This window comes from Cyanistes caeruleus, chromosome 7, assembly GCF_971803275.1.
Source record: "Cyanistes caeruleus chromosome 7, bCyaCae1.hap1.1, whole genome shotgun sequence".
Taxonomy (NCBI): Eukaryota; Metazoa; Chordata; class Aves; order Passeriformes; family Paridae; genus Cyanistes; species Cyanistes caeruleus.
Genome location: NC_141707.1, coordinates 2,627,361 through 2,914,193, shown reverse-complemented (window position 1 = coordinate 2,914,193; position 286,833 = coordinate 2,627,361). Strand labels below are relative to the sequence as shown.

General features: G+C 47.8%; 3 protein-coding genes, 3 long non-coding RNA genes and 1 pseudogene across 52 annotated transcripts; 3 read left to right on the top strand and 4 right to left on the bottom strand.

Annotated features, from left to right (window-relative positions):
- Positions 1-21,106: 21,106 nt before the first annotated feature.
- Positions 21,107-21,580, top strand: LOC147652070 (helix-loop-helix protein 13-like). The gene has a single exon (XM_086898011.1). It carries the CDS (start codon positions 21,107-21,109, stop codon positions 21,578-21,580), a length of 474 nt encoding a protein of 157 aa, XP_086754137.1.
- Positions 21,581-40,800: 19,220 nt separating this feature from the next.
- Positions 40,801-51,639, bottom strand: LOC147652069 (uncharacterized). The gene is made up of 2 exons (XR_015289294.1): positions 51,320-51,639; positions 40,801-45,890 (listed from the first exon to the last, which is right to left on the bottom strand). It is a non-coding gene; the product is annotated as an uncharacterized LOC147652069 (long non-coding RNA).
- TWIST2 (twist family bHLH transcription factor 2) lies at positions 50,875-76,844 on the top strand. The gene is made up of 2 exons (XM_023930549.2): positions 50,875-51,653; positions 76,033-76,844. Exon 1 carries the CDS (start codon positions 51,137-51,139, stop codon positions 51,617-51,619), a length of 483 nt encoding a protein of 160 aa, XP_023786317.1. The 5' UTR covers positions 50,875-51,136; the 3' UTR covers positions 51,620-51,653; positions 76,033-76,844.
- Positions 76,845-98,143: 21,299 nt separating this feature from the next.
- Positions 98,144-100,010, bottom strand: LOC111931681 (uncharacterized; annotated as a pseudogene).
- Positions 100,011-101,239: 1,229 nt separating this feature from the next.
- On the top strand, positions 101,240-103,035 carry LOC147652068 (uncharacterized). The gene is made up of 2 exons (XR_015289556.1): positions 101,240-101,607; positions 102,734-103,035. It is a non-coding gene; the product is annotated as an uncharacterized LOC147652068 (long non-coding RNA).
- Positions 103,036-103,385: 350 nt separating this feature from the next.
- Positions 103,386-275,527, bottom strand: HDAC4 (histone deacetylase 4). Of its 47 annotated transcripts, XM_086898724.1 has the most exons (29): positions 274,698-274,773; positions 271,881-271,939; positions 271,749-271,814; positions 249,462-249,711; positions 203,408-203,479; positions 180,959-181,203; positions 169,410-169,560; positions 166,357-166,477; positions 161,438-161,559; positions 153,047-153,187; positions 151,074-151,186; positions 147,520-147,636; positions 146,986-147,184; positions 144,416-144,630; positions 138,430-138,687; positions 136,989-137,175; positions 131,036-131,169; positions 129,139-129,259; positions 125,880-125,926; positions 120,799-120,906; positions 120,497-120,552; positions 119,914-120,001; positions 118,858-118,977; positions 116,924-117,021; positions 110,801-110,919; positions 109,104-109,237; positions 105,390-105,474; positions 104,198-104,339; positions 103,386-103,753 (listed from the first exon to the last, which is right to left on the bottom strand). In XM_086898724.1, exons 4-29 carry the CDS (start codon positions 249,481-249,483, stop codon positions 103,714-103,716), a joined length of 3,255 nt encoding a protein of 1,084 aa, XP_086754850.1. In that variant the 5' UTR covers positions 249,484-249,711; positions 271,749-271,814; positions 271,881-271,939; positions 274,698-274,773; the 3' UTR covers positions 103,386-103,713. The 47 variants fall into 47 exon arrangements, with proteins under 47 accessions (XP_086754850.1, XP_086754829.1, XP_086754857.1 ...); XM_086898703.1 differs by lacking the exons at positions 271,749-271,814; positions 274,698-274,773 and adding an exon at positions 275,253-275,480 and having other exon boundaries at positions 144,416-144,645; XM_086898731.1 differs by lacking the exons at positions 271,749-271,814; positions 274,698-274,773 and adding an exon at positions 275,253-275,480 and having other exon boundaries at positions 153,056-153,187.
- LOC147652067 (uncharacterized) lies at positions 243,526-247,760 on the bottom strand. Its single transcript, XR_015289555.1, has 2 exons — positions 247,655-247,760; positions 243,526-246,596 (listed from the first exon to the last, which is right to left on the bottom strand). It is a non-coding gene; the product is annotated as an uncharacterized LOC147652067 (long non-coding RNA).
- Positions 275,528-286,833: the final 11,306 nt, after the last annotated feature.

Genomic DNA, 286,833 nt, shown 5'->3' with positions numbered 1-286,833 from the left:
TTTGCCATGATTGTATGTGAGATTTGGGCACTTCCCTCCTCAGAATGTTCACCTTTGCACCTGGGGAGGGCTGGAGCAGTTCCCTAATCCTGGGAGACTTCCAGCTGCCTCTGTGCTCCTGCTCTCCCGGGCACTGTCCAGGTGAGACGCTGTGGGAACAATGGGGAGCACGCTCGGGGACAAGGAATTTTATACCCTTAATTAAGGAGCTCACCCAGAGTTTTATGGGGCTCTGGTTTTAAGGCTGGGGAGAGCCTGCATTTGATGTGGAACACAGAGCCTGCAGGCATTGTTTCCCACACCCTTCACCTTTTCCCTCGTGCTCCCATGCCAGTTTATCCCGCCTGGCTTTGATATCTCCCACGCTCTCCAATGGAAAAAATTCCCAAGAGATGTTCCCTTAGGGAAACAAAGCCCAGAGGTACAACTGATGCCTTCAGATCATAAACATCCCAAGGCAAAGAGGGAAATTTTCCAATTTCCAGGGCTCTTTGGCTTCTCCACTTTTCAACTTACCAATTTAATCCAGGAGGAATTTGCAGCAATGCTAATTTTGTGTTTTCCCTGAGCTGGGCAAAGTTATAGGCCAATTATTTTTCCTCCACCCCTGTGATGCCTGTGGATTGCTGAAAGGAAAACTATGAAGGAAGAATCCAAATTTTTTCAACTAAGCAGCAAAATTCCATCGTTTCTTAATGTCCATGAAAAAAAAAAAATCAAAATATAAGCAAGGAAAATTGGCATAGGAAGTTTTATGCTGCCACAGTTTCAGCACAAAAAGAGGTAAACTGATGTCTTTATCATCCCCAAGTGTTGAGATCCTTATAATTTAACTTTCGATTTATGGAACAGATTTCTTCTGAGTGGCAAGGATACAGTTTTACTCCCATCCAAAGCTCAGAAACTACATTTCCTCATCTTATGATCTTTTGTGACTTGAAAGAAGGCCCCAGCTTCAGAGAGGACCTGATTCATAAAATGCAGGTGTACTTGCAGAATTAGCTCAGATATGCACCCTATTTCAAAGCTTGAAGTTTTAGAAAGAAAATCTGGGTTTTGCACAAAACCAGGAAGCCAGCTGCTTACTGAGAGCAGGAAATCCAGGTCTGCTTTTTGAGAACTGGAATTTTAATCCAGCTGAGTGATGGAGAAGGGAATGGTGAGTGAACACCTCATATCCACCACAAGGTTTGTGAACTGGTGTCTCCCAAATCCACTTCCTTTTATGCTAAGGAGTCACTGATTTACCAGCAGACCCAGTCAGATGGGCTTTGATGACTGGCATAGAAACATCACTGCATAAACAGGCTTGGAATTCACTACAGACTCTTCCTGGGAATGCTGTCCCATCGGAAGTGAGCAGCATGTGGTTACAGTGACAGGCAAACAAACTCCCCCAGCAGCACTGAGGAGCAATGATAGCAGAATATAATGTGAATATTGTCATTAATATGGCCTGTGTTAATTAACATGGCACGTGACTAATGCAAACCAAACAATCTCTCCCATGCCCAAGCCCACACGCCTTGCCCACAGCCTCTGGAGCATTTACAGCCTCAAATCCAGATGCCAGATTAAAAAACCTTCTCCCAGACCCACACAAATGCAGAGACTGAGGCTCACCACCAATTTTTTTCAGGTTTTCCTTAGGGAGGAGAAGGATTTGAACGTAGGGCTTGCTAAGTCACCTGCGACAGGGCAGCCACCGTTCCCACAGCCACCAAGCTCTGGGCCCAGAGACCAAAATAGGCCATCTCTTGTAGGTCAATGGATGTGTCCCATGATCCCCTAGGATCCCCTGGTATTTCCACTGGGAGAAGCTCTCCAGGGAAGAGCTCAGATTTTCTGGCTACACAGCTGCAGCCCTGTTGGGTTGCAATGCCTCAGGTCATTTCTCAGCATTCCCACAAATGCTCCTCCACTGTGAGGACTCACTACAAAAAGCAGCAGCCAGCCAAGGTCAGAGCAATGATTTGGAGGTGGAAAGCTCCTTAACCTCCTTCAAAAACTCCTCACGTTCACCATTGGAGATACGATGGTTGTATGCAGCCGATAGATCACAATAAAAGCAAGGAGGCCAAAGACATAGCAGGGGCTGGGGTTTTTTAATGTACATTTGGCAAGGTTACAAGACAACAACTCACTTCCCTGGGACCTTTTGAATTCCTATAAATTCCAAGAGCTACATTTAAAAGTGAATTGGCAGATGCAGGGTTGGTTGTTCTTTTTTATTGTGAGGAAATTTGGTTTGCTCCAGCAACAGGCAAATATCTTCAGTCAAAAAACGATGAAAGGGAGGGCATGTTCCCACCAAAGCCAGTCTCAGGCTAGTGGAATCTTCATGAAGAAGGAAAACTTGGATTGTGTGATGAACTACAGTGAAGATCTGCAGAAAGCTGAATAACACTTTCTGTCCGGAAACCTGAAACTGCAGGCGCTTTTGGAAGGCTTTGGAATGTGTTACAAGCTGTAATCCTCCCAGCAGAACCTCAAAAGCCTTGGCTTGTTCTTCCCTTTTAAATCCAGGACTTGACAGCTCTTTAAGCAGAACCACAAGTGCTAGAGGTGGAAAAGGCCTAGGGATTATCTAATCTAGTCCATGATTTAAACAGGCAACAGCAACACTCAAATTGTGCTGCATGAGCGACGTGAAAATGCCTGCAGAGGGAGGAATCAGCCAAGCTGGTGATGGGAACAAAAGGAAGCACATTCCCCTTGCTTTCCAACTCATTAATTAATCTCTGAACTTGAGGAGCAGCTGTGGGGCTGCTGCTGACCAGAAGGATGATGACACAATAATCTCCTCTGAGGCTGCCAGTGGATGCCCACACATGAAGAATTCATCTTTCCAAGTGGTGTTAACCCACCCAGCAGATTGCCCACGAAGGAAAATACGGCAGCGGCATTCATCCTTCACCAAAACATGCATCTTTTATGCTTTTATAGCAATGTTGCTTTTAGTCTTAAGAAACAAACTCTCTATAAATCACATCATAAAATATATCCAGGCTGATGGTTTACAGGAAAGCTCCGCAGTGACAGGGGTTTTTTGAGGTGGGTTTTTTTTTTGTGATAATCCACCTTAAAAAATGCAGTTTTCTTCTGCTGCCGGAGGTGGGACAGTTTATTGTGTGTGGATTAAAAGCCTTGCTCCCAGTTTAAGGATTTGAAGGTTTGTCAGCCACTGGCAACTGAATTCCACCACCACCCCCTCCTTGTTTTATTGGTATTAATATTTGTGCTTTGCAAGTCTGCTGTGAAACGGATCATGGTTTCCTGAACTTTTCACCTTATTTTTTCCATGGGGTTGGGAGCTTGCAAGGGGACAGCCCAGTTATTTGTGTACTGGTGTAGAAAAAGGGGATCTAGGCCTTGACCCAAGAATTTCTGAGACTTCTGAATGATGGCTTAAAAGTAAGAGTCTCTGGAGCTGCAGGAAGCAGGAGGGCTGGAGAGCAGAGGGAAAAGGTCAGGCAGGAATCAAACCTGGCAGATCTGAATGCTGTGAGGGAGTAAGAGACAAGATGCCCCCAAACACCCACCTTTAAGGATGGTGCTCCTCTCCCAGCTCACACAAAGACCTCTTCAGAAGGATCCTGCTGGGATTGCAGCCAAGGAAAGCCATGGGATGAGATAACAGCAACAGATCAAGGAAAGGTTCACACACAGTTAGGGATCCACTCAACTCCTGGCTGCCTTCAGCAAGAGAGAACAAGTGGCGGGCACAGGAAGACTTTGCTGTTCTGTGTTGTCACCAGGTTAGGCAGTGTCCTCAGCTGTCCTTCTTGGACACACAAGGGACAAACTGAAAAATCCCATCTCCTGTGGGATGCTTTTAAGTCCTTGGCCTGAAGCAGATTGTTATCCATGCAGGATCTCCTGTGCCCACAGATGACCTTGATACCAGAGTCTGAAGCTCCTCCATCTGCAGGATGTCATTCACCACCCCAGAGTAACACCCACACCGAAGAAAGAGCAGATTTCTGCTTTTTGGCATGTCAGATATCAAATTCCAGCTGGTCCCGCCCAGAAGCCCCAAAAACCTAAGGCTTTCTGCCACCCTCTACATTGGGCCGCAGGAAAATTTGTTTTTTCCCTGCATTACACCTCTCTGATGGGAACTTGGGCACCTCAGCACAACATCAGCTCAGCCAGGGCTCAGTGTCCTTTCCTTGGACATCTCACTGGCTCCCACCAACATCCTTTTGGGAACAATGAGGCTTGATTCCACCCTGGAAGCCCTTGAAGGCAGAATCGAACTTCCCTGGGTCACTCCCATTCCTCAGGTTGAAGCAGGAGTGAGGCTTTGTTTTCAAAGCATCTTTTGGGTCAGGTGGGAGGCAGAGGGGGCTTGGGTAAGACCACCCCTGAAGCCCACGGTGGCACTAAAGTGTTCTAAAATGTGATCTAGAGGTTTTGCTTTATCATCTGCACTAAATACAGTGAATCAAGGCTTTTGGGCACAGAAAAGCTGCAGGGAGGTGGCCACCACCCCTCTCTGGCCTTGGCTCTGCATGCCACTGCCCTTATCGCAGGGAACGACACATTCCCAGCTGGAGTGCAGGCTCTGCTGGCATCCAGCAGTTCAGATGCTTTCCTTCACTCTTCTCCATCCCTCCACTCTGCAAGGCTGTGCTGGGGAGATCAGGAGCAGATTTCTCCTGAGACTCCTGGCACTGCTCCTTCCAACCATGGCCAGTGACTCCAAGAGAAATTACTCTCTTTTATGTTCTGGCACTTCCAGCATTGGCAGGAGGGAGGAATGGAGGAAAACAAACCTGAGGCTCCCAGAAACTCCAAAAACAAACAAAGATTTCTTTTCAGTGTGGTTCTGAAGAGAGCCAGAGGTCTGGGGAGCAGAAGGAGGAGGGAAGATTGGCCAGTGTTCCTCCCAAACCTTTCCTGCAGATGACACCATCCAGCTTCAACAGAAAAGGGATCTAATTGTGAGGGAGAGACTCTTTGCACTGATGGTCTGCCTTGCCCAAGGGCATTAGGGAGTGCTGGCAGGCAGAGGAAATGCTGCTTCAGCCACAGGAATCATGGAATATTCTGAGCTGGAAGGGACCCATAAAGACCATCCCAGTCCAACCCCTGGCCCTGCACAGACACCCCAACAATCCCACCCTGTGCATCCCTGGGAGTGGTATCCAAATGCTCCTTGGAGAGCCTAGGCAGTGCCCCAGCACTCTCTAGGGGAAGAACCTTTCCCTGAGATCCGGTCTAACCCTCCTCTGACACAGCTCCATGTCATCAAAAAGGATGGACAGGCTTGGGTTCATCAGAGCAGATCAGCCACATCCCAGCTGGATCATGGATAAAAATGAGCTTGGACTCTTGCACAGGAGCTCTTCTATAAAGAACCTCCTTTCCCGTTCTCCCTCTACATATTGAGGTGGTCCAGACAAGAGCTGTTCTTCCCTGAGCACGTTATCCCTGAGTCCAGGGGGTGGCCTGAGGAGCATTCCTGCTGCTCCACGTGCCCAAAGCTATAGGATGGAGAGGAATCAGCTTGGCCACGTATCAAAGCTGACTTTGTGAGGCCATTAAATTGCTGGTGAGATAGGAAAAGTAGATGAGAGGAGCATCCTCACTGCCCTTATGCAGCCTCCTGACACTCTGGAACCACTCTCACAGCCTTTTTTTCTGGAGGTTGCAGCTTGAGATTGCCCAGGATTGTCCTCCACGGGCAGTACAGTCTGTGTTTTAGTCACAGATTAATCCACATCATGCTCACAAGCTTTGAGCTGAACAAGTTCGTTAAGTACTGAGGAGCAGCTGCTGGCCCCAACATTGATTCTGACCCAGCTGGAAATCCAAAATCCTGATTCACTGTCACACACAGCCCAAGGAAGTGTTTCTGTATAACTTAAATACACCTTTTTTCTTTTTTTTTTTTTTTTCCTGAAAATGGTGGTACCTGAAAAAAACAGTTGTTAAAACACAATTTTTTGGGGGGGATGGTGATTTAAATTAAAGGTCAGGTAATCCCAATCTCCTGAACATTGGTTCAGTAAAGCTCTGCCTCCTGGCCAGACTTGCTGCTTGGCTGTAGAGTCACTACTGGGCAGATGTGATCTGAAAAAGAGCCAGCTGGTCAGATAATAAGATCTCAGCTCCTAATCCCATCTTTAATGGACAAGCAAGTTACAAATGAGTCACTTCTACCTCTCTGGCTCAGTTTCCTTGCTAATAAAAATTAATAATATTTTGTTCTTTCTTCTTTTTTTTTCTTTTTTTTTTTTTTTCATGTATCTGCTTCACCTACAGACTGATGAATGATGATTTTTTTCTGTGAAACAAGGGAAAGAGATGTCAGTCCTGGGAACAGCCTTCAGGAGATGCTGCTGAAGAAGTGCACCTTGTCAGGGGTGATAGAGCAGAGAGGCCAGAGAGCCAATTCACAGCTCTGCAACCTCACAGTATTGTGCTGCTTGTTCATACTTGATAATTTTCCCTCTTTGAACTGATTTTGTCAAAAAACTCAGGGATTCTTCAGGAAGACAGTCCTTGCAATGCAGTGAAAACTGTTATACAGTAAAACTGACTCTGCAAGTGCTGTTTTCTCCCACAAAATCACTCAAACTACAGCTTGCTGCTGCGCTACTCAGGCACTTCCCAGGAAATGGATGCGTATATTTACATATATCCACTCCAGCCCTGGCTGCTTTCTGCTCTGGCTGCAGCTCTCGCTCAGCTGCCCTTGGAAGCAGTTCACACACGCCAGCGTGGAGGGAATACCGCGGACTTCCAGGAGAGCCTTGCGCGCCCGCCGGGGCCTGCGCTAGGAAGGGAGAGCACCACATGTGCCCAGGCCTTCTGGAGGCCGGGCCTGTGCTTTCTGAGCCACAGGCCCAGATCCTGGGACAAATTAACATTTTCCATCCCCAGCTGTCTGTTCTGCCTTGTTGCGACACCTCTTACCTACTTTTCGGGCTGACCTTGCGCTGGGCCTGAGACTGTTCACGAGTTTTTTAGTCATTGTTGAGAACAAGGAAAAAGAAACAAACATCTGGTTAGCAGAGCTGCCAAGTGCACATTCCTTCCTTGTTTTTCAACCTTTCAATCCTTTTGTTTTCTGCCTGAAATTCCATTTGATAAATACATGGAGAGCCACAGGGCACTGATTAGACGCAACTCCTGTCCTGACCCACACTCACCAGCGTTGCCTTGCTGGAGCAGCCACAGACCCCAAAACAAGAGTGAGGCCCTGGTGGAACCATCCCAACCATGAATGGGGGGCCGATCCTGCTCCCACTGAGGTCACTGGGAGCTTTGCCACCAATTTCAGTGGGAAAAAGATGGGGCTTTAATGTCGTTCCTGCAGAGGAGTGGTGCTCAAGCCGATCCCCTGCCAAGCTGTGGCTTTGCCGTTCCTACAGCTTTCGTGTGAGGGGTTTTTTTTGTTAATTGGAAACAACAACTTTATTGAATCTTGGCCCATAGTGCTGGCACAGTCTGACCAGACCAGGTGGGGCTGCTCCACCAGAGGCTCGTGAAATATCAAACACAAGAGGGGTCACATGACAATAGCTTTGCCTTCTTTGCCTGGTTTTCTGCCTGGAATTCCATCTGAGAATTGCCTGGAGAGCCATTGGGCACTGCTTAGCTGCAACTCCTGTCCTGTGCTGACCCACTGCCACCACCACAAGCTTCAGCCTCCTGCACCTCTGGCACAGCTGTGTCCTCCTGGACCACAACTCCTGAGACCTTCAGGAACCTGGGCCCATCCTCCCCAGCCATAGGGACCTCTACACACCAGGAAAGTTAAGGAAGAGCAGCTGCCTTAGATTTCATCTCCCTCCAGAGAGATCTCCCCAGGGACCCAACCAGACCTTCAGGAGGCTGTACCACCTGCTAGCAGCACTAGTCTTTTGAAGAACCCTACTAAGACAAGACTCAATTTCATTTTGAAACCAGGACCAACAGCCCAATGGGAAAAAGAGCTTGGAATCCATTCAGAGAGAAATCGCAGGGAAAAGGTGAGGCGCAAAGGGCCCGCTGTGTTCTCACTCAACAGGGCGTCTTCGCAAGGCATTGCTCTCGCTGTTGCTTGGAATACCAAGCGTCTGAGTCTCTTAAAAGCTTCCCTCTGTTTTTTATTTACGTGTGACTGAGTCTGTGTGCCTGAAAACTGGATTGGAAGATCATTAATCTGGGACAAGAAAGCGCCAGACTCATAGAATGCTGTCCCTCCCTGTTGTCAATCCTCGCCGACCCCAACCTACGCAACAACTGACGCTCTGGAGTGGGATTGTACTGGCCTGGAAAGCCTCTCTTTTCCATCAGGCATGCCAAATCTGCGGCATGGCTCGGTGATCCAAGTTGACACTGGCCATGAGAATAATTCCATTTCCTCCCCGCTGGTCACTTCCATAAATGCCAAGTTCTGGGCAACACAATGTTCGGCATTTCCAGCAAACCGCTCCGTGATCTCATTTGCGTCGCCAGATTTATTTATTTTAAACTGCCTTTTTTTTTTTTTTTTTTTTTCCTTGCGGCCATACATTTTAGATTAAAAAATAATAATCATGCAATCTCGCAGGAAATTGGGCTTTCAAAATCGGGATGCGAGGAAGTATGGTCCAGTGGAGATTTGATCAGGCAGATTTTACAGCCCTGCGGCTTGTTGGATACCCTTTTTCATTAAGATTAGTTTCAGTTTCTGGCCCCTGTTCTCCCATCACGAGTCAGGTTTTTTTACCCAATGCCTTTTCAAGGGAACTACAAACTCAACAGCCAGTTATTAATTTCACTGGTGAATGCACAGTCCTTATTGAGCTTCAATTCTGATTTAAAGTGGTTTCTGAGTGAGGATGTTACAGCCCCAAAGAGAGTTATTGGCTGCCCCATTCCTGCATGCTGGAGGTCTGAACATTATCAGTGAAGTTACTCAGAGAGCTTTCAATCTCCTCTCTCAGAACAAAAAGAATTTGGGGTGAGTCTGAGAATCTGAATGCAGAAGGACCTTGGCATACTGGATCTGTGTTGGCATTTCCAAGCCTAGATGGGAATGCCCTTTTACCAGCTGGAAGGAGGAACATCACTCATTCCTGGAAATGACACAGTATTTGTATCCATAAAATTGGACAAATATGGTAGAAACTATGGGGAAGTTCTGCTTTGCAGATGGAAATGGTTAAAATTTCCTCAGCTTCCTGTCAGTTCCATCCATTGAGTCCAACCAGTTCAGAGGGGCTTAACAGCCTCTGCAAACCAGCAAAAGCACCAATAAAATCTTTAATAAAGAAAATGTTTTGGAAAGCCCATTTGACCGACCAGGCCTTGTCCAAGTGAAGGGACTACACTCAAGGCTTGGAAATTCTTCCTCTATGCTGTACAGATGCCCTCTCACTGACCCATAACTTCATTTAACTCTCCTCAAGAGGAAGAAAGGAATCCCTGCTAAAATTATTAGCTTGCACAAAGAATATTTGCTTTGAGGAGAAGGCCAGCACACGTGCTTGGCTTTCTCAAAGGACTTCCATGACCACAGCACAAACTCTGGGCTCTCACAGCCAGGAGATTCCTTTTTTCCCCCAAAGGACACACATATTAGTACCATGTAACACTCCATGGAGGTCTCCCAGAGCTCAAGAAAGACATCCCTTTGAGCTCTTGCTTTGGGTTTTGGTGTCCCTTGGCCCCAGATTGCCTTTACTGCCATAGGCACAAAGCACAGGGTGTTCGGCGGGTAGCAAAGACATCTAACAGCTCCCAATCCCTTTTCCAGCTGCCTGCCCACCCCCAAAACATCACAAAGTGGGAGATTCAGTCCTGAAACGCAGCCCAGGGGCTGGAACCCCACAGCAGCCTCGGAACACAACATCTGCCCTTGTCTTCCGAGGGGAAAACCAAACCAGAGCGAGTTTGCGCAATGCGTAATCGAACCCAGTTGTTCTCCAAGGCAGGAGGAAGATGTTCGTGCCGTCCTACGAGCATCCATCCAGGGCTCTGTGTCCCCAGACTCCACCCAGTGTGATTTGTTCAGTTCTGGGTCGTGTTTTTTGCATGTTTCCCCCTCATGGAGGTTTCCTAACCATAAGGGTTGCAAAGAGCACAGGAATATTAAGAGCAGTTGACAGAAAAGCTCTCGAGGGGGATGCAGTGCACAGGCCCTCAGGATAATGCACATCTCCTATTGTTATAATTATTGTTACTTTCATTAGAGTGGAGGAGATGGCTTATCCAGGAGGGGAGGAGAGCCTGAAATCATGCATACCTTTTTTATGAGGCCCAATACAGGCTGTGGTCGGAGTTAAAGCACTCAGACAGCCCAGCTCATCAAATCCAGTGGCTGTAGTGAAAGGAGACCGACAAGTTATTTGATAAAAATGCCACACTATGAGATAACACAGCCTGAAATGTGTGACTTCAAATCTACTCCTAGTTATGGCTCTTACACAGAGTGGATGCATACTCAGAGTGTGGTGAGGCCCTGGCTCAGGGTGCCAAGAGAAGCTGTGGCTGCCCCTGGATCCCTGGAAGTGTCCAAGGCCAGGTTGGATGGGGCTCAGAGCAGCCTAGGACAGTGGAAGGTGTCCCTGCCCATGGCAGGATGTTGGAACAAGGTCTTTAAGATCTCTTCCAACACAAACTGTTCTAGGATTTTATGGTCTCAGGCTGCGTTCAACTTGTTATTCCAGAGGTGCTCTCCAAGCTCAGAATGTGATAGAAAGCAGGCAGGTTTTCTTTTTGACCAGGACCAGATCAAAAGCCTTCTCAGTTCCTCATGTCCCCATGACCAGGAGGAAATTCAAGGCAATTTTCCCATGCAAGACAATGCTCTGCATCATAACCTCAGTCAGTTCAGCCACAGCTTCTCTGGGCACCCTGTGCCAGGGCCTCTCCACCCTCACAGGGAAGAATTCCTTCCTAATATCCCATCTAACCCTGCCCTCTGGCAGTTTGAAGCCATTCTCTCTTGTTCTATCACTAAGAAATTCCTCTTCATGCTTCTCAGAGCCCCCTTTAGGCACCGAGCCTCCTCCCTTCTTCCCAATTCTCCATGAGCACTGTCACCCCCAAAGCAGCTTTCTCCAGCTTCAAAATGTTCCTCACTCCAGCCTGTTCCTGGCAGCTCCACACAGAGAACTCACACACAGGCAACAGAGCTTGAGCAAGAAACGGTGTCACCTCCAGGGCTGCGTCCATCCCACGTGCTTCAGCTCTGGGGTGAAAGCTCTTGGAACTGGCAACAATGGAGAGAAGAAATGGATTAATCTTCCCTATCCATCTCCCTCCAGTCCGCCAAGGAGTGTCCCATAACTTGTGACTGATGGCTGCTTACCCAATCCTCCCAGAACACATTAATCACTTCAAGACACAGTAAAGCTTTCTAGTGAAGAACAAAGCACAGCTGTTAAGAAGAAGCAAAAGCTGGGCTTGCTTTTCTGGGCACATCACACAGCACCGCTGCCCAGTGGGGGAGCTGCCTGTTCTGATGCAAATAATGGACAGTGATTAGCACAAACAGAAGGTCTGTCGTGACATAGATTTATGACCTGTTCAAGATTTTCATTGTTTGATGCATGTGAGACAGGATGCACTCAGTGAGAGCTCTGCCAAAGCGAGTTGGTAACTTGAATTTCCCCAAAATATTAACTCTACATTCCCTATCGTCACCTGCCTCAGCTGTCTCCATCAGATATGCATGAGGCTGTGGACTTCAGAGACACCTGTGCTTGCCTAAAGGTGAGGCTGTAACTGCATGACCTGAGGAAAAGGAATGCCAGGTGGTCTTGGGCATATGTGAAGAAGTTAAAGTGGGAAAATGTTACAGGGTGAAAAATTATAGGGAGCTGTACTAAGCCTTTCAGTAAGGGCTTTTGAGTAAAAGGCAAAGAGGAAGCCAGAACATGGGAACAGACTGTGGAGTCAAAGACACCAGCTGAAACAAGGCAAAAAACCCACTTTAAAAGTCTTCTATTAGTAAGAATAGGAAAACATTCTTTGAGGCTTCCTATATTCATCAGCTAAAATCAGCAAAATAGTATCTTCTCATTCTGCCCCCCAAACCTTCTCTACCACCTGTGGTCTCTGCAGAATCACATCCTACTGCAGAAAAAAACCCCAGAAAACAAAAACCAAAAAACCCAAACAACTGTTCCAAAGGTCAAAGTAGTTAGAGAAGTATAAAACCTTGCACATGTGGAGGAGGTAGTTCTGCCGTGCTCTCATTCATCACCCGTTTTTGCTCCATGAAAATCACAGTGCAAAGGGGGAAAATGAACCTGGCCACAGAGTTTCTGCAGCTTCCCTTCAGGATTCCTAAGGAAGGCTCGTGCTTGGTCACACAGAGGTCACATGAAGAGCCAGGTTTTCCATTTCTGCCTGTTCATGTGTGTGAGGACGTAGGGGAGTTTATTCTCTTCATTTGTGGGTTTCACTGATATTTCCACCAGAAAGGACAATGCTTTGGAGGTTCCTTAAGATCTGAGGGTGATTCCAGAATGCAGTTACATTATTAGCCCAAATAAAGCATGACATGTCCCACCATGGCACATCTAGAAGGAATTTTTACATCATTTTTAAGACTCCAGAATCACTTCAGCCAAGTGCAGGCAGTCAGTCACTCTGGAATACCAGCTGCTCAGAAGAACAAAGACTAGTTAGAAGAATGAAGTGTTTAAATCCTCATTTTTTTTCTTTCAAGAAGTGACTTTCCTTTGTCTTGCTTCACTGCTTTTCAGTGAGCTGAACAGATTAAGTTACTGCACCATGAGCAATAGCTGAGTTACGATCACGAACATGCCTTTCTTTGGTGAACTTGTCGAGAAAATGAATTCCATTTCTCCACATACCTGAGGAGCAAAAGCACTTGTGGAGAGGAATCTCTCCCAAAGGGAACCCTTGTGTACTTTGCAGTAGTATTTTATTAAGAGCTGGAGAGTTCAAGGGTCTCACAAATGTAAGTTTTCAATTAGCTTTCCATTGTGTCCCAAACAGTCTCTAAATACTCAACTAAACTTTAATCCAATCACTTGATTTGACTCCAGGCATGATTTATCTTTTAATCATCATCTGCTCAATGAGGGGGGAAAAGAAAGCAAACTTGTTCTTGGCCCATCATGATTCATACATGATTTTACTGCCATCACAGTTGTGTTTTCCTTTTGGCTGATGTCTTGGCAATTGCAAGCACTGGCTTTGGCTTTCTGTTTAGGTATGATCTTTCCTGCTCATTTCCCCACCTCCCAAAATGCTGAACAGCACTGGATGTTTGTCCTTTATACTTTTTCCCACCGAGGCATGTGATTTTTTTTTTATTTTTTTTTTTTTTGCCATCTCTCGACATTGCATTAATCAGAAGTGTCTGCTATTTGACCTACACTCAAAAACACAAATCATGCCTTAAAGAGGGGGCTCACCCTTTTAAACAAACAGCATTTTCCGGGATGGATATATCACACAGAGTGCTGCACCAAGACACAAAGCAGCCAGGACCTCCTGGGCACTTACCAAGAGCTCAGCTATGAAGCTGGGGTGAGATTGGTGAGACTTAATCCTTCCTCCACATGCTGGTGGTGCCTCAGTTTCCCCATCTGGAAATGAGATTTTCAATGCATAAAATACTGTTCTCCATTTCAGGGGTTTTCCATAAGATCAGGATGTCCCATGGCCCCTCTGGGCCAGTGACACCAGTTTGTGACTCATTCACCACCAATGCCACAGCCACGTTCAGGGCGCCTCTCCAGCAAAAATAAGGAATGAAACAGAGCCAAGCTTTGCCCAGGAATGCCATGGGCTGCTGAGCCTTTGAGGTCTGGAAGTGTTGCACAACATCTCCCCATGCTCTGTTATTCCTCCTGTCAGTGGCTTGTGGAACTTGCAGCTCCACTTTCCAAAAGCTGCTCACAGCACAACTCACCCAGAACTCCCCAGAGCACATGGGTTTCTCCAGAGATTTCCCATATAAGCCTCCCTCACTACCTCTAGAAATTGCAAATTCCTTGAAGACTGACTCAAATGTCAGTGCCAGACTAATAGTTTTTGATAGTTCTCTTTGAGTGCCAAGTTTTGAAGCAGGGGATTGCATGAAGTTCAGGTTTCTTTTTTTTTCTTTTTTTTTTTTCTTTTTTGGTGTAAAAATCAGAATACATAACCCTAAAGACAAGCAGCCTTCTCCAAATGCACTCAGATGGAAAAGAGAGGAAGTGTTTTCAAACTAAGCTCATCACCTAATTTACCAGTTCTGCTCAGCATTAAAAGATACTTGTCCCTGAATTTCACAGGAGCAGCCATAGTGTGCCTGATCAGGAATTCCACACTCTCCCAACACTGGATGCTCATGGAAAGAGCACAGAAATCTGCTGCTAATTTCCCTGGCATTCTCCTTCAGCTTCCACCAAACAATTTGTGGATTTCTGGAGCTGTGGCTGCTTCATGTCGTGGTTGCAACTATTGATCATGGAGAGGTGAGGTTGGCCCCTTTTCCCAGGGAAATATCTATAAGACAAGGGAGAATGCCCTCAAGTTATGGTGGGGGAGGTTCAGGTTGAACAAGAGGAAGAACTTCTTCACTGAAAGAGTGGCCAAGCATTGGAATAGGCTGCCCAGGACAGTGGTGGGGTCATCACCCAGAAATGTTCAGAAAACAGAGAAACGTGTCACTTTGCAATGTGGTTTAGTGGACATGACGTGTTCAGTCAAAGGTTGGACTTGGTTATCTCAGAGAGCTTTTCAACCTTTAAAATTCCCTGACCCTCTTTTAAATGTTAGTGTTTCTTCCACATGGGTTGAGGATGCAGCCTGGATAACACCAGGCAGCAAAGGAGACATGCACAGGGGTGGAGAAAGAATCAGGCATTTGTAGACACTCCCATGCCCAAAACCTGACTAAATAAACTTACTTGGGGTCTTGTTGAATAAAGACAGGAGAAAAGTGCCTGCCCACATCTCCAGGTCCTTTGGTGGTTGTCCCCAAGACTCTGGTTCCCCCCTCACGGCTGTCACTTTTCTGTCAGAGCACTGGCTCATCTTTGATCCAGCAGTGACCTGCCAGCTGGAAAAAGGAGGAAACACTGAAAAATAGGGTGGGATCATCATCCCTGAGCATCCCATGATGTGGGTCATCCAAAACTTCCCAGGCAGGGCATGCTGTCATGGGATCCAACTCCAGAGTGATGTCCTCAGCAACTATACTCAGTAAATAGCCCATCCAAGTGGTTCCAAAATTGCTTTAAGACTTAATCTTTGCATTTTCCATAGGTTACAGCAGGAGCCCCCTGTTGTCCCCATCTGCTCCTTTCTTTGTCCAGGTTTGGGATGGGATTTTCTCTTCCAGACTAGTTTGTCGTCACAGCTGGCACCCAACCTCGTTCCCAGATTTCTGAATTTTTTGCCTCTTAATTTTGAAAAGGCTTTTCTGCAACACAAAAGAAAAACAAACTCCCAAAGCAACCCAACCCTTCCCTCTGTGCCCAGCTCAGCATCACCATAACCTGGTGTGACAGCTCTCCATGAGAAACAGGTTTGGGGTGTGCTCCGTGCTGCCCCTGCGTCCACAGAGCCAACTGAGGCACTGAATCGCATCCAAGGCACATCCAAGGTGGCTGGAAAAAGCCAAGGAAGAGCCACCTTCCAGATGGAGAGTGGGGCTGAGGCCTCTCACGCAAGGCAGGGAGCTTTTCCCAAGCCGTCATTCCCGGATTTTAGTGGGAACATGTGCTGGCTTCCCATAAAGCGGCAGCAGCTGCCAGTCAAGCAGGCATCACTCTGTAAAGCTGCCCAGGGGACTCTGTTTGCAGAGCCGGGGTCTCCAGGCAGGTTTATGAGGTGCCACCTGCGGGATTTACAATTCCCAGGGAATTGCAGGTGCAGCCAGCAGGGATGGGGGGAGCTGAGGAATGGGTCCCAGGCCCTGGGCTTCAGGCTCTGCTCCCTGGGTGCACAGCGGGACACTCAGGCTCCAAAACCCCGCAAAAGTGGCACATTAATGGGAAAGATCACAAGATTTCTGGCAGGGCTGCGAGCTGGGAAGGAACAAGCACCGGTCTCTTCTCTGTCTCATCCTTTTGGCTGTTCCCAGCTGTGTCTCCTCATCATCTCCCTTCATGGGGAAAGCAGGAGCACTAAGGAAAAAAGCCCTGGAAGAGGTATGGGAGACAGTGGGTTGGGGCTTTCTTCTCTGCAATTTTTTTTTTTTCAGGAAATGGCTCCAGGGATGTGTAACCCACCTCAATAAAAACTGTACAAGCATCTTGCAGAAAACACATTTTCTACAGGGGCAACCCAAACCTTCTGTGAAAAAGGTATGTAAAGTCACCAACCAGAAATATCCAAATAAAACCACTAAGAACAGCCTTAGATGCTACATGAATGACATGAACAACAACCTTTCTTCTCCCTAGAGATACTTCTCCTTGGATATAGACATGGGGTGATAATTCATAGGAATTATCTGCAATCCCAGCATAATGCTAACTTGCTGGGGGCACGTTTCAGATGGTTCCAGCATTATAGAATCATGGAATGGTTTGGGTTGGAAGGGATCTGAAACCTCATCTCATTCCACCCCCCTTCCATGGGCAGGGAGACCTCCCACTATCCCAGGTTGCTCCAAGCCCCATCCAACCTGGCCTTGGACATTTCCAGGGATGGTGCAGCCATAGTTCCTCTGGGCAAACAGCTTTCCCAAGGCCATTCCACAGGGAATGTCACTTTCCTTCAGGAGCTCCATGAACACTTCCACGCCCCTTGAGATCAAAGCACAGGCTGGCATCTCCCAAAAATGACCATTCCCTTACACAAGCAGTCCCAAGCAGTGACTTGGGTAAGGAATCACCTGGCAGCGGGAGCCCAGAGGTCATCCCCAACATGTAAAATGCTCTGGAGAAAGAGGAAACCACCGGTGAGTGTTTTTATGAGAGAAAATACCTTCCTTCTCCTGGAGACTGGGATTAATTTTCTGTAACTCTGCGAAAAGGTTAAAGGGACTGTGTTCACTTTTAAACACCAAAGGCATTTAAAGCAGAGATTATCTTGACTCGTTTATACTAAATTTGAAATAAATCAAAGTTATATTAACAACCACTCACCAGTGTCTTCCTCCACAATCTCTGACATCTGAGGTTTCTACCCAGCCAATAATAAAGGTCCTGTTGCCTTCTTCACGTAAATCAACATCCTGCAAAGCTTCACTTCACAATTACTGCAGCATCCCAGGAATAGCCACTCACCCTTTGAAATCCTCTTGCCCTGGAAATCCTTGCTCTGCTTCTCATTATGTCCTCACATGCACAATAGTTTCAGGTTAAAAAGCAGCACATTCCATTGCTAAATGATAATACTTGCACTTTTCTTGCCCCCAGCTCTTCTCAAACCATGTGCCCAGAGATTCAGGTATCCCAGGCCTGGCTGGTGGCTCCAGAGGAGCTCCAGGAGCTTGATGTCCACCCTCTGGCTGGGACTCCAGGGAGCTGGAGCCAGACCCTGGAGATCTCTCTGTAGCTGCATTTTGGCAGTGCCTCCACTCACTCGTGTGGAGGGAGCCACACCACCACAAGCTGCACAGCCCCACCTGGATGAAGCCTTCCCCAGAATTTTTTGGCATCTTTCATCTGCTCTTCCCTGCTCATCTGGGCCCCAATTCCCATCTCTGAGGATGAGCTGCACAGTGTTACGTTGGATTAGCAGCTATGACATGATGGACTTGTGCTCTGGAGTCATCTCACTTGAAAGTGAAGCATCTGGTCCTTTCTCCATCTGCTCTTTGTCCAGGCCAAGGGCTGACTCCCTTTATTAAGCAATTAAAGATGATGGAAATGTATTCAAGCTGAATTCCCAGGGAAAAAAAAAAACAAAACCCAAAACCAGAAAATATTAATAATAATTATAATAATTACTGGTTTTATCATTGGGAAGGTTCCCCAAGCTGAGTCTGAAATAAGGCAAATGGCACAAGAAGGAGAGAGAAAAATCTTCTTCCAAAATAACCTCAGGTGACCCATTTATCTTCAAGATCCAGGTACAGGGTAACAGCTTCCAGCTTCTAAGGCACTGGAGAGGAATAAAAAGCCTGCAGTGGAAATATTTCCTGAAAGCAGGTTTTTACCCAAAACCCCATGAACATGAGTTTGCTGTGGCTGGATTTGCTGTGTAGATGGCAGAGGAAGGGGGACAAGGCTGAATAAGGCATTCCCAGCATGAATAGGGAAGTTTTTAAAGGCAGATGTGGATATCCAGAGTTGGAAAATCCAAACCCAAACAATGACGGCTCCATTGCCTATAACAGATGTAAATCCAGGGCTGAGTTCCTGACTCAAGAATTTGCTTTCATCAGACCCTATTGATTAAAAATGACCAGCAGTCAAATGTTATTTCTGGATCCTGCTGGAGCTGAAGGGCTTTGGGAGAAAACAGCTGTTCAGCACCTCTTGAAACTATAACAACACATCATAAGCAATAGCACCCCTGCTCAGGGTGGTACCCCTGCTCCCTCAATCCCTTTGGGACATTTCTTAACAGACAACTTCCAGACAGGTGAAAAATTATCCCAATTATCTGCACATTCCCTCCTTCTCTGATGAGCAGAGCTGCAAAAACCCTGGGAGCACAGCAGGTCTGGAGCTGTGGTGAGGGCCACTCATGTGAGGGCTGGGAACCTCATCTGCTCTCCTGAGACCCAACCTCTTTCATAGCTGGCTTTCCAAGGGGAAACCTTTTCTTATTTTCCCTTTCTTCCCCTCCCCTTCCCCCTCCTGCTTTGTCCAGAGTCTCTCCAAGAGAGCCAAATTCCCCTTGAACATGCTAAGAAGATGCTTGCTGGAACATCTGCTCTGCATCTGTGGAGCCAGACACGTCCCCAGGCAACGCTGTTAGCAGTGATGGATCCGGGAGGGAACGTGGAGCGCCGGAGAAGTGTCTGCTTAGAGAGGGGAACCCAGCACATAAAACTCACCGAGTTACCTGCTGAGCCCCCTGCTCTCTGCCCTTTGTTCCCACTGGGCAGCTGCCTCCCCCAGAGCACTTTCCAGGAGCTGTTCTCTTCCCAGTTTGGTATTTGCAGACGTCTTCTGCTTGTGCCAAATGAGTACCGCCAGGTGCTCAGCTCCACAGTGACCAGGGAGCTGGAGAAGTGTCTGGAAGAGAACTTGGAGTGAGTGGTTTCTTTTGGGAGCATTGCTTGGACAGGACACCAGGAAATTCAGCTGGAGTCTCGGCTGGACTTGATGAACTTAAAGGTCTTTTCCATCCTTAATGATTCCGTGACCTCAAAGAAACCATTGAAGAGTGGACTCCACATCGATCACTCCGAGCTCAAGCCTCAGCTTGAGCCATCTCTGACTATGGCCATTCCTGCATCCATCCCCTCCTTCCCTGTTCCTTGTTGGGATTCAGTGTCTGTCACCGTGAACTTTCACTACACCAAAATTTTGTTCTTTGGCATGTTGGCGTCAGAACAAATTATTTTCTTTGTACAAAACCAGCACAAAATTCACACCCTGAGCTGACCAGAGGAAGCAAGACAAACTCGAATTTCTTAACAGCCCTTTGTCCTCTATTGTCCAGCCTTAACGATTCTGGAATTGTCACACTTGGAATTTTCCTTTCTTACTCAGATCTGCAGTTAATGGCTTTCCCTTTTAATTTGCACAACAAGGAGAACAAAGGCAGCCCTAATGTCACCTTCTCACAACTACTCTGCAAGGACATTTCCCGCAGCCTGTTTTCTGCTGCCTTAGGCTTCCTGGGACAGGTAGAATTACAAAGAGGGGAAATGCCAGGTTGCTAAGAACTAACCTTATCAGCCTGTGCCTTATCCTAAAATCAATTCCTCTTTTCCCAGGGCAAAGCTGTCAGGACTGCACCCTAAGACACTGCTAGATGGAGAGCCTGAGAATCCTTCAGGATCCATGGAAAATGTAGGTCTTTTTCTGATCTCTGGCTCTTTACCTGAAGCTGTTGAGCTTCATCCCATCAGGAATCTGCCTGTGGCTCACAAACTTCACAGGTGTCTCTTGAGACTTCACCACACAGCAGCAGGATGGGAGTCTGTGTGCAAAGTCAAGCGCATGATTAAGTGCCTTTATGAAAGTTCTTTATGACATGTTTCAGGCAAAGCACTTGGGCTTGCTCTGACTTTAAACATGATTCCTTTCCATTCACTCAAGTCCTTAAAAATACAGCTTAAACTATTTCTGAATTAATTTCGACATTGGTTTAAGCATGGAAAGCATTATTTGTGGAAATAAAAGAGAATGAAACACACACATGACATACCTGCCCTAAAGCTCTGGTGGTGCTTAACACCTTCCCCTCCATCCCTGTGATGCTGGGTACCTGCTGCTCTCCCAGTTTCCAGCTCTTCCAGAGGTGTGGCCCATCTGCTCCACCACTCCAGACTGCACCCAGCGTGGTTTCACAGCTCTGGTGTGAGACAGAGCATTGAATGCCCACGGAGAAAACGTGATTCAAGCTTCAATGGGAAATGCAGCAACCAAAGGAGGTGATGTTGGCTCCCTTAACGAGGTACCACTGTGCCCCAGTTTTGCACAGCAGTGCATCCCACACCTTCCCTCTCCAGAGGAGCAGAAGATGCCACTGGCTCATGCTGTCAGACACAGGACCATGTGTTTGTGACAGCAGTATAATAGCATTTTGTTTGTCCCCATTTTGTGGGGCTATTAACACTTCACCAAAAAGATAAAGGACTGTTTTGTTCCTTCCTCCAACCACTCCTCACCAAACAAAATCCCTCTGTGAACCTCCTCTAAGCAGCAGGTGGAGAGACTGGACTTGAGGAAGAGCTCAATAACTCTTTCAATGGATTTTCCAGGAGAAAGTCAATAGAAATCTCATTCTGTCTTCGATTCACTCATATTGTTTTGTAGTGGACAGCTAATAAAAGGGAAGCATGTGTACTAATTAGTTTTGAGAGAAGAAGAGCCATGAAGTATTTCCTGCTGAGAAGACATGAAGTATTTAAATCCCACTTGGGTTTGCAACCGTGGAAAAAATTTCCACAATCTTCCCCAAGGACACAACCAGAAAGCTCCCTGCCCACATTTGTTGGGGTGGGGGCTGTTAATGAAATTGGAACCCCATTTTCTTGACAAGCCAGTTTAACCTGAAGTCATACTCCCTGAGCTTGGTGGGCCAGGGCATGGAGGAACTCTGCTACAACTTCGAGCAGGGAGACCCCACCCCAGAATTTCTCCTCTGGGAGCCGGCAGATCCCGATATGCAGCTGGAGAACTTCCTCCTGGAGTGTCTGGCAGAGCCCTCCCAGCCGGGCCCAGGGGGTGCTGAGCTGGGCAGGTGCCCCGTCCAGCCAGACCCCCCCGGGCGGCCCCAGCAGCGCCGCGCCGCCAACCTCCGTGAGCGGAGGAGGATGCTCAGCATCAACTCGGCCTTCGACGCACTGCGCGGCCATGTGCCCACCTTCCCCTACGAGAAACGCCTCTCCAAGATCGACACGCTGCGCCTGGCCATCGCCTACATCGCCCTGCTCGGGGACATCCTCCTGTCGGGCTGTGACCCCAAAGCCTACGTGGAGCAGTGCCTGAGGAGCGGCTTCCAGAGCCCCCAGCGAGCCGCCTGGAACACGAGTGGTAAGCGAGTGATGGACAGCGCTTGAGGGGGGCAGAGCAATCCTTGGCGAGTTGCTTTTGGGCAGCCACATGTTGTATTCAAATAGCTCTGAAACAACATGGAAACGACCTTCAAAAAGAGGAAATCTAAACCAAGTGGCAGCAGAAAATCATAATTCACCCTCTAACTTGCTTTTAATGAGGATTATTTTCTTTAAAAAATGGAATAAACAACGCCCCACCAAAAGCAACTTGCTAAGGGAATGGTTCCTTTTACTAAGGGGGAGGATTTTTATTCTCAGAATGTATTTTTAGACTTTTTAAAAAATTTTGTGCAAAATTATTCGTTTTTGATGGAGCCCTTAGAGATTTTCTATGTTTTGTTTAGAAGTTTTCTTTAGCTTCTACTTGGCTGAGAAAAACACCTGGGTTTGGACACAAAACAGCATTTAATTTCTTAAAATACAGATGTTCCAGTAACCCAGAGCTTCTCAGAGGTTACAGTTCAACACATGAACCAGGATACACAAGACAGAGCGTTCAAATTTCAAGCTATTTTCAAAATATGGGGAAGTGAACGTCTATTTGCAATTTATAATCTTATGTAATTATTTCTATTTTAAAGTGAAGGGCTGTTATTCAGTTTTCTGTTTGGTTTGTACTTAATCCCTGATTTAGCTGGAATGAATTTAGGCCTTTCTTTCTCCAGAATATATTTTTCATTGGGCCACTGTGTGGTGAAGATGGGAAATTTCCCACACTGCTCCACACAGGGCCTCAGTTTCAGAAGGCAACAGGTTTTGTGCTGCTTACAGCAGGGAGGAGTTTGGGGGTGTGGGGGATTAGTAATTATTGGTACTTTGCATTTTAAGTTAATTAATCCCCTTTCCAACTCTGTTCCTCTACTGTATATGTTCCTTTGGAACTTGGAAAGGGGCCTTCAAAAAGTACAGCACAAGTAAGGAAAGAGGAAAGTCCGTGAATAGAAATATTCCTCATTCATGTTACAGGGAAGTGCCAGAGGGACAGAGCCTGCAGAGGAAAAGCAATCAGTTAACTTGAAAGGAAAAGTTAATTAAGTTTTACCTCTTTTCCTATTAATTTCCATTATCTGGATGACTGGGAAAATGACTCTTGATATAACACTGATTATAACTCCCTTGACTACAGGGAAAAATTACATTTTAGTGGCCAGCTTCCCCTGTTTTTAACAGATTTTAAACAACACAAATATTTCTTTTGCTATATTTCCTATCCTCTCCACTTGGAGAGATCCAACTGAATGAGGATCCTCTTCTGGAGAGGTTGGATAGTTGAGTTATTAAAGCTTAATTTAAATGTTGAAATGACTGTGTTTTCCTCTCTCTCCCTTGTGCAGATCTGACAGCCCGCCTGTCCTGGGTAAAGTGGGATTAAGGAAAGGCCTTTAAAGGCAGCAAAACCTGAGGCCTGGAGTGCTGGGCATCAGCTGCTCGATTCCCAGCGCTGCAAGCGAGAACCCGGCGCCAACAACCTCACTCATTGTCCCAGAGCACTTTCCCACCAAATCTCCAGCACCCAGCCCCTTTCTCTGTTGATTCATTGCTCTTTAGGGCCTTCTACTTCTCTTTCTCACTGCTGATAGACCTGCACTTGCTTAAAAACAGCAAAACATCAAAAGCCAGTGCCAGCACAAACACAGACCCAACGTTTTCTCTTCCACTGGATGAGGATTATGTCCAAATCCCATTTCCAGCACATGAGAAATAAGATCATAAGAAAGAATAAAACCTAAGCAACACCTGTGAAAATCTAGTGCTTGGCTTTAAGATATGCAGGGTGATGGTTGTGAAAGTCACCAGGGATTCAGAGACCATGAAAGTCCAGGAGGTGAGACATGGCTCTGTAGATATCCAAAATTTCTCATGTCTTCACAGAATCTCAGAAAGGTTCATGTGGAAAGGACCTTAAAGCTCATCTCAGTCCCAACCCCTGCCATGGGCAGGGATACCTTCCACTGTCTCAGGCTGCTCCAAACCCCAATGTCCAGCCTGGCCTGGGACACTTCCAGGGATCTAGAGGCAGCCACAGCTGCTCTGGGCACCCTGTGCCAGGGCCTGCCCACCTTCAGTCTGAAACCATTCCACCTTAAGGTTCTTTATCGTGGCATTTTGTAGCAGGAAAGAAAATAAAATGCATTTATTGTTTATCATGTTCATTAGTTCATCTCACAGCTCCCATCTCTACGAAGCAAAAGCACATCAGGAACTGAGCTTTTGCTCTGGTTGATGGTTTTGGGGAAAGTGAAGAGGAGCCTTAGAGGAGGAAACTGTGAAGAACCCTTTTAGCTTTCCAATTTTTCTGTCAAAATGAAAAGGGCCATTTCATCTTGGGTGCAACAATGGATTTCAGTCAATTTAGAATAAAACCTTCATTCTCAAGTTTTGGCTCTTTGCTTTCTCACCCACTTAAGACAATTGAATGAATTTTTACAGGAAACGGCACCTGAAAAGGTGAAAATGTTAAAAAACCCAAACACACTTGACAATGCAGTTTTCTACTCTTACCTGCTTCTTTACTCTGGAAATGCTGGTCCTCCATGTCATCAAAGTGTCACAGCTCCCCTGGAACAGAAATTTTTGGTGCAAAATTTTCGGGTGATGTATTGCTCAATCATTTGGGTGCAACTGGCTGCTGAAATGGTGAACATGTCACAGAATCAGGTCAGTCTCTGATGGTCCCATTAACTTCATGCAAATCAAAGCAAATCAAGAGGGCATCAGCTCTCTCTGGCTGAGGGAAGCCAAGCTATGTCTCCCTTCCTGCTAAACTGAGCAAAAGGAAATTGGCCCTTCATGCATTTGTTCTTGAACAACCCTGCCCTTTTCTGATTGAACTTCAGCTCCTGGGTGTGGACTGCAAGGCAGAAAGGTGAGGGGGAAATTATTTCTGTGCAGAACATTTCCACTCCGTGCCAATCCAGGGGAACTGCTGAATGTGGATTTTGTGGATATGCTCCACGTCCTCCCATCCTCTCTCCTCCCAGTTCTGGCTCATTCCTTGGGTCACAGCTCTCCTGCCAACAGGCCTGACTGGCAGCACAGTGAGGTTCCCTGACAGGGAACTGATAGTTACCCTCATTTTTCTGTTCCTTCATCTCATGCCCTGAACCCCGAGATTTTATTCCAGGAATAAATTAAGCAAATCCTATGGTGTACACGCACAGCCTGATTGTACAGCAGCCCATACACCCTTGCACAGATCAAGACTCTAAGACGACTTTATGGAGACCTATCCAAGGCTCCTCAGTCCATCAGCACATTCCCAAACAGGGAATCTCAATGACCAGCCTTGTTTGAGGGTCAGGTTCCACCTTCCTGGTCTCCCCCAGCCCTGCTGAGGCACACGTGCACATCACAGGTCAGTTCTGCTTTTCCTCGTCATCTCACAAAGCAGCAGGATCCTCTCAGCAGCAATCCCACAGCCAGACCTCCCATGGAAGGGTGCCAGGAGGTGCTGAGGAGTGGTACCCTCATCTTCCAGCCTCTGAGGAGCAGCTGAGGGGCCTGAGAGCAACAGGAGAATTGCTCATTCTGAACACAGCCCTGTTTCCAGCCTGCCGCTCTCCTTGCCAAGAAAAGTGAGAATTATTTGTTACACCTTCTTTCTTCCAAAAGTAAACTGCTGAGCCTTTCTGGAACTGGAATACCCTGTGGTTCTCCATCAGCCTGGAAACCCTGGAACAAAAGGAATCACATCCCCACTGTCAGCTGTTCTTTTGAGAAGGTGTTGGTAGTTTCAGGGACAATTTGGTTTTCTAATTTTTTGGGGTTTTTTTTGATACAGACCCACAACAGCAAGTTTTCATTTCTGAGACATCTGGGATAGTGGAAGGTGTCCCTGCCCATGGCAGAGGGTTCAAGCCCATCCCATTCCAGCCCCTGCTATGGGCAGAGACACCTTCCACTGTCCCAGGCTGCTCCAAGCCCCAGTGTCCAACCTGGCCTTGGGCACTTCCAGGGATCCAGGGGCAGCCCCAGCTGCTCTGGGCACCTGTGCCAGGGCCTGCCCACCCTCCCAGGGAAGGGATGCAATGGGAATACTCGGGAAAACTGCAGTAACAAAGGTGCTCCCAAGTGCTTTCCTTCATTTCGTTCCTATTGCAGGGAAGAATGAAGTTTGTTTGTACCTCTCATGCCCAAAATCCCTCGCCTGAAGAGTGCTACCACCATGGTGTGCCCTCAGGTGGGATGGCAGGGACTTCATCACAACCTTCATTTACCTTCAAACCCAGTAATGGCCATTTGGGGCAGGATTTCCTGAGCTGTGGCCATGCTCTCCCTGGGCATGGGATATGACCCAGGAAGATTGCCCAGGGAATCAGCAGGAGGAGCTCACAGCTGAGGGTTGCTGTCCTATGGCACCTCGGGATCTGTGGCAGAAGATGTTTGCTCCTGGGTCAGACACTGTGAGGAAGCAATGAACCTTGTTCCCTGAGCAGATCTGGCCATCCCTGGGGTAAAAAGCAGGACAGTCCCTTTGCACAGGTGGCAAAAGAGGCAAACAGGTTCTGGGGTGGCTTTCCCAAGCTGGTTCAGCATCCTAAATGTCTTGTGGGAGTCCCCTTACAACAACCCAGCTGTTCCCAACTGTACCCCCTCAATAAATCCATGTGGAGGCACCCAGGTTGTTGCTGTGGGGATCACCAGCAAGCTCTGACCTTGGGAAGGGCTTCCAAGCCACATCAGCTCCTTTTGTGGGAACAAAGTGTAATTTCCACCACCATGGCTAATTTTAGATGACTCCCACCCAGTCTGTTTGCTGAAGCCCAAATGCATCTGAACAGGGAAACTCCAGCGCCAAAGCGATTCCAATCTCAGAAAGAATTCCTTGCCAGGAGAGGGGGAGAGGGGGACGGGAATAAAAGCAGATAATGTTTTGGATTCACTGTCCAAGCCGGTGTTTGAACTGAGGGGAATCCAGCTGCAGGCAGTGCCCTCTTGTGGTCCAGGATTAAAATCTCGCCTTTCCAAAAGCAGAGGATGACTCCAGCCAGCATCCCTGCTCCAGCTCAGCCCCGGGAAAGCAGATCATCACCTCGGGGAACGGAGTGAACGGAAACATCTGCTGCAAAAACTGCATATAGAGGCTATGCACAGCTATCTATCCCTGCACTCAGATCATGTTTTATGCCTCTTCAGCCGAAATCCTCCTTGTTTATCCTTCTGAAGCTGTTTTTATGCATCTTTCCATGTCCTGTTTTCACACCTTGCATAGAGAAAGAGCTTGAAATATAATTTACCCTTACAGCACCCTCCTCTGCAGCATCTGAATGCTCTGAAATTCCAGGGAAGTACTTCCCTGAGGGAGCCAAGATGCCATGGGGTGGCACAAAGAGCCTCCAGGCAGAGCATCCACTGATCCTGGACACCCTCAGGAGGCACAGCATTCCCTCTGCTCTCATCTTGGAAGTGCCGGAGCCATGGCCAGATGCCTCTTTCTCTGATCCCAGTCCCAGGGATGGCTAAGCCATCTCCTCCAAAAGCCCTTTCCAAAAATAATCAGGCTGAGGCAGACACCGAGCATGGAAAATTTTAACCCAGGCCATTCCTGCCAGACACTGCTGCACACAGGATGGAAAAGGAGAAATGGGAAGGGCGAGCCCAGGTTTTGGCTGTTTGGGGTGCGCTCACATCAGTGTCCCTGTCTCCTGGAAATGTGGCATAAGAAAAGAGGGAATAATAAAACCTCCCATACAGAGGTGAGGAATTGTTATCAGCCATGAGGTGACATCAGCCTGGTGGGCCTTTCCTTGCAGCCTCTCCAGTGCCCGGTGAGTTTCCCTCTGTCTGCCCTTCCAGAAACAAGTCCCGCTCACAGATGAGGCTTTTGAAAACCCTGTTCCCCAGCTGATGGATCCAGCTGGGAATCGCAGAGAGGACATTTTGCTAAGTGCCCACAGAGCTGCTCAGAAGGGAGCACGTTCCCGATCCCCCGCCGGAGTGTGCGGGAGAGGTTTCCGCAGCCCGCAGTGCCGCGGCTCTCTGGGGGACAATAAACTTATATGAACTGGAACTGCCATTACTGCAGGTTACAGCACTGGGCCCAGCCAGGGAGTTAATCCCAGACCTGCTTTTCAACAAGCATCCAACTCTCCTGTGGTTCAGGTACCTGGAATTCGGGCCTGCGGTTCCCAAGGTTTTTGGCTCACAGACCCTCTGCAGCAAGCGTCCCTCTCCTGGTGCTGTTTGAAACATCACAGACACTTCTGGTACTGCCTTTATTCCCCACCATTCCATAACTTCCCCCTCCTGACGAGGTGTGCACCAACCCACCCCAAGTCACCATCGTACTCAAGCATTTTGTGTGATGCAGCAAGACAAGGCAGCATTTCCCAGCCGGAAGAAGCCCGTGCACTGATTTTTGCACATCCAACAGGCAGACTTGCAGCACTTGATCCCGCTTTATCAGGCCAGGGAAGCTACAAAGCACATATTTAAATATAAGCCTGGTTTATACTTAGATTAGGCAGAGCTGACATAAGGGTGCAATTAGCACAGAGGATAAACTCCTGTGTTGGGATGGATCAACACCTTACAGGGAGCAGCTTATCAGTTTTCCTTTCTGCTGTTGGAATATGTGCTGCGCTCCCAAGTCCACCTTTTCCAGGAAAGTAATTCCATATTATCAGTATGTTTCTCACAGACACTATCCAACTCTCCTTCTGACACTCCGGGGTAGGATTTCTGCCGCATCGTGACAGGAATTTCAGGCTCAGAAACATTACACTGCCCCAGCAGAGTGATGGATCTGCTTCCAGGGGGTGAAAAATCCCCAAGCCAAACAAAAACCAGGGAAAAAAAAAAAAAAGCTCTTTCAATAACTCGATTTTCCTTTTTTCACTTTATATTTTTCTCCCGGCTCTTACGTCTTTGTGAAGCATTCCCAGTGCTGCTCTTCCACAGCCAAACCCTTCTCCTTGGGGTAAAACATCGGGAAAATACACGGCTCCGAGCCAGGGCTGGAACTCGACCGCTCCTGCAAAATGAAAGTAATACATGGTTGGTACCTTCCCAGTGAATTCATAGTGTTAAAAATCAATAATAACTCTGCAATCCCATAAAACTGCAAAATTAATTCTGTGGAAGAAGCCGGAAAAGCCTTGGAAGTTTTGCTGATATATATTTTTAAAAATCTTAAAAATCAGAAATTATCAACTTTCAAGGTATCTTAAATAATGTGGAGGAGGACTTGTGCCCTACAAAAATAACGTGGAACAGTCAAGGGAAATAGGAAGAGATCTGATCTTATTTTAAGGTTGAAACGTGCTGCCCTTAACTTTTGAGAGATTGCATAAAATTAAACATGGAAGAGCCGAGCAGCTTCTCTTCTAAAGGTGTTTAGCACAAATAGTGAGATCAAATTCATGATAATATAAATACTGATCTTTTCCAAGCAGTAAAAAGCAGTTTAAAAAAACACATTAAAAAAAGCATTCAGGGAATTTGTTTTAATTCCTCACTACCATATGGATGCAAAATAAGTACTTTTTAAAATAGTCTCACTGCTTAAATAAATTTAAGCCCCTGAATAAATAGCAAGGGAAGTGGGGTTTTTTTTTGCCTCACTTGAATTTTTTTCCACTTCTTTTTCTTTGTGATATCTGTTACCTTGCTACTTATTCCTAGCTCAAGTTCACAGCTGCAGGGAGGGCTTTTTTTTTAATTCTTCCTTGCTTTGTGAGCAGATCAGCTCGAATCTGGAGGGGAATTTCATGGTTGTGGCTGTCTCCCAGCCTCCAGAGCTGAGGAAAAGCTGCCTAACCTCCCTTCAATAAAAAATGTGCTGGAGCATTTCGTTTTCAAACTAGAAAGTAAAACAAAAAAAATACCCCAAACCCCACATTTCATAAAATCAACCAGATGCCTTAGGAGGGCAAATATCTTATTCCTCTTTAATTAAAAGGTATAGCAAATAAAAATCTGGGTTTAATTAAACAGCAGGAATAGAAGATGTTATCTCCCCAAACCACTCTGCCGCGGTGAATTAACTTCTAAGAGTCTTATTTTTGTTTGAAACCCCCACATATCAACCAAAACCCAGCCCTCTAAAGGGGAAATTTACTTTTTATGAGAATATTTCTGTGTTCCACGATTGAGGCAGCCAGCTCCTGTACAAACCAGGAAGGGCAATGGTTTGTACTGATTTAGGCTAAGACCAGAACGGGTCCTGCAGAGCCGCTTGATGTTGACCAACGCACCCATGAACGTTCACACAGGAGCCCATTTCACCTCTGCTTTATCTGCTGAAGGATACAGTGAATTTAATTAATGTTTAATCCATTTTTATTTTCAGTCAAGACCTGCCCAGCTGCTTCTTCCAGTCCTTCCATGCCGCAGTTCCCAAATCCCTTGGCAAAAAAAAAAACCCCTGCTTCGTATGAAGGCACCCCAAAGCAGGGTTAAATCCTGGCCTTTCCTGGCACCCCAAGCCAGGGCCAAGCCTGCTTGTAAAATAGTGCAGGTGTGTTTATTGTAATCATCTCTGACTAAAAAGAAACAGGTTCAGGGCCTTTAAATATAATTAGCATGAGCTACACTCCTGCCTTTAATCACTACCTTGCTGGTTAATATAATCAAGAAGGTAAACAAACAAGGATAAACTCCATTAAATTAAAAAAATATATATTTTACTGGGAAGCTCACAGAGGAATTTTGTTTTGTTCTGCTGCTGCGGAGCATCATTTTACTTGTGCGTGGCGAATTATTTTTAACATAGAAATACTTGTCTTGGAGGAGACCTCTCCTTCCTCTGCTTCCCTAAAGACAGAGACAAAATAAAAAACCCTTTTATTCATATTTTATATCCGATGCAACCACTTTCCTCTTTCATGGCGTCTTTCCCTGCAAGACACCCGAGCACTTTGAAATGTTTAACTGCACATCAAATTAAAGATAGGCTTGGAGTAACACACCTGCTGCTCTGACAATTTATCCCAAATTAGATGTTAGGTATAAAACCAGGTTTCAGGCACAGGAATCGGTGCTCCCAAATGTTCAGCCCCTAGATTTTTGTGGTGACCATGCCTGGACCCTCTTTGATCCCAGAAAACACCCATATCTGGATCTGACTTTTGCATGCTTGGACATGGGACAGGATATTCTGAAAATGAGCTTTATCATAACACACAGGGCTAAATAACCCTTTATTCCACCTGGAAAGCTCAGTTTTAAACCGTGCTCAGTTCTAAACCAAAATGCTCTTATCAGCAGAGATAGAGGCACGAAGCTTTAACCCATGGCTCTCTGCCATCCCCAAGTTTCCCATCCGCAGGAGAAAGCCTGGATAAACACAGGCACGTGGCTCCAAACCTGCTGGGATGTGAGCACGTAGTGCACATCCTTGCACAGACAGCAAACAGCCAAGGCTCCCTCCCTGCTCTCCTACCTCCAGCGCAGAGCAGCCCTCGGCATCTTCCGCAGAGCTCTAACACCAGACCCGGCTCGCAGCGATGCCGGGGAAGGGGAAGCCAGCCTTGCCAGCATCTTTATTGATCCAGGATGTGAGGTACCTGACCCAGCGGCCTTGCCTTGGAATAAAGACACTTTTTGTGCCAGTCTCCTGGAAGGTGGAGTGCCAGAGTCCGGAGGAAAATGGGAGAGCGTCGCGGAAACGGAGTGGAGCGGGGATGCAGCCGGGAGGGGGGTCCCTCTGACAGCCACACCGGCAGGGTTTCCAACGCTTGTGCCTATTTTTTCATTCATTCATTTATTTATTTATGCTAAATCGCATCATAGCTGTGCCAAAAAAACACCTGAGGGGAAAAAAGCAGAGAAAACACCACAGCCTTCTTCAGCCGTCTGCCAAAAAGCACTGTCATTTTCACTTAGGGAGGAGAAAAACGTCGGAAAGGGAATATTCCTCCCCAAATCCTGCATTTTCGAAGCAATGCAGGAGTCAAAGCAGGTTCAGAAGATGGCCTGTGGGTAGGGGGCAGCTGAGACACGAGCCTGGAAAGCGTTACTGCTGCAGCTAAGTCCAGTTCCCAGGAATTATTTGATAATGCACGGATTTATTCCCTCTGAGCAGCTCCCCGAGCTCAGGGAATTTCAGTGCAGAGAGAGGAAAACCTCAGCGAGGTCTCTGAACCAGAGCTCATGGGGTCTTTACACCCTCCACACTCTGAGAGGGATTAAGTGGGACCCTAAATAAAGCCAGACTCAAACACTTCCCTCCACTAGGTCAGAGATGAAGTTACAGCTTCAAAATTGCTTCAAAACTGCAGCTTGTGCAAGGGAGATGTCCATCAGCTCTCCTATTCTAGTGGCTGGTTAGAATGTTAATTCTAAGCCCAGGTCTAATTAGAATTGTAAGTCCAAGTCTAATCACAATTGTAAGTCCAATTATAATTATAATTCTACATCCACGTCTAATCAGAATTCTAAATCTAATTACAATCCGAAATCCAAGTCTAATCATAATTCTATGCCCAAGTCTAATTGCAATTCTATGTCCAAGTCTAATCAGAATTGCAATCCAAATATAAATATATGTCCAAGCCTAATCAGAATTTTAAGTCTAATTAGAATTCCAATTCTAGGGCCAAGTACAATTATAATTCTAAGTCCAAGTCTAATCAGAATTCTAAGTCTAATTATCATTCTAAGTCCAAGTATAATTATAACTCTATGCCCAAGTCTAATAATAATTCTAAGTCTAATTAGAATTCTAAGCCTAATTAGAATTCTACTTTAAAGTCTAATTCAATATATAATCCTGACTCTAAAAAATGAAATTAAATGTACCCATCCCAATATTAATGCAAAGTTTTCCTCCACAATATCAGGATTTTTAGAAGCCAAATGCTGATTTTATGGCACATTAAAAATTTTGCTTTAAAACTGAGACAACTTTTGCTTAGGAGCAATGGTATTTTTCTGATTTTAAAGTCCTAATTTTGGATTCCAAACACAGGGAAAAAACCTAAGCAAACACCCTTTTACACAGAAAGTTTAGTTTAGCTGGGAAAACCAGAAATCTTTAAAAATGGCCATTTCTAAGAACTGAGGAGGGTGAAAATCTGAATAACGCAGGTCCCGTTTCTGCCTCTCATCATTCCTTGCCTATACAAGTTGGAGACTGAAAGGTGACTCGAACCACATCTGGCCAGAGGCAAGTTCTCCCAGAGGGAATTCTGTTTAGCAGCCACACGTGCTGAATGTGTGGTTTTGGTTGTGAGCACACCGAGTCAGGGATGAGTTAAAGGGATGGCAAGAACGTAGCTCAGCTCTACTTTGAGGACAAGAAATATCTTTTTTTGTTTGTTTGGGGTTTTTTTAAAAGGAAAAGATATTCCAAAGTCAAAGAATATTCAAATCATAGGCTGAGCACTTGGAATAAATTACAGCTCTCACTGAGCAATAAATTTCTCTCTGTGCCCTTTGAAAAGGATTTCAGGTGTTTATGAGCTTCTTCTGCATTTCCCAGAGTTCTGCTCATTCCTGGGGTGCTTTGGAGCAGAGGAAAGGCCTGTGGGGCTGGGAAGGTCAGAGCCCCTTGGATCCTGACCATCCCCATCTCAGCACGGAGCCGGTGGCTCCATTTGGCTCCAGTGCCGAGCCAAATTCCCTGCCGCTGGAAATCAAGGTTGGAGATGAGCAATGTCCCGTCATCATCCCATCGGCCAGGGCTGCTCAATGGGGGCAAAATGAGCCCTTTCCGCTCATTTTTTAGGGCAACCAGTTGAAACAAAAGTGGGATTTTTCCAAGGCAGAGATTTCAACGGGAGCAGAGACAGATTGCAAAACATTTTGAAACTCCTGCTGTCTCAACACCTGCCAAATCTCAGGGCTTGCCACAGAGTGGGACCAAGCCCAGCAGGGACTTCCAAACACCATTAAAATTGGGATGAAATTATCTGTAAGAATGAAACCAATTCCTTGCTGCCTTAGAGCCTTCTCTCAGTCCCTTCCCCCAGCTCCCTGGAACACCCCATCATGTTTTCCCAAAATCCACTGATGCCCTGGAAGCCACAAGCCATCCATGGTGTGTCCTGGATGGTGATAAAGGCACAAAGGACAGCAGCAGAGCCAGAGATGGTTGGGATGTATTGGAGCAGGAGAAGGGTAGGATTGGTCTGGAAGTTTGGATCACCAGGCAGTTTTTGCCACTCAGTGATGGCGGGGACAAAAATGGAACACTGGGATCCCTCTCCAACTCCCGTTTAGGAAGAGGCCAGAATAAGGTGGAGGAAGATGGAAACTAACAATGACTCCTGGAGCTCTGGAAATTTGTGGAACTGAGATAAATTAAGAGCCAGAGGAGATGTCACAGTCACGTTGTAGTCGTGTGCTTGTGGAGCATCGTTAGGAAGAACATCACCATAAAACTTCAACTCAAACTTCTCTGTTAAGAAAAAACATGGATCCACTCCTGTTGAAGTTGAAATAAACCATCAGGGTTTTTTCCTACTTATTTTCCTCCAAATTCCATAAAATGTTCATTTTCCCAAACATTTTCTCAAATTTTTGGAAGTATCCTCTTACTGTTGCTAATCTGACCAGTCATCCTCATGTGTTTCCCAATGCAGAAACCCCAAAAAAGTGAGTGAAAACAAACAAACAAGCAAACAAAATGCAGAAAAAGGAAATAATTGTATTAAAATTCTGATTTTTGAAGCAGTATTGTGAGAAAACAAAAAGTATTTTAATATGGCAGTGTAAAACAGGGAATCACCATGAACAAAAGCAAAACTCTTCCATTCTTTCCTAGGTGCTTCAGCACTAGCTTTGCAAAACACTTTTTTTGGGGCTGAGTGGTTGACCCCTCCTTTTTTTTCCTCCCCAAGAAAAATCCAAGAAGGCATCAATATTGTTTGAGTTAAACTTTTTTTCTTTCATCCCTTAGGCCAGCAAACAGTAGGGAAAGCAGTGTTCTGATCAAACACGACATTTCATTGTATCTGAGACAAAATGTTTCAGTTTTGGCTCGGGGTGAATTTTACACTATTTAAAAACACAACATTTAACCAAATTTAGCCTCATAATATCTTGTTGAAATCAAAATATTTCCCGTCTAAAGTTTCAGAAATAAACCAGTTTTAATTAGGGGAAACCCCACCCTTTTCATTTAGATGTAACTTATATTCAACACCCACTCACAAAGAGTTTTTGTCAAGCTGAAAAATGCACTATTTGGGCACATCAACTCAAAGTTTCCTGGGCTTTGATTGGAGGAGGAGCCACTCTGTGGTCCTGATGTGCATTTTGGATACTTGATTATTGCCAGGTAAAGATGTAGGTAAAAGAATAAAATCCAGGTCTGTCCTAGGCTGCTTTTGTGCCAGGTGCTGTAGATGACACCAAGAAAAATACTATTATTATTATTATTATTATTATTATTATTATGGTTTGAATATTTCACCAACAAAACAAATCAACAAAACTCATCTCCTTTTCCCTTTTATCTTTGGACTGAGCCATCTTTCCTTTGGCATCCCCATCCCCACAGTCCCAGCAGCTCCGGCTACATTTGAGGCCTGATTTGAGGGACAGGATCAATAGCAGAGAGCAGCAGAAAGAGATGATCACCCACACAAGACTATAATAACATCATAATATCTGCTCTGGCTCTTCGGTGGCTCTGCAAACGTGCAAGTATGGTTGGGGAGATGGAAAATAATATGAAACACTCACTAACAGCATGTAGCGTAGAAACTCCGAAAACCACCGCAGTCATTGACTCACAGATGGCCAAATGAACAACATGTTTCTATTCCTGCATTTAATTAAATCTTAATTATGCCACCAACAGGGTTCAAAACAGCGTTATGAAACAGCTCGCATGAATAGCAGGACACGATAGGCTGAGGGGGCTTTGAACTGGGTAATTATCTCCCCAAAAAAGCGCTCACGGTGGGGGAAGCCCCTCGGCCAGGCAGCCAGAGCACCAAGGCTGGAAGTAAATTCATGTAGAACAAACCCAACTCAAGGTATGGGGCTGACCAATGGAGAGGCAGATGCCAAATTACCAGTGGGACCAGATGGGTGGTACAGGGAGCCCAAGGGAGGCTCCCCACTCTGGTCAAGCCCCGCTCTGCCTCTCACCTTTGCTGGTCCGTAAGAAAATCGGCCAACTCTAATTTAATTCTTCCACCAGCCAGTCACGTGAGCTAATTAAAAGCAGCTGCCCGAAATATTCCTTTGATTTATCTTTTTTTGTTGTTGACAGGAGGCCCTTTATGAAAAAGAAATATTTTGGAGGATCTTTCTCTTTCATTTCTAATATGGAAGCTAAAAAACAACAAGCACTTGTACGAGGACTTTCCCAAGGAGTTCAGCTTTTTGCAGTGCTTCCCTAAGCAGGGGGCTGGGAAGGCCCATCCTAAATTCATCTCCCAGGGTTTTCTCACACCTTTTAATGCTATTCCAAGTTCCTTATCAACTTGATATTCAGAGTAGGGATCACCTGTCCCTTCCACATGTGAAAACATCACAGGGAAGAGCTGCTGCATATCTGAGGGCATCCAAGCTTCACCCATCCCACAAGCTGCAGGTTCCAGAAAAACAAAAGACATTAAAAAACAAACATTGCCAGATTCAATTTTTATCAAAGTTTCCTTATTTTGGCAATATTTTCTTTGTTGGATGCTCACAACACCTCCAACATTGGTCTGAAATGATATTTTCTGTGTGCAGATCAGCAAAGGGTGAAAAAAGGAAGATGAAGAAATCATTGTGTCATTGTATTTTAATTTATTTTTTCCCTTGAGGTACCAAAATTTAAGCCATTCCTGTAAAAAATCAGTAGGAAAAGGATGCAGTGCAATTTACGGATGGTTACATGAACTCTCTGGGTTTTTATGGAGGTGGGCAGAGAGAAGAAATCAGAGAAATGTGTGGATTTAAAATTTAAAAATTTAAAAAAAAAAAAAATAAAGAGAGAAAGAGAAAGAAGAAAGAGAAAGAGAAAAGGAAAAGAAAGCAAAAAATGTTAGGAAAAAAAGAGAAAGGGAAAGGAAGGCAGGAAGGCAGGAAGGAAGACAGGAAGGCAGGAAGGCAGGCAGGCAGGAAAGCAGGAAGGCAGGAAAGCAGGAAGGCAGGCAGGAAGGAAGGCAGGAGGGCAGGAAGGAAGGCAGGAAGGAAGGCAGGAAGGCAGGAAGGCAGGAAGGCAGGAAGGCAGGAAGGCAGGCAGGAAGGAAGGCAGGAAGGCAGGAAGGCAGGAAGGCAGGAAGGAAGGCAGGAAGGAAGGCAGGAAGGAAGGCAGGAAGGCAGGAAGGCAGGAAGGCAGGAAGGAAGGAAGGAAGGACACGAAACTGCCCCCAGTCTAAGTTTTCTGAGGCTTAGATTTTCAGTGAAAATTGTAGATTTGCAAGGAAAGGTTTTAAATTTTAAAAATTTTTACCTTGTCTGCACACCTTTGGAGGCATTTTTCCAGATGATCTCAAATTTCTAAGAAAAAAAAAAGAGACCCCCTTCCAGAAAAACTCTTTTGATAATGCAAAAAAATTCATTGGATGAAAGGAATTGACTTCACCAGGAAACTTATCCCTATTTGAATGTTCTGCTGGGTTGGATCAGCTGCATTCAGAAAAAAAACCCCAAAACCTGAGCTGGAAATGCAAATGTTACTTGGGAAAAAGGAGAATGGGCAACTCTTGGAAGAAGTTTTGGCTGGGGACACTGCTGGAGACCACGGATGTCTCCAGCACTCTCACACCCCAAGTTCTGGATGCTCCTTGGCATCTCCCTTTGGGATGCACCCACTGTGGGATAGAGGAACTGCTGCCACCACCTTGCTCAGGTGACAAAATTCCTGGGAAAAGTGTGCATGGAAGCCTTTGCTCCCACGAATTTTCATTCTGGGATGAAACCTGACCGACGCACACCCAGTGATCCCATTTCCTGCAAAATCCCACTGGATTTGCCAAGATAAGAACATCTTTTCACACCCCTTACTCAGACTCTTTTTATCTTCAACTTAATTTTTACCCATTCATCTCAAAAAGAGAGCACAGTTCTGCTCGGGTTTTGCTTTTTTTCCCCAGTGAGGCCTCCCTCTGCCTGAAATCCCCAAAATCGCTGACACAGTGCGCTCCTCCAGGAATCCAGAGCCTTTCCCACTGAGTTACAAGCTGCCAAGGAGGCTATATTATAACAAAAGGAGTTTTTATATCCTCCTGTAGGCAGAACACTGGAAACTGCCACGAAATGTGCATTATCCGAAGGGAATTTGTTGATGGATATAATCAACTTATTTAGGAAATTTCCAGCTGATCTGTAAACACATCCTGGAGAAGGACAGAGACAGCAACAGTGGTGCAGGCAGTGTCTGAACCCTCTTGGCCCCCATCCTGGGACTTAATATCTTAATAACTTGTCCTTATGAGTCACTGCAGGGAAGGAGCCAGCATTGCTCTTGTCACATTGGATAAGTGGACTGAAAGGCTGTCACGGGCTGGGCGGCTCGAGATGGGGCTGGGTGAGACGTGTCCATCATGGCAGGGATGCTGCTCTTTGCTAGGGACCTTGCTTAAAGGATTGAAAGGAAAAATAACATTTTGGGGGGGTGGGGGGTGTGGTGGAATATAGATAAAGATAAAAAGGAAGAGGTAGGGTGTGACAAATTTTAGGCAAACACCTCAGTGAATTGTCTCACCAAAGTGCTCCAGGTCCGAGAGATCAAACAGTCCCTTCTGGCATTAAACTTCTGGATTAAATCAGTCAAGAGCTCTAATGGCTCCCAGGAGGCCAAGCCTGAATTTTCACCAGATCAGCATGGTTTGGTCTATCCAAGATTCCCCCAGCTGTACAAAGAAGTGTCCACAGATTCTGCCTATGCACCAAATGACCACAACTGACTGCTACAGAGGGTTAAAAGTCAGGGTGAGGGGTGATTTTTTCCTTCCTTTTGGTTCTGCATCACTGGCAATGCAATTTTTGCAGGCTGAGCCACAGTCACACAAATCCACTCCTTCCACCCCCTTGCACAGGTTTCCCTGAACTGAAGCTGATAGGGAAAGAAGGAAAGGCTCAGGGAAAAACTTCACATCTGTCAGACTGCACCCACGAGTGAATTCTGCACATCCCAGTGGCACAAAAGCAAAACAAACCTGCAATCAAAGAGACTTCCCTGGGGGGAAGAGCATGTGTTTAATGTCCAGGATTCGCAGGATGAGCCCAAACTCTCTTTGTAGTCAGCAAAGTGTCTGTAAAAACTGCACCTTGCACACAAATCTGCCAAGCCCAGCAGCAAAATCAGCCTGGGAGCGTTGGAGCTGCAGATCCAGGCCGGCTCTGCGAGAGGGAGCTCCATCCCCCCCGGCTCCCATCTTCCCAGGACACGTTATCCCAAATCCTCCCGATTCCTGGCACGGACATGGGAACAGGAAGGAGCCCTGCGAGATGTTCGGGTCCCAGCCCACGTCTTGCAAAGAGACACCAGGGCTGCCCAGACAAGGGAGCTGAATTTTCCCAGCCCAAAAATTCCCCTAGAACAGTGCTTTCCTCTGCAACTTGCCATGAACTCCATTTCCTTGCCAAAAGTGGGGGTAAGAGGGAAAAGGATCTGTCATGCACTACCCCCCTCCCAAGATCATTCCTTTCTTCAAAAAGAAAAAAAGGGAGAGAACCAGGAATTGCTTGATAATATAATTAAAATATATTTATTTTTTCCACTCCCCAGTTTTCTCTGCTTTATCCCCTTTTTGCTGTCAGGGAGACCTTTCCAAAGAAAAAGCAAAAGGTAACAGAGTAAGGAATGAAAGAATTTGTCCCCAGAAATATTTCTCTGCCTTTGTCCTAAAACTGGGAGACTTTCATGTGAATATTTCAAGATGAAGATTTGGATAGGGTTCCCTCTTTTTAAGAAGACCAAAAAAATATTAAAAGTAAGATTTCTTCCGTATTTAATTGTTCCCTGAAAAGAGTGTGGGGGACATGAAAGAAACTGGAAGCTTCACATTAATTTCCAAATTAAAAATGTAGACATTTTTATCTACATTTCATTACTTCCTCGTGGTGAGAAACACTGAAAGGAAAATAATAAAACTGCAACTTGCAAGAAACAACGATCAGGATTTTTGTGCGAGGTGTGTTTTCCAGCAAAAACATTTTTAAAAAAGATAAAAAAAAAAAGAGAGAGAGAGAGAACAAATCTTATCAGTGACATGTTTTGGTCCTTGCTATCCAACAGCCTCTTGAATTTTAACCCCAGAGATTTGTATCTAGGTCAAGAGTCCCCCCGCCCTCCTCCCCCAGCGCAAGACTGAGCCTATCGTTCTTCAGGTTAGAAATGCCTTTTGCAAAACCCTCCTTGGGTCAGCGATTAGACCGAGCTCAAGGCCAATTCATATTCCATACGAATTGGTTGGTCCAGTCCTAGTGACAGCAGCCAGAATATCGGATATACCCCAAAACCGGCCGACTCGATGATATTTAAAACATATGGCGCGGCGACAGGCCTGGCATTTCCATAGCTTCACATGTGTGTGTTACTGATATGCTGTGTTTTATAATGAAAATATTGGGACACGTTGGATTGCTGGCCCCCTCCCCCTCCCCTCCGCCTGGAAGGATTTCATCACATGTCTGCTCCGCTCTGATTTTGAGATTTATCTGTGCTCAGTGCCCAGCAGATGTTTGCTTGCGAATCGCTGTGCACCGGCCTTGCCTCGCTCCTGCGGTGCTCACCGGGAGCTGGTGGTCCCCACTCCCCACAGGGAGCAACACTCCTGGGAATGGAGCTGGGAACAATGCTGGGAACACACACTGGGACTGAGAAAACCCCATCCCATCTCAGTCCTCCACGCTCACAGTCTGTCGCACAGCGGAACGAAGGTGCCGACACTGACATGTGCCCAAGGTCTTGGGGGTCAGGGTTCAGCACCCACACTCTGAGCACATCTGGTGGACTGACCCAAAATTGTCACTTAGAAGCCCATTTTTCCACCAGCAGGTTCACATCATCACAAGACAGCACATGAAAGCCATCTCCTTCAGCTGCCTACACATCTCAACTGCATGTTATGTTTCTGTTTGCCAAGGTACCACCAAACCTCCTCAGTCCTCATCCCCAGAAGTTTTTGCACCAAGTAGAGCAGTTGCACTTTGGGGCTTTTAAAATTCTCATGTCAGCAAGGCCATGCTGAAGACTGATCTTTTGTAACACTTTCAGCAACCCTGCTGCATCAAACTTCTGCTTTTCACCAAAGAGAAATTTCCCCGCTTGTGAAAACTTCCTTTAGGAAGTTCTCAACTTCCTTGAAAACAAGGTGAACTATCTGCAACCATTTTTTTTTTTTTTTAGTTTATTTTTTTTTATTATCTGCTTTCTGAATCAGTTTTTCACCATGTTCTCCTGGTGAAAAAATTACATCCCACTTTAAGAAAAGAAAAAAACAAAACCAACAGGGAGCAACACTAATTACAAAATATCAGAGCTCTGGTTGCACAACATGCCGTGAGACGCTGATGTTTCTGGCTGTTAATTTGGGCTTTGCCTCGTAAGCCAGAAGGTATTTGTCCCACCAGCCACGCCAAAGGTTTGGGAAGCGCTGTCTGTGCCTGCGTGGCGATCAGCAGCAGACCCTGGATCTTCATGAGCCACCCAAACCTCGCAGCTCCCAAGGCGATGCCAGCCCGGGATACACTGGAGCTGACGGGAGTGTCACATCCTGTCCAGTGCTGCTCATCACCCTTTTAATTTTCGGTGCAGCCAAGTTCTCTCTGTTCTCCTCAGGCTGCTTTCCTTGCTCAGGCAGGGAGAAGAGTTTCCCAGGGAAAACATGTTTTTATGGAGGTGAGCTCTGAGGAGGTGGCTTGCGAGTTGCTTGGTCCTCGTGAAGGACTTTGCACGGAAATTGTGTGGTTCTGCTGGAATTTATCAGAAATGTCCCCCCTGTCTCCTGGTGACACCCCAAAAAATCAAGAGGGACAAGTGTTTCCCTGATTCACCATGGACTTGTGCTTGTTCCCAGGCTGTCACTCTCGAGCAGGAAGCTAAAGGGATCTTGTAAACTGAGGATCCTTGAGACATACCTGGTTTTTCCTCCCAGTTCTTCCAGCAGTTAATGGATCATCTGTCCTCCTGCTTGGATCTGAGTTTCCACCCAAAATCTGTTGCATCTCCCCCTTCATTCTGTACAATCCTCAAGCAAATGTCTCATCCCACTGCTTTACCCTTCCCTCTCCAACAAGACAGAATAACTTAGGTTGGAAAAGGCCTCAAGATCATTGGGTCCAACTTGATTCCAGACCCCTCAATGGCACCTTTATCCCAATCCCAAAATATCTGCCACAAAGAGCTCCAGAGAAGCCTCATTAAAGCTCACCAGACACATCCATTTCCAAAGCCCAGGGCATCCTGTGCAGTGAGGTGCCTCCAGTGCTAATTCCCTCTATATGAAAGGCTGCCCAGCAGCATCCTGAAAATCAGGCTTTGAAGCCGGCTCGCGGCTCCCCAAGCCTATTATTGCTTTTTCAGATATTCCCCACTCTGTCAAAACTGCGCAGATGGCTCTGTCACGAGTGCAAAGGCAACGCTCTCGGTGTCTTCCCCACACAGGAGATGTAAGCCAGCTCATACAGAGGATCTTCCAGCTCCATTTCCTCCATGTGTTATTTTTATGTATCTTCCAGGGAAATGCGACTGGAGAATTTGAATTTAATAAGTGCGGGATATGGGGCGCTATTAAGGCTTCAAAGCACCATCGAGCAACAGTGATGGATCAAAGGCCTACGAAAATATTGCATGGAATTATTGGCCCTTGAGGAGAGTGGGACACGACAAATGCCTACTGGATCCCCGCTCCAGCCCCCTTGGAAGGAGGGAATTATTAAAGGTCGCTGCAAAGCCTGCTGAGAGCAACATAAAGTTTTCTGCTGACTGTGCAAGTTGTGGATCAGACTCGGAGTCACCTGACAGGGCCTAGAGTGGAACCGACAGCAAACTTGAGCTTTGCCAAAAGCGCCAAGGAGGAGGAAATGAAACCTCACCGCCCTATTGATGCCAGAAAAAAACCCAAAAAAACCCAAAAAGACCCCAACAAATTGCAAAGCTTAACTGATAATGAAAAAGCTGGGGGAGGTTCAGGCCGAGGACAGGTATATTTTACAGCTCTCCTCCTTCAAAAGATGTTTTGAGCTAAAATACACAAAAACTCAATGCTTTGCAATCCACCACAGGTTGGGCTTCTCATCCTCCTTGGCAGAGAGAGCTACCAGGGAGTGCTGATGAATTCCAGGAGAACACAGAAGCTAGGCTGTATCTACAGGCTTCAGCTGCTGCCCACCTCCTGGAGAAGATTTGAGCTCTTGCATCACCTCCTCAATTCCATGCAATGATTTATACATTTGAAGCTGATCCCACATAGGGTGTTGCTCTCTCCCACTGAGACCAAAACCTGTCCCACTGTGAGGATGCATCCAGCACTGGAATGCACCTCACAGCTTCAGCCAAAGGAATGTTTCTCAAGGCCACCCCTCCTGGAAGATGCTGCAGGTAGGGTACGAGCCACTGAGACAGGAATCAGAGCCCAGGAATTCTGCTGGAGCACTGCTTCACACTGGCCAGTCCAGCTGAGGTTCAGGATACCTAAAGGAGGACAGTAAGGAAACTGGAGAGGAAATTTGGACAAGGGCCTGGAGTGACAGGACAGGGGGAATGTCTTCCCACTGCCAGAGGGCAGGGACAGATGGGATACTGGGCAGGAATTGTTCTCTGTGAGGGTGAGGAGGCCTGCCACAGGGTGCCCAGAGCAGCTGGGGCTGCCCCTGGATCTCTGGAAGTGCCCAAGGCCGGGTTGGACAGGACTTGGAGCAACCTGGGATAGTGGAAGGTGTGGGACGTGACCTCCAAGATCCCTCCAATCCAAATAATTCTGGAATTTGATAATAATAACGGGCAGGCCACCCTTGCCCATCCAAGCACACCAAGCATGCCATGGGAAGGGTGGAGGATGCCCTGGACTCTGGGTGCAGCAGGCCTGGGAGGTTCATACCTGCTGCCTCATCCAAACATCTTCCTTGACCCAACACATGCAAATCCACAGATGTTCTGCAGGAATGCTTTTCCTGTGCCTCTGAGGGGTGCAGCTGTTTCCCTGATCATTTCATTTCCAGTGTCTGGGCTACTGCGCACACGTTCCTCCACAGCAGTTTGGGTGTCCACAGGCCGTGTGTCTACAGCCCCAACTCCATCCAGGAGACTTTGTGCTGTGGCTTACAGCATCCCAACAAGCAGGGTTGTTGCTCCTGAGGAAACGGACGGTCCACTCAATATTTCTAGAACAACAGCCTAAACCAAGTTACACTCATTTTATAAATTTTTATGGTGTCTTCTTTTCAATTCAACCAGCCTTGAGTTTGGAGGGCTTGTTTGTTTGGCTTGGGGCTTTTCCACCTAATTGTTTTTGAAAGAAATAATGGGCCTTTCCTGCTTTTTCCTCCCCAGGTCTCACTAGGAATGTCAAGCCTGGTTTCCCCTGGATTTGTTGAGGGTCTCAGAAGTGGAACTCGAGCTTTTGGGGGTCCAGTTGAGCCTTTAACAAAACTATCTTTTCTCCTCAAAGTTTATTCAGGTGCCTGAGTTAAACAGGTGTTGGTAAAGACAAAGAAAAAAGCAAAAGTTTTAATCAGTCTAAGAAAAAGAATTTCCTCTCTCAGCTGAGTAGGTTTGGCTCTCCCTTCTGATGTTGTAAGTGTAGTTACTCAGTAATTATTATTTTTTTTCTTCCTTAAATTGAAGATTTCAACCTTTCAGCATCAAATTAAATACCAAAGTGAAACCAAATCAGCTGGTAGCCAAGAAACTTGATCAGAAGGCACCAGTCCATCGCTGCAGCAGAAACCTAAACTGCAACACATGGAGGTGAAGGACTCAGGGTGCCTGGTTTTCCAAAATAAATCTTATTTTCCTTGGAATGCTGGCACATTTCAAAAAAGGTTGCTCTATTTAGAAAATGAACTTTTTTTCCCCTCAGTAACTGTCAGGTTTTTCCTTTTCCCCTTGGAGAGAAGTTCACCAGTTACCCAGGGCATTGTCCCATCCCTCTTCCAGGCCACTTAAATCCAGGAGAGCAACGCCCAGAAGACCCAAACCCTGAGGCAGAAAGTGTTGCTCCCTGGTTTAAGCAGATGAATATTTGGGGAGGATGAACCCAATTGCCAAACCAGCAGAACTCTTCTGGCACAGGAAAGCCAGGTCTCATCTCTGTGATCCCACAGCCAGGCTGCTGGGAATAGGAATGCTCCAAAGGCAGGACTTCTCACTGCAAGGAAAGAAGAAATTTCAGGGGAATTGCAGTGCTGTGGGATGAGAAATGAGGACAGAGGCTGCCTGAGCTCCAGTTTTTGCAAACTGTGATACTGATAGCTCAGGTATCCAAAAGCCCAGGTGAAGTTCAGAGCTGGCCAAAGAACCTGCAAAGGCCTGATTTTAACCGGCTCCATCATCTTCTCCTGGAAAATGCCTTTTTTATCTCTTGAGAACCCCCAAAAAATTTTCCTTTGTTTTCCCCTGGCATTCAGTACTGTGACTTTCCCAAATCGTGGCAATTCCCAGAATCCCAGTGGGCTCCAGCAGAGGCACCAGCCCCACAGTTACCATGTCAAGCTCATTGTTTTGGCTTCCCTCTGCCCAGCATCTGACCTGCCAAATGCTGCACCTTGGTGATTAAATTCCATCCCCAGCAGTTAAAACTTTGCTTTGAGAGACGTTCTTCCCTGAACCCATGAGGAGAGCCATTTATTGCAACAGCAGCTCAATTACTCCAGGGCTTTCCTTTGTTTTACCTTGTTCCTGTCTTTTCACCTCACAATGCTGTTAACTATAAGGTTGGTTCACCTCTTGAATCATCAGGATTCAAATTAATCCATGATGAGAATAATCAAGATTCTGGTTAATTCTCAAAAATATTGGAAGGCAGGAATACAAACAGCAGGCTTGGAGCAATCTGGTGATACACTGAAAGGTGTAACAACCTCTTGAAGCTGGTGTTGCAATAAAAAACCCAAAAACTTAAAGAGAAGCTTGATCCTTCCAGCCATTCCTGAGTGCTGTTGGAACACCCAGGCTGGATTTGGATTCACCTTTATATTAGTGGGAAGCCCTTCTTTCCCAATTTAACAAGGCCGGAAATGCGGGAGGAAAAGGTGAGGAGAATGAAATGTTTCCCATGGCTTGATTTTCCAGTTCATGAAAAAGTATTTTCATTTTTCCTAGCCCAGGTTTTTAAGCTACAATTGCTACTGCTGCAGCCACAATTAATATTCCACCTTCCAAAAAGAGGGAAAGAATGAAAGAAAAAAATTTCTTGCCTGTGGATTCCCAGGGAGCCATTCCACTCCGATCTGCAATTAGCAGTGGCCTCAGGCAAATGATCTAAAATAGAAATGTTATTTTTGGAATCGTGATAGCCACCACTTTTTACTCCCCAGAACACCCGTCCTTTCTGTGCTGTCATTAAAAATAGAATCCACAACAGCGATGCTGCTGCCTTTGGGTTTCTTTCCGCGGCAAGACGCGCGCTGCCATCCCAGTGCTGCCAGCACGGGAAATTACATGGATTTCTCACCTTGCCAGAAATCCATGATCAGATCTGAAACATTGCACCCCATGTTTGAGGCAGAACTAGGTCTGGTCAGATTCTCCTCGTCCTACTGACAGCGGTGCAGATGGGGATGGGCCCCCAACAGCTTTGTGCTTGAGATCCCAAAAACCTGTAGAAGACACTGAAGATCTCCCTTCTTATTCCAGAGGGAGAGAAATTCAGGCCTGATTTTAATGTATCCATAACTTTAAACACCTGCCTGTGTCCTACAGGAGTTAGAAGGGCTCAGAAGCACCTCTCCTCTCCAAGACATGCTCCAGTGGGGCAGCCACAGCTTCTCTGGGGCTCACCACCTTCACAGGGTAGAATTTCTCCCCAATATCCCATCTTACCCTTCCCATGGCAGTGGGAAGCCATTCCCCCTTGTCCCATCCTTTCGATCCTTCTCCCCAGTCCCTCTCCAGCTCTCCCAGAGCCCCTTTAGGCCCTGGAAGGGGCTCTGAGCTCTCCCTGGAGCCTTCTCCTCTACACGATGACCCTTAAAATTCACACCTTGCTTGGTCAAAGCTTGGATGTAGCAGCCACCTTCATAAAGGAGATGGACAAAGAGCCTGTGGGCATTTCCTGGGAGAAAGGGACATCCGCTGGGAAAACCTCAAAGTCCTTCCCTAGTCTTTTTTCTGTCAGCCTCCTGCAAGCCTTGCTTAAAAAGATCCCTGTTTCCAGGGTCCTCAAGCACCAAGCTGAGTGATCCAGGTCATGGAGCAAGGACAGAGCTGCTACCACCTCTGTCCTTACAGGGAGATCCAAAGCACACCTTGCTGCATTTATTGCCAGGATCATCCCACAGCAGGAATCGCTGCCCCGGCTCAGCCTCTCCTGCGCTGGTCCCGCTGCTCCGGGGCTTTGGAAGCGGAGGAAGCAGAAGCGAAGAGCGGGCACATCAGCTGGTAACAGTTCAGAAACAGATGTACATTCCTGCACAAAACTGCGGCCGGAGCGGATCCGATTACTTTGGAACCGTGCTCCGCTCCGAGCGTCTCATCCCTAAAGCCCCTTATCTGCTCCTTTGCTTTTGATTAGGAACTTGTCACCGCAGGGGGAGAGCTCTGGGGGACACGAGGGATGAGAGAACAAAGCCCAGGCACCAGAAGGAGCAGGGACAATCCCAAGGCAGCACAGGCAAGGTGCCCACACCGGGTCGCTCCCTTTGAGTGCTGCACAAGCACTGAGGAATTATCCCCTTTAAAAAAGGAGGGGGAAAACCGAACCAGCTTAACCAGATCGGGCTGCAGTAGAGGTGGTTCGATGCAATTTTGCAGCGGGATGTTTCTGGAGGGAGGAGGGATGCTCTCCTCTATAGCAGGAACAGGAGGAGGGCAAAAGAGCACAACGGTGTCTGGTTTTCCCCAGTTTTTTCTCCAAAAATTGGCATCCCTGGCAGCTCTCCAGCAGAAGGGGGTTGGAAGAGCAAGCTGGGTGCCCTGAAAGGTTATTACCTGCACTGGCATCCAATCTTTTCCTGCTTCCCACGACAAGCCAGAGGCAGGGGTGGCAGGAGGCTAAAATCCAAACTTTCTCCTCTTCAGCACAGAGAGGCCAGAGGGTGATTTTCTGGTCAAATCCTGCCAAGGGGACAACTGGACCACAGGCTTCCTACAGAGAACAAGCACTGACCCCAAATCTCAATCCATATTCATTATTGCCTGATAACAAAATAAACTGGGAGCCTGACAGTGTCACATTCAAACAGGGCATTACAATTCCTCCGAAACTATTCTTTTATGTGGCAGTTTTTACTCCCTAACCTCTCTCCCACCCTGCTGTGGTGGCAGGAAGGATGGATCCAGCCCAGCCCGCTTTGCCAGTGGCACCTTCACGCTGCTTCCCCCACAAACCTCCCCAAACTCCCCTGTCCTCCAGGAGACCTGGATCACGTTTCAGCCGAGGCTGGTCCCCTGCCTTTGGTCTGCTCCAGGGCAGATATTTGCAGGATTGTCACCACCAGTCCTGGCACCAAGCACTGCAGCAGTGGAGGGTCCGCACACACACAAGCGGCAGCTCCAGAGCGATGCTCGCTGGAGCCGGGCTCAGAGACTCCATAATTACCCCACAGCCAAATCCCACCATAAATTTCCCCTAATGAAGCCTGCCTGATACTAAAAGGCTTTGCACATTTAGAGGTTATGCACAGCAGCAATTCCCTTAGGGAGAAATCCTGCCTCGATCCTGCAAACACTCCTTCGGTCTCGTTTGCTAAAGCGAGGCAGGTTTTTATTTAATTTATTTACTTAATATTAGCTGTTTAACCCAGAGGAGCGCTGGGCTGCTCTGCTGCTGCCGCCGTGCAGCCCAGAGAGGCACATCCCGGAGTGCCAGGAGCAGCAGCTGGACCAGGATCACGCCACGTGGCCACAGCTTTTTCTCAGCACAGCTCCAGAGAAATGCCCAGGAGCTGTGCCTATGCTTGCATGGGATTATCCCAAACTCCCTCTGCCAGCTGAGAACAGGAAATGTTGACATCCATCCACACAGTCCACCCCCAGAACTCCTCTGTCACTGGTAGGGTCAAATCTGAGCCCGTGGAAACACCTCACACACTGGGAGGTCAAGCCCTGCTTTCGGTGGTCATGGCTGGGCCATAAAAAGCTGGAAAATAAATGTTGGCAGGGCAGGAAGAGAGGACAGGAGAGGAGAGGTACAACCAGCAGATCCACTCACCCTCCTCACCAGCTGGGATCATCTTCCCTTGCTCCTGGTGCTCTCAAACGCAGCCCAAAACATCCCTGCTCCCTCCCTGAGCGGTGTTTTGTGGACACCTGCAGCCCTTTTGGGCAGGACACCCCAGGAGCTCAGCCCTGCATCCCCCTGCTCTCCCGTGCTCCATGAATCCCTGCATCCCCCTGCTCTCCCGTGCTCCATGAGTCCCTGCATCCCCCTGCTCTCCCGTGCTCCATGAATCCCTGCTAACCCACGGCGCCTCTGAAATCCCTGCACACGCGCAGTGCTGTGAGACAAGAACCTGTTTTCTGGGAAAACCAGGAATGGTGCCCCTCCAGCCTTCAGTGATGGCTTCCCTCAATAATTGGGAAGGATCCCAAGCACTCAGGAGGCGCCTAAATAACCGCAGGACAAACCAAATACCCCTCTCAAGGGGTGGCATCAGCTTTGAGGTCCGTGGTAGGCACCGTCCCAGCCCACTTGTACTCCTGGAACTCCAGGTTTCAGATGCTGGATCAACCCTCAGATCCAGCCCCAAACCCTCTGGAAACGCATTTGGGGTACGAACAGGAGCAGCACCCACCCTGCCCAGCTTACCGGGGTCTTAAATCGGATTAAAAATCTATTTGCAGAATGGCCTCGCTTTCCGACTTCTGTGCTGCACCTGAAAACCTTTCCTTTGGAAAGCAAACACAGGCTCTCCCCGGGGGCTGCCTGGGGAAGCCTTTCCACTATAAACATTACCTACCAGCGGTGCAGCCAGCCCCAGGCAAGCCAAAAATTCCTTCTCCTACCAAGGAACACTTTCCAATCAAACCAGACATTATTTTTTCTGTTAATGAGTGTTGATACCTACTGGAAAACTTCGCAAAGAAACGCATTCCAAACCAATTCTTCTGATACAACATCAACATTTTATGAGTTTCTCTTGTACTATTATTATTATTATTATTATTATTATTATTATTATTATTATTGTTTTATTTTATTTTATTTTATTTTATTTTATTTTATTTTATTTTATTTTATTTTATTTTATTTTATTTTATTTTATTTTATTTTATTTTATTTTATTTTATTTTATTTTATTTTATTTTATTTTGTTTCCCTGATCTATTTTGAAAACATGATCTTTGCCGCTCAGGAATGCATCTGTTCCTGCAATTTGGGCTGTGACTGAAATCAGAGGTTCAAATCTGATCTTTCTCTGCCTTAGCTCCACAGAAGCCAGCAGAGTTTTCCCACATTTCCCCCTACGGCATGATGGAGAGGGAAAAAGAGACCTGTTGTCTTCTGTTGGATAGATCAAAAATCCTGCTCTCGCAGTTTTTGTGTGCTGGGATTCCACAAATTCAGCAGCAGGATATTCTGAAGGAGGAAAAAATGTCCTCCTACCTACCTTGGCTGCTGATTCCCTAAAATCAGGAAGGGGGGAAATGGGGAGAAAATGTCAGTGCATGGCCAGTGTTGCCTCTCCAAGGGTTTTTCCACAAACTATTAGCTGCTTTCCAAATGATCGATATTTTGGGTTTGTCCAGGAGGAAAGAAACCCAAAGGCATGTCCCCCACAAGTCGGGGTTTGTCCCCTCTGCCCCCAAATCTCCACCATTGCCACGGCTTAGCGTGCCCCAGGGATGTTCTGCCGCTCCAAGGTGACCCTGTGGGATGGGGAGGCAGATCCCCACCCCATCCCTGCAGGACCCCCAGCACGGGGGGCTGGAGAATAGCGCCCCGTTCCATGAGAACGGGGCAAACTCTTGTGCTTGGAGAGCTCCCTCTGCACCCCGAGCTGGGCACGGAACCTCTGCTGGGAACGGGACCCTGGGCAGCACCCCAAAAACCCCAGGGTGGGTGGGGGGTTATCCTGGGGGGGTGCTGCAAATCCAGCATACCCAGGGGCGGGGGGTGGCGTTCACCAGCTATCTTCGATTCGAGGTGCATTCCCAAGATTTTAGTTAAGTGTAACATAAAACTGTGAAAGTTTAGCAGGGGAAAAGCCTTCCTCCCACCGACCTGGCCGGCCAATCAGGAGGGAGCCCCGCACCTCCCTCACTTCTGACAACTATTTAGCAACTGAGCTCAGCTAAAGTTTCCAAAAAGTTAGAATAACTTCCTCTCTCCAAGACCTCAGTTTTTTTACACAACCTCGGTCCTTGAAATAAGAGCCCTTCAAGCAACCTGGAAAACGTTTGGTCAGCAAAAAAAAAAAAAAAAAGGAAAAAAAAAGAAAAAAAGAGTCCTCCTGTTTTTCCAAAGGATCTGTCTCAGGAATTTAAAGCACATTTAAGACACACACACACTCACATAACATAAGGAGGGGGGGAAAGGCTCTTCCCCTCCCCTTCTTGCAGAAAGCATGGAAGAAAGCTCCAGTTCTCCTGTTTCCCCTGTGGATAGCTTGGGGACCAGTGAAGAGGAGCTGGAAAGGCAGCCAAAGAGATTTGGCAGGAAGAGAAGATACAGTAAGAAGTCCAGCGAAGATGGCAGCCCCAACCCAGGGAAGAGGGGGAAGAAGTCCAGTCCCAGCTCCCAATCTTACGAAGAACTGCAGAGTCAGAGGATCCTGGCCAACGTCAGAGAGAGGCAGAGGACTCAGTCTCTCAACGAAGCTTTTGCCGCCCTGAGGAAAATCATCCCCACGCTGCCCTCTGACAAACTGAGTAAAATCCAGACGCTCAAGCTGGCGGCGCGGTACATAGACTTCCTCTACCAGGTGCTACAGAGCGACGAGATGGACAGTAAGATGACGAGCTGCAGTTACGTGGCTCATGAGAGGCTCAGTTATGCCTTCTCCGTGTGGAGGATGGAGGGAGCGTGGTCCATGTCGGCCTCCCACTAGCGACCGCCCGGGCCGGGCCGGGCCAGCCCAAGGGGTAGGTACCCGTTTCTCTTCTCCTGGATGACTTCTCCTGGGTCTGTTTCCTTCCCTTTGCCCTTTGTGGAATGCTGGGGGTGCTGATGGGTTTGGGGTCACTGACCTGGAGGGCAGAGTAGACACATCCAGTTCCTCCCGCTCTCCCGGTGCTGGAGGAAATTTGAATAAATGGAGCTTCCAGGAGGGCAAAAATGAGATTGATTTTATTTTTTTTTTGGGGGGGGGGGGTGTGAAAAATAATAATCAGCATGCTTTTGCTCTGTGGGAATGGGGAGAAGAGGGGGCTGGTGTTGAGAGCTGGGTGATGAGGGACAGAGGGGAAAGCCGTCACCGTGTGAGATTTGCCAGAAAGCGCTGCTTCGGAGCAGGGCTCAGAGAGGAAAAGGTGATGGCCACAACAGGCTGACAAGGGGATCCAAAACAGCTGCTGCCCCACTCTGTGGGTGTCTGCACCCCAAAAACCCCAGTGCTGAGCCCTGTGGTGGCCACATCCCCTCCCAGCTGGGGGGCCAGGGGGTCGGCAGGACCCAGACGGGGCTCGGCGATGGGTTCGCCCCAGGTTGTGCTTCTCTTAAAAGAAATGAGCAGCAGATGTCGGCTGCAGTCCTGGGCTGTGTCCCTTCCCCCTCGCACAGCAAAAAGCAAACAGACACGGGAGAAACTCTGCTAAATTTTTGGGTTTGTCCAGTTTCCCTTCCCCAAAGTGATGGTAGAGCAGTGGCTGGCGTTAGGTGCAGTTTCTTATTTACTCTCCTCACCAAACCCTTCCTCGTCGCTTTCCATGAGCAGAAAACTACTTCCTCTTCAGCTGCCTTGGGGAGGGAGGAATAAACAGTCAGAAAGGAAGGGGGGAAAAGCCTTTTAATAACACCCTCATCTCCAGCTAATTAAGCAGAGCGGCTCTGCGTTGTGTCAGCCGGAGTTTGGGTCTGGCTGGGCACTCTCTGGGGCTCCGTACATAAAACAGAGCCCACGAGCCCATTCCACCATGCAAACACTCTGAAGGGACATTTTTCCCCGCCACCCTTGTGATGTAAAAATGAAATAATTTCATCATGTGCAGAGCTGAAGAGGAAAGTTTATCCCAGCCCATTGGCTGGGCTTGTTTAAAGAGGCAAATCCATCTTTGTTCGGTCAGCAGTGAATGGCCCGTTTGAATAAATAAAATTCAGGCAAAAACTTGATGCAACTGCACTGCCTCAGTTCAAAGAGCTGAAAAATGTGAAAGCATGGCTTACTAGTGGTGGGAAGCAGATGTAGAACCATTTTAGATGTAAATGTTTCACTTGAATCCTGAAATGGTTTGGAATTTGCACTTTGGTGCTGGAATTAAGCTATTCGAGTGATTCCCCAAAGCAAGAAAAAAGTCTCAAAATTAGTTATTCTACCCATTCTACCTCTAGCACGAGCTGCCTGTTGTTTAGCTCTATTTAAATAAGTAACACTGTTGTTGTGGGGTTTATGGCCATCACTGGCATTCTTATATTTTGCACATAGTGCCCCGATTTCAACTGCAAAAATCCAAGACTGAATGAGTTTTTCAAAAGCTAAACCCTCCGTTTATAAAACAGAGAGCCTTTTCCCATGCTAATCTGGGTTAAAAAACTGCAGCAAACAGATTAAAAAAAAAAAAAAAACCCACAAAAACCCAGGCTTCTTGTCAAAACCAGATGTAAAATGTCCCCAGCACATATTTCTTCAGCAGTTTAGATTGGCTGAATAGGAAAGTGCTGGGCTGGAACAATGCATTGATTCTGTTGTTTCCCAAATGATGTGTTGCCATTAGCCAAGGATGGTTGGAAATCTGCTATCTAATACACCACCACTCCTAGCACATGGGGAAAAACCTGCCTTTTTTAAACCATGTTTTATACTCCTTGTTGCTTAAATTATTAATAACATTGCTCTGATGATGCAGACTTTATAGGTAGGTGCTCAGATTGTCCCTATCCCTCAAAAAGGTGAGGATATAATGGAAAAAATCACCATGCAGAACCAAAGCCTGGCATGTTTTGGTCTGATTTGGAATAAATTGGAATTCGGCTCCTTAGCCGTAACCCAACCTCCAACCCAGTGCTCCGTGGTGGTTCTTGCAGAGGAAGATCCCAAACTTTCCACCTCTCCCTGTGCCTGTGTTGTGCAGGAACACACGTGTGGTTGGACTGCTGAAAAGGTTGTTGACAAATGGCCTGGTGCGGTGCGGTGTCAAATTCTATCATTTATGGCGACAGAAATTACGGCTGCCAGAAAATAAAAAATAAAACTACAACTAGGTCCTCAAGAACCCCTTGAAAACAGGCGAGTTTAGTTGGGTGGTGGGACTTTTCACGGGGGAGAGGGGAGCAGCCTGTGCTGCCTCAATGGACAAAAAATCCGTAAGAAGTTGCCCTGTGGGTTTGGGATCAGCTCCTGCCTTTCCTAGGGAGTAGGAACTGCAAACGTGGGGCGAGCGCTGCTCAGGCTGAGCTGCCATCCTCCCCTTTCCCGAGGTTTTGGGGAGAGAGAAGCAAGGAAAGGTTTTCTTCTCAGAGGGATGCTCACTCCCCTCTGGCTGCAAGCAAAACAGAAATCAGAGGAGCTGTTTGATTAGAAAATCAGAGCCTTGGGAACTGGGAAAATGCCACCTGGCCCCTGAGAGTGCCAGCAGGTCGCTGCTGCTCGCTTCCCTGGCCACGAGAGCTTTTCCTGTTCTGCTCCATGGAATTCCAGACAACTGACTGGCTCCGGGAGTTGCAGGAGAAACAGGCGCAGCTTTTGCACCTCTAAGACTGCAGTGGGATGTTTCAGCTGAGCCTTCCTCCCCCCAAAATCTCCCCATCCTCACTGCCGGCACCTGCACCCCTCCCCTTGCAGCCACTTTTTCCTTTTGCCTTCGAAGTGTTCTAAAATGGCTCTGAACTGAAAAGAACAAATCAGGGAAAAAAAACAAACCCAAGACAGTACATTTGCTGATATTCCTTTTAGCAGGGAACAAGCCTGTCCAGCTGGGATGGCAGGACCAGCAGCAAAGCGCAAAGGTCAGCACAGTCCTGAGCCCCGCACCAGTATGAGCAGCCTGCTGCTCCTTCCCACTCACTGGGAACGAGCCCTTCGCATCCCCTGGGCTGGAACTGGCTCTGGGAGCCCCTTTTCCCACCTTTTCCGTGCTGGAGAAACCATGTTTAAGGCATGAGTTCAATCCACAGCCCTCATGCCATCACCCCTTCAGACTCGAAGGGCTGTTTCCAGTATAGAACACCAGCATCCTATTTCATTTTCTCCTTAAAGAAGCAAACAGATGTTATCTCTGCTGGCCCTGGGAACAAAACCTAATTCTATAGTGTATAGAGAGCAGCACAGTTAACTGGGGGTGTAGCGACACTGGAACGAAGCCCTTTTTTTGTCCCAAAAGCCCCGGGTTTTTTTATACGCATCCTTCAAAAAATGTAAATAAGTTGCCTTGACAGGAAGGATTGTAAAGTTTGGTATTTACATTAATAGCCTTGTAGCGGCAGGGAGGAGTGGGGGTTTCATCTCAGTGCGTTTAAAAAGCCCAGCAAAATGCATTTTGGATCCTCTGTTTACGTTCACGTCTTTCCTTGGGAAAGGATAAATCTGTTTAAACCCAGCAGACACCAAACACGCTGCAAGTCGGCCAAAAACCTCTCAGGCTCAGGGATCTTTGAAAAAGAAGGTGCAAGGGAAATGCTCCGGAGAAGGAGACGTGCAAAGAGACAAATCTGCCAGGGGCTAGACGCAAATAAATGAATTACCCATCAGAAAGGGCTGGAGACACGCATGGCGGAGGGAAAATGCTGGATCGGGTCCGAAGGAGCGCTTAGAAAAGTGGTAAAAACATGTTATTACTTAATCTGCTGGAGGCAGAGCTGCGGTAAAAAGTCCTATCGGGAGAGATGTGCGTTGAAGGGTCATTAAGGGAGCAATCGAGGCAGACATTAAATAGACCTAATTTGTCTCCAAATTAGTCAACCTCACACCGCTCAGCTCTGCAGAGCCGCCCTAATTTTCAAAGCATCCTCATTAAAACAAAGGGGGAGATTGAAACGCTTCTATCTGAGCGGCCTCCCCTCTCGATTCCTTCCTACATTGCTTTTTGGGGGGGCATTTTTCCTGCGGTTATAGGTAGCGGTGATAAATGAGCCGGGGCGATAACAGCGGGCTCTTACAGAGTCGGGACAGATCCTGTAACCACCGCCGAGATCTCTTTTGGGGACATCTCATGTCACCCTTTCCCCTGGCAATACAATTATTTTTATAGCCGTAGCCCTGAGAATCATTTCCATGTGCTTCAGCGCGGCTTTGAAATCTCTGAGCTCAAAACCTCCCGAATTTATGTCTTAGCTGGAGGAAAGGTTTGATGAGGCCATGGACACAGAAAGGGACGGCACCAGAACCCCGAAACACAGAGCCAGCTGGAAATGCCGCCAAGGAATTACAGCTGTCTGGGGAAAGCAGATATTTCGGGGAGCTGTTTTACCCCTCTTCCCAGGTTTTGCAGAAAATTGGGAAGTGGGGGGGCGGAAAAAGCAGATTGCTCCTTGCAAGCTGCTGATCCCAGCAGACACCTTGGTGGGCTGCTTGGAGAGTCACCACAGCTCCCGAGACCCTTCTCCAGGCAAATTTGGAAGTGAGGAGAACCAAGAAACCATCCAGCTGGCTATTAGCAGACTCATACTAATTAATGATCAGTTCTCAAGTATTAAGACAGCAGAAATATTTTCCAGGGATTTAAAAAAAAAAAAATAAAAAACAAACAAAAAAAAAAAACCAATAAAAACCCCCACAAACAACAAAACACCAAACCAACACTTGGCACCCCGGCATTAATTAGATTTGTAGTTGTGGAAGATGACCATTCAGCAACAGCAACTAATCACACACAAAGAGCAAATTAACTCAGCCAGCCCATAAATCAAGGCAAGGCAGCCCTTGCCCTCAGACCCATCCCTTTAACCACTTCCACACCAGGCCCAGCCAGTCCTCCCAGCCCCAAATCCTTGTCCTTCTCCAGCGGTGCAGCAAAGACGTGGGAATCAGGGCTCTGGGAGCTCTTCGGGATGTGCTTCTCCTCCTGCCTTAGAGGGGGGAATTGAGGGTAAAATGGAAGATCCCTCTTGGAATTTTATTTGTGACCTGCCATCCAGAGCCAGGTTTTCAGTGTTTAGCAGTAAGGAAGGTTTTCCCTTGGGAATGGGGGGGGGATGGGGGACGGGGGACGGGGACTCTTTATCACTTGAAGGGAAGCAGCATCAAGAATTTGGAGACAAGTTCCTTGCAGGAGGAGGGTGCAAATGGGACAGGGAGGTTTGGTTACCATTCCCATAAAAAGACAGCTCCCAAATAAGCAATAACTCCTGAGCCCTGCTGATACCAGAGGGCTCAAAGTGGCCATTAGATCCCTGAATTCTCCACTTTTGTTCCCTGACTTCTCCGAGTGGCTCTCCCCGTAGCCTGAGCCCTTTGGGTGGAAAAGGTGTGTGGATCTAATACTCTGAAAGGAGCACAGGAAAGGCAGCATGGATACTCCATTCCCAAACCTCCAGCCACGGGGTGTCTGGAAGTGTCCATGGGCTGGGATCCCCCTGGATCCAACCTTTCTTTGCTATAATTATGTGCCTTGAGATTCTTAATTTAATTTTTTAATTTTTTACACCTGTGTTTTGGCAAGGGATGGGATGGAGGCAGATCCGCTCTCCCCAAAAGTGGTCAGACACCAAAACAGAAAATAATCCTTGTGCCCTGCACTCTACGGTGAGCGACAGTCCCTCCTCTTCCTCCCGTCTCCTCTCCACCTTTCAACCACATCTTGGAGAACAGAAAAAGGAGGAGGTGGGGGTGAGAGAAGAGACAGATGTCTATGGGTTCAGCTTTATATATATTTACTGGAAGAGGTCCAGTGAGCCAGGCCTAGCTTTAATTGAATTCCTAAAAAGATAGTTTTGCTTTGTTAGCTGCCACCCCCAAAAAGCATTTCCTTAAGAGATATTAGACCTGCCAAACACATGCTTTAAAATGCATGAATTGGGTTTTGGGTAAGTTCAGCCACCAAAAATCCTCATGCAGTCATTTATCTGATTATGCCCTCAGTTTTAGCTGTTCAGGACAACTTTAAAAATCATATGTTTGTGCTTAAATGTAAATAAACCAAATTACTGTGCTGAAATGGGGGAATCACAGCTGAGCTTCCTATTAAAAATAATTAGTTCATACAACTTGGAAAATTTAGTAAGGTGGGATGGAGCCAGTGAGAAGCTTTCATAGAAAAACCAGTATTTTGGTTGGCTGGGGGTATTCCCCAAGGCATCCACACCACTGTCCCCAAAACCAAGCTCTTCTAAAAAATTAACCTGCCAGAGACACAAAAATGCACATTTCAGGCTGACCCTCATGGCAAATTTTACACACATCATGGTGAAATTTCTCCATGTGATGTGGGTCTTTAAGCAGAATTGCTGTCTGGGAGGGGGAAGCTCAGAAATGTGAGGAATAAAACAAATAAAATTGTGGACTCGGGAGGAAGGCAAACGGGGAGATGCTTCCCAGCAAACAATTTGGCATTGGTAAATGAGGATAAACCTTGTTTGGGTAAGGACAAGAAAGGAGTTTCTAGTTTAATCCACCTGCAAAAAACCTACCTGGGCTCACCAGGAACCCCTGTGCCAGCCATCACCCACAGATGCTGTCAGGAACTGCCCTGCAGCACAAAAATCCCACCCTGAATATGGCTGGGACAGAGATGCGATGAAACTTATTAAGGACCCGTTAATCAAAGGGCTTTGGATGGGGAAAATGGGTTTTTAGTTTGTCCCAGCTGAGCACTTGCTTCCTTGTCCTTCTCATCTGCATCCCACCAGGATGGCCAGCACCACCTCCACACCACAACCCCCGAAATTCATCCCACAGGAACTTTTTTTGCCAATTCTTCTGAGTTTGAATCTTTCCTTCCCCAAACACACAGAGGTGAGCTCACCCATCAGTGGGCTCCAGAGCATGGGATGGGTGACAGGAACTGAGCCTCTGCATGGAAGCAGAGCATTTTCACCCATGGCAGCGCCTCTGGGAATATCAGGGAATCACCCCCATGGAAATTTCCCAGTGAGAAACCAGGGCATAAAACCACATGGTAAAAAAAGGCCGGATAAGATAACACCAGGTTTTTTAAAAAGCGCTTCGCACGCAGCATGTTAATGTGTAATTTTACACATTGGATAAGATGGCTATCCTGCATATTTTGATTTATTTTACTTAATTATTTTGCCTGATGAGCCCAGGAAATGTCTGATAGCACCAAGCCCTTTTTGCCGCAGCAACTGCGAGCGTGACGCTCCAGACGCGGCTCCGCAATCGCCAAATCTCCCTTCCAGCTCCCGTGGGGGTTTGTGCACAGAACAACCTGACATTTTACAAGGGCTTTTCCATCCCCAGCCACGAAAGGGGCTGTTTAGGAGATCTCTTGGATTGCCAACACTAAATAATCTATTTTGTACCAGATGGGGCTGAAATTTTGCTTTGGAAGGGAGCTGGAGGACGGCAGAGCGGCCACGTTCTCAACTCCATCGTGATGTGATGAGTTTGCACTTGGGCTTTGGGACTGAGAAGAGGTTCAGGTTTTTGAACTGTTTAAATCAAATTAAATTCCTGCTCATGAACAGGGGAGATCAGAGATCCCTTTCCAGTAATTCCCTTGGAAACTTTAAAATCAAACAATGATGAATATTTCCTGTTATAACGCGCGCAAAGGAATAACTCACCACCGTTTTCGCTGTTCATGCCAGGGAAATTGGTAGTGGAAGGCACCTGAAAAAGACCCTGTCACACCAAAAATACAGTTCCAGGCACCCTCAGGGCAATGCCATGCGCCCAGAGGGCTGAGGGTACGGAATTGGGAGTTCAGAACACGCTGATTTTCATTAGGACCGAGTTGATCCGGAAGTTTTCCTCCTGAGCGCTGTTGTTTTGTAAACCAAGCAGTACTTTCACTCTCAATGAGTGGAAAAAGGTAAATATTTTAAAGCTGCTGAGGGAAACAGACATGGCTTTGAAAACTGTAGCTGTTCCTTAGCTGTGCATATGCATGGAATTGTAAGATTTTTCAGGCTAATAATGTCAGAGTCAGTTCACAGAATCATGTGATTTTCCAGGATAATCATGTCAGCATCAGAGAGAAAAACACCTGGCCTTGGATATATTTGCAGTCTGCAAATCTATGTCCCCCATTTTCATACTAGCTTATTGTTCTCATACCTGCATCACTGGCTCACTTTCAGCTGCAATTAGAGAGTTTTCCATGCCCACTACAATGTCCAAGGTATGTGCACAAGTCCCAAGGATAATTCTTAGATCTGCCCACTCATCCCTGCTCCTCCAGAAAAGAAACCTCCCGTTTAGAGCACGTTCAGAGCTATTTCCTAATGCCATCATTTCACCAGCTGTGAAATGTATTTTTGTCCCTCAGTGCTGTTTTTCCTTAATCTTTTGCTGAAGTGCTACTGCACAGCCTCTCTCTCACACAGCTACAGCCACATTTGTGTTGTGTGAAGATCCAAAAGCTCTTTCTGGAGAGGAAATCCATAGGCTCCCCCCACCCCTTCCCCCTGCCTTGAATTACTCATCCACTGCACTGCTCAGGCTGCCTTGCAGCTTCTCTGTAACGCAGGCACATCCTTAAAATTGCACACAGGGCTAAAACATTCCAAAACCAGGGAGGTTTGGGTCGTTTCTGAAAGAGGGAGAGGAGGAGATGAAGGTTTTCTGGAGCTGTCACAGGGAGCCTGGGCCAGGAATTAATGCCTAAAACTTTTCAGGGGTTCTGGCTGCTGAGACAATTTGGGAGCAAGGTACTTGGAGCTGCTCCACTGAGGTGCGAGCAGGGATAATGAGACGCAACCAGGGAAGAACTCAGGAGAGTTGCTGGCCCCAGTGGTGAGCTTGCCTTTACCCCCTCTTCCAGCTGGTTCCCTTCTCCCACATCAGCTGGGAATGCCCAAGCCAGGAATGCCAAACCACTCCCAATCACAGCTCCAGGCCTGTGCAGGCACTGCTGGGACCCCAACCCTTGAACCTGGTTCCCAGCCCAGCCCCTCAGAGCAGGACAGGAGCCCTGCAATTTGGGCTCTGCCTCTCCCTGGCTGCCAACATCCCAGCACCACGGAGGGATGCAGGGACACCAGGCTTCACTCCAGCAGGTCCAGGAGGCATTGGATGGGGCTGGGAGGCAGATGAGGCTGCTCCATTTCCATTCTCTTAGGAAACTTAAGAATTTTTATGAAAAAGCCAGCGAGGATTTGGCAGCGAGCGGAGGGTGGGGATGCCTGCCAAGGCCTGGACAGCTGTACCTTCTTCACTAGCAAGTTGTGTGATCAGCGAGGGCTGTGCTGAAAGCCAAGAGGAGTTACCAGAGCTGCCACATTGCATTTGGCTGATCCTGCCTCTGGGAGACACCTTAAAGAAACAAACCCACCCTAACAGCTCCACTGCCTTCAGCACAGCAAAACCAGGGGTCACCTCACAGGCCTGGGGTGTTGTTCTGGTGTTACTCCTCTCCTTTCCCCAATTTTGGATACAAGACGAGGGGACAGGGGAGGAGGAGACTTATCCAAGGCTGTTTTTCCATTTTTGCTGTGTACCAAGGCCCTGTCTGCCCCTCCCATGCGCGGCTGGACCTTCCCGACAGCTTGAAATAACCCAGGAAATTGTGCAAAAGCTGCGGCGGGCTGGAGGGACACCCAGCCCGGCAGCCGGCTTCAGAGGGTGGTCCTGCACTCCAGGATTCTAAAGCTTTGGTCTGCTGGGCTCTTCAAAATAGCAGGAGGGTGACACCAGAAGGAGGGGAGGAGACGTGATGGGCTTGGAGGAGATTTGGGGAGCACTGACATGCCTGTGGACCCCAGGCCGTGGCTGGGGGAGCCTCCCCTCCCAGCAGAGAGGGTGACAAAAGGCTCTCAGATGCCTTCTTAAACAGAAGATTATGCCCCTTGTCCTTCAAGAAAAAAGCAAGAGATCTATCTCCAGGTGTTAACCTACGCCCTGCTTTTCCAAGCATGTCCCAGGCTTGAAGATTTCATTTTAAGCTCTTCACTGAAACAACCTCCTGGCCTCCAAAGCCTCCCTTGGCACAGCCTGCCACGTGTATTCCCTTTTCCCTCACAAAGCTCATTTTCCTTGCAAGCATCTCCGAAAGGTCCTTCCGAGCAGCCGCACCTGCCCCAAAGCTGCACCGAGGTGCCCATTCCCCACACACCCCATGGGCTGTGCACAAACACTTCTGGCCAGGTCTCTTCATCTCTCCCCACCCTGGCAGCCCCAGCAGCAGCAGATTCCCAGGCTGGGAGATGGAAAAGGTGGAAAACCACAGGAGCTGCTGACTCAGCACCTGCTGGCACTAGAGGGCAGGGTAAACTGCATGAAATAAAGAATCAGGTGGGGCTGGGGCTGCGTCCGAGGGAAACATCTCCTGTGCGTCTAACGGGGAGCACATGGAATATCTGGGAGCAGCCAGGAGCTGTCTCACTGCCCAAGAAATAGAGGGACTAAATTTTGTGCTGGGCACGTCCCATGTCAGTGATCATCAGGAGAGCAGACTCCTAGGTTATTTAATATAAGGTCAGAGTGTGGCACCAGAGGTGCTTCCACCCTGCAGTCACAGCTGCCTTTCTGATAGAAAACCTCTTTTTTTAAAAAAAAAACCCAGTTCATTTCTCTGCTGTGTTTCTCTATGTGATTAATCCAAATCCAAAGGTTGGGGTGTGTGAGAAGCAGCTGGAGCCCAGAGAGATGCTGTGTCCATGGGGCTCCTGCAGCACCTCAGCACAGACCCCTGAAAACTGCACAGGAGAGCTGGCAGGAGCGTCCTGGAGATACTGGGGCAGAGAGAGGAGAGGGACAGACCCCAAAATCAGAATAGATTCCTTAGGAGAGAGTGGCCAAATGCTGCTGGGTAGAGGAAATTCAGGGGTTTGGTTGTGATTTGGGGGTGGAAATGTCTTGGGCCTGCTTTGCTGCTGAGGAAGAAAGGGGGGGGGGGGGGGTGTCAGTCTGTCACTCTGCACTGAAAAAAGGGGGTTTGAAGTGCAGCAAATTGAGGAGGTGATGGGTGAGGAAGGAGCCCCCAGCTCGTTCCCATCTGCTCTGGTCAGCTCCAGCCCGTCTCCCACTGGTTTTGGCAGGCAGCAAAAGTGCCACGGAATGCTGGGGCTCTTCCCCTTGGTGGGGATGCTTCCCACCAGAGCCTCTGGGCTAATGGAGAGGAGACACCTCTCTTGTGACCATTTGATGGGGTAGGTTTTGCTCTCCTTGCACCCACAGCCCACCCTGGGCTCATCTCCATCATGCTCTAAAACCACCTTGCCCTGCAATTATGGCTGGTGGACGGTGGGTGCCTCAGTTTCCCCACTAAAAAGCAAATACTAACGCTTGCAATGCCCACCTTGCCACCTCCCCAGAAGGTAGGACCTTGCCAGCAGGCTGGCTTTACATTCAGCCCTTTCTATTCCTTTCACAGCTTCTTATTTCAGAGATCTGAATTGCAGATGTTGCTGTGCCTCAGATTTGGAGAGGGACAAAAACGGAAGGAAAAAGGTTAAGCAGCTCTCTGAGTCACTCCAATGCACGACCTACTGTTGATTTAGAAACCTACCTCGGCTGTAAATACAGAATAAGCTTCTCCTAAGTGTTTAACCTCTTGTATTCTGGCCAGAAAAACTAATAAATGAGAGCAAAACATCCCTCCTGGGTCACAGAAGCAACAAAGCTGGAAAACCCTGCGGTGGGGTCAGTACTGAGAATAAAGTGACCCAAAGCAAGTGACCTAAGGAGGGAGGGGAAGAATAAAAAAGAGGTATCAGTGGGGCAGATAATGAAGAGAGCAGGCTGTGCTGCTCTCTGGGATCTGCTCCAGGCAGCAAAGGCGGGGAATAACTTCCCAAACAAGCAGAGAGAGGCTGTGCCATGAATAAAATAAAATACCAATAGCATGACTCTGCTCCCACAGGCACCCAGTTGGTGCACCCAGGCTCTCTTGGAGTTGCACAGGCTCATCACATCCATCACGATCCCAAATAATTTATCCACAGGCTGGTTTTTTGGAGGGCTTTTGGGAAGCAAAGGACACCTCAGCCTAACTGGGGAAGGGCTGGGGGAAGAATTGCAAATGGGAGAATTAACTTTGCTACTGGTCTTGCCATGCCTCAGTGCCAGGGCAGCTCTGGAGAGGGCTGGATGTGCATAGAAATGTCTTGATTCCAGCTTTGGAAACATCCTGATTCCAGCTTTGGAAAGCCCTGTGAGTTTTGGAAGGCAGCTGAACCATCCAACCCACCCCACCCCCCCCTTCAAATATCTTGTTGAATCATCTTTTGTCTTCAAAGCAGAGGGTGTAGCAGCGGAAGGAGAGCTTTCCCTGGGATTTGAGGCACTGAGTGGGAGTTGAGAGAAAGGCCAGCATCTGCTGATCTCAGGGTACCACCAGGAGAATTCTGCACCAGGATCCCGAGGAGGTCACTTGGGCCGGAGCCATCCCGAGGCCTCCGGTTCCAGCAGGATCCTGCAAAGTGACCAAGGGGGGCTGGAGAGTCCCAACGACTCCACTGATTAAAGGGAAAGCTGATGAGCAAGCAGTTCCAGCATAAATCAGGCTCGCCTTAAATATTTAGGCTTGATTTAAATCGGCAGAGCCGTGGTTCTCAAACCACCAGAGGTTTTTGTAGGGATGGGGATGCTTTAAATAAAAATAAAAGTCACTGTTCTGATCAGCACACAGATGTAAAACTCAGGGCAGGGAAAACTGCCTGAGTAGTGCTGATGGATAATTCAGGCCCAAATACCTCTTGGAGTAATTTTCCTCCAGTTCCTCCCCATTCCAAGGCAATTTCCAGCCCTAATCAGACATGAACTGAGACAGGATTCCAGAAGATGTATTTTAAGCTCATTTTTGCTAGTTTAGAACTCAAAGATTATGTGCTCAAGCTTTTCCACCTAAAACACAGAGGCTGGAAATTTCCCCTATTAAAAGTTCTACATTAACCAATTAATTAAATTAATAATCTGATCAGGTTGATGATGAGCAGACTGAAGCCAAAGAGATTTAGTGCCCCTCCAGAGCTGGGAGTTTTTTGAAAGACACAAAGTTTTTTTGATCCTTTCGGGAATTCCAGCCTAAACTCATATCCAGTGGCCTTTATCATTTAGTTACTTTATGGGTCTCTCGGAAAAACAAAAATCCCTAACACACAAGAGCAGCACAAGTCAGGATGAAGCAGCATTGCCAAGTTTGGAATACACAGCTCAAGCCCAAGTGAAGGCACAAGTTGGTTCAGAGCTGTTCCCACATGTCCTGGGCTGTCTCCATGTCTGGTCCCTGGACTAGGCCTCAGCTCCTCTTCCCAGGAAGGAAAATCCCACAGGGAAAATCCCACAGGCATTCTTTGCTCAGCCAACAACATGACTTGGCTGAATCTCATCAAGGGGGCCGGTAGTGAGTCCCCAGAAATTAAGCCCCGTTTCCTGAGCCCATGCACACAGGAGGATCTTGGCATCCATGGAAAAGGGGAGCAGATCCCCTCACAGCAGATCCAAATCACCAATTCCCGCAGTCAGAGCCTGGCTTGTGTAACCAGGAAGGAATGGACTCAGGTCTTTTCACACTCAAAGATCTTTAAGGTCCCTTCCAACCCAAACTAATGGAGTGGAGATGGAAATCATTTGGATGGTGCAATACTGGAGAAGTCCAAGAGCCTCATCCCCTGGCCTTAGGGCCATCCCAAAAGCAGAGGTGGAACAGCCAAGTGAGGAGGTGGGAGCAGAATGAGGATATCTCTGGAAGGAAAGGTAATGCCAGCAGTTCTCCTGCAGTGTCTGGAGCTGGCACAGTTCTGCCAGGCTCCTTATTCCAGCCCTACCTGGCTTGGGAGCAGCATGGAACACTTGGAAGGGAAGGAAGCAAGCATTTAATAAGTCTGAAATAATTTTTTTACAAATTCATTAGCTATTATTTCAGCTGCGTGACCTCCTGAAGGGACTTTCTAGAGGGCCAGATTATGCAGTCAACTGAAAATATAAATAAGTACGGAGAGGGCAGAGATCACTTTGTTCAGCCAAACCGTGTGGGATGTCAGGTTAAGTTTCCTGTCGGGTGCATCCGTGCACTTCCAGGAGGGGAGAGTGGCCCAGCATTTCTTCTGCCAGCTTCAGGGAAAATAATCTCATTTATTGGTGTTGATTTCAATCACTGCTGCTTTTAGGGAGCTTTTAATCTGAATTTCTGTGGGTACGTTCACAGCAATATTTGCTGATGGGGAAGTGCTGAGGTAAGTGTGCAGTGCACATACAGATACAGACCTTCCCCATCCCTGGAAGTGTCCAAGGCCAGGCTGGATGGGGCTTGGAGCAGCCTGGGATAGCAGAGTGTCCCTGCCCATGCAGGGGGTAGAATAAGATGAGGTTTAAGGTCCCTTCTAGCCCAAATCATTCTGTGATTTTATGGTACCATGAGGCCCATCTGTGCCTATGTAAGAAGGGCAACTAGAGAGTTCAAAAGAAAACCAAATCATTTTTATTGGGTAAAAAGCACACAGAGGAGTGAAAATTTCTTAAATTAAGTCATCCCAGACATCCTCCACACCCAGATATTTAATTGAATCTGGCATTACTGATGATCTGTGTGCTGTGTGCAGAAGCATGAACACATTTCTCTAGCCACAGACAGATCCAAGCTTCCCTGTTCTCTCCCTGCATTCAACCTGACTCCCTCATGAGCCTCTAAACCGCTACTCCAGTCACCAAAGGTAACACCCAGCCTCCCTCCCTCCACACACACCACACGCTGGTTTAACCTGGGGAGCACAAAACTTAAACATCTTTTACTGCAAGTATAAACCACGTGTAAAACTCGGTTTTACAGAGCAGAAAAAGCTGCTCAGCACCAACCAGAAATTCCCTTCAGCCCTGGAAACACCCGAGACCAGCTTGGATGGGGCTCGCACAACCCAGTCTAGAGGAAGGTGCTGGATCGGGTGACCTTCAAAGGTTCCTCCCAACCCAAACCATTTTGAGGTTTCCTGAGCTGTAAACCCGAGCAGAGCAGCCCATGGGTGACTCCTGATCAAGCTGCTGGCTCCCAGGAGCTCCAGCTCGGCTCAGCTCTGCCCATTGTGGTACCCAGAGAGGAGCAGCGCTGCCAAAATCCTTTGTTGGGAGCAGATGCTGTGGAGAGCTCCTCCCACTCCCCCCAGAGCGGGGATTGCATCAGTGCCACAGGTTTTTATCCCAGCGGGAACCTCGCAGAGGTCACTTGCCGAGGTTCAAACAAGTCCAGCTTTTGCAGCTGGCAAACCTAAACAAGACCAGCCAGCTGCTGCTGAGCTGAGTCAGCCGCGCTCGCCCGCCCGAAAGCGAACGCTTAACCCGTTCGTTTAATCACCCAAACCCCAAAAACCTGACAACTGCAGACAGGAAAACACACGTCTGCCCTTTTGCAGCCTGACAGGCTGGAAAAGACCGTGGAAACCGATTTTCCGGGGCTTTTTTTATTTTTTATTTTATTTTTTTTCTTCTCCCGAGACTGCTGAGTGCGTGCTGCTCGCAAATCATGTTCCTGGGAGTTGCTGGCTGGGCTGCTCTGAGTCAGCAGAGCATGTGCTAAATTTAAATATTCCACATGTGATTACATCCTCCGCTGAACACAGACCAGCCGACTTGTTTGCTCCTGGAGCAGAGCGATTGCATCTCTGCGCGCGTCTTCCTCCGAAAATTCGAACTTGCTGGAGCGAGGCTGTTTGCTCCCCATTGAGAAACAGCAGTGAGGGAGTGATAACTTTGTTTTACCTCTCGTGAAGCCATAAAATCCAGAAGTGCCATGGAAAGGTGACACGGGAGCTCTGAGGGGGATAATTTATTGATAGGAAAGGAACACGGAGCAGTGGCGCAGACAGCAAGCAGAATAAAACAAGATTTTAGAAATCATTAGTCAGTCATTGCTTTGGGAATTAAAGCCCTCAGGGTGTTCATTTACTGGAGCGGAGGCTTTTGGAGAAGAGCAGAGGGTTGGGAAGCTCCCGGCGCTATCCAGGCTGGAAATTAAGGATCTCGTGAGTAAGATCTGGCTCCCTGTCCAGTTCCCCGTGGTTTGCCTGCCCAGCATGACCCACAGAGCAATTTCAGGGAAGCCCATAAAGCAGCTGGCCAGCCCCACACCGGGTCCAAGGCAGTCATGCTGCTCCTGGGAGTCTTGGAAAAATGATTCATGGATGGTCAGAGCCTGGACAGGGACTGGGGGGGCTGAGCTGACCATGCTGCTGGAGGAGGATGGCAGCATCCAAAGCCAGAGAAATAAAGATAAAATATCCCCACCCTGACCAGCCCTTAGGGAGATTCACAGCCCCTCTGCTGTTGCCTGCATCAAGTCCAAACCCTGGCCCTGCACAGGACACCCCAGGGAAGCAGAGGCAGCCTTGGGAAGCAGATGGTAAAGAGAGGAGGAGGAGGAAGAGGAAAGAGAGGGGTAGAGCTGATTATAAACACCAGGGCAGGGAACGGGCTCAGTACCTTAAAGAGCTGAGGCTGAAGTCCAGAGGGCTTGGTTTAAGAAGCCTGGTTTAAGGGTTTTAAACGTGGTTTAAACAGGGTGTTCTGTGATTTCTAAGCATGGGCAGCATCATCTGCATGGAAGGCAGCAGCCGTCAAGTTTAGGAAAACAACTGTACTGTGTGGTACTCACATTAAAGGCTGGAAGAAAAGTGGGGCCGAGGAGAGAGGTGGATTTTGTGTCACGCTGATGTAGCTGCCAGGCCAAGGAAAAAGGAGAAAGAGCCCTGGGGAAGAGGAGATAAGGAATGCAGGGCAAGTCAGGTCTACCACACCTATTCAAATTCCAAGTCACTGTCACCATTTCCAGGGTGCCAAAACCACCAATCCCAATGAGCCCAGCCCCACAAAATCCAGAGTGGCTCAGTCCATGCCAAGAACTCCTTCCTCCCCTGGCAGGATTGTTTGTCATATAAAATATAACTCCCCCTCATGGGGGCAACGTCCTCTAATCCCAGGTATTTTAAGAAGTTGAGTGATTCTTGCCATGAAAAAAAAGATCAGAGGGCCTTTATTGACTGCAGCAGGGTTAAGCCAGTTTATTCCAAGTGAGAATTTGGCCCCTTGACTTGAAGGAAGCCGTGCTGATTAATCCCAGATGGGGACCTGGCTGGGCACAATCCCTTCCCAAAGTCCTGGGGCTGAATCACCTCCATTGCTCAGAGCCTGGGTGGTTATCGAGGAACAAGGAACAGCACCTGCCAAGTGGGAAACATTGAGGATGGGGCCAGGAAATTGGGATTGAGGAATGCAGGGACCTGTAGGGTGTGCCTTATACTGGGGGGAAGATGCCAGAGTAGCATTCTTTTTCCTGCAGACATCTGGGAATGTCACCTGGGATGGGGATCCAAAACCTGGGCATTGAGCACAGCGAGCAGGGAGATGGGGAATCTTCTTGGCTTCTTCCCACTGAAGGCTTTTTGTGGTGCTCTGTGAGGATCCATGAGTGCAAAAACAGGATTAGATCCATCCATGCTTCAGGGAAGCTGCCCCAGCATTTCTTTGGCACTTTTGAGGAGCAAACACAGCTTCATTCCTACATCAGATGCCAAGGAAAAGGATCTTTTTTCAGGAATCATCTCCGAGACTAACTCAGGACAGGTGAGATTTTGCTCCCCAGAGTTGTAGGCACAAGTGCCATACTTCCTGCAGGAAAAACTCAAATCCTTTACACGTGTGCCCATGGAGAGACGGCAAAACTGCGATAAACACCAGGATATACAGGTTCCAAGGTGGGTGCTGATGGGTTTTTGGGTCTGGAACACAGAGGGAGTGGTGCCTCCCCCACCACATCACTCATGTAGGGGCATTAAAAATTCACAGCTGTGGGATGCCAATGTCTCTCCCCAAATCTCCCCTGAGGGTCTCTGCCCCGAATTTGCATCCTGCAGGCCAGGGGGACTCTGAGGGCTCGGCTTTTCGTGTGGAGGAGACTCCTGGGAAGAGGGAAATGCCTGGGCTCACAGTTCCCTTGCACCAGCCCAGCCTTCCAAGCTGTGTTTGTGAGGGCCAGCATCTGGAGCGGGGTGGGAGCCGAGGACTGATGGGCAGCAGCACACGTACAGCTGTGCACATCTGGCCCGCAGGTGTCTCAGCTGCTATTTGTCAAGGACATGAAAAAGCACCCCGAGTTCCCGGGGCAGTCATACCTGTCCTGTGGATTGTTCCCAGGAGCCCACAGAATTCCGTGGATTTTATGTCTCTGCTTTTTGGTGGGTGGCCCAAATTTTTTTTGTTTGTTTTTCCATTTTAATTTTATTTGAAAGAAGGAGTTTAAACCCTTGATGCTTTTAAAACAGGGATGGTTTGTTGTTATTAATTCCACTGGCGTTAATTCACGCAGCTGAGTCAGTCATAGTGGATGGTTGTCATCCTTCCCCTGCCTTACTCCTAGGAGTAGAGGTTACTACAGAGCTTTTGTGCTGCACTGATGAAAAAAACTGAGGCTGCTCCTCCCTGTGCTCAGCCACAGGTACGGCCAGACTCGCTCCCAAAGTATTTAATCTATGCAGGAACAGGTAAATTGGGGAAACAGGTAGCAAAAGTCTCATCTGTGGGGTAGGAAAATCCCAGAGCGAGCATCCCACAGGGATGCTGCTGCTGCTGAGGTTTGGGAACTGCAGCTGCTCACAGGAAAACTGTGAGAGCAGAGGAGTTGCTGGCTGATCGGCTGATCTGAATCCACAGAGTTCCCTTGGAAAAAGAAGAAAGCCACAGATGTATATGTTTATTTTTAGAGAAGGTGTCTTTCCTAGAATTTGTGTTATTTTGGCAGGAGCGCCGAGGGAAGGAGGAAAGGTTTCCCTTTGGCCAATGATATCTGCTCCCCTAAAATGGGGTGGAGGCAGGGGGGTGTTCTCACAGCCCTCAGTTGTGGTTATCCCTGCAGATGCTGACAGGCACCAGAGACCATGTCCCAGTGACTGCCAGCTTTGTCCTAAATTAAATTAAATCGAATTCCCCCTGGACCACCTGTGACAACCCCATCCTCCTTCCCTGATTTCCAACCATTCCCACTGCTTTGGCCCCATTTGGGGTGTCCATTTCAGGCAGTGCCTGCCCAGAATCACCAGTGCTCTGGCAGCTGGAGCCCCTCTGGGTCCGAGAAGGCTGTGGGATATGGGACTCAGGAGGCAGAGGAAGGTGGGATGTGGCTGCTCTCTCCCTTGGTAAGAGCCCCAGAGCTGCTATTTTGGGATATACCTGTGTCTGTGCAGGCTCTCTTTGCCAGCCCTGGGTATTTCCCTGGAGCTGCACTAGGAGGACACTTCATTCCCTGCCTTTTCTTCACTTTGTTCCACACCTTTCTCCTGTGGCTTGTGTGTGGGAGTGGATTTGAGCCAAAGAAAGTGACGATGAGCTCTGCTAGCCAGGAGAGCTGGTGGGGGCCACCTCCTGCCCCTCTTTGCCCCTAGTCCCTGGCTCAGGAGATGTTGCTGGCATCCCTCTGTGCTGGTTCCACGAGACGTGCAGCTCCCCTGGTTCTCCCCAACTCCTGAACACCGGGCACTGCTTTTCCCTGCTCCGACTGCTCATTAGTGGCTGCCACCCCTCGGCAATTCCAGGCTGCCATTCCAGTGATGTGCTGCCAAGGTTTCAACAAGGGGCTCCCACAAACCTTCCTCCTCCTCCTCCAGCTGCCACCAGCCCTTTTTTATTTTTTTTTTTTTTAATGTTGGTTTAAAGCTGTTTTCATATTTGTTTTAATTTTCCAGCCAAGGAGGGACACAGCACCTTGGGGCAAACATTCCTGACTGCCCAAATTTTGCCGCAGGGAGGCAGAACCTACCAGAGCAATTCTGAGCATCCCAGCAGCAAAATGCTTCACTTTGCAGCATTCCCTTCTCCTCCCTGTGGTGAGCACAGCCCTACAAGACCGATTTTAGCTCGGCTACAACTTGAAATGTTGAATAATTGGCTCTTTCTAGGTGCTTTGGACCCCAAAGGACAAGTTTTCCTATGGAAAGTTGTCGAGCCCCCAGGTAGAAGCCATTGAATTCCTCTCCTTGGCGAGCACCCCCCTCTTCTTGAGGGGTTGTTTCTGTTCAAAGCCGAGTTGGATGGGGTTTGGAGCAACCTGGAATAGTGGAAACTGTCACTGCCCATGGCAGGGAGTGGAGTGAGATGGGCTTTAAGGTCCCTTCCCACCCAAACCATTCTGGGATTCTATGGGCACCAATAACCCTTTCTGCAGCTGTGTAAGGGAAAAAAAAAATATTTAAAGCAAAACTACAGAGTCATTTCTGACAATATATGAGAGAAGCACTCACAGCTGGAGCTTTCTGTCCTGTCCCCTGCCTTGAGGCCATGCTCCATCCTGCTCCAATAGCTGGGAGCAGATCCAGGCAGGAAGGACCAGGGCTCTCCCCTTGGCATCATCTCTTTAGGATCCTCTGTTTCGCCCAGAGAGCGAGGTGTCAGCAAACCATGGGCCTTCCTCAGTGATGCACGAGAGGCTCTGGAGGGGGAGAAACAGCCTCAGGGAGGGGAGAAAAGGCTTCAGTCTCCATTTCCTCATGCCACATACCCATCAAACTGCTCCTGATAACATACTGCAGGACACAGGGAGGACGTTTCACCTCCAACCAGCCACGGGCAGATAAATCCCCCAAGCTCTGGAAAGGCAGGGCTGACTCAGAGGCAGGCTGGGGAAGGGTCCGAGGGGGCCCCTGTGGCTCAGGAATGAACCCTGAGCCAGGGATGTGTTTTGAAATGGTTTCCCAGCTGTAAGATGCACATAATTGTGGCTTTCCCTTCGTCTGGGAGACTTCAAGAGCAGAGGGTTGATAAGGGTTCCTAGCAGCAGAGGCAGCACAGCCCGAGCCAGGGGATCTGGTTTCAGTCTGTCCCTACCCACAGCATGAGATCTGATTTTGGCCCTCTTGCACGGACACAATTATCTGAATTCCCTTCTCTGCTGCTTCGTCCCCTCTGGAGCCTTGCAGCCCGGCCCTGCTGTCTTTTCCAGGGCTCCCTCCTTTCCTGGCTCATGGATATCAAGGGATTCTGACGGGTTTATCCTTTCCTGGTAACTCCCCCAAAAAATCCAGGGGATTCTGCTGTTTTAAGGTGTGAGGGTTTTTTTGTTCTTTTTTTTCTTTTTGTACCATCCAAATCACAAAAAGGTTTTACATTTAAACAAGGACAGCTCGAATTAAAACAGTTTATATTTAAATTAAACAAGCTTAAATTTAAACAAATTTGAGTGATTTATATTTAAACAAGGCCAGATTGGACGGGGCTCTGAGCGACCTGGTCTGATGGAAGGTGTCCCTGCCCACGGAATGGGAAGAGCTTTAAGGTCCCTTCCAGCCCAAACCACTCTGTGAAGTGGCTACCATCAATTTTGGCTGCAGGGACAGCTGAAAACTCTATGAAATAATTTGGGAACATCCCTTCAGCAGTGATCCTCCCAGTCATGAGGATGCCATCAGCAATTTTGGAGCACTGGCTGCTTCCCACTCTCCCCATACCCTGAAACAGCTGGGCTTTTTTTTTTTCCCCAGAAAACAAAAACAATGGCAAGAAGGAGGAATTACAATTGGGCATGGAAAATGTTGAGCTCAAGCACCAAAAGTTTTGGGAGGTTTTTGAGCAGATTACACCCCACAGTACACCTGGAGGAAAAGTGCCCAAACCTGACTATGGATATTTCTTTTGATCCATGCCACAGGGATTTTTAGAGGAATTATTCCTCAAACACCTGGGAATGATGGTGCCTGAGCTCAGGAAAGGGATTTTAGTGATTTTCTAAAGTTAGGAGCATCGTCTTTTGTGCTGTAACTCAACATTGCTTAAAGCTATGTCCTTAGGCAGGACTATTCCAGAATAGTTTTTTACATTAAAAAGAGGAGAGATTCAGTGAGGAAGAAATTCCTCACTCTGGGAGGGTGAGCAGGCCCTGGCACAGGGTGTCCAGAGAAGCTGTGGGTGCCCCTGGGCCTCTGGAAACATTTAAGGATGGGGCTTGGAGCAAGCTGGGATAGTGGAAGGTGTCCCTGCCCATGGCAGGGGTGGAACAGGATGAACTTTATGATCCCTCCCAACCCAAACCATTCTGGGATTCTGTGAATGCCACGTTTTCCTCACCTTGACGTGTTTGCTCTGTCCCATCTTGCTCAGGCTTTACCTCCAAGAAGCATCAACTCCATATGGTATTTCTCCTTCTCCACTCACCCTAAAATGTGCCTGGGATGTAGGATGAGAAAACAGAGAAGGCCCTGGGGACAGGGCTTTTTTCTACACCCTTAACTTTAAAAAAAGGTGGAAAAGCTACCATTTAAAATCAAAACAAAATAGCAAAACCTGCCAAAACCAAAAAGAAAAAAAAAATCAAACTCCAACAGTTTTCCAGCATTTCACATTTCATTTACACTCTCAGCCATGTCATTGAAATTATTTCAATCCTTTTGTAACCAAACCCACCCCAATCCTATATAAGCAAAAGCCTGGGGGACTTGTTGCAAAATTTCCTGCAACCAGGGCCGTGCTCTTGCTGCCACTTTCCATCAGGCCAGCAGCTCTCTGCTTCTGTGATATCCACAGGGAACATTCCTGGTGGGGCTGGGAAATGCTTTTGAAGCAGGGAAAGATGGATCAGAGAGGCCTGAGAGAGAGGAAGCTGCGCTGGGTCTGCACCGCGGCCGTGCATCACTGTGTTCTGTGCTAAGGCCAGAGAAACGCTTGGGAATCCCCGAGAAATCCCAGGAGAAAGCAGTTCCCATCCCTGGAAGTGTGCAAGGCCAGCTTGGATGGCCCACAGAGGTTTTAGGGGCATTCTACCTCTTCCTCAGCCCTTTCTTCCCCCTGCAATACCCGAGCTGACAGGACCACAAGCTGGATTTGGAGCCTGATTCCAGAGTGTAATTTCACAGAATCACAGCACGGTTTGGATTGAAAGGCACCTCAGAAAAGCCAATCCAGTTGCATGGAATTAGCATGAGATGGAGTGTGGCAAGGCCATCCCAGAGCTCTGGAAAATCCACGATCCTACCACAGGGTAGGCCATCACCATAAGAGGGAAGAAAATCAGCCTGTTAGCATGGAACTGCTGTGAAATTCCCAGCTCTCCAGCTGGAGCTGGAAACCAGAGAGAACCAGTGGGAAGGAGAAGCCTCAGGGCAGCAGCAGCCAGAGCAGGGGGTCTCAGCCAGGGTTAAAGGCATCAGCTCTGCCCTGGGAGCAGCTTTGTGCTGAGCTCTCCACTCTTGGGTGGGATTTTAAAAAAATCCCTGGAACTAGACCAGCTTTTTATTTGGTTTTTACCTCCTTTTCATGTCAGCCGCATTCAGAGAAGAGCAGGGCACAGCAAAACCTCCTGTGACCATCCTCCACCCCTTTCTTCTGCTGGCTGGAAAAAATTTTTTAAAAAAAGAAAAAAATCAGCAATTTTCTCCGTGGTATCTTCCTGTTCCACATGGATTTTATTTTCCTTTCCTGAAGCCCTCCCTGGATGGGGAAAGGGTCAGCCTGTCATCTGTCAGACGTGGGCATCCCCAAACCACCGGGAGAGGTGGAGCTTTCCTAAGTGGTCCTGGGCAGCCTGACAAGTCCCTGAGCTGGTCTGCAGAATGTGGTTGTAATTAGATAATTAATAACTTGGAAAGGGAAAGGAAAGGAAATCAGCTAAATGGAAGCTTTCCTCAGTGGGAGGAAATAATTATATCTGCTTTTTGATATCTGAGCTGAGGTGGCTTTGCTGAGGGCAGGAGCAGCACCTTGGCCGCAAAGTCATCCCTGCCCCGAGCAGGACGGGGCGTCCCGTGGGCTGTGCTGGGTCATGGAGCTTGTCCCACAGAGTTCACCCTTTTCCTGGAAGTGTTCCATGCCAGGCTGGAGCAGCCTGGGATAGTGGAAGGTGTCCCTGCCCATGGCAGGGGGTGGAATGGGATGAGCTTTAAGATCCTTTCCAACACAAGCCATTCCAGGATTCAGTTTTGAGGGAGACATTGCTGCTGCCTATGGATTCACCATTTTAAACTCCAGTGCAAACCAGGCTGTGACATTACCAGACTCCACATTTAGGCTGTCTATCCAAAAGTCTAAGGAATTGTGCTTCCACTTGCTCCTGGCACACTGGATCTTGCCCAGTGCCTGGATTAAATCCACACTGCTGGAACCAGGGTCAGGATTCAACACATGGCACTGAACCATGTGTTCATATATTGAACACATATATGTGTTCAATAACCTGGATTTGGAGGGAAAACACCCTTCCCACACAACCTATCTCACAAAGATATTCTGCATTCGGTGTATTTATTTTTTTTCTCATTTCTTTTTGGTTTTTCCTTCTCCAGACTGTCCAGTGTCTGCGACTGAAGTGGAATTGGGATATATCCAAGTTTGTAGCTTCTGAAACCTTAAAAACCTCAAGAAAACTGGTCCAAAAGACCCCTCTTGACCTCCCTCGCTCTGAACTCTTGCGGAGCATTTTAGACTGAGCAGCAAAACAGCACCGAAGAGAAGGGGCTGAGACTTTGCAACATCTCTTCCCAGAACGACTGACCAAAGAGAGAAAGAGAAGCAACATTCCTGGTTGTTCATTGTTGTTGGGATTTTTTGTCTGTGTGTTTGGTGTTTTATGGCTAATTTTTTATTTTATTTTTTTTTTATTTTTTTTTCTGGAAACTATCTTAATTCAGGAACACGTTTATGAGGCATCTTTGGGTTTGACTTTTACTACTCCTTAACTGCAATCTTCTTTTTTATTTTGTTTTTTTTTTAAATTCCAAACCCCATTTCTTGTACAGCAAAACTGGACCAAGGCTCTCAGCAAAAAAAAAGGAAAGGAAGGAAAAAAATCCCACCATGCCCCTAGCTCCCTCCATGATTTGTTTCAAGTACAGCCTGGATTACAGACTGCCCTCCACACTCTGCCATCCTTCCCTTATTGCTCCATGATTTGCTACCGCTCATCCCCTTCCCCCTTTTTTTATTTTTTTTTTTATTTTTTTTTTTATATTTTTTTGTTTTGTTTTCATTTTCTGTTCCAGTGTATATGTTGCTTATTTGTTTTATTTATTGAGATATTTTTAACGAGCTAAGAGACTGCAATGTCGCTGTGTATACTGCTTCTCTTGCCAGTAAAAATAAAGATGTCATGCAGCTACCGGGGTTTGGGATTTATGTTCTTGACTCCAGCAGAGACTGAGACTCTTCCTTGCACCCCACAATGTTGTGAAATTTGGCTAAAAACCCTTCCACAGGGAGTGGGGTGATGGGGTGCAGAGGGTGTGAGCATCACTTTGTCCGGGCTGATGTCTGCGGGGTGATTTGGCTTGGAATGGACCTTAGAACCCAACACCTTCCACCAGACCAGGATCTTGAAACATGGGGCTAAATTATCCCAAGTGACCTTTGTCTCCCCATCAACTATGGGAAGAAGGAAAAAACAAAACAAAACAAAAAAACTCCCTGCTGTGTTGTCTGTGGGGCCATTAAAAAAAAAAAAATAAACCATGTCGTTCCATCCAAAGCAGCTTCGGGAAAAAACATTTTAATCCCCAAATCGCGCCCGTCTCTGTGTGTGCATCAGATGCATTAATTCCCTTATGGGTTCCGAGCCCCAGTGTCAAGTGTTTATTTTAAAACAAGCCTCGGTTGCGTGGAGGAAAATCCATCACATCCATTAGAAGCTCTTACTCAGAAGTAAATGACATCTCAGTCTGGGCTCTGGGCACCAGCAGAGCCAAAAGCACCATTTAAGAAGGTGAATTTAACAGCTGTCAGGCGAGGCAGCACACAGAATCACTTTCCCCCCATCCAAGGAATGCGTGGGGCTTTTTGCTTCAGTTACTGCAATTTTGGGAACCTCTAACAGTGCTCCAGGTTGTGATTTCACCACAAGAAGTGACGTTTTTTCCAAGCATGGGCACCAAAATCCAGCTTTTCCGAGGGCTTGTCAGGTAACTTGTGGTGCTGCTCTGCTGTGCCATGAGGTGCTCAGGAGCAGGAGGACATGGCTGGATTTTCCCAAGGATCTGTGCCATGTGCCTTTCCCGCTGCTGCAGAGGGTCAGGGCTGCTCCCCCCATGCTCCAACACCATGGATTTAAGGAGCTGTCACAGTAGATCAAAGCCTCTGACCTCTGCCTAAAACTCTAAACAAAAAATATCAATGCTCACAAGCACCTCTGGAACCTCATCCATGGATTCTGGGGCTTAGCCGAGGCTCCTGTGGGTGTATGGCCTTGGAGAGGTAAATTTGAAGCCTGGAATTGGGGCACAACATTTGGTTTTAGGTAGAACAGGGAGTAATTGTCCAAATGGCCAGGACAGAGCTGTGCTGTGGGGTTCGGATGGGTGCATTCAGGTCCTGAGGAGAGAACCAAGGCCATAAAATGCTCTGAAAATGCTTGGGAGCTGAGAACTCTCTGGGTGACAGATTTTTAACAGCAGACACACCTCACCCCATGAACGGGGAGCCAGACAATTCCATTAGCTGCTGGAAAAGACTTTCTGTGTGCTTGGAGTTCATCTGGCCTGAGCTGGGCAGTCGGGAAACTGAGACCCCAAACTGCAGCTGTGTCCTCATGGGCAGCACATGGATATATTTACATTTTCTTTTCCACACACAGGAGTCTTTTAAAATGGCATTTATCACCCCTAATTCCTAAGGGGATCAAAATTGTCCTTCCCAATCCTACCTCTGATGCCACAATGCCCTGTGAGATATTAAGGGATGTCACCAAGGGCAGGGACAGGGTGGCTTGTGCAGAAGAGAATGAAACCAAGAAATCCCTAAAAGCAGCAGGATCAGATGGGTCCCAACAATGGGATTCCTCCTCCATGGCAGCACACATGCCCACATGGAGCCTGGCTAAATATTGGTCCTGGATTGCTTGGTCTCTCTGCACATGAAAGGCTACAAAAAAATCCTCCACAAACCAGTACAAACTATTCCAGCAAACCACAAAGCAAAATACTCTCTGGAAGGAAGCCAAGCACTGAGGTAAGGATGTAAAATGCACTGATTTGGGGTTGCTTTTTTTAAAAAATAATTTTTTACTCAATTCCAGCTCAGCTTATCACCTTCAACCCCTCCATTTTTAAAAGAGGGGGGGAAATAGGTTTTTTGCATTTTCAGCCAAAATCTGCATGAAAAAATAATAAGTAGAGAAAAACCCCAAACAAATCCACCCCCCAAGTCCCACCCCTTGGGATGTCTGTTCTCCCTCACTACCCCCAAAGCCACCCTGTTTCCACACAACCAGAGAGTGATTGGGAGGGATGAGAGGAAAGGGGGGAGCCCTGACGAATTTTCCCAGGGATCCTTGTAAATTTGGAAGTGCTGGTTTGGCTGGGACCACCCAGGCACCACATTTCTGGCATGACAAATGCAGCCCCCCCTCACAGGGTGACAGCAAAGAGAGGTCAGTGTCACCTCAGCACTGAGATCTTGGCTGGGGGAACCTGCATCCCACACAAACCTGGGAGAGGAGGGAGCCTGGGAGCCAGGGGAGGACCCACGTGCAGCTGCACGCTCAGGACAAGGATAAATCCTCTGTTTCCTGCTGCTGGGAAGTGCAGTGACAAAGGGACCTGGGTCAGGGCTAGGCAGAAAGGTAAAAAACTGAAATCAGAAGTGATGGGAAAGTAATTCACCAGTCCCAGAGGGATTTGAAATCAGCTTGGATGTGGCATTGGTGAACGGGAATTTGTGGTGGCCTTGGCAGTGCTGGGGGAATGGTTGGACTCCACTCTTAGAGGGCTTGTCCAGCCTAAAGGATTCTGTGATGCTTCAGGCAGACAAAACCTGCTCCAGCAGCAGATGGAAGGCTGGGAAAGGATGGAAAGCAAAAGGAGAGGTCAGTCCCAGCAGGAGGCACAGCCCATCTTTGTCACTCAGATCTGGTCCCTTTGCTTTACATTAAAAATCACACATTTATGTCTCACCTTTAAACCTTTCTCCTACTTGCAGCACCAAAGCTGGGCAAAAGCTGCTCGCCTGAACCACAAAAAAGAAGCAAACACCACAAACTGAGGTCCTGGCAGAGAAACTGTGGCTGGAATCCCTGGAAGTGTCCAAAGCCAGGCTGGACACTAGGGCTTGGAGCAACCTGGGATAGTGGGAGGCATCCCCGTCCCTGGGATGAGGTGATCTTCAACAACCCTTCCAACCCAAGCCATTCCATGGCTCAATGGTTCCATTACTGCCAGCATTTTGCCCATGTTTTAATGGAAAAATTCCAGGCTTTTCAGCTGCATCTTTGATGCTCTTTGGGGTCTCGGTGCCATTTCCCTCGCCTTTGTAGTCTCAGGATTTGTTTGGAGCGCGGTAAAGTGCACTCAGCCCTTTTATGATTTCCTGTCCTGTTTCAGAGCCCTGCACTGAAAGACTTTAGTTGCCTCCTAAATCTTTTTCCAGAACTCTCCTGTCACTTTAAATATGGGCCAGCGTTTTGTTAGCTTCAAGACTTTGAAATAATATCAAAGTAAACCTCAAAGGAAAATAACACAGTAAAGGGTAAGGTTGGGGCTTAATTCATATTTAAATAAAGATCCTTCACTTCAGCTTGGGTTACTGTGTAAAATGACTGGGAGCAAATGGAGCTTTTAAAGGCCTTATTCCCCCCAGGGGTCTATTTTAAAATGATCAGGGAGCCTACCAGGCCCAGGAATGAAATTGCCTTCCCAAGAAACATTCCCTACCACTGGGAAGAAAAATCCTTGAAATTCTCCAGAACCAAGACGGAGTTTTTTTCCTCCCACCCTCCCCTCCCAAGCTGTGATGCAGAGCAATGTCCGTGAATGGTGGGAAGGCAGAGAGGATTCTTGTCAAAGCCTTTGGAGAAGGACACTGAGGAGCTCAGGATTGATTTGCATGTCAAAACAAGGCTTTTTCTCTCATTCTCTTTTCACTTTCTAGGCCCAACCACACATAGGAACAGGAGACACTGCCCTTTCCCCCTCCCAAAATGCTGGTTTTCAGGAGAGAGAGGGGGAACTGCAGGCTGATTTCCAACAAGCCCCAGCACCTGACAGGGATTTGTCCAAGTGTCAGAATTCCAAGCTGACAGAATTCCAGCACAGGTACCTTTGCAAGAGCAGCCAACCCCTCAGCTCTGCTGGGCTTTACCCGGGCATCTCCTTTGAAATTCTCCTCCAAGCTCCACGTCCTGCTGCAGTGCAGAGCGGGAGCAGTGACGGATTTGGCCTTCCACGTCCCCTCTGCCTTTATTCCTTATTTCCTACTCCAGCCCCGGGAGCAGTGGGTGGGAGCGATGGAGCAAACTCCAGATCTGCCAAAACCCCGAACAAAGGCTGTGAGAAAAATATTTCTGCAGGGAGCATTCCCTGAAACATGATTCATTTCTCCAAGATAAGTCGTATTTCCCCTGGCCAACACTTACAAAAGGGTTCTCCTCCCTCTTCCCTGCTCCAGCCTGGATGATGGACACGGCCAGAGCACGTGTTTCCAGTTGAGGGCTGGGAATTTTGCTCCCATGCAAAAGCAGTTTGAGGCTGGGGATGTGCATGATTCACTCCAGGAGCCTTCTTCCCACTCCACGCTCCGGAAGGGGACTGTTCCCATTCCCAGCTTCATGCCACCACTTCCACCATTGTTTTCCAGCCGGGTGTGACATCCCTGCCTGGTCGCTGTGGCTTTTTCACCAGCTCCTAGAGACAATGGGCCGCGTGGGTCATTTGCAGTTCATCACGTCTCTGGAGCTGTCAGGGCACTTGGTTGAAAAAAACCAAAACACCGTTCCTGCTTCCCACATGGCTGGGAGATCCATAATGGAGTTTCCCAACATCCCCTATTGCAGAAACCCTCGTACAAGAGGGGCCCTGCCAGACCGTGGCTTGCTTTCCCGAATTAGTGATCGGGTGGGAGCTCGGCAGGAGCTGGGTGAGGGACCAGCTGGCATGGCCTGGTGACACATGGGACAGCAGCTCATGGTAGGAAATGTCCATCCAAGCATCAGGCAGGACAGTCTTGGTGGGCTGATGGACCCAAAATGCTGGGCAGGGACCTCCTTGGCCACAGCTCTTCTCACCAAGAAATCACAGAATGGTTTGGGTTGGAAGTGACCTTAGAGGTCATCTCATCCCACCCTGGCAGGGGCAGGGACACCTTCCACTGATCCAGGCTGCTCCAAGCCCCATCCAGCTTGGCCTCAGACATTTCTGGGGATGCAGGGCCAGGCACAGGGACATTCCTGGGACACCACACCATGTGCCAAAGCTGGCAGAGTCCCCCTGTGGGGCCCTGGGGTGAGCCACACCCAGGTCAACCTTGGCTGCCCCTTAGATCCATCCAAGGTGGTCTCCTGGTGCCTCCCAAGCTCCTCATCTGGGATTCTGTCAGTTGAATTTTTTTTCTCCTTTTACTTTTTTTTCCCTGGGATACAGGAAGTCAGAGGAGCTGGCTGGAGCATGAACATGTTCCCGTGGGTTATTGCCTGGGCCACTCTCCCTGCAGACATCGTCATCACCATCAGCGAGATCCAAGCTTCCTGTGTGCCACCATCACCTCTGGGGACCTTGGAACAGCTGGTGGTCCATGGGCCCCTCCTGACATGGTTTGGGCTTGTGCTTCATTTGCCAGTTGCCACCACAGAACATCCTGTTCTGGGGAGACAGAGCTGCCTGGGCAACTTGGACCAAGTAAAAGCCAGCAGAAAAATTAATATCCACCAGATCTTGAGGCCCAACCTTCTCACATAAGGGCTGAGGTGAGGTTAGGTCCCTCATGGAGTCACACCACAAATAAAAGGAAAAAAAGTAAAAAGGAAGCAGAAGTGTGAAGGAAGAGAGGAGTGCAAAGGAAGAAGAGGATTATCATGAAGTATAGACAGGAAGGAAGGCAAAGACCTGCCTCTTCCAGACCATGCATGCAGACCTCAGGGTGGAGATGGACAGCTCCTACAGGGTCCCTTTCCATGTATCCATTTATCCAGATAAATGGTATTTAAAGGACTCCAGGTGATCATTTCATTCCTGCTCAACTCTGCTGCTCTGCACTGGAACTCCAGCAGTGCCTTGCTAAGCCCACGTTTGTTAGCACTGCATTAAAATAGAATTAAATCAAAAAAGGACAACATTTTTGTTGCAAACACAGCAGGAGCACAGTGTTGGTGAGAAGGGATTTTGTGTTATTAGAAGCTGCTCTTTGCTGCTATTCACAGAATCACAGCACACATTAGGTGGGACGGGACCTTAAAGCCCATCTCATTCCACCCCTGCCAGGGGCAGGGACACCTCCCACTGTCCCAGGCTGCTCCGAGTCCCAGTGTCCAACACTTCCAGAGATCCAGGGGTAGCCACAGCTTCTCTGGGCAAACACCTCAACATTCCTCAAGATGTCCACCAGATCTGCAGGGCTTTCACTCCACAAGCATCTGGGATGAGCAGAACATGAGGACAAAATTTCAGGTCTGAGCAGTGACACACCTCCAGCCCTGGCAGGGGCAGGATGGGCACCTCCAGCCTCGCCATGGGCTGGGAACAGCCGCCTCTGGCACAGCCCTGTGACCAGATCTCAGCCCCTGAACCTCACACTGTGACATGTTTATACAACCAGACCCTTTCCCCTTCATCCGTGGTGGGGTTGGAGAGAGCGAAAGGTCAGTGTCGGAGCCGATGATTTCACTTCTAAACAAAACCTCCGCCTTCCTCCTCCTTCATCCAGTACCACCAGGATGACTCCTCCCCATTTCACTTTCTCTTTAACAAGAGGGGCATTTCATTCCCCAGAACCAGATCCTTCTTACCCTGAGTCCCAAGATTTTTGGGAAGTTAGGCCAGGATCCTGCCCCACGCCACAGCTTACCAGTGCTGGAAAAATAAAGGTGGCAGAGATGGGAAAACCCACAGTTGTCTCTTTGTCCCACTGCCTGGTTTTAATGGTTCTGCCACCTGTGCTCCCATGGGATCAGGGCCCTGTTTGATGTGCCAGGGGTGGGAAGTGCAAAACCAAAACCCACTGTCTGAAACACATGTGCTTGCTTTGCTTTGGAGGGAAAAGAAGAGAAAAAAGCAGGAGATGCACCTGGCTTCCAGGCTGGCTGCCAGCACTCACTTGTGCCCTAGAAAAGAGCAACTCAAACTGCATGAGACAAAGTGCAAAGCATCATCTGTGTTTCTCCTTGTCTTGGACCCCTCTGTTTCTGTGAACATCTCTGAGACTTCCAAAAAGGTCAGCCCTAACATTGTTTTATCGATCCTGAAATCCCTTTCAGAACTTTTCCAGCCGTGGTTCTCAGGGCTCTGCCCTCCTCTTTCCAGGGAAGTTTCAGAGCTCAGCTGGCATGGGGAGAGAACTTGGTGATTTAGATAGCCTCAGAGCAGGTTAAGAGATTTGGCTGCTCAAATCCAGTCAGTGGGTGGTTTCTGAGCTGTGAGGTTCATGTTCAAGTTCAGGTTGGAACAGGGCTTGAAGCAACCCTGAGACAGTGGAAAGTGTCCCCCTACCCATGGCAAGGGGTGGAATGAGATGGGCTTTAAGGTCTCTTCCAAACCAACCCCAAACCATTCTGTGATCTTCCTGCACCACCTTGGCCAGGGAACAAACTGTTGCTTTGTCGCTGCTTTTCCAGCCCTCTTGGATTGCTGACAAGGAAACTTTCCCCCCTCACTGGGTAATCCCCAGCTCCCCACCCCAGCTCAGCGTGAAGGACAGTGCCTGGGGGCTGGTGCCATCGTGTGGATACAGCTGCAATGAAGAGGAGGAGGAGGAGGAGGAGAGGTGGGAGGCAGAATGCTGGGAAAAGGACAAATTGTCCAAACCCAGATCCAAACCAGGTTCTCTCCTAGAGACACGAATGGTTTAAGTGCTGCTTCCTCCAGCAGGTGAATAAATAAAACAGCAAAAGGATGCACCACCTGCAGTGTTGCTACCCCATGACATCTCCTGGTGCCACAGCAGATTCCCAGAGGGAGTTTTCCCTAAGGGAAGCAGCAGTGGTTGAGATTTAGATTCCTGCCAAAGGCCCAGAAGCTGAAACCACTGTACCTTACTCTGCTTTCCTACTGGAAACTGGGCTGGAACACAACCCATGCGTGCCATCCCCTCCAGGATCCCAGGACTGTCTGATTGCCCAACACAAACACACTCTTGGACCTGGAGGAGAATCAGGCTGTGGATTTTGGCTGCTGGCAGAGGGTGGGTTCTGCACTCTGGGCCTGCACCCTGCCCTGGAAGTCAGAGTCCCCAACCTCCAACTCTCCTGCAAAACTGAGGAGCAATGCTGGCCCAGGATAAAAATAAAGGGGCCAGGGGCCCTGCTGCTCTGGGGTCACAGTGGATGTGTAATCAGGCTCCTTCATGTCACTCTTCCACTGCCTTTACAGCCTGCAGCTGAAGCAGGGACAAATAACAAGCAGGGGAGAGAACAGATCAGGAGCCCTTTGGGGTTTCCTTTGGATGGTCAAAATCCCAAGCCAAGCCCTGCCAGCTGAGATGTTCCCATTTTCCTGCAGAGTGGAGCACTGAACTCCAGTGGGTTCCCAGGCTGTGATGGAGAGCAGCCTGCCCCGACACCTGGATGTGGGGATGAGCTCGGTCCCTCAGGAAGGGCAGGGATATTCCCTGAGGGCCCTGTCCAGGTACTGCCCAACCTCCCTCCCTCCCATACACACTCCAGGTCTGTCCCAACCCCCTCCACGTTTTTGGCACCCCCAAATTCCCACTGCCAAGGTCTTTGCAGAGAGCTTGGCAGAGTGATTTCCCCTCCAAGTCCTGCTACCCCTGCCAGGATGGCTCTGGATCTTGGCTCTGCAAGAGGCACAAGGGGTGCACCAGGTGATCAGGGCTCAACCACAAGCCCTCAGTGGCTCTCTGCTGGCTGTCATAGGGTTGGAGCACTTGCAGGTGCAGGTGGGATCCCCTGGATCTCAGGTGATCCATCAGGGCACATCCATTCTCAGCAAGCTGGCACCCCATCCCAGCCGGGTTTAGCAGCACCTGCATCCAAAATCCTGCATCCAAAACCCAGCCCCACAGTGCTGTTCCAGATTAAATGGTTCCCATTGTTATTTGGGAAATGTATGATTTTTTCCCATCTGTCTTTGACCTATAAAAGGAACATCCCTCAGAACCCAGAGGTTACTGCCAGCGACGTGTTTTCATTTCTGGTCTTTAAGCACATTTCATGGCTTGCCAAGATTTTTCAGGAGGTTAAAACTCAAGGCCTCGACTCAGCTTCCAGCACGTGCCAAATAGGATTTAGGTGCATGCTTGTGTCTGAGCACGTGTTACAGGCCTGTGCTGGACAGAAGGGCTTGCCCAAACTGGTGCCAAAAGTCATCTTCATTAACTCCTTGACTCTGATGTTTTACCCACCTGCAGATGAAATTTGGCTTGCAGATGTGCAGCTCCTGGATTGCAGGGAGCAGCTGATTATCTGGGGAACACTGCCTGGGGATTTGGGAAGATGCAAAAATCCTGGGGGAAGCAGAGGTGGGTGATGATTTTCTGAAAGTGTGATTTTAAAGTCACAACAAATTGCAAAAATTTCATGGAGTGTTTAACAGCAGCCAAATTGGGAATAAAAAATAAGAAGGCATATTTGAAGTGCCTCTAAATGAAAATCCCAATTTTAAAAGGAATTTTACAATATAAACCACTGTTCAAGTAAAATATTTAATTTCAGGCTGACTGAAATACCTCTTAGCAAATAATGATAATGTCCTTTCTTTCTTCCTTTCTTTCTTCCTTTCTTTCTTTCTTTCTTTCTTTCTTTCTTTCTTTCTTTCTTTCTTTCTTTCTTTCTTTCTTTCTTTCTTTCTTTCTTTCTTTCTTTCTTTCTTTCTTTCTTTCTTTCTTTCTTTCTTTCTTTCTTTCTTTCTTTCTTTCTTTCTTTCTTTCTTTCTTTCTTTCTTTCTTTCTTTCTTTCTTTCTTTCTTTCTTTCTTTCTTTCTTTCTTTCTTTCTTTCTTTCTTTCTTTCTTTCTTTCTTTCTTTCTTTCTTTCTTTCTTTCTTTCTTTCTTTCTTTCTTTCTTTCTTTCTTTCTTTCTTTCTTTCTTTCTTTCTTTCTTTCTTTCTTTCTTTCTTTCTTTCTTTCTTTCTTTCTTTCTTTCTTTCTTTCTTTCTTTCTTTCTTTCTTTCTTTCTTTCTTTCTTTCTTTCTTTCTTTCTTTCTTTCTTTCTTTTCTTTTCTTTCTTTTCTTTTCTTTCTTTCTTTTCTTTCTTTCTTTCTTTCTTTCTTTCTTTCTTTCTTTCTTTCTTTCTTTCTTTCTTTCTTTCTTTCTTTCTTTCTTTCTTTCTTTCTTTCTTTCTTTCTTTCTTTCTTTCTTTCTTTCTTTCTTTCTTTCTTTCTTTCTTTCTTTCTTTCTTTCTTTCTTTCTTTCTTTCTTTCTTTCTTTCTTTCTTTCTTTCTTTCTTTCTTTCTTTCTTTCTTTCTTTCTTTCTTTCTTTCTTTCTTTCTTTCTTTCTTTCTTTTTACTTTTGGTTTGCCAGAAATTTCCATCATTTCATTTTTCACCCCAAATTGTTATTTCAAGTTTTTGGAGCTTTGCTGCTGGAAAACTCAAGACTTGCATATCTAAGTATACCCTGAGAACTGAAAACAGAGATGGATAAATGAAGAGGGAATGCAAAATTCAACTCACAAGTTTGTCTTTAAGAACTTGCCAGTCGTCCAGAAGGAATTCAAGATAGCACTGGTATCAAGACACGGGGATCTGTACTCCAGTTCCAGGAAAGACACATTTCATCATCACAAGGAAAAATATTGGGTGGCAACCAGCCCAATCCCAGCTTTCAGCATTCCTACCTGCAACTGCTAAATCCCAAAATCCAGTCTTTTCTGCAGTGTGCCTTTTATCTCAGCAGCACTGCCCTCAAATGCAGATCCCAGAGGAAAGGCGATGCTGGATTTCATGGGAATTAAACCTAAAGCTTTCAGCTCAGTGAGACAAGGGCCAAACAAATTTATTTGGTGAACCTCCCCCATCAGATCTGTCTCGTTCTCTCTCTCTCCTGCCCCATCCTTGGAAATGTTCAAGACCAGGTTGGACAGGGCTTGGAGCAACCTGGACTAGTGAAATGTGTCCCTGCCCACCTGAGCTGAGCTTTAAGGTCCCTTCCAACCCAAACCATGTGGGACTCAATGCACAGAGCTCCCATCAGCAAAGCAACAGAGCTCTTCCACCCACACAGCTCTTGCAGAATAAGGTGACCAACAGAGAGGGGAAAATTGCTCCAAATTGTTTGTCTGTTTGGGTTTTTTTTTGATTCTTAAAAAGTTTGTTTAATCCTGAAAGCAATTAAAACTGGGGAGGCTTTAATGGGGAGTTGAAAGCAGCAGCGGGGTGGGTCACTGGTGTTTGTTCTGACTGTCAAATGGTGAAACCATCCTGTTATTTAAGATGGCAAAAGCCTGTAAACCAAACAAAATGAAGCCCAAGGTTCCCAATGTCTGACCACAGCGACACATTGATGGACAGCAGGAAAAGGGCTGCAGGCACAAAACAAACAAAGCTCCCTGAGAAGGGCTCCGACAAATTTAAGGGGAAAAGAGGTTACAAGTTATTTGTGGGAAATGCTGCTAAGAGGGAAGGATTAAAAAGACCAAGAACAAAAAATAAAGAGGAAGAAAGAGCAGAGGGAGACAGGACTGGGATAGTCCAGTGCCAGTCAGGAGGGATTTGGCCGGATGATGGTTTTCCTGCACTGAAACGTGGAAGATACTTTGATTAATTCTAGAAGACTACCCCAAAAGTCATCCTCACAACTCCCAGCACACTAATTACAGAGGAGAGGCAGGCAGTGACTCATGCTGGAAACTTCCCAACTTCCAAAGGGGGGAAAAGGGAAAAAAAAAAAAAAAAAAAAAAGAAAAAAAGAAGAAAGGAATCTCAATTCTCAAGCAAACACAAAGGTCCCGGGACCTGCTCTGGGAGAAAGGTTGGGCACAGCGTGGCGGCAGTGAAGCAGCCTTGGATGGGGTGGTCTCTAGGAGGCCTGGCAGAGGAGATGTCCCCAAGGAGGATTGGCAGGATGGGGGTGACAGCTGTGGGTGCCTCTCCAAGGCTGGGCTTGTCCCAGCATCTCCTTGTGCTGTTATCCCATCCCTGGAGGCAGGGATCTGCCATCCCAGCAGAGATGCCTTTGGGAATGCACCAAAAAAGTGTCAGCTGGTGAAACACTGGGGCAGGAGCTGTGGGAGCGCCCTGTGTCCCTCCACCAGCACCTGAACCAGCTGAAGGGCTGGCACCACAGTCTGGCTCTTGGATGAAGCCCCCCAGCTCCAGGGTGCCTCAAATCCAGGTCTGCTGGATGATGGAGCTGAAAACAAATTCAGAGCCCTCGTGTCAAGCCTCAGGTGCCCTGCTCCCTCCCCTCTGTTCAGGGAAGGCTCAGCAGGGAGGAGACACAAGCACAGAGATGTTTGCTCAGCAAGAATCAGTGCCAGCTCCAAGAGAACCTCTTGGGATGGCAGCAGGAAACTGAGGGGGGTCCTTGCTGGATATTTATTATCCCATCTCAGCTCCGTTCTCATCCTCTCATCTTTAACTCTCTGGGTAGCTGACAGCACCAGGAACTGAGGCCAGAGCATCAGATTTACAACATCTTTCTTCTCCAGGCTCTTGGCCACGTGTTGCAGGCGGCTCAGCCTGTGAACAGAACCAACACCCCGGAATCTCATGGGCTCAAGACAGAGTTGGGGGAGATGGGGACAACAGGATTAATGCCCTGCAGCCAACTGTAGTTGCTTTTTTTTTTAGTTTCTCTCTTTAAGGAAAAGAAGTACTTTTTTTTTTTTTTTTTTTTTTAATTTGTTTCTATTTTTAATTTTTTTAAGACAGGAAGGTGCAGGCTGAGAACCTCATCTCCACCACCCTGGCTAAGCCTGGAATGTGTCACACAGCCTCTCTGTCCCTAAGCAAGGAACCTGTCTGTGCCCTTCAGATGGCACCAATGATGAATAAAAAGCCTGCAGCACCGAGCTCCTCTCTGCCTCCCTGGCTCCACCACTGGCTCCTTAACCACTAGAGGGGAGTGGAAGGTAATGAGCTGAGGAGATAGTTGTGTCCTCGTGGAAAACACGATGCTGGTGGGTTGGGAAGTTCTCTAGCTCCGGGTGTCCACCACACCCAAAATTCACAGTTCCCACATGAGAAGGTTTTCCCCACGACTCCACGGCACCAGCAGGATGCTGGAGCCACCTTCAGCAAAGAAGAGCCACGTGGGAATGTGAAAATTGTTGTCCAGGTCTCTTCCAGGCAAGAGAAAAGCACCACAGGCCCAGCAGAGGATGGGTCTTTCCCCCAGCAGGGAAAGGAACCCATTCTTCATCAGGAGCTGTGGGAGGCCATCTCCAGCTTTTCCATCCCTTATCTCACCTTTTCCCAGCAATATCCAATGGCACAGGCACCACAGACTTCACTGTGGTCAACCTTGGCTTCTCCAGGATCACAGGTCTCCATGATCCCTCATCAGAGGGGACATAAAGCCAGAGGGTCACCCAAGAATTCCTCTGACCATGGGACTCACCAAGCGAGGGTTTGCCCAATGGCTCCCTCAGGCAGAGCTCAGGCTCCTTTGTCCTGTTGGAGTCATAGAAGCAAATCCATAAAAGGGTTCAAAGGAACCCTGAATAAAAAGCTTGTGCTGATTAGAGCAAATTTCCATGTGGAGGAAGCACAGAGAAGAGGCTGAACTTTTTTTTTTCCCCCTTCAGTCTGGAAGCCCTTGAGGTGCTTTTTATTTCCACTCTCCAAATAATTTCATGTGTGTCTCAGTGTGTCTGAGCCAGCCCAAGCACAAGTCACCAGGAAATGCTGGGGATGGTTTAGATGTACATTATGTCCAGGGAATTTAGTGCCAGGCCTGGGGCACGAGGAATATTTCTTGTTTTGCTACTGGGAAAATCCCACATTTTACATTTTACTGCCCTGTCCCCAGCCCACAATAAGGCTGTTATTAAAGAACTATAATATAAAGATATAAGCTAAATTTAACAGTTCCCTTTGCAGAAATGTGGTTGGGAGGCAGAGTTATCCCATTCATTTGGTATTTTTGTGGAAATGGGAAATGTGGGGACTTCTTCCAGAAGCATTTTTTTTGTCCACTAGGGAACAAGTCAGTATCTTGCTCATGTCCATCCATCCATGCATCCATTCAAGGCTGGATGGGGCTTGGAGCATCCTGGGATCGTGGGAGGTGCCCCTGCAGGGGATGGAACTGGATGAGCTCTAAGGTCCCTTCCAACCCAAACCACTCTGGGGTTCTGTGATCCCCCTTAGGTCACTGCAACATTTCATTTCTTACCTCCTCCCCCTTCCCAGATGGAAGCGGCTCCGTTTATCTCCCGGAGGTGACGGGCTCTGTCCCGAGCAGACAGCTCTCCCTTTTATCTCTCACAGATCTGTCTGAGCAGCTCTGGACTCCATCAGCCCCGTGGTGTGATATCATCCCTTGGCACAGCCCCTGCCTGCTGCCAGCGTGGATCCTGGAAACGCTCACAAGGAATCCCGCTGTCCCCCAGGGGAAAACTCTGCTTTTTTCGCCCCTCCTCCCCTCTGTTGAGCAGCCCATCCTTCATCCTTCGTCCCTTGTAGCTCATCCTTCTTCCTTCAGGGCTCGTGCAGGGAGGGAGAGGAGGAAATGGAAGCTGAGGGAAAATGGGAGGAAGGCTGGGGATGGAGAACCACACCGTGGTTCTAGTGACCAAGGATAACAAACAGACCTGGGGAAGAAGGAGTTAGCTGCGTTCTCTGCCAGTCACTTGGATTTTTTGGGGTTTTGGGGTTTTATTTTTTCAATCTTTTCTTTAACTCTGCTGGGGGAAAAGGCTTTTTCTTGATGTGAAACGAGTTCTGCAGAGCATGGGGACAACCAACACCCAGCTGGGACTGAGCCCAGTCTGGCAGCCTGGGGCTGGTTACTTTAGCAAAGGAGGTTTTGGGGATTGTATCTGTCTGCTGCTTTCCTTATCCCTGCCACCCAGATTGCTCCTGAGCCCATTCCCTATTCACCTTGCTCACTAAGGGCAGCAAAAGATCAAATTTCTGAACATCTCATCTGCCAGCCCAGGCTGCTCCAAGCCCCATCCAGCCTGTCCTTGAATGCTTCCCGGGATCCAGGGGCAGCCACAGCTGCTGGGAGCTGCCATCCCTCCCAACCCTCCCCATGCAACAGGGAAAGGAAAAACCAACCTCGAACCTCTGAGCACTGTAAAGGTTTTATTATAAACAAACCTCTGGGAGCATTTTGGGAGCTGGGGTGATTAATATTCCTTAACGAGGAAGGTGGGGGTGTTCAGGGGCTGGGGAGGGAGGGCAGGCACAGCACCCTCCTGAGGGTCCCACCTTCCCACCTAATCCCCTGTTGCCATCTGGCAGATTTACTGGCCCCACTAACGTTGCTCCCACCAATATAATGAGGAATTGCAGGCCAGGCTGTGTTTCCTCATGAATTTCACTTCCCTGACAGAAAAGTTCAGGTCTGGGTCAGATTTTATACATATATACTATATATATATATTTATGTGTACAAAAGTATATATCTATAAATACACATACAGATTTTTCTTCATTCCAGGTGATTTCCACTTTTCCCTACCTAAAGACTCACTCATCCTCATCTTCCCTGCCCACCAGGTTTTGTACTGTTGGCCTGAGTTTGGATTAAAGAATGGATCAGAGTCCACATCCATCCCCTCCAGGCTGGGGATGCTGCAGGGTGCTGCCTTCCGTGGGTGCCACAGGAGCACTGAGCCTGTCCTCACCCCACTCCCAGCCAGGAAATGCTGATTTAATCAAGCTCAGCCTGGGTATAGAGGGCTGGAAAATGAAGGTGGGTGGCTGGGACTTCAAAGAGCCCTGTCCCTCCTCCCAGACCTTCACAGGGTCAGAGAGGGACAACGTGCCCCAGCATCCCAAATCCCAAATCCCTGCCCGCTGAGCCACTCCAGCTCTGCTGCACCCACCTCAAACCCTCCTTCCCTGACCACAGCCAAGCTGCTCTGCTCCAGCAAGAGGTCACCAAACCCCTTCTTTCAGGACAGCAAAGACTCAAATGTGTGTCTAGGTGAATTTTGTAATGAGTGAAATATTTCTAGGCAAATTTTGTAATGAATAAAAGCTCCTGGCACGGTGGTGGCTGGAAGAGTTCTCTCCTCCTGTTTAGCCAGAGTTCTGGCAGGAGTCAGGGGTTACTGGCACTGCCTCTGCTGCCTGAGGGCTTTAGGATGCCAATTGCAGGCACAGATCACTGAGGAACGTGCCATCCCCACTTATTTGGGACTAGCTGGATCCTTTCCATGGGTCATCCCATTCCATAAGGGAGAATTCCCCTTCTGCATGGAATGCAGTCAGGGTCTAGGAGGAGCTGAAGCCTGTGCACACTTGAGAGGGGTGTCCCAGAGGTCCAGGGGGGCTCCATGTAGCTCGTGGGAACAGAGCTCGTGGAAAATTTTGGATGTAATCCTCCCGGATCTCCTCTCCCCTGCTAGGAATTGACCATAGCTGTCTGCTGGAGGGAGCTGCCCTTCACCCAGGGCATTCTCCCGTTTCCATCAGGAGGGGAAGGGAAGGATTCGTTGCACCCCCACCCCTTCATGAGATAATTTATTTTTAAGATCTCAGAATCCCAGTTTGGGTTTGGGTTGGAAGGGACCTTAAATCTCATCTCATTCCACCTTCCACTATCCCAGGTTGCTCCAAGCCCCATCCAACCTGCCCTGGAATACTTCCAGGGATGGGGAAAATGATCCTGCGGGAACCTTTGCCTTCCCAAACCCCACCCCTGAAGCAGCCACACGCCCTCTCACCAGAGGCTGCCTCTCTAAGCTGCCTTTTTCCCACATTTCAGAGTTTTACAGCCAGCATTCTTCATTTTCCATGTCATTAATCTCCACAGGTCCTGGCTCCAAGCAGGCAGGAAGCCAAACGCTGCCAGACAGGTTCCAAGTGAAATCCAAGTTGTCTGGAAAAGAAGAAATTCCAGCTAAAAGTTGGGAAAGCACTTGAGCCTCAAATTGGCTCTTCCCAGCCACCCAGCAGGGCAAGTGTGATGCTGCCCAGCCAACAGATGGATTTGGTGGCAGCTGGGGAGTCTTTTCCCATTCCACTTGACTTTTCCAGCAACCAGCCAAAATATGTGTTCCTTTGAGTTCAGGGATTTAATTGTGGCAAAGATGGGGGGTAGGGGAAGGAAAGAAACCTTCCACCCACCCCAAAGCAAAACTGGGAGATTATTTTTAGTTTCTGTAGAAAGATGTTGCTTTGAGAGCTGCTCTTGAGCACTGTCAGCCAATGCATTTTTTAGAGCATTTTTGCTGTGAGTTCTCATTTCCTCATTTTGGAAGTTGCTCTGCTGTGACTCTTCAACTCCCCAAAGCTGAGGATGACACAGGCAAAACCTCTTTCAGGTGGGGCAAGGCAGGGGAGAAGAAACCTGTCCTACAGTAGGACAAGGGGAAAGAGCAAAAGCTCACCTGGAGGTCTCCAGAAACACCTTAAATCCTTCTGCAGGCTGTCCACAGGGTTCAGCTCTGTTCAGGAGGACCAGAGAATCCCAGAATGCGATTCCCTTCAGTCCCTCAGGGAAGGCTTATATTATATTATATTAGGGGAAATTTCTCCCCTGAAAGGGAGGCCAGGCCCTGGCACAGCTGCCCAGGGCAGGGGTGGAGTCCCCATCCCTGGAGGGATTTAAAAGCCAGAAGGATGTGGGGACACAGCTCAGTGGTGGGATTGGCAGTGCTGGGGGAATGGTTGGACTCTCTGCTCTGACAGGGCTTTTCCAACCAAAGTGATTCCACTGTAAATCTGAGGCACGGTGTTTTCCAGCTGAGGGGAGGTTGGGAGCCACCAGGTTCTGCGGTTTTGTGTCACTTCCCTGCCTCCAGACACAATTCCAGCATGGCTCTGCACCAGGAAGGACTGGCTGAGCAGCCCAGCAGCAGGGGCATGGTGAGCCAGGATCCTTGGGAAGCAGGGCATGATCCAGCTGCCTCCCAGAGCAGGTCCGAGATGCGCTTTGGAGAAGCCCTGATGGAATCTGCAGGCACTTCCCAGCCCTGCTTGGATTCCTCTTCCCTCCATCCCCCTCCAGAGTTGGGAAGCAGCCCTGTGTACCCAAGCCCTCAGTCCTGCCTTTCTCGCCTCACAAAGGGAACTGAGAGGAATTGTTTTGGAATAACAGTGCAAATCGAATTTCCCGTCGCAGATAAAGGGGAGAGAGGTCAAATATGAGAAGGCTTTAGATGAAAGAGGAATTAGCCTGCAGCCTGCCCGGTATAACTCAATTCCAGGCTCGCTTTCAGCGCTCCCAAGGACCTGGCTCAGCACAGGGCCCTGCTGAAGCCCAGCAAATAAACCTGGCTCAGGCAATTTGTTATCCCCAACAGGGAGCCGCTTCACCAGCCGCAGGTTAAGCATCCCCTGTCCCCTAGAAGGAGGGAAATCATCCCAGGTACCATCCCAGTACCATCAGCCCGGAGGGAGCCGGGCAGCCCCGAGCAGCTTCCAGCCAGAGCTGCGGGAAGACACTCTCTGCTTTGGCTGTACAAATACTTTGCACCTTCCTCCTCCTCCTCCCAAGCTGCATCCCCCTGGCTGTCCTGGCCTGCAGACATTCCCTAAAAACACCTGGGGTGGGGGCGTGCAGCCCCTCTTCCCTTGGCTTGGGTTGGGGATGGGCTCGGGATGCTCCCAGCGAGGCTTTCCACCCCCGTCTCCGCTTCAACTTCCCTCCCTTCCAGATTTCTTTCCACCTTTCCCAAAGCCGTATTTCCTCCCTTTTGGTCCCGCTTTTCCTCCCTCTGGAGTGCTGCACAGAAGGATTTGGGAGCAGCCCCATCAGGGCTGGGCTGGGGACCCTCAGCAGCGCCGGGACCTCCTCCTGGATAAATGTGCTGCAAGAATTCCTGGTGCTCAGCCCACTCTGGCTGCATCATCCACGGGACTGGGGAGGGGGACTGCAGGAATTGCTCTCTGCTAGCGGGGAAGGACGGATTTTTGGTTTTCATATTCCCCCCCCGCCCCCTTCAGACTCACCCATGTAATTGAAGAGTGAAATTTTGAAAGCTTGTTCAGGGACTCTGGGTATTTAATTGCCTTTAAAGCCCAGGAATTGCTCCCCATTCCCTTCCTGATTTAATGGGAAACAGGTTTCTTGTTCCTGCAGGCGCTCTGAAGCTGGTGACCATTGGATAATTGTGCCTAGATATAGCACAAATGCACAGTTCTGTCTGCACCCTCATCTTTCTAAATACAGTAAAAAAAAAAACTTATTTTTTTTCTTCCTTTAATTGCATTGAATTTGAAGAAGGAGTCCCTGGTCATGGCAGGGGGCTGGAACAGGATGATCTTTAAAGTCCCTTCCTGTGATTCTGTGATTTCAAACCTTCCCCCCTCTTGGGGCAGGGGAATGAATTAATAAAAAAAAATAGGTGAAAAAGACTCCAAAGGGCCCATGATAAATCAGTGAAAGGGCACCTGTCTGTGGCCAGTGCACGCTGGTATTCTGGCTGTGCAATCCAATCTACACAGGAAATGTTTTCCCCACTTCTGCTGTGTAGCAGGGAGATTTCAGGGTGGTTTTCTTTCAACCCCAAATATTTCCTTCTGCTACTGAATTATTTAATTTTCTGTAAACATGGGCAGAGGCCTGCTTTTCCCTCCTGGGCATCCAGAAGACACCTAGTTCCTCTTTGTATCCCCAGCCAGGAGTCCTTTCCCTCAGAGCCTCTCATTAGGTCGGGATTTGCTCCGTTCCTGCTAAGCTTTCCATTAGCAGAGCCTTGGAATGGGAAAGGACTCTCCATCCTCAGCAGGAACTGGCTTTGCCAGCTTGTGCTATGGGGAAAAAAAGGCACAGCCTGTGGAGCTGGGTTTTTTACCACAATTCTTAAGACATATTCTCTGTTGCTCTGTGAACAGCCCTGATGAGGAGCCCTGGTTTTTCAGGCATCTCCAGAGGTTCAGCCCCTCCATGCCCCTCTTGCCATGAGCTTTCTCCTGTCTTGCCCAAACTTCAGCCTTTTCTCTCATTCCCAGACAGAAAAGGTCCTAAATTCCTGGATGTGACCCTGTTATTGCACCTTTCCATCAATGATCGCAGGGTTTTCCTCCAGGGAAACTGTGGAACACCTCCCGGCCTTTCCCTGCCAGGAACTCACAGTCCCTTTGACTTCCCCTGGAATTTCACCCCACACACTATTTTCCCAAGCATTTTCTGTATCTGAGGGCAACTTTGCAGGTTACACGAACACATCACATCCAGGCAGGGACAGAAATATTACTTTCCAGGTCCCTGGGTGAGCTTCTGAGAACTCCCTAAGAGATCAACCCAACCCTAGGAGAAAGTTTCTACTGCACACAGATCCAAATCCCATCATAAATCCAGGATGTTTTGCTGGCACAGACTGAACTCCTGCCCCCCATGTGCTCAGGTTGTACATTTAATATTGGACCCTTTTCCTCCCCCTGCAGTGCTCCTGCTGCCACAGGTGTTCACCTAAAGCACAAAGCCTTGACTTGCTGCCCAGAGGGAAAAACTGCCTCTTCCTCCTTAAAAAAACTAGGAAAACGAGTGAAATTAAGAGAATTACAGCATGGAGCTCAACCCTCCCTTCAGGTTTATGTCCCTGGTGAGCCCATGGTGAGCTCAGAGCATTCCAGGTGAGATGAAGTCTGGCACAGGGACTGGGATTGTGTCTCAAACAGCCCCCACCACTCAAAACAAGGCCTCAGCTGGATCACCCAGCAGTGGGATTTCACTACCAGAAATGAGCAACCCCAGCCCCTGGGAGCTGCTGGTGCCAGGCTGGAACCCCCAGACCATGGTCCTAAATCAACCACCACAATCTGCACACAAACACTTCAGGGTGAGCTCAGAGCCCCTTCCAGGGCCTAAAGGAGCTCCAGGAGAGCTGGAGAGGGACTGGGGACAAGGGATGGAGGGACAGGACCCAGGGAATGGCTCCCACTGCCAGAGGGCAGGGATGGATGGGATATTGGGGAGGAATTGTTCCCTGTGAGGGTGGGCAGGGGCTGGGATGGAATTCCCAGAGCATCTGGGGCTGCCCCTGGATCCCTGGCAGTGCCCAAGGCCAGGATGGACACTAGGGCTTGGAACAACCTGGGATGGTAGAAAGTGTCCCAGCCTGTGGCAGGGGGTGGAAGGAGGGGGGACCTCCCAGATCCTTCCAACCCAAATCATTCCAAGATTCCCATGAACCATGCTGGAGAAGCAGGGGATGCCTCACTGCTGAGTGAGTTTTCCCTGGGACACCAAGCTGCTGCTGCTCCTGGGGAGGCACTGGAAGGAGCCCAGACCTGAAGCATGGCCTCCTCCCCTGTGACCAAAGGACAATTCCAGGTGACACACACGGAGCAGATGGATTTTGGGTGGCTCAGAGGGCTCCAGAGACAAGCAGGAAGCCAATTAAGGGGAAAACACACATGAAAAAGGCTGTGAAAGGTACAAAGGTGGAGCTGCTTCACCTAGAAACTCAACTGGTTTTTTGCAGGCACTTGTCAACATGCACCTGGGAGCCACATGGAAACTGGGAAACTCCAGGAACTTTTCCATGAATCCCCCAATGTAGACATGGGTATATTTTGCCCAAAAAACCACTCTGGCACCAAGACCCCCTTCCAAGACACACCAAGAACCCAGCAAATGAGCCATCCCATCCCAGCAATGGAAAGAAGATCAGCAGCAGAAACCCGGATGGTACTATAATTAACTTTTTTCTTTTATTTACACCACAAGAATAACAAGTTGTCATAATGTGGTACAAAATACTGGACTCCTAATAAAGTTGAAATTGAAGTCGGTACTGTCAGAGAAAGACACCATTGGCCAGTAAAAAAAAAAAAAAAAAAAAAAAAAGAAGAAAACAAAGATAAAAGAGAAAAATAAAATAAAATAGAAAGAAAGAAAAAACAAGAATGAGAAAAATATTCCAACTCCACCAATTTAAAAGAAAGGACCATTGGAAAATCGAGCACAAAGAATGCTACCATCACTGAAAGTAGGGTCCGTACAAGAAGAGTGAAATTGTGTCTAAATTACAGCATAAACCGGTAGCTGCTACCAATGGTGACGTCATACTGAGCATGTATAGGTATAAAGTAGAATATAATATAGTTACAACTTTTTGATACTACATATCTGTAATAAGCTCTCGGGTGAATAATGTTTCAACCCCTTCCCCCCTCCCCACCCCCACTTTTATATATATATTATATATATAAGTTTGTCATCCTCATAAATTGGAAAATAGCGCCTCCACTATGGAGCACAGAAAAAGTGTTAATTTATTTTCTTTCAATAGGATACTTTTTTTTTTTCATCATCAATATCAAAGACAAAGTGAAGATGAGCTGAGAACGAGCCCAACTTCATGACAATGAAGAAACACGTTTTGCCTTTCGCTGTAAAGTCTCGTTTTTAAACCACAGTGTTGCACAGTACACGACTGCTTAAAGTGAAACCGAGCAATAATACATCATGTAAAAGTAATTTCTTAAAAAAGTTAACGCAGCTGTGCCGAAGAGTTAACTCTTTAAAGTCCTCCTCATCCATCCATCCATCCGTCCAGCTCCTCGGAATGAACGACTCCGTGTGTTGACACAAGGGTTGCATCCAACCTCCCCACCCAGCCTTTGAGAAACCAAAGCAAAAACACCAACCCAAAGGAAAATAATAACAATAACAATAATAATAATAATGACACAGGCAGTTTACTTGGTGTGTTCGGCGTAGTTTCCCTAAAAACACTGTTTCCACATAAATACAATAAACTCTTATTATTGGTAAGTCACAAGTGCTAGATAAACGTCTTAGTTTTTTTTCTTTTCTTCTTAAAATGAGAAATGTTTAAGTAGTCCTTTTTGTTTTTTATTTATTTACTCTTTTTAACAATAAAAAGCACAATTTCTTCTTATTAAGTTCAGTAAGACTCCAAAAACAAAGAGAAAAAAAATTCCCACTCTCCTTCCTTGGTGTGTAGCTGTGTGGGTGAGTGAGTGAGTGTGACAACAACATCCTAACCTTTATTCTCCGCAAATGCCACGAGAGGAAAAAAAAAACCCAAACCAATAGAAAAACAAAACAAAACAAAACAAAAACCAACCCAAAGAAACCCCAAACCACCTCTTTTTTTTTTTTGTTTGTTTTTGTGGTTTTTTTTCTCGTTATCATTTTCAAAGCTGCCAAGTTTGGCGTGCAAAATCTGTATACAATATAAAGACATGCCAACCTTACAGACCATGCAACCTCAAGGTGTAGGAAACTTAAAAAAATATATTCATATATATTTATATATATATTTATATATATATCAATGCCCTTAAAAGAATGTGGGCCCAAAAAAGTTTACAAAAGGAAGAATGGAATGAATACATGACCGTGACTAATAAAAAAAAGGAATGTTTTGTATCGAAGGTAAAAAAAAAACCCAAAACAAAACAACAAAAGAACAAAAAAAAAAAAAACACCAACAAAAAACCCCCCAATGGTTACGTGTGTACTGCAAACTGGGCCTCACTTCACTGTAAAGAGGATTGAAAGATGTTCCTTTTCTTCCCAAGCAGGTACAAAGGATGCCCTGGGCAGCACGTGCTGGGATGTGGGAGCATCCCGGGCTCCCACCCCGCTGGCACGGCAGCCCCGTGGCAAAGTCATCTGAAATGAAGCTTAATGGCTCAAAAAGGTAAAAATCCCCCTGGAGAGCCTCAAAACGAGGGCTCCCTCCCCTCTCTCCGTGCCTGCACCAGCCCTGGAAAGCATCCCCAGGGAAAAGCATCCCCAGGGAAGGTCATAGCCCGGGGAAGAGTGTTCCCAGGGGAAAGGGGGATGCTGTGAAACAAATCCATGTTGCCAGGAGTTTGGATGAGACGCTCTGTTGTCTCGGGAAAAATCTCCCTGTCCTGGCAAAAAGCTGAGGGGAAGGGAAGGGGAAGAGGAATCCCAACAAGCTCCTCTGGATTTTCCAAAGGAACCAGCTCAGAACAGTTGGCCAGCGGCTCCCAGGAACGCAAAAAGGAAGGAAGGAAAAAGCTTTGCTACGACCAGGAGGAGAAATGTCAAAAACCTTCCAGGGAAGACCTGACAACACAAAGGGAGCTGTAAACACGGGCACCGCCCACGGCACAGGGAGCAAAACCCCAGGTCAGTCACCAAATTCGGCAGCCGGATGGATCTGAGATCACAGCAGCAGAGTGGTTGGATGGAAGAAAACCCCAAACCACAACATCCCCAAGTATGCGATGCTCCCATAAGGGGGGATTTTTAGGATATGCCGAGGTTGGGCCTTGCCACCACCGGGGCTTTTTGGGGTTTTAGGGTGTACTTGGGTTTGCACAACTCAAATACTGTAGTGTCTGGTTTTGAAACAGCGCTAGAAATTGAGGAAGGAAACAAAAGCCTCCAGTGTGGGGTCACGCTCCCAATTCCTCCCACGAGCGAGTCCTGAACGGAACGAAAGCAGCTGCTTCGAGAACTGGAAAGAAGAGAAGTTACTGGAAACAACCCCACCAGTCACCGTGGGAACCGGATAAAAGAAGGAAGGGTGGTTAAGGAGAAGCTGTGCTGGGAAGATGGATATGCTGTCTTACACTGCTGGAAGAAGGCACGCAGGGAGCGCCGTCTCCGCGAAGATGCTCCCGCTCTCCATGGAAGGGCTCGCGGCCTCTCCCACCCGGCATTCCCGGGAGGCAGTGACCTCCTCGGGGCAGGGGGCGAAAAGAAAATGCCTCCAAAACCTCTCCCAGCACCAGGAAGAAGAAGAAGCAGAAGAAGAAGAAGAAGAGGGGAGAAAAAGAAGGAGAGAGAAGGTGGGGAGTTGGCGGGCATGTCCGGTGGAGAGAAAACGCCAACGGTCCCGGAGTGTCCAAGGAGCCTTCCCAAGGGCAGGCAGTGCCAGGAGCCGTGGGCCAGACAAAGGCATCGCCCACTGAACGCTACCAGGTAAGAAAATTCCTTATTTTCTTTACATAGCTACTACAAGAGAGCTGAGGAAATGTACAGTCGGCAGAATTGGTACAGCAAAAGAGCCCATTGCAGTCCCTCATCCTCCTCCTCCTCCTCCTCGGTAAAAAGCGCCCTTTCCCAGAAAAAAACAAACTCTGTCGGTCTGCCCACAGTTCCTTACACCTGCAGAAAGCTGCTCACTGTACAAAAGAGTTGAGGAAAAGGAGAGAAAACAATACAGAAAATAAATAAATTTTTAAAAAATAAAAAAAAATAAAAAAAAAAAAAAAAGGAAAATTCATGTATTACAAGCAAGAAAAGAAGGAGGAGGAAGAAAGGTTTAGATGCTATTGCCGTTTGGAAAGGAAACCTGCCAAATGGAAAAGAAATGTCAGAGTCACACAAACAAGGCTTCTGGAGGGTTTCAGGAAATATCCATATAAAAATTAACAGCAAATTCAGCATCTTTGCTATAAAAAACTCTTTTTTTTTCTCATTTTTGTTAGAAAAGGATCACAACTAAAAACCTTAAATTAAAATACAAATGTTTAGGGTAGTTGCCCAGTGGCTAAAGTGTTGGCTTTCTGAAAAACTTCCAACCTGTCACCTGAAAAGTCCTCAAGTTTCAACCTGGATCCTTCTCCAAAAGCACCTTTGGCGTTCCAATTCCCAAATCTGTCCCTAGGGAGCTTCCAATGGCTACTGTTAGAGTATGCATTTATTACATATATTTTTTTTTCTTTTTTCTATAAATGCATCATAAATATTTTTCTCAATAATTCATAGGAATCCGGTTTCTAAGCTTGGAATACATTTGGAATATACATTATACACATATATATATTTATACCTAACAATTTAAGCAATATCTCATGCTAGTTGCTTTTAATAAAAAGCATTCCAGTCTTAAAACCTGCATTTGTGTCTAATACATGCTTCGACAACCAAATTGGTAAGTTCAATTACTAGATAATGTAGAAGAGAGAGAAAACATCTGAAAATTGGTTGTTAAAAATGGTTGAATTTCAAAGACCCAACAGTATTTGCCACTTTTTTGGCAACTACCTTAATTTTTTTTCCTTTTTTTTTTTTCTTTTTTCCTTTTTTTTTATCTCTGAAACAGCAATGAAAGAAAACAAAACAAATCCAAACTTGTCGACAGTTTTTGGAGACGCTCTGTTCAGCTGATGCCTGCTTCCCACCATCATGCCAGCACAAGCCAAAAAGTCTTCCTTCCTGATGGCAGTCCTTGGCTTTCCCAACCAGAGGAAAAATATTCAGGAACTGCTGTGTTCTTTGTGTTTTGTTTTTGTTTTTTTTTTTTGTGTTTTTTTTTTTTAATTAATTTTTACTTAAGGCATTGTTCCTCAAACTTCAGAAAAATCCAGCTGCACCAAATCCATCAATTAAAAAAAAAGGCACAAACTCATCTTCAGATGGCTTTGGAGACAATAAAGCCGACTCCATCTGGGCTACCGTTCCCCCCCTTCTGCTTCCCTTTTCTTTAGGTGTCAGATGAGTCCCTCGTTCCCTGTCCCTCCCCGTTAAAAATTCACCATCATCTCCCAACGTTCCCGTTCCGACAAGAGCTGTCGTTGACTCACAGGCAGGCAAGAGCCATTTCCAAATATCCAAGAAATGAAAGTACACGATGGGTTGAGTGGTTCAAGCGGAGATTGCTCAGTTGTGGGTAATCAACTTTGTAAGCACCAGTTTTATGTTAAGGTTTGTTTCATTTGTGTTGTTGAATCTTTGACTTCTTTATTATTCTCGTGTTTTGTTTTTGTTTATTTTTTGTTTGGCAACTCTGCCAAAGACTTCCAGGCATCATTCCTCTTTCCGCTCCCAGTGAGGACCAGAGGAAGAGTGCCCAACGTGTCAGTCCTTTGCTGCTCTTCACCAGCGGTTCTTTTTCGGCAAAAAGAGACTCAAAGATGCGGAGAGATTTGTTTTTTTGTGTCGCTTGCTTTGCTTTACACCTGGCTGTCCTTCCGTGTTCGGGAAATAACCGTGACAGGACGCAGGAGTAACAAGAGAAAGCTTCTTGGCAGAGCTTCAAGACGAAGACGAACAGACAGGAGAACTCCAGCTCGAAGGTGGGTGCTACAGTGGAGGCTCCTCTTCCATGGGTTCGTCCTCAGGTCTGAGGATCCACAGCCAGGCAGGGTGGGAGAGGGAGGAGAGAGAGAAAAGAGGGTTGGGTGTGACATAGTTGGGCAATTCGTGGTGCCAAGTCTCACTCCTTATGTTCCCATCACCTTCCCACCCAGCCAGCAGGGATCACCTGGAACTGAACTCGCCATCAGGAAGGGCTTTTGGACAATCTCACTTGGGCAACATTAACATTTTCCCCAGCAAAATAAATCCCTTTTCATGGTCCAAAACCATGCTCAGAGCAGAATACTCAAGCACAGGGTGCACACATAGAGCTCATGGCTCTGTTGCTCCCCTGCAGCCCAGGAGGTCTTTCGGGAACCCACGGGGGACAGCGGATGTGGGGAACGCAGCAGCAGCGGCTGAAAGAGAGGATTAACCTGGAAGGCAGGTCCTCCTGCCTGCGCAGACCTGGAAATGGGAGATCACTGACCTCTTCTCCGCCGGCTTCACGCCCACTGACAGTGATGCCATGGCCGTCACCGTCTCCGCCTCCTCATTCTCACACTTCTGGGCCTCCACCAGGGAATATCCCACTGTGGAGGCGAAACGCTGGAGGGAATGCCAGTATTTGCCTGGGGGAGAGGTGACAACAAGGCCATCAGGGCACCATTCCAGCTCCTGCTTTCCCAAATCCGGCCACCAGCTTGGAACTGCCCAGGGAACGCTCATCTGATACACCCTCTCACTTTAAGGGCCTTAGGTCCTCAAATAATTCCTTTTCTACTTCAAATCCCTCAGAAACTTCTAGACTTAAGGAAAAATGTGCTTGGAAATGTCTCCCTACCAAAAAATGCAGGAGAGGGAAGGATCCAGTTCAGGTCTGGACCCAGCTGCTGACTGCCATGTGCTTTCAGCAGGCAGATCCCCGAAGACTAAAGAAGTCCAAGGGGTATTTAGAGCCATTAAAGTTGGAAAAGACCTCCAAGATCACCAAGTCAAAGCTTCATCCTCCAATGTATTTTTTATGTCGGCAGTTGACCTTTTTGCATTGGGAAGAGCAAAGGAAAGGCTCCAGAGGAAAGAACTTCCAAGAGTTTCTCCAGGCAAGATTCAACACAATGATTTTAAACTTCTTGGCTAAATAAACCTAAAATATCAACAACTGCCAGAAAAACTCATAGACTGTCCTTGGAAGGGACCTAGAGGGATCATTGAGTCCAATTCCTGGCCCTGCACAGGACATCCCAAGAATCCCAGCCTGTGCCTGAGAGCCTCCTTCACTTCCATGCCTAATTAATAGGTGCCACAACACCAAACAAGACTCGTGTTATTCAGAAGATACTTAATTGCTTTTGTGCATCCTCTAATGGCAGCACAGTCTGTCCTTTACAGAGATTTTATGGCTTTCAATTATTGCTGGGTTAACAGCTGGACTGGATCATCATGAAGGTCTTTTCCAACCTAACCCATGCTCTGGTTCTGCAATTCCCCCTAAAGGGCTAAAGCCTTGCTGGGTATGGCTCCATCCACAGTAACACCAGTTTGTGGCTGCACAAAAACCCAGTCCAGGGAGCAGTGACCGCCAGGAAACTGGGAAATGGCAGCATGGAGCTGTCAGAATAATGGAGAAGCCCAAGGGGTGTCCCCCAGGGAACCAGCTGGGTCGGTGGGGCTGAACTCACTGTGGATCTCAATGACTTTCTCCATGGAATGCACCGCATTAGCGTTTGCTCTCTGCTGGAAAACCTTCTCCGGAAGAGGGTCAAGCTGGAGAGAGAGAGAGAGAGGAACATCAAAGGAATGTTACCATTGAATCCCAGAATGGTTTTGGTGGGGACAACTCCTCCCATTCCTTCCCTTGCCATGGGCAGGGATACCTCCCATTAGTCAGCTCTGCAGTGGGAACGTGTCTGTGCCATCCCAGGGAAAGGCCTGACAGCACTGCTGGAGGAATGTTTTAGGATTTGTCCTGTTTCCTTTAGAAAAACCCAAGAAGAGGAGACACCTCTGCCCTTCCAGGTTCTCCACTAATGAATGAATCCGTCCCAAATCTCCAAGGTGGGGCTGCCCAAAACAAGAGATGTCCACTGCTGTTAACTGTGCTGAAAACATCACTCAAAGCCCAACCAGGGATGTTCCCCAGCAAGGAGCAGTTAGAGTTTAATAGTTTAAAGTACCTATGGCAAAGTTTAACTTCTGCTCAAAGTCAAGGGAAGCTGCAGCCAAGACTGCTCTTATAAGCACATGGTAGCCATTCCATAGGTACTTCACGGGAGGCTGCATTCCAGATTCAGTAATTATGGACTGCACTTTTTATTAATTCTCCACTCTAAAAATAGTTCTGCTCCAAACTGGTTTCTGTATGACATTAAGTGAAGGCAAAAGCAATTCCTGGATAAGTCTCTGCACAAGAGCTTTCCAAGGCCCCTTGGTTGACACTGAGACAAAGCATTCTTGATTCCAGAGCACACTCCTCCTCCTGAAATAACAATCACAAACAGCCTCAGCCTGTGCCAAAGGGAGCAAAAAACCTCAGGGCATGAGGCACCTGGTTGTCATCACCTCCTTGTTTGAAGGGCAGAGGCTGGTGATGCCCACCATGGACTGAGCAGCTCTGCAGGGTAATGGGAGAGGAACAGTGCCTGACAGGTGTGGACTGCCATCAGCAGACCTCGGAATCATGGAATGCTGGGGGGTGGAGGGATCTTAAAACTCATGTCATTCCCACTCCCTGCCACAGGCAGGGACACCTTCCACTATCCCAGGCTACTCCAAACCCCAATGTCCAACCTGGCCTTGGACACTTCCAGGGATCTAGGGGCAGCCACAGCTTCCCTGCTCACCCTGTGCCAGGGCCTGCCCACCCTCACAGGGAAGGATTCCTTCCCAACATCCCATCTAACCCTGTCTCTGTGGTTAAAATGGATTAAAACCATTCCCTCTTTTCCTGTCCCATCAGGACTTTGTCCAAAGTTCCTATCCAGCTCTCTTGGAGCCACTTTAGGCACTGGAGGAGTTCTCCCTGGAGCCTTCTCCAGGCTGAACAACCCAAACTCTCTCAGACTGTGTCCAAGCCTCTCTCTGCACCAAACTCACCTCTGATTTCCACTGAAGCCCTGTGAGCTTTGCACAGTTCTGCCACCACAGCAGGTCCATTCCCCAGCCCTGACCCCCTCCCCAGTGCAGTAATCAGCTGCACAGCCCCAGCTCTGGTTTAATTTCCTGGCCAGTTGGAAAGGAGCTGGCCCCGTGCTTCTCCCAACGCGGGAGTTTTGATCTTGGCCGGTGGACGCCGACTGGGGGGACTGGCACTGCTCCCCTCATTTCCTACCAGCCCCAGTGGAGCTCCAGGATGGCTCCTGAGCCAGCCCAGCTCCCTGCAGCCTGCCCTGGCCACAGCTGCCTGTCCACGTGTGTGCAGGCAGGATCCTCCAACACACTGTAGATCAAACTGCATCAAAGGGCTGCGGCACAGAGCTGCAGCCATTCCCCCCCCTCCTCGACTCTCTTGCCTTCAAAAGGTTCAAGGAAAGACCTGGATAAAATGAGTGTTTCCTGCTTTCTGATGTGTGGTAAGTCAGGGAATATTACTCTAGCTGCACAGCCCACCTAGTACATGTGAGAGCAGGTCTGTGTTAAAGTGTCCTTGTAGCCGTGATTAAAATAATCAATGTTTTTTACCTTTAAAGATCAATATTCCCTCTGCTCAATGAAACCACCCAGGCAGCTCACAACATCCAAGGTATCCTGAGTGCTGAGCTCTCCCCACAGCCTCACACTCCCTAACACATCCATGGCTTGGATCAAGCTCTTATTTACTGCATGTGGTTGCAGTCAGCCTCCTGTGATCCCAGGAGCACACTGAGCAGGAGGAACGACATCCTCCAGGCTATTCCCACTGCTTCCCTTTCCAAGTGCATCCTGCACCCCAAGGCAGATGAAGCCAGAGGAATTGCATATGGAAACCACTTAAAACAGATGGGTGCTACAATAAACACCTGACAGAATCCAGAATGGTCTGTCTTACAGGGGACCTTAGAGCTCTGCCAGTCCCACCCCCTGCCAGGGACAGGGACACCTTCCAATATCCCACATTGCTCCAAACCTGGCCTTGGAAACTTCTGGGGATCCAGGGGCAGCTACAGCTTCTCTATGAAACTTGTGCCAGTGCCCTACCACTGGAACCCTCATTTCCACGCTGGTGTGGCAGCTGCCTCCTCAGTTTTCGGCTGTCCCGAGGGCTGAGTGAAGGCTGGAGCCATTCCCCGTGCCCAGAGCCCTGGAGAACTGCCTGGCCAAGCACAAGGAGCAGGATGCTCCCTGGACACAGGGAGCTGGGATGCTGGAAGCAGGTGCTTCTGACGAATCCCAGCTGGTTTCTCTCCTGGCCTGGCTACTCCAGCCTCCCCCTTAACGCTGAGTGTGGATGCTCCAAGACAGAGCACTTCTCCAACAGGCTGGAAGTCAAACTGCTCCACACCTCCATGCAGATCCAAGCTCCAACTCCCCAGACACCTGATGGTCACTGAACTACAACCCTCCCCAGAAATCAGCTTCCACTGGAGACAGACCCACTGCTCAGCTCCTCTGGTGCTGCACCTTGGCCCAAACTAACCGTACCCAAAAGCCCTCAAACATGGTTTCAGGTTGCACCAGAGGAGGTTTAGGTTGGATATTAGGGAAAATTCCTTCACTGGAAGCATGCTCAGGCACTGAGTCAGGCTGCCTAGGGCAGCGGTGGAGTCACCATCCCTGCAGGGATTTCAAAGATGTGTAGATGTAGCATTTTTTCATTAATCCCACTGACACTAGAAGTTGAGGGGAAAAAGGCAGAGAAGATGGAGTATCTACTGTTTTCTCTGTAGGAAAATACCCTGACCTCTCCAGAACCCAACACCTTGGTGTACTTCTCTGTCTGGCTCTTGTCTTGCAATCACCCCCCCTGATCTTTCTGGCCTATTTCTCCGACACAACCGAGGCTTTTCCTACACAGAAACATGCAGAAAATTGAAAATATAACTCCAAGGAAAAAAATCCAGCTGCAAATCATGTCAAGCCAGCTGCCCCATGCAGCAGGCACAGGCTGTAGGACTAGAGAGGGGAGCAAAGAGAAGGGAAGGCTTGCACAACAAATTCAGAAATTAATTAAAGGAGCTTTTTTTTTTTTCAAAGAGCACAAAGCAAATTATTTGGAGAAAGAACAAACCCAAAAAAATCATTCTTAGCTGTTTCCCTCATCTCATGGACTGCAAAGCACAGGTGGTTTTTGAGCATAAAACAAACACTCTTTAAAGCACCAAGTGTCACAAGGACACAAAACCATGACAGAAACTTGGCAGATGGGAGGATGAGACGCCCAAACCCCAGGGGGGAGGAGGTTTTGGGGGTGCCTGTACCTCGTTTCCCAGCAGGGCTGACACACAAGCCTCCGAGGCATCACAGATGGCCGTGAGGTCGTGGCCACCCTCCAGGGCCAGCACGACGCGGCCCCCGGCCAGGCCCATCAGCTGCTTCGTCAGGTACCCGAAGCCTGCAAGGAGGGAACAGAGGAAATGCAGGAGAAGGGCAAAGGTGGCGGCTGGGATCGGGCTCCTGGCAGAGGATCAAAGAGTCAGGGAGAGGAATTACATCATATTAAAAACGCAGCGGGGATTTGAAAGGGCTCGGCGCGTAACACGAGCCAGGTTGGGCTTTAGCGCGCTCGCCGCGCCGTTCCAGCCGTGGCTTCCCTGCGATGGATCCGGCCGTCCCCCACCAGCAGCAGCCCAGCCGAGAGCATCACCATCCTCCCCCTGCCACCCCTCAGCGCCCCAAATTACACCAGCAACCAGCATTCCCTTTGGAAGCAGGGAAAGGGGAGGATTTCTGCTGGATGTTGCTTTGGGGGAGGGAGGAGGAAGGGGAACCGGCCCAGTTTGGGTCGGGATAGCAGCAGCGCAGTGCCCCGGAGAGATTTAGGTTTGACATCTCCTTCTCAGCAGACAGCTCTTCCCGTCCATAATATGCTATAAAAATTCCAGGGGCACCCGGCACTTTGATCAGATGACACACAATACATTTCTGCCCCCTTTAAACAAAACAGAACCAAGCAGTGAGGATTTAAAAAACGTGTCCTCGAAGCAACCTTCCCCCTCCAGCAAAAAGAATTAAAAAAATATCAAAAAGTGAAACAAAGGAAAAGCCAGGGAATTTCTACCCTCCCTCCCCACTCTCTGCGTTGGAGCAAACCCCTTTGGGAGTCAGCAAATTAACAAATTAACAGGCAGAGGAAAACATCCACTGCCCAGCCCATAACTGGTTTTGTGAGAGGAGCAGAGCATGGCAAATTCAACCAGCAGGTAAACAAGACCTTCCTTTTCCCAAGTAGTTCTGGATATCTCAAGGAGCTTGTCTCTTGTAAACCTATTTCACTTTATTCTTTATATATAAAGTTTATAGGTTCAGCCCCTTTACGAGGTATTAAAGTTCACTGTAGAGAATAACTTTCCTGGCTGGAACAAACTCTTAAAAAATAATAATAAAACTCTTTTTGCAAGAAAAACTGTCCTCTGGATTAATTGAAATGAAACAGTGCCAGGTAAACTCCACATAACCTGGGGAATGGATTTCAGTGCATCTCCCAAAAACATCTCGGACCCAAAGAAAAAAGGAAGGTTTGTGGGTCTTTGTAATTAATTCAAAGGTGGAGAGCAGAAATACTCAGCTCAAAATTTTAATAAGGTGTCCTGGAGGAAGAAATGAATTTGTAGCAATGAGACTGTTTACAGCTGGTATGGCCTTTTTCTGCCATTTTATATTAATGCCAGCATAACTCTCTAATTCAGCAGAGATGTGACTACAAATAAATTACACAATATTACATATTGAATATTTCAAAGTTGAAATATGCAATGTGTCAGAAAAAGAAATAAATTAAGGCTTCAGCCAGGCCAAAATATGCATTATAAAAAGATAAATGCCATGAAAATGGAAAGAAAAGGGACGGAAGTTTTGCCATTGAAAGGAAAGATCTGAAGTAGATCCCACAAAGTAAAATCTGGGAACACTGCTCTTTAATCCCTAGGACAGCAGCAAAAGGAAAACCCCCACTTACATTTTGCTGACAGATTGTATCCTCCGAGGGGTGTGGGGTGCCCTTCCACAGCATCGAAACCAGATGACACCAGCACAACGTCTGGGGCAAACTCATTGGCAATGGGCATCACTACTGTCCTGCAACACAAAATATCCGTGGCACACACGTCAGGGTGGCTCCTGAGCAAAGGCAGGGGTGTTTAAACCCTCATTCCACGGCAGCAAAGCCCATTTATTTCCCTGCAAAGTGAGAGTCTGGCTGGAAGAACTCCTTGCACTCTCTGGGATTTCCTCTGCCTCATGTTTTGAGCAAGGGAAATGAGTTGTCACCCCTTGTGTTTCCCATTTGGGATCATATCCTGATTTGCATACATGGGATAAGGGTAAAAGAAGAGGGCATCTGGCACAGGCTGCAAAACAACCTAGGAATCCTCACCCCCAAGGCATTATCTCCAAGTCCTCCCTCAGAACATCTCCTCCAGGCTTTGCAAAGTGATTCCTTCCCCCCTTGCTGCAGTCCCCACTCCCCACAACAAAAGGCTGTGAGTGTCCCACGGGGACAGAACAACTTTTGAATGCAAATATCCCACCCAAATCCACCTCTCCCAGTGCCAGCTCCCCATGATGGAAATGCTCAGCATCCCCATCCTATTGAGTATTAAAGTTGTATTTAAATGAAACAAGGGCTCCGTTCCTGTGGTTTCTCACCAAAAGACCTTTTTTCCCCCTCTGGTTTCTCTCTCTCCAAACTCCAGAATTTCTCCCCAAAACCTACATGAGGTTGCAAACATCCCATTCCCCACATCAAGACACACTTCCCAAATTATGTTTTACCCATTGTAACTGCACCTCCTGAATTCTGTATGTATCCCTAGAGCAACCTGACCTGTAATTTTTTCATTTCCCCATCCTAGGAACAGCCACCAGCCAGGATAACATTCTACAGCAAGAACTGAAGTTATTTTACCCACATCCCAAAGCACGGACCTGTAAATCTTTGCACACACGAGAACCTCACACTTTATTGAGTCGAGTCTTTGTGTGATGCCCTAAAAACAGAGCCATGGGGGGCCTGTTCTGTGCTGAGATGGCTCAAGTGCTATCAGGACAATCATAAAAGCTCCCAGTTTTTGCCACGAGGATATTAAACATCTGCCAGAGTCAGCAGCCTGTGACATCCAGCTGAGCTCGTGCCCCTGTGCAGAATTTATTTTTAAGGGGGCATCAACCTCTACCAGGCACTGAGCAAACCCATCCACAAGTCTCCACTGCCACCACAGAGCAGGGACAGGCACCAAAAAAACCAAAAGACACCCCCCACGCCTCCCAGCTTTGGTTTTAGGGTTTTTTAGGGTTTTTTCCCCAGCTATTTGCCACAGCAACCCCCAGAGCCTCCTGCCATCGCTGCTGATCCCTGCGCGCAGACACAGAGACCTCTGCGAGAAAAAAGGGATGCAGTTTCCCTTAATCCGCACAAAATCCCAACAAGGAACTTGAATTTTCTCCTTCAGTGATGTGACTGCCTCTCTCCATTTTGTCCCTGGGGGATGATTCTGTGAGGAAGACGAGAGTACAGTTTGGTGGAAATTCTTAGGAGAAATCCCCTCCCTCATCGAGGTCTGAAGCAGCAATTCCAGAGCAAGTGCAGCGGCTGAGGGTTTGTTTTCCCTGAGCTTTGAAGTGCTGCTGAGCTCTTTCATGCCTAACCCAGGGAAAACCGCTCAAATCATCGGATTTATTTCCCCCCCTCCCTGAGTTCCGACGCCATGGGAGCTGCAAGGATCTCAGTGGAAGTGTGGGATCACCAGAGCCAGCCCAAAGGTGTGGGGATGGTGCATCAGCACTGAGCAACCCGTGGGATCCTGGATCCATGGGGATTCTCAGGCATGGCACAGTTCATGGAGCAGGGAACAGCTGAGAAGGACCTTAAAAACCATCTCATTCCATCCCCTGGCACGGGTGTCCAATCCTGCCGGGCTCCTGAGGAATGGGGTGGCTGGTGACCCTGGGCTGGAGGTGGCTGCTGGTGACAGTGACAGAGGGACCCCTCCAGCACAGCCACACAGCCCCCAGGGCTAACCCTGAACCCTGCCAGGGGCAGTTCTAGGAGAGAAAAAACCCTTCTCCTAATTCCAGTGTGACACCAGCGCCCCAGAGCCACAGCCCCAGCTTTGCTGCTCTCCACGGATGTAAAACCAGGAGGGCCAAAGCCAGCACTCCCTCACTTTGCCTTTCTAATTTAAGAAAAAAAGACAAAAAGTCCGGTGTGTTTCCGAGGCTCCATCTGTGGACAACATTTTGGACACAAGTCATCCAGCTTTGTGCTTTTCATTTTCCCTTGTCCACAGATAAAACCAGCCCCTTCGCTCAGATCCACTCCAGTAAAGCCAAACCCCCCAGAGGAAACAGGGATTAAACTGCGAGCAGCCCTGTGGCTTTGCCCTGATGATGAGGCTATAAAAAAGCGCCAGAAATTCAAATTATTACCCAGGAGATAAGCAGTTCTGCCTGGAATTGTGCCTTTGAAAGAATGGCTGAAGTAGCTGTAAAGTTATTCACTGAGGAATGAATATTCCTAATGCTGAATATTCATTCAATCCATGTAGAATTTTTTTAAAAACAGGGAAACTGAAATTTCCCAAATTTCGGAAGCTTGTTGTGCTTGCTTAAAATAAATGAAATCCTTTTATTTGCCTGGTTACAGCTGAGCTGAACGGCTCTACACAAGAGCAAACTGAAGGCTGCAACCAGCAAAACCTCCCCATTGTGTTCTACAATCACTTGGGAGAGAGGAAAAAAACAGATAAATGCAATTTTAGATCTATTTTCCAGAAGGCTGAATGAACCATTTTTAGCCTGGCATTAGCCAATTCCCCAATTAAATGCCTAATAAACAACAGGCAGATGAAACAATCTTACAGAGGGTTATTTTGGGCTTTAGATGTTCAATTGCAGTGAGTAAATTGGTGAAACTTAGAAGGCTGAACACTTTTTTAGAGACTTTTTCGCACTCTCGGCCACATCCATGTTTTATATGTATTTTAATATGTGCCATGTATAAATTTATATATGTTAAGTGTCTATATTTATATTATGCATATAAATATATGCATCTATGGATATATATTTTTCTATGTATCTTGTGCAATTTCTATATATGTTATGCATATATGATTTTATACACATTATATATTTTATATATATAAACTAAAAATGTTATCCACAGGCTAAACAGCTTCCCAAGAATTCTGATCTTTGCTTCTCCATGGTCATTTACTGTGTCAAAAGGGATTAGGAATTTGGGGATGAAATCGGCTTGGGGAGAGCATGAAATTGAAAATACAGCAACAACCATTCCAGGCAAAACATCATCATCTCTTCCCCCTCCTCCTCTTCCTCACTCCTGAAATGGTTTATGGATGGAAGGAAAAACCCAAATCCCCCCAAAATTGGTTCCTGAACTTGTTTAATGCTTTTTGAAAGCAGCAGGAGGAGGGGGAAGCACAGTCCTGGCTTTTTCCTTCTGGTTGAGGTGTTTTAAATAAAAACAAACGTGGAATCGAGCTGTACGTAGAATTATGGCTGTGGAGGAGACCTTGGGATAAGGGGAAAAAATTCTCAGATACAACACAACTTCTGGAATCATCATGAAAATTTCCTTGCAGCAAATTCAGAGGGAAACTCCTGTGGATAAAACATTTTTAATTTCACTAATTGCTGTTCCCATGTAATAAGGAACCAGACAGAGCCTTCCCATTTCTCCTGCAGGTTCCTTAGCCGGGTTTGTAGCTGGATCAGGAGGACTGAGAGGCAAACAGGATTTCTGCTCATGTAAAATGTTAGGGAACAACAAATCCTGGTCCAAAAAATGCCCCTGAATTTTACAATTGTTTGTTTCTGTAGCTACAGAGCAACAGCAGAGACACTGGGAACGTTCTGAGGTGTTCAGGGCTTTGGGAACAACGTGCCCTGCATTTTTCCCATCAAACTGACCCCATTTCTGCCTGATCTGTGAAATCTGGGATTGCCCACAAGCTTGGGGGGTGAGTTCAGGCACGGGATGTGGAGCTGACTCCGCTGCTAGCACGGAGTGCAGGAGCTCCAGGCTCCCAGAAAAATCTCCAAATCCCTCCTGATCACCCCCTCCCTGCCAGAGGAACAGGGCACCCCAACCTGGAGCAGGGGCAGGCAGTGATTTCAGCCCCAGGTTAGGAAGGTAACAAGTGACAAAGTGCAGGGAAAAGCACGTTTTTAACTCTTCATTTCTGATATGTCTCGGTGGCATTAAGGATCAATCCAGAGGTCAGGAGAGCCTGGGCACCCCAAGACTGGGGAGATATTTGGAGACAGGATGAAAATCAGTGATGTGAGTTCCCATCTCTTTTTTGGATGGAGCAAAACCACACTGAAACAGGTTTTCAGCGTGAGGATGAGTGGTTTCCCTGGGATTTATTTATTCCCTCATTTCTCTCATATAGAAGGACAATTATCTCAGTTATTTTCCTTTCTCAAACCCACACACTGGCTCTTCCTGAAATACAACAACAAAAAACGAGGAGCACGTTGCTTACTTAAGTATCTGCTCCTTTTACACAGAAAAAGGACTTTTTTTTCCCCAAAAACAGGCAGGCATGTGAAGAGTTAAGTCTTAAAAAAAAATAGAAAAAAAAAGAAAGAAAAAGTCTATCAGTATCTTTGCCTAGCTCAAAGGATTTCCACTGATTCCTCTCCAGACTTCAAAGCCTCACAGTTTGGCATTCGGACTGGTTTGAATTAAAGCTCAGTTCTCCACTGCGAGTTTCCAAGTTCATGGTGAAAATGCCTCCTGCTTCTGGAGTTCATTATGGCCAATTTTCTTATCTTTTCTTCATCTTCGGTTTGATCCCCAGCAAATGCAACGTGGCATTCGACGGGGTGGAATAACAAGGTGCTGCCTTGAAGGCATGTATTGTCTCAAGGGGCTAAAGCAAGAAAAGAAGGGGAAAAAATAGGATATATGACCCATTCCCTTCACTTTCTAACTCTCGGGGGACTATAAATTGTGAACTTCAAAGCGTTATTTTACATTAAAATCAACAGAAAGATTTGGGGGGTGGGGGGGGGAAATGTTTTTCAAAGGAGCTGGTTAAGATCTAAAAAGGTCACTTGATAATGTATTATCATGGCCAAACTTGGCGTAGAATTTAAAAAAGAAAGCTTCTCATTTAACTTAGGGTTAAACTGAAGGTGTGCAGGCTCCGGGAGGAACATCCCTCAGCTCCCCCAAAACTCCCCAAAATAAGGGCTGAGACCAGCTCCAGAGGCTGTTCCTAAACACCTGCAGTGTCCAGGCAAGCAGAACCCAGGAATGGCTGGTAAAGGCTTCACTGTGCAGCCCTGAGCCTTTTCCAGGAGCCTGGAAACTCAATTAATATTTAATTGTCCCCATGTCCCGAGCCCCAGGTACTCTGGCTAACACAGAGATCCATCCTGGGGACTGCTGGGATAGCCAGGCTTCCACTCTGGAGCAAAGTGCCAGGAGTGACACCAATAACAGTGATGTGGTGTCATTTCAAACCATGTGTGTTCTCTGAGGGCTTGTTGATGGCAGAATGAAGAGGATAACAGGATATAACAGGGAAGAGCAGAAAACAACACTCCCAGATTTCATGCCATCCCACAGGGGTGATATTCCAGAAATTCACACTCTGTATTCTGGCAAGTCTAGGTCTGCCCAAGCTGAGGCCACCAGAGGTGCACTGAACCCGGTGTGAGGACAGGAACCCACTTGAAATTGTTAAAGGAGAGACCAGGCTGACCCATGGCACAGGGGAACCAGGGGGTGGGACAGGACAGTGTCTAAGGAAAATCATGGACTGCTTCAGGTGGGAAGGAGACTTAAAGTTCATCCAGTCCCACCCTCTGCCATGGGCAGGGACATCTTCCACTGTCCCAGGCAGTTCCAAACCTCATCCAACCTGGCCTTGGGCACTTCCAGGGATCCAGGGGCAGCCCCAGCTGCTCTGGGCACCCTGTGCAAGGGCCTCTCTTGGATGAATAATATTAAAATTTTAAAACTTATCAAAGGCAAAATTAAGGAGGAGGAAAAAGAAACCCAGCAGAGGTGAAAAATACATTTGTGAGAGGGAAAATCCAGTAGTACCTGAAGGCAGTTAAATATTCCGTGTCTCCCATGGGCGGATCCAGGCCACCAGTAAATGCCATGTTAACATTGAAACCGACTCCTGCTCCTGTGCCAACCTGGAAAAGGGAAACGGGACTCTTCATTAGCAGATTCTGGCAACACATCTTTGCTGTTTTCATGTTCTCCCAGCTGAATTTGGATTCAGTAGTGAGGTTGACTGGTCCCTGGTCTCTGAAACAAGATGAAAAATAAAGCTCCTCCACTTTTTTTTCTTCCTTCCAGGAATTTTTTTATTTTCCTCCTCCACAGGAAAATAAATATCCTCAGATCTTTATAGGAGCTGAGGACCAGTGGTGTTTGACTGCTGCTCACCCAAAAAACCACCCTATCATCAACTGCACCCTCTTGATTTTTTTTTTCTGTAGAGGAGTATGCTGCATGTAATACCTTTCCATAATTCATTTTCAGCTTGATTCATGAGCATATTTTATATTTCACAACAGCTGCAACTGGAGGAAAAAGTGTATTTTAATCAGAGTGAGCTCCCCCTCTGCTGGAGGAAAATAAGAGTCACAGAGAAGGGATTTTGGCTGTTTGAGGAACACATGGGCGGGAGATGTAAATACATCCCTCTCTTCGCTTGTACTGCAAATGTCCCCATCTGCCCTGCCTGCAAGGACCTGCAGGAAAAATAAATCAGTTATTTATAAATTCATATATTTATTTGTATATAATATGTTATATTAGATATTTATAAACCTAACTCTAACTCAGCTTGCTTTTTTTTATTATTTTTTTTTTTGTGCCAAGAAGATCTTTACATATGAAAAGAAGAAAATAATTAAAAAGTGAAAATTAATGTGTTGCACAGCTGGATAAAACTGCATGGCTTTTATTGCACATTATTCCTCGTACTGGTGCTAGAAAAACACAGGGGTGGGTGTTCACCTACCCACGGTGAGTTATTTTTCCATCGCTGGCTTAAATCAAACCTGTTTTCTATCCTTTCTTTTATTTGGTCTAAAATGACACATCTAAAAATGAAAATCTAAAAATCTTTTTGTAAACCAGATTGCTAAAAAGCAGGAATTAAGCCTGATACAAAGGGCTGCTGTTCATTCACTACAACAGGGCGAAGGAGCAAAATCATGTCACATTTCGGTTTCTTTAGAGGTTGAAATGGAAACACTGATGTTTTCTCAAGCAGAAAATGTAAAATTGACAGGGGAAGAAGTTTTCAGATGTCACTTGGAGAGTCTCAGAGCACTCTATTCCATAAAATTTCCCTTTGCTAAATTGCTCTGAAGGACCATATTTCCTGGCAGCCCAGAGGGAAAGGAAGGCTGTATCCATGCAGACCTCAGCTCCCAGCTCCAGCTCAGCCCTCCTGCTGCAGCCTCTGAGGACAGCACCAGGAAAGGGGGACTTGCTCCAGCAGTATCCATGATTGGCCCTCAAATCCCACAAATTTGGGGTGGAGGTGCAGCCTTGGTGCTGGTGAGCAATGCCTGGGTAAGGCAGGAGAAAGAAGGGGAGGTGGGGAAGGGCCAGGGGAACAGGAGGAGAAGGGGAGGTGGAGAAGGGGAGGCGGACAGGCTCCATGGCTGTGCCATGAAAACCGAGCGTGGGTGGTGCAGCCGTGGACAATCTGTTCCTTCTCCATCTAAGAAACAGCTTCTGCCGAGGAAGGGGAAATCCTGAATGGGACAAGGAGTGCTGGGACAGCTGGCAGAGGGCTCCTCTGGAACAGGTTGTCCCACAAGGGCTGGAGAGCTTAATTGCAGTGATTCATTTGCTGCCATCCCGCCAGCTCCGGCCAGGACACGGTGCCCGTGGCTGTTGGACCACACGGACCTGGCGTGCCCTTGGATGGGAGCACAAAACCCAGAGGATCTCTGGCAAGGTGGCAGGAGCTCCTCTGAGTGCCAGGATTTTGGGATCCATGTGCTCACCTCATCTGGAGCACCGCTGCCTGGGAAGAAGTTGCCATCATCATAGCGGTGTAGTGAGATATAAAGGACGTTGGGATCGTTGTAGAAGGCCTGCTGAGTACCATTCCCATGGTGGACATCCTGCAGGGATCACAGGAGGGAGGTTAGTCCTTCACTAAAAACATGGATTAAAGGCATCAGTTCAGGATTTGAAGGGGTTTTCCTTGCTGTTGAGCATTGTTTTCTCCAACCTGGCAGAAGCAGTTCATGGGGAATGGGAATAACCTGTTCTGCACACCTAGTTTGAGATTACACTCCTTGTTTAACACAGGGGATAAACACAATCCCAATGTCTATCCAGCTGAGGACCCATTTACCTGGATGGAAGAACTGGATTCACACCAATCCTGGGTGGTGGAGACACTGGGATATTTGCTGCCCCACATCTGCATCTTTAGTCAATCTGTGGGGTGAGCACTGATACAAATAAAGCTCTGCTGGATCCAGGATAAACAACACAATCCAAGAGAGCTCCCCTACTGAGCTGTGTGGTGCAGACACAGCCTGTGAGAAGACAGGTATTCAAAATGCCCCTCCCTGACATGAAAAGCAGGTGGGACATGAGGAAAAAAACCATCCACCCAGTAGGTCCTAAAGACAAATAAATGCAATATAACTTGTGGGTTTAGCCCATGGGTGATTGGTTCTAAAACAGAACCAAAGCTTTTGGCTGATAAAATCACTTCTTAAAGTCACTTTGGCTGATAGTCACCCAGTCACTCCAATGCCTTCCCAGCCACATAAAATCTATTACAAAATAAAAATCTATACATTGCCACAGCAAAATCCCAAAGAAGCCCTTTCCTTTTATTTGAAAACTGTGGTCTCTTTAAGAATGTCTTTTCTAATTAGAACACTTTTATTCAGTTTTGGTTTGCAGACAACAGGCAAGAAGTTTTTCACTGACTGACAGTTAAAGAAGAAACTTACAATTTGCAACGTACAGTTGCAAGAAGAAACCCTCCCAGAATAATTTCCACCTGCCCTCCCATAGGGACAGAAAGGACATTTACTCACCCAGTCCACGATGAGGATTTTGCTCACATTGAGCCTTTGCTGGAGCAGCTTGGCTGCAATTGCCACAGAGTTAAAATAGCAGAAACCCCTGGAGAGGGGAGACAAGAGGAAAAGAGAGGTGTTAATTACAGCTTCCCGTGGTGCCAGTGCATCCATCATAAGATGGAACACAGGAGGGAGGAGTTCCTTCTGCTCTCACTCTTCTTTCCTCTCTGGAAACATGGAATGGCTCATGTTGGAAGGGACCTTGAAGCTCATCTCTGTTCCGTGGGTAGGGACACCTTCCACTAGATCCATTTCCCACTGGAGGTGCTGAATTCCAGCAGCAGGCTCTAGGGACACAGGGAATGTCCCACACTTGCCCAAACCCACTGCTGATCCTTGCTAGGAAACATCCCCCTGAAAGCACTGAGCAGGATCTTCCCCCATTCCAGAGAATGTTGGGAGCTTTGAATGGCACACATCTGATCTAGCAATGAACAGCAATTCCATGGTGATAACCTAACAGAATTCCTTTGGAATTCCCAGCTGTGGATCCCCCATCAAAGGAGCCCTGGATGAAGTCAGTGAATGCCATACTCACATGGGTGTGCTCTCCTCCGCGTGGTGGCCCGGGGGCCGGACAACAGCAAATCCATTCTGCACACAAAAAACAAGGAAAGGACAAGGTCAGAGGGACAAGGATGGACACAGGGGTTGCAGCCAGAAGCCTTAATCCTACTTGGCAACTCTGGAGTTGCTCTTGATGGCTTCCTCACAAGGTTATAGCAGTGGATGATGCTTTCCCTCGTTGTGGAGTGGGGGAAGAACGGTTCCTGGAGCTGCTGCATGGCAGAGCCCTGGGCAGAACCCTGCACAGAGCACAGCTGGGGGTTGTTTTCATACCTTCAGTTCTCCTGTGGCCACTTTAAACACCAGCTCGATGACACAGCCCACGGCCAGGCGAGCAGCGCCAGACGAGTGCACCTCGTTCCAAATGGTGTCACTGTCAACCTGAGGGGGACACACAGGAACCAGGTCAGGAGCAGGGAGGGCAGCCAGCAGTCAAGAGACCCCTGTCTTATAAAGACATCACTCACACGGGGTGAAAGGACAAGGAGAATGGATTTAAACTGAAAGGGAGGGGCTTTATTTCAGATATTGGGAAGGAATCCTTCCCTGTGAGGGTGGGCAGGCCCTGGCACAGGTGCCCAGAGAAGCTGTGGCTGCCCCTGGATCCCTGGAAGTGTCCAAGGCTAGGCAGAAGCAGCCTAGAATAGTGGAAGGTGTCCCTGCCCATGCCAAGGGATGGACTAAAATGGTCTTTAAGGTCCTTTCCAACCCAAACTATTCCATGATTCTGGGACTCCGTGATCATGGAATCAGCATTTCTCTTTAATTGCTGCTGATCCCAGATGAAATAGAAAGGTTTATGAAATAATTAAATGGTTATTTAAAACAACGAAAAAAATCCACAACAAGGAGGGTTGTTTAGTGTTGGGCATTTAAAAGACCACTGCCCAGGAGTGACAGCAGCTTCCCTGAGGAACCACGAGCTCACCTGCACGAACAACAGACCTTCAGCATCCCACACTGACTGCACAGATTTGCTTCAACACTAAATATTCAACAGAACCACCCTATTTCCCCCCTGAAAATATGGAAAGAGGCCACAGGCAAGGCAAGGCACCCTGCAGGCATGCCCATGCTGCTGTTATTGCAGATCATGTCACCAGATAAACAGGACATTCCTCACCAGGAAGGATCACCAGCTATTTTTCACATACTACTCTGCCCTGAGTCGAAGTTGAGTGAGTTTCCTGTTATGGAAACAATGGCAGAGATGGGAAGAAAGAGATCATTTGTTGTGCCTCCTGAGCAGTGAGGAGACACAAGTGGCCCCACAGAGGACTGATCCACCTCTTTCCCAGCCATGCTCTGAAGCCGTATTGGAATTGATTGGAAGTGATTCCAGCTCCGTGATCATGGATGGTTTCTGGTAGCATCCACCCGGAGGATGCTTTGGAAGCCACAATAAACTAGGAGAGCACTTGGAGAACACCAAAAGGCCTCTGGGGGATGCCACTGCAGTGACTATTTGTGGCCTCAGGGCTCCTCTGGACCCCTGTAAGTTTGGGCAGTACCAGCAGCGGGATGGAGTTGGATTTACACATGACAGCTCCAGGAATTCTGGATCAGGACTGCATACATGCAGAAGATGGGACTGAACTGACCAGGTCTCTCCAAAAGCCCCAAAAGCGATGGGAAGAAGCCCAAGCTGCTTCTCCTCCCCACAGACCAGGTGTTCTGTGAGGGTCTATCTTTGGTCTGCTGTCACTGGATCTAACCACCCACAACTGTATCTACCCTATCTCTGGCCATATCTAACCCATCTTCAAGCAAACCTAACCCATTCTTCTTGGTCTTTAGAAGAAAATACCTCAGGACACCAGCAGGGAAGAGCTTCCCTTCCCGCCTGGACACAGCCAGTCCAGGGCACCTTCCCTGGGCCTTCTTCATTCCCCATGAGGCACCAGAGGAATAGAAATACAAAATACCCAAATTCAGGCGTCCTAAAGGGCCAACAGACCCTCGGATAGCTGCTGGGGCCAGTTTTTCCCATAAATTAGACAGGATTCTTCAGTGCCAGAGCCAAGCACTGCCACATTCAGGCCCCAGCAGAAACCAGGCTCCTGCCAGGAGTGTTCCAGGAATAATGTCCAAAATGAAAACCAAGGAGTTTTTCCTTCCTCATAATAAAAACTACAGTTTCCTTAAAATGATTTCCTTCCTTTAAGGAAAACTCAAGGTTTTGTTATTAATATCCATGATGAGGCACTCCTACTCACACTGCAAATTCCTCCTACTCACACTGTAAACTCTCCTATCCACTAATGTGCAGCCACCTCAGAATTAAATGAGCACCTTACAAAAGATTTCATTATTCTACTACTTCATTTAGCTGAGAAACTACACAGGTAAGAAATCAAGCACAAGGACAGGTAGACACAGGCAGTACCAGAGCTCCAGACCCTGTAAAGTGAAGGAATTCTGCTCATCCCTCACAGAGGAAAACACCCCGCAGTGTCTCCTCCCGCCCTCAATTAAATAATCCTCACATTCTGTTCCTCCAACTCACTAATGAGCTCCTCCTCATTTCCATTCCTCAAAGTCCTTTCCGTGCTCTCTGCTCTGCAAGAACATACTTTGCTCGCACAGTTAAAACTGTTGATACCCTCTAATCAAAGCCTTTGCACCCCAAAATAGAATCACCTACTCTGGAGAAGATCAACAACACAAACACCTCTGGAGTTTCTAGAACAGGTACAGAAAAATTATGTGGATCTTCAGATATTTTTAGAACGTGTGCAGCAAAACTCTACACAGGAAAGAAAACAGATGTGCCAGCTATCCTAAAATCAAGCCTTTGAGTGTTTTGAAGAATCTGGATAAAAGTGTGCTAGGATGGTCTTGCAGATTTTCAAAGCCTGAACTCCTTTCTCCCAAAACCTTCTTCTAATTATCCTGGATTAGGGAAGGCCGTGGAAGTCAGGCGTTGAAAAAGGGGTGTGGGCTGTGGAGGAGCAAAGCTGAGCAAAATTCCCAAGTGATCAGCAGAAATAAATGAGTGATGTTTCACTCCGAGCTCACATCTGTTGATTTCAGTGCTTCTGTGCTTGCTTTCTTCCTCTCCTGTTAGGCCAGATGGCTGCAGAATGGAGGAGGCTTGTCAGCCATGGGAAGGCTTCTTGGGATAAACCAGCAAGGAAAAGGAGTTTCCAAGCACCTGAGAACAAATTCACCCTTTCTCTCCTCAATTTCAAGTCATTGAGACTGAGTTTTTAATTTAAAGAGAGAATTTGAAAGGTGTCACAAGATGAAGGGATTTGCTCTGAACTGTTTTCCTGCTGCCTCACTCCTGGAGCTCCAGGACAACACTCTCAGGGATGCACATGGTGGGATTGTTGGGGTGTCTGTGCAGGGCCGGGGGTTGGATCAATGATCCCTGTGGGTGCTTTCAACTCTGGATATTCTGTGATTCACTCTCTTGCCTGTCCTTTGTCTCGCTCGTTGCTGAGGACAATTCATGGCTGTCCAAGCTCCATCCTCTATCCTGAGGCAAAACAGGGGAGTCTCTGCCCCAGAGCTGCCCTGCACCCCACTCCAGGCCCATCCTTCCTTTGCATCTACACAACATCCCCAAAGGAAGAGAGCCACACTTGACTGCTTACAGGAAAAGAACCTGGTTTCTAAGCTTTCCAGCCCATGATTTCACACAACACCCTCAGCTCCTGAACTCCAACCATCAGCCATCGTTTACCTTTATCCTGTTCGGGTATAAATCTGAGGATCTGTCCCACATTATCCTACTCATTTTTTTGATTTTTTCCCCCCTTTCCTTTTGATTTATGACATTATGTTTGCCCCCTGAAAAATCTTTGGCAAACAATGGGGAATAGCTTCCCACTGCGAGAGGGCAGGATGAGGTGGGCTATCAGGAAGGAATTCTTCCCTGTGAGGGTGGGGAGGCCCTGGCACAGGCTCTGCTGATAAGATTGCTATAACACTGCACCAAAGTCAGCAAATATTCAACATTAAGGGTCTGTGGAGACAACCAAGCAGCAAGCACCATCTTTATTGGGAGCATATCAGGAATAGCAGCACTGAGGCGTTTCCTGCCCTGATTTGGGATTTAATGCAAGACTTCTGGGCCTGTGCTGGGCTCAGACACTGTCTCTGCTTGTTACCATTCAGTCTTCATTTGCAAATGATAATTTTTTCTTGCTTTGAATGGCATGCCTGACTGCAGGGCAGAGTAAATCCAAACCTTTTAAGCTCTGGCCAAAAATTTGCCATGAATTAGGCGACTGCAGCATATTTACAATACAAAATAAAATATCTTCACGAGTGGCGGTACGAATAAACGACGATTATTCTTTTTTTTTTTTTTTTTTTTTTTTTCCTGACGGGATAATTTTCAAAGCAGCGATTTTGCAAAGACTCAGGAAGAAAACAATTTTGTTTCATTTCCATAACAGAATCCAGACCTTGAAAATTCAACCTCATGAGCTACAATTATGCAGCAGAACTACCACTGTGAATTTTCAAACACAATGCCTTTTATTGTCTCTTCTCATTCTTTTCCCCTTCCTGTTCTCCACGATTTTCTGTCCTGTCACCCTCCACAGAAACTCTGGAGCAGAAAGTCTGACTTGAAAGGGAAACTTTTAAGCTTTCAGGCTTCAAAGGAAAACAAGAGAACCTTCAAAACAAGGTATCTGGGGATTGGGGTTTTTTCAGCTTTATGGGAATAAACAACAGCAAAAAGCCTGATTATATGGAAATTTAACAGCTGAAAAGTAACATTCAGCTTTTCCATCAGGGATGGAGGTGGATTTTAGTCACCTCCTGGAGAATCTATGTGGATTATCCTGGAGCTGGAGAATAAAAGATGCCAAATGCCATTTCATTCCAGGGCAGTGATGCATCAAACTTGCCATTCACAGGAATACAATACATACAGTCCCAAATATTGTCCTATTTCATGGCCACATTTCCCACCTGCCGTGGGAAGCAGGCAGCTCTGGAGCCCCGAGACTGAGGGTGGAACAGCTCCACAGCATGAGCATGTCCTGCTCTCCACGGAGAAAAAAAAGCACTTTGGGATGCAAGGGCTGCTTCCAAACACAGCAGCTCCTCCACCATTCAACATCCTTGCCTGGGAAATGAGGTTTTTCCTCCTAAACATGCCTCTGAGTGTCACACACTCCTGGGCTCTCTGGAACAACTCTGAAATCCTCACGCTGCTTTTGAAGAAAGGCACGTGAGGCCGAGGCACCCTGTGCCCCAGGCAGCCCCTGGCTGCTCATGGGCAGCATCTGGCTGCAATTACCCACCCCATGGAATGCAAAGCAGCAATTTTTGGTAGAGGGGACCGGGAGAGAACAAACAGGACATTATTTACACATTAAAGGGAATTTACTCACCCCGACACCACCGCAAGGCAGCCTGACAAACATCGACGTTAGGGAACCTGTGGGGGAAAAAAGAAGTGCACTCTGTGAGTCGAAAAGTCAGAGGTCACCAGATTCTGGGGCCGGTTTTGTGGCAATTCTGCAATCTTGCTGAGCACAGAAACACACACTGGGGGTTTTCTTCCCATTCCCAGCCAGCCCTGTTACAACACACACACAGTGTGCACACTTGGGCTCCTGCAAAAGCTGTCTATAAATCACTCATTTTTAGGCAAGGTTTGGGTGCTGTCAGATGTTTACACAAGCAAGATGCCACCAACAATCACTCAGCATGTCTTCTCGGATGAGCCCTTTAACCCCTTCCCACTGAGGGAGGACAGGAAATCATAAAAACACCCCAATTATCACTCATTTGCAGTTACTAGATGACTCCGGAGAGCATGGGCTTCATAAAAGAGGAAGACAGAAAAATAAAGCAGTGGCAAGCAAAGAAAAAACATGTGTTTTGACTGAAATAGCAAAACCAACAAGGAGAATTTGAGAAAAACTGAGAAAACCATCTGCAGGGCTAATTTTGGATCTGTAGGAAATGTAACATCGCTTTCTGGGCTCACGTGTGAGCAAATTATCCTCCATTCAAAATTCCCCAGGGCTCTGAGCAACCTGGTCTGGTGGAAGGTGTTGCTTGCCCACGGCACAGGGTGAGATGGGATGGGCTTCAAGGTCCATTCCCACCCAAACCATTTGGGATTCTATTACAGCAAAAAGACTTCATGCATCTGGACTCATCTGATCTCAAAGTGAGATGCCGTCTTTGATTAGATCCACATGAAAGTACTTAGATGATCCTGCCTCAGACCTCCTGTCCCATCTCTCACTGCTAATCCACCCTTTATTTCCATATTTATCTTCTTGACAACAATTTATGGTTGCTCCCCACAAATTAAAAGCAGCCTTATTTGCCTAAGTTTCAACTGGTCCAACAGGTTCCAAGTATTTCCGCTGTCCAATGGGTTTGTATTATGTATCCTTGACAGGACAAGGGGGAATGGCTTTAAACTAAAAGAGGGCAGGGTTAGATGGGATATTGGGAAGGAATTGTTCCCTGTGAGCATGGTGAGGCCTTGGCACAGGGTGCCCAGGGAAGCTGTGGCTGCCCCTGGATCCCTGGAAGTGCCCAAGGCCAGGCTGGACAGGGCTCAGAGCAGCCCAGGACAGTGGGAGGTGTTCCCTGTCCATGGCAGGGGGTGGAATGGGATGAGCTTTAAGGTCCCTTCCCACCATAACCGTTCTGGGATTCTGGGATTCCATGAAGGCACATCCCCCTTTTCATTTGCAGAAGCTTAACAAGAAACACCCTGTGTCCTGAAAAGCCTTTTCCCTTGCAGGCTGAGGTTTCTCAGGCTTTTTTCTTCCTCAAAGAGGTATCAAAGGTGAAGGGTTTACATGGAGACATCAACACCTGCCAAGACACTCAGCCCTAACAAACTCCCATTTGCATACCTAAACCTCACACAAAGCTTTGCCCTCAGCCTTCAAACCTGCCCTAAATCCACCCTCTAACATGTTCCAAAGAACCCCACCAAGCTGGTTTGTCAATTTAAAAAGCCTTTTGTACCCCAAAAGGGAGAGGATGGATGAAGGAGGTGTTTTTCACAGGCGTGTTCACCTCTCCACACAGAGCTTTTCTCTGATATCCTGGCTCAGGTCCTGCCCTGTGGAAGCCATCAGGAGAGAAAAGGGGTTATGTGGGCTGGCAGCCAGTGCCACCGTCAGCATCTCCAGGCTAAAATGGTGCCAAGTGGGCTTAGGAAAACAGCTCAAAGCCCAGTTAGGAGCTACTGGACATTCCCTTCTACTGGAGACCCTTGGGGACATGACCTCCTGCTTGTCTGCAAGTTGTATCCAAACAGCATGTTCTGTACTGGAAAGCCCTCAGGTGTTAGAATTTCTCTTCTCTATAGAATTAAACTTGATCTCTGCAAACACTTTAAAATGAGCATTAAAGCCATGGGGGGCACAGAACTACAGGAGCAGGGGCAGAGCAAGGGCTGCTTCTCCCACAGGTTCTCTACAGAAACCATCAGGAATGGTTCAGCAACTTGAGTGTCCCCCCAGAAATACTATCCAAAGAAACTGTATCTCCAAAGGCATCAGTGGCACTGGTGAGACAGATCATGCCCGGAGCCAAGGATGGAGTGAGTGGAGAAATATCCCAAGAGAATCTTCTCAGATCTCCTGAGGAAGATTCACCGAGTTTTCCACTCCAGAGCACATGACATCATAAATTCCCGAAAGTTTACATCCTAATGGAGCTATCATCTACTATCATCCTGTCTACTTTTGGGTTCTCTGGCTTTAAAGAGGTGGGAAGTGAGCTATAAACACCGTGCTGTGTCTATAACCCCTGGCTAATGGCCTCTCTCTCTCAGAGCTCATGGACACACAAGCAGAATCTTTCCAGCTCCTTTGCTGTGACCACATCATGAAGGCCATGGAGTTAAACCTCTCTTTACATCACCCAAAATCAGGCTAATCCCAAAATAAACTTTCTCAATGTCTAGATTCCAGAGCTGTCTTTTTTTTTTCAATGCTGATTCCCATGTGAAAACTTCCCAAACTGCCCCTCCAGCCTGCTGCTGCAAAAAGGCAGGAAGTAAAGGGAGGTGATGATGACCCCACAGAGGTGCTATTGTTTGGTTGCTCTGGAGGGCTGGTTATCTGAACACCCATCCCTTCGAATTTTGGCTGGGAAAATATAATTTTTTTGATATTTTTGTCTTTATTTTACAACAGACATGGCCCTGCTCCAGGAAGATTTGGTCTCCAGTGAAAGGGATGAACAATCCCACTCCAGATTAAACAAATGTAGAGGCCCCTGCACGTCTCCTGGTGACTATCCATACAAACCTGACAGGGGTTTGTCAATGCCTGTGCAGCTCTTTGGGGGCTGCAAACCCTTGGGAAGGTGTTCCAGTTCCCTCCTTAGCCATGGATAACTCTCTAACACATGGAGTGCCCGAGGATGAAACAAACTGCCTGAACTGGATCTCCTCCTCAGGAAAACATCCTTTTAGGTTCTGAAGACATCAAAGAAAGGAGGTTTAAGCTGCCTAGAGTTTAGGGATCTGCCTGAAGAGGGGGAGATAAATCTTGTCCCTGCATGGAGCTGGAAACGATACTCTTGGAGCTGCACAGGGCTAAAAATGAAGGGAACCCCAGCATCTCACCCAGGGGTCAGGAAGAGGGATTCCCCCCCAGGGAACGATACCTAGAAGCTTCTTGCTGTCCAGTTTCTGCCTGTTCAGAGGGTTTGTGCCATAAAGCAGCGTGTGGGCTTCCGAGTGAACCGTCTGCAGTTCTTCCAGCGTTGCCTTTCTGCCACGGATGCACTGGAAAGGGAAGAAAAAGGGTGGTGAAATCACTGGTGAAATGCTTGGATGTCTTTTCTGTTTCCTTAGCAAGCCATCAAGACAGCAAAACACAAAAATGGGTCCTGAGGTGGAAAAATTCACGTTTTGGGTTAATCCTTTACTTGCAACATTTATTTGCTCGGCATTGAAAGCCATTTTCAGATTCATTCAAGATAAAGAAGGAAACTTTAGGAGAGGTGCTGGCAGGAGGTGGTGGGGATGAAGGAAGAGTGACCAGAGAGATAAGGGAGCGCATCCTGAGATGGCAGGGCAGAGCTTGGAGAAAGCCATCAGAGAATGAAGGCAGTAATTTAGCATTTTTGGAAAAAAAAGAAGAGTCTGGTGAGGCTGAAAGTCACCAGTGGTCAGGAGGGAAACACAGCTGGAGAGCAGGTGAAAATCAACAACAGCTCCCGTCGTGAGAGCAGCCAAAAGTACCAAGGTAAGCATGGAAATTAAGCAAAATAAATCCTCCTTGAGGAAATCAACTGGAAAATAAGGACAATAATATTGCTTTGGATCTTACAGTGACGAACTTATACATTACAGAACATCTGTAACACCCATTGGGGAGGCCAGGCAATTAGCAAAGAGGTTTATTTGGTCCTAAATCACCCCAAAATTCGATTAAATGGGTATCTGCAGCCAGAGAAGGGTTTGAAAGGGATAAACAAGGGCAGGACAGAGAAATTTAGGCAATGGTAATGCTGCCACCACGTGGATGTCTTATCTGATGGCTTGGGAACATTCCCAGCCAGATCCTGACATTGCAGAAATATTTATGCCCCTCAGGTGCCCAAAGAATCGATGAACACACACTTAAACCCCCATTTATCACCACTGCTGTTAGCTGTAACTAATAACCACTCGTTAACTTTAATTATTAACCTTCAATCTTTCTATTTAATATCTAAGCTTTGCTCTCCTTTTGCTTGCTCTTAAAATGTATCAAATAAATCTAATTTAATCTTGTGATGGAATGGTGCTCAGTGCCATCCTCCTACCCCCACTCCTTCTACAGCACAGCTTGACCATCACTTATCAAAGAGTACAAAAAAAGCTATTAAAACACAGAAAAGCTGCTGCTTTTGCTGGAATAACTGGGAGGGATAACAAATGAGAGGATTGCATCACATCTTGCTCTTTTTTTGGCATAATAATAATAATAATAGTAATAATAGTAAAAATAGTAATAATATAAATAATATTAATATATAAATATACTATATATAAATAATATAATAATATATTATAGTAAATAAAGAATATATCATATATCAATTGTAAAATATTTAATTGAATATTTAATTGAATATTTTTTATAAAATAATATATAATACATACAATTATATATTGTACTATATAAATTTATAAATACATATTATAAAATGATATAATAACAATTAAATAACAACTAATAAATATTTAATGTTTAAATAGCATATATAATTTTATTATATTAACAGAGTAATATAAAATGATATAGGTAGTATTTATATAATATATATTATTTATATTACAATATATAAGTAATAATAGTAATAATAATAGTAATAGTAATAATAATAGTAATAATATTATTGCTATTTTAATATATCATTATTGATATTGTTATCAATAAAATTACTGATATTATTAGTAATATTATTATATTACTAATAACATCAGTAAAGCAAAAATAAAGCAATAATAATGCAATAATATTAATAATACTAATAGAAAGAATAAGGTGGTTTTTTCTGGTGTTTCCCTCACCTCACACTTGCCCCGCAGCCCCGTCTCCTGGAGCCTGGACCAGATGCTCTGGATCCTGCCCGCGTGCTCGGGGTGGCTGTTGGTGTTTCCACAGGTGCACTGGTGCTTCAGCATCAACGTGTCGTACACAAGGCCTGCAGCACAGGGGACAAAATTGCTCTCGGGTTAAAAAAAAAAAAAACACCAAAAATTTGCCACTTTACAGGGGGGGAAAAAAAAAATGTGTATTTTGCACTTTGCAGTCAACAGCTGTAGGCCAAAATTTTGTGTTCGATCGGGAGCTACAGGGAACAAAACCCAAACCTGCATCCACCCCTTCCCATGGAAATCCTCAAGGGATATGAGAAGGAAATCAGAACCAAGATGTGAAATTAAATGCCAGGAGGAGGCAACACCTGTGTGAGCGCAGAGCTGCCGGCACAGGAATGGGATCTGGGGCTTTTTCCCTGGCTGCCAAAACGCCTCCAGGGCCTGGGATCAGAACCCAGAAGGACCAAGTCTCTCCCGGCGCTGTGTTTCACAAAGCAGCTCCTGCTGAAGGCCTCGCACCGCGGTTAATTGTTAATTAAAGCCATTAGCGCCCACTTGGGCATCGTTACTGGGAGGTGTTTACCCGAATGAGGGGCTCAGGCAGCTAAATCCCCTGCATTCCTAAGGATTTATGGCATGAGAACAACGCAGGAGACTTTGACTCATGCTCCAGAGTTGCCTGGGTACGATTTTGGATGGGAAGTTTGGGATTCCATAGCCAATATTCCAGCCAGAAGAAAACAGCAGGTCCTCCCCCGTGACAGAAGACCTTTAATTGTTTCTCTCGAGTGAAAGACACGAAGTCAAATGTTTAAATCCATCTTTCCCTCAGCCAGAAGCTCCAGAGAACAAAATAAAAGCCATTATTTTGGGGATTTCCCCCCAAGAAAAAGATTTCTTGCAGGAAGTATCTGTATGAACGTTGGTCCAAGGGCTGGGGCCTCTCTACTGCGGATGTTTAGCCTGAAGAAAACAATGCTTCAGGGGGATCTTAGAGCTCCTTCCAGAACCAAAGGGGCTCCAGGAGAGCTGGGGAGGGACAGGACACCGGGAATGGCTTCCCAGTGCCAGAGGGCAGGGATGGATAGGATTTTGGGCAGGAATTGTTCCCTGGGAGGGTGGGCAGGCCCTGGCACAGGGTGCCCAGAGCAGCTGGGGCTGCCCCTGGATCCCTGGAAGTGCCCAAGGCCAGGTTGGACACTGGGGCTTGGAGCAGCCTGGGACAGGGGAAGGTGTCCCCCCTGCCTGTGGCAGAGATTTAAAAGCAGTAACTTCTCAGGTCCTTTCCACCCCAAGTTATTCCATTGATTTCTACAGAATGCAAAGGTCCTGATGAGAAGCCAAAGCCTCTGAAGGCAGCAGTGGCAGAATCTGGTCCCAGCCCCCCATGTCCAAGGATAGCAGGGAAATCCCAGGCGAGCACACCCACGCTGTGGAGGGCGCAGCTGGATCCGTGTTCCCAGCTCCAGCACAGACACACAGCACAGTCTGGGAGCTCCAAGGGAACCCTGAGAGCAGCTGGAGCCCCGGCTGTGCCCCTGCACGTTCCCAGGCCTGGCTGCAGCTGCAGTCCCACCTACTGGCTGGGTGTGCCACCGGGAATCTTGGCTCCCTCGCAGGTCTGCAGCCTCAGGGGAGGTGTCTGGCAGCTCCTCACTCTGCTGTAGGTGAGTGCAGAGGGGAAAAAACAACCCCAAAAAGGGTTCCCTGTTCCAGGGAGAGAACAGAGCCCTGGTAATTAATTGGCTGCCCTCGGGTCAGCCCAAGTTCACCCGCAGGAGGTTGTGCTGCGAAGCTCTCTCAAGTTCTCCAGTGTTTGAATCCCAGCATCAAACATCACCAGGAGCTGCTGGGCCAAGGCAAGCTTGGAATTCACCTGAGGAGAAACTCTCACCTCAGTCTGAGTCTAACTGAACTACTGCAAGGTCTTAAACTACAAGAAATTTAGATTGGATTTATGGAAGAAATTCTTCCCTGTGAGCGTGGTGAAGCCCTGGCTGTCCCACCTCTGGAAGTGTCCAAGGTCAGGTTGGACAGGGCTTGGAGCAGCCTGGGATACTGTGAGGTGTCCCTGCCCATGGAACTGGATCATCTTCAAGGTCCCTTCCAGCACAAACCGTTCAAGGGATCCATCCCACCCCAAACCTGGTGTTTACAGAACTTGGTTCATCAATGGTTTCTCCTTTCCCAAGGACTCATGATAACAGCAGTGTCTCAGTGAAGTTCTTCTGTGCTGCAATCACTCATCGTTTCTCTTTCCTAGAAACCAGCCCAGTGGAAAAGGGAGCTGTTTCCAGCTCCTTCCTGCGGCTGGGGACACTCAGCTGCAGACACACACTCACACACACTCATACACACACACACACACACACACACACACACACACGCACAAAGGGAAGCTCGGCAATTTAAGCTCAAAATACAAAACTACACTGGCTGTTACAAGTTAATTGAAGTGGTGCTGGAAGCAAGACTCTTTTCAGACATAAGAACAATCACTTTTAAAGGTCAGCACTAAAGCAAAACCAACCGGCTTTTCTTGGCAGAACAAACATATGATCTGAGGTTCAGATAATTATATTGCTCTGCACAGGAGAGAATAAATGCCTTCATCAGAAAGGAAAAAACCCTTTAATGCAGAACATCAGAATAATTTGTGGACCCATTTTTGCAGGAGATCAGAGACTGGATAATTGGAACTATGCAAATTAATGGCCTAACCTGAGGATCCTTATTCAAGTGTGTAGAACAGGGCAGGCACGAGTATTCATTAAAGTCACGGGGGCTGCTCGAGCTAGAGAGGGCAAGTTCAAGGACCGGCTTTCTGGGAGGAAGGAAAATTAAATGTCATGCTTCGGGACATCAAACTGATTGCTGGAAGGATCCAGGAAGGGCACGGCTTTCACTTTGATGTGGAGTAATGGACATCATGTTTGAGAGCTGCAGTATGCGGCTCTTTCCCCCAGACCTTTGAAGTCTCAGGTGTTGGTCACCGAGAGAGACAGGAAAATAAAATACACATCAGCCCCAGAACTTCCAGCTGTCTGGAGCTAACTCAGTCCAGGGAAAGCATCAGCTTTCTGTATTTCTATATAATATCCCAAACATGAAAGGGAGGAACCATTCCTTTGTCTGTTGGACAAGGACTGATCTCTTAAGGGACACGTTCACATCCAGAGTGATCGCGGTTGGCTTAATTAGGGCCATTCAATGAAGTTTGCTTCTTGCAGCCCCCTCTCACCAAACCATCACACCGATTCTAATCCTCACTCCTCTGCCTTAGGATCGGTCTCCAAAGCAGCCACTTATCAGCTAGATGGATTTTCCTCGGGAAAAAGAAGCCTGATGCCCTTCAGCACTGCTTGCTTTTGAAAAACACCCAAGACTTTAATTTCCTGCCTTCCAAAGAACAGCTCAATCCCAGTGATTAAGCTTTAGTATCCACCTCCAGAAACACAATCTCCAACATGCCACCATGCACAACTTCAACAAAACATGAGGCAATTTAACTCACACACATGCTCAGCAGCTGAAATGCCTTTCCTCCCCTTTCTCCTGCTTCCATGCCCATGGAAGTCCATTTCCCTGCTTCTCCCATGCAGACAGCGCAGGTTAATTAAACCAGACCGAGGGCTAGCTTTAGGACTAGTACAGAGGTCTTACCTTTAAGCTTTGCACCTTAATTAGTGCCAGTGAATGCCTGATTTTATTGTGTTTCACCTCCTCCATTCACCCAGCATAAATGTAGATGGAAAGGAAAAGTCAAGCCCCTGGAATCTTAACCTGGATAAATGCTGTGAAAACTGTATTTTATAGGTAAATTACCTGAAGCATTCTGCACCTCATCACTCTGTGCAGCACTGGATAAAAGCAGTGTGATACTCCACCTCTTATTTTAAACCACTTTTTTAGTTTTTCAATCCCTGCCTCCGAGGAACATAAATCCTGATATTGGAACAGCATGTTTTCCAAGCAGCACAGCTCTCAAATCTGCACTCTTACTGCTGCCTGCAATTCTGAATGAAATTCAGAGGCACAGATCTGAGTCAAACACAGGTCCTCTGGTAGGAAATGTTATTTATTGTATGCTCAGAGGCTTGCATGTGATTGATGGGGCAGCTTCAATACCAGCAGAGGAGGAAGAGGAGGAGGAGGGAAGAAAGAGAAGAAATTCCTTCAAGCAGGGCCAGGTTTCCTTGTTTTTAAAGCCCCAAGTTTTGGGGTTAAGCATATTAGAAGCTCAAATTTCATCTGCTCTGACCCTGAGCCAGGGGACTTTTCCTTGGACCCTTGGCAAAAGCCAAAATTGTTTAATCTGGCCAGAACTGACTGCTTTAGAAATGCAGTTCTGCTGAAATTCTGGGGTTCAGCATTAACAACAAATAGGGATTTTAAAGGGCTGATTTGCAAAACTTGAGCCATTCTGGGGGTTTTTCCAGAGCTGACAGCACACACTTCCACCCTGCCTGCAGCCAGGAGCTGAGGAACACTGAGTATGCCACTATTACTACACCACCAGGGCCTGAAAATAAACCCGACTCGCAGCACTGAGCTGAGTGATGCAAGAAGTGTAGGTTAAAAATGGAATAAAAGCAGAAGTGAAAGGGAAATAACATCTTGAGTTGTTCTTATTTGGGCATTGTGGATCTTTTTTTTTCCCCTCCCCTTTTCCTCTTCCTTTTCCCAGGGAACACATCACGTTGCAAACTGTTCATTGACAAACTAAGAGCCTGACATTTGGGGAAGAAGGCGGACTTCAAAATCAGTCCTCATCACCCAGCACAGGGCTAAACATTTTGCATGGAAAATCAACTTTCAGCTGCTGCTAAGGGCAATGAAGAGGCAGGAAGGATTTTGGAGGAGAAAAGTTCACTGTCAGGATACAGGAAGAACAATTAAGTTTTTTGTTTTTAATCTTGGTGGAAAGATCACAGAATCCCAGGATGGTTTGGGTTGGGAGAGACCTTTAAGTCCATCCCATTCCCACCCCCTGCCATGGGCAGGGACACCTTCCACTATCCCAGGGTGCTCCATCCTGGCTGTGAACACTTCCAGGGATGGGAATCAACCCCTATTTTGCACTTGTGCTTTCCACCAAAGACAGGATTGCACTCATCATTTTCCTCCACAGGTAAGTAAACACACTTTGGTCTCTCCTCAAGACAAGCTGAAATCACCAGCTCACCTCGTTTTTCCTAACCCGTGTGACAGGAGCAGAGGAGGCTGCCAGGGAGCCCAGAGTGGAAAACTGATGGCATGAGGTTATGGAGGGACTGGAGAAGGTGGAGGAAACAGAGCCAGCATTGCATTTGGCACTCTGTCCTTCAGGAGCACTGGCTCTCCCTGTCCTGCCTCTAAATCAGCTCTGTCACAGCCTGGGACTGGCTCTGTCTGCCTGGAAACACATCTCCAGGGCTGTGCTGCTTCTGGTGTCTGCAGGGTATTTTTGCTCTGGGGAAGGGACAAGCAGGACAACAGGGATGACTCAGTCTACTCCTTGAGGAAGGCAGGATGTTATGGAGTACCCAAATGGGGATGAGATGCAGAGCCCATGCTTATGGATTTGCAGTGAAAGAAAAGAAGAAATTCATAGGAAAGATAATCACAGAGTCATCACCATGGAATGCTTTGGCTTGGAAAAGACCTTATGGCTCATCTCGAGGGCAAGGCAGGGACACCTTCCACCATACCAGGCTGCTCCAAGCTCTGTCCAATCTGGCCTTGGGCACTTCCAGGGATCCAGAGGCAGCCACAGCTCTTCTGGGCAACCTTAGCACCCTCCCAGGGAAGGATTTCCTTCCCAATATCCCATCTAACCCTACTCCCAGCCTAAAGCCAATCCCCCTTTTCCACATCCTTTCAGAACAGCTCAATACAAAACAACCCAATCACCACAGCCCCCCCAGCCCCCAGAAAAGCTCACCTGTTGTGAACCTTGGCTTAGTGGGTGGCTCCTGCACGGACATGGGGAAGGTGGCTGAGGCGGGGGAGGACTGTGCCCGGGACAGGGGCCGGTGTCCCCCGAAGGACACGGGCATGCCAGCGGCCTCCAGCGACGCCTGGTAGTTCCTCAGCTGGTGAATCCGCTGCTGCTCCAGAAGCAGGGCTTGCTGTGGGCAAGAGAAGTAGGCAGTTGCTGAAAGGGCCTTCCCAAAAGGGTTTTTGAAGGCTCTCAGGCTTGGACTCCTTCACACAGAGCAAAAAAAAACAAGTGACATTTCTAGGGCCAAGTCAGGCAGGCACAGCACGTGGAGCCCCAACCCTGAGCCTGCTGCACACTGACAGGGTCACTGGCAGAGGCAGCTCCATCCTTCCCCACCACTCCCTCATCTTCCTCCCCCCCCTGTGCACCCACCCCATGGCACTGGGGCATTTAACAGTGAAACAGTCTGGGCCATGGAAGGAGTCCCACTCAACTGGATCCTAGGCTGGAGAGGGAGCTCTTAACTGGGCTGGTTCTCTGTGCAGCCACACCATCAGCTGGACAGGCTCCTGGTCAGAAGGGAATGGCTGTCCCATCCCATTCCCTCTATTTATTCCTCCTGCTTTGAGGCAAAACAGTTGTAGAGGAGATACTATTTTAAAGACTCTTGAGGTGTGACCATGGATTCAGGATTAAGGTGGAGAGGCTACACTTTCAGAGGAATTGTATCAGTGATAGTGCTCCATCATCAGCAACACAGAGAATCCCAGGACAGTTTGGGCCCTAGCAACCCCTATCCCAGGTTGCTCCAAGCCCCATCCAATCTGGCCTTGGATACTTCCAGGGATGATGTGGCCACAGCTTTCCTGGGCAAATGCAGCTCCTGGGCAACATCCCAATGACATTCCTGAAGGACACAGATCAGTTCCATTACACTGTGCTCCCTTGTTATTGGTTTTACCACCTGCAATCCACAAGCCTCAGGTGCTTTCTCTCAAAAGTGAGCCTGACTGGAGGCTCCAGGATCTCTAATTCCAAAGCAGGAACACTCTCCATTTGTCCTGTTCTCTCACATGCAGTCTTTCTCTGGAGAGAAACTGGTTTTATATCATTAAAGCAAAATACAATCTCCTGCTGATAGCTAGCACTCAGAAATGTTAGGAGACACTTTATCTTCCCAAAGAAATGGCCATGGAGGTGTCTCAGTAAGAACAGTGACTGTGTTTTGTGCAGGTGATCCAGACTCTTCTCCCTGGGGTTTGTCAGCTGGTAAACAAACTGTCTCCCTGGTGACTCCAGGGAAGGAATCACCTGATTTTTCATCGGGTCCCTTCACCCAGCCAACCCTGGGCAGCTGCCTCCCCTCAGAGCTTCCCCTGGGAGTGGCACAAAGTGACTTCTAAGCCCAAATCCCCATCTCACAACCACCCAAGAGCCAGACCTGGCGGAAGAGCAGCTCCTGCTCCGCCTGCCTCTGCCCGGACTCCAGCTCCTGCTGCGGCTCTGCCTCCTCCTCATCGCTCTCGATGGGCTCCTGCTTGACCTGCACCACGCTGGCCAGCGCCGGGGGCTCCTTCTGGCCCGCGGCCCTGTCGCCGTAGGGCTCCTCCAGCAGGGCCTGGTGCTCCCGCAGCTCCTCCTCCGTCTCCTCGGGGTGACTCTCGTGCTGCCGCGCCGGCTCCGTGGGCTTGGAGATGATCTGAAAGGAGCCCAGAGCCATCGGTGAGCGGCACCCCAACACGGGGAAAGCATGCCCCGCTCTCCAGGCCTGCGGGAAAGAGCAGCTCCGAGCTGTTCTGCCTCACAATCCAGGCCCGGAACAACCTCAGGGAAAGGCCAGGGCAACCTTGGCATTAAGGGCTCTGGAATCCCGTGTCCCAAGTAACGACACCCCCTTATTTTCCACTTCATCTTCCCTCTGAAGGAACAAGAGCCTCTTGTTCCTGCACGCCTCCAGATGCTACTCCATTCACCATCCCGCAGAGCAACCCTCGAGATGTTTGGCAATTAAATTCTGAAAGAATACGGCGGACACAAACCCTCCAGTGGAGTTTCTGATGCTTTTTTGCTCAACATCACCTCGAATCACTCCCTGAATTTCATCTGTGAGGCTCAAATAATGATTACTTGAAAATCTGCACTGTTACAGAGCTGGTTAAGAGGAAACTCAGGCCATGCAGCAGCTGAGAGCAAACCTCAAGAGCAGCATTGCTCTAACCTGACCTCACTAACCAGACACAGTAAATGTCTCAGAGAGCAGCTCCTAAACCAAAAGGAACAATTTAATTTTCACTGTAATTCACTCACGCTTTTTCTAAGTTCTTTGGCAAGATAAAATTCACAGTTCTCTGTCTCGGACTGCTTATGATTTTTATTTGGGATATAAAAAAAACCCCAAATGTGACCTGTTTTTAACTCCAGTGTAGGAAAACCAATCCATTTCCTCCCTTTCAAAGAAGTCAGGCTGCCCCTGTTTCACAGGCTTATAAAAAAACTGCTGCACTTTGAAAGTTGTCAGGGCAAGGTTTAATGAGCATTAGGTCATCGGTATGGAAAGCAATATTGATTTGAAATCTAATAAAGCTAAATCAAAACATGCTTATTGAACACGTGCAGGAGGAGGTACTATTTGTCAGTAACTTGCTCTTTGAAGAACAGTGACTCCAAACTGGAATTAAGCCTTCTTCCCCCACCCCCAAAAGCAGGAAGGAAGGCTCTGCCATATAGCCTAAGCAAGGCAGAGGGGCAGGAATGGAGTTGAATTTGGCAAGGGACATGAAGAAAGGAAAGAGGAAGGCTGAGGAGCTTCTGGTGCCAGCCCCAAACGATGCACCTGGTGGCACATGAGATAGAATTAATGCCTGTTTAAGACAATCCTTCAGGAGACCCAGGATTCTGACACCAGAGGAAAAGTCTGGAACAAGGAAAACTTCCCTTGGTGGTACAGGAATTACCAGGTTTAAGCAACACTTAAAAGACCTGGTTGTCCTAAAGTCCATGGGATTTTCATGGGTTGCACTCACAGGTGATGGCACAGGCCATGGGCACAAATTAAAACCCATAAAATTCCTTCTGAATACAATAAAACTTTTTTTTTTTTTCCTGTGAGGGTGGTAAAACACTTGAACAGGTTGTTCAGAGAGGTTCTGGAGCCTCCATCCTTGGACATCCTTGGGCAGCCTGCTGGAAGAGAGACATTGCCCTCAGTGACCTCAGGAGGTCCCTGCAAAGATTCAGGGATCAAAACCCCTCAGGGATTTTTGTGAGGTTCCCCCTGCCCCCCCAGTTTCATTCCTTATAACATACACTGAATAACCAAACCACATTAAGCTAAAAGTTCTTCCACCAATTTTCTTTAAGCCCTCTTAGGCTTGATGAGTATTTTCTGTTTTAAAGATAATTAAATCATCACAAACCATCTGCTACTTGGTTTAATTTTTTTTTCCCCTGCTTGGATCGAAGGTCTCAAGCTTTTGAACTCAATGCCTTTTGAACTTCTGAACTGCACAAGGTAGTTGCTAGAAAAAATTACTTACAGTGCCATTGTCATACCTAATGAGAATGAGAGGCAGTGTAATTCCCTGGAAGTTTTAAATTATTCCTACTCCTTCAAAATGTAAGATTAAATGACAACCACAGTGAAGGTTGAGAAGACCAAGTGGTGGAGGACAAGGACATTTCAGACATTCTGTCTGCAAAGGGAATCTCCTAGTCTCTCACCAGTTCCAGCTACTGCAACCCTGTTCTTAATGGAAGATTTTGCAGAGAAGACACTTTGTTACCTATACATTCCACATAATACATGGGGTATCTGCATCCCAGGCCCACTCAAACTCCCTTAAAACCTTTCCATATGTGCAGTGTTATGAGCACGTGCTCGTGCAATTCAAAATTGGAGGGAACAAAAGTGCGAGGCCATGGCTGTAAAGGCAGCATTGAGAATGCCTGTAAATATATCTGAAATAGTAAGCACAGAGCACCATAAATAACCCCTCCATCCCTTAATTAGCTCTCTGGCTTCCTCTGCCACAAGGTTACTACTCTGTTTTCATATCCAGTGGCCTCTGGCTGTCACAAACTGCCACCATAAACCTCTGGTAAAGGCACTGCCTCTCCAGCCTCGGGCAGAAAACAACTTCGCTCCAGAATAAATTACAGCTCTGTAGTCACAAGCATTTTTAAAAGGCTCCATGCAGCTGGCAGGAGTTCTCCTCCACAGCTTTGAAATACAAAGAACAGAAATTTAAAAAAAACAACACACCACATAGCAAAGTCAGGTCATAAATACAGGGGAAACCAAAGAGTTCATCATTTTTCTGTGGATTGTTCCATGAGGGGAAAAAAGCTGCATTTTTCACTAGTGACATTTCAGCCGGTGTTGGATTTGTCCAGCAGATGTGATAAATAGAATCACAGACTCATTAAATTGTGCTGGAAAAGACCTCCAAGACCATCAAATCCAACCTCTGAGCATCACCATGTCCATCTGTCCATACCATCTTCTCCAGGACACCTTTCTCCGCAGTGGCAAGTTCCTGGGACCTGAAGACCTTGAAAGTCCTACCAACAGGTTAGAGACATCTATTTACACATCAGAGATCCATGAGGAGTCCCCAGCAGAAAAAACACGGAATCTGAGAATGGTTTGGGCTGGATGGGACCCTGATCCCCACTGGTGGGGTGGCACAGAGGAAAACCAGCGGAAGAGAGGAGCCAGAAAGCAAGGAAGGATGTCAGCTCAGCCCTGACCATGCCATGATGTGCAGAAGCCAGCACAACCCTCCCTTTCCTCCCTCTGGAGGTGAAGGATGAACTCAAGGAAGAAACAGAAGAACTCTGGACAGCTGGAGACACAGCTTTGATGAAAATGAGGAAAAAACAGGAAAAAAAAAGGATGATAAAGGCTGAACTCATTTGACTTGACGTGGCTCTTCCCACATTCCCTTCGGGTTTTGATTTTTAACTTTCATAGACTAAGGAGAAACAAGAGATGATAAGGGATGATGGGGAGAGGCCAATTTGGACACCAGCCATGCAGGCAACTGGCAGAGCCTTCTGCAGCAGCCAAAGCCTACAGAAATCTCTTGATCTGGCTTTCCTCCCACCCAAAGTGATGGGACTGCAGGGAAAAAACAACTCTCTGAGGCAGCCTCAGTCCTACTGCTGGCAGGACCAGAAGACTCTGGAGCTTCTGTGCCTGGAGGAGAGGGAACAACCCACCTGCAAGGCTGGATGGGGCTTGAAACAAAACTTCTTCTGATATTACAGAATCCTTAACTTTGGAAAAGCCCTCTCAGACCAACGAATCCAACTGTTTCCCCAGCACTACCAAAGCCACCCCAAACCCTGTCCCCAAGTGCCACATCCACAGGCTGTCTGAACACTGCCAGGGATGGTGATTCCCCCACTGCCTGAGCAGCCTGTGCCAGTGCCTGGCCATCTCTTCAGTGCAAAAAGTTTATCTGATCTTTTCCAACCTAAACCTCCCTTGGCACTTCCCTTTTGAACATTAAACATGCAAAAAAGGTGGGAAATAGGAGCACAGGCTGGTGGTGGGATATCAGCTCAATATGAATCACAGAATGGTTTGGGTTGGAAGGAATCTTAAAGCTCATTCCATTCTGCCCCTGCCATGAGCAGGAACACCTTCCACTATCCCAGGTTGCTCCAAGCCCAGTCCAACCTGGCCTGGGACACTTCCAGGGATCTGGGGGCAGTCACAGCTACTCCCATGACTATTCTTATTATTTTTATGCAAAACTACACATTTTTTCTTAGTTGCCTTTCTGGAAACAGCAAGACTTGTTTTGGCTGCAGTTCCCTAAAAAATTTCATCTGCTGCAGACACCTAACAGGGAATGTTTAGGGCCAAAATATCAAAGTTTGGAAAAATCACATGGAATTAAGAAAAGCCTGATTTATGAGTATAAAAATATATAAAATATTTCAGGAGTATTAGTTACGGGAAATCCGCAAATAAAAAAATTAACAGGCAGTGCTATTGGTCCTGTTAATAATTAAATAATCTTTTATTTTATTTTTAGTCCTGCCTTTAACTCTCCTAACAAACACCAGGGTCCTAAAATATCCCCACATCTGGGAAAAGTCTTTTCCCATGTCAGCACTTGGATGCTGTCCCACGGGATAAATCTGCCACACGCACGCAGCGCCAGCACCGAAGTGATTTTAACTCGTGACTCCTATAAATCAAACACAGGGAAATCAGTTTAATTAAACCCTCTCTGACTGATTTTGCTGCGGACAGGCGATGGACAAAGCTGGAATTCAGAGTGCTCCAGTGGCTCTCCAGCTCCTGGGAGGTCCAGGAGAAAGTCTGAATGAGCTCAGGGGACACGTCACAGCCAAGGCTTTGGAAAAGCTTTAAAAACCTTCACGCAAGAAACCCCTCCAGCTGATACTTCCCCAAACAAAGAATCCCAACTCGCTGCCCTGCACCCCAGGCCCTGGTCCCGAGGAGTGTTTGGAGGTGAGGAAATGGGATCCCTGTGGAGCAGCAGCTCCCCAGGCCCCCGTGTGTGGGGCTGAGCCGGGGCCAGGGCTGGCACCCGTGGTGGCAGCGCTCCAGGAGGACAGCATTGACGTCAGTGACTTGTGTAATCATCCTGCCTCAGCCCCAGCCCATAAACAAGGGTTTGGGGGTGGTGTGGTGGTGGGGGAGGGGGGGTGGCTTCCTTCACTCTTTGATCCAGCCCTCAGTAGCTGTCTCACAGGAGTTTTCTCGCGGGACTGAAACGGTGGGAAATATTCAGAGAAACCTTCTTCAGAAATGGAACAGCGCTCTGAACCAGCCTGCCACGGGCTGGTCCTGAGCCCTGATCTGCTGCTGGAATTACTGGTGTCCTAAGGAAAGCTTCCATTGGAAGTCCTTGGGAGGACTGCTTAGAAAGCCTCCAAACAGTACAAATCCCAGAATGGTTTGGGTGGGATCTTAAGAGATGATGCAGTGCCAGCCCCTGCCATGGGCAGGGACACCTTCCTCTATCCCAGGCTGCTCCAAGCCCCAGTGTCCTTGGACACTTCCAGGGATTCAGGAACAGCCCCAGCTGCTCTGGGCACCCTGTGCCAGGGCCTGCCCACCCTCCCAGGGAGGAATTCCTTCTCAATATCCCACCTAATCAGTGGGAAGCCATTCCCTGTATCCTGTCTCTCCTGGAGCCCCTTTAGCCACTGGAAAGGGGTTCTGAGCTCTCCCTGGAGCTTTCTCTTCTCCAGGTAAGCACTCCTAAGTCTCTTACACTTTCAGCAAATGTTTCAGTAAATCTGAGTAACTTCCCTCACAAATACAGTCCAAGGATGAGAGGCCCAGGGATGCTGGAGGTAGAGCCCACAACCTGCACTAGAGACCCTGAAATCACGTGCTTGAAGCTGCTGTGGAGGAAAAAAGGCATGGAAAGCTTTGTGCTTACCTTGTTGATGTGCAGCTGCTGCTGCTGGAATTGCTGTTTGTGTTTCTCCAGGAATTGCTGGTGCTGCTGCTGGATCACCAGCTGCTGGAGGGCCTGGGCGTTCTGGGGCAGGGGAGCAGACTGGGTGCGCCCGAGCGGGCGGTGCTGCCGCAGCTTGTGGATCGAAGGGGAGACCCTCTCTCCACCCACCAGGGGCTGTGCGTGCAGGGGCAGTCCTGAAAGATACCAGTCTGAAGATAATATGGAGGAAAAAACAGCAGAGGAGAAACAAAAGGAAGAAGAAAGGAAGGGAGAAAATGGCTGTTGAGTAACGCTGATGGTGACAGTGATACCATGTCAAACCCAGCCACCTCGCCACCTACAGCTGGAGCTGCCTTGAGGGAGAGCAGATAAATTAATCACCACTGCACGGAGCAATGCTTTGCTTGGTTTGAGTTCTGTGTCTGCCTGGTGACTCAGAGACCCTCTGGAAACATCTCATTTCTTGAAACCGGCAACACCTTACCAACCCCGCCAGCGCTACATGAGACCACAGTGGTCTGGAGAAGTTTAAACCTCACAGCTTGCTGTGGTTTAGGGACTGATTCCAGACTCAATTCAAGCTGCAGGAACCAGCTGCCTCCCCAGCAGGGCTAGGGCTGCAGTCACTCTTGGGCAAGAAGCCCTCTGCTCCCCTCAGGCTTTGGTTCAGGAGGGGAAGAAGCTGCCCAGAAGTCTGCAGCCAGTGGATGCTGAGGATTAGAAACACCTTGGCATTTGCGTCCCAGGATGTGACCTCCTTTCCCACCGATTCACAGAACTGCCCTATGTGGAAGGACTCATGTGAGAGCCACTTTTCCCAGAAGACTTACAGAGTTTCTCCCACTCTGTGCCTTTTCTGAAAGGGATCATGTGAAAGGGTATTTGATTTTCTAAATGCATGTCTCTGCAGATGTCGGTGTGTACACACACAGGTCTGCGTATGAATACACTGATCACTGGGAAAGATGTGCTCCTTCTCCCTGAGGGCACAGCTCCTCCTGCCAGAAGTTCATATCACACAGCAGAGTGTGCACAGGATATTTTGGAAGACTACCTTCCTCCCAAGGCAATGGCCAAGGAGCTCCTGGCTTTCCAGGAGACACCATGTTCACAGAATCCTGGAACGGCTCAGCTTGGGAGGCACCTTAAAATTGATCTCATCACACCCCCTGCCATGGGCAGGGACACCTTCCACTATCCCAGGGTGCTCCAAGCCCTGAGTATGTTCCATCAGGAAGAAGGAACATCAGGACATGCATCACAACATGAAGGACACTACCTGGAGTAACCATTCCCAAGAGGAATGGCACAGCTAAGGAATTCTAGTCTAGCTTCCCAAACTGGCCATGTCTACCTTCCAGCACAGAGAGAGCCATCACAGCTGGATAATCCTGCAGCAGTTAGGGGACTATCTCCAGAGCTAAAGGCTCCCCAGCAGAATCCTAATAAACTTCTCTTTGTTACCAAGGAGTTTCCAAACATTAGCTGCAGTTGGCAGACGGTGCACTCAAGGCCTTGGGGACCATGTGTGAGCTCGCTGCCCCTCAGCTGCTGCCTCTGGAACGTGTGTTTCTCCTTGTTTCTTTGTCCTGACTCTTTCTCCTGAGCGTTGGGTTGCAACACGTTGTACTCGCTTGGAAAGCACCACACGGAGCAGGTGGAGTAGAAGGAATTTGCTTGGAAGCAAACACAGTGTGCAGGAAACTGAGGGAAGCAAACACCACGCTTCTCTGCATCAGCCTCCCCCCATCTACATGCTCCCAAGCTTATCCCAACCCCAGATATTCCTGGGGTTTGGATGCACAACCAGCCATGAGATGCAATGCTGCAGGGGCTGACACCTCCCAAGAACTTCCATTAGAAATGGGAGGAAGGGAAGGAAAACCAACACGTCAGTAACTGAAGCAGAACATCCTTTGTCCCAGCACCACACACAGGAAACCAGGAACACATCCCAGTGGGAATTATTGCTTTGGATCCAACGTATTTATAGCCACAGGCCTTCCCACAGGTAGTTCATTCTGAAAACCCAGCACCGGGAGTGACTCACGGCAATTAACATCCTGGAAAGGGAATGCACACAAACAAATACAATCTGTTGGGAGGCAGCTGATTTTGCCATGGCTTTGCTATTTATATTAATGATGAAAAGGAAGTGTTTTAACCTGTCATTTTCTAAGTGCGTGCCTTTGGTACTTTCATGGAATAGAAACCATCCATGGAAAACAGGAATCGTTGAGACACATTTCTGCCCTCACTTTGATCTCAACTGGTAAGAACAACAAATAGAGTTTTCAACTTTTGCCAACCAACTTTTGCTGTCCTGATGGAATAACAGCATTTATTTTTGTCTCACCAAAATGAAGTGGGAGATGTGATTCTGGAAAAATCACTGCTAATCAATGAATCAACAAACAAAGGTTTTATGTTCCACCTGCGGGGTGTAGAGGTGATGCAGGACCTAGAGGCTGCCTTGACAACAACCCACCAGATCCCTGCTGGCTTCCTCACTTTTCCAGGTGCCCGAGCACTGCCCCCGGAGCTCTCACCTGTGACCAGGGGCGTTTGTGCAGTTGGCTGTTCCAGTAGGACCATGTGCTGCAGGAGAGGGTTGTGTGCAGTTCCCCCATCCCTCTCCAACGTTGTAGTGCTCAGGTAGGGAGTGAGGTGAGTGCCAGGGAATAAGGAGATCCGCTGCTGTAAGGCTGGGATTGCGAGCCTCTCTGCATCCTGCTGTGCTTGTCCCGCCTGCAAACGCACCGGGGCACAGGGGGTTAAGAGACATCCCAGGGGCTGATCCTGACCCCACTGACATCCCAGGGGCTGATCCTGATCCCACTGACATCCCAGGGGCTGATCCCAACCCCACTGACATCCCAGGGGCTGATCCCAACCCCACTGACATCCCAGGAGCTGATCCCAACCCCGCTGACATCCCAGGGGCTGATCCCAACCCCACTGACATCCCAGGGGCTGATCCCAGCCCCACTGACATCCCAGGGGCTGATCCCAACCCCACTGACATCCCAGGGGCTGATCCCAACCCCACTGACATCCCAGGGGCTGATCCCAGCCCCACTTACGCTGGAGGGGCCGGTGGCAGGCAGTCCTAGCGTGATGTTGGGCAGGGAGGGCGAGGTGTAGAGCGGGAGCTGCGTCACGGAGCCCTCGCGGTTCACGAGCCTGTGAGCCAGGCTGGTCTGGAAATGAGAAGGACAACGGGTGAGATCCCATCCCCAAAGCCTGCCAGGACATGGCACTCACTGGGACAAGGCAGCAGGAGGGGACATGGAGTCTCCAGCCCTGCACAGACACCCCAACCACCCCACCCTGGGCATCCCTGGCAGCGCTGTCCAAGCTCTCCTGGAGCTCTGGCAGCCTCAGGTCGTGCCCATTCCCTGGGGAGCCTGGGCAGTGCCAGCAGCCTCTGGGGGGAAGAACCTCTCCCTGATATCCAACCTAAACCTCCCCTGGAACAGCTACGTGCTGTTCCCTTGGTACTTGTCCTTCTCAATCATTCTCCTTTTTAAAGGTAAAACAGATTATCTTAGGGAAAAAAAAAAAGCTTTACAATTGGTGTTTTTCTCTTTAGCAAATAACAGACAATTTATGTTATTTACTAGCATATGTTAGCATAAATCAGACTTCAAACTCTCATCCAAAAGCCTCAAGGTTGCATTTATGGAGCTATTTCCTGATTTTCAGGGTGAAATGCAAGATTTTTCCCAGTTATCTTGCAGGCATTTGAAGCAAGAACATTTTAGCAAAAATACATTTAATTTCTAAACAAGACTGGTTTGAAATACGCACTAGAAAACCCATTATAAAAATTACAATAAAGTGCCTGATTTTCCTGTTAGGAAACCAGTGTTCTGATCACCCTGAGGTCCCTGTGGGTGATTTTCCAACATAAATAGAATTTAGACTTCAAGAAGACTTCTACAGAAGTCTGTTAAACTCAGGTGCTGCTGTGAACAAGGGGATTTTGTTTAACTCAGTATTCTATTATGGGGCAGTCTGTATCTAAGTCGTGGCTGTTCCATCCCTGGAATTGTTCAAGGCCAGGTTGTTTCACCCCTGCCATGGGCAGGGACACCTTCCACTATCCCAGGGTGCTCCAAACCCAAAATCCAGCCTAACGGTGGGCACTGCCAGGGATGAGGCAGCTGCAGCTTCTTTGGGCAGCCTGTGCCATTCTTTAACAGATTCATTGTAAAAAAACTTCATTTTTCTCTCTAATCTAAAGTGACTCTCCATGTGATTATTTGTACCCACACAATTCTCCTTCCAAGTGATTTTTGAGCACTCCTGGCAATTTTGCTTTAATTTAAATTACATAATGTCAGTGTGCCATTGAAAATAAGATACTTATTTTCAGCAGAGGAATGAAATATTTTACTGATATCATAAGTGAAACAGAACTACATCCATTTTCCCTTTGAACAATCAATAGTCTGGAGTTGTGCCTCAAAGCCTCTCCTGGGGATTTGATATAGAAAACAGAGGAGAGGAGAACACAGAGGCTGGATGCTCCCAGCATATGGGATTTGGCAGCATTATCATCACTTTAAACACACAGCTCCCATCTCTGGGCTGTGCATAAATGGGCCTGGATTGCACACAGCCCCTTCTGAATGCACAATCTGCAGCTGTACTCAAGGAGCTTTTACAGCCTTGTACCAACTGCAATGGCAGCGAATGCTGTGTGCCTTTCAGAGAGGGAAAAGCCTTTAAAAACAGTATTTCAAAACAGAAAGTGTCTGTTTTAAAGGAGGCAGGGCTGCAGTCTTTCCCCACTGAAGGCACTCAAATGATGAACTTGGGCACCACCCTCCAACACACCTGCTTCAAGGGCTGATGCAGCAAACTAAGAAGCAGTGAGATAAACTTCTCATTTAAAATAAAGCATGAAGCTAAGAATGAAACCCAATATCTTTTCAGAAACACTCAAATACTTCCAAACATTTAGTGGTGGGAAGGTGGGAAATCCTAGTCCATTGGTATTAAAGGAATCTCCAAGACCTGAGCTCCCAGCTCATACAACTCCTGCTGAAGAAGATGATTTTAAAGGACACCAAACCCCACTTAATTTTTCCCAAATACAGGCCAATGGATCAGCTGGGGTCACATGACATGAATGCTGGAATAAAATGAAGAGTTATTTTATTTTGGGGAAGGGAAAGGCTTGGGCAGGACAGGTTTTTTCTCCAAATCATTTGTGCTGCTCGCACCTCAGCCTAAGTCACAATATTGCTGCACTACAAGCAGTTGATGGAAAGACCTTTTCTTGGTGTCAGTGTCCATTTGATTATGTGTTGGTGATCCAGTCCCAGATGATCAGCTCTAATTATTAAGTTAAAAATCAAATGGATGAGGAGGATGCTGCAGCTTCACATTCACCTGCAGGAGCTCACCCTGACTTCATGGAATGATTTGGACTGGAAGGGGCCTTAAAGACCACCTGATTCCAATCCCTTACAAGGACTTTCAGGGAGCTGCCTGCTCTGCTTATGTCACAAAGGAACTGTCAAATCCACCAGTTTTTCCATCAGCAGCAACTTTGCAGTCGCAGGGAATCTGCAGTTTGCTAAGGACAGACAAGACTGACAGTTCCTGGATCAGCAAAACCAGAACTCAATGCTTGTCCTCCTGGGGCAAGTGAAGCTTCCACCTCCCACCCTCTTAATCTTCACACTAATTACCTAAATCTGTACAGTTTACTATGGACTAGAGTGGCTGGAATGAATGCTGGATCGTTTGGCAGGGGAGAGAGTGGAGAAGGAGGCATGTTCTCCATATTAAATACTGTTACACCACATTAGAAATAAAAATAAAGTGCAAATCTGTACAAAACTAGAAAGCAGTAAGGACTGACATTTCCACCATCAGAAGGCCTTTTCAATTCTAAAGGAATATTTGTGGAGAACAAGCCCCAGCCTGTTTTTGGAGCCCTGGTGTTAAGACAGACTCTATTCATGGGGAGCTAATGGGAAGCTGGATAAAAAGAAATGCACCAGTAACATCAGACAACCACACTGGTTTTCTACAGGCACAGCTTATAGTGGGAGCCAGCTTCCATGGCCCAGACCCCTTGGAGAAGCTTGGCTCCAGGATTACTGAACACAGGAGCTGCTGTGCTTAATCCAACCCCACCTCACCCAGGCCAACACCCTGCCCTGGGCATCTAGCAATGCCTCAAGTGGTGGTGAAAGTTTATGGGATTATAAACTAGCACATGGCACCAAGCTTTCAGATCCCCAGTTGTGGAGGAAAAGTTTAAATCTATTCCCTGTAATCCAGTTATGGTTATTTAGACCAGCCTACTGCACACAATAAATCCACCCTATATACAGGAATAAATTCCCCAAACATTAAAATACTTGTATTTGACCTTGCTGAATCCCTTTATTTTTACTTTCTCCTCACTACAAAACCACTGCAAGCTACCACAAGCTGCCTGTGAGCTGGTTCAAACCAGATTTAATAAACAGATAAGGCATCCCATCAGCTCCGGCTGAGAGACAATTCCCAGTCTGCTCCAAGTCACAAGTCAGGATTTTCCTTTTGTGTGGCTTAGTCCTAAAACTCTCCCAGAGCTGGTGGGTGTTAAAAACCAGAGGAGAGGAGGGCTCTGTACCTCTGCTTGGATACTCGTGACTGATCCTGCGATTCCGTTCTCAGTGCTGATGTTGTTGGAGCTGTTGTTCGGAGAGCTGGGACCAGATCCAGGAGCACTGTTGCATGCAGAGTCTGGAAAATACATCCAAAACCAACTTGTAACATCAGAAACCATCTCTGTGATGGTATTTAGACAGATAACAACCCTTCAAGTTTTGTTTTGGACAAAAGCAGCCCTCCACCTCCTCCTCCCCTTCTTCCCCCTAAATCTTCCCAGGGCTCTTGAAATACCAACAAACACTTCAAATGGTTTATCCAAGTACCTACTCAGCATATTTAAGTCTTCTCCCCATAAGGATTTCTCTTAAAGTGTATTAATAACTTGAAATATGTTTGAAAGATAATGAAAGGCATGGAAGGTTTGAAGAGGTCAGACTGGAGGACATCAGAGTTGTTCTGCTTCATTTTTCTGGAAGTGCCTCTCACCCTCTTTCCCTCTAACCCTAAGGACACCTCCTTGCATCAGACCTCTCTCAGAAGGTCTCTCTTGTGTTGTATGCTGTGTTGTGTTGTATGGCACAGCTGCCAGTGTTCCTCCTTTTATATGGGAAGGTTAATAACATTCAAACCTTTTCCTTTGAGCTTTCCTCGTCCCCAAGCCTTTGCAGCAGGAAAATCTCCCAGCAGCTGCAGTGGCACAGGCTGCAGCAGGCTCTTCATCGCTCCAGGAGGAATAAAAGCTAATTTTTACAAGGGCCTGGAGGGACAGGAATGGCTTCCTACTGCCACAGGGCAGGCTTAAGGGGAATTGTAGGAAGGAATTCTTCCCTGTGAGGGTGGGGAGGCCCTGGCACAGGGTGCCCAGAGAAGCTGTGGCTGACCCTGGATCCCTGTAAGTGCTCAAAGCCAGGTTGGAGCAACCTGGTCAAGTGGAAGGTGTCCCATTAGAACCCCCTGCATTCTTCAGGGATTAAACATAATTTCTGTTCTCCAATATGGGACTGTTTTTAAAACTTATTTTCCGTTTAGAAGTCCCCTCTTACCACAACAACTCAGGTACTTTTCTAACAGGCTCCGGACTGGCTTCTTGAACCATGTCCATGGCAGTGAGAAATGGGAGCTTCCATTGCCATTTCTGAAGTCATTGCAGGGAAAAATGGTCAGCCAGCAGAGGCTGATTTATCCCAGGAGCCATGTGCCATATAGCACTGTGTGAGTGAAGGAAATTGGATTTTCATGTCTGAAAGGCTGACAGAACTCACGGGGTGTTTGGAAAACACCTCAGGCACAGGCTGGGATTTTTGGGGGGTTCTGTGCAGGTCTAGGATCGGACTGGATTATCCTTCCAATTAAGCTTTCCAACTTCCAAGGATATTTCATGATTCCACAACTTTTAGCTCTTGAAATCCTCCTTCCCCTCTGCAAACAGAGAGGCTGTGACACAGGGAAGTGCTGAGGCACCCCAGGGTCTCCAAAAGCCACCCCGCTGTCCAAAGGGAGCTCACTTTGAACTTGCTGGAGTGATGACTGTGTGCCTCAGAGCGAGTCAATCCTGGCAAAGCTGTCACTGGGTGGTACTTACACAGAGACATCCCTAGATGGTGCTAGGAATTAACTTTATGGAAATCTCATCATGTTCTTTACTCTGATCCCACTTGCAGACTTTGGTCCTGGAAGGACAGGACTTTTCAACAAGAAACTGTCAGTTGAGTAGTCAAGAAAGAAGTTTAATACAGCTGTATGTATAAAACCCCTGGGTCAAGAACCTTTTCCTGTTCTCCATCCTAACTGACATAGCTCCGGGTGTGTCCCTGATCACAAGGAGCAGAGATCGGAGCTGTGGATGGGGATGAGGCCTGACCTCAGCCTCCCCCAGGCTGGACAATTCCAGTGCCCTCAGCTTGGTTCCAGCACTGCTGATGCACACGGAGGAGACAGGATTATATTTCTGGAAAGGAGAAGGGGGTGAAGAATGGAGGAATTATGGCTTACCCGCAGTACCTGTGACATCCAGAGGGCGCTTCTTGAGCGCCGTCACCACAGGCCCGTCCTTCCTGCGCAGGAGGGGGCTGCTCCTCCTCTCTGCCACCTTCTGCTTTAGTCTGGAGCGCAGCTTCAGGTTGGGTTCAGAGGCTGGCCAGGAAAAGGAAACAGTGTTAGGAGTGTTTTACTCAGCCTGCAGTTGAGTTGTGTTGAGTTGTGTGGAGTTGAGTTGTGTGGAGTTGAGTTGAGCTGAGTTGAGTTGAGCTGAGTTGAGTTATGTTGAGTTGTTTTGAGTTCTGCTGAGCTGTGTTGAGTTGTGTGGAGTTGAGTTGAGTTGGCTGCATTCAAGCACTTGCAGGAGGTGAAATTACATAAAGTCATTTGCTAACAAATATTTGGAACAGAGATTTTTAATATAACAAACAGGTCCCAGCCCATGCAATCTCTGGATTCAACAATGATGACAGGCATTGGAATTAAAAATGTAATAATCATCTTGCAAAGTCTTCTCTGAACAAAGACACAGATTTAGGATTAGTCTAGTTTACTAATCTGCTAGGATTAGCAGTTTCCCACCTCTGTCCAACGTGCTCCCAACCCAGCAGCAAACCCAGGGAAGCAGCAGAGGAATGGCTGAGCCGGCTGATTCGCTGCTGTTGGTTATCTCTGGTGTGCTGCTGGAACAGGCAGCTCCACACCCTCGTAGCCATCCGTCCCCAGGGTGAGCTGGCTGAGGGAGGGACACCAGGGCAGGGGAAAGAAAACACCAAAATCAAACCCCACAAGCAAACCAGGTGACTGTCTCCCTGATGGCTCCCTGTGTCAGCTGCAGCCAGTGTCAACTCAAGGGAAAGGGCATGAAAGTGTGGCCAAGGAAAGCAAATGCCAGTGAGGAGGAGGTTGGTTTGCTTGGGAAGCAACTTGGGGTTCCATCATCATAGCCCCACAGTTCAACCCTATCTAACAGCACACCTGGCAAATTCCAGACTGCCCAGGGCAGGTGTGGATGCATTTCCTGTGAGCACAGCCTTGTGTACACCACGCTTTTGAGAGAATCCCTCCAAAACCTGAGATCCCAAAAAGCCAAGGCAGAGCTCCTGGGAAGCCCCAGTCCCCCTGGGGACAGCACCCAGGACAGCCGGTGACAGCGCACGTGTTATCGAGTCCCCATCAGGGTCATGAAGCTTTGGTTCAAGACTCCTCCTGCAAGATGATTTCCTCTAGGAGCTTTTTGATCTGAGCCCTGAGTGCAATACCTGCTGTGGCGTTTGAGGGCTCCTGACACAGCTGAGTGAACTGGCTCCATCCTCTCCCTTCCTCAACAACTCTGCTGATCAATCCCTTTGAACCAGCAAATCCTGTGCTCACTCCATTACCAACCAACACACTTCAGGGCCAGCCATCTACATTTCTTCAGAAGAATTAAAACAGGGTTTACAAACTGATTTGAATTAACCCAGTCTGGCTGCAGCTGTATTTCCCTTGACCACCAGGTCACGTCAAAGATCAAGCCTGTCAATGTTAATTGCAGGGCTTGAAAAATCAGAAGGCTGATGAATTCAAGATCAAATGCTTGAAGTTAAGCCATCAACACAGCGCTTTGATGGAATTTTTGGGAGGAAGGAAAAAAAAAAGAAAGTAAAGAGCTTTTTAGTGAATGTTTTGGACAGAAAAATGCCACCAAGAGATAAAGGGAGCACAAAAAAAAAAGTGCTTCCTCAAGATGATGCTTCAAATGCTGAATGAAGTGCATTAGCAAGGGGGGAATTATCTTGGAGAGAGAGAATTTGCATATAGAATGGCAGGGGACTGAATGCAGATCTGCTCCCAGGGCAATATTAAAGACTGGACCGTTTCAAACACAAGCTCAGACTCCAAGCAGCAACTTCTCTGAGTTCTCTTCAAAACAGAAGTTGACATGACTTTAAAAGCAGTGTTTGGGTACATACCTCATCCCACATCCTTACATTCCCAGCTTTAATTTGTCCCAATTTCTGAGCATTAATAGCTGTCTGGATGCCACACCCATGGCTGGAAGGAGATGATCTTTAAGGTCCCTTCCAACAAAACCACTCTGGGATTCTGTGGAAGGGGAAAGTGTCACATCTGGATGCTGATACATCCATTTTAAATCAAGGAAATCTAAGCCTATGCCACATCTGTTGGAAGGATCTGTCCTCTGATAAAGGAGAACACAGCAATAAAAACTGTATTTCAGCCCAAATTTTATTCCTGGTGTCCAGATGAGGGACGGTTTCTGTTGGGAACACAAAATTAATTAGGTGGCTTTCAGATACAGAGAAGGAATAGGTTTGAAACACCTTAAAAATGGGCAGGAAAACAAAAGATTTGGGGTCACAGATTACCCAACACACCCCATATTTAAAGCCACAATAAAGACCTCTTTCCATATAACAAAGAGGTGAACAAACAGAAAATGCCAGCCTTAAAAGAGAAAATACCTCCAGCATGAGTGATTGCCAAAGCAACGTATTGGAATTTGACAGATTAAACTATTTTAAGGCAAAATCACTCTGTGTTTTCCCCTTCTGCTGGGGAATCCAGTTTCAAAACACCAAAGGTCTATTTAAAACCCTGCTCTGATTTTGTTGTTTATCCCTCAGATATAATCCCAAATCTAACATGGCATCAGGACCTCAGAGAGTGTAATCCCTACATGGATTTAACTGGGTGCTCCAGAGCCCAAAGTAGATGAATTAAAATTCAGCACAGGCAGCACAGCACAGCCTCAAACTCACAGAATTTACATAAAACCTATTATATGCTAAAAGAATTTGTTCAGATGTTTTTTAAACTATGATATAATAAAGATGTTTTTAAGCTGAAGAGAGCTGTCTTTCACAAGTATAAAACAGGAATTTAAACAACACAGAAGCATCAATACCTGACAGTCAATGCAGGTTCAGTGCTGTCTCAGGAACACCAATTCCACTAGAAATCTTCCCAAATTCACCCTGCCAGGCAGTACGCCCAAACAAAGCTTTGCTAACTGAAGTAAACTTAAAAACTGGAGATTAAGCTACCAAACCTAAGTTTAAAAATTACTGCTCCTCTACATCTCAAGGTGAAATATTTAAAACAAATGCTGTGAAATTATCAAAATTCCCCTCCAGCAAACAAATGAAGCCCATGCCCAAATCTGAGTCAGCTCCCACAAAGCCAGTGGGATTTCTTAAGCACTGACATACTTAATTTGGCCTATAATAAGGATTTATACAAAGAATATTTTGTTTTCCTCCGAGTAAATTAATAACCAGAACATAAGCCAAAAGCTTCCTTGGTTTTCAGTCTCCAACACAAGTTACCCATCTTATACGTCACTGAGTGCAGCAGGACCCATGTAATCCAATTCTTCCAACATTTATGTCATTCCCATTGATTTTTTTTTTTCCTGGAAATGCAGCCCCTAAGTTGCTGAACTAATTGGACATTAAGTCTGTGGAAGTCAAAATCCCACCAAGTCCTGGGCAGAGTTTGCCCTGCTCCCACTGCCCATCCACGTTTGTGGAATAAAAGCAAACAATGCAGCATGAAACCCCTTCTCCCAGTCCTTGAACATCTTCATTTTGGCAGGTGGGGACTGGAAAGGGATGTTATTAATTTATTGTTATTATTTTTAAGTTTCAGACTAAGCTTTACTAGTCAGGCAAAAGCCAACAGAATTATCTCGTCTCCCTTCTAACATCCATGAGAAAACTCCATGAGGAGAGGGAGCTTAAGCTGAAGGAGGGAATGTGTTAGATGGGATATTGGGAAGGAATTGTTCCCTGTGAGGGTGGGCAGGCCCTGGCACAGGGTGCCCAGAGCAGCTGGGGCTGCCCCTGGATCCCTGGAAGTGTCCCAAGGCCGGGCTGGACACTGGGGCTTGGAGCATCCTGGGACAGTGGAAGGTGTCCTTGCCCGTAGCAGGGAGTGGAATGGGATGGGCTTTGAGATTCCCTCAGACCCAGCCCTGGGATTCTGTGAACAGTGCAGGCCCCTGGCAAGCAGAGATGGAGCTGGGAGGACCAAGGAGGAGGGTGGGTTCCCTGAGTGACTGGGATCCCCCAAAGGTGACACTAAAAGACAAGATTTTGTCTCCTCCTGGAAGAGGCTTCTCCTTTGGTGCACCACTCACAAGAATTGTCCTCATGATTCCACAATCATTAAGGCTGGACAAGACCTCTGAGATGACCAAGTACAACCATGAATTCATCACCACCACAAACCATGTCCCCCCTGTGCCACATCCCGTTTTTGAACACTTCCAGGGATGGTGATTCCACCACTGCCCCGGGCAGCCTGTTCCAGTGCCTGACCACTGTTTCAGTGAAGCAACCTTCCCCAATATCCAAGCTAAGTGCTATTTTTGGATCAGACAGACTGATGTCCTCCACTTGGAGCAGGACTGGGTATTTCCAGAAGGGATTTCTCTGGCAGTCAGGGTCTCCTCTCAGTGCGTGGGTCTGTGGGAAGCCAGTCTTCCAACCATGCTGGCTGGAAGGACAACGTGGGTGGGAAGGCAGAGATGCTCTTGAACTGGAGTGACACTCCATGCCACACAGAGCTCTGAGATTTCCTCTGGATTATACTCCCACATTACTCCAGTGTTTCTGACTAGTATATTTTCCTCCAAACAACCTTTTGTCCTAAAACAAACCACTCCAAACACTCCAATAATCAGAACCAGCTCAGAGGGACATTACACTTTCCTCGACAAATGCAGCATTATAATTGTTGACAAATTCTTTTATTTTCCCTTTTATTTCTTTCTAAATGCAACAAGTTCACACCAATTTCACCTGCTTAGCTGCAAATAATACCCAAACAACTCCAGTTTTCTGCAATACCAACATCATCAGGGGATGCTGGATGCTGGATGCTTTCCTCTCTCAGGCTCCTCTCTTTTGCATGGAAAAAGAATCATGGAGTCACAGAATCATTTAGGTTGGAAAAGCCCTCTAAGATCATCGAGTCCAAGAAGAAAAGCATGTTAAGAAGTGAAATAATTCCCTTTAAATCTTCATGATGGTGGTGGTGTCAGCTTTCTAAGTAACAGCATGTTCTAATCCATCCACTGCTCGAATTTCAGAAAACAGGGAATGCCATCAACAACCTTGTTCCTGGGGGGAAAACGAGGACAGGATTCCTTGGAAATGCAAAACTGAAAAGCTCTGCTGAAACCCACTTCAGCAGCTCCAAGAAAGGTGTTGACAAACAGCTCTTGGGGTTATCAAAACAGGCTGTCCCAACCCAAAGTCTAAAATCACTCTGTAAGGATTTTCCAGAGATTTTCTTTAGAGAATCCTGGTGTGGCACATAATGAATATCAGTAAATTTGGTAGACACCTACCTTGATCTAGGAGCAGAAAAGGTCACTTAGGGAATTTCCCTTCTCAAAAGCTGTCAAGAAAACTCTGACACTAAATCCTACACAGAACAAAGTAAACTCCCCAAAAAGGAGAAATAAAAATCCTTGTGCTAATCCAGGTATGTAATAGCAAAGGCAGGAGCAGCACCAACCAAACAGATCTTAGTTCAGTGGGGAAAAAAAAAAAAGCCCCAAAGTGCTTGGAGAGAGGGAGCAGAGTGAAATTAATCCCCCAGCCAGGCTAAGAACAGGATTCAAGCAATTAGTAACTGCACCAGGAAAACAATTTCACACTGAAACCAAACAACCAAGAAACTGGAGCATAATTTAGGAAAACAAATCAGAGAGAGCTGGATTTCAGGGCACAGAAGGCATCAGGAACATGCTGCAGGAGCTGACTGTTCCCCCTGCTGAAGGCTTTCAAGCACTCTGAAGAGATCATTCATGCACATCCTCCCTCTCCCATAACCTGTGACTATCAGGGTGCTTGAAATAAGAGTAAAGACACTGAGTGTTGCTAAAATGCAGGGAATGGCAAATTTGATGGAACCATAAAATGGTTTGGGCTGGGAGGGACCTTAAAGCTCACCTTGTTCCAACCCCCTGCCATGGGCAGGGACACCTTCCTCTATCCCAGGGAGCTCCAAACCCTGTCCAACCTGGCCTGAAACACTTCCAGGGATGAGGAATATTGATTCTTCCCAAAAATTTTTCAACCTGCAAGACATGCTCCCAGCTCAGCAGACTGGGAGAAATGATAATTCCATCTGCCTTCCCACCACCCCCTAAGCCACCCTCTCCCCAGCAACGGTGCTGGTTGGATTCCAGCCCTGGTAATCAGAGATGTATTGTGATGGGCTCTGTTATTTGAGCTGCAAATATTTAATCAAATTTAATAAAATTGGACTACACGATATGGAGGTTTTAAATTACCAACACAAAGCCAGAGCGTTGCCTGGTGCCAAAAATCTGAAAAGCTCACCCGTAATAAAGAACTTTATTTAGGATGGGCTCCAGCCTTCCCTGCCTTTTGTTTACACCAGACTGTTCAGGAGCCTTTCTTCTCCAAGCAACTTAACATTCTTGGCACTGGGAATTCTGCAGGATATTGCTGTGCCAGAGCCTGACGTGCTGTTGTGTTGAAAGGAAAATAAAAGAAAACAATGAAAAAAAAAAAAAAAGAAAAAAAAAGAAAGAAGTTCTCCCCTGGACCTTACAAAAGTGAACTCATTTGTATCCCAGACCAATGCCCAGGAGATTAATGCTGGTGCCCAAAAAGAACAAGCGCCAGCGTTCTGGAAAACCAAAATCAGCTGAACATCCTCCTGCTGGAAAACAACAATGAGCTTGGTGGCTTCCACTCTTTAATAATGTGATTAGCTCCATTTATCATCCTTAATTCCCCCTGTCTGACAGCAGGAGTTCATTCAGCAGGAGCTTTGGTGAGATCCCAGTTTGGGAAGCAGCACAGGGTGAGATGTGCAGATGTCTTCCTTCTCCTGCAGAAATTCCCTTCCAGGACACTGGGAGCAGGAAGGGCGACTGCTGCTCAAAGCCAATCTGACAAGGTGCCCTGAGGTGATGAAGCAGGCAGCTTTGGGAGCATGTCAAAGCCCGTTTTTCCTGTGGGAATGCTAACAGGGTAGGAACAGATCACCTGGCATCACAAGGCATAGAAAAGAGCTGAAGATCTCTTGGACTCAGGCTGCCCACAGGCCCTAAGTAAGAGGCTTGGTGCCAAGGGACGCACCCCTGCATGGAAACACTGTGATTCCCCAGGGCAGCCTGGAAGCTCTTCCATTAGCCAGGAGCAGAGAGGAGAGGATGCCCTGTCTTTCAGCAAATCCAGTTTTCTAAGCTCAGCTTTTGGAGTCCTCCAGGAAGGACACAGTCAAAAGTCCCATCCCCAAAGGCAGAGGGGCACCTTTCCCAGGGAAAATTTTTGACTGGGTTCCTGTGCAGCTGAAGTGTTTGTTACTTGTCAAACAACCAAGCCAAGGGGGAACAGAGAAAACTGTGCAGATGTGTGCAGATGGGAATCCATCCAGCAGGGCAGGTGCTATGGCTCCTAGTGAGAAATTCCCAAAAGGGAAAATTTCATCACTGAAAGGCTGGTCAGGCATCGGAACAGGCTGTCCAGGGCAGTGGTGGAGTCACCACTGCTGGAAGTGCTTAAAAAACCTGTGGATGTGGCACTTGGGGCCATGGGTTAGAGGCAGCCTTGGCAGTGCTGGTTGAAGGTTGGATGATCTTAGAGGGCTTTCCCAACATTAATGATTGTGTGATCTTTCCAGAGAAGATATTTTTTCCATCCTGAAGCAATTCCCAGCACGGCCAGTGGCAGAATTGCTCCCCGAGCAAGGCTGAGCTCTCGGAGCTGAGCCGTTCCCCGAAGGCAGCAGCCCCGAGCTGGCCGGATTGGAAGCCCAGGCTGTGCTGGCTCAGGGATGTGATACTGAGGAGCTGAGGAGCACAGCCAAGCCAAACAACCTGGTTTACATAATACAGGCTTGAGGAATAACTGACCTGCTCAGCCACCATGCAGGGAGAAGCCAGACTGAGAAAGAACTGTCTAGGTGTGAACCAACCCCTCACAGGAAGCCCCGGCGCTTGCTCCGGCACAAATCCCCTTATTTACCTCTTACTTAACTAAGTACAAGCTCATACATAAAATGCAAATCCCCCCAAGAAATGAACTTTTTCTCAGTACTCTTCTTACTCAGCAAAGCATAGCTGGGCTGGATCTCTCTGTGAGCTTTGGGTTTGGGTTTTTGGAAAACATCTCCCAAACTTTGACATGCGGCTCTGCCGTCTCCCGCGCTCCTTGCACACCCCAGAGCAGCCCCAGGCTCCCTGGAACACTGGGAGCACCGTCACAGGTGAAGGGGAAGCATGTGGAGAGGGGGCTTGGGAAACAAATCAGGCCTGGAATCCAGCTTTTTGGCAACATCCCTTCTTTTTCAGGACAATCAGGGCAGAGTGTGATGGCGGGGACGGCTGGCAGCGCGGCGAGGGAAGGGCAGCCCCACCTGTTTTTCTGAGTGGGAAGTCGTCTTTGGAATCGTACATCCCCAGGACCGGGTGGTTGTAGGTGCCGGAGACGCCGCTTTGGGGTGGGGAGCTCTGGTCCAGAGAGCTGTGCTGAGTCTTCCTGCACAGAAGGAAAGGAGAAGGGAAAGCTTTACACTGGTGACATGCAGAGGGGACAAGCGCAGCGCCTGCCACCTCAGGGAACGGGGAACAGGGCAAAGGGAACAAAGGCTCTGGCTTTCTCCCTGGGCACTCCTACACAAAACCCCCCTAAAATCCAATATACAAGAAGGTAACCAACTTAGTTTTCAGTGTAAGACTCCACATTGGCTCAGCTCATGCAGGTATTTAACCACAAGTATAAATCCTAAGACTTAACCGGGGCTGGGTTTTACTAAATCATGTTCCTGAATCTCAGCACAGGTGAGACCTCAACTTCAGCACGAGTGAACCTTTCCCTCCCCAGAACAAACCCCAGGCTCAGCAGACAGAGCCCAGGGTTGAGGCACTGAACCTGGCCAGCAGCAGCCACGCCACACAGGTGGCCCCCTGCCTTTCCTCCTGCCTGTCCTCCCATCCCAGGAGCTCAGCAGAGACAGGGCCAAAGCACTCAGCACCTTTCCAGCTCAACTTCCCCCAGATGATAATTTATGGCTTTGTTTGAGCAGGCTGCTGGAAGTAAATTACAGTCTGTTTGCTGAGGATATTAAATAATGAATGAGTTTTCTCAGCCTCCTACCAGTTTGTTGGCTGCATCTTTCCTGCTTAATGACTTGTGCCCAGCTTTGCTGTTTCTCAGGAGCTCCACCAGCCTGGGAGAAGGCTCCAGTCAGCAGAGCAGCTCCATCAGCAGAACGACTGATTTAGCCATGCAGGTGACACTCATTGGGCTCTCACAACTTCACTTCCAATAAATAGAATTTAAACCCCATTTTTCCTCTAAATACTAAAGGACTTGGGACAATGGAAATCACGCATTTTAAAAAAAAAAAAAAATTAAAAAAAGTGAATATTTGAAATTTTATACTGCCTAAAAACCATGCTGAAAGCACTTTCCTACAAAAGGTTCTTAAAGGAACCAAAAGGAGCCATTCCCAGCTGAAAATTGCACAAATTCATGCTGTTTTTTGAGCAGTACCAATCCCTTGAGTGCAAGCTCAGCTCAGAAGCTGCCTGTTTGCTGAGATCCAGAGCATCAATTCCAGTGCAAGTTAAAGCCTTCAAAATATAAAGGGCTAATGAAATACCATGAAAACACATTGAAACTTCTAGGTAATTACAAAAAAAAAAACAAAACCAAAAACAAACCTCTTCAAATTTTTTTTGAAAATCAGCATTTTCTATTCCCACAGACGACCTAGTGGCAGGGGGTGGAAAGGGGTGGGTTTTAGGGTCCCTTCAACCTAAACCATTCTGGGATTCTATGGAAGTATGAATGACTGTGGTTTCCCAATCCTCCCTCTTCATTACCCAAATTTCTCTGTACATAAAGAAAAATGATTTTTGGGGCTCTTGCAGGGCTGTGTTTCCCACACCCACATCCCCACCCCTGAGTGCCCCCCCACACACTTCAATCTTCACCTGCAATCAAAACAGAGCCAAACTGAAAAATATTTGAGTCCCTCCTGGGAAGAGACATGGCTTTTCTTGCCAGGATCCACTCACTCCATGGGAAGGCAGCACGCAGAGATGTTTCACTCCCAGGAATCCTGGATGCTGTGATCCGAGAGCCCTGAGCCCCATCAAGTGACACAATGACATTTTTGGCTCTATATGAGCAACAGACTTTTTTTTTCCCCTCCTTTTTCTTTTTCTTATATCATGACCTAAGCAGCACAATCGAGTACATTGAAGCTATTTTCATCCCTTTGTCAGGAAATGTGCAGGAATTCAAAGGGCCTGTTTAGATATGCTCCAGGGCTGCTGAATGACAGATATTGAGCTCTGCAAACAGGAATACATTCCCTGGCTCCAGGACTGGGGTCTGACGCTGCTTCCAGCAGCATGCACTGGTCTGCATGCCCCTTTAGGAATGTCAGAGCTCTGGGAAGAGGAAATTGGACACTGCATGGAGCTTGCAGGCATTCCTGAAAGCACATCTCCTCTTCAAGGCATCCCCTATTCCCTGAGCTCCTTCAAACATCAGGCAGAAAGGTGGGAGTGATGATCTTGGAGGTCTTTTCCAACCTTAATGATTCCATGATTTTGATATTTAATCCTTCAATCATGTTCAGCATATATTTTCAGACATGGGTACCCATGCTGGAAAGTTTTGTGTTCACACCTGTGGATGTTGGGATCATTCAATGTATAATGTGGAATTTAAAGAAAAATTGTACCTCTCTACCTCACCATCACACGAAACTCCCTTCCATGGCTGCTTCCCAAGCACTGCTGACATCTTCCCAGGGGAATCACGGAGAGCTGAAATTCTTGGGTGGTGGGCTGCACAGTGGGTTCAGAATCCAGGGGAGGGACAGTCTGACAATGCAGCCCCAAAGAGCCTCCTCTGCTCTTGCCTATCATAAAATCCCAGAGTGGTCTGGGCTGGAAGGGACATTAAAGACCATCTTGTTCACCACCCCCTTCCACCATCCCAGGTTGCTCCAAGCCTTGTCCAACCTGGCCTTAAACACAGGGATGGGACAGCATCCTACAAGTCTTTTCCAGCTCTAATACCTCTGTGGTTCTGTGCCAGCAGAACATTTTTCCTGTCACATCCACTGACGTCAGTCGTGCTCAGTACCCTTAGGAGACTTTTTTTTTTTCCAAGCAACGCCTTCCTTTTTCACTTTTTTTAAAAAAAAGGAATTCACAAACCTTAATAAGACCAAGGGAAGTGCTTAAAAGCAGGCGTGTTGCTTCGAGAGGCTCTCCCAGCATCTGTTACCACTTAATTGCCTCGCCTGCTCACAGTGGGAGCGTGGAGTGGATCTCCTGCAAGCTCCCCTCGCGTGTGCTCAACCCAACCACCACCCAACTGCATCACAGCACAGCTATGTGGGGGCAGGAATGTCTCCAGAGCTCAGCTGGTAACCTATGAGATGCCACACAAATAAATACTAATATGGCAAGAATTTAAAGGTTGATTCTCCTTCTGACAAAAAAAAAAAAAAAAAAAAAAAAAAAAAGGAAAAATATTTTTTATTTTAAAAAGGATGGAAAGAAAAAAATCCTCAACTTCTGCCTTAACAAGTGAAAGGTGCATTTAAAAATTCCTGTGCTGCTGCCATTTGCCTTCCTCAAGGGCTCAGCAGGACAATTCAGCACTGAGAAAGAGCTGTGAGGCCCCAAGGCTTTGTCCATCTTGGGTTCGAGTCCAGGACACCAATCCTCATCCCACCACTAAACAGATGGAAAATGAGGGGATGGCACAACCTGAAATCCTTGTGCAATGGTTTGTGTGTTGTCTCTGCCTCTTGGCACCCCTGGAGCATCACATGGAAGGGGTGTTTGGATGAATAAGTGTCACAACAAACCCAAACCACACACTGGTGCTCAGGAAGTTCTTAGCATCAGCTGAGGGAACATCCTGAAACCCCTGCAGCTAAAACCCTGCAGCAGCCCTGGCCTTGCATCACAGAGAATCCCAGGATGGTCTGGGTGGGAAGGGACCTTAAAGCCCACCCAATGCCACCCCTGCCATGGCAGGGACACCCCCCACTGTCCCAGGCTGCTCCAAGCCCCATCCAGCCTGGCCTTGGAACTTCCAGGGATCCATGGGCAGCCACAGCTTCTCTGGGCACCTGAATTCTAACTGACCTTGTACAACTCCTGCATTAACTGCTATTTTAACCAACTTTTAAAGAAATGGAGGATCAGGATCTTCAACCACCTTTAATGAAATCCCCAAGTCTCAGATTAGATTTTCAGAGATGTATTAAAGCTGCTCAATCTCACTTTGCCTCCAATAACATCTGACTTCTTCTGCCAAATCCACTTCAGTATTTCTGTCCTGGCTCATAGCTGGGATAGCTTTCAAATTTCATTGCAGCTCAGTTTCTGGAATCTGGAAACATCTTCTGGCTATGACCTCATCCTCCCTGTACACACGTTCATTACTTACGACTTAAAACACTGTCAGTGCCTCAGCTTGAACACAAATTTCATGGTGAAATTAAATGACCTTTGTAACTCAAAATTTCATGAATTTTAAGGTCACTAAAGCAAACATCCAAAGCACTTTGGTTTTTTATTTAATATAGACAGTGACAAAGCCACTGCAGTGGAACCTTTCAAGTCACATCAAATTTTCTGATTGTCTTTAGTACAAGTTAATTTCTGTAATTGAAACTGGAGACCAACAGTTGAATACTTCCAGTTGAAAATGGAGATGTTGGGGCAGTTGTGATTAAAATGCAGACTGGACCCACTGGATGTTTCCAGTAAGAGCCAAGTAAACAAAACTTCCAACTTTGAGAGATTAAGAAGAGCAGTAAAGTGTTTAAAAGCTTTAAAATGAAAAGCTTAACTATACTGAGCTGCAGGAATTCTCTGAATCATAGAATATCCTGAGTTGGAAGGGACCCACAAGGATCATCAAATTCCAGCTCCTGAACATAAAAAAATATTCCTCATTTGACTAAAGTTCAAGTTTTATAACATCAAGCAGGATCAAATCCTGGGTGAAAAGCTGGAGGACTTATAAAAGCTGATCTCTGGCTGTAGAACTTGTGAGTTTGAATAATTGTGGATTAAAGATGACACAAAGACCTCTCTCTACACACAGATCACTGTGACCATCAAAGCAGACACAAACCACTCACACTGGAACCCTCTGGAAAACGCATTTTAGGAATGCACAGTGTTCCTGTCACTGCTCTGGCTTATCCCACAAGCACATCAGGTCTATTCCCTCAGGGAATTGGGGACAAAGGCAGCACTGGCTGAACCCTGCAGCAAGCCCAGCACCACTTACCCGTACCAGAAGCGAGGGTCGCTGGATATGCAGTGGTTGAGATTCCGGTGGGCCAGAGCCTTCTTCTTGTTTAACACAAATTCCTGCAACTTCATCTTCACTTCTGTGCTTGCCACTGCACCTGCAATAAAAAAATTTAAAAAAAGAAAAAAATTAAAAACATTAAAAACATTAAACATTAAAACATTAAAAATGGTTATTAAATCAATTCACATACTTGAAGGAATTTTAAATTTCTAAAATAGACCTCAAATCAAATCTTTCATTTCCAGTCCAAAAAAACAGAACTTTGCTTTCAAAGAGAGAACAAAGTGCCTCCAGTAAGGAGCTCTCCCTTTTTATCCCTTTAGCTTGGCATAGATTCACAAGTTATGTTTGAGAACACAGATGAAATTTGGTTTATTTCTCCAGAAGAGGATGTTACACTTTCATAGAAGCACACTCAGAATAAAGCACTTGTCTGGGGTATCCCAGCTCTCTTTGAACCAAAGTTATTTAAGAAAAGGAGTCTTGTGTACCCTCAAGTTGTTAAATGTCACATCTAAAAGCAGAAGGGGAATGAGCCCAGTGGCTCATGTGTAGGTTTTGTCTTGAAAACTCCTGTAAACAGGGACCTCTTTGTTCCCAAGTCTCTGCACACACCACAACCAACGTAACATTTCGCTTCATTTACAAGAGCGCGGATCTCTTGCTTCAAACAGAAAACCTAACATTAAAAAAAAAATAAATAAATTTTAAAAAAGAGAGTCAGTCATTCTGCAGAGCTAAAATGTCAACTGTGTAATCCCTAATCATGATTCCCTGCACAATGGAGAGCAGGCTGTTCCCCTGCCATGATGGATCCCAGTGATCATCGGGTTGACAGCCCAGACTCCCAGGCAGGGCTCCTGACGGAGCAATGCATCCCAGGTTTGGCAAGGGGACACGTGGAAAATGATGGTTCATCCACACCGTGGCGTAAGGCAGGAGCTCCAACGGAAAATATCTGGGCTGGGAGGAAAGGAAAAGGCCAGGGAAGCTGCATGCTCCACTGGGAACAAGAACTAAAAGATGACCCCACCATGTTCTCGTGTCCTGTGCCCTGCTCAATGATGAGGTGACATTTGATGTGTTTCGAGAACAGTTTCTGGGCTCTCCCCAGGAGCAGGGAGCTGCAGCATTCCCACAAGGCATTGCCTGGAGGTGTAAAATGGTTCAAACTCTGGAGTGAGAAAATCCCCTTTTTTTTTGAGCCCTGCATTTCTCACCAGCTCCACAAACACAGGTTTGGTGGAAAGGTCAAGCAAAGAGCTGGAGATGAATTCCTGAGGTGAGGTGAGGTGACAAATCCATGCTTGAAAGCATTTTCCCTCCAAAATGTGTCATCCTTAATCCATTAGCATCCTTAGAACACTCAAACCTGGCTGTGTTCTGCACTTTGGCATAAATCTGTTCCTTAGAAGACTTGCAGTTCAATATTTTTGAGTGTAAGGTTTACCTCCTTTACTGGAAGCTGAAAGATATCTTAGAACCTCAGTGAGCTTTGGACTGGGAGGGACCCTAAAGATCATCTAATTCTGCCATGGGCAGGGACACCTTCCACTGTCCCAGGCTGCTCCAAGCCCCAGTGTCCAACCTGGCCTTGGACACTGCCAGGGATCCAGGGGCAGCCCCAGCTGCTCTGGGCACCCTGTGCCAGGGCCTGCCCACCCTCACAGGGAACAATTCCTTCCCAGTCTCCCATCCAGCCCTGCCCTCTGGCACTGGGAGCCATTCCCTGGGTCCTGTCCCTCCATCCCTTGTCCCCAGTCCCTCTCCATCTCTCCTGGAGACCCTTTAGCCTTCTCTTCTCCAGGTGAGCACCCCCAGCCCTCCCAGCCTGGCTCTAGAGCAGAGGTGTTAACAAGGAAGGAGAACAAGCTCCACCTCTCACACTCTCTTCATATTTCAGATCAGGACAATTTTAGCTTCTCTTTGCCAAATTTTGCGATGTGAGAAAAATAACTTAAGTATCTTTAAGAACTGAGGTGTGATAATGATTCTACACCACAGCACTTCTTAAATAAAAAGTAATTTAAAAATAAAACTGTAGCCATGGGAACAAGATCTTCAACTTAACATCCCCAAATTCTGAGTTTTTTTCCTCTACACCTCTGTGTTTCACCCAAAAGATGCTTTGCTCCCATTTTCCAGAGATTTAGGAGCTTTAATTTCTTTTCAGATTACTTTAACAAGTATGGCCAGGTATCAGTTCTGAGGAGAGGCCCAGCAAAACATGGATCAAGCATCAACAGCTGATGGGAGCAGCAGGAGGAAGGAGAAATGCTTAGGGATTCTGAACCTCTGGTCTTTCTAGCACTTAAACAACATCTTCCAGACATTTTTTTTCCTACTGAAAAACCTCCTGGAGCTTTATCTTATTCCCAGTTCCCAGCCAGCATCCCATCTTCCTGCCACCACTTTTCCCATGGTGAAACCAGACCTGAGGAGTTGATGGCACAACTTGGAGAGGTATTTTGAGGTATTTCACCCCCATTCACTTACAGAAAAAGCACGAACAAGCAGCCCCGAGTGTCTCTGATAGGGGACATTGTGAGGCCACAATGATCTCCTCAAGTGCATAATGACACACAGTGGGGAAGGCATCCACAAGCTGTAACCTCCTGAAAAAAATCCCCTCATGAATGGAAATGTTTCAAAAAGGGGGGAGCTGAGAACTCAGCTATGTCTTAAAAATCTGAGTGAAATTCAGAGCAGCAGAAACAGAAAAGGAGTGCAGCGTGCATCTGGTGTATTTTATGGGCTTAATATTCTGCCTCCATTAGGAATGCTGCCAAAAATACTTCAAAAAATGTTAAATCAAGGGAAGAGAGGATACGCTTCCTTTTGAAAAACGCTAAAATGGCATTTAGTAAGACAGAAATGAAGATAAAGCAGAGAATTGCATTTCTCTCTTCCCCTCAATTCCAACAAGCTCCCCGTGCCCTCAAGGAGGTTCCTCCAGCTTTCTGAGGCTCCTTCATGGCTCCCATCAGCCTGTCACTACCCAAAGGACTGGTGCTTTGGCCACTTACTCTCTTTCCCTTTCTCTTTGTTTTTCAGCTGCTGCAGTTTCTGCTCTCGGTGCTGCTTCTCCAGCTCCTGCTCCTGTCGGTGCTGCTCCAACTTCCTCTGGTGCTCCAAGAGCTCCTGCTGATGCTTCATGGCCAGCATCTCCTGCTGCTGCTGTGGAGAAGGGAACAGGGAAAAGGAGCAAATTAACACCACTGCCTTGCCAGAGCCAAAGCAGAGGCTGCAGACAGGTGACAACGACAGTGCTTCATTCATGGAACGAAGGACAAGCACGAGCCTCCTTTTATCTCCACCACCTGATTTTAAATGAAACCCCACTAGGGCACCCTCGATATTATTTGTTGCACAGAGAAATTGTGGCTGCCCCATCCTTAGAAGTGTTCCAGGCCAGGCTTGGAGCAACCTGGGATAGTGGAAGTGGAACGAGATAGAATTTAAGGTCCCATCTAACTCAAACCATGCCGAGATTCTGTGATTCACTGTAAAAAGAATTGTGGCAACAGATAAAAAAAAATAATTCCCCCAACATTTTCTTCAGGAAGGATTTTCCCCAGCCCTCTCAACTCACCCATAATCATGGGAACAATCAGGAGGCACAATGTCTAATCCAGGTAATTGTTTGCAAACCTTCCATCAGATGGGACAGTCAAGATTGGAAGCACAAAAGCCTCCTTGCCCCAGTACAAGTTCCTCCTGGGCTCCCCAAATCCCAGCAGCTGGGAGGTGTCAGTGTCCCCATCAACCTCCTGGAAAATTTGGGGTGCATCCCCCAGCCCAGAGCCCCTTGTCTGGGAGCAGAGGGGATTCCCATGGGATGGAACCCCTTGTCTGGGAGCAGAGGGATTCTCCCAGCCCAGAGCACCCTGTCTGGGAGCAGAGGGGATTCCCATAGGATGGAGCCCCCTTTTTGGGAGCAGAGGGATTCCCATAGGATGGAGCCCCCTGTTTGGGAGCAGAGGGGATTCCCATGGGATGGAGCCCTCTGTTTGGGAGCAGAGGGGATTCCCATGGGACCAAGGGTGTCAACCTGACGCGTGAGGAAAAACCCCGTATCCTGTGAGGTTGCAGAAAAGCAGGTGACAAACAACACATCCCAGCCGCCTGCAGAGGAGCAAAGGGATCTCCATGTGGCTAAAAAGGGATTTTTCTTGGGAAAGCAGAGCTGGAAGGATGGTTTCCCACCCCCCAGTTTGATTTGCACCCTGCCAGCACGGCGCGGGCCAGGCCGAGCGCATAGGCCGCTCCTGGGCCTCCCGCAAACCCCTGGAATGCCAGGGCCCTCCGGAGACCTCCGGAGCCTCTGGAGCCTCTGGAGCCTCTGGAGCACAGCGCCCACCCCGCACTCTTTACGTTGGCAGCTTATAAACCGAGGGATTGATCGGGAGCTGGCAGCCTCCAGCCTCAAAGCGCCAAGCTCTCTGGGGCTGCGCTTAATGGGGGCCTGTGCTCGGATACCACCCACGGCTCCCGCAGCATCCCCGAGGCAGAGCACGGAATTGTGCCGTGGTTTGGGTTGGAAGGGACCCCAAAGATCACCCCGTTCCAAGCCCCTGCTACAGGCAGGGTCCAAGCCATGGCTGTTAACAGGGAACCTGTTCTCTCCAACATCTCAATCCACCCTTCTCCAAACCCTGCCAGCTCCCGCCCCAAAGTTTTTCCTTCTCCTTGAGCATATTTTCTTTTTAATCCCTTTGGTTGAGATTCTTGGGGTGTCCTGTGCAGGGCCAGGAGTTGGACTTGATGATCCTTGTGAGCCCCTTCCAGCTCTGGATATTCTATGCTCCTCTGATTAATTTGTGGCATTACACGCTTGCACCGCCCAATGCTTCAGCCACAGATGCACAATAAATATGAATAAAATCCCACCATTCTATATAAAGATGCAAAAAAACAATCTAAGAGGTATTTACAATCTGCCTGGCTATCTGCTGGAAACTCTCCATGGAGGAATCCCTGCTGCTGCCTGTTCCAAGCAGGCAGGCTGTTGTGAAACACCAGAAATACAGTTATTCTGCAGTGAATGCACCTATGCTTCCCCTCCTAATTCTATTGAATTATATGCAAATAACCAAAAATCCACACTGAAAAAAAACCAAAAAAAAAAACAACTAGAAAAGGAGGAAAAAAATAGAGGAAACTAGCTATTTTTGTTTTCTAATTAAGCAGCAGCTTCTACTGACACGTCTCCATTTGGGGAAGGAGTCTCTTTCCCAACTTCCAACAAGTCCACCACATGGTGGGCTTTGAGAACCTCGCCATGGAAAGTATGCAAATGAACAATATTTAATGCACAATATGGTAAAACAGGTTTTGTTATTTTTATGGAATCAGGAGCCTTTTCTCTCCATCTGCAGTCTCCTAGGCTCTGCAGGCTCTGCTTCCTGCGATGGTTTACATACATTAGGCTGCTTTAGAAGGAGCTGTGCTTTCACTGACATCTGGAGTGAAACGGGAATGAAAAGCCCAATTTGTCGCTGGATGGTTTAGGGAAGTTTCATTAGGGATGTATTGTCTCTGCTCATTTTGACCCCAGTTTCCACAAAGCCTATTCTTAATATAGTTTTTCAAATGGTTTCAAAGTTGAAAAAAAACCCAACAAATTTAAAAAATAAAATAATGAAGCCACGTCTCCGATTGTACCCATGAAAAACAAAAAGAAATCACTGTTGGTGTCTGCTGTAGCCTGGGAAAACAAAAAAAAAGAAAACCCATCCGGGTGTCTTCTCAGGGCTATTTCTCCGCACTTACCAGGAATGTTATGGGGAAACAGAAATTCAGGCTGGAGAACAGGGAAAGGTTCTTCCCCCAGAGGGTGCTGGCACTGCCCAGGCTCCCCAGGGAATGGGCACGGCCCCAAAGCTGCCAGAGCTCCAGGAGCATTTGGACACCACTCCCAGGGATGCACAGGCTGGGATTGTTGGGTGTCAGGAAAAACATCCGTTTCTGGTTCATTTAAAGCAATCGAGGCAAATTTGAACAGGCACTGCCCACTCAGACCCTGTGTGTTCATCACACACAGCTGGGGAAGGGGGCTTATTCCCCAACTGTATCTCCCAAACACTGAAATTTCATTACAAAGTGATTCAGTGAGGGAAATCCCTGGATCTGAGACTAACTCAGCCCCGAGTCTGAGGAGCACCGTGTGACAGACACACACACACTGCATTAGGGAGCTCAGAACATCTGAATTAGGTGCTCTTGCCAAAATCAATATTTGTAAATATTCATAACTATGGGGATTCCTGCATATGTTTAATGTCACTGCTCCCACTATTTCTGAAAACTGCACAAATGTTCAACTGTACCTGCATTTAGTGTTGCTGGTGCTCCTTTAGCATAAATTAATATTAATAAAGGTAACAGGGAGAATGCAGAGCATTTCCAGGTATTTATCAACCGTCAGCCTACCATGAGGACTCAATGATCCAGAGGATTTTGCCACCACATTCCTCAATTGTCTTCAGTGCTCCAGCTTGTCTGCCTGGGAGGGGGACTGACACCTTATCAGTAGGGAAATTGTCACAGAGAAACCTCTTTTTAAGGGAAATGCAGTTAAAATGGTTCTCGTTCATCTCTGCAGTGCCCTCCCAGGAAGAGTGGAGTGCTGACACCAAGATCCCATTTCCCAGAGACAACCAGGATGGATTTCATGGAGACCAGTTGCATTCAGACTTCCACAACTAAACAAGCTTCCACAGCTGCCAAACAAGAAGCCAAGCACAGAGATCCTTCCTGCCCCTCCCAGCTCAGACTGGCTCCTAGGTGTTTATAGGAGATATTTTGAATAGCTGCAATTAGTGGAAGGGAGAGCAAAATAATTGTGGAGATAAGCACAGGCCTGGGTGAACAGCAGTTGGAACACTTCTGGCTGATAAATATTCCCTGGCACCCGAAGTAGCTGTGTCCAGCTCCCAGCTTGCATCTCAATCCACACCTGAGATCAACTCCAGCACAGGGGGATATCAGGGAAAGGTTCTTCTGCCACCTGTCCCAGCCAAATTCTACAGTTTTGGGGGTTTAAATCAGGTATTCAAAATGATCTTTGGGCTCAGGCTCTGTAAAAATAAAGTCAGGTCATAGCTGAGAATGAAGAAAAACTCGCCAAGAACATAGATATCAAATCACCTCCCCGTAAAACCCTTGGCCACGGGTGGGAGCAAAGCACAGGCACTGGGATTTCTGGGAGATGGATTTCTGGGAGATGAAGATGGATTTCTGGGAGATGGGTTTCTGGGAGCACTGCTCTGTTGGGTTGTTTCACAGCAATCCCAGCACTGGCTGGACTCTGTGCTTCATGTTCCCCCCATCCTGTTTACTGAAGTCTCAGGCTGTGGCTCCAGTTTCAGGATCCACTCTCTTGGCTCTGTGGCGGCGTGTTTGGGATACCTCCTGGAGCACAGGGCAGAATAAATCAGCTGTGCTGGGAGACAGGGAGCAGGGAACATTGTGGCTTCCAGCAGCAGCCAAGACACAAAGATCTGGGAGAATGAGCACCTCTCATCTCTTTTCTGCGACACACATCCCACGTGGCCCCTTCCCGCCATCGGGCAGCTGACAGCCGGCTAGTCCCGTGCCAGAAATTCCCATGGGCAGGGAATTTTCCACAGGGAAATGATCCCTCCCAGCCTCTCCCAGCCAGCAGCTCCCTGGGCAGGAGACTGATCTTGGTCAGACACATCCTTCTGAGGATGTCTGGTGCTCAGGTTTAGGAGGTTAAACCATTTCCAGGACCAGGAATGATGCTGAAGTTCCCTTCCCATCAGCTCCAGCTGATAAGATCCCATGTTTTTACATTGGCAGCTTTACACATGGATATGGAATTTTGTACCTAAGTCTCCTTCCCATGCCATTACCTCTCCTAAAAGGCTGGAAGATCTCTGGGCCCTGAATACCTGCAAGGTTCAGCACTGAGAAAGGTTCAGAACTTTTGTATGAGCCTTTTGCTCTCTGACTCCCACTCCAGTCTAACTTTTCCCTTCCTCCAGAAGCAGAATATCCAACAGCCTTTCCAGAAAGCAGCAAGTTCTGTTTGTAGTATCCAGCACATTCAGCTCTTCCAATTTTCCTCTTTAAAGCTGAGGAAAACTCCTTTGAGTCTGCCTCTGCAGGGCTTTACGTGGTTATTGTTGAAGGGGAGGGAATCAGGAGCAGGGAGTGACCATCCCAGCACAGATGGCGATAACTAAATCAGAAAATTTGATTTAAACCAATCCCTGTAAACCAAAGAACCACATAAATTCCTGTAAATGAGGAGCCCTAGATGCTAAATAAGAGATGAGACCTCGGTCCTTGGAGGAGCATCCTCTGTGAACTGTTCTGGGGTGTTTAGGGTATTACAGGAATTCCACGTTTCTGAATGTGAACGGATCAGCAGTGGTGTAAATTAACAGATCAATATTCCTGCCATAACAACAACATCCATTGGGGTATTTTTTTATTCCTGCCCAGATTCTCTGTGTTCTCTTTGACTACTTACAGTTATTTTCCAAGTTCAAAAATAAGATAAAATTGGAGTTGAACATTTGCGTGTGGGAGCTGCCAAAACATCCCTTCTGCTGCCTTTACTTTGAAATTCCAAACTGACCAAAAAATAATCATGGTGCCCCACATGTATTTTACTCTAGAAAAATCTGGAGTTCCCATTGTGCTCCTTCTAGCCAACCAACCGTGGCCCATCTCAGAAGAAACAAAAAGGAAACATTTCTTCTACTGTATTCCAGCTCTGTAAGGCCCAGAGCAGCCAAATTTCCCTGGATGAGCATTCCAGCTTCACTCCTGACACCACCAGCAGTGCTTGGATGGCAGGAAGATGCCTGAATTATCCCAGCCTGATGCAGGATTCCTTCAACCAAGAGATGGGGTAAAAGGTGTCCAAGCTGCTCCATGGATTTGTTGGCAGTACCCACCTCTCTGTGTGCAGGTTTGTCCTCACCACTCTCACAAAAGATCCTGACTTGGAGGCTGAGGAAAAGTCACCGCCCACCCCCTTCAAAGGGAGCAAACACTCTGATCTTCCAAAAGTTTTCCCCAGAGCTACTTCCATCAGAAGTTGAGTTTTGCAGGATCTAAGGTGTAAGTTTTGGAGTGGGCTTGGTGTGCCAGAAAAGCGAGGCAAGGTCACTGAGAAAGAACAGGAAGTCGTCTGGAAATAGCGCGAGTTCCAAGGCGTTCGAGTAGTAACGAGGCACAAAATGTTCAGTCTGGTCTTTTACCACTGACTGTACCCAGCTGCAGCTTCCTAAGATGAATAATCCTGTCATCCCGGAATCCAGACAGAGGCGGACACCTGGTATCTCCGGGCTTTTCAACTTCCTCTTGAAAGGGTTGTGAGGAACGGGAGCGCTGCAGAAGAGCGGCACAAAAACGAGGAGAGGGAGCCCCTCCACGCTGGCTGCTGCAGGAAGAGAGCACGGAGCAGACAGACCCAGGAACGGGAGCTGGGATATCAGGGGGTGGGATGGAAGTTGGCCCTTCCAGAGCCCAAGGGAAGCGGGTGCTCAGCAGGAGCCACAGTGCTGCCAGCAGCATCCCTAGGGACACGGGAAGGTGCCACAGGTTATCAGCAGATGACACCAACCCCAGCAGCAGAACTGGAACATGTGCAGCTTTCGCTACTGAGCAGGAATCAACACGGAGAGGCCACCAAAGAGAAGCTCTGGGCACTGTCGGGGCTATGTCGAGAGCAGCCTCACTAAAGGATGATGTGATTTGGGCCCAGTGAGCTACCACGGAAACATGGTTGGGTTGGGTTGGGTTGGGTTGGGCTGGGTTGGGTTGGGTTGGGAGGGATCTTAAAGATGATGCTGTTCCAGCCCCTGCCATGGGCCGGGACACCTTCCACCACAGCCCCATCCAGCCTGGCCTTGAGCAGCTCCAGGGGTATCTTGCAGGCAAACCTGCCATTCCATGGACAGGTGGCTTCACATGAAAACAAGGAGCAGTTTTTCCCCTCAGCATCAGCATGACAACTATCAAGTCCAGACATCTTTGGGAAAGAATTACATTTCTTTACAGCACAGCAAAATCTGGAAGATTCCCCGAAAGATTTTCACGCTCTGAGACCAAAGGAATGGCCTGGGAGTTTCACCTCATGTCTCTGAATAAGAGGCTGATCCCTTGAATGTGTTACTATCCCTCACTCAATGTAGGAATCCATTCTGTCAGGGGAAAGAACAATTTCATGATCACTGCACAGCAAACATCCTCACAAAGCTCCTTTCCCTGCTGCTGCTGCTTCTCTGCCCATCCTGTCTATTCTGGACACGCAGCCCAGCACTCCCTGTGCTATGGACGCACACAGTCCTTTTTCAGATGGTGGGAAAACTGGGAATGGGAATTGCAAACCTGCAGGTGAAGATTTCAGGCCCATGAGGAGCTGGGGAGGCTCAGCTGCTTCCTTGTGCTGTTACCCTGCCACTGACATGCGTCAGCATCCCCAAGAAGTTTCCAGCTGTGGCTATAAAACAGCCGGAGCTGGGAAGAGCCCTTCTCTGAGCTCGGACAGAGGAGATGAACCGCATTCCCCACAACGTCCTTCCCTCCCTGCTGAGCTCAGAGCGCCCGAGGTGCCTCTGGCCCTGCCGAAGCGCCCATCCTGCCCCTCTTCCATCCAGCCCTTGACCAGAAGGGCAAACGGAAAAGCTTTTGGTAACTTCCAGCTGATCTTGGCTGGGAATGAGTGACTCACAAAGGAAAAAATTCCCTGCCGGTTCCTTCACAACCAAAGGTCAGGCAAAGCTCACAGCGGGACCTGCGGAAAGGCTTTCCACCATCTCACCCGAGAACCAGGCCCCTTATTCCATTCTTGGTTTTGTTCAGGAAGGCAGATTTGAAGGCCATAAATATTGTCCCACATCTGGCGATGCACAGAAGAAAATCCGCCTGGCTGAAGGCAAGTGGCTACAGGAGAGAGGAGCAGCCGCTGGTGCCTCCAGACTCCTTTCCGGAGTGAGGGCTGGGCAATCTGCAGGGCTGCTCTGGAGCTGTGAAAGAAACAGCCTGCCCTGCTCCATATGGTGTGAAGCCTTCAAAAGGCACGGCTTATTTTCCCCAAATGTATCAGGGCTCTCCCAAAATGGCCACGGCATGCTTTGGGTTGGGAGGGACCTTAAAGCTCATCCCATTCCAAGCCCCTCCTGTGGGCAGGGACATCTCCCACTAGAGCAGTTCACTCCAAGCCCTGTACCTCATCACTAATTTCTTCCTAATATCCAGTCTAAACTTATTCTCAGTCAGTTCAAAGCCATCCCCTCTTCTCCTATCTCTCTCTCCATGCCTGTGTTTTCTCCTTACCCTCCCACCCCTCCCCTGTGCCGAGCTCTGTGTCCATTATAGAGCCCTTCCACAAAATATCACTTCACTCATTTCCTGGCTCTCTCCAAATTGCACCATCTTGGGGAATCTGGCACTTCTATGTGAAGGCCAAAACACAATGTCTATAAAAGCAAGGACTGGGACACACCAGGGAAAGGATCACATGTTCAGGCAGTCATTGCCTTCTCCTCCTGCACTAGGTCAGATGATTAAAACTGAGCTGATGGAAGTGATTCCAAGCTCTGGAAAAAGCCAAAACTTCAGCTCTCAATAGGAAAAAGTTATCTACTGGGACAGAAAAACAGACAATCATGCCAGCATTTTCCAGGCCAAATTTCACTCACTTAAATGTTCCTCACACTCCTGCTTTGTTTGGGGGCTGGGATGGAGGGGTGTTCACCCTTAGTTCCTGTCCAGTCAGACCAGCTCCTCTGTTCCCACCAATACCATGGCAATAAAAGAAATAAAACAACCCCAAACCATGACTTCTCCTGTACCAGCAAAGGAGTCAGCACTGGAAACAAATGAGATGACTGAAAGCTTCACCAGCTGGGAGAGCTGGGGGTGCTCACCTGGAGAAGAGAAGGCTCCAGGGAGAGCTCAGAGCCCCCCTTCCAGGGCCTGAAGGGGCTCCAGGAGAGCTGGAGAGGGACTGGGGACAAAGGATGGAGGAACAGGACACAGGGAATGGCTCCCAGTGCCAGAGGGCAGGGCTGGATGGGAGATTGGGAAGGAATTGTTCCCTGTGAGGGTGGGGAGGCCCTGGCACAGGGTGCCCAGAGCAGCTGTGGCTGCCCCTGGATCCCTGGAATTGTCCAAGGCCAGGCTGGACAGGGCTGGGAGCAGCCTAGGACAGGGCAAGGTGTCCCTGCCCATGGCAGGGGGTGGAATTAGATGAGCCTTAGGGTCCCTCCCAACCCAAACCATTTTGGGATTCTATGAAATAAATTCTTTGCAGTTGATTAAAATGGTGTGAGCCAGGCTGTAGAGGAAAAAGCCAAAGTAATCAATTCTAGACAGTAGCACACACACAGAACAGAGTAAAATGCAGAAATTCTTCCCCCTTCACAGAAACAGTTTCCAAAGCAATCACGGGTTTAACATTATCACAGACTCACAGAATGGTCTGGGTTGGGAGGGATGTTAAAGCTCATCCCATTCCCCACCCCTGCCATGGGCTGCTCATGCCTGTGTGCACATGGGATTAAAAAACAAAAATAAAAACTCAGTTTCTCCAAAAAGAGCTCTGTGTCTTCACTCAGGACTGTTTCTATACCAAACTGCATACCCTCAGTGCTTTACTTGCAGAAGATAAATGGGTTTTATTTGCTTTTAACATCCCCACCCTGCTTTCTTCATGAGCTGGGCAGCTCCAAGTCCAAATTTAAAGTTATGTATTTTAATTCTCAGGGCAAAATAATCACTTGCCTGCACTCAGAGCCACTGAACTTAACACACTTGCCAGTTCTAAGAGTCGCTTAAATGTGGGCTGACTCCTGCACACAGAGACAAGCAGGATGTTTTCCCAGAGAAAATGCATCACAGTCACACACTGGGGTAGGCTTTGGGGGTTATTTTCTTTGTGAGGCATCACAGGGCTTATTTCAATAAGGTGCTGTTTGATTTTTAATGCACTTCTGGTCCTACTGACACACTACCCAGAGATCACCTTGCAGGCCACCCTTAGGTACAGGATTATATCATCCCTATTTTAAGGCTCTCATTTAGCCAAGCTTACACGCCAGATGAAGAACTTCACTACCTAATGGGCTTGATGCACTGTGTGTCCCAAAATTAGAGCTCAGCTTCTTCCTTACAGAGATTTTGAGCAGAGTCAGTCAGAGCTTTGACATAAATGGGAGCAAATATGTTCCTTCTCCAGTGCTTCGAGCTTGGCCATTAAATGGGATCTGACTGCCTGATTTTTCATAGACAAATAAGCACGGGCAATTACAAGGGAATAATGGAAATATTTGTCACAGGAGTTCCTGATCCTTTCTTCCCCCTCCCCCACCCTGAGTGCTTGTGCCAGCCAGCGTGCAAATGTGCAACCACAGAAACGTGGGGATACGTAAACATTCCATACACACACCCAGAGATGCACACACTGTGCATCCATGGATAAATATATTCACACCCAGGCACCTCCTCACCTCTGCCCTGGAGACAGCACACAGGACTCACCAAGGCACAGGGGTGTTTGCTGTTAATCCAGCCTCAAACAGGGACACTTCTCACAAAGCCCAGCTCCTCTCTGTACTAAGAAGTCTGTAAATAACACCCCATTAACTTTTAATCCCATCTTGCCCACTCTGACATGCATTTTGTATTGAAATGAAAGTTATATAAGGTTGAATCGAGGCTGCTTTTTAATATTACATTAAGGCTATTTACCATGTGCAGCACTAATCCCCCTTTGAAAAAAGGAGCCCATTAGCAATTCGGAAAGCTTACGTTGCCATAGCAATAGTCCAGCACTGGGAAATATTTATATAATGTCTCATGTTTTCACTCTGCAACAGCCATCCTCCAGACTGGACTGCCCACTGACCCTGCCTGGTGTTTCCTCCCTGTCCCACACAGGGCACAGCACCCGAGTGGTGCCTAACTCTGCAAAATCTGAACGTGTCCAGAACCACCTGCAGGCACTGCATTCCCTATTCCCACAGTCCCACCATGGTCCACATGCTCGGTCTGCAGCTCGTGCTGATGGCCAATGTCCAATGAGAAGTTCCCATGCCCCTACTCCCAAAATGTGTGACCACAGTAACAGGTAACCTCCCGCTGGGGTCAATTCCACTGAGGCATTTTTTATGTCCAGGGAGGGGAACAGAGCTGGGGAAGGGATTGGAGCATCAGGAGCAGCTGAGGGAGCTGGGAAAGGGGCTCAGCCTGGAGAAAAGAAGGCTCAGAGGGGCCCTTCTGGCTCTGCACAAGTCCCTGACAGGAGAGTGGACAACAAGGGATAGGACAAGAGAAAACAGCTTTGGGCCATGCCAGGGAAGGTTTAGATTCGAGAAGAGGGAAAATATCTTTCCTGGAAAGGTGGCCAGGCATTGGAACAGGTTCCCCTGGGCAGCGGTGGAGCCACCACCCCTGGAACCGTTTGGAGGGTGTGTGGGATGCAGTGCTCGGAGACCGTGGTGGTGCTGCCGGGTTGATGGCTGGAATGGATGATCCTGGGAGGCTTTTCCAACCTCAACAATTCCACAACCCCCTCTTTCCCGGCCGCCCTTACCTTGATGTGTTCGTGCAGCTGCGCCTCGTGCTGCCGGGAAAGCTGCTCGTGCTGCCGCTGGAACTCTGCAATCAGGATCTGCCTCTGGATCTGCTGCTTCTGCTTGAGGGCCAGCAGCTCCTGCTGCAGCTGCTGCTCCCGCAGCGTGGGCTCTGTCACCGGCATGGAGAACTGGTGGTCCAGCCGCAGGTCCATGGGCACCGAGCTCGGCGCCACTTGCAAGGGCAGGGCTGTGCTCACGTCAACTGTGGGGGAGAAGACAAGAGCGGGACTGAGCGGGGTCCTCATCCAGCAAAGGATGGGGGAAACACAGTCTGAATCAAGGGCAGCACCATGAAACTCACAGCATTCCTTCAGGGGTAACCAAGGACTACAGGAATTCGGGGATCAGCAAGTTTTCCACCAAACACCACCTCCTATAAACCCGTGTGTTTACCACAAGCAAAGAGCGTCACGTGTGTCCCATCTGTGCCTTCCAAACACACACACACACACACCTCCGTTTGTTCCACTCATCCAGCACCACCAAACACACACACACCTCCGTTTGTTCCACTCATCCAGCACCACCAAACACACACACACCTCCATTCCACTCATCCAGCACCACCAAACACACACACACACACCTCCGTTCCACTCATCCAGCACCACTGGAAATAGGGAGGATAAAGAGTAATCCAAGACTTCACAGAAAGGATTAAACTTGAGTTGTTAATTAATCTTGATGAACTGATGGACTGCCGTGGTCAGGAACATGAGGCTCTCCCTATAAGAAACTCAAGCAGAAAACCATGATGTGTTGGATAGTAAATCCCAAACTGGTTTGGTTGGGACCTCAAAGCCCATCCAGTGCCAGCTCCTGCCATGGGCAGGGACACCTTCCACCGTCCCAGGCTGCTCCAAGCCCCAATGTCCAACCTGGCCTTGGACACTGCCAGGGATCCAGGGGCAGCCCCAGCTGCTCTGGGCACCCTGTGCCAGCACCTCCCCACCATCCAGCCCTGCCCTCTGGCAGTGGCAAGCCACAGCCCTTTTGCAGTAACTGATCTCAGCTTGTTTCTCCTAAAAAAGAAAATTACTGTCACCCCTGAATGACTAAAAATCTTCTAAATTCCTCCTGAGTGACAGTTCTGCCTTTCACAGGTATTCTGTGTATTTGCAACATTTGCTGTCTCTCTCTCTCTCTCTCTCCAGGGCAATCCCTCAATAACTCTGCTGAGAGCTTTGAATGAACATCAGTTACAGGATAACAAAGGCTAATCCCTCAGAAACAATGAGCTTCAGCAAAACTGGGAAAATAAAGGTGGGAATTTTTTCCTCCATATCCTCTGTCAGGATATTAATCTTATCCATCCCATGGAGAGAGTTTTCATAGGGTTTTTCCCAAATACTTTCGTGGAGCAGATGTCCAGAAGCGTGTTCATTCCTCCCTGAACCCAGCTTGGCCATGGAGAAGGAGGAGGAGGAGGATGAGGAGGAGGAGGAAGAGAAGGAAAAGGAGGAGGAAACTCTTTTTTTGATGGAAACATTTTCAGCAAAAGGTCACATTACTGGAAGTGTTGCTATTTTTCGACCCACAAGCTCTTCCCTCTGCTTCCCTATTGTTTTCCTTCCCATGGCCTTTTCTCCACTCCCCTCTCTCCCCCGCAGCACCAGAGTGAGGATTCCTTGTCATGGATTGATTTCTGAGCCACAGACAGGGATTTTGGGGAGAGCAGCACACTCTGACCCGCCCTAAAGGCTGTGTTTGAGGTCTCTGGGGAGAGCTCAGAGCCCCTTCCAGTGCCTAAAGGGGCTCCAAGAGAGCTGCAGAGGAACTTGGGACAAGGGATGGAGGGACAGGACAAGGAGGAATGGCTTCCACTGCCAGAGGGAAGGAATGGATGGGATATTCCTGAAGGAATTCCTGGCTGGGAGGGTGGAGAGGCTCTGGCACAGGCTACTCAGAGAAGCTGTGGCTGCCCCTGGATCCCTGGAAGTGCCCAAGGCCAGGTTGAACATTGGGGTTTGGAACAGCCTGGAACAGTGGGAGTTGTCCCTGCCATGGCAGGGGTGGCACTGGATGGGTTTTGAGGTCCCTTCCAACCCAAACCATTCTGTGATTCCATGTGTTCCCCTTATCCTGTCCCTCCATCCCTTGTCCCAAGTCCCTCTCCAGCTCTCCTGGAGCCCCTTTAGGCCCTGGAAGGGGCTCTGAACTCTCCTTGGATCCCTCTATTCTCCAGGCTGAACACCCCCAACCCTCCCAAGCATGCAAAACTCAACCCAGTTTCAGGCAGAAAGAACACCCTGCCACTTGTGATTGTGCCTCGAGATCCATTCCTCCTGTTTGACTCCCTAAAAAGAGCCTTAAGTTGCCATTCTCTGCTGGAAAACAGCCCTAAGAAAACTCAACAAATCCCCCATTTTCCACCCAAAGGGACTCTCCCCCCCCACAGCTGCAGGGATGAGGACCACAATTCCTATTCAGGGCTCTGCGTCATCCCTGACTCTCAACTATTTCAGGCTCCAAAAAAGCCCCTCTTTGCCCCGCCGGGAGCTGCTGACCCACAGAGCCCTGTGAGCCCCAGCCAGCCTTCCCTGCTCAATGGACACAGCCCCACAACAAAAACCCTCCTGTGTTCCAGGGAGTCTTTGATGGGACACTCAAAAATTGCTTTTCCAGGTCCTGCCTTGAGAACGCACGAGCACAATCGGAGTTGTGACGCGAGCCGAGGCACAAAGACGACATTCAGGGCTGGCATGAGAAATGCCAAAGCCATGAATGAGGAGACAAGATCCTGATTATAAATAATAAACTATCTCACGGTCTCTCCCTGCTTTTTTTCTTCCCTGTAGGAATAGAAAAACATTAATTTTTTAACTTCCACCACCCCCTGCATATAGGGAATTATTTTTTCCCCATGGTCAAGTTAGCCTGATTTTGAGTCCATGTTCATGTTACGATGAGTTTTATACTAAGCTAGAACCACTCTGCTGGTGTTTCCCTTCCCAAATAAATAAAACATGGCTGTACATCACAGCCTGCTTGCACTCTGCACATTAATTAAGACCTGAAGCACTTCAGTCCCCCTCGGCTGCTGATGGAGGTTGGAAATTTGAAATCTTGCAGCTTGTCTGGAACACACTGAGAGGGATAACCCAAAACACAGGGAAATGAAATGACAATCTCCAACCTGAAGGCAAAGTGCACATCCTACAAAAAGTATTTAATCATGGAATCACAGGATGGATTGGCTTGGAAGGAGCCTTAAAGCTCATCCAGTCCCACCCCTGCCATGGGCACCTTCCGCTGTCCCAGGCTGCTCCAAGCCCCAGTGTCCATCCTGGCCTTGGGCACTGCCAGAGGTCCAGGGACAGCCACAGCTTCTCTGGGAATTCTATCCAAACTCCTCCTCACCCTGTGCCAGGGAACAATTCCTTCCCAATATCCCATCCATCCCTGCTCTCTGGCACTGGGAGCCATTCCCTGTGTCCTGTCCCTCCATCCCTTGTCCCCAGTCCCTCTCCAGCTCTCCTGGAGCCCCTTTAGGCCCTGGAAGGGGCTCTGAGCTCTCCCTAGAGCCTTCTCCTCTCCAGGTGAACACCCCCAGCTCTGCCAGCCTGGCTCTGTTGGAAAACTAAAAACATTTCACATAAAGGCTGTAGATAAGGCATTGTCAGGGAGTTTGTATTCTCCCACACTCCAAAAAGGAAAGTAACTTCTCCGTAAGTCCCGGGTGTTTTGGAAAGGATTAGGGGAAGGTGACACTAAAGCTGTGAATATACTTTTCAATAAAACTAACAGTAACAATTGAATTTTCTTCCCTTTCTCTGATACAGCATTTTCATGTTGGCCTTTAAAGGATGGAAATACAGGTTTGAGTCCTGTAAATACACTAAAATGTTAAACCAAAAATTTGGTATGAGAGGCACACCAAACAAATATTTAAATTCAAACCTTGTTTCAGAATAAGTTTTACTTAAGGCTAATTTAAAAAACATTCACAGAATCCCAGAACCACAGAGGGGTTTTGTTGGAAGGGACCTTAAAGACCATCACATCCCAGCCCCTTGCCATGGGCAGGGACACTTTCCACTAGACATCAAATTGGAGGTTTTTTTGTATCAAATGCTGCTGCCAAAAATTACTCTTTCCTTTTTTCTTTTTTCCTTGATCTTCTATTTTTTTTTTTAATTTAAATTTAAGCAGCACAGAAAACTGCCTCTCAGATTTGAAATCCAACATCACCTTCAAAGAGAAAGTGCAGGAAATGCTTTCCCTGAGCTCTGTCTTCCTCTGGCATAGAGAAAGTCCCAATCAGCTCCTTCCCAGCTCCTCTTTCTTCAACAATTCCCTTTGGAGAAGGGAAAAAAATCCCATCAACCTCCCGAAATCTGCTGCAAAACCCTGGGGATGAGAGTCTGGTTAAGGCTGGGGGAAGAAAGCAGCTCCCACTGCAGGACATACCCCACCTGCCCATGACAGAGCAAGCCTGGGAGATTCCCAAAATCCCAAGAAAAGAGCATTCCAGCCTCTTCCATTGACTCTCCAGTGCCTGGTGCCCTCCCCAGACACTGCCCACCAGGAATGAGATGTTCTTGCTCTGGTTGACCCTCTCCAGCCAGGGCTTTCCAGAGCCCATGGACTCAGCTTCTCCCCCTCTCCCATCCTTTCCGGGCCGGGGCTTTATTCCCAGCTAATGAGTTTGCTTTTTAATTACTGCTGTGCCAGCCATGCCCCCGGGCCAGGCTCTGCCAAGGGCAGCACGTCAGCCTTTGGGTACCCTCAAAAAGCAAACACAAAGCCAGAGGATGTGCTCAGTGTCCCAAACTCCTGGCTGCTGCCGTCGGATCATCCCCATCCCGCTGAACCACCCGGTGGGATGCTGAAGGAGTGTGTGCATGGATCTCTCCCTCTCAGCATCATTTCCAGCTCTTTCATCCCCAAGGAAAAGCAAAAAAATCATCTGTTTATTCCCTGACTTCATTCTTCAGGGCTGTCCTCAGTGTTCACCAACAGTTTTGGATTTTTAAATAATTCCCTGTGCTTTGAAAGCCATTTGAGCACCAAGTTGCTGCCAGCAGGAATGCCTTGGGCATGTGGGGAGCATGACGCTGGCTCTGAATCCTCGGAACACCGTTCCTGTAACCCATCACCCCAGTCTGCCTTCAGAATCAGCCTGGAAAGGGAGGCAAGCAGCTACTGCTGACTCTGAGAACAGCCAAGGGAGCACTTGAGGTGGTTGATTCTGGCAGGAAGATGTGTGTCAGTCGAGCATCACTGGATTATCGTGAATTGAATCCATCCCCCTCCCAGCAGCAGCTGGAGCGCCGGGATCCCCTGTGCCACCCAGCCAACACAGGGATCCTTTTCCAGCGGGGCTCCCACTCCCCAAATTGCCAGAACTCCCCAAAACACTGCGAGACGGTGAGATCAGAGCTATAAATAGCACTGAGCTACTGCAGTATCTGACTGCAGTGCCGGGATAAAAGCAGCGGATTTTGTGGGGAAGCGGAACGAAGCCACGGCACAGCGCCCTCGGAGCCGGTTCCATCTCCAGCACGGTGCATGTCCCACACAGAAGGAGAAAATAATAGGAGATGGGGGAAAACAACACACGACCAGCTTCACTCAATTCTGAATTTTTATTCTCTAGACAGGGTTGTGTCAAGCTGGACTGGAGGAAGCCCTAACTTGTCCAAGGGCAGGTGGTGGGAGCAGGTCACAGCAGGGCAGCTCCCAGGACACCAACATCCTCTGGAGCACATCCTGAGCATCACGTGGGGGCAGGATGAAGGCACAGTCCTGCTCTTCTGTGGATCCACACCAAACTGAAGAACTATCACTGATTTATGGAATGGCCTGGGTTGGAATGAGCCTTAAAGACCAAACCCTTGCTGGGTGGGAGAGCAGGAGGAAACACTTCTGTTTTGCTCAATTCTTACCTCTGTTATCCATTTCCAAGGACTAGGATCACGCTATCTTGGGCTGGAATTGACCAACAAGCTTGAGCATCACAGCCCAGCTGGAGCCAAAGGCAGGTCAGCACCCTGCAGTCCCCAGGAATTTTGGGACAGCCCAGGTGGGCGGCTGCAAAGCCAGCCTGGATCCTGTCTGGGAGCACAAGGCAGGAGTAAACAGCAGCCGAGGCTTCCTACAAGCTCCAGGCACGCTGCAGCTCGGTGAGAGCTGGAGTCACTCCCTGCTCAGGGAGTATTTCCTGCTCTGTGAATGGGAACCGAAATTAATCATCCCATCAGCCATGGAAACGCGTCGCGAGGCACCACTCCGCAGGCAACAGATGGAGCTTTAAATGTCACTCACTCATTCATTGCAAGGAAACTTTTCCCTGATTACTACCGAGACCTGGAGACGTAATAAGGACGCAGAGATCCCGGATTTCTACATATCCAGCTTTCCTGAGCCTAATTCCTCCCCTGAACAGACCTCATTAGCATTTATTAATAAGGTGCACGAAAATTTTATTCATGATGATAAGGAAGCCAAAACTTGAAGAGCAGACCACTCATCCTACTGTCTCCATCTTAGATTTAAAGCATTAAAAAATGTCTCTTAATTTGAAGAAAAATAAAACCCACCGAGCTACACCCACAATGGACAGAAAACAACATTTTCCAGTGTTTGCAAGGAATCCCAGAATGGTTGGGCTAGAAGGGATCTTGTTCCAGCCCCTCTCACCTCAGAGCAGGACATCAGAGTTCGGAAAATTATAAACTCCCATGGATAGATATCTCTTAATGAGAATATGGAGTTCAAGGCCAGCAGGCGTCTCCAACAGAGATGTCTCCAACAGATGAGCCTGAGCATAACAGAGCAGCTCCAAAGGAAGACACTCCAGTTTCTCCACCTCCTTTTCAACCATTATCCCACTTTATCTCCTTGTTGGATTCATCAGTGACATCTCTAACAAATGAGTGTCTCAGATGGAGCCAGAGCTTTTTGTGAAATTAAAGATAATGGAACGAAAGGAGTCGGCTTGGACTATTTCTCATTTCAAACTTCACACAATTGTGGGAAACCTTTCCTTGTACAGCTTCCTTGCATGGAGTAGATAAGCAAAACCCACTTAAGTTTCCATTGTGAAAAATCCCATCTAAATAAATAACAAATAATAAAACAGAAAACAACAAAAAATAAATGTATAGCTCGTCTAAAAAGGCTCAGGAAGCTGTGGCTGCCCCTGGATCTCTGGAAGTGTCCAAGGCCAGGCTGGGATAGTGGAAGATGTCCCTGCCATGGCAGAGGGAGGGACTGAATGATGTTTAAAGTTCCTTCCAACCCAAATCATTCCGGGATTCTGCGATTCCTGGGAATGTCATTTCAGCTGCCTCTTTGCTTCAGGCATTACCCAGCTATTGAACCTCTTTGATCCATCTGTGTTGCATGAACAGGAAACTTCTCCCCTCAGCAGATCCCCAGGACAAAAAGCAGAGTTGAAGGAAGCCCAGCTGCACTTCTGTAGAGCCAAACCCACGTGGATTTCTCACATGCTTCTCTCTAATCTCACTCTGAGCTTCCTTCAAGGGAAAATGACATTCTGGATAAGAGAATTTAACATGGAAGAGATGAAGCAGGAGCCAGAAAGTCTCATCCTGAGATTACATGTGAAAAACATCCCATGAGGAAAAAAATAATCCACCTGGTTGGGTCAGCAAGGGGAAGACGAGGGATTCCCAGTGAAGGGCCAAGCAAACACCTGGACATTCCCACTGGTCCTCTGGAGTTTTCCCTGGAGCCTCCCAAGGGGTGAGCTCTCCAATGGCAGGAATAAAGCCAGCTGATGAGCTGGTGGCACAGCATGCTTTGGCTTCCCATTCCACCTTGTCGTGGGCAGGGATACCTTCCACTGTCCCAGGTGGCTCCAAGCCCCAGTGCCCAACCTGGCCTTTGTCGCCCTGAAAATTAAACCTTCTGATCTTGTTTTCATAGATTCCAGCCACTTTCCCAGGAAAATAACTGTAAATATAGGTGTTTATACATCCTTTCTAAGAAATGTCTTTTGATGAACGTTCCTCACCACCAGTGTGCTTGGGAAGGTGGTAACCTGGCTATCCAGTCCCTGGTCATTGTTGAGAATCTATAAATACTGGAGTCACAAAAATAAAAGGAGCTCTTTTTCCTATCATACATTGAACCATGTCTGTGTGCATCATTCTGTGTCCTATAGCAACAGGCCTTGGGCACTGCCAGGGATCCAGGGGCAGCCCCAGCTGCTCTGGGCACCCTGTGCCAGGGCCTGCCCACCCTCACAGGGAACAATTCCTTCCCAATATCCCATCCAACCCTGCCCTCCCTCAGCTTAAGGTCACTACCCTTTGCCAAAAGAGAAGGTGAAACAAAATTCTTAAGAATTACCTGTCCCACTGTATTTCAAACAGCAGATAAATGGTTATTACTAGCAGGAGAGTGAGCTCACTTCTGTCACCAGCCAAGAGACCCCCAGCTGTCCAACAAGCCCCAAAATGTGCAACACCATCTCCTCCATCACAACAGAAATAAAGCAGCAAAAGGAGCAGCTAAACAGCAAATTGTAACAGGAATGCTATTCCACAGCTTTTGAAGACTCATTGATTGCTCAAAGGCTGTAGATTTGAGTAGAAATCCAGACTGTGGTGGAAGGGAAGCCCATCCAAATGGGTAAGTAGCCCACAGCTTCCTGTAGCCCCCTCTAGAAGGGTTTGACTTCCAAATAATGGAAATACTCAGTTATCAGCTGCGTTAGGACCAGGATGCTACTTGTCTCCATTCAATACAATGAAGATGCACATTAAAATACCAAAAGAAAGTCTTTTAAGAGAGCGTCAACCACAGGCAGTTTCCTAGAGAAATTCAAGTAGCCTCAACCCATTCAAACCCCTGGACAGCACAGAGGAATGGCATTAAAGCCCCTTTTTATTCTGTCAGAACAGGCAGGGGTTGCCCTTCCTGGATGCACACACCAAAACACAAACCTGAGCTAAGATTTCTCTTAAGAAACAGACATTTTCCATTCCCTCCCCACCCAAGACCCACCAGATGAACTGAACATGTTAAAACCGAGAATCCTGCCACCCAGATCCTAAAGGACGAGGGCAGATGTTCCCTGCAGTCCCCATGGCAGCAGTGATCCGTGAATGACAAGGACTCCCCACGTCACGGATGGCTCTCCTCAAAGGGAGCTTCCTCTCGGCATTTCTGCACAAACCACTGACACCAGGTGGCCTTTTAGGCACGGCACGAAAACTCAGTGCTGCTTCTGCTGAAAATCTGCCCAGCCTGTGGCATTTTCCTTCAGCAAAAACAGCCAGGTGCTGCTCCTCAAACAGAGCCAGAGCCACGGAGGGATGAGCTTGAAGGTGAGCTTTAGCACAACAGCACAACAGGTAAAATCCAGGTGGGTTGTAAAGCGTTTTAGATATTTCTCACAAGGAATCTCACTGGGATTCTCCATCTCTACCCTGTTCTGGTGGGGACCCACCTGCAGAGCTGCCTCCAGCTCTGGAACCCCCAGCATAAGGATGGGAAGCTGCTGGAACAAGTGCAGAGGGTGCCAGGGGCACTGCTCTGGAGCCAGGCTGGGAGAGCTGGGGATGCTCACCTGGAGAGGAGAAGACTCCAGAGAGACATCTGAGCCCATTCCAGAGCTAGCAAAGGACTTGGGACAAGGGATGGAGGGACAGGACAAGGAGGAATGGCTTCCCACTGCCAGAGGGAAGGGCTGGATGAAATAGTGAGAAGAAATTCATGGCTAAGGGGTGTTGAGGTCCTGGTACAGGGTGCCCAGAGAAGCTGTGGGTGCCCCTGGAAGTGTCCAAGGCCGGGCTGGACAGGGCTTGGAGCACCCTGGGACAGTGGAAGGTGTGCCCATGGCAGGGAGTGGAATAGGATGAGCTTTAAGGTCCCTTCCTACCCCAACCTTTCTGGGATTCTGTGATTCTCTGAATGCTGTTTTTAAACTCATTTAAACCTGCCTTCCAAAGGAATAAACAACTCTATGAATGAACAAAGAGAATAGCTAAATTTTGGAAGCTTCTAGACTTAAACTTCCCATTCCCTTCATTAAAAGCTCTGAGCCAGGTAGTGGCCTGCTGAGCATGGGAAGCAGCTTCCCAAACCACAACACACCCACACTGCACCTACCACAACCCCAGCAAGAGGGGAGCGACTCCTCCCTCAGAAATTCTGAGAAACTCTGGATTATCTTGCTTAAAAATGCCACTTCAGCTGCAAAACTTGGACCTAACACAGGGTTTAGGGATTCTGGCAAATTAAATGATGCCTGCCTCTTTCAGTGGGAGGCTACAACTCTGCTCCAGCTACATTCAGGCACTAAACTTCCCTATCAAGGAGTCAACTACAGCCTGATCCTTCCACAAAAAGAAACAGGATGCTGTGAGAAGCCCAAAGGCAAGAGATATAAAATATCTATATAAGGATGGAGCTCCTATACGTGCCCAAAATAACGGTGACTCGCTTTTCAGAACACTGGGAAAAGATAAAAGACTCAGGGAAGGAGCTGAAGAGGGTTCAGGGATTCAGCCAACCAAGGCTTAGGAGGACACCACAGACAAAAGGCACTGGGAAAGTTGGAAGAAAGAGATAAAAAGGGCATGCAGGCAGCAGCTGAGGAACAGCTGCAGGAGGCAAGCTGAAGAGGGAGGCTTTCAAAAGCAAATCTAAGGAGGTTAAATCTGATTCAGTGGTACCTGGAGGCAAACAGAAATGGCAATGGCTCATCTGCTGCCTCCCTGAAGTACTGGGTATTAGCAGGAAATGATGGAAATGGGACATCCAGGCTCGCTCCAACATTCCTCACCAAAACACTGTGTCAAGAAGCTCCAAAGAACACAGATAATCACTACCAAAACCCTCTTTAGGTAAAACTCCTGCTTGATACCAATGCACAGCTAATCCCTTCTCCACCAAGCAAACCACATCTCACATTAACTGTATTTGATTTTCACTTTAATGAAGCTCTGTGCTCTGCAGGTTCATCCTTCAAGTTTAGGAGCCCACTCCTCCAAAAGATTACAGGAACAAGACACTCTTTCAGGGCAAGCCAGACCGGCTGAAACATCCACAGAACAGAAAGCTGTGAGTGAAAACACTGTCCAGAGCAGCTGTGGCTACCCCATCCCTGGCAGTACCCAAGGCTGGATGGGGCTTGTCCCATGGGCAGGGGACACCTTGCACTAGCCCAGGTCGCTGTGTCCATATTTTCTATGTGAATCCCAGACTGTGCATCTCCCAGCGTTACAGAAGCCCACAGGACATGATGCTTACAAAAGCCCCTCTGCTCTCCCAGCTGATCAGCCCAAGGAGCCAGCACATAGAACAGCATTTCCAAAATGCCATTATTACCATTTTTTTGCATAGAGAAAGGTCTGCAAAGAGATGGATTCCTTCGCACGCTGTGTCAGACCACCCCTCTTAACGAGGGAGATAACAAGCCAAACTCCAAGTGCGCCAAATCCTGTGTCAGTGTTTCCATCCTGAAATAAAGCTGCCTTGAATCATTGCAGCCTAATCCTCCTGTGATTTCACCCATTTTCATTCCCATGTTTCCACTTCACAGCCGATTTGCCTCAAGTTTGCTTTGCTCAGGGCAGCGGCCTTGAACTGCAGAGCTCTGCTTTGGCAGGGGCCGGGAGACAGCACCAGCTCCTGGCCATGGATCCCAAGCTCCAGAGATTTCCTAGGGACTTCACTGTCCCTGCACAAGGTGCTCGGGCTCTGGAAGGGATGCCTGAAAAATGAGGGAGGGATGAAGCTGCAAGAGCTGGACACCGAGGGGCTGGAGCATGTCCAGGGAAGGGAACGGAGCTGGGAAGGGGCTGGAGCAGCAGGAGCGGCTGAGGGAGCTGGGAAAGGGGCTCAGCCTGGAGAAAAGGAGGCTCAGGGGGCCCTTCTGGCTCTGCACAGATCCCTGACAAGAGGGGGCAGCTGGGAATGGGTCAGAAAAGAACACAACCTGTCCAAACCAGTGCTGTTAGCCACAGCCACATCAGGAGAGACAGTTTTAATAATAACCTACATAGGCTTAATAATAACCTAATTTACAGATCCAACAGAACCAGACAAACCCAAGCAAACAAAGTCCCAAGGAAGAAGAAACAAGAGGCTGAAGCACATTACAGTCAGTTTGATCACCAGCGTGTTTTTAAGAGGATGCAAAACTCACTCCTGACCTTACCCAAACTTTGACTTCCCCGTACGATCATCACTCTGTCAGAAATGCCATCTCAGTATTTTTAGGTGACAGTACATTTGTTTGTACTGTACATTTCTGGTGAGAAATCTTGTTATGTTTTGTAGGTCACTTGGTTTTACCATCTGCCTTGATTTCTGCTCAAGGAAAGTGCTGCTTCTGAAATCCTCGATGCCGCAAACAAACTGGGAGATGCTGGAACCGGCAGCAGCTTGGTTTTGTATCGTCCCAGTGGAAATACAGAATACTCCTGGATAACGGGAAAAGGGCTCAGCTTGGGGGGTGGTCATTCCCTTCCCATCATGGTGGGAAGCCATTCCCTTTTGTGCTGTCACTCAAGTGTCCTAGGAAGCCATTCCCCCTTGTCCACTCACTCAGTGTCCTTGGAGAAAGTCCCTCTCCAGTTCTCCTGCACGCCCAAAATTTTTGGCAATATTCCACAACGACTTTAATAAAAAACCAAAAAAGATACGAAGCTTATTAGTAAATGAAACCTGAGGTGGCAGAGATCCTTCACTGCAAGGCCTCTCCTCCCACTGCCAGCCCATCTCAGATGCCTGAAGGAGCTTTACCAGCCACGCTGACAGCGACAAAATAAAGCACTGTGACAACTAGCTGATCCTTGGGAAGGCAAACACAAAATCATTCAGTCAGGTCTTGGAATTTTATAGCGGATTTGTCCTTGTTTTGACCATAATCTCACAAGTGATGCCAGCAGCAAACCCATCTGGCGCGTGTAAGACTAAATATCTGCTGCTCGTGGAGATCAGCGTCTCGAAATTAGCATTTGTGCCGAGATCTGGTTTGCAGTGGCTTAAAGAGCAAACAAGTTCATCTTCCTGTAGAATGCTGCACTCCTTCAGGCTGCTGTGCCCAGGGAGTCGAAATCTGTTGACAGGTAAAGGAAAACCTGCAGTGATGGGCTGCAAAGACTCATGGAATGGTTTGGGTTGGAAAGGAAATCTATCCTCAGTACCTGCCATACCCACCCAGAGATGCACAGCTCAGGATTTTGGGTGTAAAGCAGCATTTGGGTAGAAACCAGCAGTTAGTATTTCATTCCAAGGTGCAAATAGTGCCCTGCATTATGTAACAGCTCCTCAGAAGCTGAAATTCTCATCCTGCACAAGAACTTCTTTTGTGGGATAAAGAGTAAAGCGCATTCCAAACTGCACAAAAACGTAATATCCACCTGAAACCCCTGTCAAAGCTGCTTTGAAAGGATTGGAATTTGGCTTAATATGATGGTGATTTTTAAATCACCTGTAATTCTCATTCGTCTGTCACCTCATGCACCTCACTTAAAAAGTAATTTTCCTCTTGTGGAACAGAACTGTGGTGTAGTTCCTGTACCAGCATCCTGACCAGCAGCAGTAACTTTGTCAGAACATGTAGCCAAATCTCTGCAAAGAAGCCAAATTGATTTCAACAGAATAATAAAGAAATAATAAAAGTAAAACACAAAGGAGAAGTATACATACAACAAGGAAAATTATACACTGCTAAGCCTGGGAGAAACAGTGCAAAAAACTCTTTTGCTTGGCAAAAGCCCATGAATATCTGAGTATATGAGTATTTACAAGCTGCAGGAACTTGGGGTTCAGTGATGTACAAATTGCCAAGTGACTGCATTTTCTACTTCTCTGCTGCAACAAGCCTTTTCCAACCCAGCAAACAGCAGCACAACTCCAAAGCCCCCCCTCTGTGCCGAGGAACATAATTTCTGCCTAAACCAAAGAGAAAACAGAGATTATCCAACAAATATGGGGGATTTGGGATATGAGTGAACCCTGCAATATTGAGACTGACAGTGTCCAGCTGGCACCTGTGAGTGAATATTTGGGAAAGGGAGGGGGAACGACTGAAATCCCCTTCAGAGTGGATTAATGCATGTGGTTCCAAACCAAGTGGCAGTGGTGGTTCTCCCAGTGCCCTGCTGCAGTGACAGAGGTGAAACAGCTCCTTGCTGCACGTTTGGCTGCACATGGAGCCAGGTGAAGTTTCCTGGCTGCTCACTTAGGACACCTGATCCCCATGTCAACACTGCCAGTACCTTCCCTGCCGTGTCATTCCCAAACCTTCTCAGCGCCAGGATCGTGTGTCTGGAGCTGGTACAGAAGGTAAACCTCTCCCTCTGCTGCCATCCCAGAAAGGAAACTCTGGAGAATTCCAGAATTCCCTTCTCTGCAGTTTTAAATATTGCTCCATGCCAGCATGGGGTCACCAAGGTAAAGTCCTCAAGGTCCCAAAAGGGATTTTTTTTACTTTAAATCCATTTACTTATTTTTTAGTACCAGCCCTCTGCCTTTTCCACAGAGTTATCTCCTAACCCAAGAGCTCTGAACTCCTGAGGCTTTAGAGACTTTGTTACAAGCACAGCCAGGGATGGGCAAAGGCATCTGAGTTTTGTTGAGCACTAATTCAAGACATGATAAACCCCTGGGACAGGGATTATACAAGGTTAATACAAATATATACACATATATGTACATATACAAGCATATACAAATCCCTGTATCAGGGATTTACAGGGAACATGAAAGGAATTTTATTTTTTCCATCTAAAGAAATGTTTGATACCTCCAAACATGGTACCAAAAGTCTGATACTGTGGTTAGGGGTATTTTTTTGATAATAATCCAGTGGTACTTTACCAGCACAACATTTGGTCGAAGGTCAGGCCTGGTGTTTCCCACCAGGAAAAGCTGGCAGTTTCCCAGACCCTACGGACCATCAAAGGCAGGACAGGGAGACAAGGAGCTGCTCCCTCTGGAGCATCCAAGCAGGCTTTGAAGCCCAAAACATGATTTGTGAGGTTAAATGCCCTGACACACTGCAGTGGCCACCTGGACACCGTGGTCTGGCTGACTCCCAGGGACAGAGCTGGGAGCTGCTCCCAAGATCCTGCTCCCACTATAAAGCCATTAAGCAGAAAGAGGGACAGGGTTAGATGGAATACTGGGGAGAAATTCTTCCCTGTCAGGGCAGACAGAGGCTGGGATGGAATTCCCAGAGCAGCTGTGGCTGTCCCTGGATCCCTGGAAGTGTCCAAGGACAGGCTGAACAGGGCAACCTGCAATAGTGGGAGCTCCTGGAAATCCCTGCCCAGGGCAGAGGTGGAATGAGATGAGCTTTGAGGTTGCTCCCAACCCAAGCCTTCCTGGGATTCTGTGGTTTCTGAGTGTTTGAGGGTACTCAGTCCATGGGCTGCTGGACCTCAGCCAGCCACATCTGTGGGGAGACCCTGCCCGAGTGCTGCAGCACACTGTGTGAAGGGAACCCCTGACACACTGTGAGCTGAGTTTTACCAGCAAAACCCTGCTCAGCAAAACCCCTCTGGTGCACCCCGGGCTGAGGCAGGCAGGGCAGGCCAAATGGCACCCTAAGAAAGGCCCTGTTTAAGTGACAGGCACAGCAACTCCTGGGATTACAGGAGCTGGCCACGCCGTGCATCACAAACACCTTCCCAAAGCTGCTGCCAAGCCCCAGAGCTCATCTCAGCCCTTTGTGCCAGCAGAAAACCAAGAGAAAACCCCACTGCTCGCCAGGGGAGGCTTTCAGACAGGGAGGGACAAAGCCCCACCTGGCCCGATCTGTATCATCGAAGTCCTGACACTCCCTGGGCAAAACACCTCCAACTCTGCCCTGTGAATATCTTTAAAAATACATTATTGCAACCACTTCATCTATTTTTTGAAAAAATAAATAAATAAATAAATAAATAAAAAGTGCAGTAATTTACTTAATGTGAGGAACAATTTGCACACAGGTGGCAGACGACTGTCCCCAGTGAAAATAAAAAGCCTCCCATATGTCACCCTAGGCAGGACGACTCAGAATCTTCAAGAGCTTCATTAATATCATTTAAGTGTGACTGTCTACAAGCAGGGTTATAAATGGGTCATAAAAGGCAAGTTTTGACCTAAATTTCACTGTTTCGTCACTCAGTGCAACTTGGAGATATCCTACAGTAGCTTAGGACTTCTTCTCTCCAATGGAAAGATCATTGCATTGCACCAATTTTTTTTATTTTTTTTTTAATTCAGTGTACACAATTCACTGGCAAGAATTTTTGTCGGAGCTTTAAAAAGTATCTAGGAAAAGTATAATCAAAATGTGCAGTACATTTATGCTGCATATTACAACTGCAGTTCCAAATCAGTGATTCCAAAGCCTTTCATTAGATCATAAAAAACTTCAGGCCAGCTTATAATGAAATCTCTAATCAAATATGAATGAATCATCTGATATGACACAATTCCTTGAATGAGAAACAGATGGAAAAGTAGTGATGATTAAGTGGTTTAGATCACAAGATATTAGTTAAGCTAAAGGAGGAGATACTTAGTCACAGAATCGTGGACTGGTCTGGGTTTGAAAGAACTTTAAAGCTCATCCCATTCCAATCCCTGCTATGGGCAGGGACACCTTCCCCTATCCCAGGTTGCTCCAAGCCCCATCCAGCCTGGCCTGGGACAATTCCAGGGATGGGGAATCCACAGCTTCCCTGGGCAGCAAGGAAAGGTCTCTTTAATGAACCATCAGCAATTCTCCAGGGAAGCATCTGGAGGCTGCTGCTGTATTTCAGGCATCGCTGCACAAAACATTCACCTGATATTCCCTCCACTGCCCAAAGACAAAGCAGAGCCAAATATAGCCCTGAAAATCAATATACACCGGGGAAGAAGCCTCTGGGATCTTGATAAATGCATGTCGTGCTAGAAGAGGAATTCCTAAAATCCAGGTGACTGCTCTTTCCCCTTCAGCAATAAACTACCCCCAGCTCATTTTGGCAGAGAGCACCTGGGAGCCCCTGGAGATAACAGCACAGTCCATCCTCATCCTCCATCTCTCCAGGGAAGCTGATGGAAAAGAGGAATTGAGTGCAGGGTGTGTTGGAGCACTACGGCCCCAGGACAAGAGCTACCTCGAAAAAGTGAAGGGACTGAGAAAGGAAATTTCAAATTTCCTTTGGAAATAACAAAGATTTTACCCCAATTGCCTCTTTGGGGTTGCAAACCCAGGTGAAACATCCAGGCTGCAAACACACATGGCAGACAAGACATGGCCTCCAGAATCCCATCTGAGGCACATGGCATGTTTTCCCCAAGGAAAGCCTCAATCCATGATCAATTTCCATGAAACATTTATCACTTTTCATTCACCACACAGTACTGCTATTTTTAGCAAAGCCAGAGGCAATGGGAACAAATTCCTGAATAACCATTCAAGGCAGCCTTTCCAGGCCTGTTCACATCCTGCCATCTCCTCCTTCCCGAAGTTTTCTTCACAAAGTTTTAGCATTCAAAGGCTCTTCCCCTCATCACCCGCTTTTATACAAATCAAAAGCACAAAACAACCTTTCCTGTGGTAGGGAACTGGTGAGAATTCTTATTTTTGAAGATAACACTTGGTGAAGAGTCAGGACTAAGAGAATCCAGTGAATTCCGGAGCTGATCGGTGTGAATTAATGAACTAAGCAAGGTGAGGGAAGAAGAAAGAAAAACAGCAAGTTGGGGCTTGCAGCAGAGCAAACTTTCCTGCCTTTCATCCAGGAAACCAGCGCTGCATTCAAGAGCTTCACATTTAAGTGCTGCTTTCAGCTGTTAAAAGAGGGATAATCATTAATAATTCATGCCAGCTCCTCCAATTGATAACCATTTCCTCATGGGTAAGAAAGGAGACAGATAAATCATGACAGATAAATACGTTTTCTGAGACAAAAGACAACAAAGCAGAGTTGAGGAGCTGTGAGCTCCTGTTCTTCCAGGAAAACCACATTCTGGGCTCCAGCATCAGATCAGTTCAGGACTGCCCATCCCTGGAAGCGTCAGAAGCCAGGCTGGATGGGGCTTGGAGCAACCTGGGATAGTGGAAGGTGTCTTTGCCAATGGGACAAGATGTGTTTTAAGGTCCTTTCCAACCCAAACCTGATGATTCTCTGATTCCCAGCCTGGCTAGAGAGGTGGTTTAATTCCATGTGGAAACATGGATGCTGAAGTTGAGATAGAGGTGGCCAAAAAGCTCATCCCTCTTCCATACACCCCTGCACATGCACAAAGTGCTAAAGCAGAGTTAGAGGGTCATTAAATTATCCCACGGCCAACAAAACATGATTTTGAGGACAGCACTGGTCCACAAAAAGGGTTCTGAAGCTTGAACTTCCCTGCTCCTCTGCAGGGAGCTGCCCAGAGCCTCTAGATGTGACAGCTCCCTCTCCTCTCCTGCATAAATAACCCCAAATTTACTGACTGCAAAGGGCTTCTCATAGAAGTGCAGCAGTTCAGTAAATCCTCTGTGGAGATCGGGGAGCTGGCTGAAGGGCTGTGCAGGGCTTTCCCTGCTGAGGAATGCTTCTGAGGCTCCAGGAGTGCCTCCAGCAGGTGAAACACTCCTTTTACTGTCACTGCATGGGCTACAGCTTGTCCATTTAGCTCAGGTTGGAAATGAAAGACAAATATTAATAAATCACAAGTACTGCAGGAACTTGAACCTTGAGCTGATTTTAACTCTCAAGGCTTTGAGCTGCAGTTTCTCTGCTACCTTGGAATCATGGAACAGTTTGGGTGGGAAGGGACTCAAAGCCCATCCCTGCCATGGGCAGGGACACCTTCCACTCCAAGCTGGGCTCCAAGCCTGGCCTTGGACACTTCCAGGGATCCAGGGGCAGCCACAGCTTCTCTGGGAATCTAATCTTATACCAGAGCATCTAAATGGTGGCAGAATTGTCACACCAAGCCTGACAAAAAGAGCTGCAGCTTTTCAATAACCTAATGAGAGGACAGGATTGAACCTGCCCAGTGCACGGTTGTGACATCAGAATGATTTTTTTCCTCACTTTTGATGATAATTTGGGGGGTTTGGATAGGTTCCTATGCCATCCTGGGCTTCGTGTACATATCCATATTATATGAATTATATTACATATATATATATAAATATTGCATATATTATGTATATTGTATATATTATTATATAGATTATTATATATATATATTATCTGTATATCTGTGTATATATCAGGATATTTTTAACACTTTCTGAAGGGTAGCTACTTCTGGGGCACAACAAAACCTCACGTTGTTCCCGAGCTGACATGGATTAATCCCTAGCTGCAAAACCAAGGGACAATATTAGTCCAGAGGCTCGTACAAACCATTTATTCCTACACACACCAACATCATTTTTTTGCAAATGACTGTGGAAGTGAGAGTGGATAGTTAGATCTAGGAAAATGAAAAAGCAGCAGGGAGTGAAATCTCCCACTTAATTCTCTGTGTTGGAAGGGACCTCATCCCTTTCCAGCCCCAGCAGGGACATCTTCCACTATCCCAGGTTGCTCCAAGCCCTGCCCAACTGGCTTTGGGCACTTGCAGGGATGCAGGGGCAGCCACAGCTTCCCTGGGAAATCAGGGTGTCACCAGCCTCTGATTATATTAATAAATTATATTTAAAATAAAAAAAAAATTAAAAAAAAATAAAAATTAAGGGAAGCAAGGTTGCTCAATAAAGTTAATTTATTCCTTTTCCTCCCCCGGGCCAAAGGCACAGCGATCCTCGCGAGCCCAAGGCAGAGCAGGCAGAGGTATCAAACTGATGATTATTGTACTCCTGAGCAGGATGTGGGCTGTGGGGGCTTTGTCTTGTTGTACTTCTGCGAGCACCTCAGAAATTCAGAAGCACAAATTATGGGTGATACGTCTTTGAAAAGGGAAAATGTTTCCCTTCCTCCAATTAATCCTTAATTTATACAGAAGATAGAAATAATTTTCACTGTCGATGACTTAACTCAGTTCTATTCAACAAAATTCACTCCTAAAAACCATTTCATAAAATTGCTGAAAGTATTTCTTGGAGTTGAAATGCTCTGCAGGACAGAGGATTTTTAGAACTTTCTCGCCATTTCACATCAGAGAAAAACAACTAACAAGGGTCAAACCTTTCCTCCACTTGGTTCGTGGTGAAGAGAAAAACATTTTGGTTTCCTACAAGCACACCACAGTGATTTTATCTGAAATAGAAATGCAGCATAAAAGCTCATCGACCACTCAAGTTTATTCAACCTTACCCTGACCAGGGCAGGAGAATGTTTTCAACAAAATATCTCAGGACACAATCAAACAATTTTTTTTTCTTATGCTGTTTTTTACCAGCATTATTTTAGTCATGCTTGAGATTTGGAACACCACCCGACAATCCCACACACAGCTTGTTTTTCCTGAGCCATGCTTGGTGCTACTTCTCCTTTCTTCTCTCAGAAAGATCTGCAGCAAACTCCTAAAGACAAGATGGCAATCCCAAAATGAGTTGGGTGGGAAGGGATCCTCAAGGTCATCCCATTCCAGCCCTGCCATGGGCAGGAGCACCTTCCACTATCCCAGGCTGCTCCAAGCCCCAGTGTCCAACCTGGCCTTGGACATTTCCAAGGATCCAGGGACAGCCACAGCTTTCCTGGGCAACCTGAGGCCTGCCCACCCTCCCAGGGAACAATTCCTCCCCAGTATCCCATCCGTCCCTGCCCTCTGGCACTGGGAGCCATTCCCTGTGTCCTGTCCCTCCATCCCTTGTCCCCAGTCCCTCTCCAGCTCTCCTGGAGCCCCTTTAAGCCCTGCAAGGGGCTCTGAGCTCTCCCTGGAGCTTCTCCTCTCCAGGTGAGCACTCCCAGCTCTCTCAGCCTGAAGTCCCTTTCCACAGCTCAATTCCTATCAGAACCATTTGACAAAGGGGTGGCACTGCCCATCTCCCATCTCACCCACTTCACACCAGCACAGCTCCCCAGGGATCCCAGTCCCATTGTTTGCCAAAAGCACAAAGGTGAGCTATTAAAAATACTCAAAATGGAGTCCAAACAGCAAGAACTCCCTAAAACCTGCATGGCTCCATCAAACAGCCTCATTTCACCAGGGGAAAACCAGCCAGAACAGATTCTACCATCAAGTTCCCCAAGCTCTCAACCACATTTCCAGCCTTTGGCCTGAAATACCTCAAAAGGAAACCTTAAACTTACCCAGCAAGCAAAATCAATATTGAAATAAGAGGATAGAAAATTCCAACCCATCCCTTTCACAGTCCTGGCCAATGATCCACGGAGCCACAAAATCCAACCTGGCTCACGACCGAGGTGGGCAGCAAAACCTGTAAGTTGACCTGCGCTACCACAGCGATTCTAAAGTGAGAATCCCTCTGAGGGCTAGGAAAATAGAACCTCCCTTACCTGCCAGACACGTTTGGGAGCACACGGAGGCGAGGGGGATTTCTCAGAATCCCAAGGCGAACACCCATGCCTGGTGAACAACCATCTCTCTTTCCCCAGTGCAACAACTCTACCTCCTTGAAAGCTTCCTTCCCCAGATAGGCATTTAAGTCCACAAAAATCTAGGTTAGGTCACAGCCCACTTTTTTTTCTCCCCCTCCCAGTGTACCCAAGTTGTTTTGAATAAACTTCGTTTACATCTTTCCAGCTGGCATTACCAGAAGTGCTCAGATCTTCTGCGAGATCTCATCCTTAGTAGAAAAGGACCTGAGGGCATTTTGGAAGGCAACAGAGAAGGGAAAGTTGGGGGTTTGAAAGATCTGAGCTGCTCCCTGCAGAGCAGATAATGTTTGCTATATCCTATTACCCCTGGTATAAATATCTGCTTGTACCTGGGGAAGAGGGAAACACAGGAGCCAGCAGCAGTTTCCCAGAGAATTCCAGGTAGTGGGAGCAGAACTTTGGTTTCCATCACTTGTAGAGCTGCAGCTCTGAGCTCCAAGAGCTCTCCCAGCTCGGTGAGGAGCAGGCAGGATGAGGAGCAGCAGGACAAGCCCCCGGAGATGCCGTGGCAGGATCATTAGGAGAGGGAGAAGAGCAAACAGCCCAGAGCCTGGCATGACACACTTTGATCAGCCTGGCCTTGGCTCCCTGTTCCTTCTCCCTCTTGAGAAGCAGCAGCTCCAAAAGCTCCTTCTGGGCTGGGAAAGGACTCGTTCAGATGCTGCTTTGTTCTCCTGTCCCCTCCTTTCTCAGGCAAACCAAGCATCTCCCACCAGGCTGTGCTCCCCCCAGCCCCCTGCTGCTCCCAGGGCTGCTGTGCTCCATTCCCAAATCCCACTCTCCCAGCCTGGGAAAGCAGAGGTGTGCAAGTCCTGACAGACTCTGCTCCAGCACTCTGCATTTGCATTCTGCTCTCCCACTTGCAAGGCAGAGCTGCAGAGTATTTTTCCTGCACCCCCCAGAACAGGAACCAGGTTTAATAGGAGGTTTTTTCCTTACCAGAGCTGGGCATGTGGTTCACTCGAGGTGGATTCAACAGCTCCACTGGCTGGTCTCTGCCAGAAAGCCCATCTGGAAAGAAGGGGGGAAAAAGGAAATAAAATCACATCAACACTTTGGGTAGCTGAGCTATTTTTATCCATTCCAAGCAGAAAAAATAAATCAGTAACCAATTATCGATGCAGAGCAGAAACACAAGTAGCACAAATCAATGGGAACAAGAACATTCCCAGGACAGCTGAAGCAGAAAATAAAGGAGACTCTATCCTGAATTACACTCAGGGTTTCCTGGTGTTTAAGTCCACAGCTGGTGCTGATCCCAGGCTGAGGAAATAGGCATGGCAGCTCACAAACCTTACCAGAGAACAACTGAACTGCGATTCCTTCCTTGCTGGGAGAACTGAGCTAAGGCAGAGACACAGCTCCACGGAGCAGAGTTGGGGAATGGCTGGAATATGCCAGGGAGATGTTAAGGAAAACTGACAAATCACTGCAGGAGATTAAAATGCAGAGACATGCATAACAAGCCCCATTTTGCATAAGTTTGGATTTCAGAAAGGCATTAAAAACATACTTTGTAAATGAGATGCACAAATCCATCTTGCTGAAGCAGTTCCCTATTTAAAATATTTTCAAGATTGTATCTTGCATCCAGGTAGAGTTAAACAGAACAACCAGTGTTGGAGACTGCCACACCTGAGTTTCTAGTCACCCATTCCCCTCCCAGAAAAGCCGAAGCAAAAAATGCTAAATTGTGTTTCCAGTGTAATTATGAACCCTGGGATACAGAAAATTTATCTCAAACCTATTTGTTCCACCTTTGCCAGTCTGTCTCACTTTTCCCCTCCAACCTTTTTCTGCGCTGCAGCTCTGATAGGATCAAGCCAAACCCTGTCTGGAGACATCAAAGAAGCCACCCCATCTCTCTCAGGCAAAGGACAGTGTTAGAAAAACGTTAGGATTTGTTTTCTTCTCCTTGCTTTCTCCGTTTTTCTGGAGAGAAAGCACAGCTGGGGACTTCCCCTTGTCTTGGCTGGGTTCACCTCCAGGGACCAGACCCGGATTGAAGAGGAAGAGCAAAACATCACTCTTAAAATATAATCGAGCCATCAGGAGGCTCCAGAGTCAGTGGAGAGTGCAGCCCAGCAAAATTCCCAGTTTTCCTGGGGAGCAGAGCCTTTTCAGCTTCTCTGCTGGGCAGTTCCAGATAAAGATGTTCCTTCAGAGAAGAACCACAAAACAGAGCCCTGCAGCAGCACCCAGGTGCTCTGTGAGACAAATCCAGGTCAGTTTGGGGGATTTTTAATACACGTTTAATTCTAAGAAATTAAGTACATTGATTTTTCCACTCATTAAAAAAAACAACAAGAAACAAACCAAAACCACAACCCAACACTTTGCTTCAAAATGAGTATTAGATTAAACACAGCAGAGCATTTTGGAACACCTTTTAAAGCACTCACACCTGAAACACTTGCAGCAAAATCAAGCTATCCAGGACCAAGGTTCTGTCTTTGCTGTCCAAATAAAGCAAAATAAAATAAAACAAATATAAAATAGATATAAAATATAGCTCTAAATCTCTGGAGTACTCGCTCAGCACAAGGATGTGGAGCTGCTGGAGCAGTGCAAAGAGGTCAATCCATGCAATCAGGGTTTGATTCTTCTCACAAGCCACAAACCCTGGTTTGAATACTGAGACAGCCCAGACAAGCTACAAAATATTCCCCAGCTCTCTGCTGGCTAAATTGGTCCTAAGCTACTGAACAGAATTGGCAAGGAAACATCGCCTCAACTGGGTTCTGTATGAATCAGCCTGATGATTTCCCCAAAACTCTGCAGCAAAGTGTCTACGGAGCTTGAAGGGAAGCAGACACCAGCCTGGCTGATTCATGGCTTGAGTCAGGGAGCATTTCGTGCAGCTTCATTTCCAGATGGGCATTTCTACTCATTAATTAACAGGATGAAGCCGTAATTCATTGATGGAAACTTGAACGCTTTGGGTTTTTTTTTTTCCTAATCTGTTCCAAAGAGCTGTTTAGGTTTTTCAGAAAATATAGCCAGGACAGGTTGGGAAGCAGCTGAGCTTGCAGGATTTAAAGATGTTGAAAACAGCAAAACAAAGGCAAAATGTTTACAAGTTCAGTCCAGAATAAACCAGAAACATGACAGATAAAAACCCTTGGAAAAGATGAAGCAGCAAAATGAACAACTTCACAGAACCAGAGAATTGTCAAGACTGGAAAAGACCCCTGAGATCACCAAGTCCATCCAGGGCAGAACTAAACCAGATGAGGACAGGGAAATACGATTTCACCACTTAAAAGAGACAAGAAATGAAGTGAAATGGAAGGCTGAAACATTCAATGAGATCTTTAAGAAAACTGCAAGCAGCCTGACTATAATTAACTATGATAAGCTTAAAAATGCAGGGCAGAACTGGGAACGAAGAGGTTATTTAAATAGTTTTCCATGTATTCAGATCTTTCAACCTGATGCAAATCACCCTGGCCTACCTGCATTCCTGGAGCAAAGCAATGAGCAGCTAAAAAATGATCTTTAAAGGACACCCTGAGCACAGGAGAAGTTCTACAGAGGTGTAGAAGTAAAACTTTAGGAGAACAAGGGAAAAAGGCAGGAGCAAGAGGTAGAAAAGATTGGCATTACTGACTCAGATTTGTCTTTTTGGAGCTTGAAATGCAGAATTAACACTAAAAAACCCAGATGGGTGGGAGATGCAGTGACAAAGGAGTGAAACCTTCCTGCTGTGATAATGATAGAAAATGTACAACTACAAATGGCCAAGCAAAGTCAAAAGAAGGAAAAGCCAAAGGATTTTCCAAAGCCAAGCACTCCCCTTTCAGTGGCGATGCAGAGGATCCAAGTTCCCTCCCAGATGTGCTACAGGGGCACGTGCAATGACATCCCTCGGGGATGTGACAGCCTCGGTGGCCTCAGCTTTAGCTTCAACACCTGGAGATGAACTGTGGGCAGCCCAGAGAAACCTCAGAGAGAAGATTTTAAAAAATGAGACAGAGGGGCCACAGAACTCAGTTCTCCACTGAGGGAAGACAACAGAGTGGCCCAGAGACATTTTTCAGGATGAGCAGTTTTCTGCCAATGCTGCAAATTTGAGGCCGCTCGGCCAACTTCTGTCTCCTTTGCTCATAAATCTTCTGGACAGCACCTCACTGCACAACAGTGACCAGGGGCTTCTGAGCAGGCAAGGAATTCACTCAGAGGGAGGGCAGGCCCTGGCACAGGGCACCCAGAGCAGCTGTGGCTGCTCCTGGATCCCTGGAAGTGCCCAAGGCCAGGCTGGATGGGGCTTGGAGCCCCCTGGGATAGTGGCAGAGGGTGGAATGGGATGAGCTTTGAGGCCCTAAATCATTCTGGCATTCTACAAGCGAGCACCAGCCTCATCCCTTTCCATCAGGCTGTTGACAGAGAGGCCCAGGCGCTGCAGCACACAAGAGCTCCTGGCTGGTGCTGGCACTGCCCAGCAGCTCTGGGCTGTCTCCCTTACACGTGTCAGCCCACGGCAATTCCATGGATCTCTTCCAGGCCCAGGAGCGTGGGGTTTCTTTTCCCCCTGCTCTCGGTATCCACAGGCAGGCTATAAAAAGCACCTTGCATTTTGTACCCAGGCTGGGCAGGGGGGGAAGGACGATGTGCAAACAGGATTTATCTGCGTTACTTCCTGGCAGGATTTGGGAAGGGTCTGTGGGTGGCTCTGCTCGAGCATTCGGCTGAATTTAAAAACCAGATCATGCACTGCCCCTGGAGCCCTGGGATGCCAGGCAGCTAAAGCAGGCTGCCTGAAGAATAAAAAGTCTCCACCCCTGACCGTTAAGCACAGGCCACTGGAACACCCTGACTTGCATATCAAGCATGTGTAACAAGTTACAATATTAGTAATGAGAACGCTAATTATCATGGGCGCGTTATTTATTTGTCTGCTCACTCGAAATTTACAGGGGGGGAAATTCTTCAACATTTACAAGAAAGCAATTAGGGCAGCAAATGGATTATTTCTCTTTAAACCTATGAGAAAATGCTCAGTGCATATTTCCTCTCTAATTTGTCTGCACTCAAGGATCTATTTTTGGAAGTCTCCCTAGACTGTATTGTAGCACCACATGTACTGTAATGGCATTTTAATTAGCCCAGAGAGCTGGAAGATGCACTCTGCATCCGAAAGAGAGGCAGCCTAACAAAATGAGAGCATCCTTCTCTTCCCTTCTTGGAGATTTACAGCAGCTATCAAGCCGAAATACCAATTATGGCTCCAGCTGGAACCCACTGCGGCTGCCGTAAAAACCCAGCACCTTGCCCTGGCCCGTGGAACTCCACGGGAACCAGCCCGGGGTTTAAGCACGATATATACAGACTTTAAAGGTGGATGGTAGAAATAAAAATGGGCAGAAAAAGGGATAGGAGGAGAGCAGACAAGTGAAAAAGTGTCAGATCTGTCAGAGTTATCAAAACACCTCTTTAGATGGAAGTTAATCCAATCCCGTTCACGTGGGGTAATTTCTGTATCTTAGGGTTACTACAACTACAGCTAATATTGAAGTTGAGCCACCTTGCCTTGCCAGTGGTTGACATCATGCATCAACATCACCAGGATGGTCTGGTATATATGTGTGTGTGTGTGTATATATATATATATATATATATATATATATATATATATATATGTATTTAATTTGCCTTCATTCTGACTCCTTGCTTTGGATGCAGCAGAAAGTAGGTCAGGCTGATGGCTTCCTCAGTCCTGGAAGAGGCTGGCACATCTGGAATAGCAAACCCCCCTTCTGCCCTTGACACTCCTGATTCCTCCAGAGACATTCCAAAGTCCAGATGTCAGTGGACGCGTTCCACCAAAGCAGGAGCCCACTGCAGCCCTCAGCACCCCTCTAGAGAGAACCAGGATGGAGTTCAAGCTTTCTTTTTCTGTTAGAACATGCACAAACACCTCACAAGAATCTGAAGATACTCAGGTGTAACATTTACAAGAGCTTGGTACTGTCCTGAACCTTGTAAAGATAAATCCAGCAGGTCGCAGTTTGGTTAACACCAAGGTAAAAGCATAAAAGGAAAAATAAAAATGTTCAAGGCCAGGTAGGATGGAGCTCTGAGCACCCTCATCTACTGAGTGGCACTCTGGCCATTGCAGGGGTTTGGAACTGGATGGTCCTGAAGGTGCCTTCCAACCCAAACCCTCCTGAGACTCTAATGCTCAGCAGCTGTTAACACAAAAGGCAGCATTTAATTTATTACTAGGTAGTTATCCTAGAAGCCAAAATACCTAAGAAGCATTTAAACAGGAAGCTGTGGTCCTCAAGGTGTTGACAGACTGATATCCAAATGACAAGACACCACTTCTCAAATGCCAAGCCCTGGAAGCATTGTGTTCCACTTCCTATGCCATTATTTTCCTTAATTCTTTGCAGTGGGAGGATAAAGCAACTCCTCCTAAACATGACAATCTTCAGCCTCCTCAGCAGACTCTGATGACTTCATCCACACAAAACTGAGGAGATGTGTCACTTTGGAAATCCATGGGAATAAAATAATCCTTTACATGCAAATATGCAAGTGAGCAGAGGATCAGAGTGACCTACCCTACAACCTCCATCCAAGAGGTTAACACTCACTGTCATAACTACAGCAAGAAGGAGGAGCTGCCCATTCCAGGAGATTTCTTGGAAAGAGATTTCCCTTCCCCTTTGGGAAGGAAAGCCAGAACCCCCCAGATCCAGCCTTCCCACTGCCCCCTGCAAAGAATGCAGGGAAGGAAAAATGAAACACCTTAAAGGAAGAAAACGTATACTACATTTTCCATGTCTATTTTTTCTTCCAAGCAAGAAAAACTCATGTATTTAATGCTGGTTTTCATTCTATTTTACTATAACTGGCTTAGAGATCAGCTCATTTGGTCCACAGGAAGTAACTGTGGAAAGCCAGGTAAAATTAGGGCTAAGCTCAGTAACAACATCCTGATCACCCGTGGCACCTCAGACACCCAGGATGGCTCAGGAAAGATGGAAACTCAAGGAATCCACCTGCTCCCATCCACCAGCCCACACCCACCTGGCAAACACAGTCTCCCACTGAGGTGTGTGGGGCCGTGGAGCAGCGGCGTCCTGACCATTCCCAAAGGCGTCCTGACCATTCCCAAAGGCGTCCTGACCGTTCCCAAAGGCGTCCTGACCGTTCCCAAAGGCGTCCTGACCGTTCCCAAAGGTGTCCTGACCACTCCTGAAGGTGCAGGAGCCAGAGTTCAGTCCCTGGCTGCTCTGCTCCCAGTCAGTCCCAGCCTGTTTGGCCTCCCCAGTGTCCAGCAGGAAAGGCTGAGCTCAGATTTCCCCTGGCAGGCACTGCCCACAGAGTGACCTTCCCAGGCACGGGGCTGTGTCCCAGCTCTATTTCAGGCTCTCTCCTGTGGACAATGCCAGAAGGCCCCTGCTGGTGGCCACCCCACACCTCCTCCTGCCCAGTGCAGAGCAAACCCCAACACAAAGCTCAGGGCCTCCACTACCACCATTCCCAGGGCCCCCAGGGTGCTGGGAGTCTCCACCGTGTTCTGGTGTTACATCAGTCCCAGGGGAGGTGCTGCCTGCAGGATCAGCCTGGCACTTTGCACAGCACTTTGCCCTTATCCCAGCCAGAGCCACCAGCATCATCACCAGGCAGCAGGAAAAGCACCCCTGTCTACCTGTTCCTGACATAATTTATTTATCACAAGAGCTGGAGCCCCTCTGCTCTGGAGCCAGGCTGGGAGAGCTGGGGGTGCTCACCTGGAGAAGAGAAGGCTCCAAGGAGAGCTCAGAGCCCCTTCCAGGGCCTAAAGGGGTTCCAGGAGAGCTGGAGAGGGACTGGGGACAAGGGATGGAGGGACAGGACACAGGGAATGGCTCCCAGTGCCAGAGGGCAGGGATGGATGGGATATTGGGCAGGAATTGTTCCCTGGGAGGGTGGGCAGGCCCTGGAACAGGGTGCCCAGAGCAGCTGGGGCTGCCCCTGGATCCCTGGAATTGTCCAAGGCCAGGCTGGACACTGGGGCTTGGAGCAGCCTGGGATAGAGGAAGGTGTCCCTGCCTGTGGCAGGGGATGGGCTCTAAGGTCCCTTCCCACCCAAACCCCTCTGGGATTCTGGGATTCCATAATACCTGCCGTTATCCACCAGCTACAGATTGTATAAATCATCTTCATGTCAATTATGTACAGATTTCTAAAATTTGGACTTCAGATTATTTTTAAATCCTGGATTAAAAAAAAAAAAACAAAAAACCAAAACAGACTCCCATTTCAATGCATCTAAAAGTAGATTCCACTTTCACAGACTTGGTGGAACAGCAATTTCCCCGCTTGCGACGAAGGAGTCGAGACTCCACTGTTCATGACTATAAATATATTCATAGATATTTTCCCTGGCACAAAGCACTTCAATTTTAAAGGCAAGAGATTCATCAACTCTTCTGGAGAGCTTCATCTTTTTGCTGCTTTGATTCTGTCAGTGAGCACACGCTCCTGGCAGGAGTGGAGGAGGGCACAATCTGCCACCATCTGCAGGGTGCAATCCATCTGAAAAGGTGACTGTCCTCAAGAAATTAGCATAGTCCAAGCATTTAACTTCACTCTGGAATATTATGTTCAACCAACAGGCTCTTTCCAGAGCCATTCTGCAAAATGTTCCTGTTCCCTGCATGGTGCTGGGTTTTTTGGTTCTTTTTTTTAAACTTTTAATGGAGCCTTTTAACAAAAGCAGATAACATTTTCCATCCTTCTTGGGAGGCGAAGGGGGTAAAGGCAGGATTCCACCCTCCCAGTTAAGTGTTTCTCCAGGAGATCAGCGTTATCAAAGCAAGGTGTTTAATCTGCTGAGACAGGTCCCGTGAACTTGAGCACAGTAAGAAAAGCCAACTCCCCAGGACTCCCTCAGCATTCAGCAGGAGAGATGCTGCTGGCACCCAGCCACTCCCCAGTCACCCACTATTCAGAACACACAGATCCCCACTGGAGAGCCACAAATCCACAGGCAGAATGCCCCTTTGATCCAAACTAATCTTCCAGCAGGTTTTTCAAAACTGATTGCTGATACAAGAATGAAGTGAGGAAAGGGGGGGGGGGCGGAAAAAAAGGGGAAAAAAAAAAAAGCACCTTGAAATTATCAGCAATTGTCAGCAGCAGGAGAGAGGCGAAGCACATTTTCGAGGCAGGAGAAAGGGTTCAGTAACCTGCTTAATTTTCCCTTCTCTCCGGATGAATAAACTGTCAGGAAGAAATCCAGCTGAAAGATAGCCTGGCTCATCCACAGCTCCAAATGAGGCTGCAGCTCCTGCCCACGCGCTCACAGGACATGATGTTCAAGCTAACGAGATGCCACGGGAAGAAAAGGCTTCCCTCCTTCCAGGAGGGAACAAACTGTATGTGATGGGAAGCAAAGAGCATGGGTTGTCTTCCAGCCCCGTGCTTGGCTAGCACACGAGCTAAAATAAGGCTGATCCATGCAAGTGATGATTCTGGGGATGTTTAGGTTGGATTTTAGGGAAAGGTTCTTCCCTCAGAGGGTGCTGGCACTGTCCAGGCTCCCCAGGGAATGGGCAAGGCCTCAAAGCTGCCAGAGCTCCAGGAGCCTTTGGACACCACTGTCAGGGATGCACAGGGATTGTTGGTGTTTGTGGGGTTGGACTTTGTGATCCTCGTGGGTCCTTTCCAGCTCTGGAGATTCTGTGATTCCATGAACTATTTGCAATGCAGGCTGCATCCAAAGGTTCTGATCCTTTCCAGTGCAGAAAAGGGAAGTGAGGACACTTACTCAGCAACCCATTACACTTCTGCTTACCCAGGAAGAATTCCTGGATGCAGCAGAGAGGGCAGGGAGAACAGAGGCAAAGGAAACTGAGGCTTGGAGCCCTCCCTGGACACTGCTGGCAACGGGAACTATCCAGGATTTCACCAGTAAACAGATGACTTCTGGCCTTAGGGGCTGCCTGAGCACATGGCAGAATTAAAAAGAGCAGAGGGGGAAAAAAGGGGGAGATTTTTCATCAAGGAAAATAAATATGGAGACGTAGAAACAGGATGGCCAGAAAATAGATCAGGCCTTGGGGTTTGATGAAGTGGTGGCTGCCAGGCTCCAAAGGCTTCCAGCCCCAACCTGTCCCAGTGCTCTGTCACCCTTGCTGCTACACTCATCATCTTTCAGGGTGGAAAACTCATTCTTGGAAGTACCACATCCAAGCCTGCAACAGCATAACATCTGTGTGAAAACCCTTCTGGTCTAACATTTTAAGGATCACAGACCAGCTGACCACGCTTATGAGCAGTGTGAACTGCAAGTCACCCTACACCTGTTGAAGGCAACAGTGACATGTTTGAGTGGCACCCTCACTCTCAAGAAGGGAGGAGCACACGTTATCTCCTTGCTTTGCTCAGATTTCAAGCAGGTGCACGTAAAAATTGAGTAAGTTTGTGTGCAAAGTTTGGACCAAAAATTACTGGCACTGAGAAATCAAAATCCTGTCCCGACACGTTAATTCAGGGTGCTCAAAACGAAACTGGAGATAGTGCTTGTTCAATATCAAAATCATCAGTTGAACAATCCTGGAAGTACACAAACAAACAGCAATTAAACCGGTGCAGTTAAAACCAGACATGTCCAGAGTGACCATATTCCAAACTTCAGCACCAGCTCTTCACCCTCAAAAGAAACAAAGCCCCCAAAAGTGCCAAGCACCAAAGGTTAATTTTAAGTAAAGATAAAAACACGGAGTCATTCATCAAAAAGACTGTTTTGCTTTGAAATATTCAAGCTAAGTATTACTGTGGGAATTACTGCCCTTAAACTAGAGCCATGAAGAAGTTGGACACTTTCTGCAGAGAACTCTGGATGGAGACCACCAAATCCCAACCCAAAGGACAGCACCCACCCTCAGCACTTCCTTTGACTCATGCTGATGATGGAAAGCAGCAGAAAGCTCTAACGGAGGAAAATCTCACTGCTCTCACCAGAAAGGCACAATCCACAACTCCCTTGTGCTCAGAAGATTCCCTTTATTCCGGTTCTACGGCATAGAAGGGGTTCACACAAGCTGAAATGCTCCCACAATGCATAATGGGTTTTCCTTACCACAATGGATCATTATTCCATGGCGATCTAATACAGTAATAGTAGATAATACCAGTAATATGGATTTGCTTTAGTAAAAGCATTTTAAATTGCATTAAACACAGTAACACGAGAACAGCACATTTTGAAAATGGGTATTTCTGATTCCTGGTGTGTAGAGGAGCAACTCCTGTTTCCAAGCCAAGGAGAAGCAAGTCCATCTTAACACAAGGCCAATCCAAAGTCATGGAATTGCAGAAAAGGTTGGAAAGGCCTTCCAAGAATATCTAGTCCAACCATCAACTCACCAGCACTGCTGAACTTTGTCCTCAAGCATGGCCTCAACGCTGGACTTCATGTTAAAAATAATGTTACAAAGAGGAGAAAATAAATGAAAAAGCATTTTAATAAGAATTGTTGTCTGTTCCTTTAGGGCACAGAACTTTTACCCACAAGGGGCAGCCTTCACAGGGGGCTAAACAGCACCAAACCACCTGAAGGGCTGCACTTCCATAAGTGGATTGCTCCAGGTCTGTCTGGAGACAGCCTTCATTGGGAATGAGGAATCTCAGGAGCTGCAGCACCCAGGGGACTTCTGAGTGAACAATCAGCATGATGAAATACTTCTGGTGTGTTACAAAAGGGAACAGATGTTCTGAAAAGTACTCAGCAGAGGTCTCCAGATGTAAATGTGAGTAGGTAGTCTGGACTGGGAGGGACATTAAAGCTTATCCAGTTCCAACCTCCCTGCCACGGGCAGGGACACCTTCCACTAGCCCAGGCTGCTCCAGCTCATTTGATCTCATTTCTGTGTCATTATGTTGGGTTTTGTTTCATCACTGCAAGTAGAAAAGTGTAAATTAAGATACTTGGGCTTACTACTTAAGTTACTCCTTAAGGCACCATTTTCTCAGAAGTAGTCAGGCAAAAATGGGATGATTCTGGGTTTTGTTATCACGGGTTTTGTCTTAATCTGGAGTTATTTCTTTCCCACTTCTCGCCTTAAAGCCATGCCTCCCCACAGCCCTCTGTGTGCCCCAACCAAAATCCAGCTGGCACCTCCCAGAAATCCATCAGAATTCCTTTAGAGCTTCTGTAGCCAAGAGGTTCCTGCTTATCATGGGAGGAGAAAATCACTGCAAACAAGATGATCAGCCAATGGGGGAGTGGGCTTCACATAATAAACCAGAATGTGCTGGGCTGGAGAAAAGGAGGTTCCGTTTTCTCATTCCCTAGAACCGGTGCACGTCATGAGCCTGAACATATTATCCTACCTGGATGTTATTTAATGTAAGAAACCACAGTGACTACAAATTAGCTAAATAGCAAATACCTTCATAAGCTTTGGCTGCATCCTCCAGTGTTTTACACCAACAGCTACTTCTGGGTTGCCTTCCTGCTGGAGAATCCATCCCCTGCCTTTTGCTGGCTGGAGGCAGCGCCGCTCTGACACTCCCTTCAAGCCAGCAGTGCCAATCAATGGCCCTCCCAAAAAAATCAATCCTGGCCCACATTTCAATCCCTGCCCCCAACACCCAGCCAGCAGGAATCGTTCATCCTTTGTGCACCATGAGCAAAGGAGCAGCTGAAAACCCTTGACATTTGTCAGTGCGGATGAGATCCCCTCGGCGCTGGGTACGGGTGTTCGCTCCTGGAATCGGAAATGCATCAAGGCAGAGCTGATCCCAGCATCGCTGCAGTTCTGTACAAGGATTCATCTGAACCAAAGCCTTTCAGAGAGCCACAGAACATCCTGAAAGGAACCCACAAGGATCCTCCAGTCCAACCCCTGGACCCCATGCACAGACCCCCCAACAATCCCACCCTGGGCATCCCTGGCAGCGCTGTCCAAAGGCAGCCTCGGGGCTGTGCACATTCCCTGAGGACCCTGGACAGTGCCCAGCACCCTCTGGGGCAAGAACCTTTCCCTGATCTCCAGTCTCACCCTGTGGTTTGATCCTTCTCTGCTGCATGTCAAGAAGCCATCGAGTAACACAAATAAATCCTCACTGCTTTCCCTCAAACTCCCCCTCAATACCTAAGGTATGTCCTTGGACAGCTTTTTTTGAACATCTTGTTCTCCAGCCACAGTTTAAAATTCACTGTGCCCCTGCATTGCTGTCATCTGGTACTCCTGTCTCTGGCATACAGGAGGTTTGACCTTTTCAGATTTACATTTACAGCATTCACAATCCTTGTGAGCTTTGCTACAGACAGGGAAAAAAAAATGAGTTGAGAGGAATTTCTGGAATGGTGACTGGACTGCCGATGTTTCCTAAGGCAAAACACACACTGCTTCTATTCCAGCTTCCTAATACCCTGGTAAACAAGAGAAAATTGATTGACAAAGGAACCCTAACTAGCTGGAATCTTCTGGAAGATGAAAAACAGACTTTCAGGGCTGCCCACACAAGTGAAGAAGCCTCGGCAGTCACTGTTCAAGGGTAGCACAAACAATGCTTCAAATGAAGAATGCAGCAGGAAAAAAAAATGCAGCCCAGCAGCTGGATTTACAACTGAAGGAAGGAAGGAAAGCCAGGCACTTCCAAAAGTTCCCATCACATACCCAGCCTCACGCTTCTCCCTCGCCTTTGTGCTGGAGACACCATGCTTGGTTTCTCAGTATCCTTGATTTATGTGGATCCCCTCCACCCAGCTGTCTCAGCACCACACAGAGCCCCAGTGTGTTCCCAGCCTGTGGGAACCCCAGCCTAGAGCAGATCTTCCTCTCCCATCCAGCCCCCAGAGGGAGGTAGGCACACTTTTCCTAATACATCCATCACTTACAACACATGCACAAAACCCAAAACTCTGGATTTTAACAAGGCTTGAAGCAACAGAACACAGGGAATGTCTTCCCACTGCCAGAGGGCAGGGCTAGATGGGATATTGGGAAGGAACTGTTCCCTGGGAAGGTGAGGAGGCCCTGGCACAGGGTGCCCAGAGCAGCTGTGGCTGTCCTTGGATCCCTGGAAGTGTCCAAAGCCAGGTTGGACAGGGCTTGGAGCAGCCTGGGATGCTGGAAGGTGGTGGAACTGGATGAGTTTTGAGGTCCCTCCCAACCCAAACCATTCTGTGATTCTGTGATTTGCCAGCACTCCCATCCTATGAGATCATATGAGAGCAGAACCAGGCTCCTGGATAAGGATGATCAGCTCTGGGTAACAATGATCCTCCTCAGACATTTGTGTTCCTGGCCTTGGCTCAAACTGTGGCTTCCTCAGCCCTAAACACCCTTCAGTGCTACAGAGCACTCAGGCCCCAGTTACCCCTCCTGATGGGTCTCCCTTTTTAACATGGACAATAATGGGCACGAAGAGGGAAGGCTGAGTTCAAGGAATGGCAGCATTCCCCAAGCCACTCTTCCAGACTCCCTACCCTAGACCTGCCACCCTGCCAGACACTGGTCTCCAACCAAACCATTAAAGCTGGTGAAAACCTCTAAGACCAAGCCCAACCATTCCCCCAGCACTGCCAACTCCACCACTAAACCACATCCCCAAGTGCCACATCCAGAGTCTGGAATAACTTTGCCTCAAAACAAATTCATCTGCCATTTATAATGAATGGGTGAGATCCAAAATATTGTATATTTAATCACCCGTTGGTATGTCCAGCACAAGACACCAGTGAGCTTGTACAACACTGTTACAGATCAGAAGCACCTGCCTCTGCACTTAGCAATTGTGTTTCCTAGAATACTCACTCCTACTATGCACACTCCATCCCTCTTGTCCAGCATCAATAAAATCCCTTGATCAGTGTCAGCCACCAAAACCCAGCAGAAAGGTAAAGAGAAGATAAGGAATTGAGAGCTGACTGCAAAGGAGGCAGAGGATGTGGAATTACTGTCAGAAGGGAGATGGGCAGCACAAATTTTAGGAAAGGTGAAAAAAAGCAAGGAAATAGGGCATGGCTGGTTAAAACAACACCTTCCTAGTCCTGCTTGGGGGTAAGAGCTGGATTTCAGCTTTGCTTGGGAAGCTCTGCCTGTGAAAGAGAGGCTTCACAGTGCCCATAAGCTTTTGAGCAAAGCAGCCGAAGAAGTGAGAGCCATCAGCAAAGCTCTGTTCCACAAGAGGGGGGAATCACCCAGGGACCAGCTGCTCCTGCTCTCCCCTGCCCTTCCAAAAACCAGGCAGCAGAATGGGGCATGGGGGTTTCTCTGGCAGTTTGGGACAGGCTGTGCACACACTTCTCTCAATCCGAGTGCCATGTCCTGAAAAAACAGAGCAGGAAGCAGAAACAGCACCTGAAGGTCTAGAAAGGATGGCTGATTTGCTCACCCCAAGAAATTAAGAACTGTAGTGTGCCAAGAGGAGAGCAAACAACCAAGAGGCTGCCAGGTCACTGTACTGCTTCTTAAATCGTGATTACCACCACAAATTCCATCACTGGAGCTAAGTGGAGCTCCAAGGAGATGTGTGGGATCAGAGATTAGTTCAGACAGTTTGAATTATTCCCTCCATGCTTGGAAGGAGATGTAGAAGAGAGGGGAGGTTGGGGTGGCTTTTTTGAGAGTTTGGTGCCCTCCAGACTGGTCTTTCTTTGTTCCACCTCCTTTCCACTCAAACAGAGCCTAGCTGTCCATGGGGAGGATCGACTGTGCAGGACCTGGAGCTGTAAGCACACAGGCAGCTCCGTGGCCACGAGTGCTGGCCTTGCACTGTGCCTCAGCTAATGAGGGACAGGGCAAAAAAAGGCACCAGGATGGGGGCACAGAAATGGGGCTTTTCAGAACAGGCCCCAAACCATGCCCCCAAGTGCCACATCCACACACCTTGCCACTTCCAGGCATGGTGACTCCACCACTGCCCTGGGAAACCTGGTCCAGTGCCTGATCACCCTTTCAAGGGAAGAAGTTTCTCCTAATATCCAATATCCGAAAGCTTCCCTGTCCCAGCCTGAGGCCGTTCCCTCTCCTCCTGTCCCTGTTCCCTGGGAGCAGAGCCCAACCCTCCCCGGCTGTCCCCTCCTGGCAGGGAGCTGTGCAGAGCCAGAAGGGCCCCCTGAGACTCCTTTGCTCCAGGCTGAGCCCCTTTCCCAGCTGCTCCTGGGGCTCCAGCTCCTTCCCAGCTCTGTTCCCTGCCCTGGGCACACTCCAGCCCCTCAGGGTCTCTCCTGTCGGAGGGGTTCAGAAGTGACCCCAGGATTCGAGTGTGGCTCCCAGAGGAGGGAGCTGAGCCCACCTTGGGCAGCACCTTAGGCCAGGTTCCCTGAACACACATCAGAAACCACGACCAAAACCACCTGAGGCAAAGCCAGTTTTACTCTGTGGATGCCATTAAAAACACAAGCTGGTGGGTTCTATTCTGGACACACAAAATGATCATCTCTGCTCAGAAGCAGATGCTCTGGACCAAAACCACCACCAGACAGGACTCAGAATATGCAGTTTGGAAACACACACATCCAAAGGGCTCTTGTTTGCCCATGGTTTAGGGAGCTTCCCTTTTAGGGAGGCACAGCACCAGCATGGAACTGGTATTCCACCCCCTGCCATTCCAGGGACACCTTCCACTGTCCCAGGCTGCTCCAAGCCCTGTCCAACCTGGGCACTGCCAGGGGTCCAGGGGCAGCCACAGCTGCTCTGGGTACCCTGTGCCAGGGCCTGCCCACCCTCCCAGAGAAGGATTTCTCCCCAGTATCTCACCAAAACCTGCCCTCCTCCAGCTTAAGGCAAATCCCGTTTATGCCATCATTCCACGGCTTTGTGACAAGTCCCTCTCCAGCTTTCTTGTAAGAATCCTTCCCTTCCCCATCTTGCTCCTTCAAGATCTCATTTCTGCCTCTGCAGTAACTTTTTGATTGAAGCAAAACAACTGTGCCTGCAGACCAGCAAGAGGATTAATTTAAACAAATTAGTAATAAACAACCCCCCTTCCACATAACCTAATACAATCTAATACAAATTAAAACCCGTATTTTGAAGTACCAGGAACAAGCCAGTCAAAGCTGAGTTTATATTTCCAAAGGAAAGAGAGCCTTTGCACAGATTCTCAGACATAAACCATTTTCATTTCAAGTCAAAATCACAGCTGGAAATTCTAGTCATACATTCATTATCCAGAGCTCAAGGAGCATTTGGGAAATACTCTCAGGCACAGGGTGGGAATGCTGGGGTGTCCTTTGCAGGGCCAGGAGATGGAGTGGATGATCCTTGTGGCTCCTTCCAACTCAGGATATTCAGAGATTTTATCATTTGATTTTTCACCAGGTTTTGTCTGTCTAATCCCAGGGAAGAGCAAGGAACGAGGCTCCAGTCTGCCCTCCAAGAGTGCTCCAGCAGCTCTGCTGCCAAAGGGTAAAAGGGTTCTTGAACCATCTGTGGTTCTCAAATCAAATGCAACATCACTCACTAAACCAGCATAAAACAGAAGGCCCTGACCTATGGATTCCCTGTTAATATTGACAGGTTGGAGCTCAGAAATAGCACTTAGAAGAGTGAAAAAACACAGAAAAACCCAACATGAAGACTTTTCGTTATGAAGAGCTTAAAAAAGTTGAGGAGCAAATCAAGGACTCAGAAAATGGTGAAGAAAAGCAGAATACTTCCAAGTGTAGTCCTAAATTCCAGAATGACAGCATCCCAGAGCACTTAACAATTTCCACTTAAGTCAAGCTAATACAAAGATTGAACTTGAATTTCCACTGAATTACTGCCAAAAGCTTTCCTTTAGTTGAGGATGGAAAAAGCATTCTCCCTCCTGCTTTTTCAACTTGTTCAGGATACACAGCGAGGAAAGGAGATTTTCACAAGTGCACAGAGTGACAGCACAAGGGGGACGGCTTTGAGCTGGAGGATGGAAGGGTCAGATGGGATTTTGGGCAGGAATTGTTCCCTGTGAGGGTGGGCAGGCCCTGGCACAGGGTGCCCAGAGCAGCTGGGGCTGCCCCTGGATCCCTGGCAGTGTCCAAGGCCAGGTTGGACACTGGGGCTTGGAGCAGCCTGGGACAGTGGAAGGTGTCCCTGCCTTTTTGTGACAGACTGCCCTTTTCCTCACTCCTGAGCCTTAACTGCAGCCATCCCCAGTTTGGAAATGCAGCTGTTCATAAATCAAAGGTTAGCAGAGGCTTCAGAACAATCCAGTCCCTGCAGATGTGACTGCTGAGCTTTACAGCTCCGGTAACTTCTGGGGAGGGGAGCAGCAGCATCAGTCTGGGCAGGTCCCAGCTACTCTCTGGCTTTAGTCTGTATTCCTGAGCTTGGGTAGCCTGGAAAAGCAGCCTTAGGTGGCCAAGGATCCATGAAAACACTGGGGGATTAAGCAGCCGCTTGTCCTGCATGACAAGGTGAGTCAGAGGATGCTAGCAATTCACTTGGGTGCTTCATTAAGCAATTAGAACTTGTTAAATAACCCACAAACCCTTCTGCCCTAGGGATCCACCTGACTCCAGAGAAAAGACCTATTTGATAGAACCATAAAATCAAAAAAGCCCTCTATGATCATCGAATCCAGCTGTTCCCTCAGCATGGCCAAGGCCAGCACTAAATCATGTCCCCAGGTGCCACATCCACATGTCTTTCAAACCCCTCCAGGGATGGGGACTCGGCCACTGCCCTGTGGACAGCCTGTGCCAGGGACTCCCTCTGAGGAGTAAAATCAGCTGGGAGCAAGATCCTCAAGTGTGGAGAATGAGGCAGGCAGGCCTTTGCGTGTTCTTTTCCATGGGGAACCTCTGAGGTTGTCCAAAACCTGCCAAAATTTACCATCAGAGAGTCCAGAGCAGGAAAAGATGGATGGAGGGGAAAAACCCTGCATGCTCTCTAGTGTTTTATCAACATTTATTGATTTATTTTAAAAGCTGGGTGGAACACAGGGAATTAATAGACCACCATATGCCCATGTGCTGCATCTGCTACAGCGATTTATTCTTATAGTTCTTTTATTACCTTCTTTGGGAACTGAATGAGAGAAGGATCAGCATCCTGACACTTGGAAATTAGCTCGTTTTCATGACTGTCAGCAGGAAAGCAGGAATTAATCCTCCAATTTCAGCCTAAAAAATAGTGAGAGCAAGCCCAGCATTGAAAATAAAAATAAAAATTGTTTCTGTGTTTGTAAGAGGGGGGAGGGAAAAAAAAAAGTGCTTGGAAGAGCAGTGGCCTCATTATGCTGGCAGGGCCGCAGCCTGTGAGATCAATGTTTTCATGAGCACAAGGACTTGTGCCAGAGGGGGACAAGAAGCAGAAGAGACTTCAATGGGCTGAGAGCATGGAGAGAGGAAGAGGCAGGGAAGTGGTTTGGGAACAAGCTGGGTCAGGGGCACATTTAGGACAAGGGAGAGCAGGGAATGCCTGGAGAGGGACGTGGGAGCAGGGCAGGACCTCAGCCACCAGCCCTGAAGGCTGGGAGGAAAGAGCAGAGGAGGGAGAGTGGTCACACTCTCCTGCAAGTGGAAGGAGGATACTTGGAGGTGGAAAAGAAAGGAGAAGAAAGAAGTCCAGTGGACTTTGCACACAAGAGAAGCAAGGTACCTGCCCAAGGTAGCCCTCACTAGGTGGGCTCAAAGGGAGCCCACAAAACCTCAGCCAGCTCCTGGGAACAGCTCTGTATCCAGCTTGGAGACCTCTCTAAGGTACCAGAGATCTGAAGTGAAGAGCAGATAAGACTCTTGTGTGGTTTGGCTGTCTTTTGGGGCTTTAGCACGTCTCCAAAAGCCTTCCTGCACAGCAGCAGCAGCATCAAGTGGTGTCCCACCCCAGGGCTGAGTCTGCCAACGGGACTTATTTCTGGGCTCGCAATCCCCCTCAAGCTGGGAGCTGCATTTCGGCACTGCCTTTGCCTGGCTCGTGATCCCATGGCAGTCACAGTTTCTAGGTCAGAAGGAGGATTCTGTAACAATCACAGAATTTATTGAGGACACCCGCAGGGATCATCCAGTCCAGCACCTGACCCTGCACAGGACAACCCCAAGAATCTCACCCCCTGCCTGAGAGCGTTGTCCAAGCACTCCTAGAGAAATTTTAATTTGATTGAAATTCTTATTAAGAAAAAAAAAACCAAGAAACTGAAACCTCCAAGTAACAAAATGCAGAGATAAACCTGCACCCCTTCTCACTCATCACAGCAACCTGGGGCAGAAACCCTGCACTTCCACACCGAGACCTCGCGCATCAGCCTCTCCCAGACAAGCCCAAGTCCACGCACTCCAAGCCGGATTTCTGCAGCCAGCATCCAGCAGGAGAGGGCTGGAAGGGCAAGAACAGAACTCCCCAGCTCTCCCCTCCAGCACAGGCTCTCTCCCCATTGCTCAGCCCGGGCTGCTGCCGGAGAGGAGCCGCTGGAAGCGGCGCTCGCCTGGGCCTGGCGTTCCAAACTGCGAACAAAGGCGCCCTTAAATGTGGTTTGATTGACGCAAATCAGGAGCTGGGAGGGTGATTCATCGCTGTCAGAGTGCAGCACTTGCATAAAACCAGCAAGTTTTATTATTTACGGGGACAAACTTGCTGATGTGCTCCGACACTCAGCACTGCAGGGCCGCACTCGAATCAGGCCCCTCAAGAGAAGGGAGAATTATTCCCCCTTCCCACCCCCACTTCCCAAAGGCATTCTGCATTTTGCCAGGTTGTAATAAATCTTGGGACACAAATGTGTAGATTAGCAACTCGCTGTACCTGCCCACAGCTCGGCAGGGAAGATTATTGTGTCAAATAAAGTAAATTGTCCCAGCATAATCCCAGGGGAGCTGAGGGATAGCCCATGGCCACACCCCACCCAACTCCTGCAGCTCTCTCCTTTCCATGCCCAATCCCAGCCTATTCCCTCTCTCTCCACAGTAAAGACACTTTCCCTCCTCTTTTCCTATCCCCTGAGCTTCTCAAGAGCAGGGTCAGGCTGGTTTGGGGCTGGAACAGAATTTTTTCCCCCATTTCATAAATGCCCAAACTGCGGCTCCTGTGCTGACCCCAAACTGGTCCCACTTTCCCTGCACTCCAAGAAGCTCTGCACAGGGTAGCCAGGGATGGGGATGAGGCTGGGATCACAGAACGGGTCAGGCTGGAAAGCAGGATCATCCTGGAGCTCACTGCGCAAGCATCGTTCCGTACTCTGGGAATCTCAGTCCCGCTTACCTAAAAGATTTGCAAATTGGAGAGAAACAGCCCAGATCACAAACACCAAGTTCTCCTAGCTGGAAAAGAGTGGGAGCTGGGGGAAGAGCTGCTGAGCCACAGGAGGGTCCCTGCCACCAGCAACAGGCTGGGGCTGTGCTGCTGCAGCTCTCGCACCGCACACAAAGACAGCAAACCAACTTCTACCATAATTAACTCATGAAAATAACACCATTGTGTTCCTGCAAACAATTAGGAGACAAAAGAGAATGTACAAAGATCTTGCCAACACCACAAAATAAACTGAAGATATTGTTTCATACTAATTTTCTCATAAACCATTTCAAGACAAACGTGACTGTAGGTAAGAAAATTCCAACAGCCATGATTTCTGAGGTCAGTCTTCAATCCAAGGAGCACCTTGGGGTGGAAAAGTGGATTTCAGTGGATAAGAGGTGGAAAATGTTGTCAAGATCTGCCCAGTGGCTTGCACCAAACCTCTGCTCCTCAGCCTTCAGCTCTGCTAGCACAGCGATTCAGGCCAAAGCCTCTGGATCCTGAGCTGGCATTGCTAGAACAAGCTCATGTTTGCACCTGAGCTTCCCAAAGAGCTGCCCTGGTCCAGGCATCACTCAGGCTCTTGATGTTTTGAGGCCTCTCCCAGCACCACCTGGATTTCCCAGCCAGAACCTGGGCCCAGCTGCCCCGCAGTGATCCAGGGGAAGCAGCTCCATTCGGGATGAGCAATGAAGTGCCCTCCCTCCCAGTCCCACAAGGCTCTCCTCCACCCACTTCTGCCTTATGGTTCACTGGAGGCAAACCCTACACCAAGCAGGATCCAGGCATGCATGCATCCATGGCAGCAGCATCCAGGATCCTGGGAGACTCCAAGCAGAGAGTACCAGAGGCAGGGTACACCACATGAGCAGATTTGGGACACAGCACCCTCACTGTGCTCTGCTTTGTGTCTCAGGGCTTGGGCTGGGTCATCCTTGTGGCTCCCTCCCAGCTCTGGAGATTCCGTGGTTCTACCAAACAGAGCCACTCCACTAGGGAGAAGAGATTTTAAATGAAGGGCAAAGCCTAGAAGAGCTTCCAGTGCCACATAGCCCATCCACCTGGTCCAAAAATGCCTTCAACATCTCTGCACTACTGCAGCTGGAGCCTAAGGAGAAGTCATTCCATCAGCTCCAGCATTTCAGAGCTAACTCCTCAGGGTGAAAGTAGAGGGGGGCGGGGAGCAGAACACAAGGAGAGATTTCTCAGAAACACACTTCCACGAAAAGAGTGAAGTACACAAAGTTTAATCCTGCAGCACTGCAGTTGTCACCCTTCCTCAGGTTCTGGCTAAGTCATCATTGAACAAAATAAAAAACCAAAACCCAAACACGACTCAAAAACAAAACCCTCCTGAAGTTTAGAAGTGCCCACGCATCTGTGGCAGGAGTTTTCCCCCCGGCACTGCTGCCCAGGAATCTGGCAGGATGTGCCTTCAGCTGTGCTCTCCAAACAACAGATCACTTCTTATTCTTTTTTCAGGAAGGGATTCTGCAGGCAGGACCCTACAAGCAGCTGCCTGCAAGAGTCAACAGCTGGAAGCTGAAGCAAATTATTTTAAAAATAGAGAAGGCAGCAGGAGATCAACATGTGAAGATCAGGACAAGGTGACAGACAAGAGCAAATACTTTCATATACAGGATAAATTTCTATAGCTCTCAGGGTCTGGGGCTTAGGAAACTGTCAGCGTGACTAACATCTTTAGGAAGTCCAGAAATGAAATCTTGCCTTGTTTTTGGCTTAATGCAGGAAATCAGCTTTAATGACAACCTACAGTTAGCTCTGGAGTAATTTTCTTTCTGCTTCATTGACATACATGACAAGACTTTATTAGCAGGGCTAAAATTAAAAACAAAACATTTTTCCCAGCTGCACAGAATGCTTAATGCACACACTGACACCTCAAGAAAAGAGACCAAAAAAATTATTTCAAAGCATTTCCATCACCTCTTTGTATTTCGGCTTTTCTTTTAGTGTTCTACATCAGAAGTTTTGCACTTTGCACAGCCACAACCACAGATTTTTTCATCATCAAGAATAACCACTGTCCAACTTGTTGACATGGAAACCCAGAATGGTTTGGGTTGGAAGGGACCTTAAAGCTCATCTCATTCCAGGGCAGGGACACCTCACACTGTCCCAGGTGGCTCCAAGCCCCATCCATCCTCCCCTTGGACACTTCCAGGGATCCAGGGGCGGCCACAGCTTCTCTGGGGACCCTGTGTCAGGGCCTGCCCACCCTCAATTTAAAAAACCCTTCTTTTTTGTACCTAATCTAAATCAATACTCTTTTAGCTTAAATCCTATACCCCTTGTCCTGTCAATATTTTACATACCCTGTATTATTTAACAGTGTCAAACTGTTAGAGTCTGAGGCAGAGTGTGCCCTTGTCTCTGATGCCTAGCTCTGACATCTAAGAAAACACTTAATTTCATATAACACCATGAAAACAATTGTTAAATATAAAAACTAAAAGTGTAAGTGTGTAGATTAGAGAGTTTCCTTAAGTCACTGGGTGAAAAAGGTAAAGTTTAGAGTATAAGCTAGTTTAGAAAACAGAAGACAAGATGAAGGATTTAGGGTGTTGTCTCTTTTCCTTCTTCATCTTTTTCTTCTAGAGGTTTTTGGGTAGCAGTAGGTGATTGGATAAAGAATGCTGCAGTGCAGCACACAGGTGTTGGGTCATTGGGTCACTAAGAAAAATAATTTACGTGTCTATAGTTAATTGGACAAGAATAAGTATAAAGATAAAAGAGCTGAGTATTTCAGGGCCATTTTGTGCTATTCAAGCCAACTTGAGCCAGGCTATGGTGGGCTGAACTTGAGCAAAAAGTCCAGGGAGGATTGCCAAGTCTTTTGATATATATATATATACATGAATATACACAAGAAACAAGAAGCAAATGAGCCTTTGGAGTATCCTTCCTAAAACAGAACTGAGATAAGGGAAACTTCTCGTGAGGGAGTATCCCAAGGGGCTCAGCTCTAAGGAGACCAAAATCTCCAGCATCATTAAATTTTGTGATGTAAGTGTTCAAAAACTTCAGATTCATGAGGAATCACCTCAAATTACACTCTGTTACAAAAGAATCAAGTAATTTAAAAACTATTTTAAAAAATCAAAAGTTTTAAAAGTTAAAGGGTTTTAGGCCACGGAACTAGTTTGCTGTTTGGTACCCAATAATCCTTCCACAATTTTCCAAGTGGAAGCAGCAGCTCACAAAGGTTTCATCCTGCCAGGCATCCCTTAAACCTGGCGTGGTTTTTAAAATCTTTCTGCACACAGCATTCCCTAGAAAAAAATGTTCTTACAAGAATCTTTCATCTATTCAGATGCTTCCTCTAATGATAGAACTTGTGTGAAATCCCAAAACTATTGAGCCAACTCAGGATCTGTGCTGCCCAATGGGATTGGGTGGTGAGCCACTGTCACAGGCTTCCCAGAGAAGCTGTGGTTGCCCCTGGATCTCTGGAAGTGTCCAAGGCCAGGCTGGATGGGATTTGGAGCACTCTGGTTCAGTGGGAGGTGGCTTCAGGGGGTGGAATGGGATGGGCTTTAAGGTCCCTTCCCACCCAAACCATTCTGGGATTCCACAGGACCAGTCTATATAACAGCCACGTTTTAAAATAAACAGACAATAAATAGTGTTTTCTGTAAATATGAGAAGCCTGTTCAGGGTGTAGATCTTTTTTAGGATGTTCCACAGCATCACCTTAATTAAACAGCAAGGGCAGCACTAAGGGATAAAACCCCACACTGGATATCTGGGAACAGCAAACAGGTGAAAGACACTGGCCCCAGGAACTGTGCTCACACCTCTGGAAGAGCCCACGTGGATGATTTCCAATTCTCCAATCTGAAACAGAAATATGAGTTGGCTTTTTGCTTTCTTTTTAGAATTTTTAAGTAGGAGCGATGGTGGAAAAGCGTCAGAAAAAAAGGAAAAATGCAAAACCCCTAAAAGATTTTGCTTGACTCTGTCCAGCATTAGAGAAAAGAGAGAGGAGAGAGAAAGAGTAAGAAATTACAACTGTGAAAATGAAATTTGTTTTTGCTAAGCTCTCAGAGTGTTGCTGCAGAGAGAAGTTACTCAAGGAAGTGATCCTGCAGCACAGCAAACCATTAAAGCCATTAAAACCCAGAGATCACCACAAATGCCACGGCTCAAGGCTGCAGTACCCAGGCTCTGCTCTGCTTTGTGTGAAACCCTCAGTACCGGTTTGTTGGCTCCTTTTGTGCCTGCTCTGTCTGATTAAAAACACGTCAGTCACACAAATAAAGCAAATATTGCCACCACCGAGCAGGAACTGTCTGCAGAACTGACCCCAAGCATGTTCCTGATGCGTGGGGCTTTGACCACGACTTAAAGAATCACTGAGGCCAAATATTTAGTGTAAAACTGCACAGCATTTTCAGATATGCAAGGGATATGGGTCCTGAAGAGCTTTGGCTGATTGATCACGTACATCACTCGGATACCAATTCTGCATTTAGCGGAAGGAATTCAGGCTGGGGGTGCTCACCTGGAGGAGAGAAGGCTCGAGGGAGAGCTCAGAGCTCTCAAGGGACTCCAGGAGAGCTGGAGAAGGACTTGGGACAAGGGATGGTGGGACAGGACAAGGAGGGATGGCTTTAAGCTGAAGAAGAGAGGATTAAGATGGGATATTGGGGAGAAATCCTTCCCTGTGAGGGTGGGCAGGCCCTGGCACAGGGTGCCCAGAGCAGCTGGGGCTGCCCCTGGATCCCTGGCAGTGCCCAAGGCCAGGTTGGACACTGGGGCTTGGAGCACTCTGGGAAGGTGTCCCTGCTCCTGGCAGGCTGAGGAACGGAATAAGTTTTAATGCCCCTTCCACCCAGACTGTTCCATAATTCCCTGAAATTCAGTACAGCACTGATCCAGGTAGGGAAGGGGCACTTTCCCAGAAAAGCCCCTGAGGAGCAGGGAGACTCTGAGCCCCTGCTTTCTCCATGGTGGGAATCACTGCCAGTTTCCTGAGCAGTTTTCCACCACCCCAGCAGAACAAAGGCTCTGGAGCTGGCCCTTGGAAGCTATTTATAGCAGCTCAAGGTGTGTGCTGCCACTGCTGCTGCAGACAGGGAGCAGCTTGTTTTCCCAGGAATTGATCTGCACGGGTGGATTATATAAACAGTTGTTTCTCGCTCATTTCCACACCGCCGGCATCTCCCGGGGTAAGGACGTGCCTGTCAATACAGCAGCTGCTCACAGGCAGCAGAGCTGGCAGCAGCTGCGACGCCTGGAGCTGGGGATTCTAGGTGAGCTCGGGAAGGATGTTCCAAAAATACAGCTGCAGAAAGCTGTCACGTGCAGCTGGATGCAGGCAGAGGAGAGCCATCAACTCCTTCCATGCTGTTCTTCTGCTGTGTAAAAAAATCCCTAAAGCCAATTCTCTCCATTTCACTCACCATAAATCCTTGTTTAAGCCTGCCTGCACGAGCCTTTTGGATGATTTCTAGGGAAAGCTCTGTACCCAGCGTCTGTTTCAGGAAAGTCCAATTCCTCTGAAGGCTATTCCTTCTACTTCAGCAGTTATTTGCTCCTGCCCCACAGCATTCTCCCAATGATTCTATCGGAGCAAATACAGGCTGGGAAGCTGCTCTGAACAGGTAGAGAAGCAATAACCACGCGTGTGAGCGCTTTGCTTTATCATCTGGCATCATCCAGGGCACACCTCATCCCTTTCAGGTTAATCAGATTCTCAGAGCAAGACCCAAAAGCTGCAGTTTAACTCCACGGTATGAGGAATGTTCCCTGCACAAAGATTCCTTATCGCTTTTCCATTTTAAAATTTAATGACAAACTGGAGGAGAGAGCCAAGGCTGCAGCCTGGTTACGGTACACTAGGAGCTCAGGGCCCTGAAACTCACTTTCATCTACAGCAGAAGCCAATGGAAAAGAGGGGAAAAAACCACCAACCAGCCTTTGTTTTTCCCCCCCAGAGATGCACCCAGGTTAATTCTGCTGGCTGTGCATTGCAAAACCAGCACTCACCTAAAGGGCTGCTGGACTGTTGAGCAACGCTCTGTCGCAACTGCAGAAGTTACTGCCGAGCAATGCTAGAGAAAATTCATCTCTTCCAGCTGAGGCAGCAGCGTATCGCATTAGGGATCCCAAGGTTTCACCTGAGCAGCTGCTTTAAAAACCAGAGCCCAGCCAGCACCAAAACAGCCGACCTACCCTGACAGAAATCCCATTACTGCACCCTGCGAGCCTGAAGAGCCTTCCCGAAGAGCCACAAACCCTTCGACCTCCTCCTAACACACTCCACACATATCCTGATGCAGCCTCAGCTGGTGAGAAGGCATTTTCCTCCTCACATCTTAACAAGAAGTGTCCAGGAGACCTTTTTCCATTCCTTTCGACTCAAAAAAAGGGCAAGCTCAAGTCAGCCCTGGCCAAACAAATGCAAAATATTGTGTTTAACCAGTGGTGTCCTCACTGCTGGCTGCTGTCCCTCTCTGGGGATGGAGACAAGATCACGGAATCACAGGATGGTGTGGGTTGGAAGTGACTTTTAGGATCACGATTCTAACCCCGCTGGCACAGATAGGGATGTCACCCAGACGCTGCTTTCCATGCAGAAGATGCACACATGCATTGGTATATTTGTGCATAAATACCCATATCCAAGATATGGTTTTGGACATACACACATATTTAACGCCAGTAGAAATTCCCATTTATCAAACTCCTGTACTACTGACTGACCTCACAGTCCTCATCCAGACACTTACAAGGCAAGACACTGGAAAAGCTGGAATTTGAGGAGATGGTGGCAGGGGATGAAAGCAAGCCCTCCCTCCCAGCATGGATGGCACCAGACAGCAGCTCCTCCCAGCTCCCTTGTCTTTTTAAGGGAAGATTACAGAGGTTTAGAAAGGAGCAGCTGCCTCGGGGTGAGATGTGAAACAATCAGCTTGACTCCGAACATCGAACATCGTTTCCAGCAGTGGCAGCGAGCCCGCAGGTGAATACAGCCCAAAGAATTGCTGTTTGGGAAAAAAAATCCCCAGACACAGACGGGTCAGCAGTGGAGATAACAGCATTTCACTCCATAGGTTTCATCCACTATGAAATTTGAGGGCAAAATCTATTCCACACGTACATTACCAGCTGCCTGAAACCAGCACCAAGATGTACTCGAGTGCCAGCAGGCTGTGTGTGCAGGATGTTAATTAGTGCTCCTTTCCCTCCTGCCACGGGATGAGGGCCAGGTAAAAGCTCTGCACGAGTCAGTGCGATGAATCTGCCAAATTCATGATTGGCTGCCCGTCACGTAGGAGTCCCACAGTTAATTCACAGCTCCAGAAGACACAAACACGTTTCATGCCTTCCTGAAGCCAGCCGGCATCAGCTGCCTCCTCCCCGCAGAGCTGACAAGGCCTACGGATCTGAACCCACGATTCCTTGGAAAACAGACTGGAAGTGTGATAAATTGAGAAAGTCTGCAAGTTAATTTGTATCAGACTTTAATTAAGTTTGTTTCTAGAGGTTTTCCTTTATTATTGTCTCAGTGTCAGGGATGAATTAAGAGTCCACTAAAACAGGCACAGCTTTGAGAGCACTTGACCAGAGAAGCTGTGGCTGCCCCTGGATCCCTGGAAGTGTCCAAGGCCAGGTTGGACACTGGGGCTTGGAGCAGCTTGGAGCAGCCTGGAGCAATGGAAGATGTCCATCCCTGCCCACAGAACTGGGCTTTAAGGTCCTTTCCAGCCTAAACCATTCTGGGATCCTAAGGAAACTTTGTTTTGAGAAACCTTATGCTCCAGGAACTGGATCTTAGACAAGAGTGCTTATAGGAAACTTAGTGCTTTCTGCTGCTGTTGGAACAATGGGATTTGGGGCCAAGGAAACCCCAAGAGCAATAACTAAAACTTAAAAAGAAAAAGGGAATTACAGCAACTACACTGGATGAAAACATTAAATACGCGACAGAGAAATACACTGCACTCGAAGCCATGCTGGGATGAAACTGCTCACTGCTTCTTCCTTTTTCACATTTATTTCACTTGTTCAGGACCTATTTTCTGTAATTCCTATTTGGAAAACATCCATTACCTGTCTATTCATGGAGCCATCCAGCCAGGAATCACCCAGGCTCATACCTGATGCTTTACCAAGTCCAAGTCAAGTTCAGCATCTCTCTGCCACTGTCCTTCTCCACTGAGCCATCATCATCATCACCATCATCATGCCTGGACCTTCATGGCAACGTGGATATCTAAAGCAACCCTCCAACACTTCAAAAAATCCCCTCTGCAGCATGCAATGAAGCAGCACGGGAGAGAGGGAGAGTTCAGGAATACGGAGGGCAAGGACACAAGTGGGGCAGGGCTGTTGCTGGTTCTCCCCACAGCGGACAGAAATATCCCCGTTTGTGTAAATACAGCCTTAGTCAACAGGGCGACAAATCCCCACAGAGATAAATGTCACCCGCTGACGTCAGCGCCACAGCAACCTAATCAAAGTGCAGCCTTCAGCTATTTTTAAACCACAGTTCAAGTATTTTTCTTTAAAAAAAAAAAATAATTTTTAAAACCCATCTTAAAAAAAAACAACCAAAAAATTACCTTGAAAAACAGATGTATTTAGCAGTAAAACAAAGGTGAAATATTTATTTCTTTCTCATGCTGTGGCCATTCAAGCAAAGCTTTACCCAAGCCCGAAACTTGCAGTTCCATCTAATGCGTCAGCGCACTAGAAAGCAAAAGATAAGGATTTGGGAAAGCGAGCACATCAGATTGGCACTGGCCTTTGTATTGGAAATTTACCCAGACAGGTTAAAAATAACACGGGGAACGTTGGGAGCCATGCTGAAGGTCGCTCTCGGCGGAGCTGCTGTTTTTATAGTACAAGCTGCTGGTGACATGTGACCACCACCGCCAGGATTTGCGTCCCCAGCGCGCACCGGGATCGCCTGGCTCACGGGCACGCTCACAGAGGCTGCTCAGGACCCACATGGCAGAGGAGCTGAGCCCAGCACTTCCTCGACAGAGCTGTTTTCCTTCTCAAGACCAGTCCTCTGTGACTGCCGCTGAAGGGAGTCGCTCCTGTCCACTGGCCAACATTCCCGTTCTGCATTCCCATGGTTTTAATGCCCGGAGTCAATAACACGGTGCTGTTTACGCAGAGCTCGGCACAGCTTCAGGCCTAGCAGAGCTCAGTGAGAAGAGCACCAACACCTTTACAAGAGAGCTGGTCAAACATCCACTGTGACCAGCCTGAGGGGATGTTCCCCATGGTCTCCATTTAGAAAAACAATCACAGAAACCTCAAGGCTGGAAGAGGCCTTCAAGGTCATCCAGTCCAAACACAATGCCACCATAATCACTCCTAGTGACACCCCCAAGTGCCACATCCAGGTGCCTCTGGAATGCCTACAAAGATTGCACTAGCTCCCTGGGCAATTTATTGCAATGCCTGACCACCCTTTTAGTGATTTTTTTTTTTTTTCTATATCTGATATTCTGTATCCCACCTGAACCTCCCCTGGTCCAACTTGAGGCATGGCAGAAGAGCCTGACCCCCACTTCACTCCAACCTCTTGTCAGGTACTTGTAGAGAGCAATGAGGTCCCTCCCTCCAAGTCTTCTCCAGAAGGAGAGTTGGACAGGAAGCAATTCCAAACTGGAAACAGCTGATTCTGGACTTCAGGGGTGCAAGAGGCTCTGCTGCTTCCTTGCAGCCATAAAGTTTTCTGTAAACACTTTAAGTGGGGGAAAAGCACCTCCAACTGTTAAATCTTCAGTTTCAGCTCAGACTCCACAGGCAACTTGCAGAAGTCACTACTGGGTGTTGGCAAAGTTGAGCAGTGACCACCTGTCATGCACCCAAGTCCCCTTTCCATGCTGTCCTGGAAAGGAGAGGTGGCACGGATTGGATGCTGCTGGGAATGGCCAGCAGCAAGCGCTCACACTGATCTCTTCTCCTTGGTTGCTGGCTTTAAGGGAAGAAACTCGCTGCTTAGGAGGAGCAAGAATCTTTAATTCTTCCTTCATCTGGAATGTACCACTCGTTTAAGGGTTTCTTGAAGTTATCTGTACTTAACAAAGGGATGCCCAAAACAGGTTCTGCTCCCACAGAAAAACTGGATCTCCAGCCCCTGTGGCCTCACCCAAGCCCAAATTCCACCAGCAATGTTCTGCTGGGCTTCCAATCTTAACTGCACAGAAGGAAATAACTCTTCAGCAGCAAAAGAACAAACATCAGTGCAGGAGGATGAAAAACATGAGGGAAGGGAAGAGGAAAATTCCTGTCAGCTCCCACTCAGTGAGATCACACACACACTTTGACTTGTGAAGATGCACATGAAGACCAAGACAGATGTGCATCCATCCCTCTCTTAACCAAGGGCTTGCCTTATTTAATGGAAGACAGCAGAGATAAACCTCTGGGATAAAGTAGCGGCGGAAGAATCCATTTCCCCACCAGAGAGAATCAATGATTATCCATTTTTCCTTTTATCCTCCTCGTCGTACAGCGAATTGGAGCAAACGAGCTAACTGCAGCTCCCATCTGCTACTCTCCCAGATGTTCCTCCAGCTCTGGAATCCCCAGCAGAGCCCACACCAAACCTGTTCTGATGGGATTCTCTTGCCAAATTTAAACATGACAAGCAAAGCAGCTTCCCTTGGAATGCTAAATTTAGTGCAGCTTGACCGTGTAACCCACAGAGCTGGACACGCGGAGGGGCTCTCCCCGGTCTCAGCTCTTGTGTCCAGCTCATTTCAAGTTGGGAATACACTGGCTCGTGGATCTGGAGTAGCACACTGACTCTAATTACATAAAGGAACACAAGTACAGAATAACAAAGTCTTTAAGCAAGAGCCATGCTGAGAGCTCCCAGGTCCCCTGCAGCACTTTCCCAAATAAAACCCTGCATTCGGGGAGGGGGGGAAGGAACACAAAGTGCATTTACTGTAACAGTCACAGATGAAGAATTGTAATTGCTCTGCCTTGACATCTGGTTTCTATTTCGCTCCCATTCCATCAGGTTACATAACGAACAGATGATGCACCAGAGCTACGGAGTTCTTCGGCAAGTCTTGTGCAGATTTGGTGTTTACAATCCTCGGCATAAAAATTCAAGCTATGCCACACACACAGGCATGTTCGAGGCAGACAGAGCGCTCAGAGACAAATGAGCAGCTCGCAGAGGAAAAGTAAGGCTGATTGGGGAGTGTGGGCGTGTTTTTAATAGAAGATTCCATACAGAAGATCCTCCCCTGTCCCGATCCAGTTCAGGAATTGAGGCTGCACACGCCAGTGCTCGCAGCTGTGCAGACAGAGTTTGCAGGAGAGAGCCACAGGAACACACGAGTTTACAGCCGGGAGAAGTGCTCGGGTGAAGCCAGTGCCAAACTTAATGATGCAAACACAAATTCCACCCTGCCCTGTTATCTAACCAAGCACGACCTCCGGGGGGCCTTCCTCCACCTTCTCATTTGGGTTTGTTTTCTTTTAAAGAAAATGGCACTTTTCACTCACTTTCTGCTGCCACAGTGATTCACAGCCTCAAAAGCAAGCTGGAACTCAGGCATCCACTTCACTGACCCTGTCCCCCAACATCACACACTTTTCTTTTGAGTCAACAGCACATCCTTCCTCAGCAGCAATTCAGGAAGTCATGCAGTGCTAATAAAGCTGACTCAGCTGAGCACAGGTCCCAGAGAATCCCCCTTCCCTCGCCAAAACACCTAAACACACCAAGAGCTGGACAATCATGGAGCTCATGATGCTCCTTTGCTTCTCTCTGAAATTTGATCTGCAGTTATCCTGAATTATTCACAAACACCATATTAATGGAAAATTTTGTTCACAAAATATTCTCCATGGTTCACACAAACAGCAAGTGTCCCCAAATTTTAAGTCTCCCCCAAGCTTCTCACTGCACATTTAATTGCCAGCTTGGCCTTCTTTACCTTCACTTTTTGGGCCAGCAAAAGTGGCAGATTTGCAAGCACCAAAATAGCCAGAATTATAAACTCATCTCACAATTTATTCTATATTCTGTTCTCATTTTGGGCTCTCGGTTTCGCTTCTTAGAGGCCATAAACACCTTATGCATCTCACTGTCAGGCAGGACATTGGTCCAGGTCAACATTCAGCTTCCTTCAGAACAACCCAGTCTAGGACTGGATTTATACCTTCAGGAGAGACCAGTTCCCATGGTGACTTGCCAGCCTCATCACCACAAGTTATTTTTGAAGGAAGCAGGCATGGGACCCTATCTGAACCACAATGCAAGGGTGTAAAATATGTCATGTAAGAGGGTACAAGATCCCTGTGCTGTGTTTGGGAAATGCTTGCCAATGCTCCCTGTGGATGGGACCTCTCCGAGCAGGAGGTCGCTGACATTTAAGCTGGAGCCAAATATGAAAATAATAAAAGCCCTGATGGACATTGTTGCAATGCCTGCCTATTTCCCAAGGCCAGTGCCTGGCTCTTCTCCTCACATGACCCTCACACAAATCTGCACACATCCACGCACCATGGCGCAAGGATGATACCAGAAATGGTGCAGCCATTAGTGGAAAAATGTTCCAAAATACCAGTTCTCAGGAGGCCTGTCCCTCAGGAACTACAGGTATCTCTCCACTGCCAGCTCAAGCAAACACAACAGCAGAAAGGACATTTTCCTGGTCAGAGAACCACTTCTGGCCAAGGCTTAACAAGTTTATCATTAAACAGCAAGAAAGCAATGAATTATATTGACTTAGAAGAAACACACAGCACTAGATGTATTCTACTCCTTGCCATGAGGTGTTTTTCCCTCTATTTCCACCACGGACTAGGTCCTTAAAAAGCCCACAAAGCAGCAGCTTAGGGGAAGAAAGAAGGGAAGAACAAACAAACAAAAAAACAAGAAACATCCAAACAACATCACCTCTCATTACAAAACTCCAACAGCTAAAATATTTAATGTGTCCTGCAGAAATTCCATGGAAATTAAGCACAGAGGATAAGAGCAGGGAGCAGAGGCAGAGCTGCTGCAGTCAACAGCCCCATCACTGAGACCTCAAGGGGTGGCAGCTCCTTACTCCAGGAGGTTAACTTTACACCTACCCACATTTTGCTGCTCTTCTTCAAGCATCCAAATGAATGAGTTCAATCTTCCATTCCACCTCCAGGAGATCCTCAGATGTCCATCCTCTAAAACACATCAGGGATTTAGTCCGTGCTGACAGGATGTTTACAGCTGGTGAATGGGTTCACGGATTGTGCTTCGCATATCTCCTCCTGTTGCTGGGGAGCAAAGGGGTCCTCTACAAAATCAGCACACAGCCCAGTCAAAACACGTCCTGGAGCATGCCAAGGCCAGAACAGGGAACCCCATAGGGAGAGCAGAACAGGGAACCCCACAGGGAGGCCAAGGGATGTGGAGAGAGTTTTAATTCCATGCTTCCCAACACCTGTATTTCAAGCAGCAAGCCACACTGAGGAAAAGGACTGCAAGACTGACTAGCTCAGGGGCCAAGATGGAAAAGCTGTTCCTCCAGCACCAAAAATTTTAAGTGCTTATTCATCCCTGCTTGTCATCTGTAAGCAAACTACTCCTCCATTCACTACAGACTGGCAGAATGCAAAGGCGTCGCGCAGGAGCCTTCGCTTTTACTATTATAAATGATGCTATTTTTGCCTTCGAGCCTCCGGTATCACAGATCCCACATCCTTCACATGCCTCACCCCAGCTCCCAGTGCTCTGCGACTGTGTCTTGCCGAGCTGGAGGTGTTTTCCTGCTGTAGCTTCACCTGCTGGGAGCAGAGCTGTACCACGTGCCTGCTCCATGAACAACCACTCATTCAGAGCACAGGACAATTAATCCAGAGCCACACAGGTCCCGTTTGAGCTGCACCCCCCGAGCTTTTGACACTCACGGCACTTCTGGCAATGTCTTGGTTTGAAAAGACAAGTGTCTGCTAAGGAAGGCAGAAGCCTCCCTTGAAATGGAAAATGTAAATGCCCTCTCTCTGAATTTTTGTCATTTTGAAATTAAGGGACACTCAGGCAAAGATATGGGAATAGGAATAACAGTTCTTTACTAGTATGTACAAATAAAAAAAAATTCAACTTAATAAGAAAGCTAAAATAAAATGCAGCAGTCAGGGTACAACCTGACACCCTGTTGGTCAGGGTGTTGGGAGCAGTCCGATTAAATGGTGGGTGCAGTCCTCCTGGAGTGACAGATGCGGTTCTGTTGAAGCAGTCATCCTATAGAAGGGTGTAGTTTTCCTCTGAAGGTTTGGTGGTGTAGATGGGTCTGGTCTTCCTCTAGGAATCCAGTGGAGAAAGGCTGCCTGTGGTGTTCCAAGCCTCTGATTATATTTAGGTGGGAATGCTTGGCTCCACCCCCTGGGTAGAGCATCTCGCAATGGCATGATGGAATTTTATCAGTCATGCAGTGAGACTCAATGGCCCATTAACAGCAGATTTCCCCACAAAGGATTGTAGAAGGGATAAAGAACACTGCCCTTACCCTATGACAGAACACATCCTTTTGGTTACATCTTGCATTGCAACCTAAGACAGGCAACTAGGGAAGAGCCGCCACAGCCATGCCAGGCACCACTGCCCGTCCCAAACCCGGCACACGCCGCACCTTCTGCCCTCTCAGCTCTTCCCACCAGCACTAAGTGTTCCCTGCTGCCAGACAAAACATCTCCCAGCTCAGCACAGCCGAGGGCGCAGAGCAGAGGTCAGCAGCTCCAAGAAGCCACACCAAGGCATAGGATGCTCGCAGCGACCCCTCATTAGATGTCACAGCTTTTGCCATCCTGCACCGACAGCTGTGTTTCGTAAGCCCAGTGCTGAGAGGTGAAACATGCCACACACTCAGTTCATTTTCCCAGCATCTAAGAAAGGGCTTGAGCTGAAATTACAATTTGGGGATCAGAGACAGTGCAGCTCAAATGCCTCTGGCTGCATTCAAGGCCTGAGCCAGGAGATGTGGAAGCTCCAAGTCAGAAACCTTCTAATTAAAGGACTCGGCAGATGACCAGTGAAAGTGGCCAGCAGCCCTCACTAGTTTCAGTTTGGGAGGAGGAGAAACAGATTTTTCCTCCCTGCATCTTTCCCTGTGCACAAAGGTATCCTTAGTAAGGGAAATTATTAACTTGGAAGAGGCAGAGCGGTAAATAACATGGATCTAAGCAGATAAATCACGTAGAATTTGCCAATACCGACGATATATTAACAAACCAAGATGTTATTAACAACTTGCAAATGTGACAAAACCAGTGAAGCTCGCAGACACGATGGAAACACAGGCTTGGTGGGAAACAGTACGAAAAAATATGAAAGGAGTGAACATTGAACGTTCTGCCTTTTCCAAAATCTTTGAAAGCTGTCGGTGAGACTGGTTGTCTTTGCCAACACTACCTACTGCTTCTTAGTGCAAAATAAAAACAGTTGAAGATTTTGGGGGTAAAAAAACCCACTGATGTTCAAAAGAAATAGCCCCACAGTTGTTTCCTGCAAGAGGAAAAAGGAGTTTCTAGAGAGACAGAACTCATCTCCCAGCACGAGTGTCTCATACCTCTGCCTGCTCAAGCCACAAATGTTTATGTGTCTAAACCAACTACTGCATCATTATTTCTGAATAAAAACAAGCTCCTTCTGCAGAGCCCTCTGGCTTCAGGAGCCTGAAAAGCCAAACAAGACACCACAAGCACACCCCTTTATCCCAGCTCACCTTCCCCGGGAGGGAGGGCTCATCCCACGGCAGAGCCAGGCTGCTGTGACTACAGAATCCAGCTCTGGGGACTGGTGGCTCCTGAAGGGACTCTCCTGCCTGCCCCTCCTGAAGAAAGCAGCCCCAACCGTGAAATACAAACTGAAATAGGAAGGAAATAATTCATTTTAGAGTCCACATGCTTTTTTTTAACACTTCCAGGGATGGCAACTCTACCACTGCACTGAGCAGCCCGTCCCAGTGCTTTACAAGAAAAAAATTTTACCTGAGGCACAAAGGAAGTCAAAGACCCCTCAGTGTGGGATGGGCATCCCAGAGAGCTCCCAGAACCAACAACCACCCCACACCCCAGCCTGATCAGTGTGGACAGAGGATCTCCAGCTCTCCAGCACCCAGGTCCTGGGGAGAAGGAAAAGCCAAGCACACCCTGAGATGCCACAGCTCCACTCAGCAAACTGAAGGTCTGTCCACCCCAGCATCACTCACTGCCCACAGCACGCCCCGCGATGCTCTGCTCAGAGGCACGGAAGACACCTGGGCAAATGAGAGGGTGTGTGTGTGGGATCAGCAGGCTCCAAGAGCCTGACCCAACCCCGGGCTGTGGAAAAGCCCAGCCCCAGCCCAGCATGGCCCCACGGAATAAACTCTGCCCAGTTCAGACTGGAGGAGTCTGGACAGACACACAGCCACATCAGGGGAGCGGGAGCTGCAGAGCCAGAACACCACCCTGGCATCAACACCAGGGAAGAGAAAAGCAGCAAAAGGCCCTGCAGCCTGCACCCCGACACAGGCACGGGCAGGCAGCTGCCAGAAAGCCCCGGTGACACAAGCACCACTGCCTTTTCCCACAGCCTCAACCCCTCACGGCTCCTCCAGCAGCGCCCCGTGCATCACAGACCGAGGGATAAACAAACTGAGCAGGAAAATGCTCTGAAACCTGTATTTCACTCTCAGGCCTCCAGCTCCAATGGGGGAAAAGGGCAGGGGGGACATTCTTTGCACACATTCTGCATTTTGGCCAAAACATGTAAATCTGTTAGTGAGTATTAGTTCACAGCTCCAGAGAGGAGGAGGAAGGTCAGGGAACAAGAAGAGAAATCCCAGAAAATACAGAGCTTATCACATCCCCACGTGAGGCTGAGAGTAGACCATGCTCTCCTTTCTGGCAATGCAAGTCACCTTTGAGCAGACAGTTTTCTCCTCAAAATAGGTGTTCTACCTCTGGAATTTCTTCCAAACCCAAATCACATCAAGGCCTGCCCTTCCAGTGCTGATCCACTGGCATCCGCAGGCTGGTTGTTTTTTTCAGGGGACAGAAGGAATACATGCAGAAGTTTATCATGGAACACTTTGGTTTAGTGCAGCTACATCTGGTTTCTCAAAACTGGCAAAAATACCTGCCAAGAGTTTTCATCCATGGGTGGAATATCGAGGAAATCTTCTCCTGCCCCTCCACCAGCAGCTTGTGTTTGTATTTAGATGTAGATTAAGAGAATAGTAATTTTTAAAAAAAACTAAATTTTAGAAACATTTCTTAAATTATTCTTATTCTCCAGTCTGCTCAACTGTTCCATTTAGAGGCAGGGCAGCCACAGGGGCAGCCTTGCCAGCGGGAGGCAGAACGCACTCCAGGAAAGCCCAAGCGAGCAGTTCCATCAGGGCACGCTCCAAGGAGAAACCTCTGGAGAGAACCAGCAGCTTCCATCCCACTCTCTGACTCAGCAGCTGCCAGTGGATGGTCCCAGCCTCTCCAGCAGCTCCCTCAAGCTTCCCTGCAAGAATCCCAAGTGCAGAAGGATGACCCACTTTCCAGGTTTCTAACCCCCGCTTCCCCATTTCCAGCAGCATTCAGCACCCGGTTTGCACAACAGTTGTTCCAGCAAATGGCTTTGCAGAAAGTTTCTTTCATCTGATGGCTGGAACATCTAAAGATCAAGTCCCTGTTGCCCAATGATTTGGGTAATCACTCCCAAAACATCACGTTCTTTTGTGCAACTGCTATCCACAGTTTCCCCAACAAAAGCAAACATCAGAACTACCAGTAAAAAAAAAATTAAAAAGAAAAAAAAAAAAAAAGTCTGAGCAAGCAGTTTGAAAGGAGCCAAGTGATGGGAGGTGAAGCAGCAAAATGAGGGCTCAAGCCACTGAACAGAACCCTTGCTCACAGCCACAAACACACTCCTGTTTTCCCAGGAAATCAAGCAGATGCACCCAAAGCCATCATGACCTAAACTGCAGAACAATATCTTTAGAAATAGAGTAGAATTCCAGAAGATAAGGAGTTAAGGAGGGGTGGGGGGCAGAGAGGCTTGCAAGGCAAGCTGCAGCAGCTCTGACACCCCAGCCATGCACTGCTGGACTTGACCACCCTGCAGCTGCAGAAGTGGCAACCTCTGGCCTACTTGGGGGCATGTTAGAGTCCAACTGTATTTACGCTGACAGAGACAAGCAAAGGCTGTGACGATTTATTGACGCAAGAGCTATTTTATGCTCCGTGCCAGAAATTAATCAGTGAAGGAGGAGGAATTCTCCTTAAGCACTTTGGTGAGCTGCTAAAAACAACAGGCTGAGGTCTCCCATGACAAGCACCATCAAAAAGAGAGGAAACAAACGAACAAAAAAAAATTAAAAGGGCAACTTTCACACAGCAGCTTCCTTAGAAAGACTCAGGAATCAGGCAATGCCTGAGCAGAACCTGCCCTGTATAACTTTCCTTGTGAAGAAGAAAATACATGAGAGGAATAAATCAGAGCTTTCCCAAACCTCTGTCACCACGACCTGCTGCTGTGTTTGTTCAGATCAACCCGTCTCAAGTTTATTTGAGGGAGGTGGAGGTGGTGGTGAAGGTGTAGTCACCCTTCAGGTTTGGCTCTACCTGCTGCAATTTCAGATAAAAAGAAGGAAACCAGGGGCAACAGTCCCATCACCTCCTTGAAAGAGCTACTGCACAGAGCTCCACTTTGAAGGGAAAAAGTAAAAAAGAAAAGAATCTTTAATGCAGGCTGAAGGAATAGCATCAGCCCTACCTGCCAAGAAGACATCACGATAAACCTGTCAAGAGTTACGAGCCTGCAGAACAGGCCTTGCACCTGCTGGAAAGGAAAAAAAGGAAGGGAAAAAGCCATCTAATGCCAATCAGATTCCTGCTGCTGGCAGGGAAGAGATGCCAGAGCCCTTCTCCTGGGTTTGGTAAGCTGTGAGGATCACATGCTTTCCCCTGGCAGAGGTTCTGTGAGACCACTGGCACCTTAGTTAGAATAAAGCAAGTTCTGGGAAATTTCAGAGATTTTTCCTGGAGTGACAGATGTCAAGAATTCAGTACTTGGATGGACTTGTGGAGTTTGGTGTACAGTGTTTTTTACTGTTTTGGATGATTTTACGACCAAGGAAGAGAGGTTTGGTCTAATTCAAGCTTTTATGTCTTCCCACAGGAGCAGCTCAAGCATTTTCTAGATCAGGAGTGAAAAAACCATTTAAAACTGTTTCTCTTTATAGGCAGCATAAAATAAAGGTCACAGCTAACAGAGAGGGTTAAGCCCGTTTGAGTAGAAAGTGCAAGTTTTGAATGCTGAAACAGAGGAGCAAAATATAATTCTCAATGGATTATTTTAACATCACCAAGCTTTAAGGGTTTCCTGCCCAAAGAACTGTCATTCATCAGAGCTGCCAAAGCCACCTTTCCAGCAGCAGACAAAAAACACACCTGCCCTCATATCTCTGAGCAGAAAACCCACCCGAGGGAGCGTTTCCACCTCCCAGCTGCTCCCAGTTCCGCAGCCGCGCGGCCGAACACCCGCATTGATCCGGGGCTATCGACCACGGGCTGAAACAGAAAGTCATCACACGGGAGTTCACGGACAGCAGCAGCTGGTAAAGAAAAACTCAAAATCTGCTGCACAGTGAGCATAGAGCCACGAGGGGCACGCAGAGCCAGGGGGGGCACGCAGAGCCCATGGCCCCTTGCTCTGTGTTTTTGATCCCGGTGGGGGCACAGAGCCTCAGCAGCTGCCTCGGAGTTCAAAACAGGTACCTGAGGCCAAGGCTGGCAGTTCAAAGCTCCCAAATCAGACCTCGCTCCCATCACCATTTGCCCCATAAAGCTATTTATGTGGTTTGGCAGCACAACGGCTACAAACAGCGCGAGTGCACAGGTTCCAGAATAGCAAAAGGGTCAGGATTGATTTTTTTTATTTTTATTTTTATTTTTTTTAAAAAAAAAAGTGATTTCTTTGAATGCGGCTGCAATTTCTCCAACACACTGATCCCAGCTCTCCCACAGAGCACAGAGGGTTTCCAGAAGTCTCCTCCACTGCAAGCAACTCTGAATTGGTTGGAAGTTTCTCCTGGAGGAGAGGCACTCTGCTCGTTCACAGGCAAGTCAGCAAAAGTTGTTTTTCAGTGCTGGAATTGTTCAAACAAAAATGACAAAGAAGAAAACCCCAAAAAAAACAACAAACAAAAGAAAAATTTACTTTATCAGCCTTCCCAAAAATCCACCTCACACATGAGCAGAGGTTGAGAGAGGGTGTATTTAATGGCTGTTGGCACAATCCTACCTGTGCTTCCCCCCTTCCCCAGGTATCCACAGGCAGCTGTGGTCAGGCGTCTGTCTCCCCGGGCTGACCTTGCCCAGCCATCCTGGCAGAACCTCCTCACACCTGGCAACCCAAGCTTTCAAAACATTTATTGCTACATCAAAGTGGATCAGGGCAGCTACAAATATGGGGAAGGTTAAGCCTGGCCTGTGGATTACCTGGCAAAACCTGTGATGCCAGGGTTCAAAGCAGGACCAGCAATGCCCCACTGAACCCCAAACACACTCAGAGGCTCCTGGAAACTCACATAAGCATTGCTGCCACCAGGGGTGGCTTCCAGCTGAAACAGGAGGGTCTCAGAAAAGCCCACCTGGGGTTACTCCCATGTGGAATTCACCTTACAGTAGGTATGAAGTTTAGTATCAGACTCACCCTTCTGAGAGGCTAAAAATCGGCTTCAAAAATCACTTGAGCAAATCAGTCCATCAAGCCAAAGGGTTAACAGCAATTCCCAGAGAGAACCCCAAGAGCTGCTGAGCACCTCAAAACAAACCAGGGCACTGCAGCTAAAATTTCCCCAGTAACTGATGAAACAACAAGATTTTGGGTTTGGTTATGGAAACAAAACCTTTAAAAGACCTGCTGATGTGTTAATTTTAGTTGTCTTAGTGGAAGAATAATTGTGTGCCCCATTTCTCAGTGGTTTGACCACTCCACCTGGCACCTCAAACCATGCAGGTGTCAAGGCCTTTCCTGCTTAATGGCCTAAATAGAAATAATAAAATAAACACATAAATAAAAATGGTGGGGAAGGTGGGAAGGGGAAATTCCTGGTACCTTGCAAGCTATGGGGAGAAAGGGACTGGCAAAGTCTTTAGTGATGGATGGGAGAATTACCAATTCCGCAATTGTTCATTCTCCAGCCAGGCACCTGCTACTCCACATTCACTCACTCTTCACTATCCTCTGACTGTAAAGGCACTTTCTGCAGATGTCAGAGGATGAAAAAAATGTACTAAACACTACACTAATAGAAGAAATGTCATTGCAATTGTTTATCCACTCTTTGGGTAACAAAATTAATTTGGGGAAGTATGAGACACAGGGTGAACTGGGGTTGACCAAAAGTGAGTAACAAAAATGTAGTAACCTCCTGGAAAAAGATTTGTCTCCTTTCCAAGTGAGACACAACATTCCAAGGACTATCTCAAACATTATTACAGAATCACCTGACCTTAAAAGTACTACTTTTTAAAACCTTTTCCTACCCTGTACTTCACTCAAAATAATCCAGAGTTCTCTGCCTCTCATCACAAGTACCTGCTTCTCAGCTTTGCACTGCAGGAAACATCACAGGCTAAAAATCTTACTTTAGAAACAGGCTTTTAAAGAATTCCTAAGTGCAAGAACTGCATTTAAAGAAAAAGCAGAAATGAGAGGAACGTACTTGGCAGGGACACTGACCTAGCAGGAACTTCAGCTTGAACCCCAAGTTGAAGCACAAAACAATTCTTCTCTTTTGAGGGTACAATCAAACCCTTGCACAGAAAGTCCCAACTATTTGATGCTCCAGAAAGAGAAAACTTCACAGATTTAGTGGGAGCAGACATAAAACTTTCAAGGACCTCAAAATGACACTGTTCCTAGAGGAAATCCAGGACAGGCTCAGCTCCCACATAGGTAAGGACAGGAAAGCAGGAGGAAAAGGCCTTCTGCTGTGGGCTGGAGAAAGAAAAGTGAGTGGAGGTATGGCCAGTTCCATCTGCTGGAGTTTTCAGCTCTTCTGAGTTTACACCACAGCCAACCCCAAAGTCCCCCCAAAACTGAGGGACCAGGCTGCTCAGGGAAACAGCCTCTGAATTCCCAGTCTAGAACAATCCAGTAAAACCAGAGCACCAGAGTGGTAAGGGGAAGCAGGGCTCTCTGGTAGTGTTCCAGGCTGGGTTGGACAGGGCTTGGAACAACCTGGGACAGTGGAAGGTGTCCCTACCCATGGATGGAGTAGCCTTTAAGGCCCCTTCCCACCCAAATCATTCCACAACTCTGTGATACACCATGCCCAGATGTTCTTCCACAACCACCAAGTACCCACCACAGCCCAGCCCTGCTAGAGGAGGCCTGGAGTTTCCCCCCATAGTCCTTGTGTTTATTTGAAATGATGCTCTTGCCCCCAGATAACTTCCCCAGACAGCCTCATTGCTTCCAGAAAGTAGGTCAGTGTCATTTAAAGCCGCCTTGAAACGCATCTCCACAGAAACTTCTTAATCTTTAAAAAGAGAATGCATCAAATATTTATCGGGTGGTGCAAAACGTTGGGAGATGCTCACAGGGAGAGCTCTTCTGTGTGTGTGTGCTGCATGAAATGGCTTTCCATGCCTCGCTGAGCCGTGGAGCAGGGCAGGAGAGTGGCTGGGTGCAGATAAAGCCCCGTACAAAAGTCCTTATCTGCCCAGCAAATCGCTGTACGTGACTCCCCGACTCGTTCTCCCGGTGCCATGTGATCCCAGAGCTCTCTGCTTCCTCCAGGAGCTCCTCTCAGCCCTGATGATCCCTTGCTGCAGATTTTTCCCTGTCAGCCAGGCAGCTCATTCTGAAAACTTCAATATTCCTAATTATCAAACATTCAGCACTGCAAGATGTAGCTGAAATTTGCATCTCTGCAAGAGTGGCTCTGAAGAAAGGATGGAGCATTTGCATTCAGACTGGTTAATTCCTGCAAGATAACATTTCATAAACAAAATGCTTCATTGAACATGGAGATTTTTCAGCTTTTACAAAGGAAAGTGAACTTTAAACAAATACAAATCAGTTGAGTGATTAACTTTAAGTGTTTTGGTTTTTTAAAACTAATCTTTATGTATAACTAGTATCAGCAGAACAATCTTTACTGATTAAAGAAGCAAACGATAGTGAAACTCAAGCCACTGAGAATTTAGGGGGGAGGTAGAAGGCGACTGCAAGGAATCATTTAAGGTCAATATGAGAGGGAAAAAAAACCCTAAAACATTTTTAAAAAACTATTAGAAAAACCCCACACCTACTCACAAACCAGTCAGCCTGGGTAAGAAGAACACCATGGGTTATGCAAGGCAAGTTTAAATTGTGGCCAACGCGAACAGGTTAAGGAGTGAAACTAAACACACTTTCCCCCGCCCCCCCCCAAGCTTTGTCATAATCCTAAATGTTATCTTAATTAGCCTAATTTTCTTAATTATACTTTGAACCAACTTGAGCCTTTGCAGCACAGTTTCAGCGTGGTTTTTTTCCAGCTTTGTTCCAGAGCTGGAAGAGGCGGCGACTCCTCTGCCAAAAGCCAAAGGCCACGTGATGCCTCCCAGGGAGTTTTCTCCCACCTGGGTATTTTCTTCTCCAAAAGCTATTTCTTTCTCCCTAAAGAATCCTACTCCAAAACACAGCAAAAGAAGAGGAAATGATGGGGGAAGAAGCCCCACTTTTCTTAGCCAATGTAAATCCCCTCCGTGTTTTTCCACTTTGTTCAGTGAAAAGCCCTCAGTGCCCAACACTGCTCACAAAAGCTTTGCAGAGTGAAATGAAAAATCAAAAAAGCACGGAAAACAAAAAAAAACCCAACCCAAACCACTTCCATTCATCTACGCCGCAACAATTTCATGGCACAGCTCCTAAAACATCCCATTAGGGCTTGGAGAAGATTAGAGAAGAAAGCTCGAACCCACTGAAGCAAGGCTTAATAGGCTCTCGAGTTAAGCCAGAGCCTTCCCTTAAACAATGCCCATCATTAGGAATAATTACCTGTAGCTGTATAATCAACATGGCTATGATAACTGACATGAGAAGTCCAGATGTCATCTTTGGCAAGGCTTGAGAAATATTTCTGCTCCTTATTATGCAACTGACTCTTAAAAGAGAAACGAGCAAACGAGAAAGAACACCGAGAGTGAAAAGTCACCACGAAACACTGCAGAAGTCCAACCCAACCCTTGGAAGTACAACCAGAGTAAGAACCCAGCACCCAGGAAGGGCGCATGGGTATCCAACACCATCCTGCCCAGCTGCCACACCCCTGGGTTTTAGTCAGACCACTCTCCTCAGCACCACTCTAGACAGGGTTGTTAGAAAAACAAAGCTCAAGATGATGTTGGGATCTACGGAAAAGCTCAGCCAAAACAGCAGAAAGAGGCAGGAGAAACAAGTGTTCAGTGATGGATTATGAAAGGAAGAAAGACAAACCAGCATCAGGCTTCCACTGCACAACAGCCCAACCAGGAAGGACACCACCACTTCTCAAACCTCTGGAGAGCTGCTCCTTAAGGAGCCAAGAAACGCCCACGGCTGTGTTTGGATTGCAGGTGGGTGTTTAAGGTGTCCCACCATCACCATGAGAGAAAAGCAGGCAGGCACAGCTGCCCAGCCTCACTCCTGAGTCATGAAAACACTGAAACAACAATTACCTGCTACCTGAAGAGCTCCTGGAAAACACCAGTTGGAATTTGTGTCTCCAGTAAACACCTAAACTCATACAAACACACTTAAGTTTCTCAGCTTCTCACAGAACATATTTCAAAATCCCACAGACTGCTGCTACATTATGGAAGCAGAGGCTGCTTTTGTTTTTCCTTTCTTTTTGATAATTCTAATGATTTCAGAGACTCATAAACTCTTTCCAGTTGTAAGGAGAGGGTCAGGTCTACCCCTGCTTCCTGTAAACTCCAGCATCCCCATTTACTGCATGATTTCTTCCCCCACAAACAAGTGGCTCCTTAAACCTTAGGAGCTCTTCCTGGCTTTCAGCACTTCAGCCTTAGTTGTTAACCCCAACCTGATTAAACTGAAGTCACAGAGTAATCTCTCAGAGACAGAGTGAAATAAGTCCTTCCACGTGCCTTGCTGTTGCTGGATTATTTGCTTCCCAGCAGCCAATTCTGTACCATAAACTGAAACAGCCCAAGCATAATTAAAAATCCCTTTACAAAGCTCTGTCTAACACAAAAGTTGCCCCAAACTCCCTAAAAATAAATGTGTGAGGCACTTTTAAGCTGGAAAGCAGGTAACTGAACAGCTACAGATCCTCCTGACAGATAGAGATGCACAATTTAGTAGTGATGAATCATGCCTCAAATTACAAGAAACATTAGGGATAATCCCCCAGACAGCACTGAGGTGGATCAATTGACTTTTGTTCCAGCAAAACTATTCCTCCCTATTAAAAAGTACTTTAAAAGTCCAAGAGTTTTGTTAAATATCAATAAAGGCACCAGCAGAACCGTGCCAGTTCCTTGGAGGTACACTCCATATCGTTAAGGCTCATCAGCACAGATTTAACAAATTAAACATCTGGTTAATGACTCAGAAAATACCAATTTTCACTGATGCAACAATTAGAAACCCAAATTTTGGAACAATCAGAAACCTGAAACGGCCAAACTTCCTTGTAACTCCTGATAACAGCAACAGCACTTTCCACCTTCACACAAAGTCTGAGAGGGAGCAGGAAGGGAAGGGGCTCTGGATGACCATTTCAGCACGATTAAAATGTGTGTTCATGCAGCACACTGTGTTCTGGGGTGGCTGCTGGGACTCCAAGCAGCCTTGCCCTTACCTGGATGGCTTTGGGAGCTCATTGCTGGCAATGTCTAGTCCTTGGGAGAAGGGACTGGAGACAGATCAGTTCCCACAGGAGTAACAGCAGCTCAAAAGAGCCCCAATGCTTCACCAATACATAGGAGTGGGAAGTGGGGATTAAATCATGGCCACCTTGTAAAATCCAGGGCACAGTGACATGCTGAGTCAGGTGGGAAGTAATCCAAGAGGGTGGCAGAGTGTCTTCCAATGGCTTTTAAAATGGGAACCTGCAATTAAAGAAAAAGATGTCTGCATTAGCAAATGAAGATTAACAGCCATTTAAATTGTACATTATATAACCTATTTATCCTTGAAATTAAACTACAATGCTATTTTAGGCATTAAGGGCTGCAGAGAGTAATTTTCAGAGTTGTAAACGTTACTTTGATTAATAACCATAAAGATGCAGATTAATACTTAACATTATTAAAAAAAAAAAAAACCACAACTTTCCAACGACACATTCAAGCCTCAGAAACCCAAAATTCCATGTTAATTCTCATCCTCCAACAGCACCATATGAAGCCACTTCAGTCCAACAGCTTCCATATTTTAAAAGCCATATGTATGAGTGGTAACTGTACTTCACGCATCTGTTCCCCAAAGAAGTCTAAAGAAAAATTCCTCAGTGCCAAGAAGTGGTCTTGGAGCAGGAAGGAAAAAAAACCCACACAATCAATTCCACTCCCACTCTACCCAAGCCTCCAGCAGATTACTAAGACACAGCTCCATACTGCCCCAGGGGAAAAACATCCACCGTTACCAATTATTTTGAAGCTGTGTAGTAGAGGGAGGGAGGGAGAGAGAACAGGGGGGAAATAACCCACAGAGTCAGCAACCCCTGGCCCCTGCCCTGCAGAATATGGAAGTATAGAAGCAGTAGATAGCCTAGCTTGGAGAAACCCCACCTGAGACCCACCATGCTGATCTAACCAGCCACCCTTATACCAAAAGAACATGCTCAAATTCAGTTTTGAGGGGGGTGGCGGTATCAGGGTTTTTTTGGCACTAGACCAAGTGACATGCAGTATTTCCCATCCTTGGAAGTGTCCAAGGCCAGGTTGGACAAGGCTTGGAACAATACGGGATAGCGGAAGGTGTCCCTGCCCATGGCAGGGGCTGGAATGGGATTGGCTTTGAGGTTCCTTTCCACCCAAATCATTCTGGGATTCCTGAGCATCCCTGTTCTGCAGGCAAGCTGTCTCAGGGACTCTGCTGTGCCACTAGCACAAGCTCCCAGACTGAAGCCAGCTGTGTCCTTTATGCACAGTATCCCACAGCCACAGGTGATTCCCCTTCTTTGCACCATCAAACACCATCAAACCAGCCCTCCTGGGTACCCAGGGGAGCTCCTCTTCTGCCCGGCATCACCCAGCGCTGGGGTGAGATCACCCTGCTGGCAGGAGCCAGCTCCAGCCCATCCCCAGGGATCCAGCTGACTCTGCTCACCCCAAACTGCTGATCCCAAGGAGTGGTGCCCTGAAGCACCACCGGGGCGGAGGATGGCTGCGATGGCAGCTGCGATGGGCACGGCTCCTGCCTTGCACAAGGAGCATCTGTCCACACTGGGGCTGTGCCACGGCATTTCAGGCAGTGCTAGCTATTCCTGGAAGAGCTCTTAGCACACTCAGATTTGAGCAGTCCTTTCCAAGAAGCAAAACCAGGTCTGAGACTTCCAGCACCAGCACGGCCGCTCAGGATGGGCCTTCTAAAGTTACTTCCCTGATATGCAGGAAAATGCCCCAGCAGGCAGAGCTGAACACAGTCCTCTCCTTGCTGTGCTTCATAAAAAGCCCTCTTTAATTGGCTGCTTCTCTGCAGCCCAAGTGTTTCAGCATCGCCACTCTCCAAGTTCCTCTCTGCCCATCTTGCATTCTTAGAGACCTGGAACGCATTCCATGTTAAATTTGCGTCAAATTCAAGAGAAAAATCACTTAAATGTCATTTCTAACCCCTGCAGGTCTCTGCCATCCCAAATGCTCAAGATGTTCCCCTCCGATTAATCAGCACATCCTGTTAAACAGAGCTGGGTCAGCTTAGACCAGGCATTAGCAAGATACTAACATAATTTATTTCCATTAAAACCAGCAGGTACTATTGTAGCATAAGCCATCTCAGCTGTAGACAAGAAGGATTTGGAGTGGAGTTACCAGATCTCTGCGTCCTCATTTTCCCAGCAAAAGAATGAAAATATGAGCGTGAACAGTGGAAAGTTTCCCAAAGAAACTGGCCTGAATCAGCAGCACCAACCAAATCCATTCACCAGCACATATTTATTCCTACTAACAATCCATTCCTACTTCTGCCCCACCACTGCAAGTGTCTGAGGCCAGCGGCTTGGAGCAGCCTGGGATAATAGGAGGTGTCCTTGCCCATGGCAGGGGGTGGGATGAAATGGATTTTAAGGACCCTTCCGATCACTCTGTGATTCCGTGATTCTCTCCAGCAGTCATGTCCCAAATTACCTCCCCCAAAACTGTAATTTTCAGGTAGCCCCTGCACTGATCTCCATGCAGACCAGTGAGCTGCTGCCAGGCCTCCACCTGCTACAATTCTGTAAATTTGTCCTCTTGCCACTGTCTCAAGGAAAATACTCCCTAAATTAAAGGAAGCAAAACACCGTCTATCCCTATGCCTCATATAGCAGGAGGTATAGAGGGTTTTCCAAGCAAATTATCTCATTAAAAAAAAAAAAAAAACAAAAAAAAAACCCAAGTTTGTTTAACTTCTGCTCCAGTGCCTCCCGGGACAAGGGCAATCACCTCTGGCCTGAGGAACAACGAGTCCACGCCGAGCATCATTCCAGAGGCACATTCCCGTCCGGCACGGGCAGGCACTGGCTCAGGGCCACCTGCCCACTGCCACCCCGCTCGCAGGAGAAAGCCCAGACGGGCACAGCGAGGTGCACCCCTGGCTTTTGGGGGGCCAGGGGCACCTCAGGCTCCCCTGGGCTCCAGCTGGGAGCAGAGATGGGCACAAAGAGTCAGAGCCTGCCATAAGCCCCAGGATCGCCTGCTGGCCACGGGAGCAGGCCTGGCAGACAGCAAGCAGGGCAACGGGGACCCTGCCAGGTTTGCCAGGGCCACAGGGACTGTGCCAGGCTTGGCACATCCCTGGGCACAGAGCAAAGGAAGGGCTTGGGAGAGCATCCATGGACAGGGCTGCGGGTGGCACTGCGGGACATGCCCAGCAGAACTGCAGCTCAAGCCAGCAGGTTTGTCAAACATTATTTAATCAGGACTGGGATCATCAAGTTTCCTGCCTCACAGGAGGATTTTCAGAGTCTGCACACTGCTGGATTTTTAAAAATCTCAGGAACAGCACAAGGAACCACTTAATGCCTGCTTATTTCAGCCTGCTTCTAGCAGGACACATCTGAGAGCACAGGCTCCCTAAAACCACGGGGGCTGCTGTATCAGCAGCTGTGTCCTCATCACATCCCTGGGCCAGAGGGTGGCCGTGGTCTGAGAGTGCTGCCACCCCCCTGTAACAGCCCCAGAGGAGCCTCTGTTCCTGCAACACAGGCTGAGGGGCCGCAGCCCCTGCGTTTCTCCCTGGTTTGGTGCCTCAGCCAACCACCAAACCTCACAAGGCGCCTTTCCTGGATTTAAAGTAATTCCAGATCTTCTCTTACCCCAGCAGAAAGCTTGTGTTGTTGTTGTTGTTGTTTTATCTTACAGTTCTGCCACAAGAATGATTTGTTGATAGGAGGCCTGGAGCAGCTCCCCTACAGAGACAGGCTGAGAGAGCTGGGGCTGACCAGCCTGGAGAAGAGAAGGTTGTGTGGAGGCCTCAAAGCAATATTCCAGGATCTGAAGGGGCTGTGAGGAAGCTGAAGCAGGACTCTGCATCAGGAACTGCGGTGACGGGACAAGGAATAATGAGTTCACACTGAAAAGAGTGGGAGTTTAGGTATTAGGAAGAAACGCTGTACTGTGAGGGGGGTGAGACACTGGCACAGGTTGCCTGGGGAGCTTGTGGATGCATCCCTGGCACTGTTCAAGACAGGTTGGATGGGGCTTGGAGAAACCTGTGATAGTGGAAGGTGCAGGGGAGTGGGACAAGATGATCTTTAAGGCCCCTTCCAACCCCTTTATGGTTCTGTGATCCTGTGGGAGTACGAACATTCACCTTCCTCCTCCCAGCCCCTTCCAGCTTTGCCTCCAGATGTGCAGCAGCCACGAAGGACAGTCACCACAGGACTTTATTTAGAGCTGGAACTTTCACAGCTTTAATTGGTCTTCAGCCCCGACAAGAATCTTGGCCTGGGGCTGGGGTTCCAGAGATGAGTCAGCCAGGTTCCTGGGGACCAGGAGCTCTGATGCCCCAGCTCGATGTGACACAGCAGCAGGTCCCTCGGTGGAACAAAGGGATGCTGGAAGGCCTCCCACATCCTGGCTATCCTCTAGGAGCACCCCAGCACTGTAGGGTTTGCTCTCCAAAAGCCATGGAAACTCCACCACCAGCTTCCAAAAGGTGCCACCGCCGATCCTTCTGCCTGGCACAAATCGATTACGAGATCATTTCCCCCCACCCAAAATTACCTTCCTCTCTGCACTTAGAAGCAAACAGCCCTGAGTTTACACAAACACACCGAGCTGAAGGGAGGCACAGCCTCTCTCAGAGCTTTATTGATTAAATCTCTCCTTTGACAACAGATCCTGCACTTTAACCAGAGGGGGGGAAAGCTGCCTTTGCTTTTCAGGGTTTGTTTATAAAATACTGCCAATATAGAATCTGTACATGAAAGGAGGAGGGAAGAAGAGGCTTAGGGGTGCCTGGAAACAATTCACCGTGACCACAGGGAGATTTACTGCATCTTTATTTAGAATGATGGAACAGCTTGGGCTGGAAGGGACCTCAAAGCCTACCTCACTCCAAACCTCTGGCATGGGCAGGGACACCTTCCACCAGGCCAGGCTGCTTTACTTAGAGCAGAGCCAATGTGGAACAGCCTCCCGAGCTTGCCTGCCTTCCAGGGACCACATTTCCCAGCCATCACTTTGCAAGGTGACAAAAGCAGTGGCAGCAGTCCCCAGGACCCCACAACCCTGTGACAACATCCCTTCAACTCCCGTTTCTCCAGCAGAACACAGCTTCACTGGGTCAGTCTCAGGAGAGCAGGTTTCACAAGCGCTGCCCACTGCCCTGAAGTGCTGCATTGCCCTATAGCTCCAGCAATACTCAGACCTCTTCCAGGACATGTATTTGCAAGCCTCAAACACCATCAGACACCCTCCTCAAAGAGTTTGGAGTCTGTGAGCAGTTCTCTGTCTCAAAACACACACCAAGAATAGCAGGTGACTCTGTAAGATGTACTATCAGCTAAATGCTCAGATGTGGCCAGAAGATCAACTGGATTACCACAGAATAATGACAAAAATATATAAAGAAGTGAATTTGCTGCTGTGTTTGCCCAGTTCCTCCAAAACCACATGTATTCTGTGCTGATCTGGACATTCCCCCTCCTTTTCCAAGTAGGCGGTGTAAGAGTTTCAAAAGGGTAAGAAAAACACCCTCAGAGATGTGGTACAAATTCCTGATACAGGTGAAGCAGATTATAATAAACCTGCAGCCGAGACAGAGGTGACTTGAAGATATCACAGTGGGGCAGAATCATGATTAACACAGACAAACCACTCATCATTCAGCTATCCACCTATTTCTGTCAGAGCTAGAACTTTTTCCCCTGCTTTTGCTGGATGAGGAGCTGAGCTTCCCAGGAGGAAGGGAAGGGTCCAAATTTGGAAAAAGCACAATTTGAAGCATGCTCTCTGCATTACCTGCTTGTCCTTAGCTGCACTGTGAAACTCTGATTTGGGGTCCTGGAAAAAGCAAAAGTTCTGAATTCCAAAAGCAAATGGACAAATTCCTTATGAAAGAGGACAAACACCAAGTGCATGAGGCCAGGAAACCCATGAGACAAGTCACTGAGAAGTGTCACTGCATGCCTGTCCTGTTGTGGAAGGCCTCCCAAGGTACATCCTCTTGGATGCTGCTGGAGAATGTGGCAGCCAAGCATTTTTAAAGACCTTAAAAAAAAAATCTTAAAATCTCACCTGGACACCAACCTACAGTCACCAAACCAACTCAGTTCTGTGTCGTGCCATGCAGACGTGACTGCCTCATCTCACAAAATATAAATTTTGCTCTGTAAAACTTTCTATATTGCACTGAAATCACATATCAGATTCTTTCCAGTTTCTACACTTGCACTCAGTAAATTAAAGGAAACACTGGCAAGTGGAAGTGTTGACACAAAATTCAGGAACCCTCACTGAAGGGGGACAGGGAGCACAAGCAGTGTAAGCACTGAAGCCTTCACTACAGCTAGAACTGTGTAAGTAAAGAGGAAAACCAGCCTAGTCCAGCTGTTACCAACAGCTCCTCTCCAAGGGAACACCAGGGACATGGTCTGGAAAGGAGGATCCCAACTGACCAGTCCAGCTCTCTTTGCCAGGACATCCCAATTTGCCAAACACGTCCTTTCCCTGCAGCACCAGAGGGGCCTGCTTTGAGATCAAAAGCTCAACACGGTGGTTCAAACACACAGAGCACCTCAGAAACACTGCAGCACTTCAAGGAACGGTGCATTTGTTTAGCAAATGCTGACATTTCCCCGCCAGCCATCACAAGAGGCTCTCACATGACAAACATCGTGCTTCCACCTCTCCCTGAAACGTCCACCACTCCCCAGCTCACACATGCCATGGAGATTTGGTGCTCACACCGAACACTGTCACCTCCTGAGAGGTTCTGTGTGAGAGATTCCATCTCCAAGCACATTTGTCCTGTGTGTTAAATTATAGTGAATGTGTGTTTGTGTGTGCAACAACACCTGCTCTGAACTTCCCCAGTTCATCCAGGAGCTGCAGTGCCTTCCTGGACAGCCCCTGGGAGCTGCCTTTGGGAGCAATCCTGCCACTATTCCATAAGCAAGTCCCTGCAATATAAGCAGTGCTACACGTGACTGGACTCTGTCAGAAACAAAACCAACAGCCACAAATGGCAGGACACTATTAACTAAGTATGAGCTGCTTTATTAACATGGAACGCATCCACAGCTATGGAGGGTGGCATATCTAGGTGGAAATAATTAATCTAATTATGTGTAACAGAAAGTCTCTACAAAAACAATCAAGGAAAATGTTTTCGACGGTTTCCCATTCTTCTGCTTCTTATTGTCAAGGAACGCTCCACAGCTGATTTCCAGGGCACACAGATCCCCTGAGTAAAGCTGCTTTTCCCAGGCTCTTTTCAGTTGTGTCTCAAAGTCAGGTGCTCAGACTGATCTCTGTTGGCAGTGCTGTACTTCACCTAACCCAATCCAAGCACTGAGACACCAGCCCAAACTGAAAACATGGTACCTCAGTGGAAGTTTTGCCCATTTCTATGTTAAATTAACACAAAACTGACATTACTGAACTCGCCCCTGGCAGTATTTTCTTCACTAACTTTCAAACTGAGGAAATCCCTTGTGGTACCTCGCACAGACACTTCTGCAAATCACCACCCTGACCAGCACTTAGAGCTGCTCTGAAAACCAAAGGTGCCTCCACAACCTGGAAAGAAAAATCTTCTGGTGGACACCCAAAACCACCGAAGTTTTGTGCCCCTTCTCCTTCCTTGCTAGGAATACACAAGAGTACCCACACGACTTCCACAAATTTCACAGCAATACCACTGGGCAGATCTCCCATCAGCTGTCAGACCTCAGCAAGTATTGACATCAAAACCACTGCAGGTATCCCAAAGACACAGAGGAGAAAAACCACTCTGGGGACAAGCAAGTGCATGAGGAGTGAACTTAAATCCTCCCAAGCATCACCCAAGACTCTGAACAAAAGATCCTGAGCGAATCTGGAAATACCACCTCGTGTTCACTCTGTGGGAGCTCCAATTTAAAGTGGCCAACAGCTTGGAAATTATTTTTTTTTCCAGAGTCTAGCAGGAAGAGCTGCAGATTCAGAAACACAAGCGACTGTTTGAAACCTGGGACCGTGCAAATCCACAGGGATACAGAGTCCTCCTTGACTAGCAAGACTCTGGCAGAGGGTCTGAAAGAGCAGGATGCTTCTGAGCTCGATCCAGTTTCTCAGCAAGAGCAGCAAGAACAAGCAGTCTCACAGATGGATCCGCGTGGGAGGGAGAAAGGATAAAAGTCTGCCTCGGGAGCCTGTTCCAGCTGCTACCGGAGCCTCGCAGGAGTCGGCACAAATTGGGCAGAGCTACCTATAAAAATCTACTGTCTTGGCTTTTTCTGAGGCACTCTTCTTTCCCAATTCCATGATTTTCCTCCATCCTGCTATTTCCACATTTGAAGAAGTCCAAATCAGATAGCTGAAAGTAGTGCTTGAGAAAAGGTGAATGCAGACTGGGAGTTTATTGTGTTTCTTCATCCCTGCCACACAGATCACCCACACTACACACTGAGGAGTAGAAAAATCAAAACTCCTTTAAATGCTTGACTGAGAAGTGATTACAAACAAAAAGAGATATTCGAGGCCAGGTTGGAACGTGAAGCAGTGAGGGGCAGCCCTGCCCATGGCAGGGGGGGTGGAACTAGATGGTCCCTTCTGACCTAAACCCTTCTGTAATTCCATAATTCCGTATTATTTTTAGCCAGAATCCCCCCAGTAACATTTTCAGTGTCAGGAAGAGACTGTGTAGCTGGCAGATAGGGAGCTCACCTCACTGGCTGAAAGTAATTCTTTATCTGGAGTTGTTTTTCAGCTCCTCAGGTAGGCAAAGGCAGAGAGAAAAACATTTACCTTTTCTCTTCATGTACTTGAGCTGTTCCAGCCACATCTGAACTTCTTGTTCCTTCTGACAAAGAATCAGAATTACTGGTCACTAGCTGTGCCTAACCCATCTGGTCTCCCAGCATAAAATAGCTGAGTACATGTGTCATCAATCACTGTTAATTACTTCATTAACTTGGAAAAAAAATATTGACTTTTTTTAAAGAACAAACATTGTTTAAGGTCAGTCTAGTTCTTTTTTCTTTTTTTTTTTTTTTTTTTTAATTGAATGCTATCTGATTACCAAGAGAAAATAATTTGGTCTGAACACTCAAGCAAGCCTGCCACACAACTCCTGCAATTCTTTTGTCTGGTGAGACATTTCCTCAAGTCTTTTTCTGGAAGGGCCAGTCTGATCCACAAGCTTCGTGCTGCTCTCCAGCGCCCAGTGTTAACCTCGCTGCCATTCCCACCTACTGCCCCCATGGCTTTGGCAGTCCTGACCTTCGGCATTCTCTGGGAAAGAAACATGCCCCAAGGTCTCCACAAACACGTTGCATCACTGTGGAATGGACATTTAGCCCACTGCTGTCACCTGCAAAACAGTGACACAGGCACAGATCACAGCAGTCCGCATGTCCTCCTCTGCAGCAGAGCTGCTGCCAGCAAGCTAAAGCTAAAGCCACACAGTGCCATGCAAAGCTCCCCCCTGGACTGTTCCCCTGCTCCAGAGACTGGCTGGGATCACCTCGTGGCCCCAGCATGAGCTCACCTTCCTTCCAGGCAGGGAGGTCCCTCTGCCCACAGAGCCCTGTCCAGCCCCTCTCTCTGCACTTTAACTCAGTGTTTATCAAATTTTTTGTGCTTCAGTTATTGGCTCCGACACTGTTCACCTCCAAAAAGCTATTTAGTTTGAAGACACCCTGTGTCACTCCTGTGCCCCAGTACCCCCTGACTTCCCCCCAGAGCTGGGCTGTGCGTCCCATCCCACACTGCAGGAAGGCGTGCGGAGCTCAGGCGAGCACCCTCGGCCTTGGCTGGTGCCCAGCTCATCGGGCATGGCAGACCCTCGCCCACAAAAGCTCTGAGATCCCAGCACAGGCACCAAAGTTTACATTTCTGCATGTTTCATTCCTCCTGTCTGGCACTGAATGGCAGTAATGAAAACAAAACACTGCCCTGCCCACAGCCAGTCAAGCAGCCAGACCAAGTCCCAGTGAACCACACGTGGAGTCCCAGAATGGTTTGGGTTGGAAGGGACCTGAAAGAACATCTCATCCCAACCCCAACATGTGGTGCCACTCTGCCGTTTCTCCTTTTAAAGGGCTTGCTTTCCTACAGCCAGTAAAAATGTTCTGCAGCCTGTGAGTGCATTGTGCACTTGTGTATCTTACTCAAAGGATCCTTACCTAAATCCAAATTTTACACAATGAGCATGAAGGATAATGCACCAAACAGAAAGCAAGAACTCACAACGTCGCCTTCAAAGTGCAATTTAATATGCTTTTACTTGGAAAAAGCTGTAACCACTGACAGCATGCCTCTGCTGATGGGATAACCCCTCAGGACACAGGGCAGTCCTGGGCGCTCTGCTCAGCTCTGGCTCCTCTGCCAAAATTGCCAAGACTCTGAGCCCAGGCTGCTGATAACTGAAGGGGCAGGAATCCCCACAGGAAGCTGTAATAAATACATGGCTTTGTAGTCACAGGGGCTCCACGATTTCCAGTTTTAAATCACAATTAACACTTTCCAGCCACATCCACAGCCAGGATAGAAAAGTGAGTCAGTCAGCACAAACCTATAAGTTCCTCTGCCGCATCCCTCTGAACAGGGTTACATTTTTCATGACCAGCATCAGTCTTGAATGAAAACTAGAATCTTCAGGCAAATAGCTCAGTCTTAAAAGCTGACAAGAAAGAAAAGCAAGGAAGGAACAACTGGCACCTCTCAGACTCTAGGAGGTTTCAGTTTGTTCATTATATATTTATCTGTTTTATAATACCATGAAAGCCAGAGGAACAAAACCCCTTAAAGAGGTACCTGCAGGTTGCCTTGACAGACAAAGGCCAGCAAACTTTTGGGAACTTACTTTCCAGGTGTTGCTCCCAACATCACAGTGATTCTTCAATTCAGCATGAAGGAAGGGCTTCATTTACTTTAGGATCTACGTTTTGTATGGCCCATTTTGCCTGTCTGCACAATGTGAACTGGAATTGTTGGAATTGCCCAGCAAAGCAAACTGGAATTGTTCTTGGAAATAAAACAGGACTGTAAAGCCACACAAAATGTTAGACACATCTCAAGGACTTTCACAGTACCTGCCACAGGCTTTTTAAGGCATGTCTTGCAATACTGTCGGTCACCAGCCAGAAAGGGAATTCAACTGCGTCCTCAAGGAACCCTTAGAGCCCTAACTTAGGGTTTGGGTTGGAAGGGACCTTAAAATCCATCCCATTCCACCCCCTGCCATGGGCAGGGACACCTCCCACTACCCCAGACTGCTCCAAGTTCTGTTCAGCCTGGCCTTGGACACCTCCAGGGATCCAGGGGCCTCCCCACCCTCCCAGGGAGGAATTCCTTCCCAATATCCCATCCATCCCTGCCCTCTGGCAGTGGAAGCCATTACCTGGGTCCTGTCCCTCCATCCCTTGTCCCCAGTCCCTCTCCAGCTCTCCTGGAGCCCCTTGAGGCCTTGGAAGAGGCTCTGAGCTCTCCTTGGAGCCTTCTCTTCTCCAGGTGAGCACCCCCAGCTCTCCCAGCCTGGCTCCAGAGCAGAGGGGCTCCAGTCCTGGCGCATCTCTGGGGCCTCCTCTGGACTCTCTGCAGCAGCTCCAGGTCCCTCCTGTGCTGGGCCAGCTCTGCAGGTGGGGTCTCACCTGAGTGGGGCAGAATCCCCCTTCCCTGCTGGTCACAGTTCTTTGGATGCAGCCCAGGATTTGGGATTTCTGGGCTGCAGAACACTTTGCTGGGTCATGCTGAGCTTCTCATCCAACACCTCCAAGCCCTTGATGGCTTTTCATACTGAACAGCACAGACAGAACACTCCTCCCCACAACTCACTCTTCTTTCAGGGTGGGAATGAAGCAAAGTAATTTCCACCTGCTTTTGTCCCTCTTCAGCCTTTTAAAACATCAAAGCCCAGACTTTGGGGGTCTTTTATTGGCTTTCCAGGAGCCCGGGATTTTGCACCTTTGCATGCTCCTAAATCTCCTCCTGTAACTTCTGGCTAACAGCTCCAGGAGGAATTGCTCGGCTTGTTAGTCACCAAAGCTCTGCTCTGCAGGATCTCCTCTCACCTTATCCACCTTATCACCCTGCTTGGGATACTCTGAGATAAAGCGAAGAATACAAGGTGAAAACAAAACAAATCCAAAGGCTCCGCGTGTAAGCGCTAATCTGGATCCATCTTGTACCTGACAGGAGGTTGTACTGAGGTGAGGTTGGTCCTTTCCCCCTGGTAACAAGTGACAACAGGGCAGGAGGAAGCAGCCTCAGGTTGTGCCAGGGGAGATTAATGTTGGGTATTTTGAAAAGTTTCTGTGTGGAGAGAGCTGTCAGTCGCTGGGCAGCGGTGGAGTCCCGATCCCTGGAGGGGTTGGAAAGCTGTGCGGATGTGGCGCCTGGGGACACGGGTCAGTAGCAGAACTGGGGGAGCTGCTGGATTTGATGATCTTGCAGAACTTTTCCACCCTAAATGATTCCGAGTTTCTATGAACATAATGATTAATAAGTTACATTATGGCAGAGGCTCGAGAGCCAATGGCTGCAGCCACCTCCAGCCAAGGGCAAGAGGGAAACCGCGCACAGCCTCAGCACACTGACAGACAAACAGCTCCTCGGGATGTCAGGCGACTGAAAATGTACATTTCAGCACCAGTTTTACATTCAAGCAAAGCAAACACGAGTCCCATTACCTCAGAGCACTCGGCATGCAGAGCACACTCCAAGGCTGGGGCGGGGGGTAAGGAGATTGCAGGAATTTTTTCCTGAAATGGAATGGGGAGATAAGATCGAGTGAAAAGGAGCAGAGGCTGCTGACATATCTAGACTCCCAGAAGCCAGTAAATATGCAAATAGGCTGCCATTTCTGCCAGAAACACTCAGAGCCAACTTTGATTCTGCTAAAATATATCGCATTAAGCAAGGCAGATAAGCCCAGCACTGAATCCATACAGAGCAGCTCCCTTTGACCACGACAGCTTTACTCCTCACTCCAGGAAATCCTGAACAAAGCTTTCTATTCAAAGAGTCTCCACTCTGACTCTCATAGTGTTTATGAATAACTTTGGCCATTTACCTTTTAGTAGTCTGCTTTGCAAGTGCTACTAAAAACATAAAGCCATAAACCACCCTAGAAAAGCTGCATCCATCCAGGCCCAGTAACAAACCCTTCCCCAAACCAGGAAAAGAGCTTGCTGCCCCGAAGCCATAAACAGCAAATTTCACAGGAGATGTCAGAGAGGAGAAAAGAAAGGGTGTATTGAATGTGCATCCCTGGAGACAGAGATTACAGAGCAAGAACTGAAGTTGATGTGACCTGATAGCAGTGATGAACTCAGGAGATGATAAAGGCATTCCCTGGACATCCATCTGTTGTCCTTGGGGTTTGGACAGACACGCCAGGCAGAAATATGGAAGCATGAAAATATTAAATATAGACACGACTTGTTTTCATATATATACAAAGTATATGTGTGTGGAATAAATAGATATATATTCAAACACCAGGGGCAAAGAAAGCATTTCTTCTTTTCACTCCGTTTTATCTGCCTACCACCTCTGAATCAGCGAGATGAGCTCAAAGGCCAGGGCTGGCTCCAGTCTGAGACACATTTTGCACATTGCTAACAAGAGCAGCTCTACCCTGCCATGGCAGGGGCTGAACCCAGCCTCAATAACTGATTCCATTCAACGAGGCTGTTCCCTAACAGAGGGAAAACACTACAACCTGCACCCCTCCTTGACAGCTCTTGGCTGCTCTTCCGAGACTCCAGCAAACAGGCAAGAGCATTGAGACCTTCAAGCAAGCACCAGCATCAAAAAATAAGTGTGTACAGGAGCCAGGGAGATGTAAAAAATAAACCCCAGACCTTTGCAGGCTGAAGAAGCCTCCCACGTGCGGCACAGCACAACAGGAACCGTTTCCCCAGCAATGCCAGGCACTGCAGGAAGATGAAAGCAGGCTCCAGCTCTCCAGGAGCAGGACCTGCAGGCAGCAGGGAGGCCTCAGGAATTCCCAGGAGCAGGAAGCCAGCCCCAAACCTGTGGCCAACGCAGCAGAGAGCAATCCAACAGGAGGCAGCTGGGGAAGGCTCCCAGTGCTGCAGGAAGGTTATGTATGACAAAGCAGGTTTGCTGGCAGGGAGAAGCAGCAGAGACGTGGACAGGGCTGCGAGGGCATGCTCCAGGAGAGAGGAGCCAAGGGAACAGCCCAGCAGCTGGGAAATGGCAGCCCAGGGAACCCCTGTGCTCACCTGAGCTCAGCCCATGCCCCTTCCATCGCAGCCTGCCCCAGCACTGCCCTGGAAGGAGAACACCAGAGCTGGCCTGGCTTTGCCTCGGCTGCACAGCCACGCTGGCTGGCTCCAGCATACACTCAGAATTCCCTTCTCCCTGTTCCCAGGCTGCCACAACTCCCATTTTCGTTGCCAGTGCTAGGAAGGAGCCTCAGAGCTATATGCTGAGGCCCTGGAATTTAAATATACGATAACACTGTAAATAAAAGGAAACAAATTCCTTAAGGAAAACCTTTTCACATGCCAGATCAGTTCCCAATAGTAACTGCTCTGCTTTGACAAGAGATAAATATTTACAGTCTGAAACAGAGAACACCTTGTGTTGCAATACTGGAACGCAAACCTTGTCAGTCCTGGTATCCTGAAGAGAGGGTTTTGATATTTTAAAGAAAAAAAATTAGAAATAAACCCCCAAGCTGAGCACTTAGAAGCACACACACATTATTGTGCTCATTTACCCCACCAAAACAAAAACCTGAAGGTAGTCACACAGAGAAATTGTCAAACATGCTGAATCCAGAACAGATTTTCTCAAAAGGAGACCTCATCCCCCAGGGAATGTAGACAGTTTACAGCAAAAGTCTAAATTATTGCCAAGAATATGCTGCCTTTTTTTATTTATTTAAATATAGTCTAAGTTGCTCCTCTTAGGCATTTCTCTAGCAAACACAGACACTGGAGGTTTTTCCTACTGGAGCAAAAAGGCAGCAAGGAAGATCAGATGTCCACATCCAGCTCCTTGGACTGGGGCATCCCAGCCTGGGAATACCCTCAGGGAGAGGGAAGAGAAAGCCCGACAGCTAAAGCCTGCGCTATCCCTGAGCTTCCAGCATGATTCCCAGCCTCTGAGCCTGACCAGCTCCTTCCAGCTGAGGAAAAAATGTGGGGAATGTCATTCATACTGGCACTGGGGAAGACAGAGGAATGGGAAGTGTACAAGGGCTGGAGATCCCGGTCCTGGGGAGGGTGATGAGCCTGGAGCAGGGAGATGCTCTCATTTCTGCACGACTCAGGGTGCTGGGGTTTGCTGCCTTTTTAAACGAGCCGAGCACCTCATTAACCACGAGTGCTTTTTTATTGCTGCGCTGTCTGTGCAGCCCAAACTCCCATTTCTGAGAGGACCCGCACGAGGCCAGCCTGGCTGAGCTGTTAACATGGCAGGATTTCATATCTGAGGTGCAATTTTCCTCACCCAACTGCTGCTGGGGCTTTTATGGCCCTCTCCCTTTGAAGTGGGGCAGGCCGGTCGGCCCAGGAAGAGTTCAATGTCTACCCGCCACTCTCCGTTCCCTTACTTCCTTCTCCTTTCCTGGGAATTATTCCCCTGGGCAGACCCTTCCTGCCTTGGCCTGGCTGCTGCTCCATGATCCCATCCCTGCAGTCAGGGAAGCCTTCTGTTCCGTGCTCAAGTTCTCCGTTTGCTCCTCTGCTTCCAGCATCCCTGCACGGCAGTTTATTTTTAGACCAGCATTTTTAGAGCAAAGCCCAGAAGCGGCACACTTTCAGTGCCAAACAGAATTCAGCTGTAACTCTAAAGCTGTCAGCCAACAGGAGGACACTTGGTTCCGTGGCCACGCCACACTGGGGTGACCCCATGGCTGCCACCCAGGGCCGCTGCTGGCCCCTGGGCTCTGCCAGCTGCACACACCACCGCCCCTGGGTGATCTCAAGGGATGGTGACTCCCTGGGCAGCTCCTTCCAAAGCCTGACAACTCTTTCAAGGAAAAAATGCTTCCCGATATCCGCCCTAAACATCCCAACAGAGAAGTGTGCTGACCCAGGAGAGCCCAGAGCTTCTCCCTTGCAGGTCCACGCGATGTTTGCAGTTTGGGGTCACCGCTCACAGCCAGCTCAAGGCAAAGGGGAGATCCCTGCTGCCTTTACCAGGTGCTGCTGGATCAAACCCTTAACCACCAATACACACAAGGAGAAGTGCCCCATTATACAAAGTGAGGCTCCTGCCCAGCTTTATCACCAGCTTTCTGGGGTCAGAGGTGGTGTTCAAGTTCTAAATACTAGTATTTGCCTACTTTTGACTATGGCTTCTTGTTTCAGTGCATTTATAAAATAATAGAAACACATCCTGCAGGTACCACCACCACCTTTTCTGACTGACAGAACACAACCTAGCAGAGGCAAAAGCAGCAAGAGACACCCAGACACAGCAACTGAGATGAGCAAGACCATGCAACCTGTATAATAAATCCACCCAAAACCTGCAGGGATGGCTCAGAAAACTGCATGGTAAAACTCTTTTTTGATCTCAACAGCTCACAGAATGTCCTCCTGAACAAGATTGCAAACACAAGGCCATCTTCTCCAAGGCATAAGGCAGCCAGTGACAGAGCCACACTTTGCCCTGAAATCACATCAAGCTTTTTTGCCCACTGACCCAGAAGTCTCCAGCTTTTCTGAAGGTTCGATAATTTATAACACAAAACCTCAGATTACTTTTCCCTGTCACAAGCTGGTGATACTTGCAAAGCTTGAAGTAGGAAGTGTTTTTCCTAATGTTAAACATTTCATTCACTGTTATGATTAGGCCCATCCTCAAAGGCTCCATCCAAGGCAGCAGGGATGAACAAGGGGATGAAGAAAAGCCTGACAAGGAGAGGCAAATACAGTCCCCAAGGAAGCATTAGGTTCTTACCACATACAATCACAATAAATATTACTTTCTAGTCCTCTCCCTTCTCCTTTGATCATGCTTCCAGGTCAATATCTTGTGAGAGGCAGTCCTGGCTCAAATGTATCCTTCAGCCTCCACCAGGTATCAGTTGTGGAAATACATAAGTAAAGAACATTTCCTCCCAGCCAAAGCACTGCTATTTGACTCAAATAAGAAATCTCTCTTGGGTAGGAGAAACACAACAGAATCCACATGGAGAGCAATTTATTTTGGGAGGTTCACATGCATCAGGTAGTGAGGAAGAATTGAAAGGGAAATACAAATCACAGCAGCCAGTGTCAGTCCCAGCCTGCTGGAAGGACTGATCACTCAGCAGGACATCCAACAGCAGATCCCAACACACCTGACTCCCTGGGGCCTCTCTGCCTTGCCTTCCAGAGTGAGGACAAGACACAAAGTCTGAGCGCTCTCACCACCCTACACAGCCAGGCCCTCACTGCCCTGCTGAGTGGGAGCAGCAGCAGCCCTAAAACGTGGAGAACCCAGATGACCCAGGCAGCAGCTCCCACCCACAGCAGGGCTCAGGGGCACAGAATGCAGGGGCTGGTTTGCTGACCAACAGCAGAAAGAGCAGTGTCAGACCAGGCTTTCTGCATTGCACAGGGAGCAAAGGGCTGAGCTTTGCAACAACCCAACAGATCCTGCTCGCATTCACGGAATGATTAAGGTTGGAAAAGACCTCTGGGACCATCGAGTCCAACCAGTAATTCAGCCAGGTCTGTCTCTTTCCCTGCCCCTGAAGATGCTCCAGCAGCACAAACCACACTCAAACTGCACCGTCTCCCTGGGAAGGCAGCAGGAAGCTGCACTTCCCTGTGTTCCTGGCCTCTCAGGTTTAAAATGGTGCCAGCCTTCATCCCCTCCAGCAAGACCTCCACAAGCAACACGACCCAGTATCCTCTGAGCTATTCCAAAGCATTCTGTGCTTCCCTTTTGCCCAGGCAGGCTGAAGAAATAAGCCAGGCTTTCCCAGCAGGACATGCACCCCACCGTGCTGTATGAGGCTGAGCTCCGTCCTGCCGTCCTGGCGACCTCAATCACGCCATGCCTTGGGCAAGTCCCCTCTCCTGACTCGCCCACAGCACTGGGGACAGGCAGTTTCCTTTTACTGCAAGTCTCTGCTGGCTGGGAAAACAACTCTCTTTGCTCCAAGAGATGAGTCCCACACGTGCAGTGCTGTAAAACATAACCCAGCCTGCAGGAAAACTCAGTTTCACCCATGAACTATTCCCTCAGGACCCCTCCTGGATGGACAGTCTGCACACAGCCCTTCCCTTTCCAATGGTCCCTGGGAAATCTGTGATATTTGCAACTCTACCTGTCTGCAGTTGGACCCACTGCATCCAAAGTCAAGGCCAACAGCCCATCTTCCATCTCACCACACCTCCTTCCAAAGCAGTGCTCTCAATTTCCCGCCCACTTCTCCCTGCCCTGAGCTCCCAAGGCTAAAGCTCATTGACTGCTCTGGTCTGCACAGTCCTCGTTGTTATAAAGGTGTGAAAAATGCCATTTTCCTTCACTTTTGTGCACATGATTTGAGCAGAGGAGCAAATCTCACCACACCACATGCACATGAACCTGCAGCAAAAGGCAGCCCATGTTTCTGGCTCTCAGGGAGAACCACCTGTACCGAGGCTTTCACAGGAATCCACCACAAACAGTAACAAGAACTAGGTAACTGTAGCTCCCGTGGGGGAAAATGCAACCTTCCAAATGCTTTGAAAAGCAGTCCTTTTCTCAGGAACAGCACACACCAGGATTAATTCCTTGCTTCAGGCTCATGTCATGGACCCTTTCTGTGGAGATGAAATTTTGTCAACACAACTCCAGAACCAACCTGAGCATTATTTTCCCTGAGCAAATGGAGCACATCAGGAAAATCCAGGCAGGAGAAGTATGTGAAGTGACTGGGAACAGCCCAGTTATGAGTAACTGCTACTCCTCAAAGTGGAGTTAACACAAATTCTATCAGCAAACCGATGCTCCCACACACACGTGACAAATGGAAGTTCATTTTACACGGAACAAGATACAGTGTACTAATGCTTCCAGAATTTAACTGTAATTAAGTCTTGCTGACAGACACCTCATTAAAGCGCCACTTCTCCAGAAAAATTAATAAAGTGAATTATTTCCTGTGTGTGAAATATCAGAGTTTTTCACTGCTCATGAAAGATACATGGAATTCAGTTCAGCTGGATGTCAGTGCTCCCCGGAATGAAGAAGTGACACGCTTAAAAAGACATTTAAAACAACACATTGCTGTGCTGCCAAAACCCAGGCTGAGACGCTCAGCCCCTGCACGTTATTTTATCCTGTGATGGCAGAAAATAAAACCCCTAAAATACAATTATTCTTCCAGCAGACACAGACAGATAGATACACAGATAGATGAAATAACTGGCTTGTTATTAGAAAACCAAACTAAATTAAGAAAACCTAACTTTGGGCAAACTGAAAAAGAAAAAAAAAGAAAGATTTCACAACCCAAAGATCCAGGTTTCAAATTGCAACTTTTTGGGGTTTAAATGCTTCTTATGAACAAAGGTTCAGCTATTGATGAGGAGGGCTGAAGTGTGCTCAGGACCATGAGCCAACACACATTCCTCTGCACTGGGAGATGGCTCTTTGAGGCACATTTTAATCAAACTTCTCTGAGGTAACAGGCAATAGGAAAATGAGCTAAAAAAAATGAAGCTGATCCAGTTATGAATGCCACAGAAAAGGCCTGAATTTTTAGAGGGGAAGGCCAAGCTGCAATTCCTTCCAAAGGGAAAACCACAGAAGCTTTCCAAGAGATTTTACAGTCTTTTCCTAATTGTTCCTTTTTTCAACATCATTATGCAACCTCCATGTGTTTTCCTGCTTCTCTACCCCCCTTTATTTCACCCATTCTTCCCCCACCAACTTCTTCTAAATGCTGTGAGGCAGCTCCTTTAAGACAGCCAGAAATACAGTACAGATTTTTCTCTCCTCCTCCTCCTCCTCTCAGTTTAAACTGCCCAAATCTTTCCGGTGAAGAAGCACTGCCCAAAATCTGCTCGCTATTCAAGCAGCCCTGGCAATGACAAGCAGCACTTCATGAATCATCTGTTATATATTGCCTTATCAACACGGTCCACTGCAGGAGAAAGTAAACCTGGCCCACTTCGAGCTTGTGCATAACACAATCAAAATGCAAGTGGCATTAATTACAGGAGGGCTCTGGAAAGTTCCCCTCATCCATGGATTCAATATAGGAAATATATATATAAAAACTATACATATATATTATTTATATATATAATTTTTTATATATTTGAGGCAACCTAAATCAAACCAAAATACTAACAGCCATTTCTTCCCCCAACACACACAGCTTTTACTTTAATATTTTGAAAGACTATTTACCCTTTTTACTGGTTTCCAGAATTGCCACATTTCTAATTATTAATGCAGACAGCTTTAGTGTTTCTGCTGTTTTTCAGCTTCAGCTATTTGAGGCAAACACACATATTTTTAAGGGATTTTTCCCCCCAAACCAGACTTCTAAGCTCAGCAAGTGAGGGAAAGCTTGCACTCTTCTTAAGCATTGGCCTGCTTGGACCTGGGGAACCTGGAAGCAAAGGTAAATGGAAGGGAGAAGCTATCCATGAGGGAAGAGGGCTCAAAACTGAAAAGTAATTGTGAATTCAGTGACAAGACACATCCCATTGGCTTCTCTGCCCAGTAAAACACACCCTTACAAAAAGCACAAACTCAAGGGGTTTGCAGGGCTCTGATAGCATCTAAACCCACGCAGACTCGGCAGCAGGATTGAAAAAAAATATGGAAAAGCGATGGGATAACTGGAAGCAAACTGAAGGTGAACTGGCAGAGCAATGAAGTAGAATGTGACACCACTGAAGAAGCCAGCAAGAAGAATACTTGGCAAATATTTAACAAATGTCATTACCAGTGGCCCAATAGCATGTTCAATTAATATTTCCTTGTGGTTTGGGACAAGCTCTGCTATTTGGAACAGGCCAGCAACAGATCCCACTGAGCAAATAAACTCCTCTGTGTATACTCAACCACAGGTACAAGGCGAGTGAAATACAGTCCCAAGAGCTGGGGTTCATATTTTTTATATATAAATATAAATCCACAATGCCAAGGAGTGCATAAACACTTCTTCAGATGGAGAAGGACACCAAAGAAGTGTTTTAACCCCAAGATTAAGCTGAGACAGCTGGGCAGTGAGCACTCAGGTTCTCAAACCCTGAAGGGAGCATCACCTAACCAACACAGACCCAGGGTAACCTCAACAGCACACAGGTACAGCTGGTTACAGCGACCTTACAAAGGCACAGCGTGGCACACCAGCACGAGGGGAATGCTGGAAGGTGAAGGAAAATTCTCTTTTATTATTTATTTATTTTTATTATTATTATTTATCCCATCTTATGTATTTGTGGGCAAGTTTTAGTCTCAACACTTTGCTTGCAACGTGTTTGGGCACTCCAAGCATAGAAAGTCTGCGGCTTCCCCTGCTTTGAAACCTGCAAATGAACCTCGAGGACAAGTTTCAGGCACTGGAGCAAGTTTCTGGCCCACAGGTACACCTTAAGCTGGCTTTAGAGGTCTATTCCCCAGAAAGCACAAGGCATTTGAAAGAGAGATAGAGGGCAAACTGAGCTAAACCCATGGGCAATTTTAACCTTTGTTTTGAAGAAGTCCTGTTCTTCACCCCTGCAGTCCCACAGGGGATTTAAGGTTGAAGACTCAACTCCAGCTTTTCAGCAGGTTATGAGTAGGCAGCGCCTGTGCTTCCACCTCTGCCCATGGGAGGAAGGAATTGTTCCCTGTGAAGATGAGCAGGCTCTGGTACAGGGTGCCCAGAGAAGCTGTGGCTGCCCCTGGATCCCTGGCAGTGCCCAAGGTCAGGATGGACAATGTGGGCTTGAAACAGCCTGGGACAGTGGAAGGTGTCCCTGCCATGGCAGGGGGTGACACTGGATGAGCTTTAAGGTCTCTCCCATCTTCAACCATTCCATGATTGTATGGCCAGGAGAAGAACAGGTACTGACCATAGGGGCTGCAGTCACTCTGCTCAAGCTGCTGCTCTCCAGGAGTGGGCAAGGCTGGTATGTCACAGGCTGGTGCTGAAAGCAGAACAACCTGACAAGTTGGGCAAAGCCTCCACCCAAAACCATCCCTCAGCTAACACAGATCCATGGGACGTGCAAACCTTCCCAGTCTAGGTGCTCCAAGGGCTCAGGAGGCAGTCTGGAGTTCAAGCCCTTAAAATCTGGATAAAACATGTCTCTTCAACACAACCCACTGCCATCTGCACCTACCTAAATATCCCCTATCAGCTCCTGCTTCCAGGTAACTTCTTCAGGAGTTCAGCGATCTCCAGGTGTCTGTAAACACACCACTACTAGCTTAAGAAAAAACTCATTCTTGTATTTACCTTTTCTTGTATTTACCTTTTCCTGCTGTCACTGCACTGCTGCTTTATATCTTTTCTGCATTAATGGGACGTTGCCTGTGAAACATAAGCACAGCAGACAGTTGTGTCTTCACCAGCACAAAAATTATGCAAGAAACTACTGTTTTCATCTACCCTTGGAATGGCTTGGGTGAAAAGGGACCTTAAAGCCCATCCAGTTCCACCCCCCTGCCATGGGCAGGGACACCTTCCCTTATCCCAGGTTGCTCCAAGCCCCATTCAACCTGGCCCTTCTTTATTTTCTTGGTGATTCACAAGCAAAAGAGACACAAGAAAGTGAAACTAACTTCCACTACGGAGTTCACCTACATCTCACACCAGGACCTGTGTCTCCTCCACCTGTTATCTCCCACCCTGGGCTTCTCAAGAACTTGGTAATCTATCCTACTTTAGGATAGTCTGCTTAGGAGTCTTTAGGAGATGGCAGCACACAGACACAGGCTGCCCAACAGACATCTCCTCCCAAGGGAATACAAGCTCTCCATGCCATATGTGTGCCTTCCTTCCACACCTCCATCCCGTTGAGCAAATGACAAATTCTTCTGGTATTCTGAGCTGATTTTCAAAATGCTTTCTCTAATCTGCATCCTTTCTAAAGCTAAGTCCTGAAGCAAAACAAACAAACAAAACAACAGGGTGGAAAAGTTCAAATTGTGAAGATTTTAAGATATTTTTTCCCTAAGTTTAGACCACCAAGGGCATAGCTTAATATCAAAACACCAGGAATCTGTCAGATGCACAGGCTAAAACATGCCATCCAAGGAAGGAGGGAAAAAGCAGCAAATCCTGGAAAGCTGCATCTTCCACATTTCACTTTACCCAGAAAATCTGCAGTCGCTAAAACTTACTCTTTCTAACTGGGTGGCATTTTACATTTCCAAATGTAATTGAGTGAGCGTGTTGCCATGGCAATAGCAGGGTTCTGCAATAACTTTGTTGCCTTGTAATTGCTGTATATTTGTATACAAGCAGCTGAGCTTTCTTTAATTCAATGCCCTCAACTCTTCCAGCGAGGCTGCAGAGCAAGGGCGGCAGCTTTATAGGCTGAGAACTCCGAGCAGCGGTGCTGGAAACATCAGAACGATTAAAACTCAGCGCCGCGACCGACTGCATTACACACACAGAAAAAAACCCCACCACGAAACCCTGCCAAGAACCAGATTATTATATAAACTTCAGAGCTCCTTAGCTTTTAAAAATGTTGCTGTTACAACGACGACAACAAACAACAAGAAAAAAAAAAAAAGCACAATTCAGATAATTAACTCCAGGTAGATTTGGCAACGAGAGAAGCACTTTGAGGACAGGGAATAAATGCAGCACGAGTCCTGTTTATTGACAGGGCATAATACCAGTAAATCAAAACGTGTTGGCCAGGGGATATTGGCTCACTGTGGCTCCTGGGGCCAAATGAAGGCTCGCTCCATGTCCCCGGCCTCAGAGCAGCGCTGCGGGGACAAGGAGATGAAGGGAAGGGAAGGGAAGGGAAGGGAAGGGAAGGGAAGGGAAGGGAAGGGAAGGGAAGGGAAGGGAAGGGAAGGGAAGGGAAGGGAAGGGAAGGGAAGGGAAGGGAAGGGAAGGGAAGGGAAGGGAAGGGAAGGGAAGGGAAGGGAAGGGAAGGGAAGGGAAGGGAAGGGAAGGGAAGGGAAGGGAAGGGAAGGGAAGGGAAGGGGCGCAGCACCGAGCTGCCTGGTGGGAAAGAAGCGAGAGAGCCAGTGCCTCTCCGCACGCCCCATCCCAGGGTTTTACAAGGCATTTTCACACCCTGTATCCACCCACACCTTCCCGACACGGATCCCCGCTTCTCGGGAGCGTTTTCAGAGCTGTAATCCAGCCCGGAATATGAGGCAAGGCTGGAACACGAAATCTGCTCGTACGGGCGTTAGCGGCGACGAGCCGGATTTCTGCAAACCTGCCAAAACAGCCTATTGACAGGCAAAAAACGCCCCAAAACCAGCACCTTCCCCTGCCGCGGAGTGGGCGCACAACACAATTACGCAAGTGCTTTGAGCGAAGGGCAGGTTCCCTTCCCCTCCAGCCGCTGCCCAGCGCCCAGCACTGACAGCGTCAAATTATTGTTATGTAAATCCATCTGCTCCGCCGAGCTGTCACAAACACTCCGGAGAGCACATCTGGGGCGGCGGGCAACATTTTCGGGGAGCGCCGGGACCGCGCAGCATCTTCCCCTGATAAATCCCTGCAGCAAAACCCACACGCGGCTGCCGGGCAACACCTCCCTCTCCCCGCCAGCCCCAGAGCTCGGCTTTTTCTGCTTCGTTTCGCCCCGCGCAAGCCAAGGCTGGAGGTTTGGCAGCGGCACACGTGCTTTATCCGCCCCTCGGACCCCCAAAAACGGAGTTCTGCCGGCGAGGCTGCAGCCCTGGGCCTCGGAGCCTTGCCACGGCCGGGCTCCCCGAGAGCGCCGCGCTGCCGAGGGCAGCACCCCGTTTTCTCCTGCCGGCCACAAAAAAAAGCCATTCTGGGGCTTTTTTTCCCAGAAGGAGGTGGGTGCCGCGGAGCCCTCGGCCGAGCCCGGCAGTCCCGGGGCGCGGGGCGAGAGGACGCAAACTTTCCCCAAGTCCCGCGTTATTCCCGGGATTAGGACAAGGGAAGGCGGCGCGGGCAGAGAAGATGGAAGAACCGACACCGGGCCGCGGCCCGCCCGGCGCCGCAGGGCCCCGCCGCGGGCGTCGCCCCCGCCGCAGGGCCGCGCCCGCCCCGCCGAGCCGAGGGGCCGGGCCCCCGCGCGGCGATGCCCACAGCCCGCAGCTCGCTCGCCCCGCCGGTCACTCACCGCCGCCCGCATCGCCGCGCCGAGCCCCGCACGGACCGAACGCCGCCGCCGCCGGGGGGGATGAGGCGGAGCCGCGGCCGCCCGGGCGGGGCGGGCGCGCGAGGGGGCGGGGCCGGAGGCGGTGGCGGCCCCGCCCGCCCCATTCACAAAAAAACCGGGCGCCGCGCGCTGATTGGGCGGCGGCGCTGCCAGTCACGCCCCCCCCGCGCCCCGCCCACCCCGCCCGCCGCGCCCGGGCCGGGCCGCTGGCGCGCGTCGGCCCCGCCCCGCCCGGCGCGTTGCCCAATCAGCGCAAGGCTCAGGGCGCCGCGCGGCTCAAATCCGCCCGCCACCGCCGCGCGGGCGCTTCCGATTGGTCGCACCAGCTGCCCGTCACCGCCCCCTCCCACACGGCCGCGGCGCAGCGGCGACCAGCGGCCCCCGGGAGCGGCCCCGCCGCGCCGCGAGCCCGCCGGGCGGGGAGGCCAACGGCCTTAAAGGGCCCGCGCCGCGAGCAGCCTGGGCTAGGCGGTGGGAGCGGTTCGGCTTGGCGGCGGCGGAGCGCCGCGTACTGACCTGGGCGGCGGGCGAGGCGGGGACGCTGCGCGGCGATGGGGCCCCCCCGGCGCGGAGCGCGCCACCGACGGACTCAGCCTGTGACGGGTTCCGCCATCTTGGAAATTTTTTTTAGATGGGGGAGTCACGTGGTGCAACCATTTTTTCCCCACGGCCAATCAGCGGGCGCGGGTTATTTATAGCCGCGCGGGGGAAGGGGACCAATCGGGCCCCGCCCCGTGCGCCCCCGGCCACGCCCCGTGGCGCGCGGCCCGTCGCCTTGGCGACCGGGGGGCGGAGCGGCGGCCGCCATGTTGGCGCCGAGCCCGCGGCCCCGCCGGGATCGAGAATCGGGATCGAGATCACAGGACCGGGTTCCTGACCCTCTCCACCGAGGCCACAGCAACTGCGATCCATACCGTATAGACGGTATTGCGATAAAACGTGCAGCTTTGGGGTTTTCTTTAACCCTCCAGTGTTCCGCAGCCGCGATCCCGCTCTCCCTCATGGGCCGTTCTGTGTTAGCCGGCAGGTATCGCCTACAGCAAACAGCTGAGGCGAGGGGTAAACGACAGAAAGGGCAGGGCATGCTTCAACATATTTGCCTGAATTACCAAGAGGAAATAAAGTAATAAAAACAAATAAAAATAAAGATAAAAATGGAAAGGAGTTGCCCGACATGCTTCCCTCTACCTCCGTTTTCACAGCGACCATTCAACATTTAATTGATTTTTCAGTTCCACGTGGAATTACCCCATTGAACTGACATCTTGTTTTGCTCGTGCTTTGTGGGTTGATGCAGGGCCCAAAACTCCCCAAGTCCTGCTCCCAAATGCTCCGGATAATAGGAAGGAAAATATTATGTTACTGGGTGCAAGGAAACTCATCCCATGGAACACAATCCGATTGAAACGTCCCGCCGGCAATCCATTATTCCTGTTTCCCAGAGAAGCTGTGGCTGCGCCTGGATCCCTGCAAGTGTCCAAGGCCAGGTTGGACATCGGAGCTTGGAGCAGCCTGGGATAGTGGAAGGGAGATTTCCTACTAAGCTTCCAAGGAGTTTCTTCCCATCTTCGCCTAAGGCAAGCTGAAACATGACATTCCTTATTTCGGCAGCCATCCCAGCACACTTCTGGTGGGTTTGATTAATTGGCTCTTGCTAAACTGTTTTTAAAACTTCCAGATTTCCCTTAAAGGGAAAAAAAAAAAAAATTGAACTCATGTCGTTCAGCCATCTGGATTTACATGAATTCTGGGACCTGATGGGAATTGCTAACAACTTTGTCCCTCTCTCAAATTCTGCATATACGTGGTAGTCTAGAAACACCGCTCCTTTTCTCTTTTTCCTTTTTGGAGATACTTACTACCTACATTTTCATTTGAAAGGGCCACCCTTACAAAAATCCTTGGCGTATTTATCCGACCCTTAAAGTTCTTTGGGTTTTTTTCCCATGTTGTCAACAGGCTCCCAGGAAATATATTTCCCTGGAACACACACCTGAGAGCACCGCTGGCATAAAGAAGCCTCAAGCCGAAGCCTTTCTGTTTCATTTGAAGCTGCTCTGGGCTCATGGCTTGTTTGTTGTTCTTTGGCTGGTGAGGTTTCACAGAGTTGTTCTGCTCTCTTTATTTGGGGCTTGTGCACTCGGAGGGATGAGTGAACGTGTGCACAAATAACCTCCCAAATCGTTTTTCAGTGCTGAGAGTCCTGTGGGTGGAAGGGCTCCAGGGCCAGAAGGTTCCCAAGGCACGGCAATATTTGCCAAGGCAACAGATCTGCTGCTGGTGGTTGGTGCAGGGCATGGCTGTGGCAGCCTGGTGAGTGTCTGCCCTCACCTGTGGTCCCCATTCCTGCTCCGGCCAGGGCGGGAATTTGGTCCCAAACCCTCTGAACATGAGTTACAACCTACCCAGCTGCTGGAACAGTTTGGAAACAGGAAACGAGAGGCGAGAACTGTGCCCTGGAAGTTGCCATGGAGTGTAAGTTCTGCCTTCAGGTTTTGATTGACGCTGTACCTGTGGCTGTGGGTGTGAGTACGTGTCTCTATTAATACCCAGTCTAGGCTAACCTGTGCATAATGGCAGAAAATTAAACCTTTGTCCTTGCTCATGGAAATTAGACCTCAGAGATTCATAAGGGAAAGGCTTCTTGCTGTATGTTAAACCAAACATATTGGCTATAGCTGTATATAGTCTGGTTTTACTGTATTTGCAGCTGAGAAACTTACTCAGAAGCCACTTGAAGCAAAAAATAAAAATCTAAAATAAAAACCAACACCCTGGCAGAGCTAATTCATAAAGATTTAAATAAAAAGCAATTACAGAACTTCCCGCCTACCTCCACCTCATCTTTAGCTGAATCCTTGTTTGTCAGGAATGATTCCATTTTTTATGTTCTCAAGCAGGAAACAGCCATCACAACACTCCAGCTAATTTCCCTCGCTAGTCACAGGGAGCTGGTGAAAGTAAAAGAGGGTGCTTCAGCTTTCCATTCCAATCCTGCCACTCCACAGCCTAAAAAAAAGGAGGATAGAGTTAGGAGGAGAGCCAGCAGGAACTGCCTCTGGAGCCTAGACACCAAGGATGTGCTGGTTCCGTTTGGGTCCTTGGAGAAAAGTCAAGCCTAAACACAGTTTCCAACCTGTTGATGGCTTCTTCTCCCTCCTGATCATTTAGTCTCCATCGCTGACCTCCCTTGGTTTTGCTGCCCCACCCACCACCCTTCTGTGCTGTATCCTCCATTCCCTGTTCTCCATCTTTCCCACACCACACTGGTTTACTCCTTTTTGCCATCGAAAGGAAAACCCTGTCAAACTCACCTAACTTACAGCACAGCTCTGATGAGACAGGGAATGTTAAATTCAACATTGCCCCCTCCTGTGTTTTCCTCCAACATACCCTTTATTGTGGAGTTTTGTTCTGCTGTTAGTGTTTTGGTTTTTTTAATCCTAGTGAGTTCTGCTTCAGCTGGAACTCCTCATTCTCTCCTTGCCTCAGAGCTTGCTCTGAGCCAGAACAAGGTGGTTCTCCTCCACTTCTGAGCCCCCCACGGCCCTGTTTGGCTGCAGGAGTGTCTTCCCAGCTTGTCTGCACACCCAACACTTCATCAACTCCGCAGCACTCAGAGCCTGGAGAGCTGAAATCCTGAATTAGTAATAGCCAGACCCTCAGAAACAAGGTATTGCTGTTGTTTTGGGCAAAAGCAAGTCCCTGTCCCCCACCTTGGGGGGAAAAACGAGCAAGTGAAGTTCAAAGTGGAGGTCACAATGTAAAGTTTGCTCTTTACACTTTATTTTTGCTGATGGAGATACATTCGATTGCTATGGCAGTCATTTCACAATGACTGAGTACAATATGCTTTTAAAATAAAACTGCTTCTTAAGTTTGTTTTCAATATTTTTCTGGATTTCTATAAACTTCCTATTTATTTAGCAGCTATGCTCTCAACTATGTTATGGAATATCCTGATTTGGAAGGGATACACAAGGATCATCATCCCTACTGCAGAGAGAAAAATTATTCTGTGCCCATTACAAACCACTGCTCAAAAGTTCTTACAGTGTCATCATCCCTCAAAATTAAACTGAAGAATTAAGAGTATGAAAGAAATCTATTTTTCCCCTCAACTGGTTTTTTTGGGTTTTTTTTTTTTTTTGCTTCAGTCAATTTTAGTAGCACACTGAGGCTTAAATTTAGATAAAAAGCAGAAATAAGTCTAAGATGAATATGGAATCTTTGTGAAGTCAAGGCTAGAATAACTGTTGGATGGGCTAAGTTTATTTGCGCTCATTTTCCGATTCTTAATATTAAAAACGGGGAAATGGGTATCAATTTATTATATTTATTTTCATCCATGGCAGCTGCTGGGAGACAAATGTGTGGTGGGTCTCTCTATAGTGGGAAACTTTGAGGAAATATTGATCCATTTTTCTATTCTGTCTCTTTCAACCAGGAAAAAAAAAAATACCGTCCAGGGAGAAAAACAATTAAAACCTAAATAAATGTAAGAAAAATATAACAAAAATATATATATATATATATATATATATAAAAGAATTTGCAGCCTGGCCCCTGGGTGTTGGTTTTACATGAATATACTGACTTGCAGCTGAATGACGAGTAGGATATTTTTCTACTGAAATATTGATAGTAGATTACACTAAACCACAAACTATCTCCAGAAAGCCCATCATTTCTAATCCTAATGGTGTTTTCTTTCCCTTGGCTGACTACTACATTCATGAGATGATGGCTTTATTCTATCTGGGGGAAAAACTTTTTACCATACAGCTAAATTAACTTGTCAAAAGACTTCAAACTTCGGAAGCTTTTACAGCTCGATTCAAAGCTATTATTCAGGATTGAATGAGAAGGCTGTGGACTGTAAAAGCTGGCAAAAAAAAAAAAAAAATACAAATTTCAGCAGCATTCAGGAGCTGAATGGAGCTCTCACTTTTTGTTCAGGTTGTGTGTGTTTCATTGAGCCATCTCAGAAAGAGCTGGATTTTCGTATTTTAAGGCAAAATGCTTCTTTCTGCTGCTCTGGAAGCTGTGACCCAGTCCGTGCTCTTTCACACACACTTGGTTATATTTAGTTTGTGCCAACCTAAATAAGCGTCAACCAGCTCTCCAGAAATGTGGGGAGCACAAAAGAGAACGGCCAGCAGCTAAATTGAGGCAGAACGAGAACACAATTAGACTTATTTTTATCCTTTTCTTTTAAAATCAGATCACAGACTATCTTACAGTCAGCTCCAGCTTTCTCATGCAAATAAAAATGCCTGGCTTCAGGAGCAGCAACTTCTAGATTTTGCGACGAGGAGCAGCTGGCAGAGCTCGTGCTTGGAGTCTTTCCTGTCGCGGATCCAATCTACTGTGGGACAAACCTGGACTAAAAAGCCAAGCCGACAATTGCAGTCCCCAGAAGGGAACCCAGGGCTCTCTGGGAGCATTCAAACACGTCCAGGATGTGGCAGGATGGGATCCAGGATGGCCAGGACAGGGAGCAGCCAGGATTCAGCCACAGGGAACACTGAGCACAGGAGCAAGCCTTAAATACAGCGTGTCACCAAGGCCTGCAGGGAGGTTCTGCCGTCCACCAGGGACCCACAGCTCACTCTCCTGTTGAGGAACTGAATCAGAGTCCCTGCAGAGTTTGTGGAAATGCCCAGAGATTGCAGCGTGTTGAAGTTCACATCATGCAAGCCCTGCATAGGAGATCCAAGTCCACATCCCTCGTCTGCCTGGCAGGTTCCTCCTCCTCCACAGGCAGGGACACCTTCCCAGGCTGTTCCAAGGCCCAATGTCCAACCTGGCCTTGGACACTTCCAGGGATCCAGGGGCAGCCACAGCTTCTCTGGGAATCCTGTGCCAGGGCCTCACTGCCCTCATACCAAAGAATTTCCTTCTAAATCATCTTCCCATGATCTGAGTTTAGGTTTTGAGGGAACCAGCAGCAGAGCACCAAGGTGGTTTAGAGCTTGGCAGTCCAAGCCACTTAATGGCTGCCTTCATAATAAGGTACCAAGATGATCTCATGGTTTTAAGCAGTTGAGACTAAAGTTGCACTGATAGACAATGTGTGCACACAAAATTGCATGGACCTTTCAAATTCTCAATTTTTCCCTCCTCTGTTTTGTTCCTCCGAGGGTCGTTTAATCTCATTTCGTGTGGGTCACAGCATTTCCTGAATACCGATTATCTATTAAAAGGCACCTGTGCTTTGCATTGGCAAAACCTCAGTCAACCTGTTTTCCTTTTCCTATGGCAAAACCAAAACCACAACCAGTTTCAGATTGGAATCCACTAAAGCACTAAAATACCTCAAATTTTCTCTATCTGCTTATCAAGGGGCAAGGAGGTTTTTCTTAATGCAAGCTCCTTAAATGTGGTATCTTAAAAACTCTTGTTCCTTAGGAGCACCTTCACTGAGTTCTTAAAAAGCATCAGAGCAGAGCAAGATGTGCCAAGCAGAAGTGTCCGGAATAGCAACAGTGGCATCGAAATCATGAGAGGAATGTCTGAGAAGTCTGAAGGGTTATATTCAGACCCTGTTAAATAGCTGGGTGGGACTCTGGAATCCAGCCCTCACTTGCAGATACGTTGTTTAAAAGAAGCGCAAGAAGTGAGAGCTGGCCCATTAATGATAAAAATAAAGTTTAGAATGTATGAGGGTGAGAGGTCAGAGGAGTCAAAAACCTCTGCAGCCCTAGAAATGTCTGTGTGGCTATAAAACACGGGCTGAAAGGAGAGCTACTTCCCCCTTCCAGGATCACTAGGCAAGATCAGGCCTGTAAAAGACCAGGAGGTCCTTCTAGCTTTCTTCCACAAGGAAAAAAGAAAGAAAAAAAGGCAGACTTCCCATTCTGCAAAAGAGCAGATCACAGAACCCCCGTGGTGTCCTGGACTAGATCCAAGGACAGGACTGAATGTGATAGGATGGAAACTCAAACGGAAGAGTTGTTTTAAAAAAAGCTGTGAGGCCACGGGGACCAGCCCAGAACTGGAATGTCAGGAGCTGATACACAGATCAATAACCCCACACTGCAGAATGAGGGCTGTGTGTCCCTCCTTATGGGAAAGGAAGGGTTTCCATAGGCTCCTCCAGAGGTGATGCTGCAATGGAACGTGTGTGCAGTGTGGCAGTGGCACTGGTTTAGGATGTTCACACTGTGATATGAGGAGATGAGGCACATGAACCTCGACTCATCCTTATCAGAGCTGCTTATCAGGTGGCCTGCTGCACATTAGAGACTGAGTTATCAGCAGAGCCTCTCTCTTGTGTCAGCACAAGGGGCTCCAGCTCATACACAGAGACCGAGGAGCAGCGATCATGTGCTGGCAAGTGTGGTGGTCCAGAACTGGGACGTGCTTGTGTTAATGGGGGAGGAGATGGAAGGTGTTGGGGCTTTTTTTTTCCCTGCTTTTCTGGTCAAGGGAATCACAGAATGGTTTGGGTTGGAAGGGACCTTAAAGCTCATCCCATTCTACCCCCTGCCATGGGCAGAGACACCTCCCAGTGTCCCAGGCTGCTGCAAGCCCCATAGTCCAACCTGGCCTTGGACACTTCCAGGGATCCAGGGGCAGCCACAGCTTCTGTGGGCACCCTGTGCCAGGGCCTGCCCACTCTTCCAGTGAACAATTTCTTCCTCATATCTAATCAAAATACTTCAGTGGGAAGCCATCCCCCCTTGTCCTGGCACTGCAGGCCCTTGTCCCAGCTCCCTCTCCTGCTCTCCTGGAGCCTCTTTAGGCTAAAATGGGTTCTAAGCTCTCTCCAGAGCCTTCTCCCTGCTCTCCAGGTTGAACACTCCCAGCCTGCCTCCATAGGAAAGAACACTTTTTATCACCTTGATGTTGGTAAAGCCAGACCGCTCTTTCAGGAGAGATTATGTGTTAAATTATCCACAGTCTTGCAGATGCTCAGCTCTTTATTTTGGTCGTATATTTCAAAGAACTGTTTCTCCAGCAAACAGTGCAACAGCTGTGGCTGATAAAACTCCTGGGTGCCATCATTATCCTGTTTCCTGATAGACTGTCACAGATGTACCATCGAGTTCTGGCTTGGAGGCTGGTGCTCTACAGCCAGCCAAAAGTAAAATGGAGTTGGATAGCCCTAACACAACAAAAGAAGAATTCCCAAGGTTGGAAAACTAATGGAACTGCAGTTACTGGACCAGAGGAAGGAGCTGTGCCCAACACAGGTACAAGAATACAGTTTGGATGTGATGGGGATCTGCAGTGATATGTTCTCCCATCCTTGGCCATAGGGATCTTGCCACAAGACTGAGGGTTTTGGAAGGCAGACTCCTGTGCCATCATGAAAGAAGTTCTCTGAAGATCTCTTGCGTATTTCCAAGCTGAATTTCCAGAATATCCATCAGTTTGGGGTGCCTCAGTTACGGGTTGTCTACAAATCCATCTCTGAAGTCACACCCCAAAAGCCTCTCCTGAGGTTTCTCCTCATACAGAAACCAAAGTCAGACCTGGAAACCTCTTCAAAGGCGTCCTCAGTCTGTACAGCGTGTGAGGTCACAGCTTTGGCAGGATATGTACCTGCAGCTCCTGGCATGATTGTATCAGGGAGGGTGGGAAAGAGCTCCAGGGCTGTCAAATCCAGCCCTAAACCCAGCACTGCCAAGCTCACCACTAACCCACCGTGCCACACGTCCAGGGACAGTGATCCCACTGCTTCCTCACATGTCTCTGCAAGGCAACTTCCCCCTGGAAATCAGCTTTCCAAGCCGTGACTCCCTCACTCATCCAAGAGGCAAAGCCGACAGCACTGGGGATTGGATTTCCTCTGCTACCTCACGGGGCAGAGCCGGCTGCCACCGCCTGCCTTGCCAGCCCTCCTCAGCAGCAGCCTTCAAGGCATAATCTCAAACCTGTAAGGCTGTTCCATGGAGTCCGTGGGCTCTGTGAGCTGGGGCTGGTGGCGAGGGTGCCAGGGGAAGTGCTGGTTTTGGGATGCACACACCTGAGCACCGGGGAACCATGGGAGCTTTGCAGCTTCGCCTCTCTGCCAGCCTGGACGGGACTCAGACCAGCAGAGAAATTATCCCTGCTCCTGAGGCATCCCATCTTCTGTGGGTCCAGCAGGACAGCAGCCTCCCACTTGGGTTTAAAAAAGCATTTTTGCTCTTCTGGACTTGAGCCCAAAATCCCGCTTGGAGTAACTCACATTCACGTCAGCAGAACTCCCCAGCCAAACAGAAAGTTCCCTTTTTTTCTTCCCCTTTAATTAAACTGTTTTTCCCTCAAATCAAATGTAAGCGTTCTTCTCATTCCAAACTAAGAAAGATCTCAGGTGAATTATGCCAGTGAAAGTAGAAACTGACTTGAGACAGCTTTGCTTTTAGCAGAAAGTATCTTTTTTTCTTTTTTTTTTTTTTTCTGTATGCCTCTTCACTGAGCTGAGTGTTAGAAGTGAAGTGGGGCAGGTTTTTAGGCTATCAAGCACAAAAGATGTTTTCTGTCTGCATTCCTTCTTCAAGAGAGATAAAACAAGCCTAGAGAAACGAGGATGCTGCAGCTCCTCATGTCGTGGAAGGGTGACCATGCCCAAAACACACCCATTATCCACAGCTGCTCCCTTCGTTCCCAGGGCCACCATGACCTTTGCTGCCAGAAACAAACCCTCTCTATCACTGCTGGGCCACTTTGCTCATACCAGGTACTGGCATTTCCAGTGTTACTCATGCCCAGAAAGTCCCAACACCAGAAGAGCAGTCCTTACAGCCAGCCCAGCCACTTTGAGGTCACAGAAGAACCATTTAGGTTGTAAAAGACATTTGGGATCACTGAGTCCAGCTGTCATCCCAGCCCCACCACCACGTTCTCCACTAAACCACATCCACGCAGCTGCTGAACGCTTCCAGGAGTGGTGACTCCACCGCTGCTCTGGGCAGCCTGTGCCAACTCTTTGCAACCCTCCCCATGAAGAAATATTCCCTTATATCCAGCCTAAACCTCCCCTGGCACAACTTGAGGCCGTTCCCACTTGTCCTGGCTCTCGTAACCTGACTCCCACCTGGCCGCTCCCTCCTGTCAGGGATTTGTAAAACCCTCAGCTCCCACCAGCCCTTAAAACACCTCTTGTTACAACCCTTAGCAATTTATTTCCATCCTGCCTGGGTGTTTTGCAGAGAAACCCTGGAGAATGACAGAAAACAACAGAGTTAAACGAATAGAGTGGAATTACCCATCTCCTGCTCATTAACTGGCTTCAGATGGTACCAGCTTGCTGGTGTTTTTTCTGCTTCTCTGGCAGGGAATGTTTTATTTGCTTAGTAAAGTTTTCACATGCAATATGTTGTTGCTGTTTTGTTTTGTTTCTGAATTCCCTTACCTATATATTTATTACAGACAGATATTATACCCTGGCAGTAAAGAAACACTGCAAAGTGCTAGTTAACTTCTCAGAGCTGCCTGAATAATTCCATAAATACGAGGGGACTGAAATGACAACAATAAAGGGATCTGTACTTTGAACAATAAATATGAACTGGAGCTCTGCTTTGGATTTGAGGCATGCTGCAGCTAATAGGTATTCAGCTTGTGTGGGCCACTGACATTTAAATAAACACATGTGCAGTCCAAGGGGGTTGGCTGCAGAGCCTCTTGTCAATTGAATCCAGCCCTGGGAACACTCAGAGAGTGGTTCAGGATTGCAGGAATTCCTGGGCTCTAGCCCTTGGTGGGATCTCTCCTGAAACCGTAAGATGTCCTCCATGGGGGAAAAAATAGAGGGGGGGGGAGATGGGGAGACACAATGGGAATGAGGAGAGGGGGGTGGAAACCGCCCCAAAATATGTGGCCTCAAAGAAATGTTGAAAATATTTATAAGAAAAATGCCTGGCGGGCTGCCCGTGGCAGACTGAAGGAGAACTCAGCTCCTCAAGCTGAGATAGCTCAGCAACCTTAACAGCATTCCTACACTGCCTTGGGAAAAAAATCACCTCCAAACAGGGCCATTTGATTTGAATTTGCAGAGCCAGGCCAGAGTGCACTCTGAAAACCCATTCCTGATGGGAGAGGAGCAGGAAGGATCCTGGGAGAACACCTTTGTGCAGCACCTGGAGCCTGCAAACCAGCTTTGATTACAGTGGCGTCAGCTGCTCTGCAAAGGTAACCCTAAAAGTCAAAAATTATTTGGCAGCATCAGACACACAGAGAGGGACAGGGGTACGTGGTGCTCACCCTCAGCACCTCACAGCAAAAACTGTAAGGCCATAAAGTGTCTCCAGCTCTTGTATTGTGTGATTCTCATAAACCTTAAGCATTCACAGGTGAAATACTCTCCCTCAGTATTGCAGAAAGCATAATTTCATGTCCAGGTGTCACCTTTTCCATCAGCAGGGCAAATGAAGGATGACCCAGGGAAAAGGAGACATCAGCTCTGGGGCTGTCAGCCTCAGAATGAGGGAAGTGGTAGTTTAAAAAATAAAATTTAAAATAAAAACAACAACAATAAAACAAACCAAAAAAATCCAAAGAGGCATTAACTGAGCTACTAATCACTGAGTATAACACAGAGCAAAACAGTGGAGGCTGTGTAAGAACATTACAGATAATTAGAAAACTGGGATGGAAGGAAGCCATTCTGTTGGTAGCTGGAATCGTGGCTCCAGGGGAATCCTCTGTGGCCATCAGTGCATGCAGAACAGGGGCAGTTTGCTTGGTACCACGTGCCCTGCTTCCTCACAAACTCCCTCATCCTGGGGTGCCTTGGAGATTAATCTCCCCTGGGATTAGAAGAAAGGTTCTCAACTGAGTTCCAAACTGGTAGGAAACAGGAAGGGACAGGTAGGAATAAAATGGTTATTTTTCACAACAGAGAAATTTGCAGTGGAATCCCCAAGCAATCTGGGCTGTGGCATGTGTTGTTCCGAGAGCCTAAAGGATCTGGAAAAAGGGTATTTGGAGCAATTTGCAGAAGAAAAAGAAAAAAATAGTGACTTAAAGTAGCAGAAATTAGTGAGAATTATAAAAAAAAACAACTTGAAAGGACATGGCAGTAAGAGAGTGCAGCAACACAAAACCAGGCTGAGCTCACCAGAGCTGCTCCCTTTGTTATTGCCACTCAGCAAAGAGAGAATCC

What these genes read in the sequence shown, in the direction of transcription:
- HDAC4 (XM_086898701.1), bottom strand. Translation starts at nt 249,483, where the DNA reads ATGAGCTCCCAAAGCCATCCAG. An exon ending in CTTCCCACTCAGAAAAACAG is followed by an intron (nt 153,188 to 161,437) that starts GTGGGGCTGCCC and finishes TTTCCTGGCCAG; the next exon opens with CCTCTGAACCCAACCTGAAG. An exon ending in GGACAGCAAGAAGCTTCTAG is followed by an intron (nt 125,927 to 129,138) that starts GTATCGTTCCCT and finishes TTTCCCCCACAG; the next exon opens with GTTCCCTAACGTCGATGTTT.
- TWIST2 (XM_023930549.2), top strand. Translation starts at nt 51,137, where the DNA reads ATGGAAGAAAGCTCCAGTTCTCCTGTTTCCCCTGTGGATAGCTTGGGG.
- LOC147652070 (XM_086898011.1), top strand. Translation starts at nt 21,107, where the DNA reads ATGGAGGAACTCTGCTACAACTTCGAGCAGGGAGACCCCACCCCAGAA.